Source organism: Lepisosteus oculatus, chromosome 15 (assembly GCF_040954835.1).
Source record: "Lepisosteus oculatus isolate fLepOcu1 chromosome 15, fLepOcu1.hap2, whole genome shotgun sequence".
In the NCBI taxonomy this organism is placed as follows: Eukaryota; Metazoa; Chordata; class Actinopteri; order Semionotiformes; family Lepisosteidae; genus Lepisosteus; species Lepisosteus oculatus.
The window spans coordinates 3,447,949-3,683,969 of record NC_090710.1 but is presented as its reverse complement, the minus strand read 5'-3'; the positions used below and the strand labels follow the sequence as shown (position 1 = coordinate 3,683,969).

At 40.9% G+C, this 236,021-nt stretch overlaps 5 protein-coding genes and 1 long non-coding RNA gene across 11 annotated transcripts in view; 1 reads left to right on the top strand and 5 right to left on the bottom strand.

Annotated features, from left to right (window-relative positions):
* Positions 1-8,508: 8,508 nt before the first annotated feature.
* ndp (norrin cystine knot growth factor NDP) lies at positions 8,509-21,713 on the bottom strand. Of its 2 annotated transcripts, XM_069179082.1 has the most exons (4): positions 21,576-21,713; positions 18,868-19,054; positions 14,079-14,440; positions 8,509-10,363 (listed from the first exon to the last, which is right to left on the bottom strand). In XM_069179082.1, the coding sequence occupies exons 3-4, from the start codon at positions 14,268-14,270 to the stop codon at positions 10,139-10,141; spliced, it is 417 nt and encodes a 138-aa protein (XP_069035183.1). In that variant the 5' UTR covers positions 14,271-14,440; positions 18,868-19,054; positions 21,576-21,713; the 3' UTR covers positions 8,509-10,138. The 2 variants fall into 2 exon arrangements, with proteins under 2 accessions (XP_069035183.1, XP_006638950.1); XM_006638887.3 differs by lacking the exon at positions 18,868-19,054.
* A 12,051-nt stretch (positions 21,714-33,764) lies between these two features.
* efhc2 (EF-hand domain (C-terminal) containing 2) lies at positions 33,765-60,159 on the bottom strand. Of its 2 annotated transcripts, XM_015363381.2 has the most exons (16): positions 59,800-60,159; positions 57,893-58,081; positions 56,067-56,217; positions 55,266-55,489; positions 51,346-51,597; positions 49,516-49,623; positions 48,668-48,806; positions 46,328-46,493; positions 44,899-45,041; positions 43,921-44,117; positions 40,818-40,951; positions 40,196-40,393; positions 36,380-36,472; positions 35,752-35,854; positions 34,939-35,041; positions 33,846-34,001 (listed from the first exon to the last, which is right to left on the bottom strand). In XM_015363381.2, exons 1-15 carry the CDS (start codon positions 59,830-59,832, stop codon positions 34,940-34,942), a joined length of 2,232 nt encoding a protein of 743 aa, XP_015218867.1. In that variant the 5' UTR covers positions 59,833-60,159; the 3' UTR covers positions 33,846-34,001; position 34,939. The 2 variants fall into 2 exon arrangements, with proteins under 2 accessions (XP_015218868.1, XP_015218867.1); XM_015363382.2 differs by lacking the exon at positions 34,939-35,041 and having other exon boundaries at positions 33,765-34,001; positions 59,800-60,158.
* A 917-nt stretch (positions 60,160-61,076) lies between these two features.
* fundc1 (FUN14 domain containing 1) lies at positions 61,077-68,323 on the bottom strand. The gene is made up of 5 exons (XM_006638935.3): positions 68,200-68,323; positions 66,296-66,446; positions 64,753-64,828; positions 63,918-64,046; positions 61,077-61,649 (listed from the first exon to the last, which is right to left on the bottom strand). Exons 1-5 carry the CDS (start codon positions 68,216-68,218, stop codon positions 61,572-61,574), a joined length of 453 nt encoding a protein of 150 aa, XP_006638998.1. The 5' UTR covers positions 68,219-68,323; the 3' UTR covers positions 61,077-61,571.
* Positions 68,324-79,394: 11,071 nt separating this feature from the next.
* On the top strand, positions 79,395-183,826 carry kdm6a (lysine (K)-specific demethylase 6A). Of its 4 annotated transcripts, XM_015363376.2 has the most exons (31): positions 79,395-79,932; positions 80,115-80,178; positions 117,042-117,150; positions 124,065-124,114; positions 133,845-133,903; positions 137,178-137,219; positions 142,204-142,324; positions 152,852-152,906; positions 153,613-153,647; positions 155,486-155,579; positions 157,995-158,121; positions 160,402-160,500; positions 161,841-162,060; positions 162,710-162,844; positions 164,897-165,043; positions 165,546-165,641; positions 165,739-165,846; positions 166,512-166,916; positions 168,387-169,183; positions 172,967-173,096; positions 173,455-173,560; positions 174,417-174,622; positions 176,558-176,619; positions 176,707-176,781; positions 177,365-177,513; positions 178,379-178,493; positions 178,973-179,160; positions 179,321-179,462; positions 180,562-180,688; positions 182,177-182,347; positions 183,066-183,826. In XM_015363376.2, the coding sequence occupies exons 1-31, from the start codon at positions 79,760-79,762 to the stop codon at positions 183,093-183,095; spliced, it is 4,437 nt and encodes a 1,478-aa protein (XP_015218862.2). In that variant the 5' UTR covers positions 79,395-79,759; the 3' UTR covers positions 183,096-183,826. The 4 variants fall into 4 exon arrangements, with proteins under 4 accessions (XP_015218862.2, XP_006638946.2, XP_015218863.2 ...); XM_006638883.3 differs by lacking the exon at positions 137,178-137,219; XM_015363377.2 differs by lacking the exon at positions 162,710-162,844.
* Positions 181,021-198,815, bottom strand: dipk2b (divergent protein kinase domain 2B). The gene is made up of 5 exons (XM_006638934.3): positions 197,667-198,815; positions 193,883-194,147; positions 192,110-192,283; positions 190,559-190,847; positions 181,021-188,634 (listed from the first exon to the last, which is right to left on the bottom strand). Exons 1-5 carry the CDS (start codon positions 197,879-197,881, stop codon positions 188,288-188,290), a joined length of 1,290 nt encoding a protein of 429 aa, XP_006638997.1. The 5' UTR covers positions 197,882-198,815; the 3' UTR covers positions 181,021-188,287.
* A 36,834-nt stretch (positions 198,816-235,649) lies between these two features.
* Positions 235,650-236,021, bottom strand: part of LOC107079408 (uncharacterized) — an 11,125-nt gene continuing 10,753 nt past the window's right edge. The window contains exon 3 of the long non-coding RNA XR_001480378.2: positions 235,650-235,888. This is a non-coding gene — a long non-coding RNA (uncharacterized lncRNA). The remainder of the gene's footprint in view (positions 235,889-236,021) is intronic.

The window sequence follows — 236,021 nt, the reverse complement described above, 5'->3', positions numbered from 1 at the left end:
GGTATATTCACTTGGCATTGTAGCATTTACTCTTTTATTGTTTAGCCACTCTGCGCACTAGAAGATCGGTTCACTGATTTACAGTTTTCTTTATTGCCTGAAACAGTATTTACATAATCAAAATGGTGAACACCACTCTGAGACTGAAACACATTGGCCAGATGACACAGTCTCAGGGCACAATGCACAAACGTTGCTCACAAGCTTAAATGTGCCACAGAAAAGCAAATATAACAATCAAAACAGTGTAAGTCATCATGTGATGAATGGCTCTTTGCACCAGTCACTTCAAAGTGACACGGTCAACACCAGTTATCATGTTCAGAATGCCATGCATCTGAGGGTACATGCAATCGTACTGCGGCCCGCTTTTTGATAATATAACCATGAAAATGGGAATATTTTAGTAATATAAATGTAAACCAATGTAATCGCTTTCTCATAATTGAGACTTGAGAGGAGGATTTGAAGGTGGAAGAACTTGATTTACCAATGAAAAACACTTAGATGAAAGATATTTACTGCATTTTTTGAAGTAAAACCAAACGCAGTTTATCACATATCATGCAGAAGAAAACAAATGACATTGCTGTATAAAAAGACAGGTGAAAAAAGCGTACATTTAGTCCATTCTAAGCTGCACGTTAGGCCACATCTGTTCTGTGCACTTTGAATGGTTGCATCTGTATAGTATTTTCAAGATTACACTGGATGGTTTCCCTAGCTGTGCACTAAGGGAAATATCTCCTGGCTCGCCTGATCCACCCCTGGCAATCCCTTACAGAGATCTCCTGACCAGCTGCTTTCGTAGCATCCAGGAGCGGCATTTGGTCATAGAGACCAAAATCATGGACCTTTCATCTCTAGAATAAAAGAAAACTCCTTGAAGGGGTCAAGGAATGGAGAGTGCTGAGGGAGGAATTGCACAGACATGCGTGGGTGGGCTTCAAACCTCTCTGTCACTTCATGTAAATGGTGGGATGGAACATTGTCCCAGATCCCCACATACAGTAGTTTAGACTGCTCGCCCCAACCTCCTGTCCCTCTTCAGGTACAGCAAGTTTTACATGTGGAACACACAGAAACATGATGAGCCGTATGGTGTTGTAAGGCCCAGTTGTTGGGATGTGGGCCAGAACACCATCTCTTGAGACAGCTCCGCACAAGCCAGGGATATTAACTGTTGCCCTCCCTTTGGTTATATTGAACCCAGCATCATATACATATACAAATACACATGGCACAACATCCACTTCTAGATCTGTTATCCCCTAACTGGGCAATAAACACAACATGCTAACCCTTCAAAGTGTCTCATACTGTACATACTGTACAGTGATGCTATCTGAGGCAGAACAGAACTATGATGATACCTCACCTGTACATACTGGTACAGTACCTCAGGTTCTACACATTCAAAGGGCCCCTTGTATTAATAATAAGTAATAATTCCTTACACTTATATAGCGCAGGTAATGGGGAGTCCCCTCCACCACCACCTGGATGATGTGACAGCAGCCATAGTGTACCAGTACACTCCCCACACACCAGCTATCAGTGGGGATGAGAACAGAGTGATGAAGCCAATTCATAGACATTCATAGGGGATTATTAAGCCATGATTGGTAAAGGCCAATGGGAAATTTGACCAGGACACTGGATTTACACCCCTACTCTTTTCGAGAAACACCTTGGGATTTTTTAATGACCACAGAGAGTCAGGACCTCAGTTTAATGTCTCATGTAAAGAACAGCGCCTTTTTACAGTACAGTGTCCCCATCACTATACTGGGGCATTAGGACCCACATAGACTGCAGTGTGAGCACCCCCTGCTGGCCCCGCTAACACCTCTTCCAGGCAGCAACCTTAGTTTTTCCCAGGAGGCCTCCCTTCCAGATATTGACCAGGCTCACACCTGCTGAGCTTTAGTGGACTGCCAGTTGTGAGTTGTGAGTTGCAGTGTGACTTGGCTGCTGGCATAATACTGCTGCACACTGAGGTGGTGTCGTTTCAACACATGGTCACCCAGTCTTCCTCTAACACTTTCAGCAGCTCTTCCTCTCTCGGTTTGTGGTACGCCTCTTCCTCCTCTTTCACCTCTTTCTTTCAACGACGAACTCAATAGTGATCTCATTTATAGGGATTATGAATTAAGGGATGATTTAACAATTAGGGAAAGGTTATTTCCATGTGTGTAACAGAGTGCCATCTACTGTATGTTGGAGTGATTGTTATCAACTGGGAGCAAATGCCTGATTTTTGTGAGACCGCGTATTTCAAATTTGATTTTTGTGTCATCTGTAGAGCATTGTTTTTACCGTTTTGCACAAGACATGCTACAGTAGATATTTGGATTTCGTGTGAAAGCAATGATAAATTACTTACTGTTAGGTCATTTGGGTTTTTCTCTGTTATCTTAGCAATCGGGAAAAACTGTAATTTACAGGTCTTTAATTGGGAAAACTCCTTACACTCTGCGTAATGTATTGCAGTGGCCTGTAGGACATAGCATTTAGTTTGTTTGGGTTTGTATTTTTGGCTGGCTGTTTGTGTTTCATTGGCTGGCTACTAACTGGAACTGCTGCTGTTATGTTATCAACATTTTAAAGTGATAATTCTTTTATCATTAAGTCATTAGTTGTTGTTTTTTCCAATGGTGTAAGTCTCTTGGGCACTTCGTCATCGGAAATGAGAATGTATTCGCAGCTGGCACAGATGGTTAAATAAAGGATCATATAAACAATAAGACAAAGGAAATCTGCAGTGCAATTAGCAAGTTTGGATTTCTGCTGCTGTGTAGCACATTCTGAGTTCAATCAATTCAGTACAGTTAATGCTATTAGTGACATCAATTGATTTTTATTTTGGCTTCCAAATGGGAACAGTAAATTACAAAGACTGTGGGTCCAGTTTGGCTTCATGGAACCATTGTCATCACCTAATTCTAACCCTAAACCTAAACCTAAAACGAATGTTACATTTATAATTGAAAGCATTTGGGTGCATACTAATAACTACTTACAAGGCTGAAGTACTGTAACGCATCAGAATCACTGTATGGTATATGTGAGTGCAGGATGGTTATTCATTTTGCATTCAAGTTGTGGCCATTCATTCTGAGACATGTTTGCATGCAGTCTGATGAGCCCTCTCTCATATGTGTAAATACTGTATTGCACTGGGCACAGGTACTGTATGAAGTCTGAAAGAAGTGCACATCGTCTATAATGGGCACTGCAGGTAATCCAAATCCAGAGCTGATCTCTTTTAAGTACTGTAGTAAGCTACTAAAGTCCAAGTTAGCAAATCTCTGTCCTTTCCTTGCAAGGGGCAGGTAGATGTGTCTAAGCCCAGGCACATGTACAGAGATAGCGGTTGGCCAGCAGTGTTCTCTTTCCCTTTGTAGCAGGAGTTTTGGCAGTATGATGTTAATAATTGTTTCCAAAAGGAAAACTCTGTATTTGGATGCCTTAACCTTTGCACAGACTTAAGTCTTTAGTCAGTTTTTATTGACAAACAAAATGAAATTGTGCCACGTGCCTCCCTGTATAAACCCCATTGTGATAAAATGACGTCTTTCTACCAGATGAATTTCTTTTTTTGTTTGTTTTTCTTACTTTTAGAGTGGCATCTCTTGTGGGTTTGATGTTTTCTTCACATGAAAATGTAAACAATGTCCACATTCTCCTTTTAATTATACCCAGCTGTCAATAAAACCTGTTCCTTATTGTCCATAGAAAAGTCCAGATGAGAAAATCTGAAACACTGGAGCTTTCACATAACAGTAATGGATCCAGCTGTATAAGAACTCATTGTTCCCTGCTAGAAACTTTATTGTTCCCATTAGTAAAAATCAAGAAATGAATTAATATGCCCTTCTTACAGCATCATGAGAACAACACTTTTGTGCCATCAGTATAATGGGGGCTGGCCTAAGTCTGCACACTGACTGTGGTGTTTATAGCAGGCAAATTCTAACTTGGAATTCCTACCACTATAATGGCAAACATTACAGTGGTATCTAGGGCTCAGAGACAAGTGAACAGGCAAGTGATTCTCCACTGAAGTAATTGGACAATATCCCACTAGACAAACTGGTGCAAAGCAGGTGTTGCAGATGCACAGCTTGTACTTCTGCCAGCACACTCACTATGAGATTGTGATTTTCACAGCTGATCAATAAATTATCAGCGCAAATGTGAAGAAATAAAGCTAATAAATGTTCCTTGTAATTATGCTGTGAATTTATTGCAGTTATAACTCTTATAAATGATAAATGCCATTTTTAACTCTTTACTGACTGCAGAAATTTAATGATACTATTTTTTTTCCATAAATGTCAGAGAGCTGACGTTTTGAATGAAACATTTTTCTGTTTTAAATGACACAGTTGCCACCATAGTGCAATGGTTGGCATTACTGCCTCTCAGTGCTTGGGTTCTGGGTTCAATTATGGACGTGGGGTGCTATATGTTTGGAGTTTGTATGTTTGCATGGGTTTCCTCCAACAATTTAAACACATAATAATAGTTTAATTGGCTTCCGGGCAAATTGGCCCTTTTGTGAGTTTGCGTGCGTGTTTGTGTCTGTGTGTGTCCTGCGATGGACTGGAATCCCATCCAGGGTGTCTTAGAAAATGCATGGATGGCAATTATACAGTACGGTACTTTCATAGTTTTGTTAAGCCAACAGAGGGAGCTGCTGCCCTGGTTCAGTCTATGTAGGAATGTAAGAAAGAAGGTAAAGCACTGCAAACCCCAGCTGTCCGCTCTCAGAGAGCTGACATTGATGACCTAAGAGCTCTAAGCGGTCCAAATAAGTGCTGGAAAAAATAAATGGCCACACCCAGGAAATCTTGAAACCAATTTTAAGTTTGATTAAAATTGAAAAGTCCACTTCCCGGAGTTGAGGAATCCCAGTGCAACTCTTGATGTCACGGACCTTCTGGGGAACAGAGGGGCTCTGTGTAAGAGAACGGAAAAGGCTGGAAACTGGGCTCTCTCTCAAACGCAACGTAAAGATGGAAAACATGATAGGCTGGCCGTCATGTAAGCTCTATTGATATAACCAAACTTTTGGATATCTGCCATTATTTTCACAGAGGCATTTGTTCCCCTTACACTAAGGAAACACATTAGCTGGTATTCACATACCGTCCTGTGTCTTTGATATCATTCCATAATTAAATCAGCTGCTGATGTATCCAGTACAGTGGCTGCTGTTCTTTGAAGCTCATGGGATATGTGATCTATACACCATGTCTGACATTGTTATTTAAGCTAGAGGAGGTATTTGAATTCAATTTGAATCACATGGAAGTAAATATTAAAAAAACATTCTAAGAGTTAGCAGCTATATCACCCTGCAGCTCTCAACTGGCTACCCACTGAAGCTGAGCAGGGTTGAGCCTGGTCAGTACCTGGATGGGAGACCTTCTGGGAAGCTATGGTTGCTGCTGGAAGTGTAGTGGGACCAGCGGGGGGTGCCCACCCTGTGGTCTGTGTGGGTCCTAATGTCCCAGTATAGTGGCAGGGACACTATACTGTAGTGGGTGCCGTCTTTCGGATGAGACATTAAACTGAGGTTCTGACTCTCAGTGGTCATTAAAGATCCCCGGGCATCTCTCGATAAGAGTAGGGAGTTATCCCGGTGTCCGGACCAAATTTCCCCCCTGGGCCTCCAAATTGTCCCCATGTCTGATTGGCCTGCACTTGCCCTGTAATGGACTGGCGCCCCGTCCAGGATGTACCCTGCTTCGCAGATGTTGCCTGCTGGGTAGGGTCCAGCTTCCTGCGACTCTGTATGGTATAAAGTGGTTTGGCAAATGACATGACATTCCGAGAATTAAAAACAAACTTTTTGGTACATTAGAAAAGGGAAAAGAGCACATGTTTTTCATCAGCCCAAAATAAGAAACGTAAGAACAGTCACAACAACAGGAGCCCATTAGGCCTAGCTGGCCCATGTGGTAGTTTAGCAGTTAGTGGACCTGAAGATCTCAATCTTTTCTGTACAGAAGCCAGGATACAAGTGGCAGAACCAAGACAGGACAGGTTGTTCCAGACTCCCACAACCCTCTAGGTAAGAAAGTGCTTCCTGTTCTCAGTTTTCAAGCCACTTACTTGTAGTTTCCACTTGTGTCCTCTGGGTCATGTTTCACTGTTCTCACTGAAGAAATCAGATGCCTATCTTGTAATCTTCCCTGTTCAAGACTAAAAGGGTTCAGTTCTTTCACCGTGGCAGTGTGGGACATCTCTTTAAATACTTTAAATACATCTCTTTTCTGAACTGATTCCAGAGTAGCACTATTTTATATTGTAACAATTCACCGTAATGTTGTACATTACTTTATTTACTGTAGATTTTCAGCAGCAACAATGTTCCTAATTCCACAATACCCAGTTACTGTACTGCAAACACTAGTCTCGTCTGCGGGGACTGGACAAGGTTGTTGTGCACTGCCGCCACCCTGTGGAAAAACGTGAACATTGCATCTGAAATCACGAGTTGAGTGTTAAAGAGAATTCAGTTACACCCTGATGTCACCAGAATTCGTTTTTTTTTTGTTTCTTCGTGTTTGTTCTTCATTTTAATTTTTTATTATTATGTACCAATTGTTTTACGTGCTTCTGCTTCAAGAAAGGAGAACATTACAAGTGCAACTGAACATATAATTTTAACAAAATTCTGCATGGAGAACAACCAGTAATGACTTAAAATAGATAAAACAACATAAGAGAGGGACTTCAGGCTAAGAATTATCCTTACGACTGCCGGTCAGAGCGACTGATCAGAACATTTAGACGCAAAACATTCAAATACTTAAATATTCTGAAAAAAAATATTGTGAATAATATTTTGAATAGCCACTAAACATTCAGTTATTTATGTCCTGCCTGAATAGAGCACTTCTTGAGTATGTCAGACAAAACATCAGACCTACAACAGAGGATACACACCTAGCAGGTAATCTACCATCACTTGATAACAAGGTTGACAAATTCATATGCTTCTGACTGTTTAGATTGTTATTTTAAAATTGAATAAGTATTACAAATAAGACATTAACATTTAGTAATACTCCACTAATCCTTCACTGAACATCTCGGTATTGCACATCTTATTCAGCATACAGCAAACCTGAAATTTTTCACAATGTGCTGTTTATATAATGATCACATTTATTCCAAATACAGTATGATGTAATGATAATGTATATGGTTCTATACGTCAGCTTACAAAATGACAGCTGTTTTTCTTTAAAGGCTTAAATGGTTTGGCTCCTGCCTACATCAGTGAGCTGTTAACCCATTGTGCTATACTGTACACTAAGGCACTAGGCTGTCTGTTCTCTCACTGCTGGACTGAGGAGTGATCTCCCAGCCCCTTTCAGAAGCTACAAGTCAATCAGCACTTTCAAATCCCATCTAAAAAACTCACTTTTAAACTCTTATTTTTTAATTCTCTTGAATTTACAGATTTATTTATGGTAATGCCTTCTTTTGTTTGTTTAAATGTGCAGTGCTTTGAGATGAAGCACCATGAAAGGCGCTTTATACTGTACGATGGTTGTTATTATTATGCACTGCTGCCTGTGGCTCTGTAACAAGCCCTAGGATTATTTAAAAGATGCATCTGAGGTCAGGAATAGAAGACTCTGTCTGTTTCCTTGGAAACCCCATTATTACACTGTATAGTCTGACTGGCTTGCAGTTACAGTACTACCAAGTTTCACATCACTAGTATCAGAGTGTCAGTGTTAATCTGTATAGCTGGGGTCCTGGAACTCTTCAGTTATACAGGTTTTATATGTAGTCCTAAGTACTCTATGAACAGAGAATGGAAAACATGTTAACTCCTCTTCTGAATCAAGGAACTGATGGATTAAAAGTGATTACTGATGCAATAAAGTAATTAAGAGCTCAACTGGAATGAAAACCCAGAAACCATTATGACTCCCCAAGAACATGGCTGCAAATCACTGAGGCAGACTATAGCTGTTTGTTAAATACTGCATTTTATCCTGCATTTGAACACATAATTCATGCCTTGCGATGAAAGAGGAACTCCAGGGATAACACCACAACATGTAAATATAATATTTATATAATACATTAATTTAGTCTGCAGATATTTTTTGGTCCTTCTAGAACAAATGTCAAGATTTCCATTAATGTGGTAGGTCACACTCCCTCCATCCTCTATGCAGTCATTCATCTTATGTACGTGCATGGGCATAAATCTTGAGAACTTCCTCTTTCTTTTTCTCAAATTCCAATGAGTATCTCCCATCACAGCAATCCCCTGTTAAATTTGAAAAAGCTCCTATCTTAAGCTGGGGACAGCATGTTTTAATAGTGGCTTGTAATCTTACATGTGGAACATTACACATGGAAATGGCATCAGCACATACTTTGACATAATAATTCCTTGTTATTAAATATCTCAGTCTTTCACCTCATACCTATAATATCTCAGTTGCCATCATTTCAAATAAAATCAGATACTTTTGGAGGTGGAGTTTCCCTTTAATGGCAATATCTGTGCAATACATTTGACAGCATTTACTGCACTAATCTGCACACTCATAAGACCACAATACACATGTTTCTCACTGTGTCGCTTTTAACTAAGATAAGGTGGTCCGCTTCATATTCTTAACATTGTTCTTAATAGTTCATAACATCCAGTCAAATACTTTTACTACTTTGATTTGAAAAGCCACAATATATACAGTAAGAGGACAACAGAAACCAGAGAATACTAAGCCAGAGTCCCAGTAGACGACATCTGTTATTCAGAAATACTGGGAAAGTGTTAGAATAATTTTGGTATACTGTATGTTGAATCCTAGTCTACAAAGATTTATCACGATACAAACAAATAGGAATCCCACCTGACATTTTACCAAATCAGGTCGGGTGGAGACTGTACTAGCAAAGCTACTGTGTAAAGTGTCATAGGTAGAATTCCAACCTTGCATGTCAATGATACACACGTTAACTGGTTGCAGTTTATTTCCGGAGATGTATTTCAAAACACTACCTAGAAAATTGTTCATGTTCTCAAGACAGTGTTGAACAACTTTCCCAATGCAGTAAAATCCCATCGCATTTTGGGCAACAAAACAGCATCATTTAACTGGAGGAAAAAGTCTTTGTAAACGCTGCTGCCATTTTATTTGCGACTTTCTATACAATAATCTTCCTCAGTCGCGGATCCAGACATTTCTGAGGGGATTTTTACAAAAATAGTTTTCGGTGTCCAGAACGTGGCTTGAACAGGAACAAAGCCACCATCTTGTGGAAAAAGCAGTCGCACTAGCCTGTGTTGGATACTGGTCTGTTTGTCCCCAGTCAGAACAGGTAGCAGCCTTTGGCCTCAAGTCTTTTGCAGCGTGCACACCAGCCACCCCAGGAACGTCTCGTTGGGGCTGAAATGATCCATCTTCTAGCTCTGCCACTTAACAAGCAAACCAGCTTTCCCTAATGCATAACCGAAATTGTCTCGCAGGTGTTGAAAAAAGCAAAATCCCCACAGAGGCCAATCAGAGCATGTGTAGTCTGCAGTGCTGTATCACTGTCTGTGGCAGAACGCTGTCTTGCAAACCACTGCTTCTCCACACTAAGCTGAAGAAAACACAACCCTGTCACTCTAGTGCTGCAATGACGGCCACCATTGTTTATCCGGCCTTCTGTATTGTAAGGCCTATGCCATGGTTAAAACTTTTAATTTGTGTTTCCCCAAAATGCATACAGCCTTTTAATGAGTAAAATGAAAATGATTCAAATACAAATTACGACTCGATTGAGTCCTATTGTCACTTCTTTGGGATTTGTGGGAAAACTATTATGCCTCTCGGCCTTTTGTCACCCAAGTCTGAGTAAAAGCCCCAGGTTTGACGCTGGAACTAATAATGTTTTTTTTTTCCATCCAACAGTTTTTGAAGATTTTGGCTATAAAACTTTTTTTTTTGCAGTTCTTTTATGAAGGTAAATTTGTTTTTATCAACAGACGTTTGAGGACAAATAAAAAAGGCTCTGGCAGCCAGTCGCTCAGGCTCCACAGAAACTGGCGCCTGCTGGATGGCTGTTGCCAGTGCAGCTGAAGGGTTGCTCCAGAACCTTCCTCCCGCAGTTAGCTGCACTCCTCACAGGCGCAGGCCAGGATGTAGCGGTATGTGGCGGTGACACGTGTCCCGCCCGAGCAACGCAGGCGCACCGCCTTCAGTTTGGAGGTGTGGGGCCGACAGCAGAAGCAGGTGCTCCGGAAGGGCTGCTTGAGCATGGAGCTGAAGGAGACCAGGGGGTCCGACCGCGACGTGTGGCCACAGTGCCCCTCGCACCTGGCCAGGAGGACCATCTGTAGAGCCAGAACACAGAGACAGTTCAACCCTGTCATCTCTATGCCGATCTTTGTCAGTTGGTGAATCATCTGGATTATTCACTGCAGTTTTACAGAAGGTCCTGTTTTTCAATCTGTGTTAACTTTATTGTGCATCATATTACCTGGTACTGTATCTCAAGTGATCCTAGTAAATTTAATATTGTAACATTAAAGAACTATATTATGAATTATTTGCACTGTATGACAAAGGTGATGATGAAGTTTATGAGAACAATAGAAAGCATTAACACACTGCTCTTACAGTACAGTACATCCACCCATTTACTAACTGCTTCTTCCAGTTCAGGGCCAGAGTCTATCCCAACAAGCAATGGGTGCACCCTGCACAGGACATCAGCCTGCCTAGGGCAGACACCCACACACTCAAGGGCCACTTTCCCCAAAATCCAGCTAACCTACCAGCATGTCTTTGGACTGTGGGAGGAAATTCACACAAACATAGGGAGAACATACGAACTCCACACAGCACCTCAAATCTAGAATTGAGCCCAGGGCCCCAGTGCTACAAGGCAGCCTTGCTAACCAGTGAATTTTATATCACAAACACCTTGTATCATATTTAAAAAAGACATGTATGCTGTGTGCCTCTACTTACTCCATCGTCGTGTATTGATTTTTTTTCAGAATGCAGTCTACAAACACAAACCCTCTATCTTCACAAACATTTCACATTCGTCCAAGCTCATGGGCCAAGGCCATCTGGTTAAACTCTGCATTAAACTGCGAACCCAGGAGATATACACTCCCAGTACCTATCAATAATGATCAATAGTGGTCTAAATGTCTTCTAGCTTCCCATGATTTTCAATACATGTCTTCTGTCTGAATTATTTTTTTTGACTGATTGCTATACATGAGCTTTCATACAGCCATTTTGAGAAGTTAACACTGCTGTCTCACAGCTCTTCGGTCCTGGGTGCGATGGCAGCAATGGGATGTCTTCTGCGTGGAGTTTGCATGTTGTCTATGTGTGCTTTTTGTTGCTCCAGTTTCCTCCCACAATCCAAAGACATGATGACCAGATATACAGGGGTGTGTGTATGTACTGTAGATGCCCTGTGTTTTCTAGGCTCTGACTCACTCTCTGTAATAAAGTTGTTTTTGAGGCTGGGTGGAAGATTGCGTAGTGCATGGGGTAAAGAAAAGGGATCAATTCAGAAATTGTCCAGGCCAAATCACTGTGTGTGTCATCCTGAACTCTCTGTGCTCTCAGCTGTGGATGAATTGTAACTTTGAAGTGACTCTAGAGTCCACCCCTAGTCTCTGTACAAAATACTTGAGATGAAAGCATCTGCTGAATAACAGATCATGACTAAAACCCGCATGCAGACAATGTCATCTTGAAAGAAGATGTGGTGTTGACCTTTGGGTGCAGCACAGGAACTGTAAGAACAAAATGATCTCGATTGTATCATTTCGGGACACATTGCGATGTGAATCAATGGGGCATGTTGTTTACTGTTGCGGCTGTAAATGCCAACATTAACCAAAGCAATAGGATCTTCCAACACAGTGGGCCACCTCCCGCAGGCCTTTGCTCAAGGTGAAGCAGTTGAAATGGGTGTGAAATAGATGCAGTGCAATTGGATCTTTACATTGATTATTTTTCTTTGGCTGAGCCCGCGCATGAGGAGGACACGATGATTTTGAATAATTTTTGCCAACAGCATTTGAATAAAGAGAGTGGTCACTGCAGACAACAACACAGAGATCACCGAGGTCAAGGGAAGAAGAGAGAAGCCACCAATGAGCCAGGGTAAGGTGCTGTGTTATAGGAGACATTGCCTAAATAAGGAGCCATTGAAACATATTGTGAAACAGCAGATGCAGAAATATCTTCACCTTTCATCCCATGGAGACTGGTAAAGCAATAGCAATGTGGTGTTATAGCATAGAAACATACGCATGTGGCAGAGTGACAACAGCTGCAGCACAGATGTCGCTGGAGGCTTTTATTTTTAGGATACAGCGCTATTTCACAGGTAGTCCCTATTGTGAAGCAGCACGACGGAGAGGTTTGGAAGCCCAAAATGTCCCTACTGCAATTCTTAGGTGGCAGAAGCACATGTACTGTAATTGAATATGGTTGAACGTCACAGGAAAAATGTCCGCTAGGGATCACCTTTCCGAGAGACTGAACACAACCGTTTGTGGCCAAAACTGCGGTTCGATATGAATTTACACCAAAGCCCTCTGCTGTGCAGTTCTTTTGCACGTTGCGTTAAATGGGCTTTGGCTTTTCTGTGCCGTGTGATGACGGCCACGCCAAGGTCTCAATCACTCATGGGCAGCTCAAACTTTTAGAGGCCCACCACACTCCCCAGATGCCCAGGGGGTGATGTCTCCTCACCAGGAACAACAACCGAGTGAGTCCTGTGACGGATGCAGTGTTTCCAGAATGACATTCAGGCACTTCCCTGCTGTATCTGCAGGGCAGCAAGACTCGTAGCTTCCCCCTGCCCTTGAGCATTTTGTAACGAACAGTTCTTTCCGGACCCTATGCGGACGACACAGTCCGACAGAGTGGGGAAACACTGTGGAAACGTCATGCAGGAAAACGGGGCTGAAGACAGGGGGGCGTGTCCAAGGTGCGCTGGTGCACGGGGGAGGTGTGGCCGAGGCGAACAATCCGAGAGAGTAGTCCTTAGGGAATATCCAAAACGCACGAGTAAGTCCAAAACCAGGAGATCCATCAAACACGAAGTTAAAACCACGAAGACCGGGTCGGAACCGGCGGACAGGGAACGGGAACAGAGGTTAAAACCTTAACGGGACCAGGCGCTTCCAGGTCCCGGACTCGCAAGATACGGAAATCAGATGCAGAGCCCGGACGAGCGTCAGCGCCTGGCTTTTAAGGTGGGCTGGGAATAGGGAGCAGGTGCATAGAATACAGTCTTGAGTGAAAGGGCTGGAGCACCCTTAAGGAGGGGGGACTATAATCGTGACACATTTAGGGACCCCACGTAAATGCAATTTATTATTTACTTTTATCAATATTGATGACTAAAAGTCACTTTGGAAGTAATGGAGAGCATCAGTGAAAAGGAAGGAAATGCGACTACTACCCTTGAAATTGTATATTTCCAGATTCAAGGCCAGCTGAGTTCTGGGATACCTTAGGTAACAGGGAGCTGTTAACAAAAATTATATACTAGCGACTGGAGGGCTTGCAGCATATTGTACTGAAACAGACAAATACTATGAAGAATGTTTTTTTATAGCCAATAAAACACAAAGTAGTTCAGGTGGGTAGCTGCGTCAGCATGCGCAGGCTGCAAAGGAACAAGTAATAGGTTTATTCCATGCTGAAAAAAAGAAGAAAGAAAACACAACGTTTCGGCCGTGGAGCCTCCTTCAGGCAGCTCAACCCTGAAGAAGGCTCCACGGCCGAAACGTTGTGTTTTCTTTCTTCTTTTTTTTCAGCATGGAATACACCTATTTCTTGTTCCAATAAAACACAAAGCTTAGCCACACTGAAATTAACCATTTGGACAATGACACACTATATACAGTATGTGCTACACAACTGTTAGGACCCAGCTGAGCAGCAATTAGTCCTTTTTTTCGTGTGAATGGCTTCATGCTCATGCAGGAATGAGACTTGTTCATTTTATTGTACTTCCGCAGAACTGTTTTCCTCACTGTAAGTTTTCCCTGGTGGGTTTCTTACCTTTGAGTTGCATTTGTAATAAGGGTGGCTGATGGTCTCCACGAAGTGGTGCCGCATGCATCTGTCCGGGTCTGTCTCGCTGAGATTCCGGTTTTCTGGCTTGCTTGCTGCGCATCCCAGCATCCCGAGCAGTGGGCAGACGATCAACAAGAGCACGATGCCAGGGCGTCCGAGAGGGCTGGTGTTTTTCATTCTCCCCTACCCCCCTCAGCGTGAGCCTGCAGTCCCAGTCCCAGGCTCTCCTTTACAAGGGACTGCGTGGTTCTCTCCCCTGAACACCAAAGGCCGGGGCTGGACACCAGAACCGGGCTGAGGTCCGTTCAGCGCGTGTCTCCATCTCTCCCTATCCGGCTTGCCGGGCCCTGCAACAATAGGATGGTGCCGATGGGCTAGTCAGGATCGAATGAAACCATTTCCCCAAAATCTTTAACTTCACACACAGCCTGCACCACTATCACTGTCAATAAACTACGAAGGAAAGTGGTGTTTGGGCAGTTTCTGAAGCGGTTAGTACTGGCAGCTGTGGCGCAGCCTGTGAAGCTGTAAGGCGGTTTAAAAAAGTCAATGAGCAAATGGAAGAAAAGGGCAAGTTTGAGTCTTTCCAAGACAGGACTCTGAAGCTCAGCTCATGGCTCCTGCCCTGTTTCTGCCCAGTCAGAAGAGGCGACTGTTTCGGTGTCTGGAAAAAGGGGCGAATGGGTTATGGGATGATGTGCGAAGCACGTTGGCAGTACCTCCCGGTTTTAATTTTAACAGTCCGACCGAACAAAATGTTTTTATTACCCTGAAAAAAGAAATGTGATATGTTAATAAACAGCCTGGAGCTAGCTGGCTTCCCAGGAATGAGTTTTTCACTAAAAGGAGCTGGCTCTCAGAACAAGTCCTCTCATGACAACAGATCAGCTGGCAGCCAGCAGATAAATGTAGTTCTTTTCACAGGATATCTACATTTTTTGTCCTCTTTACAATGGCATACATGTTAAGTAAACGCTAACCGAAGCAGGACGGAGATGCTGTTGCTAGCATGGTGCTTTATAAGACATACTGAAAGAAAGCCAGTACAAATAAGCCCTGCTAGATGGAATGTAACTGAGCCTCAGTCCTTGGAGCCCACCACTGTATCTGGAGGAAATTTGCATTATTTTGTAAAAAAATAGAGACTATAATACCCCCTTTGTAAGTGTTTCATTCCTCATTCAGTTTATCCCCAGGTTTTATTATATTGAAGCAAAATGTTATATTGAATTAATATCCCTCAAATTCTTTTCCTGCAAAAACAGGTCAGTTTATCCCTGTATCGAAGCAGGTAGGTTAATTGAGAACAAACATGCTTATAGCAATGATCTGGAGGCCCATTTATATAACAAGGTTTTGAGTGGAGGGGCCTGAGTGTAGTACTTTGCCAAGGGTTCAACAGCAGTATCTAATCTGGAATTTGAGTCCACATCTGCCTGGTGAATATAAGCACTAATGAGCATTAGAAGTCAAAAGGTTTCTGAGGCAATTCTTATCAATCCATCCGTGATTCATAGAGAGAAGTACAGCAAATGAAAGTCTATATGGAGTAACTGAAGATACACATTGTGTGTTTTTCAGTGGTTTTCTTCACAATCACGACATACAGCAATGATTGATAGGCTAACAAAAAGTACAGTATGAAGTATCTGTTTCTTTAACTGATGAAAAAAAGGATTGTTTTCCAAACTGGAATGTGAACATAGTTTATAAAAATAATTAAGAACAGTGTTCTGGATAATAGGGTTTCTATCTGGTTGTTCCATTTCATGGGTCCTTTTTAAGAACCTTTATGATGACAATATGTATTTAATTATAATTTATAGAGCTTGGCAACATTAGAGCCAACTGCCACAGATTAGAGATAACATAAATTCTGGTCAAAAGTCTTTAGACTTTTTGCATAGTTCTGTTCTTCTCACTAAATCTGGTCTTTTCAAACACAATCTTCTATTGTGATTTTAGCCTTTTTGTTTTAAGTTAAGGGTTTATAGTATAAACCACTATAGAGGGCGGCACTATGGCACAAAGGTTATCATTACTGCTTTGCAGTGCTGGGGCTCTAGGTTCAATTCTGGATCTGGTGTGCTATCAGCCTGAAATTAATATGTTTTCCCTGTGTTTTCATAGGTTTCTTCTGGGAACTCTGGTTTCCTCCCACAGTCCAAAGGCATACTAATAGGTTAATTGGCTTCTAGGAAAATTGACCCTACAATGATTATGTTCATATTTGTGTCTGTGTGTGCCCTGCAATAGACAGGTGTCCTGTCCAGGGTGTACCCTGCTTCATGCCTGTTGCTTACTGGAATAGGCTCTGTCTTTCCTGCAACCCTAAATTAGATAAAGCAGTTAGAAAATGGTTGGTTGGAAAAATCAACCTTTTAGCTTTCTGGATGTGTAAAGGAACAAATGATGTTAATGACAATGAAAACCTGACAATGTGTTGGTTGTATTAGATTGGTAAATGAGATGGATTGACTTCTGCAGCACTTGATATTGACTGCTCGTGTATAGTTTACCTTGAGCTATTTGAGTCAATCGGGTTTTTAAAGACTCTGCTCATGATTTGATTATGAGAAAAATGCTAAATGACGTGTATTTCTAACAGTCATATTACAATGATTAAATAAAAGAGAATACTAGTTGAGACTTTAAGTAAATTACTGATGCCCATATTGTATATTCCTGTATATAATATAATGCATTATCTCCACTTTCTTTCTCCCCTTGTGCACATACTGATTTTAAAGTTATAAAAGTAAACTGGTATTTTCACACCACTGATAATATAATCCTCTGGTATATCTGAAGTGATCTGAGTGGGTATGTAAGTAATTGAAGGCTTGAGTACTCAGTTTCATCCCTTAAATGTGCCACTAGAGCAGTTTACTGCTAGATATATATACAGTCTGCGCACACACATCTACATGCACTAAAAGGCTGACATCACAGTCCAGTTATGAATGGAAGGCAGGTCAGCTAAGTCTCTCTAAAGCTACAGAGTGGGAGGTTAACTCTCTCCTGTGCCTCCCTGCAGGGCACCAGTTCAGGGAAGTGGAGAGATGAGATAAAGGCAGTCTCCAGTACAGATTGAGAATTTCCTACACCTGCTACTGCTCGAGATTTATAGAGCAATTGTTAGTCTCGGTATTTCAACAACTAGCAGCTGTATCTTCACTTTTTCATTGTCTGAGTACAAACTACATGTACCATCTTGTGTTATTTTAAGTCTTTGTTGTGTATTTAACAATTAGCTTATGGTTTTGTATCTCAGTTCGGAACAAAGTAGGCCAAATTAAACACCTGCCTAAGCTTTTCTGTTCAATATATTGCTTTTGGTGTAGCTGATTAGTAACATTAGGTACTGACTTTAGCACCCTAGACCTTTAGGGATGTCCTTGTAAAAGCATGGCTTGACGTGGGCACCATCACTGCAAGTTATCTTTTGTTGCTTAGTAGTACATATTAAAATCAGCAGAAGTTCAGGATTCAAAACAGATCACATGAATTTCAAAGAAGATCTTGGATATGCTATTTCTCTGCCTCTCCACCATTTCATTATCAAAACATCTTACGCAAGCTAAGTTTGGTGTGAGTTTAGTTTGCTTTCAAATAATGCTCCTGATGTATAAGAGGCATCTGGAAAGTGACTGATTCATTATGTTCAATATGTACTGTTGTAATCAGAACATGATTGTAGGCTAGATTTGAACTTTAATAGCAATGTTAGTGTTTGTATTATTGTCCGGGGATTAATTCGCCCGTCTGAGCTTTGATGGATGAACCATACATGGAAATTAATGTTCGTTTTTATGGGATCGAACTCGATCGGAGTTCAAAGCGTCCTGTTTTCCAAAGCACACCCCAGCTGAAGCAACAGTCATTCACAAATACAAGACACAAGCACAGAAGGGGTACTTAGCATGAGGTCTGCAGTGCTGGAATAGTTTTTGGAAATGATCCGTCCCCAGATACCCAGGCAGGAGTGCAAACAGTCCGCTACTTTTTGATTGTGTTTGATCCTCGCAGACAATAACCGAGCTGGAAAGGGGCCTGGGACTGAGTGGGTACAAGGACTGTGAAATTCCTGAAATTCAAAACGTGCTCGCAGGTCAGAACCTCGCATGGCCTGGGCCGGTGCGTGGAGACTCTGTTAACATTAGTGTCCTTCATCAACTCCTGGCTGTCAGGAGCTCTTGTGGCGAGGACCGCGGAGGTCCGATTTATCGCCCGTGTTTGTTCATTCACTCGGCCAGAACCACAGCAGTGGGGCAGACGGTGAGGCCTTTGACCTCAGCACTTTTCCTCAGACACGCTCATTATAGGGGGAGGAGGGAGAGGGGTGATACTCCCGTTAAAAATTAGAATTCCTCTATAAGGACTGTTGAAAAAGTGGACCTGGTTTCCTCTTTTCTGAACTGCAAATACTGGAGTTTGCTTCAAAAGAAGCAAGAAAAGTTCCAGACAATAGGAGTGGAAAGTGCTACCTGACCTGCTCCAGCTATTGTCCCTGTGGTTGTCAAAACACACTTGACCACAGTCATGAAAGAGTGATGACCCAAAGCATTACACCTGCTTTAACCAAAACAGAAAGAAAATCACTGTGAAATTATAAATGCCACATCAATCTTTTCAGGGGACTCTAAAAGCAGTTGACACCCTTTTTTGAAGTTGTAGCATGAGGAGTTACAGAAGTGTTTTTTTCTCTTTCATAAGAGCACGTCACAAGGCCAATGAAGTTCTGTAAACATGGCCGATATTGTCTAATGCTCACCCGTGCTTTTGCCTTAGTTGGTACGAGTCCTGGTTTTGCACAAGTCCTGAATCTAAATTGTTCATCCATCCATTTTCTACCCACTTTATCCACTTCAGGGTCGCGGGGGAGCTGGAGCCTTTCCTGGCAAGCAACTGGTGCAAGGTAGGATACTCCCTGGACAGGATGCCCATCCATCACAGTGAATCTGAATTACAGTATGTGAGGGAAATAGAAATGAGCTGTGTGAGCTTGGCTAATTTTGCCCAGACATTAAACAGTGCGGAAGTCACAATAAGTGGGCCCTCCGGATTTCTGTTAAAGGATGTAATATTCTTCATGTTGTGATTGATAACAGTATATTCAACAGTGTTAAAGACTTCAATATAAACAATATGTGAAACTGCTTTAATACAACACTTACTGTTACATTTTCGGTGGTTCTGAGCTTTTGGTGCTGCCCATAAGAACCACATGATTCTTCCAATAAAAGATTATTTGTGGCAGTCTGAAATTAACTGAAGTCAGAAAACTTTTTAAATACCAATTTTAAGGATTTCTATGAGCACTATATTTTAAAAATCTCTCTGAACATATTGTTCGGCCCATACAGAGGTATGCCACTCAGATATTGCACTGTGTTCATTAAGATGGAGGAACGGAGAGAAAAGAGAGATGAATCCAATCAAAGACTGCATCCCGTTGGCTCTTGACACAATCGTGGATTCTCGATTTGAAAGGGAAAAAAGAGTGGAAAAAGAATGGGTCCCGAACTCCGAGCAGCTGAACTGAAGGAGCTTTTTGATGAATGTGCCGACGGCTGGCTTTGAGCAGTCAGTCGGGTCCACGGCTGGCTTGTTTCAACCTCCTTAGCCCAGCCAAGTGGTCCTGTCTTTGTTTCTGCTCATTTAGTCCCCTATTGTTTCACAGGCTTTTAATAACCAAAGGGCAGATTCCTCACAGAGCCACGTGGCACCTCAGTGACCCGTGAGGGACATGTGAATCCCCATCTCCACTGCATCAGACGCCACACTCCGCAGACTGCGGTGCTGGAGAGCTAAGCTGGGTCCTAAATATATCCCCAAAGATAAAGCCAGAACAAACAACGGATTGTAGCTCACACTGCAGCCAATGGCAGCTGGCTGCCCAGCTAATGCTGGCCTTCCAATTTTGGCTTTACAGAGGCAAGAATATGCAATGTGCTCTTTAACACCAGAAGGGCTCCTCTGTTCAAGTCATGCTCAAGTGCTTGAAGTTCAAGCACTTGTCCTCCCCGTGAGTTTTAGCCAGCACCTGGAAATTGAACTCAGTTTGGCTGCGTGCCGCGCTGTCCGGGCAGTCTTCCCTATCCGTCTCTGTTATTTCTGTTTTGTGATCAGACGGTGGGGGGGAGGTGGATGAGGAGGTTGGGGAGACGGGGAGATGCTCCACTGTTTAAAATCCTCATTTTTTGTTTTGATAGAATGACCTTCTTAAAAATGCTCCGCAAAGTGAAAATGGGTGTATTTTGAACAGTGAGACAAAGCGCCGCTGTGATCAGTGGAGAGGACACTGCGAGAAGAGACACCTGCCGCTGTGGCTGTCGGCGACAGTGAAGGTAGGGACTATAGCAGCTGGACAAGTCCTCCAGGAGACCCTTCTCTATGATGGAAAACTCTCACACCCATGAGAACATTTACCCGTCCATTTTCTGCCACTTTTATCCAATACAGAGTTGTGAGGGAGTTGGAGCCTAATCTAGCAAGCAGCAAGCACATTCCAGTCCATTGCAGGGCACAAAGGGTACACACTCACAGCTGGGCACATTTTCCCAGAAGCCACCTAACCTACAGGTACTAGTATGTCTTTGGTCTATGGGAGGAAACTGGAGCACCCAGAGGAAACGCACATAAACACGGGGAGAACATACTGTACAAACTCCATACAGAAGCAAGTGTAGGATGACAATTTAAGTGAAATGCATAGAAACATGGTACCTGCCCACTCATTTCAAAGACTGTTTTCCTTCATAACTCCATACTTCTTATAACTGAACCTTAGTTCATATTTAAAGCGCGCTTAACTCCTCCAAGTAACTAAGGATACTGTAAATCTGGCATTAACTGCAGCCCGTAAGCGCTTTCTTAGCAATAAGCCAGCTTGTTTTTAATACAGCCTCTGAAGATATACAGTGCCTAGGTACTCTCTGCACAGTCCTATTTACCAGAGCACATTAGAAACATTGTCATCTTAACATACAGTACCAATTAAATGTACCTTGTGGGTCATACATATTCCCAGTGGTCTAAAATTATCACGATTTATGGATATCATTAATGAGCCATGTACAGCTTTCTGGTGGCCAACATATTTAACTTTTCACATCCAAAAAATTATTTGTTACGAAAAATACAAATTTGACTTTTGTAAGTTGAACCCCCTTTTAAACTCCAATCATCTTAGAAACTAGAATGTACAGATATACTGTGTACAGTATTTGGATTAAAACATATAAACTGTGGAGATTTATTTCATTCTTTCTGAGATAGAGCCCTCTTTAAATTTGGGGGGCACAGAACATCTGTTTGTCTCAGCGCTTACTCCAAATTCGGAATTCCCTGCATTCCCTGTAATCACAGCAAAGTCTGGCAAGAGAATGGATTAATGACCAGGACGAGCACATTAGTCTATAAAGCTGCATGTAACTTGGTGTGGAAGCAGAAACGGCGCTGCTTTTGAAGTTCACTTACCTCTTCCTTCACTGCAATAGCGGGCAAATCCAGCTACAGCAAGGGCACCGTGGACTGAACTAGAGTCCCTCAGACATCAGTTGCCTCTCTGCTTCTTTCTCTCATGCTCTGATCTCCTGTCTGAGCTTACCTCCCTCCCTCCCCTCTCTCCCTCCCCTTTTCTCCTGTCAGTCACATGGCCTTTCCTTCTTTTATAGTGGAAACAAAAAAAAAAAGAAGTGGACGTTGTTGTTTTGAGAGCTGGTGTCAAATGGGAAACGTGACACAGGAATGATACCCAGCGAGACACGCGCACACACACGCGCGCGGGCAGGGTTGCCAGCACACTCCAACTGACACATTCTCACCAGACAAATGGGGATTCCACTCACAAAAGCGTGAGTGTCGAGTCTCTGTCATCTGAGAACAAATCAAAAGGCAGACCATGTCTTTAATGGGGTTGGAGGTTATAAAACTGTAAAGAAATTTGTTTATCTAGGAACAACTGGCTGGCCCAGCCTCTTCGGCTGAGCTTTTCACAGAGCCGTGCAGTGAGGCTGTCTTGTGAGAGCAGAACAATCCGATGCGATGGCCACACAAACTGGTAAAATCCATGGGATGTTGTCAAGGCATTGAATAATAACAGGGGCCTCCAACCAGTAAAAGCACTTATTCTGCAGCTGCTGGACCTCTATGATTACGGGTTCGGGCTTCAGTCAGGCACTCACCTGGTTAAGAGGACTGCAACCTTAAAACAATACAAAACAGTCTTCAATGGCCTGGCATCACATAATTACTGTGTTGCGACTCCGTCTGAGGTCCTAGCATTCTCCTTGGGGAAGACTGTGCTCCTCCTCTCTACTCTTGTGAATTTAAGCAGAGAGTTCCTCATAATTTACTCAATGCCCCCCCTAAACTCTGTCTCAGGCCCACACTAACTGAACACACTTTACTAGGCAGGTCAACTTGCTCTATAGTACCCAGATCTCTGGAAACACCAACAGTGGTAGTCACTCTACTTTATACCTTATCTCTCAGCCCCCTCTAGTTCCTCAAAGCTCTTTGAAACAGCCCAGCTATGCACAGAAGCACATCTTCCTTTACTCTATGGTGTCTAGACTGGTTTGTGATGAGATGGTACGTACATTGCTACCATTTCAGGCAAGGTCCTACTCCTCCAGGTGCCATTGCCTCCAGCCATTCCTGTTCTTCAGCAGCACAGTCCTTCTCCCCTGGGTAGGTCCAGAACCTGTGGTTTTTTCTATCTTTTCAAGCTACCAAGAACCACAAGCTTATGTGCCAGCCTAATATGACTCGAGGCAGAACCTCTATCTACAGAGCCCTCCTGTACATGTTTCTGCCACCAGGCTGATCCCAACCGGTCAGAGACACTCCGCCCTAACAAACACGGACTTCCCTCTCACAGCAGCTACACATTTCCTGTTCCTTCCCTACTGACATCCACTGGCAGCTCTCTCAAAAGCCTCTTCATGATATGCAGAAATGTTCCTTCTTGTGGAATGCCCTTCACTCAGACATCTCTACACACTCAATCAGCCCAGGTGTATCTAATTCAGCACAGCTTTCCAGTTACTAAGCAGTCATCTTGGCTGTAGGCCTCACCATGATTTGGGTTTTGAATCAAGATGGTGGCTTCCTCTAGGAGCCTCACACTGCAACACACACCTTCAGAATGGATGTCAGTGCTTTATATTTTAGCTTTAATATCCAAACCTCTGCAATTTAGGGCTCTAGGCTCATGTAGTACACACAAAAGTCAGAGGCCAGGGGTTTCAAAAAACCACTTAGATCCCAGACTTAAAATCCTGTGTTTCATTACCCCACTGTTATATGGTGTCTGTTTCAGATGAGCTCTTGGTGAGCAAACAAAAAAACTAAGTCTTGTTTATTATTTGCTTAACGCAGCCTTCTTAACTCTTGAAATAGTGGAAGATAATGCTGTAATTTATTGCTTCTTGCTAGAATGCATCATTTTATCTGATTTTAAAGACACTTCATTTTCATCAGTCTAGCCAGGACTAGAATTTTACCATTCACTTTCAGGTAAACAGATCCAGTAAAGAGCCGTAAAAGTCATATAGTTGACCCAACTTTATGTGCTTAATTTGTTAGAAAAGAACAGAAACATTGTTTAATGTTCATGTGGCAGTGATTAGTAATGTTAGCACGTGGCAGTATATCATTTTACCACACTAACTTGCACTCCTTTGGTAGAATTTTATAAGTGCTGTTGGAATTTCGCACCACAACATTAAAGCATAACTTTATGTAAGCCTCAGATTTTTCATTTTTGCAATTTTGCAGAAATACAAATTACTAGCAAAGCTTTTCCAAACCAGATGTGCTAAAATTGTGTACAATATAACATATTTTAAAAACACACACATCACTTAAATATCTTGATTTCAGCATTGCTAAGGGGTAACATCTGATGATTACCAAGAAACCCTCTTCCAGGTATGGTGCAAAATATAATTACAACATTTTGTATAAAATAATTAATATAGGCAACACAGCTTCAGGAGCTGGAGTTGATTAGAACTCAAGAGATGTTACAAATGAGCTCTCTTGCTTTTTTAGTTGCTAGCAGCTCTATGTTCTAAGAATTCAGTCCTGTTTAGTTTAATAGTTGGATCCAGACTCCCACAATCCATAATCCCCAATCCTACAATTTACAATCCTCAATTACAGTCTCCTATATGTATATAAGAAATGTCTTTCTAATTGTTTCCACAGGGTCTGTACTTTGAAATCTGTCTATGTGGAGTTTGCGTGTTCTCCCCAGGCCTGCTTTGATTTTTATCACCCTATCTTCCAGAGTGATGACTAGGTTTTAATTGCCCTACATTGTTCCTTCCTCTATGGGCCTGCGATGAACTGCATCCCATCTAGAGGGAGACCAGTCAGTCATGTGCTCTCATACCGAGTAGAAATCTAAACCTTACAGTTGCATTAGCACTAGCTGTAAAAACATGTTGTGTGAGCAGGGAGCTCCATGCTAACATTAAAAACGAAGTCAGCTGTATAAACTCGACAATGCCCACCAAAGCCAGTGTTTTATTGTCAGTGCTTGTAGTTTTTTTTTTCATTTCAGAACAAGCAAGAAAATAGTTTTTTCAAAGGGAACAAAGATAGCTATAAACAAAAAATATCTTGCAAATATTGCAAATTAGCAAAGAACAGCTGTGTCATCCCTCTATGAAGAAGACACGTCCCTGAAATGCACAAATGTGTTCGGTAATGAGAGAAAACTAAAGTACAAGTGTTTAGTAACACTGTGCAATCAGAATATAATGTTGCACCAATGTTTTGATTAGGTCACATATAGCATAGCTCAAATCTTATAGGTCACATTACCAGAATGCAGTGTGTTTGCTGGGAAGTGTACAGGATTCTTACAGGCAAAGAGTCAATTAGAAATTAGAGATTGAGAATTGTTTTGTTTTTTTAAAGGAAAACCTCTGATTTTAAGATAAAGAAAAAAGAATCAGTTGTTAATGTTCGGAGAGGAGTCCCAGCAGGCACCAGACAGAGATGACAGAGGGAAATTCATTTTTCATTATCGTTTGTGGTCTTCAAATATCGAGCCATGTCATTCACTTAAACACGGTATAGAAAAAAAATCAATATTGAATTACTGAAATTATTGGCACCATCCTCCAGCAAGCAATCATCTAATTGAGGCCTGTATCCCATCCAAGTCACTCCCCCGTTGGGAACAGAAAACAAGATGTGAAAACATATCTGATCCTCAGATTCCTCAGACTGGGAAAGACTGCTCTTTCATATGAAATAAGTCATTCTTTTGTACAGTCTCTACCCAAGAGGGAAAAACATCAATATGCATGTTGTAACAAGGGGGGAAATAGTTATTTCAATGCTCTCTTCCCAGAATAACTAATCCGACAACAAAGCATGCTCTTTGACAATATCAAAGGAAAGATTAGCTTGTATGGGTAAATTATATTTTCGAGTTGCAGGCAATGAGACAGACCCTCCTTGGTATTAAATTACCCAAATGTTCTAACGCTAGATGGAACGAGTTTCAGGGGGCTCTACAAGCTCAGATGTTTGAAGGAGACCTATCCCCTCCTCATCCTGAACAATCTCTTCCTCACATTCATTGACATAGTTTACAGAAAGTGTGAAATATAGTTGACAGAAAATGTGAAATATCTGTATTCAGAGTCTGGTATAAATACATTCAAAAGAGCTCCTCTGTTAAGAATTAAAAGACAGAGGGAGCGAGACAAAGAAAAATGATTCAGACCTTAAACCTATTTGAAAAACGAAAGATTCTCTTTCAGGTTTTAAATCAAATGTACTTCATATTTTTATCTTTAGCACTCCTTACGCCCTCACATTCCTTTTGGATGTTTCCCAGCTCTTGATGCCCAGCTTGGAAAAGAGAGTTTCTCTTCCCAGTCTTGTTTAGCATGTGCCAATCATACCCACACCTGCCTTTTTAAAATCTCCAAACACAGTGAAGTCCTTCAGCTTTCCCATGGTCTGTCTGCTCCCTGGGTTTAGAAATCCGCTTTCTGGCAGACTGTGGACATCTGACTGTGTATGATGCACCAGCTCCCCAATACTGCTGAGATCTGTCTTCTCCTCATTCAACTGTCACAGCTGTATTAGCTCTCTGCCAAGCAAGGTGAGCATTTTAAGATTTAAGATTGCTTTATTGGCGATATTCAATTTCTTGGATTAGGAATTTGTCTTTTCGCAGACCCCAACCTGCTCTCCATGAGACACACAGACAGGGAGAGAATCTTGGGGTCAGAGCGCAGGGTCAGCCATTTATACAGCAAACCTGGAGCAGTTGGGGTTAAGGGCCTTGCTCAGGGGCCCAAGGGAATAGGATTCCTCTGCCGGCTGCAGGATATGAACCGGCAACTTTCCAGCCACCAGATCCTTAACCACACAGCCACCACACCGCCCGGTGGCTTTATTATTATAAATCTCTATAATATTTTTTTATTATTATTCTAGAAAAGCTGTACTTAAGACCTCCAATCCAATTGTAGAGTATATCGCCAGTCTTTTAAACAGCTAAAAACTGCTGAGCACCCCTCAGCTGCTGAGGCAAGGACCAATTTTCTCACAGTGGTTCAGTAAAACCGAACAGCGAAGCATCTATCAGTGTTAAGGAGAGCAAGGCAACCCAAAATCTGTGAAGGTGCTGAGGTCCTTCAGGACCAGCTTGGATAATACTGCGTAAATGCCGGGTGGGGTTTTAATGGCCTTGTATTTGGGGAGCAGGAGCATGTGTGAGTATCACCTTGGTCTTATCTGCTGAGGGAGCTGGGAGAGAAGAGTCTGCCCTCTCAGTCTGCCTGCATGTTATCATGCATGCCCACCTCACCACACATCAAGGCTCATGTAGACTTGCAGGGTCTTTATCTACCAGGAACAGCGGACGATTTATGATGTTGATTTTCCTTCTTTGTGTGTGTTTGGGGGGGGGGAGGGGGTTAAGACACCATTTGTCTGCATCACCCTGACATTTCACATCGATTAATTTATTGGCCCCCAGCCTGCCCGAGGGGAACCTGCTGAGACGTTAAGTCTGTCCGAGGAATAAGGGAGAGGCAATGAGGTGAAACCTCTGGGAGGAGGCAGAAAGTACAGAGGTTAGAAGAAGAAAGAAAGAAGAAGAAAAATACCTGCACACTTTGTCGATTATTAGAAGTGCGCTTCAGAAAACGTTGAAGCAGGGTACTCATGGGTTGTCAGGGCCTGTACTTTTTATTTTAAGATGTTGAATGTTGTGGAGGCCAATTTAGGTTTCTGAGTTTGTTCTGTTTCTAAAACTGAACAGCAGCATTGATGTCTGATGCAAACAATCAGACGCAGCACAGACCACTGGCTCTTAGCATCCTTAAGGGCTTGAAAGCATTTCCTGGCACTAGTTCATGATGCATGAGGAAGAACGAGGAGAATAATAAACCAGGGAAAGCGCTCGTACTCAGCGGAGGCCTTATGTTTGACATTGAAGACAGCAAAACACAATGAACCCAACCTCTTTTGTATCGGAAAAGAGCTCCTGACTGGCAGGATCTCTTTTACAATCAAAACAGAATGTTTTTTTCGGTTTGCTATGGCTTCTAAAATAGTCATGAGCTTGAGGATGGCCAGAAACAGCAGTGCATTGAGTATTGTACCAGATCTGCTCAGGAAACACATTCTTTGGAAGCGAGAAATAAGGAACAAATGTTCATACCAAAATATTTAAAAATGGGCATTGTTGGATCGCATTTTTAAATACTACAGCAATTCTGGAACAGATTGCTTATTGAAGTTTTCTGGAAACTTTCCAAGTGCAAGATGATTATCCTCATAGTAACTGGCCAAGCTGCTCGGTGGAGGTGAAAGAAGAGACTCAGAAACTCATAAATGTTTCCCCATGTGTAGCAAAGGCTGTGGCTAAGCTTGTAAAATAAAAACTTGAAAGGCTGAAGCCCATCTCGAAACTTTGCTTGCAGAAAGTTCTGGAAGCACGTCAACAGGACAGGTCATCCCAGAACAAGGAACCTTCAAAGCTTACGGTTCACATACTGTAGGCAGCCTCTCATGTATCAAACAAAACAAGGGGAACACGTTTCCCCTGGTAAATGGCTGTCTAATATGGAGAGTCTCAACAGCACCACTGAATGTCTGCTGATCTTCAGAAAGCCGCTTACCCTGGTGAGAGTCCTGGGAACTCTGAGACTATCCCAGGAGTACAGGGAACAAGGCAGCACCTCCTTGTTGACAGCAAGGAACATGCTGTATCAGGGCAAACACACACCCCCCACACACAAAACTTAAAGACACCAATTAATAGGATTTGGGAATAAAACACATGCAGAGCCATGCAACCACAAGAGGAACATGCAAACTTCACTCAGAAGGTGTTGGCTGAAATCCAGAAACCAAATGCAGGATTTAAGAGCTGTGAGGTACCGGCGGTAACCTCTGTCCCCAATGTCCCACCACCAGTGAATTTGTTTTATTTGGTCAATGTCAGTTTCAGAAACTCATATTAGGGCTGTCAAGCCTCAAAATCCATTTCTATCTGCCTTTGCTCCCTTGCTTTCTTAAGGAGACTTAAATTGGCACAACATCAAATGTATTTCTAGGTATAGATTGTTCAAACAACAAGTGTCTTTATTATTAAGAGATTATAGTTGCTAATCCATTTATTCCTTAAAATGAGTAACAGCAATAGCAAGAATATAACTGGGAGGTTGAATTGTGCCTGTGCAATGATAAAGGTGCTATCTAAATGGCAAGGTCATGTAGGGATATGAGACTCTCAGAACAAGAAAATGCCTCAATTAACTGGATGTCCTTTTCCTGTGCACAGTGGTTAAAAATATGTCCCACTGTTAATCACACTTTATTGGCAAGGCAAGAAATGTTCTGTGGTTCCAATTAACACACCAAATGTGAAAAAGAGTGAAAAGAAGAAGAAAACCAAGTACTCAAAGAACTAGTACAGAAGCTCAGGGACCAGATCAGCTCTGATCTCCAAAGTGCATTCCTTGCACTGTTTCTGATTGATTGTGGTTGGATGGCAGAAGCATTTATTTATTGTGTGAAGTTACTGATGTGTCACCAGTGGTGTTTAATTCATGAAAATACTACTGATCTAGATAACTAAGAATATGAAATTGTACTTTTTGGAACATTACCACAATAACTGTGTGCATTACTATGATTAAGAACAACACATGATTTAATATTTTACTGAGAAAGTCCATTGATCGCCACTATATCATCTCCAAAACACCCTGCTACAAAGATTTATTTTTTAAACATTTACATCCCCAACTATGTAATGGAGATGCAGCTTAAGTATAGCGTAAGTAAGCGTAAGTCTGAAGTTTGTTCACTTGTGTTATAAAGATTATCCTGAATTGCTGGTGTCTATTTCACACTTAGGTTTTTTCTGCATAGCAAACAGATCTTTTTGCTTCAGGGCAAAATTTCCAAGTTCACTCACTTTTCAAACCTCTTTAGGTGAACCATTTTCCCCTTTGTCCCGGACAGCATTTTTCAACTATGAACTCTTACAATTACTTGTAAAAAAACGGAGGACCAATTTTACTCTGTAAAAAAAAAATTAAACCCTGGTAAAAAAAAAAAACTGTAATTTTCCTAATCAAACAGAGCAGAAAAGAAAGAGTTACAAACGACTCCGGGCATTCATTTCCAGGATTAACCTGTGAGGCAAACAGCTGATCCATTCAGCAAAAAAGAAAACTTCTCAAGAGAAAAGCACTAGAAATTAGGTATGTACAGTATTACGTTTCACACAGGAATAAACAATAGACTGGCCAGTTATAAGTTCTCCTTTTTTTAGAAAAAAATGGACTTTTCCAACTGTCTTGTGCAAACAGAAGTTTCCCTTGTGTTGATTTTTCTAAACTAAGAGTGGAAGTGTTACTCGAGAGGACTTTACTTGTTCAAGCAGATGTTAATTCCACATTAAAAGATAAAAAGGAGAAACAACACAACACAATCTTTTAGCTACAGAGGTCCTTCAGGAAGGTGGGAGCAAGGGGAAGAAATGAAAGAGAACATGACACAGGGGGCAAAACAGCTGGAAATTGGATGCATAAACTGTCGAATCGAGAGATTTGGAAAGAAATCAGTGGATTTGTCAGAGAAGATGCGATCTTAATTCAAAGATAATTTCGTCTTCTGAGGTCTTTCAGCAGGAAAAAAAAGGTCAGGGTTATGGCTTGGAGAAGTAAAACGGGAGACTACCGGGCTTGGAGAGATTTTGACGCTTTGATCCTCATAGCTCCATGAAGCACTCGACCGGTCTTCACTCATTTCCCCAAAGGCACTGGCAGTGTACTTTCTGCGAAAGATCCAGCCCTCCATTTTTTTAAGCTTCATCCAACACAGGGTCGCAGGAGAGCTGGGGGCTATCCTGGCAAGCGATGGGTGCAAGGCAGGGTACACCCTGGACAGGACGCCAATCCATGGCAGGGCACACAGACAATACCACTAACACACACTCTCATTCTCACAACACGGCTAACTTTCCCAGAAGCCAGATAACCTACCAGTATGTGTTTGGACTGTGGGAGACAAGCACTTGGAGGAAACAGGGAGGAAACCAGGTGAACACAGGGAGAACCATATGAACTCCACACAGAATTCCAACCACTGTGCCACCATGCTGCCTTCTGCAAAAGACACAATAAGGAAATTAATCGACATGCATGATGCCCTCTGGGTGAACTTCAAAAGGCTCGTGTATCAGAGATCTCAGTGCCGATAGAATTTTAAAGGCCAAATGAAGAATTCAGATGGTCCATGTTTTCTGCTTCTAGGCCACCATGTGTCTAACATTAAGGACTAAGGCTTTTACAAATGACTTTAAGATTGTTCCAGTTCACTCGGCTGTACTTTCCAAACCCTGACAGTAGATGATAGTGTCAAAGGTCACGTTTAAAAAGGCAGCAATTTTATTAGGCAGAATCGTTCCTGGGGAGAAAGCATGTATTCCTCTCGGGAGACAATTTTATGTGCAGGTGCTTAAAATCCATTTAAAAAAATAAAAAGCTTTGATGTGAAGTTACTGAAATTCCTTAAAGCAACAGGACACCTGAGTTGTATGCTCCACACTGTTCATGTGATCAACACACTGGAGCTTTTAAAAAGATTTAAAAAAAATATTTCATTCTCATCCTCCATCTGTATCAGACATGGTCTCATACTGTACAGTTTAAAATTATACACCACTTGCACATGTCTAAATCTAAGCTTGCTAAAATTTCTCCTACTTTGAACCAATGTTTGACAGATGTGGACACTTCCCTGCCACTCTCATACACGTTTTGGGCTTATCCTAAATTGGCTCATTTTAGGTCTTCCATTTTTTACACTTTCTCTCATATTACTTACCATGAAATCAAACCCACTCCTTTTATTGCTATCTTTGGTGTGCCACATGATAACCTCACTCTCTCAAAAATGCAACTCTCCTTGCCATCCAGTATGTCTTATCCTCTTTCACCAGGGACAGCAACTTCCAAGGACTGAATGCTCAGTGAATGCTTGGTGTGCTTGGTGAGAAAACGTTGGCTTAACTTGCATGGTTAATGGGCAGCCTCCTGACCATAGAACCCCATTCAGACTGAGTGAATCCAGGGGTAGCTTTAAGGTTGAGATGGGGCGGAGGAGGGATGCTTGAGTCAAAAGTGAAGGGAGGCATTGGAGTTCAGTTTATGTAGCTAGTTTGATGATGATGATGATGATGATGATTAGGTGCAGCGGTCTGACATTGTTGTTGCTGTGCCTCCCGAACTTCAGTTAATAACTTCCATTTAATTGGATGCAAGCTTTTTTCAACAGATCAGAGATACACACTTAGTGGAGGCAGCATTAAGTTTTTTTTAAACTTGGCAACCATTTCTGAACTATTTTGAGAATCTGAGCCTCCCTTCTACACCCTAAACCTTAATCTGTAGCTAATTGGCAACTTAGATGATACCTGATAGGACTGGCCCTCCACTTTTATTTTGCTTCTTAAAGACTGTTAGTGTAATTTTGCTCTTTTTTGAGTGTTTTGTCTCCACCTTTCATTTTGACTCCTTTTTGTGAGGGAATAATTTGGGAAGGACTGGGGCAGAGGATTAGAAAGTCTTTATTTCAAGATATTCTCAAATCACACAATGTACCAGCGATCTACATGCTCTGTGACATTACTTTAATGTGTAACTTGTGCAGCATGTATTTTTAGCAATATTTCCTTCTTGTTTATTTTCAGTGACAGTATACAGAAATGGACATATGCTTTGGAGTCTCTCTGCCACCCATGCGATTGCACACCAACCATAATCTTTGCGAGGACAAAATAAAAGTCAGAAATTGTTTATGAGTTTCACTGAAAGAATACGTTTTTTTTGTACCGACTGGATTGAGATGGACAGTAAAGGCAGAGGGGGGGCAGTGGTGTTTATGTCAACACTCACAAGAGAAACAAATCTTTTGAGCCTGCTGGTGTGCACCATTTATTAATGAGCTTTGAGACATTTTAGAGACTAATGGGGTTGTATCCCTTTTGAGGGTAAGCTTGTGACATTACAAGCCTCACTAAACCAGCCTTTTTCAAAGGAATTATGACAGCCGCACCAAGGATTTTTCTGAAGTTTTCCAGTGAAGATTACAGTCATGAAGAACAGGTAGACATTAAGATCATTTCAGTACATTATTTAAACAGTTGTTAAATGTCATGACACTAATCATACTGGCGACAGGAATTATGCAGGCATCACAATGTAAAGTAGATTTCCTATCAGTAGAAATTAGCCCGTAGGCCTAAATGTAGCTCAAAAAGACTGGAAGACATGCATAGGCTGTGAATCATTTGCTATGGAGTGTCACCAGTTTAGACCTCACTTTTACCAAAAAGGGTGTATGGTTTCCTTTGGCAAAGCTTCCTCGATCAATCTGACCCATTGTCTTTTTGTGCCTTGGTTTAGAAGACATAAAAGGCCACATGTGCGTTCAGTCTCACAGACGTCAGCCTTTGTGTGGTGAACCAGAAGCTGTGACTCGAGTGGCTAATATTTTAGTAAGTGCGAAAGCTAAGAATGAAAACTTGATAATGCCCAAGTGAGGTAATGTGCTCTTTCCGTCTCAGTAAGGGGTTCAGGGTTGATTACAGGAGTCTGATTACACCATTCTGAATCTGCAGATGAGCACAGCTTTTTATAAACCACATTTGTGACAATTCAATGATATTCTTGTTCAACTCGACTAAAATACTCTCAGGTTTGGGAAAAAATGACTTACAGTAGCTTGCATCAGAATATAATAAATAGGGCACACAACTGCTCTTACAAGAATGCTGGTACAGGACTGAGCTGGGAGAATATATGTTTTTTTAGTAGGGCTCAAGTGGAACTTTTGACTGCAGATATAGAGATCTGGACCTGTCTGACCTGGCGTATATCGAGGCTTGTCTGTTATCTCGATATCTTTCCTAAGATCACTGATCCTCGATAGGGATTTTTAATGTCAGCTTTGTAAAAGAAATACTGTTCAACATATTATCGATTTAAATCCAACTTTAGTGAATAGTTTCATATTGTTGACTTGTAAATATTTAACAGTCTCAATATCAGTTGCATTTACTTAAAATGTTACTTACATGCCCTACAGTTCAGGCAACAAAACCCACCATAAAACTGTTAAGATTAATCTTTAATTTACTTTGTGAGCATAAATCGTGAAGACATGAATCTTGAAGAAAGCAAGTAAGCAAGATGTTTTTCATTAGAAAGTGGTCTTTTTTTTAATAAGTAGAAAGTACTTTCACTGTGGACTTCAATCGTGTTTGCCAAAAACATCCTCCACTAAGATAGAGTAGTTGATTTTTTTCACTGCTGGGCCTGTGGGTTCTCCATTCCAGCCTATATCAAACTGAAAACAAAAAGCATCAGGACATAAGATTAAGGAAACACAAACATTTTGTCTTTCTCCCGCTCGCAGAGAACATGGATCAACGGATTAATTAATTGATAACCGACATTGAACATTGAAAGCAAAATAACTGCCACATGCTTATTGTAAAAGCTGATAAGGACACATTGTGGCCAACTTGTATATAATATCAAAATTGGGCACAGTCTGGACTTGAATGTGTGGGTATCACAGTTCATAGCAGAGGACATGACAGTTTTAAGTCACAAAGGTGCTAGTAAAGCATCTGATTAACTGTAGCGGACATGGTCAACTTTTGACAATATCTTTATCTTGCACTCTTCACCACGGTGTCGCTGCACGTAGGTGTACAGTATTTAAAACCCGAGAATCTTAAGTAGAATACATTATTTTATTTTAAACAAATGTCCAACCATCTTTGGCAACTGCTGCATTCAGAGCCGATCTCGACAGGCACAGGGCACACGGCAAGACAGCGGCCTAGATGGGACACCAGTCCATCACAGGGCACACTCGTGAGTGTGCACACTGATATACAAGCGTATTCATTCCGAAACTTATAGGAAGGCAATTTAGAAGGTTAGGAAAATGTAATTGTGACAGGAATGCAACATACTTGTTCACTCATCACAGTACTTCAGGATGTCTTAGTTAACCTGAACAGATCTGCCTTAGAAAGCTTCTGTGTTCGATAAGTTGATAAAAAGAGTAATGGCTACGAAACTACTTGGGTCCTTTTGGGACACATTTTCCTTAGTTCAATCTATAGAGTAATTTAACAATTATTTTCAAATGAATCAGTCATTTGAGAATGTTATTTTTATCATTTGTTTTTAAATCTGGATGCCACGTCACGTGACAAAGCAGATGCTGGAGGCAGGTGAACATTCAGACAGATCACAGAGAGAGGGAGTGCCTCATTTTTCTTCAGTGTGTCCGCACAGCTCTTCCACAAGAGCTTTGTAGCTCACTGTCAGCTGGCTGAGAGGTTTGGGCTTAACCTGTACTGCAGAAAATAGCTAGAAACCAGTGACAGAGAAACAGAAAGAAAATGAACAAAAGAGATAGAAGAAAAGCAGAATGTTGAGACAGTCATTTAGCCCACTGTGAAAAACCGTGTAAGTAACTATTGAGTGCATATTTTGTCACTCAAATTAAAATGATAAATTTCTTAAGAAATTGTATATACATGACCTAGGCGTTACTCATGTGATGATGATGATAGTAAAGGCTGGAAATTGACTACAACTAGACACAAAAAATACCACAAAACATCTTAAAATGGGATTTTAGATAATCTAAAATCTTGTTCATTGCTAAACAGCAGACTTTCAAACACGCCTCTGGAGGACAGAGCCTAACAATAATGCTAGGCAGCATCTTGCACCTGCATTGCCTGGACATTTCGGGTTTGCATAGCATGCTGAAAGTGTATATTCTCTGAGGACTCCGCACTTGGCTGGTTGCTCTTTGATTCGACTTTGATTCGCGCCTTTGGTGAAGCATCACAGCCTAAATCTATGGGCCCACACAGAGTCATCTTGCTAATTCCTGTAATTTTTGCAGCTGTTTTATGAGACGCTGGAGGAAAAGGAAAGCACTAAAATAAGATTTACTTTTACACTACCTTAAAATCATTTGAGTGACATTGTAAAGAGGTTCAAACAAGAAGTGCCCACTTCCCAGCTGGTCTGCAAGTACCACATAGAGCTTCTGAGAGTAGACTCACCTTGATAGGTGTTTCAGGGAGAGCTGTGGGTACCGGACTGTCTCTCCAGTTTATCGCTGACAGGAAGCCATTGTATTCCACCTCTTCTTTGCCATTTTCAAACCTACATTCATATTCGAAATAAAGAACTTGGCTAAGTTATTAATATTGTGAATACCTTATAAACCACTGTCTAAATCATAAATCATTGCCTTACAACACACATCCATTATCTAGAATTAAGAAAACATAAGAATTATGAACATTTTTTCTAACCTCTATGAATCTACAATTAGTATAGAAACGACATCTACAGAACAAGAATATAAGTTCAATTAAGTTCAACATCAGGCTTTGACAGATAAGACATTATACATTTGCACAATTCTAGCCAATAGGTGTTAGTTATAGCCTATTAAACTTGTTCAAAGTAAAGGATTAACCTTATCAGAACAGATCCATCCATTTCAATGTATGACGTTTGATAGCAAGAACAGCCTCGGATTGCAAATGAACCTTTATTCAATCCCTAAACTGTCACTGGACAAAATGAGATCTAACAATAACATAAGACCATAAAAAGGTCAGCAGAAACCTTAAAGAGGCAAAGTTATATTTTGTTTGTTCTTTTTTTCTGCTTCAAACCTACTTTTCCAGGATGGCTTTCAGCAGGTCATCAGGCAGAGGGAGCTTGAAGGCTTTGCAAATCGTCCTGGATTCCCAGACAGGCAACAACCCAGTCCTGCGCACCCAGATGAAAATAATGACACGTATGACTACTGACCAATAAAAGGTCATGCTGCATCAAAATACACTGAAGGAAGTAACAATAGCCACGAGACATTGAACAGCATCTTCCATACAAGGTGTCTATGATCATTCAACGGTCAAACACTACAAAAGGTTGTCAAAATTAGTTGGCTCACAAAAAAACAAACATTTTCACTTCTATCACCCAGTTTGAGAACATTTATACCTGTGGATTAAATGGTTGAAAAAGTGAGGGGTCCTTGTAAATGTTCCTGACCACACTAAAGAGAGCATGAGACCTCAGCCTGTAGGTACATTAATTCTACTTATGAATACAATATATCTTCAATCATAGAATATTTAATCACGAAATGTGTTTGACAAAAAAAAAGCAATGTACAGGTATTATACTTACAGTTCTCTTTTTTCACAATCACATGAATACTTGATAAACCCATTATTATTAAAGTAAAACCTAATTTTTAAAGTAAAAAGTATACTCTTGAAAACACCACTTATTTAGGAAAATACCACTACATTTTGAAATGTTAAGATGTAAAAGTTTTCATAAAGGTTTAAGAAGAAAATGTTTAGCAATGTGCTTGAAAACTGTGATAATAACAGAAGGAAAAGATTCCTAAGTAGTAACAAGTGATGTACTGTTTAAAAAATACTATATAAACTATGGGAAATCCTACTAACAGGATTATTTTCAATCTGCATAATAGTGTTTTATAGAGGGGTGTTAGATATTGGTATGTGGGTGTCAAAAGATTTTTTGCTACTGATATGATGGTGTGAATATCAGCTTTCTAAAATAAAAGCATTGCTCTGCAGATTACAACAGGCTCTGAAAACCTAACCTTCTCACTTGCCCAAAAAAAATCACAGTACCGCAAGCCTATGAATGTGCTAAGTCATAATTTCAGCCACACAGCTTGCTACTTACATTAACCAATGTTTTAGGGCTCAGGGCTAAATGTACCAGGAATGCCTTTCCAGTGTTAATTTTATTTTCCCAAATGAATTGACATAAGGTCTACCACAACTGACATCTTGAAAGAGAATATGACCTCTGCTAATTACCTCTTTATTTGATGAGACAACACAAAACGAACATTGTATGAGACCAAATATAAGCCTCAGATTACAAACTGAACTACACTAATGTGAAAATGCACAACACTGGTTCTTTTTTACTTGGGTATCACAGTTGTATTCTTGGTGTGATCCACCTTCTTATCAGAGCTCAGATTTCGAGTTGGCTGGTATACAATTATTTTTTAATAAATGGGAAAGGGAGGTATTGCTGGGTAAGAAGATGTTTTGAACGTGCCATCACAGGTCTGTCTGTTTACACATTATTGCAGAGAACAGAGTGGAGACAGATGAAGCAGTGCAGTGTTTCTGTCTGGAGTCCATACCACAGAAAAAAGCATACACTCCCTACCAAGGTATTATCTTATGTTCCCCCTCCATACATTACGAGCTGATAACTGAGTTTTACAGGTTTGTGGTCACCCCTCCCAGCTAAGAATAAGAAACTACTCGTATCTTGATTACCATGTGTAGGAACACATTCTATTGTGCCTTTGTCTGAATTCTGTAGAAAAAAATAAAATTCTTTAAGTAAAAAAATAAATAAATTTAAACAATTTAAAAATATAGCTATTAGTCACTTTGCAATGAGCTGCATTTTGCATCAGTTCTCCTATGTGACACTGTGCTGCCAGAGCAAAGAAAGATCATGTCATTACTTCTGTGCATGTCACAAGAGTTCTTCCAAGAGACCATAAATACGAGATCACATGCAATTTAAATGTACATTTCAAAGGAAGCAAGCACAAATCGTGTAAAAAAAATCCCATAAAACATTTATGGGAGAGTGAATAACAGCTTTATACTGCTGTTAAGGGATCTTATTAATAATTGGCTGACAGGGAAGGTAATCTTAGGAACACCCAAATGCATAAATATCACATCAATGCATAATGTGGGGAATCTGTGTGATTATTACTATTCTGTTGCTCTCATTCAACCCCAGTAGCCTCACTGAGTCCAAACTCTTAGTTTATGTTTCCTTTGCTGTTTTTTAGTTTTCAGCAAAATTGTATTATGTTTGGCTAAGATCACCTTAATAATGTCAAGGTGACCAGATGTTCATGCAAATACACCCAAACATCTAAATGACCTTTCTGCTTCTTGTTTCATTCTTAACTGTCCTGCATTATTCTCTTGTATTCACATTATTTTGTATAGCTGATACTTACAATAAAGGTACTGTATCTGCTTGGCTTGCTCTATCTTTCAGCTCATTTGCTTATTTATTAAAGTGTAATATATGAGGCCAATGAATATTAGGTATTCTTTGTGTGAACAAATTCAGGCTTACTTGGGTTAATTCCACTGTTGAGACTAAAACCAGTTTTAATATATTTTCTAAATATGGTTCAGAAATAACCCAAACACTGTTTTGTTTTATACTTGAGTGGATTTTACCACTCATGAGAACACAGGAAATGCTTAGTTTAGTAGGTAAAGATCTGAAATTGTATCCCACCATTTATTGAAGGAAGCCATGTAGGCTTTGCTCAAGACTCATTTTAACGTGTGGCGACCAGGTACTAGTTACACGGGTGCATAGTATAATGAAAAGTGTTTCTCAGTAGTCTCTCAGGTGCGGTATATACATGTATATAGAACAGCAGACACGACAACAGACAGAAAATATAATAACAATAAGTGTAAACAACAGTATGGTACCAGTGCGACAGTACCCATATCTGTTAAAAACTGTGCAAAAGTACACAAACAGATCAAAACAGTGCAAAATAATACGGCAAACAGTGCAAAATAATATGGCAGTTATCAAATAGTACAACTATCAAATAGCAAATGCTAGACGTCTAACAGTCACAGGTGTTACTACCGTATTTTGTGAATAAATGCCCCAGGATGTATAAAAGACTTTTGAGGTATATCTATTGGGAAATGGTACTGTACTGTATGCATGTGAAAGTGGCATGACAGCATGGTCATGGCACTACTGCTTGTTTGATTCCGGCTGGGGGCTTCTGCCTCTGTGGAGTCTGCATGATCTCTCAAGGTTTGCATAGGGTTGTGCAAACAGGTCTCTGGCCTGCCTTCCAGAGACATTCTAGGAAAGTCCACTGGATCAGTCCAGGAGGAGGTGAGCCAGGCATTACAGCTCATTACTCCTCCTTGTCCAGAATAGCTTTTCTCCACTATTTGAGAATGGGTCAATACCTCATAGTACAAGCACACAGCTACTAGGAATATTTCATTAGCTGTATCTTAAGTGCAATCTAGAAAATTGTTTAAATGTTTTGTGTACCTGACTAATATAAATAAGGAGAAGATATTTTAAAAGACTAAGTATACTTCTGTACAACTGAACAGATAAGCACTTTATCATGTTCAGCAAAGTATTTTCACTTTCTAAATCTGTTTTAAATCATCTGTTTTAAATTACTGCACTGAAATCACTGTGACTAATTGAAACATACGTCCTGGCTACTAGGCATTCAGACAGGTAGATATATGGCTGATTGATCGCATTTTTCTCTCCCTTCCTTGGACAAAACTAAAAGTCCTCTGTGTGAAGAAGTGTTGAAGTTGAAGAGGTTAATGAAGGTTTCAAACGGGGTGGCGGTGGGCGGGGGGGGTTATGCGAGGTGAAGGGGCAAATTAGTACCTCTTTTCGTCTGCATGCATGAAAGCGTTGGTCATGTCAGGGAAGCTCTCAAAGTGCTTCTTCCTCAGCAGTTCCTGGGCCAGAGCCTTCAGGAAGCCAAGGTCTATCTCAGTTTGCTCTTGGATACAATAGTGGCGCCCAATTGTCATGATTTCATGCTCAGACATTCCTCCTCCGGCCATGTCCATCAGCAGATTCCTAAAGACAAACAGCACCATTTAAACACTGGACAATAATAAAAAAAAAACATAATTCAAGTTCGCACAGTTAGTCCTAAAACCAAAGCCATGTTGCCATTTTAAATTCCTGCAGGAAATTCTGCTTTTAATGTAGTGCTTTTTTGTAAAACATTAAACATCAGTAAAAACATTAGAATTGTTTAAGCCACAATCGGTAGCTCTCGGTGCAATTCCTGGGGTGTTATCTGTATGGAGTTTGTATGTTCTCTCTCCAAACTGGTAGATTAACTGGCTTCTAGGAAAATTGGCCTTAAAGTGAGTGTATGCATATCTGTGTCTGTGTGCTCCATGATGGAAACATGGAAACATAAAACCAGGTGGACAGCACACTTGATGGGCCGGAGTGAGGCACATCTGGCATCTAATTTTAAGATGTCTCATACCTGAATGGCTCATATGCAATCTCTCCTGTGTTTTCTGGGTCAATCATCATAAATGATTGCTTGATCTCCTTCATCTTTGGCTCGGTGATGGACCTCAGTTTGCTTATGATGGTTCCAATGTTTCCTTTGGGGAACTAGGTGAAACAAGAAAGCACCGTTTATCAGGAGAGCTAAGATGTCTGCAACCAAAGACAGGAAGTGGGTGATTAATAACAGCGTCAGGATGCGATGATGCTGGGAAGACAAGTATTATTTTTAATACTGCAGTTCTTAGAAAGAATGTAAGCCCTAACGTCTATAACCTTTATACCAGGGCATGTAAGATAATGATAAACAGGAATGTTGTGGATGAGATAGGCTGCTAAGATGATCTATTCCTGGTGGTCCCCCTCACACATTTTGCAGCCTTTTATTGCTTTCTTCACCTGCTGGGCAGGGCTGAACAATGCTCACATTGTTGCCATCAGCACACCATCCCTGCTGATTCAGAACATTCATTAACCCTACCTCACAACGGCCCACGTGAAGATGAAAACATAATCACATTTGCAAGTTAACTCATTCCTGCTTAATGGAAAAATCTACAGAATAAAATGGCAAATTATGGGTTCAGGTCAAACAATCCAGCTATCCAAGTGCTTTATCCACAGCAGGGTCACAGGGGAGCTGAAGCTTATCTATGGCAACCAATGGGTGCAAGGCAGGATACACCCTGGACGAGATGCCAGTCCACTGCAAAGAACACGCAGACATGCCAGGGCCATTTTTTCCAGAAGCCAATTAACCTACCAGTGTGTATTTGCATTGTTGGAAGAAACCGGAGCACCCGCAGGAAATACAAACACGGAGAGAACATACAAACTCCACACAGATGGCATCCCAGGAACTGAACCCAGGGCCCTAGCACTGCAAAGCAGCAATGCCAACCATTGCGCCACCATGCAGCCCTGGTCAAACTATGCCAAACTTTATCTTTCTGGATCTTTAAACCACCAATAAACTTACTAAATCAAAGCTATAGAATAACAAACATGAAATATGTAATACCTAATTTTTGCATTACACTAGAGTGGTATTGAAATAAGCTTTTATGTGTTTTGTTTTAACTAATACAGAGGAGTAAATTCATCTCCTTTAGTGGAGCTTCAGCTCCCTTTATTGAAGATGAATACTAAATATATTTTCCTTTGTTTGCAATGTGTTTCAGATAGTTACAACCTGAAAAACTGTTAATGATATTCGCGTGTTACCCAACTGCCTACCTTGTGGTTCTGCTTGCAGATAATACACTGCAGATACACACTTCTGCTTAATGTTTACAGGTGCTTAATGGTACACAAATTCTAAAAGAGTATTTCCTGAAATCTCTCCCTCTTGAGTGGTTAAAGGAGAAGTCAAAACAGTTCCGTAATAATAAAATGGGCATTCTGGTAGAACAGGCATCTCCAATACTGGTCCTGGAGGGCTGGTGTGTCTACAAGTTTAGAGTTTATCTGTGGTCTTAATGACCTGAATCAGCTCTTTACTGGCTTCTCCTGTCTCTTTAGCTGCTGCTTTAAAGAGACTTAGAAATCTGCAGACAACCCGGCCTTCCAGGGCCAGGACTGAGAAACCCTGCAAAAGACATACAGCATAGGCTAAGTGTGTTGAAATGAAATGTGATTAAGGTAAGAAAAGGTCAAGAATTTATCTTCTTTTTGTATACCCTACCAAACATTTTTGAATTACCTTGTATATACGAAGAATGACAGGCTAAACATATTCCTTAGTCCACCCCATCAAATATCTTGGGCCAAAGCCAAGCCAAAGTGAATATAATAACATGGCCAATTTCCTCCCATAGTCTATACTCTACTTACATTCATTATGTTTTTTTAAACTGCGAATAAATTTTATTTTTAAAGTACATGGAACTCACCGGCTTTTGTTTTTGTGGTATCCACAGCAAAATCCTTGTCCAATGCCTATTTACCAATCTTTTAAAATTAATCTTTTGGGAGATTAACATGACCAATTTTTTTGTATCAGCTGGTGTTATCATAGTGTAGCAACGGAAATAATCTATTAGGTGTAACCAAGAAACAACACTTAAATGTCATCGGACTGCGAGGATGTCTGCACTAACCCATGATTTTTGCTAGCGTGTGATAGTGCTGGAAAGCATTCAAATCAAGCAGCTGTTTTAATCTAAGCGGAGCAGACAACAATGGGCTTTATCTGCAAGGAGATGGAATTCGCCTGAAAACAGAAAGCAAGAAGTACACTTGCACAGAAAGGTAACGGACAACTTGTATTAAGATCCACTGCGGAAATTCATGACTTTCTGATTTTATTTTAATGTAGGAAAGGAATGTGCATTTTTATAATAATAATAATAATAATAATAATAATAATAATAATAATAATAATAATAAACTTTATTTTATATAGCGCCTTTAAAGGTGGCTTCTCAAAGAGCTTTACAGGATGACAATAACAATAAATAAGAAGAATACAACAATAAAATAAGAAGAATACACAAGATAAGACACAATTATAATATACAATTACAACAATACAACAATTACAATAGAGGAGACCGTGGAAGGTGGTACTAAGAAGAGCAGAGGGGTGAAGAATGGAACCAGTTAAGCAAAGGCTTTTCTGAAGAAGAGGGTTTTGAGTCTGGATTTGAAGGAGTTTAGAGAAGGTGACTCTCTGACACCCTTGGTCAAAGAGTTCCAGAGCTTGGGGGCATAACAGGAGAAGGCCCTGTCACCCATACAATGTAGACAGGCTTGGGGGACAGTAAGGAGGGCAGAATTTGAAGAGAGGAGGTTGCGAGGTGTGGAGTAGGGCGATAATAGTTCAGACGGGTACTGAGGTGCCAAGCCATGCAGAGCCTTATAGGTGAGCATGAGGATTTTAAAGTCTACACGGAATTTGTTTTTTTAAATAAACGTTTCTAAACATCCCCTGTAAAATGTATGCTGTCCTACTGTTTAGCCAGCTTTGTCACAGGTGCAACTACAATGGTGCCAATTACGTTCAGTGCAACAAACTTTGTGGAAGAGGTGTGGAGTGGACCCGAAAGGCTTGGGAGGGGAGATGTTCTTCAACCTACCTCTTCAGCGTGCTGCTCCATGTAGCTAAACACATACTCATCAGCATCCACTAACTGGAATTCCTGGTTGTTGAAACACACTCTTGCTCCCACGTACAGGTCCTCTGCTTTGAAATATTCTGAGCACTGACTCTTAAACAGCTCCTGTCCTGGCTTTTTTATCCGTCCTCTTTCTAAAAACTTCCCTCCAATCATACCTGTTAAGACAAAGCGATCATCCACAAGTAAGAAACCCAGCAGAGCAGCCACCCTTCCAGATTTAGAAACGACTGCATGATTGTACTCAGCGTAAACAAACAAAAACTTTCCATCTATTTCTGATGAAACAAGACTTTTAGGAATTGGAAATTATAAGAAAAAACACTGTGTCCTCCTTGACAATGTCTCAATCTGTTAATTCTACAGTGAATGTATAATTTAATAGTTTTTATTGTTTATTCGTAGCAAGTAACTGATCAATCAATTGATCAGTTTCAAAATGGATAATGGGGACCAAGATACATTTTAAGATACGATTGTTTTAGCACTTATTCCTTATATTAACAATATGTGAATGAGAGATTACATTTTTGCCTGCCATAATGCAATATTACTGATGTATTAAGACTGATAAATAAACATTTACATAGTATGTTACAGAACCAAACCCCTATTTTTATGTTTAAAAAGGGAATGTTATAAAACCTATTTATTAGCAATCCTATCAATGCATTCCCTTGATCTAAAAAATGTCAGAGTGTAACCCCAGCGCCATGGATTAAATATGCTATAAAATTTAAAGTTACTTTCACTGAGACACTACAAACTTCACAGTTTGCCATCCCTTGATTTGCATGCACGAGTTCTTATTTTTACATGCTTTCCATTACAAACAATATTTGTCATTTACAAAAATACCTCACATATGAAAGACAAATCTGTAGTTTATACTCGATTTAATCTTTATCAAATAATTACAGGGTTGTAACATATTTTTACCTGAGTTCCTCTGGGGAGGTTCAAAGATAGAGATGGTGTCATCGCTAAGGTAAAAGGAGATGATGAATTTCCTCTCACTGTCAATAGGGTTATCCGAAACCATTCTGCCAACAAATCTCAGTATGTTGCTCTCCAGGCCTTGTCTGTACAATACATAGGTAAAAGTAATTATTTAGTAATACATCAGTCAGGATAACATTCAACAAACACAAAGTTCTTCCTTCTGAAAATAACAAGATTATAAATCAAGGTTGTGGAGAAACCTAGAAAGGAAAGAACATCTAGAAGAGGCTTTGCAAACAGAAGACATGAGGGTTTCTTCTTCCAAAGGCAAGACTAGGATTAGCCAAACAAAATACAATCACATACAACAGTGGTTCTCAAACTGTGGTACGCGTACAAGCAGTGGTACGCAGAGCGCCACCAGCTGGTACACCATATAACCCTGGAACTGTGTTGGATGCGCTGAAAAATCAGGACGGGTTTTCATATTTTGTATTTTAATACGTGTCGAATATGCAGCCTACATACTACGATACAGTGCGCACTAATACTTCAGTGGACACAGAGCTACTATGTAATTCTATGCCACTCTATAGGAATGCGTGCTACGTACGCAAGTGACCAATTGTATTTAAAACAAAAGCTATGTCCAGCAAATAGGGAGGTAGGAGAATGTGTGTGATTTTGGAACAATGCCAATGTTGTAAACACAGGAATGCATAGAAATACGTGCTACGAACGCTGGTGTTGTTTGTTGTTGTTACTGTTTTTGTTCTGTAAAATGGTTTGAGAAGCCACCTTTAACGATGCTATATCAAATAAAGTTTATTACTATAATATTTATTAAATGTATGTGTGAGTGTGTGCACGCGGGCTCATGTTGGTCATTGAGAATTTCTGGGGTTCCTATGAGATGATGACTTGTAGGTGGTACTTGGATGCTTTTGTTGGATTAGGGGTCGTACTTGGTCCAAAACGTTTGAGAACCACTGACATACAATGATTCTCCTGTCATGAGAGGTTACCGATTAACACGATCAGTAACATCATCATGAGGGAGTTGCACGGTTGATGGATCCTTCAGCGTTAGTCGTTTCATTTCACATTTTTAATATTTGTTTTTACACTAACTAAAAAACAAAAGACACGCCTAATGAAAAAGTGCATGTCCATAAAGGAGATGACTATCAATGAGCCAGCTATGATGATAGCAAGACCATATTGCTACTGTGAAATACAGAATAAGCTTTATTTACATTTTAAGTAGGGCAAGCAACAATTTACTTTGCATGATACATTGAACTTTGTGGACTACGTCAAACAGAAAAGGGAGAAGTATTTCAAGCATACTGTAAATGGACCTGCGACAGACAAAACTACCTTCTCCTGAGTCACTCCTCATATTTTACTCTCTGCATTATTCTACCTGTCTTTCTCCATCAGCTTCTTAAAGTCCTTCTGTGGGGGTTTTGGCAGCAATCCTGCGCAGGAGCAGAGAGAATCTTCCTCTGAGCCAAAGCCATTGTAGGGTGGAGGCTCTTTCTGTGGTTTAGGAGCTGGGGAAGCTTTGTACGTCACCGGGGTAAAATCCTCTGGGAAGCAGAGTAAGGGAGATGTTACTTAACCCCATAGATGCAGACAATAACCCTTTAACCTTAGGGAAACCAGATGAGCCCTCAGTCAGATGGGTTTGTCACATGGCTCCATTTAGAACAGCTGTAACTAATGCAAACAGTCTTCAATCAGCATAAAACGGCATGAGGTAAAGACAGAGAAATCCATACAAGACTGATATCGTGTTACTGTTGGTGCCAGGCTCTGGACAACTACATCCAAATATCTGGAGAGAAAGGAGTTAAAAACAAAACTTGATTTTTATTCGCATTAGTCACTTGCATCACTTAAATGCTATACTATTAAAAGGTGAAGCATCAGCAGCACTGATACACCACTTTATTGCCTTGTCCTATCAAAAGTCAGAGGCTTATCAAGACTGGGCCTAGTCAGTACTGGGACTGTGGCTTTCTGAGTTTGGTGTCGGGTGGCACCGTCCTTCTGGACCAGACCTTCTGAGCCATGGCCCCAATATGGTGAACAGGGAAATTCTGCTGTATACCAAGATGCTGCGTGATACTGTGTTCCTAAACTTATTAAAGACTTTAAGAAAGAACGGGGGTTTATCCTGATGTTCTGGCTAAATTCCACTCTTTGCTGGTACAATGTAACCTCGCTAAAGTTCTCCCTTAGTTCAGTTTGGCAAGATCCTCGGATCAATCTGAAGGTCTTCCTTCCATTTGCAACCTGGCTTACAATCATCTTCAGTATTTGAAGCCCACATTGACAAACTATACAGTATATTTCACATTTATAGATGCTTATTAGCATATAGTCTACATATATTTCTCATACAAAATAACTGAATACCATCCATCAATTCCATTTCTAACCACTTCTTCCAATTCAGGATCATGGAGAGCCAAAGCCTACCCCTATCCCAGCTTGCAATGGGCGATCGACACCAGACCATCGCAGATAACTGAACACCATGTACTTTAAAATAATTGTAATCATTTTTTAAAAAATGTTCAAATGCAATTTTTTTTAATTTCGTCTCTCGCAGCATTTAAAAATTCTTGTGAACTATTCTCAAAAGAAAATACCACAAAATGATATAAAAGCACAGACAATCTAACAATGCTTATATTTATTTTGCAGTCGTTGAAAAGTGAGTCATTTTCTGAACAACCTGTGATGTTTGAAAACACACCTTTCCAAAGGCAAGACTTGGATTACACAAACATCAAGATTCACTTTTGTTCAGACAAGTTCACTGCTAGCAGTAAAACATACTTTTTAGGTTGCTGACATCTAGTGGTCACACACGTAAGATCTAGCACTTCTAGTGTTGAAGTGTAATGCCACAGATCATCTCACTGAAGAAAAAGCAAATGAGCAAGACCAAACAGTCACATTACCCGTCGCCACAAGAAGCAACACTCATTTTCACAGGAAGCATTCCCATTAGGTGACTAGATACTTTTATCTCGGTAAATAAAAATCTGAGGTTGTGATTCTCTCTCAGAAGAGAGTGGCTTGCTCTCTCCAGGTAAGGGTGAGGGGGGAACAGTGCTCCAAGTGTATGAGCTTAAGTACCTCATGAGTTAGTTTTGTTTTGTTCATGAGTTAGGGCAGACCAGAGCACTGGTGCACCAGCTGCAGTAATGCAGACACTCTACAGAACCATGGTGGTGAAGCGGGGGCTGAGTTTTTGGACAAAGCTCTCGGTTTTCTGGCCAATCAGTGTCCCCATCCTCACCTCTGGTCAGTCACAAGCTTTGGGTAGCGACTGAAAGAATGAAATTATGAGTTTCTCTGCAGGGATACTGGGGTTACTCCCTGAGACAGCCTGGGGAGGCCAGCACTGTGGGAGGTCATCAGAGTAGAATCACTGCTCCTCTGGACCGGGAGGAGCCAGCTGAGGTGGTTTGGGGATCTGGTGAGGTTGCCCTCTGAGTGAGGGGGGTTCACCGGACCCGATGCACCAGAAAGAAACCTCAGGGCACACCCAGGACATGCTGGAGGGATAGTGTCTTTCAGCTTGGCAGAAGCCCTCAGGAGGTGCTGGAGACAGGGAAGTCTGATCTGCCCTGTTCAGCCTGTTACTACTGCAAACCTCACCAAGAGTAAGCAGTTAGAAAATGAGATGGATGGATATGTAAAATGTGATAGAGAGAAAAATTAATGGTAAGGTGCCTGACAGACTCACCAACACCATATTTTGTGCGGTAATACTCCTTGGTGAAGCCATCACAGTCACAGACGACCACTTTCCTGCCCCACACATTAATCACCGCTCCGATGGTCAGGTCACAGTCCTTGTAGAACTCCTCATGTACAGCACCAGTCTGAACCGAATGGGAAGAACACAAGACACTTACCTGTGTTATCTTCAGTGTCATTATCAATCAATTACACTGGAGTGATCAACAAAAGAGATGTTCCCGACTGGAAGCACATTGTTTGGATGCATCTACTGTACATTTACCCATGAAATTTGGTTTCTATAGTGTACTAGTGTCAAATTAGAGAGTACTGGAAGGCAAAAACATATTACAGATATTGCATGGACAAAAAAAGTAAACTGAGCAAGAAATAGCTGAGAAACATTATAAAAAACATGGGAGACTTTCAATAGATCATACAACAAAAGGTTGGATGTCTTAAACTTTGGAAGACCTGTTTCGGCTTTAATTGTGACTCAGGTAATGGTGACTCATAAGGTTAGGCACAATGCTTTATGTATGAGGATTTCTAATTAGTTCTTCTAATAACTTTTGGCACATCAGATTTTAATGAAAACTTAAGTGAATCTGTTAGAAACGCGTTAATTGCAACAAGTGACGATGAAATCTGAATGAAGATTGAAAAAGAAGGATAATTCCGGGAAAGCTGTCTGGCAGCTGCAGTTCTCATCAGGAATCTTTAACCCTTCCTTACCAGTGATGTAGGTCACAGGGCGTTAGAAGAGGGGAATGTTTGAAAGTCCCTCTCCAGTCCCATGAATCTCACCTGCAAAGCCACCACTGTCCAGCCCAGCAGCAGACATTCACCCACCTTCAGGTTGTCCAGAATGTAGCGTCCACCATGTCCCATTGGCCCAAACACATTGAGGACAGTGCGGTCCGTTATTTCCCCTGGCTGGCGTGTAGGAGGAGGGGCACGCTGGTTCAAATTTAGAAAAAAAAAGAATAAATAAACATAGCTTAATTTTTTTTCCAAGTCAGAAATAAGGGTAAGTAAGATAAGGAGAAAGCTCTGTGCGCTGAACTTATTGGATCTCTTGAATTCAAGTATTTTCAAAATTCTGCAGTGAAGCCAAAAAAAGTTAACCAAAAGTCTAAACGAGTAAGAACGATTGCTTTGGACTTATATACAGTACTGTCAGCCTCTTTGATGCTGTTCATCTTTTTCATTTTATGTGGAACAATTAGCATCTCAAGTCAAAAAGATAGCATTTGTTCTTCATAATGAACTAACCCCCTTCCTTCTGTGCATGGGGAGGAATCTGTTGTTGCTTCAGGCAACCCTAAAGTTACTGCAGCTCTGTCAACACAGATAGAGATTTCGTGTGGAGAAAAGCAAAGCTTATGCAAGTAGAAAGATCGAAACAGAGACAGGAATTATTCATTGGCCACATGACCCTGTAGCTCAGCCTCATCAGATCCCAGAATTAAATAAGGCTTGACTGCAACACTGCCTTGACTGCATACCTTGAAGCAAAATGGGACTACTGCAAGATCCTGTGCTGGTACTCAAGTAGGCGTGTTTCTTTTTTCTGTGCTCAACTGAATATTTCCAACTAAAGCCCTACTACTATATCAACAGTGGGACCATGCTTTTGAATCATTACAAATCAAAGCCACTAATCATCTAATATTGTGATTTGGAGAATGACAGTACACTATCCACAATCAAAGCCACTAATCATCTAATATTGTGATTTGGAGAATGACAGTACACTATCCACAATGACCAGGCTAAATTCCGACTCAAGCACTTCCACGTACGCTTTTAAAATTATGCTAGATCTTAACAGGCTAAATAATTCAGTATTCCTCCACCCTACCTGCTACATAATAGTCAGCTAGCTATTGATAGAAAGCAGTTCCTGATTACCTCCTCAGAAGGTGTTGTGCGTTACTAAAATAAGTGCTTTTGCTAATCCCTAAAGAGCTTTGGGTGGAAGGCACTATACAAATGGAAACCCTTTTCTTCTGGTTACTGGACAAATACTGTAATTCTTCTAAATAAGTATTCAAATGTTGTTTTTAATAAAACATGCTTTATGAAAACAACTTAATTGCAAAAACAACAATGACTTTCTGTTGTCCCTTATATTCTAGCACTACAGGGGTGCACAGAATTCAATTTTAAAGGGGCACTTAGAACAGGAGTTCTTAGCCTGGGACGCGCGCACACCCTGGGAGTACGAGACATGCCAGACTTTCAAACAAGGCACGTCATTGAAAACACAGATTAAACACAGGCACATAAGCACAAATGCTTTCTTTCATCAATCATAGGTATTTTAAGTCACACTTTAAAAACTGTGTAGTCAAAATATGTGTTATGTACTCTTAATTTGACTGTGAAATGTAAATTGATTTATCATTCTAAAAAGGTTTGTTTTTTTATGTACAACATTCTTAATTGCACTGCAAAGTTAAAACACATAAATAATTTTCTCTCTTTCACTCAAAAGGTATGATATATCTTGGTTCTAAAGCACTTTACTTATTTCTGATAAGGTGTCAAGGACAGATTTTGAGAACCAAAGGGGTGCAGGCTGCAGTAAGGGCTAAGAACTGCTGGCTTAGTATAGCATTCACAATGCAGGACAAAGCACTAACAGTCGGCATCACCGGGCACCTCAGAGGGACTGACCTTGGGCAGTTTCCTGCGGTGGAGGAATTTGGGCACTGCGTCCCTCCCGGAGTTGGGGTAGGTCACCTCTCGGATCTCAATGGTGTCGTCAGCCAGGAAGTAGTGAAGCACCAGCTCGCGGGAGTCCCCGAACATCGTCTCAGAGTCATCCCAGTGGCAGAAGAAACGCAGGACGCGTCTGTCGTGGTCCAGGAACTGCCTCAGGGTGTCGGAGCGCTCGTACGGCCGGAGAGGGCTCATGCTCTCTTCCATCTGCAAAGACAGACGACTCAGTCGCTGCTTTCACATACATCCACAAACACTCAGTAACAGCACCTAGGCAACTGAATATGGCAACTGCCAAGCCTTTAGCTTACAAAAAAGTTTTTCTTTTATTTTCCTCAGTGGAAGAAAATATATTTCCCACTAACAGATGGAATTTAGCTGACACGGAGGCTCATAAATATGTTTCCAATAAAAATAAACATATCAAGAAGGAATGAAATACACAAATCATTGTTTTTTTTTAGATATTCAAGGTTGATGTTTTCCAGTCACAGTAAAGCTTTACTTATCAGTGTCATAATGTAGAATGTGGTTCTGAATAGGTCTTCTTAACCACCAAAAGTTAATGATATGCAGTAGCTTAAATAGCACACGTTCATGTTACAGTATAAGATAATCATTGTTTTAATTCTAGTGCACAGCCACACACAGGAAACCCATAGGGCCAGAAGGAGATGGAGATCAAACGTCCCATCTAAGAATGTAATGTGCAGGGTAATCTTCACTATTGTTGCTTTGGAGAGACAACTGCCGTCCAGCCTTCCAGTAATGTGAAGTCAGCTACGAAAGTTTAATTATGCAAACTGAAAAAAATTTAGTTACCTGTTTTTTAAAAGTAAACTGGTGAAAGCCAGTTTCTTTAAAACTCAATGTTAAAGTCTCAGTAAAACAAGTGTATATAAAACAAATGGAATAATGAATTAGGTGATAAAACAGGTTAGGGAGCTTCGGACATCCACCACCATTTTGAATATGCTGACAAGTGAGGAGTCCAGGGGTGCAACTTAATCTTTTTCCAAGAAATTACTGCAGGGGTGGGGATTAGGCAGGAGGGAGTGGTGGAACAAGACGGATAAGTGGTTTGAGTCATTTCTACAGAAGTCCGTAATAAATATAATAATCAGCTCAAATTAGAGATCTAAGCTTTTTTTTCTCAAATTCTCAACAATAGTTAATTCGGCAAAGATTGAGCAAGGAAAGCAGCCTGTTGATTAAATTAATATTCTTACCACCGGATTCTAACGGGGTGGAGATGGAGGTTGAGCTTTGTAAACCTGTTTCTCTTGTAAGCCTCTTAGGTAAGAAGATGACTAATTTACCCCCACCAGCAAAACAAAAACACATACTAAATGTACCGGAAACATGGATCAAGATAATTAAATTCTTATCGCACTACAAAGAGTAGTGGAATTGGCCCAGAGGAGTATAGGATGTGATTTACCATCAACTGGTGAGATTCACACCATTCGCTGTCACAATAAAGCTCGATCCATCATTCAGGATCCCAACCATCCCGGCCACAAACTGTTCTTCCCCCTGTGCTCTGGCAAGCGGTACCGCACTGTTAAAGCACAGACCACCAGGCTTAAGGACAGCTTCTACCCTACTGCAATACACATCCTTAACAGCTAATTGCAATGTCTCAGAACCCAGTACACTCAATTGCACTATGCACTTTTTGCATGGACTACTATGTTTTTTTTTTCATTTCCACATATTTATTGTTCTGGTTGCTATTATTTATTATGTCTGTAATGTATTGTCTATTGACATCTGCTGTACTGTGTATGTTCTAAGAGATCAGCATGAATAAGAATTCCAATGTTAATGTATTCCAATGTACATTTACATATGGCAATAAACTACTACTCTACTAAACTATCATCCCCGTCCTTATAATGTAAATTATCTTCACTAGTGGAGATTGCTGTCCTACCACTGGAAAAAACAGGTAACAACTTCAGTAATTGGCAAGCAGCAGGCATATATAGAATTTCTAGCGTATATGAGGGAGAACTATTTAAATAATTTGAACAGCTCCAAGTACAATGTTATATTCCAACAGACATCTTTAAATATCTCCAGGTCGGACATTATATAGTGTAGGTATTAAGAATGGTGGACTTGATTTTTCCAGTAACTCACACTCACTGGGAACATCCTCCTCAAGAGTGGGAACAAAACAATTCTATCTTGGTTTACACTCTTTTGTCTAGGCACGGGGTAGACTCCCTACAGTCTTTACAAATAATTTGGAGCTGAGAACCGAGGCACTGCGAAGATAGCGATACTTGGAAAAGCATTCTTTCATTGCCTTCAACAATCTGTAATCCATATGGAAAAACTTGGTACAGTCTGTTACATAGAACATCTAAATCTCCACAGATCTACAGCACACATAGCACTGACACATCACTTAACTGACCTAACTGTAATACCCAATCAGAACACAGTTCTGTTGTTTATGGGAATGTACATACATTCAGAACTTCTGGCAGGAGGTATGCCAAAAATATCTTTGATCTGTAGAGTGCAGATTGATCCTCTTCTGTGAATCTTAGGAGTCATACCTATTCAGCTGCATATCATATATAATCACAGAGTGGTAGTTCAGCCTGTTCAGATGCTGGTGCGAAAGGCAATTATGATGAGGTGGGCAGGTGAAGAACCTCCCTCCTTTGGTCTCTGGGAATTGCAAATAAGTGACTTGGTCTCTTTAGAGAAGATTCAGCCTAAAAATGTTGTTTTAATAGAATGTTTTTAAAAACTATAGAATACACCTTTGAAAGCACTAGGTTTGAAAGAAGAGCTCGATATAAACTCTAAAACCATAATTATTACAAGATAAGCCTTACAGAAATATCTATAATTGATGTTCATTTTTTATTAGATATGTCTATACAGCTTTCCTGTACCTGTTGTAATTTCACTGTTATATTCTTATGGAAGAATGCAAAATGCAACCTTCCTACTGTGATTACCTTGTAACAAATTAAAATTCTTAAAAAAAGATCTCTTGTTGGTCATTACTGGCTTAACCGGTCAGCATGAAAGAGCTCTGAATGACTGCCAGTTGGCTTGCCCATTATGAGATGTCTATTCAAAGAGAGAACAGTCAGAAACCCAAAAGTACTCACTTAATTATTTAAGTGTGTTTTCCACAAAACAGAGGAGATAAAGAGACTGTGGGCTTAAAGACTATGCTTAGCCACCCCTGTTTTATATTAAAGATACAAAGATGCCAGGCAGGGCCCACTCCAGAAATAATTAGGGTGGAATATGCAGGCGAGGAGCATACTTGGGTTTAACATGTACCAGTGTTTGTTTTTTCAGAAGTCAATAATGCTGCTGATCCTGTATATGGAGCTTGTGGTTTATGGAAAAGACCGATAATCGCGATTGGTGTTCACAGGTACTGAATCTGTACAGGCCATGAAACAGCTTTTTTAATGTGGGTTTGCTGAAGACTCCCTGATTCAAAGGGCAGGGCCGCAGAGTTGCTCCATCAGTAAAGATGCTTGCTCACGGCACAGGCTGGGCCCTCCAGTTCAAAGTTCAAATGTTGATAGCTCGAATTGGGCTAGTCGTGATCAGGATTCTTCATGCAGAGGTGCATTACTGGCTGAGCACCACTTGGTCCGAGTGGAACTGAGCTAGCAAGGGTACACACAAAACAGTGACCTGTGGCAAAGATACCACTGAATGATGAGACACTCCACAAATAGTACTAAATCTCCTGTAAGGCAGTGTGGAGGTTACAATCTTTCATCAAATGATGGTGACAGATGTCGCAGGATCATTTGGGTATGAAATATAAAAGAAAACGGCAATGCTTCTGCTTTATCCGAGAAGGACAAGTGCTCTCTTCCTCTCACCTGCCTCCGGAGGCTGTTGTAGGGGTCTTCTGGGGTGGGAGCCGGCAGGTTCAGCCTAATGCCCAGTTTGGTCAGGAATTTCTTGGTGAAGAGGTCACAGTCAGTGATCCTGAAGGTGCGCGAATAGAACACGACCTCTTGGTTGATGTTGAAGTGTTGCACTTCGTAGTGAAACTCGTCGTGTGGCGGAGGGAGGGGAATGCGGTGACGTCTGATCAGAGTCCCTGGGTCGGAAAGAGCCGTGTGGAAAGGAACAAACACGTGAGACCAGCTGGGTCTAAAAGAAACACACATCCAAGGGCAAATAACTATCTCCTTTTTAAGAAAAGGGAAACAGTGAAATGCATATCTTGTAACAAAAGTTCATCTTGCATTTTAATTGCTAGAAAACTACACTCCTCTTTGTGTATAGTCTAAAGTATCATTTCCAGTGCAATTAAGGTTCTGCGGACCTTGTCATTAATCAGCTGTGGTCTGATGTCAAATTCAGAACGTCCTTTCATTACAGCACTGTTCTAGGCTCCCACTACTTCAGAAAGAGTTGAAGGGCGTATGTTTGTTACATATCCTGGAAGCCTGATGTAATACTCACAGAAATCATAATGAAAGTCACCGCAGAAATAATTATAAATTAGTTTTCACACCCCAGGTGACACACAAACCACAGTTCGCAAATTATAATCTATAAAAGCAACCACTGTGTTGAATACCTTTTGGAAACAGTATACATGGCACATTGGAGATGTGTTTTCCTTACCATGGGGTGTCTGGTAATCTTTGAATTCCTTTGGAAATTGTTACCTTGTGGAATCCCACTGTTTTGTTTCTCGGGCTCCACCACTTGTATAGTTCCATCCTCCAGGAAAAAGTAAATCTTGCACTTCCTGATTCGGAGCTGCTCGACTCTGCTTTCATGAACTGGTTCTTTGAAGTGTGCTTCAAAGCAAAGCACCTACAGAAATCCATGGTCAATTAAAAAAAAAAAGTTAATTTCTCTGTAATTTTAACCGATCAGATCCGTGGAACTCAACCAATTTCACACCTCAATTAAATAACATCAGTTAAAGGCCTAAATATTATTCTAATTTCTTGTTGTGCTCATCCACTTTTAAAAACAAACTTTAAAATGGTCAAACGAATGGAAATGGTTAAGACAAAATGAGACATTGCAGGAATTAATACAAACAAGGAATAGGAACACGGTTTGGCAATTAAATTTGCTTTTAGAAAAATAAAATTAATTTGCACTTCAAAAGCCCTGCTGAAATTACCGTGGAATTTCGCGCTCTGAAAGAATATTGATCCTGTTGCAAAGGACCAGGTGGATGGGGGCGTGTTTGCAGGCCTTGACACTAGGCTTTTTTTGGAAAGACATCGCAATTATTAGTTCTTGTGTCCATGTTTGTGTTTTCACTAGGGTGATCCTGATGTGAATTCCTCCTCCATTGATAATCATCTTTTCTCCAAAATGGCCCCGCTCAGTCATTCCTAGTTATTCCTTCTCCTCACCAGCTTGTTAGTCAGTCAAAAAGCCTCAGCCCACTGACTTCTTAAAAACCTCAGGCAGGTGTTTCCAAGCTGTGACAAACTGTCTCGATTGCTCTTTTAGAGACCAGAGGCTCCCTGGAACTAGCTCTTTTTCCACAATTCAACCTATGTTTACAGTCAGGTTGGTTCTCCATAGATCCATTTTTTCAGGTTGGAATTAGATCGTGATCTTCGATTATCCTTCCCCTCAGCATGATACACTGCTCAAATCCCATTTCATTTTGCATTTATTGGGTTTCTATTATGCTAAATTTGTCTCGCATAGCATGTCCACTACATTATGAAAATTGTAGATTTTATTCTCTTTTTACCCTTATTAAATGTTATTTAAAATGAGTTGCAGAATTTTTACTGTAACCTGTCTTGGGAAAAGGCATCAATCAATTCAATGTACAATAACAGTTTTTTTGTAGGTCTTGTACTGCACTATACTGTACAGTATTAATAATTCCTTTCATTTACATAGTGCTTTCTGGACACTCCAGTCAAAGTGCTTAACAGGTAATGGGGTGTCCCCTCCATCACCACCAATATGTAGCCCCACCTGGATGATGTAATGGCATCCAAAGTGTGGCAGTACACTCACCACACATCAGCTATTAGTAGGGAGGAGTACAGGACACTGGGGTTACACCCCTATTCTTTTCGAGAAACACCCGGGGATTATAATGACCACAGAGCGTCAGGACCTCGGTTTTACATCTCATCCAAAGACCGGCACCTTTTACAGTATAGTGTCCCCTTTACTATACTGGGGCATTAGGACCCACACAGACCGCAGGGTGAGCGCCCCCTGCTGGCCCCACTAACACCTCTTCCGAACAGCAACCTCGGTTTTTCCCAGGAGGTCTCCCATCCAGGTACTGAACAGCCTCACTCCAACTGAGATTCAGTGGGCTGCCAGCTGTGAGCTGCAGAGAGTTATAGCTGTGTTTTACATTAGGTTTTGATGTATCCGTAACCTCATTGTTAGTTAATTAGTAATTAGTAATTAGTTACAGATACCTGTGATATGTCACACAAGGTTACTTTATGTCACTGGATAACAATAACAGAGACTACTGGGAAAGGTGCAGTACCTGTTTGTCAAAGGCAACCCATGAGGGAGTATCGCTGCCCTCTCCTTGGGGGAACATGGAGTACTTGGGGCGGATCTTCTGGCCCGGGAGTGGTTCGCCCCCGATACCAGGCTTCTCTTCACCGACCGCCAGCCGAACCCCGTTGGAAAAATCAAAATGCTGGGACTTGTGAAATTTCTCCTTTCCCAGCTGGAAGATCAAAATGTGCAGACCAAAGGACTTTTAAAGAGGGACTGTCGCACATTTTAAAAACAGCACCCTAAGGCCCATAAAAGACTCGGAATTATGTGAGACTCTGTATTTTCCACCGAATATTGTATTTTCCAATATTTTTTACTGTCGGAGTCATGAGGGAGTCGGAGCCTATCCTAGCAAGCAGTGGGGGCAGAGCAGGATAGCTGGGACACACACAGACACACACTCACACCAGGGCCAATTTTCACAGCAGCCATCCTTCCACTTAAAAAGGCTAAACATGTCTGAAGTACTCCTTTTTCTGTATAACATAAGAGTTCAGCAAAATATTACATTACAACCAATAACATTAAAAAAAATGGATAGTGTTATCTTCTCAGAAACAGAGTAACATATGGAATTCGTTTCAATGTAGTGGTGCTTGACAGGAAAGGGAAAACAGATTCAGAGTTTGATGCAAATTCCCTTAAAGCAACAATATGTTGTTATATAGAGAATGATCTTCTACTCAGTGAAACCAATCAGTAATATACACACAGCTACTGTTATTACACTCCTGTGCATTAATTAAACAGTAAAATTGGGGGATACTATGTTAAAAATGTAGAAGACCTCATTTATAATATGATGTGCAATTTTGGTCACCATGTTTTAGAAAAGATAGATACTGCTGATCCAGAATCAGGCACTCTGGGTTTAAGAGGATGTCCTACACGGACAGGGTGAAGGATCTCAACCTTTCGAGCCTCGAACAGAGAAACAATTAAAGGTTTACTCTTTGCCGGAAGAAGGCTCCACAGCCGAAATGTTGTGCTTCTTTTCTTCTCTTTTCGGCGTGGAATAAACCTTTACCTGTTCCTTTGCTGCCTACGCATGCTGACGCAGCTGCCTACTCGAACTACTTGAACAGAGAAGATTATGAAGAGACCTGATACGAGTATGCAAAATTCCTTCAAAGGTACTGACAACATGAACATTAAAACAAATCCGAGGACGCACGTGGAAACTATGCGGAAGCACATTTAAAACTGAAAACAGGAGGCACTTCTTTACAAAAGGGATGTGGGAGCAGGGAACAAACAACACAGTCATTGAAGGCGATACCCTGGCTTCTTTCTAGAAATGGCTCAGTAAGATCCACGTATCTCTGAGATACTAGAAGCCAAAGGTGCTATACAGGTCGAATGGCCTGTCGTTGGCCACCTTTCTTCTGTTTAAAAAAGTGGGTGTTGTGTTCGTCTATGTAGTGCAATAACACGGCTCAAGATGTGCGGAGGATGTGAACACCTCCGATGTGACACATATTGTTTGGACCTACTTTCAACAGAGTATTTGATTTGCTGTACTGTAGATTAGCGTTCAACAACAAACCCAGCAAGGCTTGAGGTCAGAAACCGTCCTGAGTTTTTCTCTTATGGCTGAGCAACAGTCTTTCCCTGCGTTTTCCCTTGACAGAAGCACTGCTCGAAGTTGGTAACTGTGTTCAACGCAACCTAAAGCGCCACCAGGAATACTAAAACACATCATATGGATTTCATTTAAGTCTGTGTTCTTTTTAAAGTTCTGCACAGACCTTAAATAATGCAGCGTTTGAGTAACTGGTACCCTTTCTGCACCTAGCCCTTAGCTAGGTAAAGTTTGTACAGACGCCTCACCACTTATTATAGAATTGATACGGGACTAAACAGAAACAGCACTGGCAGAAAACTTACGTTTTTGTTGGGAGAATATCCCGGGAGCGACATGATGGGCCGAGCGATTGCTTATATCCCACAGCTCGCCAAACACTGATAACTTTTCCGTTGCTAAGGAGAGTGCGTCGTTTTGCGGCGGGTAGCTAGGAAACCTTCCTAAACGTCACGATCTGCGCAGGTCTTGAAGACACGCAAGTGTGTCGCCGATTGCTCGTCATTTTTCGAACGACCGAGTCCTTGTGCGGATTACATGACATTTAACTATTCTACAGCCTGAATTCATATTTTTACGCCACCCCATGCCCCCCTCCACCCATCTTCAGCAGCACGAAGATTCTTTAAACAAAAACACAACCCATTTCTTTCCGTGTAGCTTTATCCGAATGACATGCCAATTACTATTAAACGTATGTTTTTTTTTTATAAATACGAAAACGACACTTGTCGGGAAAGGGAAATCAAAGTCATAATCGTCATAATGATATTAATGATGTACACCACGTTGACGTTTATCTCCAAGACCGTGGAAACGTCTTTATTCAGAGAAAATACAAAATATCAAAAAGAAGTCTATTCACTGTAATAACTGAGTCTTATAAAAAATAGCGTTCCACGTTTGATTTTGCTCCGGAAGTCAAATTATTCTATACCTTTCGCCAGCTATAGGTTGGGAGGCATATGCTGCATCCAAGATATATTAGTATTCAACACTGCGCAAACGACAAACCGATTCCACAATAATCTTCCAGATCGCCACGTTGCCTTCATTTTAAAGGTTGGAGAATCCCTCGATCACTCCTGCTAACACTCTCCATTGTATCACTTCTAATTCGGGATCTAAATTCCATCCGGCCTACTGAAAATGTAAGGACCGTAATTAATGAGCAAGGCCAGCCTAATTTGTTTTTAAAAATCTGCAGCATCTAGCCTCACTAAAACTAACAAGAGGAGAATATCAGCCTGCTGCTTATTCCTCAGGTCCTGCGTGATGGTACAAAGCCAAAACTACAGAATACATTCATTTTGTTTTGTGCCTGGTGCTGTACGGGACACTTACACCCTAGTGAAACCTCCTGCTAATGTCTACCTTCCACCACAAAGATGAGGTGAGTACAGCTGACCTGTCTTAGGCTCCTTTCAACTCTCTGGAGGTAGCTGCTGTACATTTGCAGTTAAGGCTGAACTAAAAAAGACACACAATTATATAACCACGTAATGTAATTGAAAAATGAAAGATGAAAGTAGTATTTGTCAATCCGTTCATCTTTAAGTAAAAAGTAAAAAAAGACACCAAACCAAAAAAAAAAGTTTATTTTCTCATTTATGTTATGGCAGTACAGCAATAAATATATTATCCCACTCCTTCTAATACACATTGTAACGTTCATTGTTAAACAGAGGCAAAATAATTCAATTGTAACTCAACGTGACCCTTAATATTAAGGAATATATTCAGCACTTGGTCATATACCTTGCGTAGTCATGTTTCTTGTCCAGTAAAATTAAAATAATCCTTTAACAAAACAGATTACTCATCAATGGCGCGGCAAAACAGTTCAGAATGCAATGAAACACGTAAAGCAAAGCCTATATCCCGTACAGTCTTAATTGTATTGTGTTTAAGAAGCCCAGCTTCGAATGGCTCTAGAGACTCAGTAAAGGGAAGGAGAGAACTGCAGCATGCCATGGCTTTGCTCTGCTTGTGCGCCTTCTCTTATACCAGCCCAGTCAGAGGAAATACTTCACAGTTATTATTATTCTGGATCTCAGGTCATCTCTCCAAACTGGCTTTAAGATGCCAGTCCCAGCAGGAACCCGCCCACAAATCCACTGGAAAGCACTATGTTTTTCTTAACAAACTCCGTAGACTGCAAAACAGAAGAGGAAGAGCAAAGATTATATTTTATCATCTTTTTTTATAATTGTAACTTATATTTTACTATTCTTGGTCACAATAAGAAGGGAGAGGACCCGAGATTCCAGTGACTGGGTTAGGGCCACTGAGGTCTTGAATGTGACAGATGAACGTCTTTGTACACCAATGTATTAGAACACAAAGGAAAACAGAGAAAGGAACAATATGAGCATCAGAGCATGCACACACTGCACATTCAAGCAGACAAAAACGCAACAGTGCTTTGTGATAATAATGTCACAAGTGTTAAAAATTGTCTAAGAAACTATTCCTAACGGAATAACCAAAGGAAGGTCACTTCTTCCAATAGGGGGCGCTAATGCCTGAAATATTATCACCTTTAATACCCAGTGTTTAGCTATTCCAGCTGTGCTTTCACATTTTTCTAAGGATCTACAAAATGACTTCTTAAAAAAAATTAAGTTTCGTTCAGTTTCAAGTGCCTCCCTCCATTATTACAGGCTCAAAAATCATTTAATTTGCATTTGTTCAATTGTATCCATCCATCCTTTTTTTAACCACCGATTGCCTATCGCAGAGATTGACAGGTGGAAGGCAGGGCACACCCTGGATAGGATACAACTCTTCGATTGTATCAAAACATTATTCTCCAAAAAGATTAATAAGCATTAGCCTTAAAACACTACTGCATTAACAAAAGCACTGTCAGGAGATGATATCTGTTGGGTCTTGGGTGGCTGAAACTGAGCCATGTTATTGGCCAGCAGTGCCTACATTCCCCCAGGTGGTGGCAGCTCCTTGAACCACACCAGGACTGTGTGTCCAGCATTTCCTCCACAAGACCTGCCAGTGACCTATGGGGCACATAGTGTGGGAGATGCTGACAGGTGGGCGGGGCTAAGGAGCAAAACTGCAGGTGTGGCTCTGACAGGTGGGCGGGGCTGAGGACTGCAAGTGTGCTCTGACAGGTGGGCGGGGCTGAGGAGTACATGCATTGATCTCCTCTCTCCCAGTATGGAACAAGGGGTGAGGATATAAGATCACTTTATTGGCCATATACAATTTTTTGTATTAGGAGTTTGTCATTTCTCATATCCCAACTTGCTCTCAATGAGACACACAGACGGGGAGAGAAGCTTGGGGTCAGAGCACAGGGTCAGCCTTTTATATGGTGGCCCTGGAGCAGTTGGGGTTAAGGGCCTTGCTCGGGGGCCCGTCGGAGTAGGATTCCTCTGGATACGAACCTGCGGCCAGTGCAGGCGCAGATCCTCAGCCACAGAGCCACCGCGCCACCCCGCCACGATATGAGCTGAGCTGATAACTACTCGGGGAAGATTCCAAATTTAAATTTGGAAGGCTTCACCAAATAAAAATCCACACAAAGCATCACCTCTTTTTTTGGCTCCCAGATCAAACTTTTTTAGCAAGAATCTTTTACACAACCAGATGCTGATCTGAATTTAACAAATACAATTTATTTCTACTTAATCCTTAAACTTTTTTTGTGTGCAAATTAACCATGTCCTAGCTTGAAATGTACAGCAATCCATCTTCAGAACGGGATTTACCAGGCAGGCGTCACAGTTTCACAGAAGAACAACTAATTAATGTACAAGTAATGCCTCTTGATTTGCACAAGAAAACAGGTATTTTTAATTTTATTGAATTGAAACCACAGTTCCTCATCATTGACTCTTTGATATGGATTATAGCAATTCTTATCTATTCCACTTTCAGTTCGTGGCTTCCACTGGATCTTGGATCACATTTAACTTCAGGCACTTCCACTTCCACAGCAAAAGCTGTTGCTTAACATTACATTACAAAAGAATATATGATCTAACAACTGCACTGAATTCATTCTTAAAGCCAGTGTTACTACAAAAGAAATACAACAATTTCAAAGGTAGCACTGTGGATTTCCACCAGTGATCCTGAACCCGAATGATCCTGCAGTCAAGTGCACAGAGCTGTGTTCAAGTGAGAAGCCTTCACGCGGAGATGATGGAACTGCAAGACAGGACTGAGCTTGAACTGGAGAGAATACGAACACATTCCATATATGGTAGCACCTTCAGTGCCATGCGAGGTCTGAGGCAGATGGCCCTGCGGAAGTGTGATATTTCTTACAGCACTGGGTTTGGAAGCACCATGGGAAAACAGGATAATACCACCGTGCTAAGGGGGAGGAGGGTATTTAAATATAGCAGCACCCTCTGACAGCAACAGAAATTGCGTCGTTATGGGTTGGAAGTCTCACCTCTTCAATGAAGCTATTGATTTCAGGGGCGGCTTTGTTCGCCTTCTTTTTAAGATGCTTTTTAGCTTTGTTGACGTCTTTTTCTACCTTCTTCCAGTCGACCTGCACGTATCCGCTGTGATTTGCAATCTGGAAAGGAGCAACAAAATCATCGTTCCCACATTTCAGGAGAAAAAGTTTGCGAAGAGCAGCAATCTGACAGCGATTTAAATGTAAACAAACCCATAATGTTTGATTTTGGCAATATCATCATCAGTGTATTGATTACAAATCAGTTCAGGCATCTTCAAATACGGAAGAAAAAAGCCAACCCCTTAGTTTCCCATTTTAGACAATGCTACAAGCATTCATGAGAAACCAGAGCCATTGCACATTTAGAACTTGACAGAGTGAACTGAAGCATCACCTCTTTTTTTGGCTCCCAGATCAAACTTTTTTAGCAAGAATCTTTTACACAACTAGATGCTGATCTATTACATTGGTATCTGAAAGCCATTTGGATGTGGTATAATTACATTTAACCAACCTGTGATTACACCATTTTAACACATGCATTGTACCTCCTTCTCCTCCCAGGGTCTGATATTTCTGCACTTTATTTTTTAGTATTCCTCTTAACAGCCGAAGCAATGGGCCAACCGACATGAAACACAGAGAGTGCCAGCACTGACACGCTCCCAGCCAATCAGTGAACCGGGGCGGAAGCACACCTATCTCCTGAGAAGTCAGTGCTGTGCCAAGCATGCAAGGACACTTCAACGCCCCGGTGGCCCCATTCCGTTTGTCAGGCTTGCGTTTCTGGACGTCGCAGATGTCAGCACGATTCGTTCTGTACCTGTAGTAAAAGGAAGCCGCCGCCAACCGCAGTTGCTGCAATCTTCCCAACCCTCTGGAACAGGTACCCTGCGCACCTGCCCAAGGGAAACAGTTGTCAGGGCTGGGGTTTTAAAGAATAAATTAAGATAAAGAGAAAGGCATCAACCCGTGCCTCAGGGTTTTCTGCTGTTGCCCTGGAGTGTCCAGGGTGGTACAACATTATCCCTTACTGTTCAAAGCCACCCTTTTACAGTATGGCCAGTGCAATTTTAATGTTTTTTCTTGATTATACTTACAATACTTACTTAACCAAATACTGCATTTTTCTGCCCTTGAATGACGCTCTGCTGAAACAGCCCTGATTTTAGGTGCCGGAGTCAGCTCTGCTTTCAAGAACCACGCAGGGAGTAATCCTCTGGCTAACAGGCCCAGAATGCACAGAAAGATACAGGTCTGATTAACTGTTGTTAACTTATGTTGCACTCATTAAAGATGACTGAAAATACCCAGCTATCCTGCACAACATATGCCTGGACCAGCAGTTCTAGGCCTTAATTGTTAAGCACCTTAAGTAATGCCATCTTCCAAGCCACATAATCAATGACATTGAGATATTACATGACCTGCAAGAGTCTAGTGGAATGGTACCTCCTACACGGTAGCAGTGGCCCAGGTCACCAAACTGTCCAGAGAGAACAGCTGGTCTATGAGCTAAACTTACAGCAGCAACCTGGTTTTTCCTAAGAGATCTCCCATCCCAGTACTGACCAGGTGCAGCCTTGCTCCGCTTCTGCGATCCGACGAGATCAAGCTACAAGCCCGTAACGCTGCTGCTGCCTGATATCTGAACAAGCAAATTGGGAGCCCCCTTGCACACCTGTGCTGATTATGGGGAAGGGGGGGGGCAGGAAAACTCACATTTCAGCCCTGACTTGGCACTGCATCTTATTGCTGCGTTAAAGAAGCTCCTGTCCAGCAGACGATATCCAGCAGACGCCAGCAGCCATTTCACCCTGCAACTCACAACTCGCAGGCCTCTGAAGCTCAGCAGGTGTGAGCCTGGTCAGTACCTGGATGGGAGAGCTCCTGGGAAAAACTAAGGTTGCTGCTGGAAGAGGTGTTAGTGGGACCAGCAGGGGGCGCTCACCTTGCGGTCCATGTGGGTCCTAATGCCCCAGTATAGTGACAGGGACACTATACTGTAAACAGGCGCCGTCCTTCGGGTGAGAATAAAACCGAGGTCCTGACTCTCTGTGGTCATTAAAAATCCCAGAGCGTTTCTTGAAAAGAGTAGGGGTGTAACCCCGGCGTCCTGGCCAAATTTCCCATTGGCCCTTACCAATCATGGCCTCCTAATTATCCACATCTATGAATTGGTTTCATCACTCTGTTCTCCTCCCCACTAATAGCTAATGAGCGTTCTAGCTATTATTATACAAGTAGTTATGTACAGATAAAGGCATTCCAATGGGAACTCATTTCTTTACTTAAGTGAAATAACCTAATATATATGTACTTTAAGACAAATCCATAAAGTACCTTTAAAGAGTCTGTATACTTACCAGCCAGTTACACCACCCATCATGATCTGCGTTGCAACAGAATATTTCTCGGCAATGGGTCCAGAATTCTGGCCAAAGACGCGACTCCACCACTGATGGCGTCTTGCATAATCCGAAAGGTCCACCACTTCGTACGAGTCATCGTCACTGTCTTAGCATTTCAAGACAAAACCATGCGTGTCAGTTTGCTACTCTCGGTTCATCTTTACACACCACCACTCATGATAGACAGTGTCATCGCCCAACGAATGCACTGAGTTTTATCCATATAAAATACCAATGAGCACAAACAAATTGTCTTTAACAGGAATGACATAATCATGCCTTCTATCTAAAGAGCTCCTCGCTGCAGCTCAGACCGAAATGTATTAATCAACTCTTTTTGTTTCTCTGAGGCAATCTAACGAAGGATAAACTCTTGATAATTTCACAGAAGGCTCTCCCTTTTGACAGAAGGCTATCCCTAACAGATTGCTCAGATTACTTTTTATGACTTTGCTAGATAAAATACTGAGCAGAAGACAATCACTCAATTTATGCAGATGTCATCCATCCATCTTCTATGCTTTTTATCCAGTACAGGGTCACGAGGGTGCCAGAGTCTATCCTGACAAGCAATGGACACCAGTACACTGCAGGGCACACAGACACAAACACACTCACACCAGGGCCAATTCTCCCAGAAGCCAATTAACCTACCAGTGTGTCTTTGGACTGTGGGAAGAAACATGGAGCACCATGAATCTTTCATGCAGGTTTGTTTTATACACACAAAAATAAATTCTACATATTTGGGAGACTGAGTAATTGTTTTGGGGTCATTTTGATTTATTGAATGCTCATGTTGCCCGTTATGCACTCCAGTGACTTTGACTGCTGGATCAGCACTATAGCAGCTCAATAAGGGGAAAGCTGATCACATATGGGTGATGAGGTAATTTAACCATTTGAATGTCAACAAAAAGGGAAAATCAAGAAACCATAAACACAGAAAAAAAACAAATGCGTCCCATTTATGTTGGGAACAATATCTTTCTGCCATCGGTATGATGGAGCCTCGGCTAAGTAAGAAAATTGTCGCTTTATTCTGTCTTTTGACTGGCACTTAATAGTCATATTTGTATTGTTCTTATAGGAATTGGATTGTCTTTATTTTTCCCCAGTTCAACAATATCAAACGTTAAGATGGCAGACACGAAAGTAGACACCAGTTCCAAGTTCCCCACTGAGGTAAGAGGGCATATGTAGACTGCTGAGATAAAATGATTGTCGGCAGCTACATCAGCCTGGAATGCACAACTGGCAACCCACTGAAGCACAGCAGGTGTGAGCCTGGCTAATACCTGGATGGGATTGCTTTTAATGCAACATAATATACAAACAATTGGGTGATGAGTTTGCATATTTACACTATTACATGGATAAGAAGAACATATGGATCAATATCTATGGCACTTGAACTGCCCTTGACATGACAGCTCGTTTTATAACAATGGGATTTAACATTTTTAATTGATATGACTCATATAACGGTCTAAGTTTGCACTTCCAGATTTGAAGAATCATCTAGTTTAGCAAAATCTTGTATATTATCAGAACATTGCGTATACCGTATAATCGTTCCGTCCAGCTCAATTCCTTATTACTTTAGCCATTAACATTTTGTAATGCGGCAAAACGCGAAAATCTAAATACAGTTCTTAGAAGGTAGTGTAGCTAACAGTCTGAATGTATATGTAAACATAACAATTTCATTCTACAATTCTACAATTTCACTTCCTCAAAAGACGACGCACAGACTAGCAAATCAAGAACAGGATTGTATTTGTTCATTCCTAAAGACACCGTTGTTAATAAGCTCCATTTTTGTTTAAATGCCACTAAAACACAAATGCACTACTAACCTTCTCTGCAGTCCGCCATTTTGCAGTCAACTGCTCAGGATGTTGACAGTGCCAAGCACCCGGTGTACTCCGCCTCCTCCACCTCGGTTCAAGTTGTTTAAAGAGCCAGGACATCTTTTTTCTTTCTGCAGCTCTGGCGTTTCGTGAGTTCCAAGATGGATTACAAATGTTTAAAGTTGTTTTTCTTCCAGCTTTACGTGTCCTAAATATTGTTTTATTTAACAATATAACAATAAAATCTGCAACAAGTAACCTCGCAAAATGTATTAAGTAACAATCTCAATATTCAACTTGCATCCATTACTATCCGGCGCTGGGTCCCTGTCACGTGTTTCAACTGTAACCTCCACGCAAAATATGCGGATTTACCCACAGGATATTGGCGTGACTGTTTCTCAATTGTCCTGTGTCGTTACCATCTTGCACCGTGGCTTTTGCAGCTCTTGTGGTTTATCGTAGCTCTCAAGCTCAAGAGGTTAAATTTACCTTGTGCTGCAACTGCATTTACCTTTCCCGGTTTTATTATACCTTCCTAATTGATATGAGTGATCTAGATTCTCATATAATCAGTCGAGTAGCTCGAAGACGACACCAAAACAGGAGGTTTAGCAAACAGCGTGAAAGCAGAAAAGGAAAATAAAAAAACTACACATCTGTCATATGGCATTTACGTCATTTACGTTCTTCTGACACGAATACAATAGCAGCGTGTTACATCCAGGTAGTAGACATATAAACTATAGATACGTGTTGTTGGTTAGCTGTTCGTTTGTAGTTCCCAGCAATGTTACCTTATTCTGAAGATGTGGAACAATGAGTGTATTTACACAGCTGGCTGGGCTAACACAGATATCACAGCAGTGTTCCTAATAATTAACTTATGCTAAACACAGTCACTGTTCCATTGTTAAGTCATCCCTATTAAAACATATATACTCAAAATTGACCAGACCACTCATAGTGATGTCATTATGCCAGCATGCTTGAGGAAAGAGGAGGAAAGTCTGAAATAACAGAAAGACATTATCATCATCACAAGAGGATTCTGTGTAAGAATAAATTGGGCGGAGCAGTGGCTCTGTGGCTAAGGATCTGTGCCTGTGGCTGGAAAGTTGCTGGTTCAAATCCTGCAGCCAGCAGAGGAATCCTACTCCGTTGAGGCCCCCTATGCAAGGCCCTTAACCCCAGCTTCTCCAGGGGTGCTGTATAAATGGCTGACCCAGCACCCTGACCCCAAGCTTCTCTCCCTGTCTGTGTGTCTCATGGAGAGCAAGGTGGGGTATGCGAAAAGACAAATTCCTATTGCAAGAAATTGTATATGGCTAATAAAGTGATCTTATCTTATCTAAACTACCTCTAAAGTGTCTGTATACAGTTCAGCAAAAAAAAGTGTTTGCTCCCTTTCAGATTCTCTAACTTCACCACTGAATGTTTCACCACCACGTGAACAAATAACACCAGCATTTGGTGCTTGTTTCAATTGTTTTATAAACAAAGTAATCCCACATCAAATATCCCCGTGTTAAAAAGTGAATGCCCTCTGTAGTTCAATCAGTTTAATTAAGGGATAACTAGGGCCAACTGAGTGAGTACTTTAATAAAGTCAGGACTGATGTAGCCCAGCCCCACTCTCTATAAAACTCACAGACTTTGGCTCTCCTCATCTCAGTGAAGTTATTCAGCCAATTACTCTAGCCATCATGATCTGGGGGTGAAACAGAATATTTCTCGGCGATGGGTCCAGAATTGTGGCCTGAGACATGACTCAACCACTGATGACGTCTTGCATAATCAGTAAGAGCCACAAATTTTAGTCTTGGACACAGAAGACTATGAGGTGACCTGGTTGAAATATTCAAAATCCTCTGAGCCACTGACTTGAGAATCAAAAGCAAAACATGAGTCACAAGTGGAAACTAAAATTAAGTGCATGTCTTTACCCAAAGGGTAGTTGGGGTAGGGAACAAGTGACCCAGCCCTGTTGCTGAAGGTGATATCCTGTCTTTCAACATACAGCTTGATCAATTAATAACTACAAAATGTTATATATAATTTCTTCTTATAATTTTCCATGCTTTTAACATTTTTTCATTGGCTTGTCACTCTTACCTCTGCCATCACAATGCTGTATCACAACGGCTGTCAACACAGGACTATAAGAAAAACAAACCCATCTGTGCCCAATGATATAAAGAAGGAGATTAAGGTTTTGGTTTAAATGACAAAATTACAAGGTTTGAAATAATACTCTGGCAATTTTGCAGATCTTCTATTCTAGCTTTTAGATATTGGTACTGTAGCCTAGGACATAAATGTGTTTTTATTTTCATAGTACTTTTAATATGCATGTTACTTTTTCAGAATGTATCATCTAGTTTTATCATAAATCAAGAGTTTTAGGATATATCGGAGCTGTAGTTTCCTTGGAGTGGTATTTCATTAAAAGGTTACATTTTTTGTATGATTTTAATTAATAGAGCACATTTAATTTTTTGTACCTAAGTGAAGGAAATCATCTGGATGTTTCATTAAGCCGACCAGAAATTATACATTCTATGTCCATGGGTCCAGATTTACTACTTGTTTAATTTTTATCAGCGTGTTTAATTTCTTTTGTGTTTGAGATTGAATTGTTTGATTGCACAGATGGATTACTGTATTTTATTCATTTATTTTTAGCTGGTTCTGTCCCTCTCTTTTTGTCCAGTTTTGAGTTTATCCAGTAAAATGAGCACATTGGGGTGCAAAAGCTTGAGATTTCCTGTAAGAATGGAGTTGCAAGTGTTCTTCATCCCTACTCCCTCATAAAGACATGCTGCCTAAATTAATTTGTCTCTAAATTGTCCAATTGTGTTGTGACCTGTGATGTACTGATGTCCTGTCCAGGGTGCGGTCCTGTCTTGTGTCCTGTGATGGACTGGTGTGCTGTCCAGGGTGCGGTCCTGTCTTGTGTCCTGTGATGGACTACTGTCCTGTCCAGGGGTAGTCCAGTTACTGTTTCAGGGCTTAATTGATTGTTCTGGATTGATTGACCCTTTCCAAGAATAAAACATCCATGTTATAGAAAATCTGTTATCTTTGTGAGCTGTTGTGCAGGCCTGAGAAATGTTTAGCTTGCAATATATCTCATCACATGTAAATTGAACAAGTGTTTACGGTGTGTGGCGCTGTTTTGAATGATGGAGGATACAGAAAAAAGTAGGTTGTATTTTTTTAAGTGTGCTACTGCAAATGAGAAGAGGTCATTCAGCACATCTGGCTCATTTAGTTTTAAATTTCTCTTAAGGTTAAATGCTTCTTGCAGTGGGTGGGTAATACAGTAAATGTCAAAGAGTTACAGAGCTGGGGTTGCACTTACTGTAATTCCTTGAGGTGGTTGTTATTGATTGGCCAGTGAGACCTCTAACATATTGGCCCAAAGGCTAATATGCTTTAGGGCTTCCAGCAAGCGGTGTTCTAAATGAAAGTGAGAGATCTTGTGATCCTTAGAAATGAGACCAGATACAGCCTCCGGCATTGGTGTAACCTGAATCATAATCTGGACTGGCCAAAGGCAAAAGGTCAAGGAATAAATTCCTTGATTAGAATGACACCTTTCGGGTTTAGAGTAAGAACAGCAATTTAATTAATACATAATTGGATTTGTGTAGGGGCAGCACGGGGGCAGAGTGGTTAATATTGCTAGATAGATAGATAGATAGATAGATAGATAGATAGATAGATAGATACTTTATTGATCCCGTGAGGGAAATTGCTATGTCACAGCACGGGGGCCCTGGCTTCAATTCTGGACCTGGGGTACCATCTGGTTGGAGTTTGTATGTTCTCCCAATGTTTGCACGGGTTTCCTCTGGTGCTCCGGTTTCCTTCCACAGTCCAAAGACATGCTGGCGGGTTTGTTGGCTTCTGGGAAAACTGGCCCTGGTGTGAATGTGCCTGTGTCTGTGTTAGTGTGCGCTTTGCAGTGGACTGGAATCCAGTCCAGTCTGCATCCTGCCTTGTGCCCACTGCTTGCCGACACTGGCTTGCAACCCTTAATTAGATAAAGCAGTCAGAAAATAGATGGAAGGATTTGTGTAGTGTCTCTTTCAGAGTTACTTTATGTAATAATAATTCCTTACAGTTACATAGTGCTTTTCTGGACACTCCACTCAAAGTGCTTTATAGGTAATGGGGACTCCCCTCCACCATCACCAGTGTGCAGCCCCACCTGGATGATGCGACGGCAGCCATAGTGCGCCAGAGCTCTCACCACACATCAGCTATTAGTGGGGAGGAGAACAGAGTGATGAAGCCACTTCAGAGATGGCATTATTAGGAGCCATGATTGGTAAAGGCCAATGGGAAATTTATCCAGGATGCCCGGGTAACACCCTTATATAAACCATCTATATAAAGCTTTATATAGAGAGTGAAAGGATTCCAGAGTGATCTGCATATAAAAAGGGACCCACTTCATCCGCCACTGACACGCAGCCCCACTTGTCTGACAAACAGCAGCTCCACTGCACAGCAGATGAGGTGGAGTAGACAGAAACTATGAACAGGTGTAAAAGCTGGGATACAACTGGACCAATAGAGGGCACACTTCCCTCTGGACCAGAACCTTCCTAGCAAGAGCAGCTCTGCAGGGTTTTCAGGGCACACTGGACTGTAGGAAGTGTCATCCTTCGGACCAGACGTTAAACTGGGGTCCTGGCTGCTTGGTCACTAGGGATCTCAGGACACAGCTCATCAGAGTGGGGTTGTTAAGGGCTGTGATCCTGCCAATTTCCACTCAATTTCTATCATCTGTCCTCACTATAAATTCCCCTTAATTCAACTGGTGAAGCAGGTTCTCACTTCTCTCCCTCATTGGCTGTGCAATGAGGTTGCCCTTTAGTGGTGGATGAAGCTGGTCACCTCCTAAATATTTAATATTGCCAGGTGGATGCTTTTCATATAAGAAAACAAAAAAGTGGAGAGGGGGGTCCTTGTGAATTGTGTTGCTTGTTTTAGCTTGTAAAACACAAAAATGCCCTTCTCGGACATCAAGAAAACAAGGTTTGCAGAATACTTATAACATCCAATACAAAAAAATCAAACATAAAAAAACAAGTTGCCTACGTCTCCCGAAAATGACTAATTTCAAGCTGAAGTTTCCTCGGTTTCCCAGTAGCTTTAGCTCGCAGGGCGTCTGTTATCATGTTTACGGTTTTTTTTTTTGGCTGAATCCTGAATTTCTTTATCTTTGAGCGGGAAACATACCGAGCCATTTTACCTAACTTGAACGCCCTCGCATCTTGCGTTGTTGTATAGCCTTTTAAAAACATGATTTTATTTTAACTGAGTAAAAACGTAAATTGAGCAAAAGACAGACTTTCAAATAAGCGAGAACTGTGGGAATTGTATTTCTTTCACGTGCACCCGTGACCTGTGAGTGGGAAGTGTGTGAAAGGAATTTCCCAGAGTTCCTCGGGGCTTGTTTTAGGTTCGGACTCCCCAGGCGATTAATCGCAAACGCCTTTTTTTCCCCGATATTACTGGCAAAATTAAGATTGGGGAGTTAAACGTTAAACAAGAGCAGACAGCACATTGCATCCGTGTAATGATAGCACTAGTTTGGAGCCTTGAAAATGTCTAAGACTTGATTGCTTTTTTACGCATTTTTAATTCTGTATCTGATCAACAAGTATCCAAAAAGCACACACTGTAGTGTCGCTTGTTTGAGCAAAGACGACCTCTGATGCGCTCTTCACGGTGAAACCAGGAATAACGTGATTTTATCCCGGAGCTTGGACCACAGAGGTCCTACTTAATGTTAATTCTATGGGGGTTGAGGAAATATTAAGAAGTTGCCTTGTGTATTTCTAGTCACTGACGACATTTTTACAGAGCCCCCAGTACCTCTTTCAAGCATGATTAACAAAAACCATCTATGCAGCCTCTGTTTCCGATATGGTGTGATATTGAGAGATCTTATGGATAAATATGACTACTTCCCCCCATTACTGAAGACTGTTTTTGTTTTTCACACTATCTTCAAATATTTCTCATAATTTTGGTTTAGTGGTCAAGGGAAAATTCAGAATTCCAGCTGGACACACCTCTGCCAGATGGACTCTTATTCAAAACGAGTTAATTACCTTTCTTGTACATCAGCAGTTTGCATCTGCATTTAAATGTTTATTTTTTAAATTGTTTATAAATTATGTATTTGTATTGGGCAACTTCCAATAATTAGTGCATGATCCTCTGTTGTGATGATTCCTGAATTTACTTTAAATCTGCTTTGGTAGTTAGCTCCCTTCATTAAAATAGTTATGTTAGCATAGCAGTAACGCACCACATTGCTTTACAACAGGAAAGATAAAATATGGAGTGCTAACCACACTCAAAACACTATTCAGCAGTTCTCTTTGAAAAAAAATGTTCTCTGTAAAACAAACAGCAACCTGTGAAGCAAAGTACCTACTTAAAGAATCATTGTAATCAGTTAAAACGTTTACCTTTACAAGCTCTTTTTCTTTTGCCTAAAGTCTCTAATCCTACCTCTTGAACAATTGCTCCTGTATTAGTTTGGTTTGTTTTTTCATGCTTTTCTGTTATGAATTCAACGCAGAAGAGGCACATCGTGCATTTTTGAAACTCTAGGAGGTTTTTCAGCTTCATCTTCTGCTTTGTTCTGTCTAGAAAAGTTATACCTAGACATGGATTCTACGTCATCCCACATCTCTTGTGCTTTACAGGCCTCTCTGCTGTTGCTAGTGACAGAAAGCCACTCCTCTCTGCCTCTCTGACACCTCTGACAGATTTAAAGCTTGGCAGAACTGTACCAATATAGGAAGCGGAGTTCCTGTCAGCCAGGAAAGTGACCCCTGCTATGTGTGACTATAACAAAGGGCCCCAAACATTACTGGCTGTGGTGCACACCTGACAGGCAGAGAGCTGAGGAGCTTGCATGACCTTTGCAAACTGAGAGAAATACTCTATTCTATGAAATAGCTGATATGACTCTTTTTTTTTCTTTGTGCATGTAATCCAGGTTATCTTTATGCACATATATGTTTCTGGTGCAACCTGGAACCTGGAGACTGGCTGCAAGTAGTCTCAGTCCTAAAAATCCTATATGGCTGACCCTGCCCTCTGACCCCAAGCTTCTCTCCCTGTCTGTGTCTCATGGAGAGCAAGTTGGGGTCTGCGAAGAGACAGATTCCTAATACAATAAATTGTATATGGCCAATAAAGTGATCTTATTGTCAACAAAATCTTAACAAGGACATCCATGAATATGATTAGATGTTAATCATGTAACAAAAATCATATTTGACATTATAGGTTGCTTGTCCGACTGTTTGACAGTGTATCACAAGCGAATATGGACCTGGATTCTATTCTCCCACATAGCTCTAAGAACACTTTGCCTAAGCTATTTAAATGACAGGTATGCTGTAATACATGCTCTCGATATGTGCAAAAAAATCAAGAAATATGGAAAACTATGTGCACATAGGTATTAAATTACCTACATGCATCATATAATCTATCTCCTAACATGCCCTTCATTTACAGCAGCACTCCAACAGAAGGAAAAGGACTGATTTTTTTGCATGCTATGTCTACTGTTACCGATACGACCCTGGGGGCGGGGGTGGGAGGGGTTTTTATGTTTGTGAGAGCCCCCCATTGCCAGGGAATCCAATCCAGCTGACAATGAGGTAATGAGCCTGTGTTTAAAGCCGGCCTGAAAGTTGATTTTGATTTCTTGTTGGGCCTATCTACCTCCCTGAGAATGTGGACTACCGCTTGCATAATTAACACAACAACAGCGCTGTGGACCACTGACATTTTGTTCATATATAGAAACGACAACCATGGTTCTTGGACCCTGAGGCCATGTAACTCATAAAGCCTTCAAGGTGGTTTTGTTTGCACAATCTGCTGGACACCTGCAGTGCTTGGTTAACTTCCTGGGCGCCTTGAAAGCAAGGCTGAAAGTGCTTGCCTGAGTGTAAAATGTACTCGACGATTACGGATTATGATTATGGACGATTACGGACCTTGTTCAGGTCACTAGCCGACTGTGACTGGGATTCTGGGCTTATGGTACGGGACAAGAGGAGAGATGAGATGGGAAGGAAACAAAGCAAAAGTGCACCCAGGTGACAAAACTAGGCCATTTTAGGCCTGTGGTTCTTTTCCTTGCCTGTCATGATGTGGGTCATGATTTAATCCCCAGCTGTTGCAGCTTTTAGGACTTGGGGTTCTGAGCCACGGAGAATAATGTCTCTTCTGATTTTCATTCCTTCCAAGTTCTTAATTACAGGCTTATTGATGTGTGTTTTCAACCTGTAGCATTATCTACATTATTAATTTTAACTCTTAAAGGGTCAAATGGGATATATAATTGGTTTCATCCCTGTGTCATTTTCTAAATTACAAAACATCCCTCTCACACAAAACTGGCATAAATCAGTTAGATCTAACTGGATCAGTGCAGAAGAAAGAAACGCTCACTGTGGGCGTTCATCAGCAACTGGTCGACTAGGAAGAGACCTTTAGTAAGAAACAATGTTCTGTGTACTGGAAGTGTTGGAAGCAGCACCCCTTGAGCTAAATAAAAATCTAAACAAGCAGGCAGATCCAATAAATCACCAATCAGCCCCTGATACTTCGAGTTCAACTGGAATATAATACAGAAGAGCGTTCCTCCAGAACCAGGGCTGGGAACCATTGGTTGAGGTATATGTATCATTTTAACACATACATTTTAACACAATCGGCTGTTCTCACATGTAATAAGTGATTAAGATTTCCATTTGTTTAGAGCTCAGCAAAGACCTCTACCTATTTTCCATATAAAAAATTAATCTATATGTTGATGGACCTATAACACACGCAATTGATTTTACATAGATGTTCACACTGCTGCAGTTCTCCTTCTTAATATTTGGATTCTAGTACACAAGAAAAATACTCAAGGTGAATTTTATTTTTCTTAAAAAAAAGGGTGGCAAATGTTTATTTAGAGAAAATCACTCAATAAAGTCAAAAATAATAACAGGCAAGTTGAAGAGTGTTCTGCTTTCTGAAAGTATTGGAAACAAGTTAAAGAATTTCTATACTGCAGAAAGAATTCCTAGAGTATTGATTAATCTTAGTATAACTGAGAATGAGGTATTGCTGCAAGCGGAATGACTACAATTTTTCACTTCCTCTCGGCCTGACTATTTTCCCAGTAGTTCTTTAGAAAAAGTGTCTGGATTGTTTCATAGACCTTTTACCAGTATAATTCACGTCATTAAGAATCGCACCAATTTCAGAATTGCAAATGTAACACCAATGCATAAAAAGCGGGACAAAATTAAACTAGGAAACTATAAGTCAATCAGTCTTATTTATGTTGCTGGCAATGTTACAGAAATGATAGCTGGAACTGAACTAAAAGAATTATTTAAAACATTTGCATTTTAAGAGACAGCCAACATGGATTTAGATGAAAGCCTCATTTAATTTACCAGCGACAAGGACAGTTGATCCACTATTGAAACCACTATAGAAAATGACATATTTAGACTACCAGAAAGTATTTGACAAGGTCGCTCATTAAAAGCTTTATTAAAAAAAACTCAATGTAAAAAAACGCACATAGATTGAAACTGGTTTAACAAACAAGAATTCTTATGCATTTATCCATCCTAAAATGCATAACCTATGAAAGGGGCTGATATTTATTTTTTATGATTTGTATAAGCAATTTGGATTTTGATATTAGCTAACAAAACAGTTAATGGTTGCATGACACAAAAACACAAGTGGCAAACACACAAACAGCAGCAAGAGAAGTACCAAGGGTTAAAAAAAATGGATTGGATTTTATGAAATTTAAAAGTAACATTGAAGCACAAACATTTACTATGCATGTACATCCCACATGGGTGATTTGGAGCTGCAGGGAGTTACACAAAAGAAGCATCTGGTTGTTTATGTGAATTATTTTTCAGCTACATCAAAATAACATGAGGAAGCAAAGAAAAGTTAATGGAATACTTGGGGTGCATAGGAAAAAGTGTGGGATTCAAACAGTGTAATTATGAACCATCTTTAAAATTCTTTAGTAAGACATCTACAATATTCTAGCTCCTAGAGGCAATTTGCTACAAGTATACAAAACGCCAAGGGGTTTAGATAAGACTATTTTTCAGGTATTAACAAAACCAGATCACAGTTGAAAAAAAAAGGAATGTATTGAGAGGAAAACAGGACCCATTTCTCCAAACTTGTGTCCAGAGCATATGCTCTCCATCCTTTTGTTGAGAACAAAAGTTATGCCTTTTGAAAATAAGATCTCAAACAAGGATGGACACAACGGCCACCTCTTGCTTGCAGCTGTGCGTACAAAGCACCATATTTCACTTTACTGTTTCTTTACGAGTTTCACACACTCACGTTTTACGCTGCCTTTTGCTCAGAAAGGGATGAATTTCCAAGTTACACATTACAGATTGCTTTACTAATATCGACGGCACCTTCAGTTTAAAAAAACTCATTTTAAATCGCAATCTGTGTGGGAACCATGAAAACGAACGACCCCCCCCCCCCCCCACAAACAAAAATGGGTAAAACAAGATAATGGCGTTTTTGTTATAGTGAAAAAAGGGTTTCTAACTGCACAACCGCAGTTTGGCACTTCCCCCTAACCGAGCATTTTACTGAATCAATAACCAAGAAATAACTTCGCCTTTTACACCGAGCATTTTACTAAATCACGAACCAAGAAATAACTTCGCCTTTTACCATCACAACCAGCGCACCTCAAACTATCTACGCTGTAACCAAAAAATGGGGCACAGTCATCGCAATTACTCGTATATGTAGCTGGACCTACTAACCTGCTGTATAATTAAGGCCGCCTTTTGCAATACCACACGGAAAATGGCAGGACTCTCATCCAATCGTGGCATCGGAAAGGTAAAACGTCACCCTATTGAATGGACTGCCCACCAATCCATGCGAGAGGGCAGAACGAGCGAAGTTGTGTGTGTTTTTTCTATCCTTGCCGTTTTGTAAGTTTGTATGAGAGGCGCGGAGCTCCAGAGAAAGGAACCCCAAGACATCCACAGACAAGGCTGGTCACATGACGCGGCGGGCGCTCCTCATTGGCTGCGGCAGGCAGAGGGGAGGGCGTACCGACGGCGGCGGCGTGGGTTCGCCTGTGTGACACAATTACAACAACTTTGAGCTGGTGGTTTGGGGGGAAGTTTGTGATATTAACCAAATAACACCCCGTTTTGAAAAACCCCGCATTCATAGCACTCCATGCACAACAACGCTCTCGGTTGCATACAGATATTTTTTGTATAAAACAATGTAAAAAAAAAAAGAAGACCATTTTGGAGGGTTTCTTTTTTTTTTTTTTGCTCTCCTGTAAAAAGGATTTACTGTTTATTTTTTTTTTTTTGCATTTTTTTTTTTCAATCCTGGAAATAAAAAAGTTGGTTTTCCCTCTCCCGATTTTTTTTGGCTTCGCTGTTTTGTTTTGGTGGAGGTTTTTCGTTGGCTGCCCCCCCGGTGCGTTCCCATGAAATCGTGCGGAGTGTCGCTCGCCGCCGCCGCCTGCGCTGCTGCTCGAAGTCTCGGCGCTACTGCTGGTGATGAGGAAAAGAAAATGGCGGCGGGAAAAGCGATTGAAACCGAAGAGGACTTTCCGAGGCTGACAGCGCAGGAGAGGGACACCCTGGCCGGGATAGACAGGTCAGAAAAGGGCGCGGTGCGGGGAAAATGCCGCTTTTTCTCTTCTTCCTGGCGTTCCGCGGTGGTGGTGGTCTTCTTTTCCCCCCCCAAAAAAACGAGTGAATTTAAACCCGCTTGGTTATTTTTTGCAAAACCTCCCGAGTTAACGCGGAGCCGCCTGTGTGTTGTTTTCTGTTTTACAGCCGGCTGTTTGGATTTCAGAGGCTTCATGAAGATGGCGCCAGAACGAAGGCCTTGCTATTAAAGGTATTTGAAGAATATCGGACCCGAGAAGGCCTTCCCCCCCTTAAACTCCCGTTAGTGCATTTTGTACCTGGGAGGCACCTAGTTTAAAGCGCTTTAAGAGAAAAGAGGTCGACCTCATGGCGATGCGCCCCCCGTGCATTAAAAATTGGTGTGTTTTGCACCCTCTCCCCAGTCTTGCACATTTGCAGAGCTGTGGGAGATCGGGAGTGGGACTCTTATTTTGGGGCATTTAATTTTTCAGGGTAGCAATGTTTGCAGCGGTGACGTTGTTAGTGTTATTGTGCGTGTGTGTTTTTAACATGGAAAAGTAGTGACTACATCAGGACCTTCGTGCATCTCACCAGGCTGCGCGGTTCCGTTTCCCTGTTTTTTTTTTGGGGAGGGGGACAGTTTTGGCAAACTGGTCCTCGGATGTTGATGTAGGATCTGTAAAAATGGGTCAGTCATATTTGGGAGCCACGTCCAGTTTGTGGCGATATTACGGATTGTTAGATGGCTGTGCGGTTTAGATTGCAGTTGGATTTGTGTTATTGAACCTGAATTCGCGACGAGGGGAATTAGGATCTTTATTTTAAATCCTTTCACCGCCCCCCCCCCCATGACTTTAGCTCAAGCTAAAAGCAGAAATTGTTGCGGTTATTTGGTGCTTTCCAGCAGTTGCGTTCCCTGGATGTTATTTACATGGCCGTGTCGTGCAGTTAGCTGTACCCGCCACCCAGCCGTGCCTGTCGTCGCGGTTTGCTTGACAGTAAATAAGTAAAAACTTGTTGACCGTGTTCGTGTGGAAGGGATGCTGTCTTACGAGGGGGGGAGAGGGGGTTTGCGACGAAGTTGTTGGTTCTGTTTTTAAACATAGTTAGTAATGGCTGCTTGAATCGGCCCAAGATGGCGGGACGGGGAGGAGAAAAAAGTGAGAGAGAAATAGAGGCAGGGGAGCTAAATTATCGAATATATCAAGCCTGTTGAGAGACATTGGGCGGCGAGTTCGGTTTCTCTCCGTTTATTTTTATACTTTTTACGTCGTTTTCACCCACGGTATTTTGCGTTTTATTTACAAAAAAAAAAACCCCGACGGGGACGGCTTGCTTGTGTGCTGCGTTTGCTGTGCGCGTGCCACCCCCTGCTCTCGGCACCTATCGCATCATCAACCTGTAGCACATTGGACACCGAACAAAGGCTACCGGGGGGTCCGTTTTTGGAGGTTCCCATTTTTTCCTCACTCTAAAAGAATGCACGATGCAGGTGCACAGTTTTTGCAAACCCCCCCCCCCCCCCAGTCTGTTTCACTCGTCTGTTGAGTCGTGCTCAGGAGGTCTGGAAGGTCTGGGCCTCTTTCGTGTGCCATGATATTATATTCTTCGGGGTGAGGGTGCCTTAAGTGTAGACCCAATTATTCATGAGGCAGGGCAACTTCAGTTTTTTTTTCCCCCGCGCAGGCTGTAACCAATGCGGTTAACGTTTAGTTTCGCTATGCACCAATACTGGCACGTATGGTGCGACTGAACCAGTTTTGAAATTCGTGGACTTGTGTGTGAGAAATACGCTCTTGTAGGATTTGTCCTCATGCCCCGATATGTAAATTAAAAGGCGTCGGTGGTGCTCGAAGCCATTGTTTTTAACTACGGATTGTGTTTCCAGTTTTAGGGTTGTATTAACGATGCACACTAATTCTAGTCAGAGTAGGATATCACTTCCGTATTTGGGAATCTATAAACGAAACGGAAGGATAAACATTAGGGGAAAGATGGGCGTCATTTAGTCACACAAATGTCCCTTTTATCGAATTGTTGTTTTGTTGCGTGTTTGTGCTTGAACGCCAAGCCTTTGGATTAGCTTTGGTGAACGTTCACTTTAAATGAGCCCAGAATTTGGGGTTTTATTTCCAGGTACAATTTTGCCATGTTGTTACTTTTGCTGTCTTGGTGAAAATAACCTCGCAGGTTTTATGGTTTCAAAAAAGATGTGTGGATGAGGCAGCAAAACCTTACTGCAGAACAGTGCGAACACGTTGGTAGAAAATTATTGCTGTTTGACCAGGAGTGTCTCTTCATAGCACATTGAGGTCCTGGGCGCCTGGAAAGTGTTGATTCTCTTACTGTGTGTAGTTTTCATTAAAAGTTTTAAATGTAAAACTACTGCTACAGTGGTCTTTATGAATCATTGGTAGGCCACCAAATGTCTGTGTTAGTCTTAAGCAATAGGGAGGATGGGATTACATTAAAATTAAAATGATGGATGCTTTCTGTATTAAAGAGACAGCACTTCATAAAGACATGCGTATTTACATATTGGGTAGAGGCCATTCAGCCAGTGTAGTTCAGCACTTTAGAAAGTTAATTGATCCAAGGATCCAGCCGTTTCTTGAAAAAAGTCCAAGGTATCAGCTTCAACAGAATGACTGGCTTGCTTGTACCATACTCCCACAACTATTTGTGTAAAGAAGTGCCTCCTGTTCCTAGTTTAAACGTGCTTAGACATACGTGCCACTTATTAAGAGCACATTGTTGGCCTTGACTTTGAATCTTTATCACTAGAAGATTACTATATAGGAGCCTCACAGACAGATTTTATTAAACATCCACTTAAGGCTGTCGTCCTTAATTTCCTTGTCAGTTTTTTTTGTGGTGGTAAACTGATGTCATTCTTTTATTTGGTGTGCATTTCCTTTACTGTGTTTCTGACCGTGGGGATTTCTTTTAACTAGAAGTAAAAGCATTGCAGTACTGACTCGTTAGTGGAAGATATAACTCGGCATTTTCTGTCATTCAAATGGTAAAAGCCTCGTTAAAGACTGATGTCGTCCTCTTTTCCTTATTGTTCAGAAGGCTTAAGGTTCGGTTTGATAAAAATAACTAAGGTTATGATTTTTCGGGTAAGTCATTAGGAGTGTGTGGACTCATCTGGATGTTTTTCTAGTGTTCTATTCACAAAAAAAACTCATCATTCTTGAAATATCCTAGATGAATCTTTGTTTTAAATTAATAAAAGCAATAAATCTAGGTACCAGCTAAATAGCCATTATCAGATCGTTAGCATTTTCATGGTATTGATTGGTGTTCTTGTTCTTTAAACTTGGCTGCCGCGGTGCAGTGAAGGGTTTGGCCGAAGGGCCGCATGATCTGAGGCACATTGATATTGTCCATGACCGCAGCATTCAGATAGTTTTCTCACAGTTGTGTCCTACACCTGAGTCAAAGGCTCGTTCTGACTTCTGTGCACGACGGTTCTACTCTCACCCTTGGCATCTAAAGGTTTCTCAGTTCTACAGCTGTGCATAGTGATCCCCTGGCATAACAATTACATTTGCTCTTCAGCGGTGAAAGTGATCTGTGATTTTGCTGTTGTTGCCTCATCAAGGAACGTCAGAAGCCAATAGTCAGTTAACGCTGTGAAAAGAATTGGAGTTATTTTGAATACTAGAAATTGTGGGATTTATCTTTAGTGATTATTAAGTGGACTAAATAATTTAAGCTTGGCGTAGTTGCAGCATTGCCATTGTAAACTTATTTGGATTAGTCTGAGGATTCCGTCTCTGCATTGTTGGTACTAAAGCTCTAATATACGACGAATGCTGAGTGTAAGAACACTGGTTTAAATGTTCGAGTATAAAATGCAGCAATATTCTGGAGTTGTGTATTTTTTGCAGTTGAAGTCTGCATGCCAAACTAGACCTATAAAAGCTTTCTGGGCGCCCTCTCTTCTATCAGCTTTGTATTTAAATTGACTAACCTTGGAATTAGGGACCATTCCAAACTAATGTTACAAGTGAGTAAGAAAAGATTAAGCCTGTTCCTTGGACTGGGATTTTGTATCAGTAAACAGCACATATTCTATCTTTGATGTGTAGTTATGTTTAGTTCTTTACAGGTAGCATGTAGACGTTTTTCATCTTGTTTTTAATTGTGCTGGTTCTCGAAGTGCATGGACTCTTCAGGTGAGGAAAGACTGTATTGTGGCATTAAGAAGTGTTTACTTTTTAAAGCCTAAATTTTTTTACAGCTTCTTCATCCTCCCTCCCCATATCTAAAGGGAAGTTTGCCAAACTTAACTACATCAGAATCCAGCTTATGGATGAAGGCTTCTCTTATTGGACCTGTATGAGCCTGAGTTGATCTAGACACTAGTTCGCTCAATCCTGGTTCATGGACATAAAATGGGCTTAAATAGTCATGTCAACTTCCTTGGTAAAGTGTGAGCAAGCTCTTCAGCCTCCCAGTTTCGCTCATTTTTGCCAATAGTAAAGATCTTCATTTCCTGGATTTGGAGTAACTCAAGCATACAAGGGATGCTGATAAATTATGCTTGGCGTGGGCTCCTTTCATGATCTGTGTTCAGAATCATGTTTTTTCTAATAGTGGTATTCACCTGCAGGACTTGTAACTGTTGAGTGGCTATAGTAGACTGGGTTGTGAGTTTCAAGTCCCCAAGTGTGGAGAGTCTCTGTATGAACTCTTTAGTGTTAATGTGTGTATTTCATATCTGTGGGCTGGCATATCTTGTGAGCTTGGATTTTACTGGTCTTGTGCAAGTTCTGACTTCTAGATGGTTAAAACTGTAACAAATAACAGTGGAGGCAGGGGTATTGGACCCTGGTCCTGCACAGCTGCAGTCCAGCAGATTTCATAGGTAACCTCCAAGTCGTCATTTTCTAAAGGCCAGGGTACAATTAAACAATTGGTTAAACAGGAGACGTGTTCAATGAAGTAATTATTTGGAATACAAAAACAAATATCCTTTGGCCTTCAAAGACTAATATTCCCTGCATTGACACATTACTTGCTGAATTGATCAGTTTGCTTCAACAAGTGTGCCTGATCTTTACACAAAAGATGACCTGTAAGAATAACTTGGTAGGTGCCCTCCATGTCCAGGATTGGAGACCTCTGGTGAACAGCATTACTCTATGTAAACAGTCATGGTGTAATCAGCTTAGGTTTAGTTCTGAGTAACCAGTCCCAGTATTCTGCCCAGAAGTTGCTATTTATTGCACTGGAACCGGAGAAGACCAGAAAGAGCACAGTTTTGTTTTACCGAAAGCAAAATGCCAGCTGTATGTTTTGTGTGTTTTTTGTTCAGTTTTGCAGTTTGCAGAATATGAGGATTAAGTGTTGCTTAAATAAGTTTCTTGTATGCAAGTTAGGTATTCTAGGTGAAACGGGTATCTGGTAACAGTTGGGGAGCTAAATAAGAGGAAAAGACCCATTGAAGCAGAATTCTGCCTTGAAGTCCAGTGAGCATGTGAGCTTTGTGCCGTATTGAAGTAGTCCTCCTTGTATTTTTGGACCTAGCAGCTTTAAATTCAGTTTAGATAGTATTTAGCATTTGGAATGATCTAAAAGCCACAAAAATGAGTTAAACACAAAGCACAGGACATTTAGTCGTAATGTAAATCCCTGAAGTTGAAAGTTCTAGCTAAATTAAAAGCAAGAGATGATTGATGCCCATATCTTTACTTTAAATCCACAAAAGGCAAAAGGAAATCCTGAAGAATTAACCAACGCAGAAGTAGTTTACATTAAAATACAAAAAAAGCTTATTGTGCAGAGGGAACTTGGTGAAATCTGACATCTCAACAATGTAGAGAAAATAATTGCAGTGTAATTTGATTCTCTGTCAACATGCTGCTGGCCTACTGGAGAGCTATACCCCTTTCCACCAGTGAAGGCCCAGCTGTCATGTAAGGTAATAAAGAGATAAGAAAATTAGTGTAATGACCTTTCCCATCCAGATAGGAAGACCTTCCCAGGTTACAGACTGAAACTGATTCAGCGGTATTTATTTCTACTGATTTGGCTTCAGACTTTCATACTATAACATGAGGACTAGATGCTTGTCCTATGGAGGTCTTCTCACTTCTTTAAAATGTAGTCTTAATAGTTAATGAAGACCATTGAAGAGATTGGTCTGGAATACTATACTCAGGCCAGGGCTGTCCCAATCTGCAAGAACTCTGCTTTAGTTGTTGTTTGCTAAATAATGTAATCTTCTGGCCTGTCTTACTGGTAACCCTTTGACATTTGTTGTGAATGTTTCATTTACAAGTGTTTAGATGAGCTATATCAAGAAATACGTTTCGGGCATCAAATGATATTTTGAATGAAATGAACGGATGCCTAGATGAATTTTCAGTCCTTTAACTCATTTCATATAGTTTCCCAATCCCTAGTAATTTCTTTTGGTTTCAAGGTAAACAAAACTTTCAGCAGAAATTGCTAATTGCTAATACCAATAAAACTGGTTTTGTCTCACGCCTTGTGAGCTCTATTGATTTAAACTGATGTATGCTTCGAACAAGACATTTCATTAAATAATTCGAAGGGAACATTTAGCATTGTATTTAAAAGCTGCTTCTTGTGATTTGTCCGTAGGATGTTCCATGGGCCTTTTTTGCCTTGTTTTGAGGGATGCTGAGCTGGACTGTTTTAGTTTTTGCCATTTCCATGTTTAAATTTACTTTCTATGACCTGTTTGTAAAACATCTTACAGTTTTAGGGGAAGAGAAAGTTAAAGTAACAAAGAACTCGGGTTCTGTCCTTTATCGTGTTTATATGTTAAGCATTTCATCTTTAAGCATCTTGAACTGATGTTTATTCTTTTGATTTTATCTTTTGGAGTTAATGGGTTTAGAACCTCTTATTCAAGCTTTATTGGAGAAAATAATTCTGCTGTTTTTGGAGTCATTTAATTAGAAAACAGATGCATCTGGTTTAGGGAGAGCTGACTGAATCTTTAAAGGCATAACAGTAATCTTAGACTAAATCTAGCAGACTTTGGAAGAGGTTTCAATTATCAGTGAAGTAGAATTGTGAAGTGTTAGGCCTGCGTGGGTGTCCTGGTTACCCTTTTCTGTTGATTTGTACTGTCTGGGCTCCTCAAAAAAATCCCTTTTAATTCAATTGATGAAGCAATTTCTCTTTTTTCCCCACTTAACTGTTTAGTGGGGCTGCTGGAGCAGAGGAGCTGTCTCATGTCAGCCAGGTGGGGCTACAGTGTGTCTCCTCCTACACGTGAAGATCATGGGGGATTTATGAGATGACAGGCGTGATATTAATGCAAGGTGTTATTACATGTACCCAGGCCAACTGGGGTTAATTTGATGTGGGATACAAATTTGTGCTGCCAAAAGACTTATATTTTGGTCAAGACCAATGCCAACCTATATGTTGTTTCAAATTTACGGCCTCTGTAACGTCACTGGTACTGGGGACCAGTATAAGTACACTGTGTAATGAGAGCTCTGATGCATAGAGAGACCCAAGTAAGTTGAGGAAAGATTGCATGGAATAAGCACTCCCTTGTTTTATAGATGGGAGTTTATTATTATTATTTATTATTGGATCTTAATTACAGTAACAGAGCATGTATGATTGTACTTACAAACCTTTTCTTTACCATCATCCAGAAATTGTGGCCAAGAATGGGCCAACATCACCCCTGAACAGTGTGTGCAAAGCTGGTACATACTTACCCCAAGTGACTTAAAGCTGTTATTGCCGCAAAAGGCGGCCCTACAAAATATTAACGTGTGGGTTGAATATTTTCTGACACAAAACAATGTCACACAAATTAATTCTGAGTTTCAGTGCATAGAATTAAAAATTTCACAGCACAAAATTTTAGTGTAGGATTTGTAGTTGAATAAGGTCTGAATATGTTTGCAAGGCACTGTATATTGGTACACTTGTAAGTCACTTTGGATAAAAGCGATGGACAACTAGTATTAGTTCACCAGCTATCAAATCACAACCCACATCTGCTTGTCAGCCTTGTTACTTCAGCAGTTACCCCCAGCATCTCTTCTAGACATCTTTAGGCTGTTTTTTTTGCTTGCTCAAACATATAGTATTTGCTCAGCCTGTAATCTTCACACAGCAAATGCAACCACCACAAATTCCTTGTGTGGAAAAAGTTATTCTGAAGAATGGCTCCTGTGGTGGGTGGGAATCCACAAATCCTGTTATCTGGAGTCTGGGTGGGCTACACGTGTGCAGGGAGTCGGGGTGGTGAATTTGCTTTTTACCTTTACCTACCGTGTTTTCAGAGGTTCTCCTCCAGCTGAGGCAATAGTGTGTGTATTTGTGTTTTACAATTGTATTTTTTAATGCAGAAGAGCTGGTCACTGTGTTCGGTGTGGATTCTAATGCCCTGGTACAGTCATTAAAAATCCCAGGGTGTTTCTTGAAGAGAGTGTCTTACGGCAGTGTCTTGTCAGGGGGGGATCTGGCCATGTACCAATCATGGCTTCTAAATAATCCCACAAGACAGCAGTTCCAACCTGGTTCAAAATGTGAGTCCCAGGTTTACAGCATCCAATGATACTACACACTCCTGGACTTTTAAACTGTGAATTTGTTGCAGTTTTAAGCTGGACGTATCTTTTGATGCTTTATTATTTTTGTACTGGCAGAATTCTTGTTTTATTCTTTGTTGTACCTGTTTTAAAATGTTTTCCCGAGCTGAAAAAAGTGTTTCACCAGTAAAGATGGGTGAGTAGCTTCTGGTTGTTGGTACTTTGCACCCGAGACCAATAAAGGGCAGATGCCTGAAAGTGGTGAAAGGTAATAACATGTGTCTTTGTTTTTGATTTGCTTAAACAGGGAAGTGCTCTCCCGGAGCGTAAGCAAGGAAGACAGGGAGCCATGCAGTGACAGCTCAAGCCCAGAGAATCGCCTAAAGCAGATGTATAACAGACCAGTGGAAGGCCAGCAAGCACAGAAATGTTACTTGGGCTGCAGTGTAGTTAACGTGAGAAAGAAAAACATTATAGTTTTAAGACACCAGGCAGACCCAGTATCAGGACAGAGGGGTGACATGTGCTCTTTAAGTTCTTTAAGCTGTGGCTGTTGCATGTAGTGCAAAATGTAGTGGCATAGTTTTGTACAACCTTATTGAAAAGATCAACTAAAAGGACAACTCTTAAGACCACAAGCACAGACAAGAATAATTGCCCATCTGCCATAGATTGGAGGAACCCGCGTGCTGTCGCGATGAAGACAAGAGTAAAATGTTTCTGTGAGGAGATATAGCCGGCAGCAAAAGCACAAGCAAATTTTCATGTCCACGCTGACATGATAACATTTTGGCTCTTTCGTCTCTTCAGGTCTCTGTGCACGTCTGTGAAAGGCATCACCACGGCAATAATATTTTTTTCTGCTTTTGTTTTATGGGTGTTCACACACTGAAGGGAGAACTTTTGTTCCTTTGCCAAGACCCTGCTGTTACAGCTCCTGTGCAATTAATAAACACAATAACAAGTTTGCAATCTGCCTTTTCAGTCCAATCCAATGTGGCTTCCCAACTGGCATCCTGCATTTCCAGGGCTTTACACAGGGAAGTCCTGTAGTGTGGCTGCTTAGTGATGGCCAGTCCGTTCTAAGCAAGGGCAGCTCTCTAGTTCACAGCCAGTTTGAAGAAGAGAGAGGTGCGTGGAGTTTGAGTAGGATGGTGGATCTGGAAAAAATCTTAGATTTAACCCTTTTGGGATAAATAGTCATATGCAAACAAAGGTTAGTAGTTGGAAAAAATGTATGGCAGTGTTCCTCTGTATGTATGCAATTGACATTACTTATTTACAGGACTTTGAGATAAAGCTAAAAATGGGGAGTCTTAAGCTATCTATATGATCTGGCAATACATTCTAAAATGTTAGAAAATGTTGTTTGTACTTGTTGATTTACAGCCGAAGACAGGCCTCCCCAAGGTTATTCCTCACATTTTCTTTATACTTTTAGCTTTTGAACTAACTTAGTGGTTTTACTGTCCCTGATATTTTGTTTCCAGATTTTTGTGATTTTATTTTTACTTTACATCTTTTAACCTTCTTGTTATACTTCTAAGTTTAAAGTAAGTGGTGGAGTAGAATTAACAAATGCTGAAGTGCAGAAAATATTTCCTTTTGGAATAAACTTTTCTTAAATCTATGAATGTTCTGTATGTATGAAATGTATTAATTCTATTGCAGAGCTATTATAACTATATTGAGAATTTCAAATCATGGTGACACCTGCTTTCTTGAACACCATTGACGTGTTTTGATGCACAGATTTTCATTTCTTGGGTTTTTCTCAGTTTGACCGAATCTGGATCTTGTGCAGCACGTTTATTATGGGGAAACACTGCTTGACTGGACATCTTTCACCCCTCCTGTATCTGTAAAATGCATTATATCTGCAGTGCAACATAAGAAAAGTTGCAGACTAGAGGAGGCCGTGTGCCCAATCTGAGCCAGTTGTCCTGAGGGTTTCGTCCAGCTGTTTCATGAAAGAAGGCAGGGTGTCACTGGACAGTTTGTTCCACATACTCACAATCCTTTGAGTAAAGAAGTTGTTCTAGGTTTTTAAGTGAAAACAATGTGGAAGTGTATTTGAGTCCTCTGGTTTGTGTTCCACTCCTGAAGAGGGCTGGTTTTTTCAGTGCCATAGTGGATTTTGAATATTTACCGTGCCAAGAGAGGAAAACATGCTGTAACTAAACAGAAAGCGTGATCTGTACACGCATATCCTAAAGCAAACTGCTGGTGAAAGGGCAGAGTATCAGAGTATCATATCCTAAGAATGGTAGAACTGAACAGTACTTCTGCTTTATATTTAAATGTTTAAATTGGGTTATATGTTAATGTTTCATTTTGCGTTTAATTTTTATCTTGTAGGACAAACCAGAATGGTTTAAGAGTCTGTAATGTTAAAATGACGTTTCCACTTTGCAGTTTTTTTTCTCTGAAACAGCTTCCATTTGTAAAGTGAGAAATGGGTATAATTATTCACTTGAGTTTTCAAATACAGCTTCACATAATTTCTGGGTGATGGTAAAGAAAAGTATAATCATACATGTTCTGTTCCTGTAATTAAGATGCAATAATAATGAAGTACTTGGGCGTGACTAAAAGGTTTTCAAAATGATTAAAGCATATAAGCATTATGGACATTACATAAACAATGAAAGTGCAAATATTCAGTGTATATTCTGTACAACATATGCATGCTCCTGATAAAACAGTTTAGAAGAGTAAGAACAAGGTAATAAGCTGTGAGTACTGTTTCTGGGAGAACATTCTCTAAGGTTGGCTCCAGTCTCAAGCTGCATGTCCAGAAAGTCTGATGAGACCCTGCACGCTGGGTTTTCTACATACGGCGCTCGTCTTGCTAAAGAGCTAATCAGACAAACTCTTGAGCATTTTATGTATATGTATCCAGACATTGATATTTATAATAATGCAGCCATAACAAATTTATTTTTTTGTGCCCAGATTAGCAAAGCATCAGTACGACTGTAATGACCATTTTAAGAGATTCAAGGTGCTGACAAAACTGGTAATGTCACAAGAACCAAAACACACCATCAGCCTGAGCCAGTCACATATTTACTGGTAGTAGGGCTTGTGATGGCAAAGTGTAGTGAATTTATTAAGAAGCCTGAAATTGGTATATGTGCCTATGCTTAAAATTCTGTAATGGAAGAGAATGTTACATTGTTACTGTTTGCTGTATGTGTTACAGACTGCATGTGCTAATTCAGTAATGTAACTGTGCCTGTAATGGTATGATTTCACAGGCTAAGTTCAGGCCTGAACTAAAGGATCATGCTTAATGTCACTCCTGCAAATTCAGCTTCCTCCAAGACTTGTCTTATGAAAGCAAAAAGGGACTGGAGAGCTTTTGGTAGGTGAAGCAGCAGACTAAAAGTGTAATTGGTCATGAGTATTAGCTGTATTAGCAAGTGTGAAATTTGAACCCCGAATACAAAAAATGAAAATTACAAATGACCCAAATAAGAAAATAATGATGCATTTTCTAAGTAAATTGGCTAGAGATATAAGATTGGGCTTTCTAAAATTGCTGTGGGCCAGACCTGTATCGGAGTTAAAGCATTGAATTGGGTCTTAAACAAAATGTGTTAAAGAGGTCTTCTTGAAAGACAGGGAAAACATTGCATTTATAAGTGAGGTGAGGAGGCCTGAAAGAGGCTTTCACTTGGTAGTGAGCTGGTAAAGACTGCAGCTGATGGGCTAGCAGATTCGAAGTTTCTGAGCACCCCAATCCCCTGCTGTGCCAGAACTCGCATACAGGAACGTGAGAGCAGGCTCAAACAAGAGGCGCCTCTTCGTGCCATTTTTTGTCAGTGACTCGTTGCAGGATCTCTTCCTGATGCGTCCTGGAAAAAGACCGTATTGGCTTGAACGGCATGGTTGGTCAGCTTGTTTTGCACCCCCTATAATCCTTTGTGTAAAAAAAAAAGTGCCTCCTGTTCTTTTTTCAGAAATGCACTTCCAGCTTCAGCCTCTTCCTTTTTTTGGTACATGGCATGTGATGTCAACATCCCTCTTGGGTAGGAGATATGCTCTAAAACTAGTGTTGGGTATTGTTGGACCACAGCAGAAATTCCCTCCATGCTGTGCCTGGGCCATATCACACCATTAACAAAGGAAAGCTCTCTGTTGGTAGAGTGTCCAGATCACAGGACCTGGTAGTAACACTGTGTATTAGGAGGAAAAAGAAAGCATGCTGGGATATTAACTACTAGCATAGAGACTTCCTGTTAAATTGTATGCATTGTATAGATAAAGAGAAACTGACAGCTAAACTGACAAGGGATGAGAGAGCTCAAATAACATAAAGACCCTGAAGGATCACAAGATCTGTGCTGTGCAGTTAGTTTCTGTACCTAAAAATGTACGTTCAGGGTGTATGAAGCGCATTGTGGGTATGCACATGGTTAATAAAGGGCAGGAGGTTTTTTGACCTGAGACAGAAAAACTGCAGCCAAGGTATGATTTGAATAGTGTGTGCATTAAAGTCCAAAGCAGCTATTCTGCTCTAGCAGTCCAGTACACTGTAGGTCAGGTGGAATTGAGAAACATTGCTCTACTTATGTAGTCCAGATAGTGGACACTAAAGAGTGGAATCTGGTGAAACACTGCTATTCTTTTGAACAGTGTTTCGGGATGTTTAATAAGTAGTTGGGATCTCAATTTAGCATCTCTTCTGGAGGGCTGCACCTCCTCTACAGCATTGATTCTTCATGCCATAGTAGCTCTTGGTTTTCAGAATTTCTTGTCCACAGAAAAGAGCACCACCTTCTGGTCCACCAACATCATTAGTACCATCAACTTGAATAGAAAGTTAACCTTTTCATCTCTTGTTAGAAAGGTATCAGTGGAATGTTCCCCTTTATTGTACTGTTAGGACCAGCTTGCCCTTTTTTTCTGACTTGCTGTCTGGAAATCGTCTCTTTCCCATTTCATGGGTTAACATGTTCCTGCCGTATCTGTATTGTGTTGGTCTAGTCACAAAGTAACCCCTCCCTCTCATGTAGGATAGAGTTTAATGGGCTGTGTGACGCTGAAGTGTACAAGTTGCATGAATAAAATGTCAACTTTTTAAGGACTGTTGACTTTTTTCAGTTGTTCATCTTCAAACTGTGCGAAAGATGTGATAGAAAGAGTTAATTTAAACATCCTCAATTATGCTTTATCGTTGTACCTCTGATTTTGTGACCAGCAGTAGTATATTTTGTAGAGGTGTACAGGATTAGGATTTAAATGTCTTTTTGGAATTGCTATTTCTCAGTACGTTTCACTACTGGTGAGTTGACAACTGTATTGCCACTTTCTACCCTGATCTTGTCAGGTCTCGGAAGTTCAGGTAGGCTGGGCCTGGTCAGTTCTGGGATAGGAGAGTTCTAGGGAAAACCAGATTGCAGAGTGGTACCTGGGAATACTGCTGTAGAAGGAGCTGTCTTTCCAATGTGATGTTAAACTGAGGGTCCTGACTGCCTGGGTATGAAGTCCCCACTTCATACAACTGGTGAAACAATTTCTCACTTTCATCTCATCAGCTATGAAGTGCCCCCCCATATGTAAATACACTTTGGGATCCTTAAGAACTAAAAAACTAAAAGTGCTGTGTAAGAGCAAAGAACCATAATTGCTACGAATCCTATATCATTATTTTACATTTTTCCATTGAGAATAATGTTGTTCCCCAAAAAGACATATCAGGCCTTGAAAATGGCCTTCTGTCAATATATCTGAGAATATAGCTTTTTGTTGTGCTAAAATCCTGGATCCCTGTCAAAGCTTTTCTTCTGCTTCATCAGCTGACTTGTCACTTGTCTACCACACAAGGAAACCTCATTTGGCACTAAAAGCTTCTCAAAATGCTTCACATTTTTGTACAACATTGCGTTTGCAGTATTTTGGTAATTTGCGTTACTGTCTTGAGATGGCAGTAAGCAATTAATAAATTATTGATCTGTGGGGTTTTAAAACCTATTAAAACTTACTAGTCAACTGTACAGTCAGACTGATGGGCAGGTATAGTAATCAGGAGGTCAGAGTTGCTTGTTTTATCAGGTGAGTCAATGAAACTGGTTTTGTATTTTATACAATATATCCTTAAAACTAGCTAAGCTATAGATAATCGGGGGAACATCATTTAAGACAACGTTTTTAATTTTTGAACTTCATAATCTGTATAATCAGGAACTTTGGTTACAAACGAAAGGCCAGTTTGCCCATTTGCAAACTACTTACTAGTAGTTAATTTGAGAATCCCATTTTCTGTAGTTTCTGTGTCGAAGTTCTGAGGATGTAAACAACAGTATTAATCTGACCTTTAAGCCTTCTCCAGTAAAATATGCTGGTTTCTTTCAGGTAGGTCAGTGTTCCACATCCCATCTAGTTTTTACAGAGCCAGTTGCTTAATTCAATTTTAGTCATTAGAGCAATTACAGGAATTGTGTAATTGACTGCAAGGTGTTTGCTTATTTTGCAGTTAGTAAAAAGTCCAGGAAGGGTGCAGGATTGGAAGGAGTCATTCCTTTGTTTTGCCAAGACCTGCATGTTTCCTAATGAAGTCCTCCCTAAAATGGAGTTGCGTACTGCTGATTTAGAGGAATAAAAGTGCAATTCCCACCCAAATATCTCCTGCATGACATCTGGAGATGCATCTAATGCAGTGTGGGCAGCCTTATTTAGGTGCCACTTTTTTAGACCAGATCATTTTTGACCTGAGTGAGCCACTGTTCTTCGGCAGGTTAACCTGAGATTTTTCATACAAACATCTGTGAGCAATTACAGCTTCTGTTTTATCAAGTTTACGTTACAACTCCGTCAGAAAGAGCTATAATTTTTGGTGATGCGTGGGCCATTGTAAAAGTCATTTTAAATCAAAACACCAGGTTACTGATAAATTTAAGAAACCTTTGCAAGAGACTCGTTTCCCTCCGATTTAAATACATATTGTGTAATGCTTGAGACCTTTGGCCCTTAATTTGTAGCAAACAATACCTTAACACAGCTTAGAAATTTTAGTGCACGAATGTTTATTAAACTGAGATAGTGTTCTATATACGACTCCAGGCGTATTCTACATAATTTAAAGTACATTTGTAGATACATTTTTTTCCCACGTGGGCACAACTGCAGTCAGTGCTCCGTCTTTACTGTGTCTATTATGACATCACCAGATACATTGTGCTATCAGTCCGTCCTCATTATGACATCACCACTTGCTATCAGCCTGTCTCGAGATGTTGTCATTTAATGTTTTGTCGGTTTCCATGTCCGGATGTACAGACTGCATAGGGAGGATTCGGGACGAAGGCGTTTCATGCATGAAGCTGACATTTAGAAGTGAAGAGTAGGTGTCCTGAAATATTTTAATACATCCCTACATTACTTTTTAATACTATCGTCTTTACATCATAATACTTTGTCAGATATTTTAGTAACTGCACATCCTGCACTTAAGACAACATTTTAAATTAAAATTTCAAGGAATCGTTACAAATTTCTCAGTTTGAGATGCTAAAATAACTGTTCGTTCTCAATTATTTATAATATGTTAAATAATGCTCTGTCACATTTAGCTATTCAATGTTGTAAAAACATCTTGAAATACAATTTATGAAAGTTTGATATCTGATTTGACTGGAAACCTCTTCCTTCTCGAGGAGAGCAAAATGAAGGCACCATGTTGAGGCTATAATCCTGGTTTTTCAATAGCAATAAAGTGGCGTGTTTTTTTTTGTTCACCGTTTACTACAATGCAACCATGCTTTTGATTGAAGCCATCCTTTAAACTAATTGAAACCGCCTTGTGTTACAGCACAAAACAGTTGGCTAGACTAAATTTTGAAAGCGGAGATGAAATTCGTGTTAGGCGTTGCATAACCTTATTTCCCCCATTGTTACTGTAGCTGGTTTGTCTTGTACGACTTAATAAATATCTTGATGAACCCTGACGAATCGTTTCGACTCCTACCAGGGCTTTAAATATTTTGCCTTAAATCCCAGGCATTGAGACTTTGCTACGTTGTTGAACTCCACTGGCGCTTTCTGTATTTCATTGTTCGGTGACTTAATTGCCTTTTGGTTTACAATGAAGGTACAGTTTCAGTGAGCTTAAAGTTGGTCACCCGGCTTTTGTTAGCACCATTTTCAATTCATTGATCTGATTGTCCGGGCTTGTTTGTTCAGGTGCGTCTTCCTAGCCCTTTAAAGGTGGTGAGTCGGTCGGGGGATAACATTTTTATTTGCAGTGCGTCTACACATTGCCGTTCAACAAAACGGATATCTGCTTGATTTCCTTAATCGCCAATTTGCTAGGGGCACGAATCTGTTCTTAGGCGACAAGCGTTTTGCTGTATTTCAATCAAGTTATTGACTTAACAGAAACACATGGTCGATGTTAGGCAGCCAAGCTCTGTTAAATGTTTATTAAATGATCTTCTGTTTTTAGTACGGCAATGAACACAAAGCATTACCTAAATAACTTTAGTCTATCTCATGGCTCCTTAAATTAAAGCTGCAGAGAGATTTATTGGCATGTTCCTGGAAGAACAGTAAGATTATCTTCTGCGTTTTAAATCCTTGACTTGAGGTCAGAAGAATTTGAAAATGCAAAGAAATATTGGAAGGTCGCTTGGCAAAACTTATTTGTTAAAATGTTGTAGTTGGTTCTACGCTGAGGCTTTTTAAGACATCGGTCTCTTGTTGACTGTGCTGGAAATACACAACGATTGTCAGTTTCGAGCAATTTGATTTACACAACATCGGTGGTAAAGTCGCTCTGGTTTGGCGCCAGTTAAGTGTTTTCGTTGGAATGAGATGAAAATAAAACGTCAACGTCCCGTTTGTGTCCAGACATCCGCGCAGAGTTAACGCTAAACTCAGAAAAGCTACAATAAAACTGAAGATTGTTGGTTTAACAAGCGATAGAGATTGTTGCGGATGAGAAGCAGTTAAATGTTTACAACAAAGGATTTGTGAAGCCTTAATTATGACCATTACTGTTTTTGTTCTTTGTAAATGAAGCCAAAAAAGTCATCTATCATGGTGTATAAAAATGACAGCCGTGAACGATGAGGAACCACGAAGAATGATCCGTCAGCTGTGCGCGTACAACTTCCTAGCTCATGCATGAATAATGAGCTGGGTCTGGTGAAAAAGTTTTTTATCGCTTGATCAAAAAGCTTTTTAAAAGCCTGTATTTGCTCCTTACTGAATAAGAACATCTTCCTGAATATTTCACTGAGGTACTCCTTGTTGTTTACATTTCCCCAAGTGATTAAGTGTGAAAAATGTAGCGTTTGCGAAAAGGTATTATGCAGCGAACTTTTTTTTATGCAAGACCTTGAGCTTTTTTCCCGAACACAAATTGTGTTCATATAATGTTTCAGATTTATTTTTACCGTCCGCCCGATGAGAAGTTGAATACACGGGTGTACAGGCACAGGAGGTCTTTCTGTTACACAATCCTAACATTTAGAGAAAACAAATGTCCTTTTAGTTTAATGAAAATGTAATTTGCACTTCGTGATAAATAGTTAATGTTATTAGACATACTACAAAAATGTATAAAAAATCGTAATTAAGGCAACAAACGGATCAAGTTGGCAGCTCAGCAAAGCCTCTTGGTAATTGCAGCTGTGCAGTGATGGCTGGAGCTCTAGGCTTCATGCCAGCTTCCTCAGTCAGGGCCAGTTTAAAGAAAATCTATACTGCAGTTTTTTTAAGGGCCGATTAGAAAATATAAAGGTTCCAGTACCAAAATGTTGCTTTTCAGACCAGTGCTGCCCAGTTGCTGTGTTTCAAGCCCCACATTTTTTTTCTTTTTCCGTTGGGTAAGATATAAGATGAGATAAATAAGAACACTCTATTAGCCCTATACAATTTCTTGTATTAAGAACCTCTTTTCGCATACCCCACCTTGCTCTCCATGAGACACACAGACAGGGAGAGAAGCTGGGGGTCAGAGCGCAGGGTCAGCCATTTATAAGGTGGCCCTGGAGCAGTTGGGGCCTTACTCAGGGGCCCCAACAGAGTAGGATTCCTCTGCCGGCTGCGGGATTTGAACCGGCAACCTTCCAGCCACAGACACAGATCCTTCGCCACAGAGCCACCGCTCCGCCCCTACTCTCCAGGGAGCGTATGCTCCACGGCTCTGCAGTCTTCGTTGTGGAGAAAAAGCACATTAAAAGGTGATCAGTACCTGCTGGGCTTTGAGCTGAAGGATGCCAAGTATTGTGACCTCTGCCACTGCTGGTTCAATCTGTATTTCAGGAGGACAACATCTGGGAAATGTGCTGTTCTTGATGGATTTTTCCTTTCTAAAGGAGGCTGAAAAAACTTTTTAATCCTTTTACAAAAATGCCCATGTAACAACTCATGTCAAACCCATTTAAGTTATTCATTTCTTCTGTAAATTTGTATTTGTCGTAGATTGACATATCTCCATTTACAAATTTAGCCTTCAGATGAATACCTGTTTTTTAAACTTTTTCATAAGATTCTCACAAACGTGAGACTTGGACCTTGATCTAAACCTTTTTGTGATTGTATGGGAATATATGAAAAGACAGTGAGCCAGAGAAAATACATACAGAGAAGTATAGGTAGAGGGTGGCAGAGAAAATATGTATAAATGCATATGTTTTTAAATTATATAATATTGCACTGTTAATGAGCTGTTTCCCATTGGCAAATATAGAAAAGATTTAAACTACAACAGGTGTTTCTTTTCCAGAGCTGTTTAAGTTATGAAATGGTCTTGCTGGCATTCAGTGATATGCAGAGTATTTGAAGACTTTCAATTCACATGTAATTAAAACATGAAGAAATGGGGTCTGAGTGGGTATGAATTTCTGAGCTGCTGCTGCTGTTTTGAGTCGACTCCCAAGTCTCCAAGAGTACATTTTTCGAAACTCCCCCCTCCTCCCCCCACTACCTTCCAGCTGTGTCCCCAAAAGGCGGGTCAGAAAATAGGTTAGGTAAACACGAGACAATTTCCTGTTTTTCCCAGTTGCCGGTCCCATCTCTTTTCTAATTAATCCTAAATCAAACGATGTAAGCGCGTGCTGCAATACAAAGACCTTGCGCGACAATTCACAAATTGGAGGAAAGAGACTTTCTCACGTAGTTATGCTGCATTTTTAAGTAAAAAATGTATATCGGGTTGAGTGTTGTGTAGGCGGTTATTTCCGTTGAAACTGTAATTGCAAGACAGCTGTAGTGTTTTAAAAGTAAATATTGCCAATGGTATTTTCTATTTTTATTTACGTTGTGCCAAAGCAAAAATAAGAGGCTTTCAATCCTCAGTTGGACACTCGGGGAACGTGGTGCAAAGGTTAGAGATTATAGGTTAGGTTATTCTGAGTCTCTTCACTTGAAATGTTTTTGGCAGGCAAGAATACTCTGATGAAAAGTGAGCCCTTCTGATGAATCAAGTTCTGAATCTTGAGACAAATAGCAAATAGATTGTGACAAATACCGTTTTGTGGAATTTTGAAAAATGATGTAATCGGCATGCACTGAATCCTTATGAACATTCCCAGTTCAGTCGGTCTTGTAGTGCTTTGCTTGATTTAATAGTGCAATCACTATTTTTTGTGAACTCCCAGTTGCTCACTGGACATGAGTTTTCTAATGAGGAGGCACTTGTTGATCTGTAGTTAATCGGACTTTATTCAGCTTGTTCCACACTTCCACCGCCCATGAAGCACCCCCTGTCCCAACTGCAGGGTCTCATCCAGCTGTTCCTTGAAAGAAGCCAGGGGATCGGCTTTCAACAGCGCGGCCGAGTAGCGTTTCCTGATTCCCGCTGCCCCTTTCGTGTAGTGAAGTGCCTCCTGTTTTTGTTTTGAAAAGCCTTTCCCCTTGTGTCCTCTGGTGGGTGTTTCACCAGTTATTCTGAACCCCACTGGATTGACTTTGGAAGTGTCTTTTGGGGATTCATTACTTCTGCCTGTAGTCGTTGCTGTTCAGGACTGAAGAGGTTGTGTTCCTTCACCCTTGGTGGTCGTTAATTAGCTCTACTCCCCATTACGGCCGTCGTCCCCGGGCGCGCAGCATTCTTCTGGCACGGTCGGCATTGTGCGTCCATGCCCCGACGCCGAGCCGCGCGGTACCTGCAGCAGCCGGCGGCGATTGGAGGAGTGGTGCCGCTCGCTGGGAGCTCTGCAGGTCCCAGGGGTTACCGTAGCTCTGCAGGCTGACCGGCACGGCTCGTGCGCTTCTTGGACAACTGTGTGTCCCGGCGACACCGTGCGATATTCCCTAGTCCTAGACCTGGTCTGTAGGACTACCGCACTGGGCTTCCGCTGACTGATCCACTGGGTGACCTGTGTTGTTGCGTCTAGGCGGGCTCGATATTGTTTCGCAGTGGATCATTGAAATAATTGGATCCCATGGGAAAGTGGTGTGCATGAATACATTTCACATCCAGATATTCAGCGGGATACCATTCTATTTTCTGTTTATCCGTTCCCATGTGTATCAATAGTTCTTGTGCCCATGGCTCGATTGTAATTGGGCATTTGCCATAAACAGGAGCCTTTTTGCAGGTAATACTTGGTTTGTTTTCAAAGCAGGATGTTCTTAATCTGTGTTTCGAACAGCATTTCTGCTTGTGTGGGAATGCATCTCAAAGGCCACGGTTTTTGCCAGATACGTTATTTAAAATGCTGAGATGTATGCACACACTAGGAACTTACTTAAGCATTGACATGAGAAAGCTGTCAGTATAAAGTAAATGTTTACTTGCAGTGGTGCCATCTGGGCAGGGGATATCACGTGTGCTCCACTCAAGTGTGCAAGTACAGGTAGTGTACTCTGCAGTTCGAGCCCTGTGCGTTCCTTCGTCGCGGGCAGGGACTTTGGAATTCTGTTTGGAGAGAGTAAAAAGCTGGAGCATCAGTTGGCACACGGAGTGGTTTTCTGTCCCTTTTCTGCACAAATTGTGACCAGAAGGCTGACGATTATTACCTGCACATGGGCCCACGCCTTTTTCCTTCCTGGTCCGGCAGCTGGGCTCCAGCCCAGGGGGATGTGCGTGTGTATGGAAAAGCTCCTGGGTTGATGACATTTGTCCTACGGAATATTCCCCATCAGCCTGATCCATATGCTGCCTGCTGTTTGAAGTCCTTCACCTGATTTTATCTCCAGTTCACTGTTTTATTCCCCCTTTGTATCTCTGGTGTTGACTCCTTAGATACTACATGTGCTCTGTCGCTGCCTATGGTGTGAGTTACACAGCTGCACAGTCATGCAAAGCATTTTTGGGAATTTCCATGTGTCCTTTATTTCCATTTCAACACACTCCCCCTTCCGCACATGCAGGTGTTCAATGTTACCAAAACTTTGTAGTCTATTAAAAGTTGGTTATATTTGACCACGCATTCTTCTCCCTCAAATGTAGTGGGGTTGGCTTTGCAGTACCGGTCCCTCCTGCAGCCTGTGCCCAGCTTGTCTGGCAGACCTTTAGTTGCACAGAGGGGCAGGGAGTGGGTGTGTCCTCTGTCCTTGTGATCTGGCCATGTGATCTCAGCTGAACTCAGCATTACAGTGGTGTCTGTGTGCGCATGGATTGCTGTCTCCACACTGCTCAGACTGAAAAAAGTAGCTTAAGAAAGGAACTAAAGATGCATTAGATTCCTGGTGTATGACTAGAATTTCAGTTACATTGAGATTTGAAGACTCAATTGTAGCCAGTTACCATACTGAATGTCCTACCTCAATACTTTACTGATGTAAACTGCTAATGATGTTACTCAATGTTTTAACGAAATACTGATGTAATGTAGGAATAGTCCGATCTGTGCTTAACAACTGACAGCTGTGCTAAACAGTGATATTTTGTGGTTGATTTTTGATTTCATTTGGACCTACTGCTTTGTAGTTGGGGTTCATCCACACAGACTTCATCCCATGTCCTTACTGTACCTCGGTTTCTGCACATCTAACACTTGGAAAGTGAAACTTTCCATTGGAGTTTTTCGAAAACAAAGTTCAGCCAAAGAGGGGTTGATTCCGCGACTTTAATGGCTGAGGATGGATGATGATGTTTTCAAAGCCTGGGCTTCTATCCATCTTCCTCTGGGCTCCCATCATATTAAACAGCTAAGTAAAAAAAAAAAAGCTGACCACAATTAGACCAGTGCTCCTGAGTTACAAGCGAGAGAACATTCAGCCCATCTAGTTGAACCAGTTGGTAGTCAGTAGCTAATTGATTCAAGGATCTCATCCAGCTGTTTCTTGAAAGAAGCTGGGCATGTCATCAGCTTCAACAACATGGCAGGTCAGGTTGTTCCAGACTCCTAAACCTCTTTGTGTAAAGTAGTGCTTTCTCCGATTATCAAAGCACTTCCCCTTAGTTTCCATGTGTGCCTTCTGGTTCATGTTTCAATGATAAGGGCATAGTTTTTTAGCTCAAAGAGAACTTTTTTTTTATTGCTTGTAGCAGTTTGTTCCTGTGCAAATATTACTAGCCCTCACTTATTGCCATGTAGTTTCTGTCCTTTGATTGCTAGCAGAGGCTGATGTATTTGTTGGCCTTCGATAGGTTTCAGTTTCACAAGAGTGACAGCCCTGGTTGTGTGGTTAGAATCGTGTGGCAGCACAGTGTGTGAAGCTTTTCAGTATGAAAAATATACAGGCGATTTCCATCTCTGATATGACATGAATACACATAGTAATAAGATGTTTTACAAACATGATGAGAAAATCCAAGTAAGAGGAAAATCTGCCTTGGAAATGATAGCCCTAAGGGCATAGTATGATTGTAGAGATGAAAGCCCCTCATCAGTGCAGCCATTAGGAGCTACATTAGGAAGAAATATAAATGCTTTTGTGTGAAATTGCCTTGTAAATGTTCTGTGCTGGGTATTTAAAAGGGGTTACAGTATGTAACTTCCTGAAGCGTTTTATCGAAGCAAATGTCTGACTTCTAGGTCGAGGAAAGGAAGTCAAAGCCACACCTGACCTCTGTTAATCAAACACATTGGGAAAACTTGGCACAGGTTGCTCCAGTGAGGGAGAAACAAAGGGGACCTCAGTATTTCATTTGGCTTCAGTGTAAGGAACCTGGCTTACAAAGCTTGGTTATAGTACTGGTCAGCAAGGATCAAATCAAACTTTCATCTGTAATCGTACCTGTGACCGTGGTAATTCTCAACAAATAATTGACATTTTTATAATTTCAAATGGCTTCACTAGGGGGCGCGTAACCAGAAGGCTGTGGGTGCAGATCCTGGTTGGGGCAATGCTGTTATGATCTGTGAGCAAGGTACTTCACTCACGATTCTTCCAGTAAAATGACCTGCTGTATAAATGGGTCTCCTGGACAGCATTGTACATTGAGTAATTGCTATCAATTGAATTAGCTGCTGGAATAAAGGTTTATTTTTCTTATTTTAATAACTTTATTTCCAAGTGTTTGTCCATTGGCTGTGACCGTGTTGAAGAAGAGGTTCAAGGTTTAGTTGATTTCCCCTACAGGAGGTGCAGTTTTACTGAAAGTATATTTGTCAAAATGTCTCTAGAAGGATGGAAGGTTAAAGTTCTTATCAAGGTTAATACTGGCCCATTTTAGACATACTTCATATTTACAAGAGTCATTTACGAGCGCAACTGAAAAGGACAGTTAACACATTGCAGTAAACTCCAGTTTTACTCCCAAACATGACCTAAATGGTTCTCTGTATAATCCTTCTGCCTGGATGTCCACCCAGATTTGTTCGAACTCCTTGGAGAAAGAGAAAATGTAATTTAGGTCGTCTTTCAAAAAAGTGTGGGTATTGGCACTATGAAGTGTTCTGCACGTTAAAAGATTGCCTAACAGATTTCTCTAAAATGACCTCCATGTCTTGATGCTAATTCAAACTGCAAAACCCAATTAAAAAACAAATGTTGGAATTCTAAATAGATTAAGCAATCCTGGATTTAGATCATAAGTACAGTCTTCATGATGCTAAGTCATTACTTGGTAGAAAAAAACTTTAACAATAATTAATGCTTTGAGTCTTTTTGGACTGGTCTCTCCCAGCTTTGCATTATGGAATGGTGCAATTGTTCATTCTTCCTGGCACAGTTGCTCCTGTTCTGATTTTTTGGGCCACTCCTGGCCATTCACTGTCTTCTCATCAGACCTCTCCAGCAGAGCTTTGGCCTTGTGCTTCAGGTCAATGTCCTGCTGAAATTTCTAGTTTCAACCCAGTTTTAGGTGTTGGGGTTAACTCGAGGAGGTTTTAGCTGAGATTCATGTGTACTTTGCCAGTGTTTCCCTCAAAGTTGACAAGTCCCTGTTGATGAAATGGAAACCCATGATATGTTACTGCTGCTGCCTCCACTCTTGACAGTTCAGATAGTGTTGACGAGGTGCAGTGCTGTGTTGGGCTCGTATCAAATGTGTTGGGCTCGTATCAAACCGTCGCCTGCTTTGACCACAAACTCGTCTGCTGCTTCCTGGCAGTATAATTTCCTTGGTAACCCGTCTCAAAGTCACTCCTGGTTTCACAGTGGCACTCCTAACCATTTTTCTGCTTTCCTGCACTCTTACTAGTGTCTGGGTGGTACGATGCACCTTCTACCTCTTAATGATCAGCAACATTGAAATGTTCTTGTAACCGTCTTCTGATCTGTGCTTCTCTGCCTCTTTACCTTGTTTTCAAAAGCTCCTTGATTTTTGATGGGTTTTTCATCTCGCTGTATGAGATGTGGCTTGAAGTTCAACATCTTACTGAAGAAACCTGAAGAGACTGATGTGTTTATTCTGAAGTCTAGTTAAACCACTTCGATCATACATGGAATTCATTACAATAATTGTGACCTTTCAAACGTATTTTCTTCCCCTGAAAAATGTACTGCTTGCAGCTAAAAAGGGATGGAATCTTTATTCAGTTGAGAATGTTTTAATATAACTTAATTGAAAGTTCCATACATTTATATATATATAGTCTACTTCAAACTGATGAAGCTATCTCAAATATAAACTCCTATTTAAAAGTGTCACAATTTGAGGCTCAGACTGCAACATATGGAAACTTTGCAGGGAGGTGATTACTTTTTGCAAGACACTTGTTTGTGGTTTAGTTTCTGAACACTGATTCATTGTTGACACATTTACTGAAATGTGCTTAGCTTTCCAGGAGTCCTGGCTGTCCTGTTGCAGTGCTTGTAATGAACTTAAGGTGGAATCTGAATGCTGAGTCTGAAAACAAGATGAACGGCATAGGAGCTCAACTGTTGAAGTACTTTGCTACAGCAGAAATGCAAAACTGTTTAAACATTAAAAGTCTGCACAAATACAATTTTTCTTTTCGTGTCATAACATTTCACATTACATTATGGAACAAGCAGAGGTAAATCCCATGCTGAAAAGTCAGCATTTGGGGCGGAGCAGTGGCTCTGTGGTTAAGGATCTGCACCTGTGGCTGGAAGGTTGCCTACTCCGCAAGGCCCTTAACCCCAACTGCTCCAGGGGTGCCGTACAATGGCTGACCCTGCGCTCTGACCCCAGGCTCTCTCCCTATCTGTGTCTGTGTGTCTCATGGAGAGCAAGCTGGGGTATGCGAAAAGACAATTCCTAATGCAAGAAATTGTAAAGGGTTAATAAAGTGATGTTGTTGTTGTTGTTGTTGTTATTATTTGATTTGTCTACACAGCTGAAACTTCTTACGTAAAACCTTGTTCCACTGCAGCTCACCCACTCAAACCTCTTTTTCTTTTTTAAAAATCAAACTTAAACCAGTAAGGGGGGAAAAGGCCTTTTATTTTACTTAAATACATGGCTTTTCCTTTCTGAAGTAAAACCCTAATTTTTCGGGTACATTTGTCGGTATAATTTAAATCTTCTAAGTGCTTTCTGGTCATTTTCCTAAAGCTGCCCACTGGGTAGAGCTTCAGCTGATCGGAAGACTGCGTGTCGACAGACTAGCTGCGAGTTGCAAAAGGGGTTCACCTCTCGCACACTCGCGGTTAGAGTGTGAACTCATAAACGCTCCGCTCCACAGCCTGACCTCCTGCGACAGGAAGTAGCCATTTTCATTTCTGACTGCACTTTGCCAAACCCCTGTGTGCGCCGCGCCATTGACATGCTGTGTTGCTTTGGCAGCTTTCCCATGTTCCCCAATGTCATTGTGAAGGAGAAACAATTTGTTGACTTCTAAGACAAAGTTAAAAATAAAGCCCAATTTGCTCAGTTCGTTCTTGGTTCACAGACTTTCAAGACCTACTGTGCTCCAGGAGGAGGTACAGCTTTTGAATGCTGTTTTTGTTATGAATCTCTTGTTGTGTAGAGGAATAGTGTGACTGCAGTCATTAATAGTTTTAGAACTTTAACATTCCATTTGGCAGTGACAAATGGAAGGGTAACTGACAAGCTTCCTGCTAACGCCTTGCCTCCATTCTGATTTTCTTCCAACAAAAATCGTCTTCATCCTAAATGTGATGACCCTGAACGTCCCGTTGGTGTTTATTTGTTTTAATAAATTATAATTTTGTCATTCTTTCTTTATTATAGTTAGTAGTTAAAGAGTAGGTGACCTGAATAACCTTGCAATGAGCTGTGTGTGCTGGTTGTTTCACATGTCATTTTGTTTACTGTTGTAAGCAAACGTTTATTTGAAGATGTCCAGCAAAGCTCTTCTTCCCAACACAGCTGCCTGGGTTAGATATACGCATTGCTTAATGTAAATACTATACAGATTAGGACAATCTGAATCTTGGGTATTCGTATGCTTCCATTATTCAACAAACACTACAGATCCTAAATATCTCAGCTGCTGCAAAAACAGCGCTGTGGCTGAACGAGCAGAAAGACATTAAGCTGTATCTCTACTACACAAGGTTGTGGTCCTACCACAACCAAACATTTTTCTCATATCCTATAACACTGTTCAGTGCAGACCCAGTTGGTTCATGGGCGCACTTAGCTGACACATAGAGCAACGTAAAGGAAGGAGGTTTCTGTCCCATCCTTGATCAAATCATGTTTATTTAATGTTGAATGTAATATAGTGTCAGGTGTCCTTCAGTCTGGAATGTCTAAAAAAAACCTTTTGCAAACTGCTTCAGATTTCACAAACTCCCTTTGCACGTCAGTGTCAACGATTGTTAACGATGGGTCAGGTTCAGGAAGTCCAGATGTAACCGTCATCACAAAAGGGATGTATTGGGGTCAGGCCTCTGTAATCACCTTCAGATGCTGCCGAAAAGCCGGGAATACACCATTGTTTGTGTGCTTTTATGAGAGACAGCTGTATTGTAGTCAGGTGGCTACACATGGTACTATGAGGCTCAGATGTACACCCCATGAGATGTTATTAGGACTTGTCAAACTTGAAGAGCTACGTACCTGAAGAGAGAGATGCTTTTTTTTTTTTAGGTGGCATCAGCCATCACTGATTATTATTTTGTTGAGTATCATAGTGGCCAATGAAACACCACTTTGTCAGTGTAAAGCTGGTTAGTTGTGTTTTTGAGTTGGATGACTTGTTCATTATCTAGTGACCATCTGCTCCAGCCTTCTCAAAAGTGTAGCTCTTATCCGAGTTGAAGGAGTCTTCAGTCATGTTCTTGTTGCTCCTAGTGTTTCACCTTGCCTGTAGTTTCACTGGGCTGAATTTAAGGAACATGTTGTGCAGCCCAGCTCTGCTTCTAATTGTCACATAGTAGTCTTCACATGAACATTGTTAGCCATTTAATTCCATAGGTTCTCTTTTGTTGGGGGCTGTATCACAGTGAGCTGCTGCAAGGCAGCTCAAATCACTGGCATCACCGTGCAGTGGAGTTTACTGACCTGCTTTGAACTGTTTGTGTTGCGTATGTGCGACAAGCTCTCCTCTGTCCCTGCTTGGATTCAATCCTGGGCTCCAATCAAGCACAGTGCCACCCCCGAGACAGCAGACAGCTCTGCTGGACCAAAAGAGCAGCTCCTCTGATGCCCCAGTGTGTGTGAGGAAAGAGCATTATCAGCACCTTGACTGAATGGAATGCTTCATTTATATCTATAAAATGTAACTGAAAAGGTGGCAGAGATACTAAGCACCAGATACATGTTCTTTCTGAAGCATTTCAGTCCAGTTATGGGGGAAAAAAAACAACCGTCAAAACGCGGACAGATTGTCTCGAGTCCCCCAGTTCTGAGGTCTCTTGAGGCCTGTATGAGTTCGCAGCTGCTGATGTGAGATTAACTGTCATATCTGTACGTACTAAACCCTTCTGGATATTCTGTACTTTCTAGGTCCAGAAGGGCTTTTCAGGAGCATCAGAGAACAAGCGCTTCCATCCTATATCAGATCAAAATACATCCATGAAGCTTCTAGGCAACAGTGGATCTCCAGTTTGCTTCAGACCCAGTAAGGGGTGAGGTTTGAATGAAGGATCCCAGTGACGCATAATAACCTGAGATTCCAACGCATTTTATGGGACTGAGTGAAGACCAAAGATTTCAGCTGAAGTCACTGGGTTTCTCCTGCCATTCCTTGTGCTGTTTGGAAAATGGCTTCTTCAGGCAGGGCAAACAAGGCTGCTTAGACTTGTAGGTTCCCCTGCTGACCCCCTCAAGTGAACTCGGTTTGAGTGTGTGGAGGGAGCACATCTGAGGCTGTGGAAGCTGCTCCAGCTGCAGGTATTGCCGAGGCACATTTCTGTTGCTGTTGCATGCTTAATGGACGGTACAATAGAACAGCACAGAAATATCTCTCTTCCATGGGCGTCCCCAGATTGTATCCTACTGAGAAGCACCAAGAACATGACCAATGGGAACCAATAGCCTTTGATTTTTTAAGTATCTTGATGTAGTAGGTGCTTGATATTTTACAGCACAATGTGTACTGTTTCTTTCCTTTTGTTCTGATTATAGAACAGAATGTGCCCCTATTGCTGTAAATTCTGCAGATGGAACAAAATCCTTGTAAATCTGATTGCCAGCATCTCAGATTTCCTCCTAAAACTTGAACTAAGTTCAGTTTTGCTACTTCATTGAATCAGGTTGATTTCTCTATGAAACCAACCTATGAAGGAAGGATTTTGGTACTTCTGACATCAAAATGTATAGGAGTACAAGGACTGTCCTCCTGAGAAACGCTGTGCTGAGTTGCACAGAAACCAACCGATCTGATTTTCTTAACAGCTTAACAGTCTAATCGGTAAAATTACATTTTCTTTTAAACAGTAGCCGTTGCTCTCCATTGGTTTTGGTTTTTATAAAATCGTTTTTTCCCTTTGACTACCTTTGTCACGCCAAAATTGGTGGAGATCTTATCAGTGTTTCCTCAAACATGCATTTTATTTAATAAGTCTTTCGTTTTCCTGCACAGAACTTAATTTGGAGTTCCAGGATTTAGAATTTTGGTTCTTTGACATTTATTCTCAGCCAGATCTCTTGACTGACCTGTAATAAGTACATATCTTGAGTCTGTGTAATACTTTTCAATGCCAAAAATGGTAGTTAAAATTTGAGTATATTTGCTATCTGTCCACTAGTAAGTACTGTTTAAAAGTTGTTAACCGTAGTCAAAATGGGCAGAAATTTTATACAAGAAAAGAGTACAGTATTGTAGCATGAAAATGCCATTACTTCTCAGAGGAAACAAAAGTTTTTGTCACCTAAAAATAGAATTTTTCCTCCGTTTTAGTTTCTTATCACCAGATTGCTGAGCTTTTCTGCTGTTTGTTTTTCATAACTGGACTGAAATACAAGAAAAACAACCGTCAAAACATGTACTGATTGTCTTGAGTCCCCCGGTTCTGAAGTCTCCTGAGGCTTGTATGGGTTTACAGCAGCTGTTGTGAGTTTAACTGCCATATCTGCTACTTCGCTGAATTATATGGCTCATTAGCAACTGTGAAATGTACCATAGCCTCTTGGAGCATTATTGTAATGGAAAGGTAAAAATGTGTCTACATGTCTCCCACCCCAGAATGTGTTCGAAGTTGTCCCCTCTAGTGCTGCTGTAGAGGTGGAAAATGAATTAAGGAGATTGCGGAAGACCTGACACCTGAAACACTCGCATTGCAAAAAAAAGCCCTAATGACACCTAAGATTGTAAAGATGACAAGTGGCTGTGAACTTAGATTGTGGAATCTTTCTTATTATCCTAAATATTTCTTTTTGTTCAATCTGTAAACCGTGAAAGTCCCCCATCACAGCATATATAAGACTGCAGTTTGTTGCACCCTCTATTTTTCGCACTTTAGAAAACACATAATTCAGCTGTAATGTGAAAGCTTTCACATTTCAGGCTATTTTTGATACTCTTTGGTGATACATTGCGGGGATATTAAGCTGTGCTATTCATTTATGTTTTGCAGTAAAAAAAAATCATTTTGGACTCTTGTGATCTACTTGTCATGAAATTTTCAATAGATTCTGGTGAAATTGTTTTTTTAACAGCAGAGTACTCTCCTTCACGCAGTTGCTAAATTGATATAGGAGCGAACTGTAAGACAAGTGCGAGTTCTTTGAGTGGAATAAGCTCTTAGCACTTATGTGGTGGACAACCCCTGTAGGCCAGCTAGGCACTTTCTGCCTTGTCAATAATAAATCCCAATATGTATACTTGACACTTCACTAATATGGCATTTTATGTGTCTATTGGGCATTCATGAATAGATGAAAAGTTACAAACAAGAAGCTATTTGGCCTTCCCAACCCATCTGGTTGTTGGCAGTTAATTGATCCAAACTGTATCTTGAAAGAAGCCAAGGTATCGGCTTCTACAGTGTTGCACACTCCCACAAACCTTTGTGCCTCTAGTTATTGGGTTTAAAATGTACTTATGTTTCAATAATGAAGTGCTAAGACATGGCTTACAGGTGACCTCTAAAATAGTGTCATTGCACACTTAAATGGCAAAAGGCATCTCGCATTTACCTTGCTGTTAATGCTGTGCTGGTAGCAGGCTGTGTTTAGAAGTGCATTTTGTAAAAACTGTGCTATACAATAGTCCATTTACAAAATGTAACGGAAGAAAATGCAATAAATTGATGTAGGAAAAAACAAATCTTAAAACTTATACATAAAAACTATAGTGAAAAGCAGCGTTTTCCCAACCTGGTTCTGAAGTATAGCACCCTTGATTCCTGTATGGTCTTGTTTTGATTCTGAGTGAGGTTTTAATTATTTAATCTGATCGAAACCGTAGGCGAACCAATCAATAGTTTCCTGTACTCAGAGCTTCCCTTGTTGTATGTCATGAAAGTGACACACAGGAGTTTTGTGAGTTCTGTTGCAACGTGGTTTAAAATTGTTGCTCCCCTAGATGTTTATAAACAGCTCTTCTCAATAAATGATGTGAAGACACACGGGGGAATGACATTGTCAAACATTCCCCAAATAAGGGCTCTTGGTGCCGTGTTAGCCTGTTGGTTAAATTTGCTGGCAACCAAGTCACTTGAGACAATAAATCAGAGGAGAGTAGAAACCCAGCATCTGGCAGAGGTTTCATGCTGATTTCTCACCTCGGTCTATCGTTTAAGAGCTGAAACACTTTTCAGAAATGCAAGCTGCCAGTTCAAGTAAAGAGCCCGACAAGCCAAGCTAATGTGACCGTCGCAGTTCCACATGGGCTCGTGCCCACTGCCAGTTCGTCCCGCAACACCTGGGGTGCGAACCCGGGTTTCCGGCGTAACCCAACAGGGAACCCGCAGCATGAGCTAAAGGGCACCTGGCTCAACCCAGGCAGCTGAGGTCTCTGCTACGTGCAGGGAGGGCGATGACATCACTGTGCTCAAACTAGCTCCGCTACACTAACGATGTACCCTGGGCCCAGAAGTGGGCAGACACTAACAGATTAGAGCAAAGGGTTCTACAATCATGGAGCCACACGTGAGCAGGCTCTCACCCATTGTGTGGAGCTACCCCTTCAAAGAGTGAGAAGGCTTGATGTGGCAGATTTTAGACTATCCAAAGTTTTAGATAAGTATTCTGCAATAAAATGGAAAGGTGCAAATAAGAGGAGACTATTTGGCCAGCACAAGTTATGTGGTTTCTGTAGACTCAGGATCTTATCCAGCCGTTTCCTGAAAGAACACGGGTTGGTGACGGGTGGTTGCTCCACACTTCCCCAGATATAGGCAAAGATATGCCTCCTGGTCTTAGTTCTAAATGGAGCTTTCCTTTTCTATTCCCTATTTATTCCGTCTGATTTGTGCTGTAAGATCGTTTCTGAGGAAATTCATGGTGTCAACTTTGTCAGTCTTGAAAGGAGACTGAATACTTGAATCCTGTTCCCTTTGGGGCAGCATGGTGGCACAGTGGTCTGAGTTCTGGGGCCCTGGGTTCAGTTCCAGACCTGACGTGCTGTTTGTGTGAGTCAGAAGACCTACCGGTATGTCACTTGGCCCCCAGGAAAGTTTTCATTTGCGTCTGTGGCTGCCCTGCGGTGGACTAGCGTGTCATCCAGGGTGTATCCTGCCTTGCTCCCGTTGCTTGCTGGGATAGGCTCTGGCTCCTCCACAGCACTGAAGTGGTTAATTAAAGCAGTCAGAATATGAATAGATGGGGTTCCCTTTCTAGTCTTCTCAATTATAAAAAAAAACGTTTTGCTTCCTTTAGCCTGTCAATAAAGAACATTGTTCTGTGTTCAGACATTTTCTTGTTCTCTGAGTAGATTCCAAAGCAGCAGTCTTCGTCAGAACGTACTAATGCAATTAGACATTAAGGAAACCTAGAGCTAGATTTTGTGGCTTAAAAGCAGGAGATCCTTACGGTCCTCCCTGTATTTCACATCGATCCAGTGCAAATCAAAGAGGGCTGGAGGTATATACGGCGGCAGAGGAGTTTTTGCATGACATACACTTGCTCATTGCTGTAGAATCCAAGATGAAACTGAAACTTCAGTGCCTTGGAAGGATATCCCAGCAAGTAAGGGGTAGGAGCATGCTAGTTTTGATTAAAAGTATGCACAAACTTCTGACCCTAAACAACTATTGTTCGTTTGTGTATTAAACGACCCTGAAGTCCAAGGTTTGCTAAAAACTCCCAGAAAGCGAGCCTGTCCAGACAGGCAACGGGGAGCAAGGTGAGAGTCCATCGAAGTAGTTTGAAATTTTAAATTTTTCCCCGACACGGAAAGATGCTGCTATCGCTGGCTGTACCGTAACGTGGCACTTAGGAATGTTGCTGCAAAGATGAGGAAGAAGCGTGTGACTGTAAATTAGTACTTTAATTCGAATTGCAGGAAATGTGGTTTTTAAAAAGCTTTCGAGGTTTTGTGCTTCTATAGAAAGAATTGCGCTTTGACCAGTGATGGAGGTAGAGATAATTTTAATTAAGAAAAAAAATGCATGACATTGAGATAGTTGGAACACTTAGAATGGTGTTTAAATTCAAACGGAGATGTAGAATTATTGACCTTTTTCACAAGGGGTGTCAAAGTGCTTATACTAGCAGTGGCAATGATGGATAATGTAGGGGACAGATGGTTTCAACTTGCATAGTAACATGGAGATATTTTTTTCTGCCAAGAAATCCTTCGTCTGCTCATGACATAGGCAGTTTGTGGGGAAAAACCTGCAGCAGCCGGCTGGCTTTGCCGTTCCCCGGGAGAAACAATCGCGGTACACCGTTAATTTTTGCGTTTGGATATGCTCAGACTATAAAGTCGCTGTTAAGACGGTATCGGATTCTCGAAGCGGAAGGTCGGAAGAGCTTGTTTCTTCTGCAAACTCGGAGACCAGGTGTGTGTATCGGGTCCCGTTGCCTTTGCCTGCGCTTTCCCGATGAGTGGACGATTTTACAGCATGAGCTGAGCTCAAGCTTGTGACCCTTACTTTTTCAGCGCAGGCCTTAGGTGAACTGCTAATTTTGTCGGCTGCTCTTTTTTTTTATTAGAAGCGCTTCTGTTTTATATAACACGTTTTATGCTCTGCAGCATGTGCTGGGGTACAGTTTGCACTTAATTACCGCGTGTCTCCAGTGGTGCGATGATATTCGCTGTCGGTGTTTGCATTTTGCTTTATTATGGTTTTGACAGGTTTATTGCCCCATTATTAGGTCATTTACGGTAACGGGTGCATAGCCGTAGAGAGCTTCAGGGATTTAGCCTGTCAGCGGATTTCAAGGGAGACTGTGGACGCCCGTGGAGCTGCATGGGCAACAGGCTGTTTAAACGTAATAGAACCGATGCTTTAATTGTGTGCAAACATACTGCAGTCCATCCACCCATCTAACCGCTGTATCCAGTACAGCGTCGCGGGGAAGCCGGAGCCGATCCTGGCCAGCAGAGGGCTCAAGGCGGGGTACACTCGGGACTAGACACCTGCGCATCGCAGGGCGCACACACCCTCACTCGCGTCAGAGCCAGTTTAAAATCAACTTGCATTGCCTAGTTCTAGTTTTTCTGTTAGTGATTAATTTGGGGCAGCATCTATAACTCTTGGGAGAAATGTTTACACTGCAAGCTACAGTCCTATTTCAATTGGCTTAGTACAACATGCTGCATATAATATATTCTTAGTCCTGGGGAGATTGAACTGATGCCATTAATTGCAGTCTGTGCTGGTCTGTACTTACCTGAATAGATATGGTTGATGGTTGACCAATCTATAGCAACCCTGCAGTTAGATGCAAACAATAATATGATGCATATAAATCACTCTTTTGCCAATCCAGCTAAATAGTGCCCAGTCCTCTAGCAGATTAAATGTGCCTGTGGAAATGGTCTGCCTCTTTTTTTTTAATCAAATTTGTTTCATTAACAGTGAGTGTAGACCTGCTGTGTGGGATGTTTAGTTTTGAAGTTTTATTAGTTTAATCTAACAAACTTATCTTTGTGTCCTGGATAGAACTACCGAGGTCAGTTCTTAATTTACCAAGCTAATATCAAGATGGAAATTAATCAATTTATAAGTTTTATTTTGATTTTATCTGGTTCACACAAGAGCTAATATGTAGTTTGGGAAATGCCTCAACATATGATATGATGAATGTTTTTTGTTGAAGCTGATTTTTTTCCCCTTCCACCTTTAATTTTACTGGCTGAGTGACAAATAAGAGCAGACAACACCTGAAGCATGAGTGGAATTTGACCTCCTGTTCTCCACAGTCACTGCCAATCCAGCGAAAAACTGTAATTACAGTTTGAGACTTTAAAATAGCTCACATGGGCCAGGGCGGCTTGAGTTGTCGTTCGGTTAAAACGCATAGAAATGCTTCCTTGAACCTGTCTAAAGTGAAGCACCAAGTCACAAAACACTGACACTTGCACATTCTTCTTTTGCTGCTTCACAGGCATTCAGAGTGAATGATGCCAAGTCAAAGTACAGTACCCAGACTCACTCAGTCCCATACCCTTTTGTTCAACTTTTCTGTTCTATAAATGCAACTGGATTCATAATGTTTTGTGAGTTCAGCTCTTGCGTGGGATCAGATCATATTCTACTTTGCACTGATGGCTCCACTCAAAATACCCAGCTGTGTAATGGTGACAAATTGTTGCTTTGGATAAGAGTCCGCCTGATTGAATAATTCTTTATCTTTTTCCTTTAACCTGACATAGCAGACTCATAAAAAAACAAGTTGTTTATAGAGAATATCAGATGGAATCTCTATACCGGTGGTTAGCACACTGGGGCCTCACAGCACTGGGGTCTTCTGTTCAATTCCTGGGGTGCCATCTGTGTAGAGTTTGCTTGTTCTTCCCATGTTCCCATGTTCGTGTGGGATTCCTCCCTCAGTCCAAAGACTTGTTGGTTGGTTAAATGATTTCTATAAAATTGGCCCTGGTGTTAACGTCTGTGTGCCCTGCGATGGACTGGCATCCCATTCAGGGTGTACCCTGCCTTGAGCCTGTTGCTAGCAGGATAGGGGCCTGTAATGGATAAAGTTAGAAAATGGATGGATCTATATACTGGAACTCATTCAGATATGGGTTACATTCTGAGAGGCATTAAAAAATGCAACAGATGAGTAATGGAGTCAATAGCCTCTGTTTCGTTTCAATTCCTCTTGGTATATATTCGAGTAGGGTAGCCATAATTATGAGCCCAGTAGAGGAAATGGGCATTTTTTTGGTCATGGATGCTTGTTTCTGTTGTAAGACTCTCCTTGCCCAGTGAAACAACCAGGTATTGATTGTGCTATCGGAAGAAAACATTCTTCTTTTGCTGCTTCAAATTTCTTATAGTTTTGTCCACAGTACATAGGATAAAGAAAGACCATTGTAGTTTAATACCAAGGATGTGTCATACTGTGCATTCAGCCTTTTTAATATGGCACACGAATAGGATGCTGTTGCTTCAGTGAGAAGATCCTGGATTGTGTCTCAAACCTTGGGCTTCCGATAATGAAGGGTTATAATTGTGACTGAAAGGAGATAGAGATGAAGGTGGGGGTGATGTCAGCCTTGAGAAATGTTTGCCTGAGCCTATCTGAATGTGGCTGTTAATTTTGTAATTTATTTTGAACCCTTTACCGAGTGTGGTGCTGTGTTCTTGTGAGATGAGCTATTTCTGTTAACTCAGCAGTGTGTATTTTTTAGCTAGTTGCTGACAGTGGTGGGCCAAGTCTATGCCCAGGCAGATGGGGAGGACCTGTGTGGAAGGTGATGGCTTGTTCATGTTTTTTTTTCTTTCTCTCCTCTAGGCTGTTCGCTGCTACGATTCTTTAATCTTGAAAGCTGAAGGAAAAGTTGAGCCAGAGTTGTTTTGCCAGCTAGGTCACTTCAACCTCTTACTAGAGGATTATCCAAAAGGTAAGTTTCACCCTGGACTTCTTATTAAGACTTCACGATCTGAATAGTGTTGCTGAAAGCGCTTGGGAAGCTGAAATTAAGTTCAAATAAGTAGAAAATGCTGCAAGAATGAGCTCATAAATATTCCTTACCACATTTTTTCAATTTGTTTTAAACTTCAAATGGAAAACTTTACTATGTTTTACTTTATTCATTTGGTTGTGCTGGAGATTAGGATAATTGTAAAATTAACAGAATTAATGTGTACATTTTTATTCTTCTCTTCCACTTTCTACTAATTTGTAACCACATATTAAAAGGACTATTAATTGCTTCTCCCTTATGTGCTCTTTACTATATTAATGCATCAGTAATTAAAACATTAATTTCCCTGTGCAGTTGTTATATTAAATATTTGCTATAGACCTTTTTAATGTTAAATTGTTAGTATTGGCAGTTTGCTCAATTTTTTTCCCCAGTTGTTTGGGTTTCACTAACCTGATTGGAATTGCTGGCTCTGGGTTTTTCACATCTAGCCTCATATCACAGCGCGTCTGCAAACCCTACGACCTCAGGCATGGGTGAGGGGAGAACGAGGAAGTATAGATAACTCCTCTGACACCCGTCCAATGTTTGAGCCAATCGTCTTCTCGCATGTCAAAGGCAGCACCGCCCCCCTACCGGAGGTCCAGAGCTGTTTGGAGGAGAGGCGCGTTCCTCACTGACTGGGTAGTGCCCGGGAGGCAGCAGGGGTCATTGTATGGCTGAGAACTGACAGGGCTCTGGCTGCTTAATCCCATCCAGGCCATCCTCTCAGACAGCCAGGAGTGCGCCACCATTTGGGGAATCTTGGTCTAGTGACGCAGGCAGAGATGGTTATGACGTGACCAAGGCACAAGTCTGTGATCACAGAGTTCGTGTGTTTCCAACAGGTGTTCAGATGAGCACTCATTGGCCCTGATATGTTCACTCTTAATAGGAGCTAATCTGGTGTACTTCTCTATTTGCCCAGCAGAGGTGCAAGAATGAGATGAAACAGTTTGAAAAGGGTTTTGTAATGTTTAGGGATTTAATCCCATCAGATTGGTTGGATATTGTGCTTGTATTTGCCTTTTTTCTGCATTATGGTCATTATCTCTTAACCCTTATTGCCAAGCAGTCACAATTTATGAATATTTCAATTTAGCATTAAATGCAATGGGAGTGAAAAAAACAAGACCTGTTCCTTAGCGTTTGACAAAATCACACCATCTCTCACCAGTGGAGGTTTCTGAAAGCCGGCGGTCGCTGCTGTGGGGGTGTAATACTGTGGTCAGGCTTTGTGAGCGATTGCCAGGATGAATTGGACCACCTTTTTAAGAAGGCAAAAGGAGAATGGTTGGGTTTAAAATATTAACAAAAATATTACAAATGAGATGATTATTTAACATACCCAGCCCCTTGCGTAGTCAGTCGGTAACTGATCCCAGGATCTCATCCAGCTATTTCAGGGTATCTGCTTCAATAATGTGGCCGCGCAGCTTGTTCCACACTCCCACATGCCTTTGTGTAAAGACATGCCTCCTTTTCTCAGTTTTAAAAGCGCTTCCCTTAAGTGTCCACCTACAGTATGTTCTTCGATTTCTTTTTCACTGTTGATTTTCAAAAAGCCTGATGGGTACTCAGATTTTAAATACCTGAATCAAGTACCTTAAAGTCTGTTTTGTTCAAGACTAGAAAGATTCTTTCAGCCTGTCAGTGTACCAGCCTGGACTAAATGTTTTATACAACCTGGTATAGTAGCTTCTCCATGTTGCGCGTTTCCCATCTTATTTTTACAGTTTTTCTGCTGCCTGCATGCCATCATCTGCACTGAATGTCATCTGCCTGTTTGCCCAGGCCTGAATACTGCTGCTTTCTGAGCCGTCAGTTAGAAATGGGCTCGTTAATAGCAACAAACAGGTCTCTGTTCCCATATTTGGAAAGTAAACCTTGATTATTATTTTTTTTCCCTTTTTAAAAATGTTTTTAAACACGGGTGTGATTAAGGTGGGGGCATCGTCGCCCAGCAGGGTTGTGTATGTGAATAATTTGTGCGCGTTGAGGAATGCCATTGATTGCGAAGGCCGTGCTTCAAGTGGCTGTGAGGCTGCGAGACCCGGACTGCGTGCGGCAGTGTTTTCTGAATGTTGGGGTGGCCAGGCTGCTGCACGTGTGCCTCCGCCGACCCCTCGCGTGTGTAAGGGGGTGTCTCCCGGCCAGCCTCTTCGCCTTCCTGTGCTTCTTCCCACTAAATCACCGCCCGGCTGCGACATCCCTCGGCCCGCTCAGGAAGCCCGGAGGCACACTGAGCTGAGCTGCGATCACCACAGTTTGACCTGTAATTTGTTCGCCTCTCGGCAATTTAGAGCTTAGCAGCGGGTTGTACAGCACAGACCTGTTGGAGCTCTTGATAAGGAATATATTTACTTTGTGGTTGAAGAAGCCTTTCTGAAGGTATTAGCTTCTAATTCAGAGTTTTTACTTTGTGGGAAAAGCCCTGTTAACTTTCCAGCTTATTTCTATGGATGTAGATAATTGGGTTAATAAGCAGGATGTGTGATGAAGATGATGATGATGATGAAGGGTGATTACCTCTCCTTTAACTTGCTGAACGATGTGACCACAGTGGGGGTGTGAGGCAGAATGTGGAGTGGGGGGGCAGAGACTCACAAAGAGCTCATTATTGTTGCCAAGGCTGCAGCCAAGCTAAATTCCCTGAACATTTGTTTTAAGCCTCCCCCTCCGGGACCAGAATGCATTTTTAGAGAGTTTAGATTTTTTTTTTGTTGAAATAGTTTGCATAAGTTGACATTTAGGGCGCACACTCATTTTTCTATAAAACCCTTTGGTCTGCCTTGCTTCATGATTGCAATTACTCTGAGTGGTTCTCAGAATTGGCGTTCCAGACGGTTTTTGTTATTGCGTGGTACACAAGAACTGTCATTTTTGGGTCTTTGACAGCTGATTTGAAAAAAGGGACCTGTTAAAAACCAGAAGTCGTCGGTGTACTTAGAAGCACTGAGGAATGAGCTTGCCTGAATTAAGATGTTGAGCGATTGAGCCGGAAAAACCACACCATGCTTGTGTAGAAGTTGTTTTAAGTGGGAAAGGCTTAGGAGTCCAAACGTAACAAATCACTTCCTGTCAAAATTGGAAAAACTGATTGGGAAGAATACTCCTACAAGTAATAGTAAGGAGCATGTCGAGCTCAGAAGAGAACATTGCAAGCTCCGCGATCACACGTTGTCCTGACTCTTGCATGTGGTTTCTTTTCCCAAATTTATTTTTTCTGTGAAATCGTTTTTTGGTAATGATCTAAATGACCAGGTGGACGAGCACAAGATTAAAACGGTTCTCCATTTTCTGAAAGCTGCCTCACTCCTGGACAGGTTGATGGTACCTCAAGGCCTGTCCTGAGAGTGAGTGCTCGAGGCGAGGCTCCAGTCAGGACAGGACACTAGTCCCCCTCAGGACAACCAGGCACTCAAAGCGGAGAGCGAGCGACTGACCTAGCCTGCATCTCGTTGGGGATTGGAAGGAAACTGCAGCGTTAATGCCATTATCCCTACCACTCCCTTTAAAAATGAAATGACTTTGCTTTTTAAACTGCAGTGTTTCACACACAGATCAGATTTGGCTGGGTGAATAGTGCTGTCCCAGAATCGTGGAGTATGAACGCAGCACAGAATGGTCTTGAGTAAAAAAAAAACACAGCAGGAGATTAACAACGAAGGTCTTCTAGGACACTTTTCTCTACATTATCTCAACCAGTATGTTTTCTGTTATTTTCACTTAAAGATAGAGAATATTTTAAGAATAGTGTTTGTACTTTGTGGATGTAGTACTGTTGAAGTTTTTGCTTTATTGTAGGACTGCAAGGATAGCTCATATCCTAACAAGCTACACACTGTGCTAAAGCAACATGCAGAAAACAATATAGCGAAATACAATTTCACAGACGTACTGAGACCGCTCTTACTGAGCTGGATCAGCAGAAAGTCCTTGGCAGCTTTCACCTTCTCTCTTGTTCAGATGAAACTCTCGTTATGAACCGCTGCATATAATTGCGCGTAAAGTCATTTGCACAAATGGTTCTGGAGGATGATGCATGATGCATAGCGATTATGAAGGAGTGATGACAAGTGATTTTTTTTGGCCTTGATCAAGTAACATTTCTGCATTTGTTTAAGTGTCCAAGTTAGCGGTGAGTCTCAGGGCTATAAAAAAGGAAACTGCCAACATACAGTATGCAATGCAGAGTGTAACACATGCCATGTGCTGTTCTTTGTCAAATCTGAGGATTCAGTAGATTTCAGAGGGACAGGTTCTGATAAAATATCCTAGTGGCTCACAATAAGTGCAAGGAATCCTTCATATAGTACTGTTTGTTCAAAGGGCTACCGTAGCACTGGTTTATAATAGGGTACCCACTTCTTTCACCCTCCAGCACTCCAGGAGGAGAGAGAAAATGCTGTGTCAGTTGATTGAATGGTGCCATGGAATTTTCATTGACCGTGTGGTCAGGATCTGGGCTGGATGTTCCCCAAAGTACAACATGCCAAGGTTTTTGAGTTGTAGCACAATGTTGCCTGTCTTCCTACTGGATCATGTTTGATGTAGAGGGCAGAATACCATCTACTGGTCCACCGGAACCCCTCCTTAGAATCCTATTGCAGATGGAAGTCTTAAATTAGAAATTATGTAGTCAGTTACTTCACTGTACGTTTGTAGACTGCTTTCCTTTGTGTCAAGTGATTTCCATCTATCTTCAGTGTAGATTAAGGTTGTTGTCAATTTTCTACATTAGCTTACTTTTAACATTTTTCCTACATTTCCTTAACCACAAGATTGATGTTCAAGAATGGAGAGAAATGGATTTGTAAGAATATGCATTTTTACGTTTGATGTGAGCATACAGGAGGTAACACTGTACATTAGGAATGTTTGCGTTAGTCATCATTTACAAACGACAATATATGACCTAAGTTGTTTTTTCTGTATTGAACTTATGTTTTGTTTCATATGCCTCTTTGTTTTTTATGGTCTCCGGAACATTGCCTGTCATCTTGATAGTGTTTGGTTAATGACATTGAATGTGTTCCTTCATTGAGTTAAGGAATGACAACTGCTTAACATGTACACCGGCAGAAAATGCATCTATTGCAAACCAAGCTCACTTTAATAAGATTAGGTCTGTATAAAACCACGTCTGAAATCACATGTAAAATATTAAACTTCAAGATATTACTGTTTACGTTTATTACACTTAACTATGGGACCTACTGATCTTTGTGTCATATCTGGAATTTTGATTATGAAGACTAACTAGTAATTAACGTACCTGATTAACTGCTATTCTGTGACGAAACGTAGGTTTATTGGAAGTGTATCCAGCAGATTTTAGAATCGTGTTGTAATGCTGTAACTCAAGGTGACACTTTGCAGACATAGTGTCATGAAAGATGTGTGCAGATATCTCCGTGAGCAACTTTTCTAAGGGCTGGATAAAGGCAGCTGTTTCAACACTTGTGTGTGACCAAAGCCTGCTGGTGCCGGTTTTTGCCAACTGCCCTTTGTTTTTCGTAAGTCGTCCTCTGGCCTGGTAAATGGCCGAAACACTAGGGCTCCTGTACTCGCTGTCTGGACCATGCAGGGAACAAACTAAATCTAACCCGTTCCTGCTGCTGCAGTCAGTCTTGACACAAACACATTTCTTGGCAGGCAGTGTTAAGAAAAATGTGCTTAGATGCCCTTTATGGACGTGAATTTTTAATAAGATAATAATCCTTACTTATATAGCACATTTCCAGATGTGACGTCAAGGTTATGCAAAGGTTGCTTTATAATAGTGTTTTCCCACACACTACTCTGCCAGACTCCAGCTTTTAGACCGGGACTCTTAACACGCAAAGTAACTAGAATATGAAATTAAATTGAAATTTTAAAGAAGCCCAAGAGCAACACAAGACCTTTCAAATGAGGCATACGAAAAAATAAATCAGGTGGGGTTCCCATTGCAAAGATGTGTGCAGAATAATTTAGGAAATTACATTGACACTGAAAAACATATCCTGTGTGTGAAGAGAAGTCCCTGTTTCGGTCTACGAGCTCGGTGTTGGAAGGGTTAAGGTGGAAGGAGGTATTTATTGTGGGTGTCCATCAAGAGTTATGGACCTGCTGTAATAACCTGGTCCTGAAAGCAACAATGTCAAGATCAATTTGAAAATCCCTCTTTTGCTGAGCAGGCATCTTGCTTCATGGAGACCCCTATCAGTTTGTTGCTCTTCAGGAATGCTGCAGCTTTGTTTCAGTCTTTCCAACTTTCTCTTCCACTGCTATTTGTTTGCTCGGTTTTAGTCCTGTTTTTCCACCCAAGGACAGCACAGTAGCTCTGGGAAATGGAAATACAGTACTGTTTCATTAAAAAAAAAGCTGAGAAATATGTAAACTAAGGCGAGCATATTTCATTCTTATCTTATGTAGGTACTTGTGCGTCTGTATCAATCCCCTGTTGTGGTTAATTCCAGAATATCATTACACATGTGGAATTGGTCAGAAGGAATTGGAATTGAAAAACTGGAAGCTAAAAAGTTTTCCAGATTGCCATTTATGTGTGGGAGCACAAAAACCTGATGTTCTGTTCTCCAAGCGGTTTTATTGTTTTAAAAATATATTGTCTGTCCATAGAGCTTTGTCTAGGAGCCACACGCTTGCCTGAATGTTATCTCAGATGTGCCATTGTCATGCTTAACTTAAATTTGGCAGCACAGCCACCTCAAATTGGCAATGCTAGAACCGAGGCAGGCCATGTCTAAGTATATATGCACATGCTGTAGGTCTGTGTATGTCCGCTGTTTGTAGTTTTACAATTTCCATCATACTGACATGTTTTTTTTCTCTTTCTTCCCTCACAGCATTATCTGCATACCAGAGGTACTACAGTTTACAGTCTGATTACTGGAAGGTCAGTACCACTGTTCATTTCAGTCTATGTCCCAGAATCATTCACTCTGACATTTGTTAGTGTTTGTTCATGTTATTGAGCTGTGGTAAAATAAACAAGTTCTTACACAGCAGTTAGTTTCCTTTCTTTGTTTTTGTGGCATTTTACACAAATGTTAAAATTTATTTTGCTTCACAAAATAACTTCATTGTCTTGTGTTAGTTGTAGCATTTCTGTGCTAGTTGAGGACGACACCTGCGTGCTTATTTTAAATTCTCATCTTTATTTACCGATTTAACATATTTGCTTTTAACTTGACACCGATTGTTGGTTTCATAAGGCCTTTTGTTTTCTGTACCACTTCAGTGCAGACATTATACCGAATTGACATGTTAGCAGGTGAACCTTGCAGATCAGAAAGCCAACATGACTAAAATCTCTGCCTTTTTTTAAGATTTCTTTTTTTCTGGGAAGGGAAAGGATTTCCGTGTAAACTGAGTTGGCGAATTAAACCAGAACAATTATATTAGGGACTGTTTTAAATTGAGGCAAGCAATGGAGGAAAAAATGCTTTTGAATTCCTGTAAAGTTGTATTTGTTCAGCAACATTTCATTGGCAATAAAGAAGTCAAGCTGGCCCCAAGCGACCAAGCCAATCTGAAGGGTGCTCGAGTACAAGGGTCTTTATTAATGGAAGTGGACCTGGCTGGCGCTTTTAAAAACCACTGTGCCTTCGACATGCCGGCACGGAGACACAGTGGGTAACACTGAAAGCTGAGAGCCCACAGACTCTCCGCTGTGGAAGGGCATGGCTTGGTGGTGGCTCTGTCTGCTGAAGTTGAGCTCTGAGAGCTCTAGGAGTTTGAGTACTCCCAGGATGAGACTGAGCTGCAGGCTGTGCCATTCCCCTTAAGAGTTCCAGCAGTCTATGAAATCGGGCTTCAGGGTCTTCTCCATGTGCGTGACTCTGAGCTGTAGCCCCTGATTTGAGGGGTCATGGCCAGCGTTTTGTTGGATGGGAACCCAAGGAAAGCTGATCATTCCCGGAAGAACGGGAGTATAAAATAAAATTGAAAAAACGGGGTTCAGCAATGAGCTGACAAGTATTTACTTGTCGTGTGAGCAGAGGACGGTCGTCCATCTGGACGAGATGCATAATTCTGTAGTCCGTTCTGTCAAGAATCACCATTTGTGTCATTGCATTAGATAAGAGAGAACTCTTAAAACTATGGAGGCATAAGAAAAGACCACATACATGGTTTAAGCTTCGTCATACTACTGCATTACTGGAGAGCCATTCACGTGTGGTTATTTTCGTGTGGACGGAAAGAAAAGACTTTATATCTGCATGTATACCTTTATACCTACTGAGGTTTATTTCATAATAATTGAAGTGTTTGGATTTGTCACCAACCAGAATATCCGTGTTTTAAAATGAGATAAATTCCTGGCAGGTATGCAAGGCTGCTGTTGCTGCTCTCCGTGCCAACCGAAGGGGTTAAAGACTCAGTCGAGAGGGCCAGACTGTTCTCTATGATTTATGCGAGTACAGTATGTGGCATCTGTAGAGCACTTCCTCTTCCAGGGAGCCGCTCTGCCTGTCGGCTTGGTGTTCTCTGCCTCTGTCACACAGCTCACTCTCGCTCGAGTGTTAGTCGGGGTTATTTGTAAAGAGATGTGTAAAGACTTCGGTGTTTATCTTAGAGGTGGGCTCTCACAAAGTAATTACTAAAGTAGCGCAAAAAGGTCTTCAGTGGGGGTGGTTTTGTTTGTAACGCGCTTCTGTATGCCAAAGGCGGTACTTTGGCCTCCTGATCCTCGAGCAGTGCATCATGCCAGCATCGATTTCTTCCATTGCTCATGTTTTATTAGCAATGAGAGTGAAACTATTGTCAGATTTACCACTCGGAAACCCCCCCCCCCCCAGCAGAGAGGGGCGCACGTTGTTCGGTTCGGTGTTTCAAGTGTTTTTTTTAAAAAAGCGCTGAAAGTGCGCATCCGACGTCACGCTCGTCTTTTAAAGATGACCAAGTGCACTGATCCTTCTCCGTCACTCCTGCTTCCTAGCAAGACGAGGCTGATGGCTGTGCTTGCGGTGCGCCTTTCCTTATTTTGTTCAGGGTTTATTACGATCATGAGATCAGTAAATTAAGTCATTTGGCAGTCGCAGCGAGGGTGACAGGCACTGCAGTAAACGGAGCTGTTTTCGTTAGCTTTGGCAGAAATACTGCGCAGGAAACTTGTGCTTAGAAGATTAAAAACCTGAGGCGAGGAGGGGGAACTAGAGGAAGAATATTTATAGCTATATTGATATGAAGAAAATTGCCTCAGAAAAGTTACATATTTGTTCTCTGGATTGGTTTCGGTTAGTGCCCAAACCTGTACCCATAAACAAGGCTGAGCTAGTTCACCATACTAAATTGAGTTTTTTTTGTAATCACTGTAATTTTTTTGGTAATTTATAACTTGCATTTTTTATACGCGCATGATTTTGAATCGTCTATTATGTTTTGCTTGCAACTATGAGCCCAGTGCCCTACACACAGGAGAGAATGAGGAAGTGTGGGCAAGCTCCACCCCCTGTCCAGCTTCGAGCCTATCGTCTTTTTAAACGTCACAGGGCTGCGTCCAGCGTCGACCCCGTTCGGTCCTTCTGGGTGAGAAACGTATCCCTCACCTAGAGCACAGCGTGACCCTACCTGTCCCGGGGTCGAGCGCCTTTAAATCAGTATATCCACACATAGCTCAATATGTTCACTCTATTAAGTGTATACCAGCACATAAGCAAGCTATTCCTACACTTCTGTAAGAATTATATATTGTTAATAAAAGCTAATCAACAATAAATTGTCATACTGAACATGTGGGTGAAATTGTGCAACTTTAATACGTATTTCAACAAAATTAGACAGCATTGGAAGGGATTGAATACTTCTACAAGTCACTTTTTTTTTACAAAATAAAGATAATTGTATCCAGTGTGCTCTAACTGAATTTGTTCAGGGATCCTGTTTAGTCAATTGCTGATGGAACAATTTGCTGTTGGCTTTGAGCAGGTGAAGAACGTGACATAAAAAGTGTTCCAATGTGTGACAGGCTTAAAAGATTAATCTAAGATGAAAAGGCTGGTGGATTTGTATGTTCTTTTAGACACACTTTTAGGCAAAGATGAAAAGGTTCAAGCTAGATTCTTTTAGCTAACCAGGTTTTAGATTAGGCTGTCCAATCTGTGACTTAACACAGTAGTAGAACTTTTGTTCGTTAAATTGATTTGTTTAGAGGAGCACCGCAGTGTAGCATAAGCACTGACCTGGTTATTAACCTGTGAGTATTTCCAGATAACCACAGCGCAAGCAATGAAAGGTTTTGGTGCTTCAGGCATGAATGGGGCTCTTGTTTTAGAGTGACAGAAAGCTGGATTGGATTCAAGACCCCCCACCACTTGTGTACTCTCTTGCTTCTGATCAGGAACATCATGAGGTGAATTCACTGTGTGTCACTGACCTCTGCATGCTGGCTTTGAGGGAGGATCCTTGTGGTCACTCTTCCATGCCTTCCCTGAAAGAGTTAAAAACCTGAAGCTGTCTTCATATTGTAAACATCACTGCTTATGGGTGTATCAGCACTAAACCAATAGAAACCCAGTGAGAGTTGGAGCTGATCCCAGATTTCTGCCTTGCAGGTTTCACATTGGGTGAAAAAATAAGCCATTTAGGATAAGAATAACACTTGTATGACTTGTCATCTTTTAGATATATAAGCTTTCAATTTGATTTTGGTTTACTCAGTTCCCAGTCTTGCTAGTGTTCTGTTATGAACCAGCCAAAGTAAATTTGTCACCTTCCCTTGTGCACAGAGGAGGTTGGGCTGTGCGTAATCATCTTAAGCTGAATTGGTACAGGTACAGATTTTACTGTAGGAAAAATGCTAACAGACAGAAATAAAAGCAGGTATGCAATCAAGCGGAGATCAAGTGGATTTGAAAAATTACCATTATTTTAATGGTGTTAAAATCTTGGCATCTTCATTCATCAGTCTGTTATGTAATTATGGTTATTGTGACACTCCCTGCACAGATCAACATGCTGTTTGTGCAGACATTACTGCAGGGTTCTCGTGCCTTCTTTACAAGGCATGAAACATGGCTCGAAAGGAAGATGTCACTGGAGTTTTGAAATCAGATTTTCACCGGTATTTGTTATGGAGAAGAAAATACTTCTGTTGCTTGTTTCAGTTTTGTGCTGCTTGGTTGTTTACCATAATTAAAAAACAAACAAACAAACCTGGCACTCCTCCGCTCTGTGTGTATTGGAAGCGTTCTGCGCTCCCAGGTGGTGCTTCCAAAGGAATGTTTAGCCTTGCCCACCTGGCACAGGCACAAGACAAACCTCAGAGCCGCCCGTTGGCATCACCAGTCTGGTGGTGCTTTGGCTTTCAACAATTGGAGTGTCATGCAGACCTCTAGAACCAGGTGTTTTTTTTATTGGCCTTTGGGTGTGGGAGCCTGATATGCTGGTGGTGGCACTAGGGATATTTTTCACATCAGTCAGTCAACCAGTGACTCACATGGTGAAACCCCACAGAAGAACACAAGAAGAACATTGAAACTCCACAGGGACAGAGACAGATTCGAACCTGGGACTCTGGTCCCATACCACCTACCGTACCATGCTATTTGAAGTGGAAACTGGTGGACGAAATGCATTTGTGCTTGTTGGCTGTTGAGACTTTAACATGTTTATACTCCCTTGCATGGCTGGTGTGTGTGTGGGAGCAGAGTCAGGTAAGATAACCAAGAATCTGTGTCAACAAATCTGCTGAATGCCACACACTGTACCATACTCAAATTACAGGCAGAAAATAGAAATCTTTATCTATGAACAGTGACACCCAGTGGAATGTGAACTCAAACTGCAGACAAATGTATTTTTTTGGATTGTACGGCTGAAGAGGTTTCCTCTTTAAAAGAAAACTGACAGTGGCATCAAACATTTAGGTGTGCTGTTTTTAAGGGATGCTTACCCTTAGTGACTTTACCGTCGTCATAGTTACGTGTTGTTGAAAACCGTGTTGTTTTGACTGGGTTAAGGTCACCCTTTTTCTTGTATCTGTTTACTTCTTTGTTTCCCATTCTGTATGATTTTCAGGAAATGTATTCTAGTGTATGGATTATGGATGATAGATAAAAACATAAAATAAGAGGGGGTTGTTCAGCCTAGTTTTCAGTTTCAGTTTCTTACAGATGTATATAAGTTCCCCCCCCGCTGTAAGTATACCTGGTTGTTCTTTTGGATCGATTCTACCTTCTGCATAAATAAAGCCACAAAGCAAAGATGACTCTGGGACTTTTTGCTAAATGGAGCCATAGGACGTCTTTGCTTTCGATTGGACCACGGCGTCCAGTTGTTAACCGGCACTCACTCACGCCACCGCTGGTTTTCTAGCAGTTAGCCAGTAATTTGCCACGCACCCGGAATGGGGGTGACCTCTCGGAGGCAAGGTGCACAGCGAGGGCACAGCTCCAAGTCCGAGTCTGTTTGCAACTGTGTTCACGCACACAAGAAATAGATAATTTGTGTCGCCGCAGTGTCCCATTCTGTATAATTGCCAGCGATTCCAAACCCATGCAGGAGACAGATATCTGGGTGAAAACTGCAGTCCTGTGTGTATCCTGCGAGTAGGATGACTAGAACAGGAAAGGACGACATTCAACCATCGCTCAGGCTTCGTTAGCTGTTTTTCTAACTGGATCAAATTGAGCAGATTTTTCAAAAATTATTTTGAACAGAAAATGTTTAGGGGCTTAAACAGCCTGCAGGGCTTACTCAGCTCTTGCTTGTTTCTTACTACACAGTCCTAAACATGTGAATACACCAGGCTGGTTGATCGGGCAGGAATACAGAATCTAGGCCTGCGTGTTTAGGCAGCACATTAAGCACTTGAAAATTAACTTAAAAGGAAAAACTATTAGCAAGGTCAATGAAAAGGATGCGGTTTAGTAAGATTGTCGTCTACAGGTGTTTTGTATTTGGTAGTGTTAAGACCTTGTACTATTAACGGATGGTCTTTATAAGATGTGATATTCGGGGGGTGCATTGGTGTGCATTGGCCTCAAAGGAACAAGTAAAGGTTAAATTCCACACTGAAAAAGTGAAAGTGTAGACAAGGTTTTGATTGGGGAGCCTTCTTCGGGGGTGAGTGAGAGTGAGGAAGGTGGCAGGAATATAAAGCACTGGGGACCACAAGGCAGCAGGTGAGAATGGGACACGTGAGAGTGTCCACAGCGGAGGGGTGTGAAAAGCTGAAAGATAAAAATGGAGGATTTAAAAAGAAATTAGCTTCTTTGAGCGAAGGAAGAAGGCATGACTCAATGATAGCCATAAGTGCAATTGGAGCCCTTCTTCATGGTCTAATGGTGGATCTGTGGGGGCAGCCTGTTTCTAGGAGGCTGTGTCCAGTAGAAATGCAGGGGTAGGGCTGTGCGTTTGCATCAGGTCTTTCGGATTGTTCCAAGATGTCCGGTGTGGACTGACATTCAGGGAGTTTGCCAGAGGCGTCCTGTCCAGTCTGGATACAGATTTGACATTGCTATAAATGTGTTCAGTATAAACTCTTGTATATGACAAGTATAAACTAAGTTTCTGAAAATAATTTAACATAATGCAAGCAGTGGCTTTTGTACAGACAGCCCCCTATAACAATGTAACGAAACTAACCTTGGACTATACAAAACATTTTAAATAGTTTTCGATTGCCTGCTCAAAACCCTTGAACAATGGATGTTACACTAGATGACATGGGATAAAACCTCTTAGTCTGATGAAGCAGTGGACAGCGTGCGGTCTAGTACACACCCATCCTCTTCCCTCCAGCCTGACATCTTCCCAAGGGAGAAACTGACACATTTTGATTTGCTAGTTTGATTCCATTACCTATTTTAGAATAAATCTCAAAATGGAGCGTGGCTGTAGTCAACTCCAAGTAACCCCCTTTCGTAACTCATTCAAATTAGATCTGTCAGATATGCACAGGAAGTCTTTCAGTATATGCAGATGTTGCTCTGTGTTGTGGTGAAAAAGCAGTTCTGTGGTTTTCACTCGTGACTCATTTGTAGCGTTTTGAGCTCATAGTGAGATTTGGTGGTAAGGTGTTTGGTTTCTTAATGCTTTCAGTTATATGTTTGACATTTAACTGCATGCTCGTAGTATTGAAACTGTTACTCTTTGTGGTTCATTTTTGTTTTTGAAACAACAGATTGTCCACATTTATATGGTTGTTTATTATATTGGCTTGATGTTGAAAATACACCTGTTAGGGAAAATAGATGTTGCTTTGAAAACATTTAATGCAATTATATAGGAACTTTAGACAGTTTACAAATGAGAGAAGGCTATTTTAAACATCTTGGAAATATTCAGGGCATTACTTTTTAGCAACATAGCTGATAACTTGTTCCACACTCCCAAAACTCTCTGGGTACACAAAGTGTCTTGCTCTTCTCAGTTGTAAAATGCCCTTTAAATTATAGAACAACAGTATCTTTGTTATACAGTGACCAGACTTACAGATTTGCTAAATAAGACCCTATATACTTATATAAGGTTATGTAAGTTTAACAAATATACAGTGCCCTACCACATTATTCATACCACTAATGAAACTACAATAAAAAGCATCACGTGAAGATGTATGTATAAGATAGTGTCTTGTTTCACAAAGAGATAAAATATTATTGTAATTTTGTTGGCATTAAAGAGAGTGAAGTCATATTTGTCACACAGTCCAGAAAACAACAGGGCCATCTTTTTTCACACCTATTTAAATTCTCCTCTGGCATGGGTTACACTGACAAGATGCCCCATGTAGTTTCATGGGGTTCACACACTTTTTCTGTCTGCTTTTTGACCTTTCTTCCAGGCAGAAAGATTCTAAGTCCTTCAGTACCTTTGTACTCCAGTACTGGGGCCTGGAGATTGAGATGGCCAGTGGAGACACATTGACAACACATTCATTTTGTGTTTGCAGTTAACTGTTGCTTTGTTGACGTCGGTTGTATCCACATCCTGGTTGTGTGCATAGGTGAAATGTCCCACCGGAGCCATCGTCAAGTCTTGCTTGTATGTTTTGGATCTTTGTCTTGCTACGTGACCCAATTGCACTTTAGATTCAGCTGTTGTTAAGTTGTAATTTTTACGAAAGTAGTCAACTGCTTACATGAGGCTTGTTTGACGTATTTGGAGGAAGGGAGCATGCTGTGAGCTGTAAAAGGCTGTTAGAAGTGGCAGTCATAGAATAATGACAATCAGTATAGTGTTAACGTAATCTTAAAACAAAACTCAAATCTAGCTTGGTGGAATTTGTTCAGCCTATTTTTGGTCTAGATTCCATTTTTGATCTCAGACCGAAAGAGAAACAAAGTTAATTTTAATAGAAGAATTGCTGGGTGGAAAAGAGACCGCAGGCTGTGCATATTTTTATCTTGTGACTGCTAGCAGCTCATGTCTTGAGGGGAAAATGCTTTGTTTTAATCTCATTAAGTGCTCATTATGCTTCCCGGTGGTATTGCGAATAATGGCAACATATATTTGAGCATTCGTTACCGCTGTGCCAAATTCGGAAGAGTCTCTAGGTGTCTTTTTACAGTAGCAGGTTTGAGTGCTGGTTGTTATTAGAAAGAAGTGATGTTTCCAGCACCCAGTTATAATTCTCCCCAGAGCCCGCGGGATGGGACCTGATGGCTTTCTCCTGAGCTTGAGTGTATCTCAAGGAAAGCTGCAGCTCTGTTTTAATTTCAAAAGACCAAATTGTTATCCCTGAATTGAGGGGTATGAATATGAGCTCTCCTATCACAGCGCCACGCAAGATGGAAAAATCTTGTGGCTTCGAATTCCTCTTTTCACGAAGAGCTTATATAGTTTACTCTCCCATACTGGCCTGGATGGGTGTTCACAGGGTGTCACACCCTGCACATAATGTGAACGAAATTCCGATCTTCGCCATTTTACAAGTCTATTTTCCAGTCCAGGTTGCAATGTGGCAAATTGAAATACCTACATCTAGGGGAACACAAAGATGTTTACTTCAGTCTAGTCAAAATCCATTTCAGCATTACCAGAAGGAAAGGAGGAATTCAGGCCGAATAACATCTTGCTTCCAATCTCATTATTACTGATGGGTAGAAACCAAACTGATGTTTGTGGAAAGATTTTGTTTCCTGTGAATTGCAAAACTTTCCTCTAAAAAACGCATATTGCGTTCAAGTTTTTCTTTTATGGAGCAATTGTCACAAAGTCATGCTCTCTTATGTAGTTTGGCCAGATTAGTATTTTGTCACCAGCTCACTTTTCCATTGTGGTGTGGTGTTCATTTAAATGCCAGGTTACTTGATCTAACTTGATTTGTTACTCCTTCTCCTCTGGAAACTCCACATGTCAGATAGCATGGACAGGCCAATCTTTCACCCCATCTTTTCACACTGCTCCTCCAGCTGGAGTTGAGAGAGGTCATGTTGTGTTGGTGAATATTGTGGTAATACTTGAAGTGTTATTTAATCATGACCAGAAGATGTCAACCAGACTAGTGATGGAATGATATTGTGGCACTCTGGTTTCTTGAGATGTGATCAGTGTAAAACAGCACTTGCAGTTTTCATAAGTTCATTGCTTCACTGAATTTGAAAAGACTCTTGCATAGTGGTTACGTTTTTGTGCTCTGTTTTCTGAGGTCTTAAATTTTCTCTCTCTTTTTTCAGAATGCTGCCTTCTTGTACGGCCTCGGTATGGTTTACTTCCATTATAATGCATTTCAGTGGTAAGTACCCTTTTCATTAGTAACACGGAGTTGTGTTAAAAGTTGTGATGGCTGGGTAGGGGGCTCGTGTTAAATGCACTGGGGATTAAGCTGCATCTCTCCAGGAATGCCTGACAAATTTGGTTTGGCAGCATTAGTATTTTTGGCTTTCTTGATAGTTCTCATAACTCTGTTCTGTGTGAGAGAGAGGAGCTTGTTTTCACTGGCTGATACTGTAGAGTGGGAGCGATTCTGAATTGAAACCTCTCACTTTCACTGTGCAGTGTTTCCGGCTTCATCTTTGAAGTCTTGAATCATTTTCTGTACATTATTTGCTTTAGAGTTTGCAGAAAACAGTGCAGTCTGTGCATCTGGGCATCCATCTTCAGGTGTGCACATACTGCACATACATACTAAAACATACCTGGTTTCTTCATTCAAAATTTCAGAAAATTGCCTGTGCATTTTTACTGCTGTTAAACCAAGATGGTTTCTTAGACCTTGAGCAGACCAAGTATTAGAAGCTTAATTATGCTGAAAATAACTTAAACATTTAGAAATGCAAAATCTATTTTTAAGGGGTAAAAAGAAATGCAATTTCTGTAGATTTATTTGTTTTGTTATTACAGTGTGATCTTTATAACGTCCATGAGCCAGGTGAATTGAGTGAAGGAAATCAAGTTGGGGAAAAGTTGAACTTTTCCTTCTTTTTAAAAAAGTTTTACAGATCTTTTGGTTCATAAGTGGACAGCCATATGTGCAAAACACAAGAATCTAGATGAAAAGATGGTTTACCAAAGGAAAGACCTTGCCTTTATCTACCTGTTCAGAAGGTTTGAGCCAGAAGGGAGACCCGGTCAGGTGTAGTTAAACGTCACATTAACTGTAAAACTCTAGCTATTGTGTAGTCTTAAAGGACATTTTCCAGATAGCCCAGCATGATCTTTCATGACTTTTTTTCCATAGCCTTTTGCCCAAAACACCAGGACGTTCTGGGTATTTTAGCAACCTGCTGGTTTAAATGTCTAAATGGGGGATATCTCTGCAAGCGTCGTGGTGTTGCAGAGCCAAGTGCATGTGCAATTATGTAACGGCACCGCAATGTGACAGATGCATGTTGGCTATAACCTTATCATAAAAAGAATCTAACAACCTTTTATCGTTTGGATGTCTTGGAATACCTGTCGACAGGACGTGCTGTTTGTAGTGGTGACTGTTACTGGGGGTCTCTATCTTCTTGGCCCTGGTAAGCTTAGGTAATGGGGTGTTTCACTCCAGTGCTCCATTTAAATGGTGCCCAGCCTATTTTAAAAGCTTATTTCAGCAGCTTTGAGATTTAGGGGCTTATTTAAAATAATAATTTTCCCATACCCGCAAGCTGTGAGCGAAATCTGGCCGCATTCCGAGCATGTAGATTTCAAGGTAACAGCTCTCTCTCTCCAGTGGGGTACGATGTACTCCTCCACACTCAGCCTCCTTCAGATCTGTGTGCATCTTTAACATATTTTAGCATAGCTGCCAGATTGGTGGGTGCATTAGTATCCATGTGCCAAATATGGTCCAGATTTCTCTTTCAGAAAAGAGATCTGTGGTTCTGGTGCTCTGTATGAACTCTGTAGAACCTGGGTAGCCGATCAGCCTGTGCAGCATTTCTGTGGGAATGCTGAACACAGCAGTTTAGCGCAGACTGAAGGGAGTGTTTAGTTGTTGCTTTTTAAGTGTTTTGTTCTTCAGCTAAATCTAGACTTTGTCACTAGCATTTGGGTGGATTTCTGAAAAAAAGAACACAGTTCTGTGACTTTACACATTGTGGGATGAATCCAATTGTCCATGATCATTAGCATCTAAGCACCTTTTTTAAAAAAAACAATAAAATAGCTTCTACTGAAAGATCTGTATCACTTTGGCAGAAGATTTGCAGAGATGATGATGGTGATAATATATAGGGAAGATCAGTTTTTGAAGAGCATCCTGTGCTGATTCAGAAGTAATCCCAAAATAAGAGATTATGCATATATGAGGTCTAACAAATTGTCAGTGAGGGCTGTGAAGTTTGATGCCCATGCGCCAATCCATGATGGTACAGGTACATCTGTGCTGAATTCTACTGTTCATATTGTGAAAGCATTTCCTAATCTTCAAAGAGAGGTGCATGATTCAAAAGTTAAAAACTTCTCCTATTGTCCTCTTCCGAGAAATACGTTTTGTGGGTTTTATTTTGAATGTGGCAATAGATGTACAAGTCTACCATGAATAGAAAGTGCTTTTTTTGTTTTGCTTGTGGTACTGGTAAACAGAGTATAAACAGGACCAAGTAAAGGGTGTTACCTGCTGAAAAGACAAAAAAACGTTTTGAATCTTCTTCAGTAGCCTTTGCTGCCAAAGCATGCTGACATTGCTCCCTACCTGAACTTCATCAAGTCTAGAAACAGCTCTAGTTATTAATACAAGGGTAGCTGCAATTCAGTGTACAATGTGGGTTATTGTAGCAAAAAAGCTTAAATTTTATTATTGTATCATTTCATGTATTATTAGGATGATTATGGCATTGTGCATTCACTGCCATTCTTAGATATAAGTAATTATGGGTACAACACTGCATTAGCGAGTGTGTTTGTATAAGCATATCTTAAGCAAAACTGTAAACATTTATGCATCTTATGTGAAATTATGTAGAATACAACTTTCACAGTTCTTGAAGTTCTCTCCAGTGTTATTTTGAGTATGAAGTTTTGCCTCTAGTTTTTTACCTGGATGGAACAGGAAGGAGAAAATACTTTGTACTTTTGCAGATCCATAATTCCATCAGTTTTGTGATGGTGACCTGTGGTATCTCTAAATTACTGTGCTGTTTGTGCACCTTTTCTGTAAGCAGCGTGCCGTTTGCTTTTTAAGAGTTTTCCCGGCTTTTACATTTGCTGTTTGTAGGCATGCGCTACACAAATCCTGCTCCAGGAGCTATTATTTAAACCTTGCCCTTTGTAGATTAGCAAATGGATAAACTAGAATTCTGTTTTATTTTAGAACCCATAGAAACATAGATGCAAACACCCTCACCCTAAAGTACTAAGTACTACCACCCTCGCCCTAAATTACCATTTTTGGCTTAACGTTTCCTTGTTTTGTTAGATTTTCAGTGTCTATGTGCAATGCATTGAGATGACAGAAAGATAAAATTATGTAGTTAGAATCATATTGTGCTGTATGTAGTCTGACGGTTTTGGCTGAGATGCCAAACAGAGCAACAGACCTCTCCTGGGATTTATCATTGAAGGTCCCCCTTTTCCCCATCCAGGACATTGCCATTCTCCACTGACGCCCCCTCTGGACAGAGAAGGTAGGACTCCCGTGTTGGTTCACTAGGGCTTGCTGGGATAAGGAAACATAAAGATTTACACACTTTCTTTATGACCTTAAGACTGATTTTGTAGAGAAAACAGTTTGTGAATCCTCCCCCCCAGCCCAATTTCAGAACTTTATTTAAATATTGCCAATTTTCCAATTTGAAGTGGTCAGATGTGTTTCATGTTTTCTCTTCTGCCGTGAGCCCTGTGGCCTCGCATTGGGCAGAATGAAAACTCCTGCTCCTGCCCACCATCGGGCCATTGGCCTTTCCACACAGCACAGGTGGCACTTTCTTTTACTGGGGGGATCTGTGCCGATTGCAGTACGGGGATGTCCTGCCCTTACAGCAGCCAGCCTGAACTCATGATCTTCGAGCTCAAACGAGAACCTTTCACCTTCAAATCTTCCAGCTTTATTTTTATCTTATAACTCTCCTCTTCTTATTTTAAGTTGATCCTTATTAAGTCATTTGTTCCTCTTAATTCTTGATCTATGTTTTCTTCAGAAATGTTTGGGCAATTGTTCATAAACCTTCCTTTAAATTGTTACTGTAGTTTACTGTGTAGGTCTCGGAAAACAGTAGTGTTTCTTTTCAGTATCTGTTGCATTGTTACAGCATATAAATCAAATTGCTAAACCTTCTTAATAAACAAGCTTTAAAGCTTAAATCCTAAATCTAGCTAGTTTTTATATTTCTACAATTAAGCTCACCCATAAAAAAGCAAGACCCTTTTAACCTTGAACAGTGAAGGCTAAAACAGGACCAAATTATTTTATTCAAAATACTCAGTCATTGACCAAGTCAGCCCAGAGAACTTCTTCAGAATGAAAAGTGAATTACGGTCCAGTGGACACACATCAAAACAGTATTTAAATCTGTGACCTGGAGGCATTTATTTATTCAAAGGCTTGTGGAACTATAGAGCAAGCTATCCAGCTATGTTTTGAAGTCCAAACCCTGGAATTTTTCAAGAAAAGGCTGGATGAGATCAGCGTTGAGAAAAAATCAATTTTCTTACTGGAGTCCATTTAGCACAGTATAATTTTAGTTTAGAATGTCAAATTAAGTTTAAAAAGCTTTCAGTTTGGTGAACAGTGAAGAAACTATATTGAAAGTTTTGTTGAACTGATAAAAAAATGGGGCTTATTTCATATAAATGCATTTTTCCATTTTAATGGCAATGGAAATGTTGCTACAGAGTAAAAGGAAAAAAGAAGAATAATATAACGTAGCATTTACAAACCCATTATTTGACCTTTCCTTTCTCTTGAGTACAACTATGAATCTATAACATGGTCTTTGTTGATCTTTGGTGATGGTAGACAGTGTTTTATAGGTTACAAATTTAGCAGTAGGAATCACCTACAATAGTAAAGAGGATCCGCTGTGCATCTGTTGAATTAATCATGAGCGCAGGCAGATCAGTCCTTAAACTGAAGCAAGTTTTATTTTTGTGTATTCATTTGGTGCATCAGACAAAACACGTATGTGCAAATCTAATTTTTGACATCCCATAAGTAAATCAAACTTGAGAGAACCCTTGAGTATGGTATTCTGTGAATTCAGACGAATGATCTTGATGAAGGGTACGTTTGGGGGAAGGCTTAGGGGGATGCAGATCGGACGCCTTTGCAGCCGAAGATCCTTAAGTCCTAAGATTTTCTCTCTAGGATGGTGTTTGCCTTCGCGCACAGTGGTCTACCACTTTGTTTGGCCGATCATATCGAGAGGAGGCAGCTTATGCTATTGTCTAAAAGTCAGCACCTTCAGATTTGTAAAAATTACATCACATCAGCCAAACCGCTCAGTAAATCAGAAAAAATATGACTCCAACGCAAAGTGCTAATTGTGCCAGCCAAACCTGAATACTCATGGTTTCTCAGCAGACAAGACTTCTTTCACGTGAATGGAAGCTGCCAATGCAGACAATCTGTATTTATTCAGTTTAGGACGAGGCCAGGAACTGCAGTCTTCACCACTCTTGGCAGAGGCATCAGCTGGTGGATCCTCTCTAGGGCAGTAATCTGGCATGGCTGCACTCGTTGGTTTGGCAGCGATCAGTAGGAGGTCATTTGTTGGTGTTTTGTTTCATGGTGATCCTCCCTGGTTTCCTTTTGACTGGGTAACGCTGTGGCCTCACAGCTTCAAGGGGGTCTGGGTTTGATTCTTGCTGTCTGGCATCAGCATGCTCTTCCCAGGTCTGGGGGAAACTGGAGGATCCAAAGATACACTGTCCAAAAGCATGCAAGTTCCTTAGGGCTTCATTTGCTGGTGTGGATGAAAGAACCCTTGTGCTACAGAGGTCTTAAACATTAAGAAAGGTAGGAGTTACATTGCAGCTGTTTGTTGCTTTATTCTCTTGTTGGACAAGTAAAAAGTCTGTGGAGTCTTTTCTGGCATGTACATAGGAGGAGTGGCAAGTTGTAGAAGAGCACAGAGGCTAAGGTGCTAGAGTGAGTTGTTTCAGTACTGTGCGTATGGATTTACATGGCCTCCTGAAACCCACTGAAATGTCATGTGAAATAAGACCACAGGGGCTGTTGGGAACACAGTTACTGCTAAAGGCCATGTCCCAGTTCATCAGCATTTGTTATTTTCCTGAATAGGTTTAAAGTCTTTTCCATGTGATTCTTTCCTTAAGCTTTGCAACCTTTTAAAGGGTTGTGGTGCATTTTAGAGCTGATCAATGTCACCTTCCTTCTGTTATTGTAACACAGGAAAATACCCATTAGCACTGGAATTATCTGTCTTTGGAACAGTCCTGGTAAATCTGCTTTTGTTATCCAGTAAAGGGCAATCTGAAATGCTTGGTTTAAAATGGTTTTACTGAGGTTAAATTACTGCCGTACCTCTATATACCTCCATCTGCACTGACCACATTTGAACTCTTATGAACTCCATGAATGCTACCCTCTCCCCTTGTTGAGGTTTTCCCTCCCTATATGATCCTTTTAGAAAAATGCCTTTTCCCCTCGTTTTCCCACACTGGGTTTGACTGTGGGACACCTGTTTCTTGCAGGATTGCAACTTGTTTTTTTTTTATAGCTGTCTCAGAACTGAAAATGTAATGATGCTATGTGGCAGCATTAAAGTATGTTTCACTCGAGGCTTTTGAATAAGGTGTTCTCAGCTGTTACACTGTGTGTCAGTTGGGAACATTTGTAATGCATGTGTATAGACATGCATGCACATATTTAATCCACTAAGAGGATTGTTTAATTCAAATTACAAGGATTTTCGGATTTGGTATTGTAACGCAGAATCGTAACATTTGAGATTCTTAATAGGAGCTAAAGCTTTGTATGAAGGCAGATTTTGTCTAGACAGCTAATTATTGCTATTTTTTTCTAAGCCATACAGCTGGCATTTGTATCTTCAAAGGGTAGTTAATACTTGAAGACTTACATAATTTATAGACTGCGCGGTAATTCATTTGAAGTTCGCAGGCTAGACTCAGTAAGCGTCATATTTAGATACAAATGTTTAGGGAAAAATCTGATACTTTCAAAATAAACAATTGGTCGAATTTGACTAATGTTTGCCATCTTTTTTTATAGATTTAGCCAAAAATGTCCATATAATACTTTTTTATCTTGAGATCAGTGCCATTTCTTTCTTGAAGGGTTTTTGATATTTGATTTTTGGTGTTGTTGCTCTTGACTGCCTACTCTGCATGTTTGAGAACGACTCTCAAGTAGCCCTTTCATTTTCATGGTCTCTACACGAAAAAACCTGATAGACAGGCCAAGACTGCGGAATGCGTCTGTTTTCATTTCAAATGCTGTTTTTTGGGTAAGCTAGAAAGATCTTGCACTGCTGCGAATAACTCTTATCCTCAGGAGTTTCATTTTGACTCGAGAGTTTCTGCCTTGTGTTTGATGTCAAATTTAATGTTTCACAGTTCTCGTGAGCCACTGTGCTCTGCTGAAAGGCAAAAATGGTTGCCACTGACTCTTCTGTTCAATTCAATGGAGTACAGTAGTGTTCTGTCACAGTAGAAAGTACGAAAATCAAGGTAATTGGAAAGTGAAGATATTTAAAGTCGAGTTCATTTGCACACAACAGTACTGTATGTAATTATTCTCTATTTCTTACATTTGAATTTTAATTGTGTTGGTTTTTGAAACTGGCTTTTCCTTATTGTTCCTCTTTGAACATTGATAACTCACTGTTGATTTGTCTGTTGTGTTCAAGTATTTGTGGCCGTTTAAATGTATGGCAGTGAGTGTAACATTTTTCTCCTCTGAGTGTCTGCATCAGGCCTTGCCTTTTCTACAAGGCTGTTACATATAACATTTCTGTCTGGGTTTGCTCCATTGCCTTGCTGCTTGTATGGCATGTGTTTTGTGTGGCAGGACTTTGGAGGTGTGGAACAGTAAGTTAGGAGCCTGGATATATGACCTCAAGAAACAACTGTGGGTGGAAGATGTCACTGGGCGGTTGCAGGTTCAAATCATAAGTGGGGTGTGTTACTGTGGTGTCCTGAGCCAAGGTATGGCACTCGTGCCGATTCCAGTCTATGGACTGCACCGGTGCCTCGTTGTATCAAATAAATCATTTTGGACTAAGGTGTTGACCACATCATAAAAATGATAATGATGATATTAAATTAGGTTATTATCTGCCATCCTGTTCTTTGAGACTTGGGTTCACCCAGCTCTGTTAACTGGTCCTTCACAAGAAGTCTCAAATCTTTGTCTCCTCTGCTGTGGCTCTTGTTACCTTCTGAGATTTGTCCCAGCTGATGCCTCACAACTCCCAACGGGATGTTAGAGATTTTAGGAAAGAAGAAGGGTGCGGGATTGCTTCAGTGAAGGTTTGAAGTTTCAAATGCTTCTGATGCTTACAGACTTCAGATGAGCCATGTAGCGTAATTTGGATAGAAACGGACTGCTGGATCTGATGGTTGCTAATAACAGTGTTTTGTCTTGAATATTGCCAAATATCTAACTTGTTATTTCTGTCTTTGTCATAGGGCGATTAAAGCATTTCAGGAGGTGCTTTACATCGACCCCAGCTTTTCCCGGGCCAAGGAAATTCATTTACGACTTGGGCTGATGTTCAAAGTTAACACAGACTACGAGTCAAGTCTAAAGGTAGGGATCTGGGTGTCTTCCTTGCCAGTTGCGCAGCTGAAACTGCACAGCTGCATTCCTGGTTGTCCTGCTGTCTGGCTAAAGCTGGTTTGTCACTACTGCACCAAGGGAATTGCACAACAGTCTATATGGACATCAGACTCGTAGGCAGAATTCCCAAAATGAGTCTCCAGTGTGTGTTTCAGCTTGTTTAAAAACCATATGCTTAAACTCTCTTTACTCAGGGTATGTAATTGATTTTTTGCCTCCATCATGATGTGAAGCATAATTTCAATTTTCTCGTTAAGCCAGGCTGGAGCCAAAGTAAACAGATGGTCCCCAAATCCGTACAGCAAATAAGATGCAAACTTCCATGTCAGAAATCTCTAAAGGACAAGGAAATAATTTTTATTTTTTTAATATGCTTTGGGAGAATTGTGCTTTACTCTTTTTTTCAAATAATACAGGAAGGAAAAGTTTCCGTGTCCATGTGTTTTAAGATATGCATGAGTCCTAATATGCTTACATGTTAATCAATACACTATTTTTGTTTTAAAATCAGTTATTTTTTTCTTTAACCCATTCTCAGCTCCATAACCATTGTGAAGCTTGAATTTGTGTTAAAAAATTGTCTAAAGAGGATGACATATAGACCTTAACAATCCTCATGAGTTGATAATAACAGTTTTGCATGTATATTTGGATTTTGGACAAAAAAGATATACTCAAGTGAAGATACTGTTGTGCATATCTTTGGCCTCAGACTAGCGCAGTCTAGCCGAGGACTCTGTGGAGAGCAGAGAGTGAGGGACTGTAGCTGGAACTGGTCATTCCAAACTAGGAAGGAAAAACAACCAGATAACTGATCAGTCCTGGTCCTGGAGGGCTGGTGTCTGTGGGTGTTCATTCCAGCTTAAGTCTAAAAACTCACTTAGGGCACTTTATTTTAAACTTTTGTAACATTTGTAACATAACTGAAGCTATTCAAGCATCGACACGTGTGTGTTTTGTAATTTCCCTTGTATGTGTATACATGATAAAGATCAGGTCCAAACACACCTGATGGTCTTTGCTTTTGTTTCAGCCATTTTGTTGAAGCCTTGGAGAAATAAGTAGGTTGATTTCTGTTTTCTGCTCAAAAGTCAGAGATCTCGGGATCCTTTTGAAGCGCAACAGTTAAATGGCGATTTGTGATATTTTCATAAACTGAAAAAAAGAGCTTAGATATTGGGTCAGTTAAGGCTTCTGTTATAGCCCTGAGAGCTCAGCTGGAATGAAAACCAGTATGCTATTCCACTATTGCAAAAAGGTAGTCTCCCTTACGTTGGGTGCAAAGAAATGTGGGCTCAGGGGAAGGTTTTGAGGGGTTGAATACAATATAATCCTCATGATGTAGATCAGTCTTTTCTGATGTTCCAGCTGCCAATTGCACATTGTTTCTATAAGAAGGCACACCTGGGAGCACTCAAGTAGTTTAAGTTCCTTTTTGCATAGTTTTCCCATTGGGCTATTGTTAACATTGCACTGGGGCTCACTTGGTGAAAGTGCAGTGTGTGCATCAGTGTGTCCAGGGTCTCGCTGCTGGGGTGTCCAGTTGTGGTCCTGCAAGGCCAGTGTGCCTGTAGGCTGTTCTTTTAAAGCAGAAGCAGCTGAAGAGCTGGGAGAAGTCCAGTTCAACCAGTAACCAGCTGGTTTAGCTCAGAAATGAGTAGGAATGAAAACCTGCAGATACATCGGCTCTCAAGAGCCAGGATTGGATGGCCCTGTCTAGTGTCACACAACCCTAACTGTTTGATAATACGTGAAGTGAGGATATTTGTATACTGGGAGAGACTCACCTGTTCAGGGATGCAAAGATCTTGGGGAATCTATGGATTACAGTGAATATCAGTATTGTTTGATCCGAGGTTTGCCCGGGTAATCATTCTGAATGTTGAACTGCACTGTATACAGGTAGCTCAAGTACAAGGTCAGTATTTGTATGGTTTTTCAGCTAGTAGGTTCTGGCTGAACATTCCTTTCCAAATGTTTCCTTTGTACAAAGCAAATTAATTACCATACACACGGCATGATTGTTGGAAGAGTATTAATTGTGGATTTGGAGCTCTTACAAAAGTTTTTCTTCTCATCACAACATTGGATGGAATCTTTCAATTTCCATAGGTGGGTAGTGATTTGTCGATCTTCACAAGAATTATCTTAGAAGCTGTATCACCATATAGTGTGCGCTGAATGCAGCTTGCAAGTCCAACCGCATGATGTACTGTATCTTTAGGAGTCCCTAGTTGGATAATCCCTAGTTCCTGCAGCTTTTACACTCACCATATGTTTAAGTATACAGTAGGTATAGGGTTAAGATTGGGGTATGAGGTCAGAGTTACAGAACAGCTAAGGTACTGCAGATATCTGGATAATGTGAGCATTTTTCAGGAAAAAGTTATAGTTTTGTTTGTTGTAAACTGAGCTGGTCTTTCTCTGTGTGTGACTTCTTGATTTTGTGACCTGGGGTCCATGGTCTGGTAAATGGTGGCGAACGCAGTGAACAGAGCACTCTAGATAGAGCAGAGCACATCGTTCAGAGCAAAGCAATGAGAGAGGACATGACATTCAGATGGATTTCAGACATGCCTTGCAGTTGTTAGCCAACTCACTTCGCATGTCCTCTCCCTCCTATTGTGGTCAGGCCTCGGGAAATTGACCATCAATACAGAGCTCTTCGGCAGAAAAGGTTGCACAGCAATTTGTGACACTGCTTATTGAACATACCCCTGGCTTAATATGTGGGACTCGGAACAACGGTACAAAACTGTTAATGCCTATCGGGTCAGCTTTCAAAACTGGCTTGTAATATTTACTTTGCATGGCCTTGTGGATTCTTGCCACTGTGAAAGTGATATCATGCACGCAGAGCTACCATCTGGCTGGATGAGCTAAATATGGTTACAAAAGAAATGGAGGCTGGAGTTGTTACAACTTTCTTCTCTGCATTCTCCTGGAAGACCACGGGATCAATGATGAGCGTTACTGTGGCAATCCTGCAAAATAATAGTCTGACAGTAATAATAACAGCCTTTCTTTCACAAAATCAATGGTCAAAACCAACTTCTCAATTTCACGTATGACCTGGAGGCTCATTTATAAAGCACAACAATTTAGTAGAGTTATTTAAGTGATGTACCTTTCTCTTATGTGGTAGAGTATTATCTGGGCCCTCAGCTTTTTGATTACAAATCCAGAACACTAATTACTTCATATTTTTGTTCCCCAAACAAATGTATTTAAATTTAAATAGCGAGAAAAGCCATTACCCTCACCCTAACTTTGGTACCCCCTAAAATCTTCCTACTAGAAGTCTCCAGAAGCTAGATCACGTGAAACTGGTTTGCATGTATTTTAATAAAGACCTGTCCCCCAACGAGGAACAAGGCGGTAATATCAGTAATTTTCGATTGTTACATTTGCCAAATAGAGCTCTAACCCGAATTTGCAAAGGATTTATAAAAATATAAATGTTCATGTTGAAAACTCCAGTCTGCTGCTTCGGTGATCAGAAGTGATTGGTAGTGTGCTTACGGGTCATCTTTCAATAAAGCAGATCTTCATTACAGCTGGGGTGTGGGGAAAAAAGCTGAGGCTTCTGTGCAGTTTATAGAAAAACTGTGTTCCCTGAGCTTTCACATGCAGAAATCTGCATTTCAAATGGTGTGCTCTTTTGCTGTGGAGTTTACCCAAGATACTCTTAAAGTAGACTTTAATTTGTTCTGCAGACAATAGGGATTGGGGGCTATGAATTTTGCATTGTACCTAGCAATGTTCCCTCTAATTTTTTTTCCTGCTGAACGGATGACTTAATCTGAGCGGCGTAAAAGAAGCTTTAGTGCAGGATACACAGGGCTTCAAACAGTCCCATGTGAGAACTTGGTGATTGACTTGAAAAGACCAAAGACAAGGCACAAGGGGCATAATGACGTATTGCTGTTGCTCATTTTGTGAAAGTTTGCCAGCTAAACTAAAGGATATATAGTTTTAATAAACATTTTGAAATACTACCTATTGAGCAGACCGATAAGTTGTGTTAAAAAAATATTTTACGACTCCCATGAAGACCTACTTGTTTTGCCACATTATCTAAATTTTTTGTTTGCTGTTCAGGAATGTCATTAATTATGCGTGAGCCACACCCCGAATGATAAAACTTTTATAAAGTTCTTGAAGATTCCATTTACAATGTGCAAATGTTTATTTTCTGATATCATTTTGGTGTTTGTTCAACAGTTGATGTGAATTGCAATAAACTGCTTACTTCCGTACTTTGTATTGTGCACACTCATGCAAACGGTTTTACTATGGACCTTTTTTATTCAGAGCATTGCAACTATAATGCAAATCATGCATTGCATATCTTTAACTTCGACAGTTCACCAATCACTATAGAAACTAGTCAAAAGTCAAGATGTCACTGAAAATTCTTGAAGTTTTCACTTCTATCCTCCCAACTGAAGTTTTAAAACTTGTGCTGTACACAACCACATTGATCAGTTATCATTTCTGGCATCTGTCTTTCTTCAATGACAACCATCGTGTGTACACCTTGTCGAGATGAATATCCTGTCCATTTTTTTGGTACGATTTAATTCTCATGAGCATGTCTAACTTTGAGACTTTTTTATAATATTCATCGGACTGAATCCAAGTTCGCAATCTGCACTTGATGCAAGAAAGGTGGCGGTTCGATACAGCTCAAATATACAATTGTCTCAACACTGCCTCACAATGACGCTACACATTATAAACAGGAAATGCCGAAAGCATAATATAGTGCCCTAACTTATCTTAAAGACCGTGAATAAGTAAGACTAGAGCCACGACCGTAGATACGCGTGAAGGTCAACGTTAATGGAAAAATGCCAACATTCACAATCGCAGTCACATTTTTTCCCGTGCCATAAAATTCCTGTTTGCCGCACTGCAGTTTCAAAAGCACAGCTTAGAGGGAACAGTGGTACCCGGTCTTTCATGACTAGGAGAAGAGGCCAACGTCCTATATATCATCCAGGTGTTTAATCTACACAACTCCTGTAACTTCGAGGGCCAGCTTGTTACATACTTGCTGACGGGCACTGTCCGAATGCTGGGATCTGCCTTGCAGTGGTTCAGCATTCGAGTGCTGAGCACGTCGCCCCTGAGAGTACACAAGTGCGTAGGAGGCAGCCTGTTTCGCGAGTGCCACCAATTTGTGCCTGCACCCTCAGGAGGCAACATACAATTGCAAGAGTAACTTCATCTCGGCGCAGGGGAAGATGTGGTGGACTACCTCCAGGATTTTTTATAGTCTTCCACACAGTGGCAGACAGCAGTGGTGTGAATGTCGGTGAGCCCCGGCCTAGTTAAATAATTCTTCACACTTATCTGAACACTCCACTCAAAGCGCTTTACGGGTAATGGAAACTCCCCTCCTCCACCCAGTGTGTAGCCTTCACCTGAGTGATGCGATGGCAGCCATGGTGCGCCTGTATTCTCACCACACATCAGCTAATAGTGGGGGCGAGAGCAGAGTGATGAAGCCAGTTCAAAGATGGGGATTATTAGTAGACCATGATTGGTAAAGGCCAATGGGAAACTTGACCAGGATGCTGGGATAACACCTTGACTCTTTGCAAGAAATGCCCTGGTATTTTTAATGATCACAAAGATTCAGGACCTCGATTTAACATCCCATCCGAAGGACGGCACCCTTTTACAGTATAGTGTCCCCGTCACTATACTGGGGCATTAGGACTCGCACAGTGAGCTCTCACTACTGGCCCCACTAACACCTCTTCTAGCAGCAACCTTAGTTTTTCCCAGAAGGTTTCCCATCCAGGTACAGGCCAGGCTCACACCTGCTGAGCTTCAGTAGGCTGCCAGTTGTGAGCTGCAGGGTGATATGGAAGCTGACTTGTTCACCAGGAGGAGGAAGAGCCAAGGTGCTGTAGGCGACTGGGGTCAGGAGGAATGTGACTTCAGGAGTCTGACACCGGCATCATCCACGCCTGGCTATATGTGACTGTCTGCAGCAGTGTCTTAAAGACACCTGTTCCTATTGCATCATCTCCAGCTCACTCAGACTCCTCTCCCTGTCCCCCCTGCTCCTGAAAGATAAAGCAGCTCATGTCGATCGGAAGGGCAGCAACCAGGGGAGCTGCACTACCGCTGTGTTTTATGCAGTGTGCAGATATTTTTCCGTTGCATTCGGCAATCGCCGACATAAGTCTGAACTCGTACGAGCTGTCCAGTAGTGTGGTCTGCATCAGCCCGGCCTGGTGCTTCCTGCTGTGGAAGTGTCCCAGAAGCTGCCTGCACTGGGACTGGGTCCGAAGCGCAGCCCTGTTCCTCCAGAGGAGGAGGAGATCCGTGCTGTGCTGCGCAGGAGGACCCTGGGGAGCGTGGTAATCAGTTGATCCAGCTGCACGTGCAGCACGTCCTCCTCCTGCCCCCTGTAACAAGCCCGGCGAATGGAGCGCTGGCTGCCTGCCAGCTCTTTGATTGCGCATGGCTTTCCGTGTCCTAGTTATCTGAACAAAGACAGTTCTGAGAAACAGGCGCACACCGTACCGCTCGGGAAAGTATGCAGGAGCCAGGCTTGGTTTTAGTTTTTTTTCTCCTAAATAAAATGGGCCCCATTTATTTTTGTGTCTTGGAGTCAAGCCTCGTGCTCGCCTTCTGGTAAGTTTTTGTACCGGAGGGGGAGAAAATGAAAGGTGAAGGTGTCAGGTGGATTGATGTACACAGAGCAGTCTGGCTGGGTGCAGACCGTGTGCATGGTAGTAAAGTAGTTGAATGTTTTACAGCAGGTAACAGAGGGATCTCAGAATGTCTAGTTTTCTTCTGTGGTGGAAAATGTTTCTTATAATCTCCAGTCTTCAACTGTCAGCGCATATCCGAGAAGCTGTCGTTTTATTTCTTCTGCTCATGTTTCCCATTCGGCCAGAGGGTAACCATCTACGAAGCGAGATGGCCGAGTTCTTCAAACCAGAGATTTAAGTCGGAGAGGATGTCTCTCAAGAGCGGAGTTTGTTGTCCTCCTGTGTAATAGTGCAGCACAATTGAAATTCTGTAAGGTGGTGGTGCTGTTTTTCATGTGAAACTGGTATTGCTTGATTTTTCGTGCTTGAGCTCTCTCTCTCTTTCTCCCTCTCTCATTTTCATGCAGTAGAAGTGCTAGGAACTGCTCTTATGCAGGAATGGAGTCCGTGTTAAATAGACTGTCTGCCTGCAGGTATTGTATGTCATCTGTGAACTGCAGCAGTCTCCTGATTAGCAATCGCTGAAAAGCAGAAGCCGAAAATCCTCCTGCAATATCTGACTAGCAGACGGGCGATAATCAAGCTGATGTAGGATGCAGTGTTGTACGGGGAAACCTATTTACATCTGGTAATGTGATATCTTGCTTATTTTTTTGAGGTGGCCTATTAAACTAACCTCACACCTTTGTAGCTGTGAAATTTCACTGCAGTAAAAGGTTTGATATGGAGAGATTGTGGCTGACACTGTTCTGCAGTTTCTCATTTTTGTTTTCATCTGAGCACTGATCTGGATATGCATCGATTTTAGGTTGTCTTGCCCTTTAAATGTGCTAATTTAAAAAGGTGCATTTTCTGCTAAGATGAATGGCTGACCTCCTTCAGTGTAGAGTTTTCTTCTAATTATAGCTGCATTAGAGATTATTTCAGGTTGTGGTTGTAATGAGATTATGCAGTAGAAGATTGTGAGCTGAACATTTTTTAACGGTTTCCTATTTCAATTTGTGACATTGCTTGTGAATTCTTATTTGACTTAGTTCATTATCACCTCAGCTGAATTTATGAAATGAACCTACTGCTGCTGTGGCTTTTTCCTGGAGGAAAAAGTCAGCTTTTTTGAGAACAGGTGTCTACAGCTTGATGTTGAACACCAGGTGATCGAAGGCAGAATGGTAGACTGAGAGGTTGGGACTGGGTTTTCTGGGTTCAGTTTTTGTTTTCTTCGTGAGGCTATTATTGAAATTTCATTTGGATAGCTATTATTGTAAAGTCAAATATTGTACATGTAAAACCATTATAAATGGAGAACCATTTTTTTACATCTTTGTTTCAGCTATGCAATATAATACATGCAGCCATCTTTTCCTATTGGCGTTGATCTGGTTGACTATACACAGATCTAATTTCCAGATTTTGTGAATAAACATTTATTGCAGTTACACAGTCATTTAAATTGGGGGGGGGGGGTGCATTCTGCCATTCAATGATTGAGCTGTTGAATAGAGCTATGAAAATCAGGAAAAACTTTATCATTGCCTTCCAGTAGGATTTTGCTTAAATCATGATCAGAACTTTGACCTTGTTAAATAACGGGCGTATAAGGATTTTCTCTCTGTTGCAGTGGCTGTTATAGAAGACTGCAGTGACATTGCATGATAGGAAAGTACTGTAAATCTTTAATGGGGTGCTTAATGCATGATATGAAATAATACAGGGAAAAATCAATTTTCTCGTTTCAAGAAGGAAAAATGGTCGGGTACAAAAAAGGTTCTCGGGGCACAATCGTGTACGCTGGTCTATTAGCCCTCTGTGTCTGGTTTCTCCTGTGTACAGACCGGGAGCAGACCAGAGGATCTTCAGCTGGCTGAGTGCAGATAGTGCTGACGTGGCCCTAGTGGCCTGCATACAGACTCATTGGAAATGTGGCCTGTTGACCTTAGCGAAGATACTTGAGGTTTCAACTGAGGGCTTTGAACTCTGCGACTTGTGGTTTATTTACAGTTCACCAAGGATGGTTAGACACTGAAGCAGCAGGGTTCCTGAAGTGATGGGATCCCCTTTTAGGTCAAGATCTCAAAGTCACGACTTGGCTAGTATCCAGCGACTGTAGTCATTTGGAGAGCGAGCCAGATAGAGCTGAACGAGCCACAGCGCCCTGCAGAGTCTGTCTTGCTGATATGCATTGCCTGTAGCCTGCACTCTGCAGAGGCTCCCTTTATGTGTGAACGCTGGATCTATCCTCTACTGAGCTGTAGGAGCGGTGGGGTTCGGAGTGTGAAAAAGAAGTCTGACCTGACCGTACAAGGTTCCGAAGAGTGGTCATGTTATCGGTCTTTCCGTGCAGGACCAGGGGGCATACTGCAGGTCTAGGTGCACCTTTCTGTTTTTTGAAACAAAAATGACCTTTAAAAATTAAATTCACATTGCTATCCTGGGTTTACAGTAGCATCTTTCCTCACTCCACTCCAGGACCAGACCTGCAGGTCAGACCGAGCTGAATGTCCTCGACTTTTCTTTTTTTTTCCTGCGTGGAACAAAGCCTTAGTCTTATTTACAGCAGCAGTGTGTGTTAAGCTACAGTAAAATTCCATTTAGTTTCTGTGCCTGTGAGGAGCACAACAAATCTCTGTTTTTCAATATTAAATTGATTTAGAATAATGTGAGCTAAGTACTTTTTGTCTTACCTTTAAAGGTCATTACACCACGTATAAGCACCTTTCACTTGGAGCAAATGTCTTTTCATGGTTGAGCATCTTTTTCTTTAAAACAAAAAAAACGTAAGGCTCTGCGACATACTTTAGGCTATGGTATCATGTTAGATGGTTCTGTTGTATTCCTGATGGAGTGGTTTCTGTGAGGTGCGCCTAGATGAAATGGTCTTGGATAGCCGAAATGTGTAGGTGCATATTTCGGGCCAAATATCCAGTGAGCTGTATCAAGTCAGTCTGAAGGAAGTATGCCTCCACTTCCATAAGCGGCAGTGTAATCCAGCCATATTATAATGGGACACAGCACTGTGTGGTCACCCTGTACTGTAACACAAGATCAGTAGGGAGGCTCCTTGTCTTTTCTTTCACCTCTAAGAAAACAATCAGCGTTGCTCATCTCCTGTAGCTTCCTGGAAGCATCTTGAAGACCTCTTGAAAACACTGGCTGTGAACCCATCACAAATCAGATTTTGGAAATAGGCGAAGCTTTTCGACCGTCTTGGTCACCCAATACCTTTTAATCTTCATTCTCCAAAAAAACACCGGTGGAGACAGACTTGTCTAAGTCTCCTGTTGAGTTCAAATCATGGCCTGTGTCAGTTCCATGTTTCCACGAGCCTTCTCTCAGGGCTCTATGTAGTTAGATTCATTTCCTTCTCTGACATCTTGCACTCTGTAACGGCCACTCTTGGAAAAAGAGCTATCCCAATGTGTTTTCTTTACCGGAATACTTGATGTCTTTACCTTAATTATGATGCACTTCAACCTAAACAAATATATTTGCATATTAAATTTATTTTCTGTTAAACTTTCTTATACCTATTTATTGCTGGGTTCATATGAAAGCTGTTGTTTTGTGAAGGAAGGAAATATGCTTGAATCAAATTTTCATTTATTCATTTTCCAGTGGGTGTTTTGTGGGGGTAGACAGCTTTCATGTGAGTTGTTGCTAACAGGTTGTTTCCCTTTTTTAAAGCAGACTGTACCATCAAGCTGATTCTCGATTGCGTCACCATTTTTAATCCCATGTAATTGTGGAATATTTTGCTTTTTTACAGCACTTTCAGCTGGCTTTGATTGACTCAAATCCCTGCACTTTGTCCAAAGCTGAAAGTAAGTTCCATGGGAAAAAAAACTATCAAACCAATTACTTTACCATAGGCGGACTGGAATGAACCAATAAAACCTTTTTGACACTAAATAATTTTTCAAAAAAGTGCTAGTTTTTTTGATACAGCACGAAAAATGTATGCAGAGAGATTTATTTGGAAGGAGCTTGTCGTTTCCTTGTATAGCTTTGTAACATTTGCCTGAGAGACTGGTTGCCAAGGAAACGCCAGAACCCAATCTAGTCAAGTGTTTATGAACTGGCTTTTCAAACCAAACACAGTACTTAAAAAGTAAACATGGATTTTGTATTTGGTGTTATGTCCAAAAAATAGAACTCTGCTTAAAAAAATAGCAGATTTAAGTAAAGTAAATGTATTTGTTAATATTGTTGATTGTAACTTTAAGAACAATTTATAAAATGTTTGAAAAAAAATCTAATTGTAGATTCAGACCAGAGGCTATGTTTCTTTAGTCTCTCTAATCACTTATACTTCACTTATGTGAGAGACTTAAGACCGCAAGTTTAAAGCTTTGCAACCAGCCCAGATAGGTCAAATGGCATTGCCTCTGTATAATTTTCAATTAACAATTAAGGAAAGCCAGCTGTTTAATAAGGTTTGTGTGTTCTTTGTGTACATATTTAGTAGATTAATAACAGAAATGGAACTGAAAAGAGGATTACTAAAGTGTCTTTTTCTTCCTTTCACAGTTCAGTTTCACATTGCTCATTTATATGAAATCCAGGTAAGTTTTCCATCGGTCATCTTGAATGTGGTACGATGAAGTGCAAAATCTACCTGTATCTAAAAACTTTGTGACAATGTTAACTCCATGTTGAGCAAAGTAAAACAATCTAGTTCTTTTGTTAGTCTCATCAATCTAGTCCTTATGTCATATGTTAGCTTCCATACTGAAGTGTTAAACTGCTTAGTGTTTTGTGTAATAGTGGTAAATGGGTGTCAGTAAAGCCAAATGAAAGGAGGCCCATGTTTAATTGCCAATCCAAGAGTGGGAGGAAACTCAGAAGCTTTTCTGCCGCCCTCTCTTTCATAATGGGCAACTGAGGCACTGTTTAAAAGGAGAGTTCAAGTGCTGGAAGTGGGACTGTTGAAATGTGAATAAAGGACCATGAGATAGTAACAGCATGAAGAGTTTTATGTACAACATGCAAATTAAATTGCTGCAGGACACTTCTGTTCCAAGGCACATATTATTTTAGGCAGGATGGTTCTCCAAGATGAATTAAAAAGCACAAGGATTTTTTTCAGAAGTTCAGGAAAGCATCTGTTTTTCCATCCTCCCCCTCTTTTTTTAAAGTTAGCAGCACTTTGTCAGATGTTGGCTCCCATGCTGCCTGTCTCTTGGCGGTAATGGAGCTGTGAATAATTAACACGCAAGGGAGGCTGGTTCTTCGCTTTCCTTTGAATCCCAAAAGAGATACATGGATTCTGCCTTTCTTAAAAAAAATGCTCTAGCCATAGGTAGGTTAAAAACAGGAGGTTGGCCCAGACTTCTGTAGGTTTCTGTGGAGAATCAGGACACCTCTATCAAACAATTTTAGTAATAAAAGGAGAGTACTCTTCAAGTATACAAGGTTTCCGAGTGTCAGTTACAAGGCCTTTTTTTCCAGTATGAGGGAAGCATTGTAATATTCATATGTGCAGAATGTAGTTTTTCTCTCTAGAGATCTCACTTGATTTTCTGTTTTGCTGATGAGATGCAGTAGCTTATTTTTTTTTATACATTTGAACATATTAGATGTAGACTTCTACTGCACTCACAGCTTGACAAGGTGTTAGATTTAACACGGTTAGCACAGTCAGGTCAGTCTGTTGTGGAAGGGTATGTGATCACAGACACGTTCATTTATTTCCTATTGATTATAGTTTGTTTCCAGAAGTATTTTAATTTGGAAGGGGGGAGGTGGGGTAGACCCATGTATTGCAGGGTAGGACAAATGATTTGCAGGATTATTTTTTTTTTTCAAGGTCAAAAGGCTCCTGCCTCTATCTGTTGCTGTAGTAGTATTTGTTTATTAAGTCTTTCCATTCAACTTGATATCTTGTTTGGGACAAGCCAGGGACTGTTTACTTTGAGCTGCATTTACTTTTGCCTGTAAAAAGAGAGAGCAGATGCAGAGATCCTTCTAGGTGATTTGTTTTTATTGCATGTATGCTCGCAGACATAAAGGCCTGGGTACTTTGTGAATGGTTTACAGGGAACTGATAAGTACTGTAATTCGGGAGTCGATTCAGTACGGTTCAGGTCATTTTTTAATGTCTTTTCTGTGTAATTCTGGATAAGTAGCAGAAAGCCAAACAGCTTGTTGTCTGTCTCCCCAGGACTCCCAAATTTGTATCCCCTTCCCACCCTTTTGGGTCTGTCTCTTTCTTAAACCTTGGAGGCTCCTCTTGCTGTTTATGTTGCCATTTCCTCCTCTGGAGTAGCTTGAAACCCCAGACACAGTCATCTGTCTGAGTGTCTCCTGGGCTTCTTTATGTCCACTTGAAGAGGGAGCTATAAAAAGCACAATTGCTGTCTGTCTGGCAAATAGTTTCTCCCTTTTTCTTCTCTGTTTGCAGAAAAAATACCGTGCTGCAAAAGAAGCTTATGAAAGCCTTTTGCAGACAGAAAATCTTCCTGCACAGGTGAAGGCAACTACTCTGCAACAATTAGGTAAGTATTTTTTTTCCTCTCCTCCTGTATTCCTCAAACCAGCAGTGGCAGTTGTCTGAGAAGTACATGTGTGTGTTGGAGAGTGAGCAGTTAACTGCTTCCTAATATTTTTGTTATTGTGTTTAAAGGTGTATATAATGCTTTTGAATGTTTCCTGGTGAGTATTAGCAGCTCCTGTACCTTTCATAAGCAAATATTTGTCCAGTTGCGATATCCACCATTTTATTTTTCAGAAGCCCTGTGAATCTTTTTTTTTACCATTGATATTTTCCCCCAAGAAAATCACCTCTTTAAATAACTGGGTGATAGGGCAGAAACCCAGCAATTCTGTTAAGAGATACAACATCAACATGTGAGGTGACTCCATTTTCATTTTAGCCACATCTCAACTAACAGACACGTGTGACTTCAGTCAGTTCAACTGAAAGGTGGCAGGAAGTCGAAACCTAAAACATTTACACGAAAAGAGTAAAAATTTGTTTCAGTACAGCTCAAATTAGATGTCAGTACTCTGCTATGGAAATGACTATCTCCAAACTTCATTTATTATTAAACACAAATTAATTCTGGGCTGTGTTATTGAAACAGCAAATACAGGTGTCCCTTGTTTTTGTATGATGATTTAAAAGCAATTGACTTGAAAGGAAAATGGGATTTCTTTAGGAATGCACTTTTGTTTTCTGCGGTCCATGAAACTTTGGCAAAGCTGATATGTGAAATGTCTGCATCGTGCACAGAATATGGTGGGGTGTTAAATGAGGACTCATGTCCAGACGGCAAAAACTCTCCTAAGAAAGTCAAGGAATGAAAGTCTTTCATACTCGATATGTGCTTTTCTTTATCTAGAGATGTTAATTCAGAAGCAGTGCGATTTCTTGTTTACCCTCACATGGGTGGTACTTATAGTACATTAAATCCAGGAACTCCTTTTTATACTTTTCATTGAGCTGTTAAGCTAATCATTATAAACTGTAGTTTGTTTAAATATTAGCCTTTAAAATAGAGCTGAATTGAGAAAGGATAGTGTGTTTATCTTTAAATTGCAAAATTCCTCTTGCAAGTGCTAAGATGTACAGCAAGGAGAACTATTAAATGTGATGGTAAAAAAAGTTCTGGACTTGTAAGATATTGTATCTTGCATTGTATATTGGATCCAGAAACCGTTTAAGTTGGAATTCACTCCTGATCATCAGCATATTTGCTGTTAAATGCTTTGATGGCAGTAGGTTCCTATCCTGCCATCCTATCTTATCCATGCTACACTGGGTAGCATGTAAAATTACAAAATTATGGTTTCAATACATGCTGTAGAAATTAAAATATACACTTACATCTATGTGTCTGAAAAAATTCACCTCCCAAGATTTTACGTCAAGTCAAGCGTTTTGTAATGCGGGTGCCTGGGAGGTTGAAGTTCGCAGACTTTGTCTGGCGGGGATGCGACTGTGTGCCTCAGCCTTTGAAATCCACGTGTCACAGATCCAAATTCGCACACGTGGGTGCATCTGTGAGATGCCCTGTTGGAAACTTAAGTTGAAAATAAAAGCATTTTAAGCAGAAAGCTCATCTAGATCTGTGTTCAACAGTGGGTTGTAGTACTGACTAATCTCAGTAGGAAATAGTTAATAGAATTTATAGGCAATCCTGATGCCGATGGATGTATAGAAATGCTTCGCATTTTAAAATAGCCACACAAAGTACTTTTTATTGTTATAAGTAAATCTTCAAGTTGTTTCCACTCTGTACTCTTGGCAGTGTTCCTTAATGGCTTTTCCCTCGGAGCCCTTCCAGATCTGCATGATGCAAGAGCTCATTATTATCGTATTAGAGTAGAAAGGTACCCCCTCCCCCCCCCCGCCTCCACCTCTCCAGACACACACGCCCCACAAACCCTGCCTAGCCTTCTCAGGTCTTCTCTCCAAGCAGCTCACATTAGACAGCTGCCCTGTCATAAACCCATTTGCATGTTCTGTGGAATTGCCCTGGCTCGGCCGGTTTCCATGGAGACCTGTTAGCCACAGGTGTTAGGAAGTTGAGCGAGGATCTCGGCGTTGGCTGCAGGCCGAGAGGAAGTGTTTTTTATCTCTTTCTGTCGTCTGAACCAGAGGCGGCGTCTTGTTTAGCCAGGGATTGCGGGCGAGACCTTTTGAAGACTGGTGTGAGCCCTCACCCCCTCCTCCCTGTGTTTAGTTTGTGCTGAAGGTCCGCGAGCAGGAGAGAACCATTTGCTCCATCTGCAAGACCTCATGGCCCCGTCACAAGCCAGCTTGTGATTATCCACCCATCTGCCTTTTCCTGCTTGTGGGGTTTCTGAGGCTTCTGCTTTTCAGTGTTTTAATTTGTGGACTGATGGCTTTTTCCGCGCCAGTTTTTTATTGACCTCTTCCCTCCTGTGCTACGTTTCCGGCACTTTAGGTTGGATGTATCACACGGTGGATCAGCTGGGCGATAAAGCCAACAAGGAGAGCTACGCTATTCAGTGTCTGCAGAAGTCCTTAGAAGCAGATCCTAACTCTGGACAGTCGTGGTACTTCCTTGGCAGGTATGTAATGATGCATCGGGGTTCGTGCTCTGTGATCTGTATCTTTTAAAAGTCAGTTTGCACCAAGCACTCTTTTAATTGAAGGGCTGGTTGTGTTAATCTCTACGTGTATTCTGTGTGTGGTTTAACAAGATCTTGATAAATGTGCTATCGGAAATATTAAAATCATGCATGTGCATTTTGAATGAAGCTGAGTGAAAACTAATTGTACCCCTGTATAGAGAAAATGTACAAGTCTCTTTCCACCGGCTTTGGTATTTTTTTATACCTACCTGATGTACTGTTTAATATCTATCTAATATGTGCAAAAACAGCCAAAATATTTTTTTAACACACATCCATTTGTTGTCCTAGTATTACTCTGAATCCTGAAGATATTTAGTTTCTTTCACCTGTTCTTTGGTTACTTACACAATTGTATGTAGGTACTTGTATGAGCTTACATAGCTGTGATGTGGGTGTACTATGTAAGTGGTTGAGCTGCTAGGTTCTATCACAATAGTAACAGCAGCAGCTGCTTTTATGACAGTTTAGCTACAATGCTAGGTCACACTGTCCTATCTGCTCCGAGTTATAAACACTACTGAGTATAAATGAATTCAAAGACTTAATCCTTATCAAAAGAGGCCTGCATGTTTAAATTACATTTTGGAGTCCAAATATTCAGATATAAAATGGGTCTTTTTAGGACAGTATATCTTTGACCGTGCCCATTCAGGGGGTTTTAATTTTTGTTGTATTTTTATTCTGAACTGCCACAGTTACTGATGGCAGGTCTATGCTGATTTAAGAAGTGGAGCAGGGGTGGGTGTGTGAGTCTCAAGTCTAACTGCCTAAGGGTTTGTTTTGACTTTTGAAACCGAACCCGAGGCAGGAGGTTTGTGAATCAGCACTCCGGGTCTAACTCAATTAAGACAATTTTTAAAGGGTGATTTTGTTTTTTAAAAAGAACAATCTATTTGAGTGTGCTTACTGTATGCAAATAGGATTTTACCCAGAACTGCCATAACCAACAAGCAAACCTGTAGCTCTGTTACTTTCTACACTTTCTACAATCCTAGAGTGTAGAGCAGGAATATAAAACATGTTCCAGACTTCATATTGAACAGGAAATCAGAAACTAGCCAGGCTTTCTGTGGCAATATTCCTTCATTTTGTTTGCTTTCTTGCAGACTTCGTCTCTGCCTTCTACCCTTGTTTCCTAGTAGAAAACTGACCTTATTTTCTACAGAAATATTCCCTTTCACCTCTCGTGCTGAGTAACAATGATTTAAAGGGATACAGGAGTTACACTGTTGTTCCAGGAGGAATTTTAAGATGTGACATTTCAAGCAGTGAGATCTCTGCCGTTTCATGGAATGTATTGGCATTGACTTGAGCATTATAGCACTTTCCAGCGCTATTGATGTCCTCGATTGAAAAGCACTGTTTTTTACTGTATCAATCTTGCACTTTGTAATATAGTTTGGCTGTTTTAATAGCTGTTTTCTTAGAGTAAAATACGTTAAAAGGCAGAAGTTAATTTTTTAAAGGGGAACTGCAGTCCCAATTTATTTATTTTATTTAATAAGCAGTTATTAAATCTCGATAAAGTAAATTATTGCAACATTTTACAAATTTTGGATTAAGCACAAAATCAAGAACTTTGTGAAACCCTGTAAGTCACCATGTTTTTGAAAACTCCTGGACCTGCCATTGGTGAGAGTGAGAGTTCCCTCCCTGCTCACTAGTCACTGTAATGCCTAATGTAATGTGATGTATAAATGAATAAGTACAGGCTGTTCAGCAGACATTTCACAGCAGGAATTTTCCGATATGATTTGCATGCAGTTAACAAGTAGTATTTGTTTATTAAGTCTATTAAGTTCAGAGCAATTTTTCTATTGGATAAAAAGAAATATCTTCACAAGCCTGCATGTTTACAATGTAATAAGGCCCACTTCATCATAAGAAGTTTTGTTGCCTCACTCTGAATCACGGAATATGGCGCTGCACATACCTGGAAATGTCTCAGATTTTTCAATGTAAATTGGAGGTTTTACAAGTTACTGTTGTACATGTTGCTTTCATTGTGGATTGAGAACACTCATCAATGCTGATTCTTTCTAACCCCAAATATATAAATGGTAGTGCAGTTCCCCTTTAAATGCTATATTGTGTTTTCTGCACTTATACCTTAGGAGGTTACTTTCAGCATGAACAGAGAAGAAATTAACCAGTGTGCCCTTGCACCATTGTTTACTCTGACTTGTGACCTTCTGTGTTTTCTCTTTCTTACAGGTGCTACTCAAGTATTGGGAAGGTTCAGGATGCATTTATTTCTTATAGGCAGTCTATCGATAAATCGGAAGCAAGTGCAGATACATGGTGTTCAATAGGGTAAGGGCCTGTTCTTTTTTCTCCTTTGCAAATGTAGTCAACATGCTTAATCTTAATACTGTTTCAACCTTATAATGTGAACAACTTAGTGCATGAAAAAGAGGAGGCTGTTTGGTCCATCTAGCTCGCTCGATTGCTTAAATCAAAGTGATCTGAGGATCTCATGCGGTTGTGTCTTGAAAGAAGTGAGGATGTCGGCTGCAGTCAACATGCTTGTTCCGAGTGTATTTTTAGCCTTAGCTTCTTGGGGTTTGTAATGTGCTTAGGGAGCTGGAAGGAAATGTACTGTCTAGCTCTGCCTACTGTTGCAGCAAGCACAGGAGAAGATGCAGGGAATGCTTGTAGGCGATACAGGCAACACATTTGAATTTAAGACATGCAGAAGTCATTTTTTCAAATTTTCATGATGAATCGGACAGTGCAAGTTACACTTTATTCCTTGAGTCTAGAGAGTCTACAGGCAGAATTAAGTCCTGCCGTTTGTTGAATTAATCTTTCCGGAAATCTGTTCTTTGTATAGGGTTAACTATGTATTAACCAAGATAGGAGGAGAAAATGCAGTAGTTTTAGAAAGGCTTTAAAAATAACATGCATTGTTGGTATACTCTTTCAGGCTTTTGCGCAGTGCAGATTTTATATTCAGTTACTCCTGCGAAACTGCGGGGGGACTGCAGGCACACACTTTCACCTCACCCAAGGATGGCTATTTTCAGTGTGGTGCCCACTTAATATATTTACAGATAAAATAAGGTTAAGGTGGTAAAGGCAACATACTGTAGCATAATCTGTTTGCTGGAATATTTTTTCTATTTCACAAAGCTAGAAATGGAAATATTACCTTTGCAAATGAACAGATCTTTGTATAAATATAATTTGCATATCATATCATGCAAATGTACTGCTCCAGCACTGTGTGAAGGCGGGCACTGTAGACTGTTTTTTAATAACTGAAACTCATTTGCCCCTGAAGCCAAGATCACTGTTGTCAGATACAGTAGGTGGAGTTGAAATAAGGTGTAGTGGCACATTGAGTCTTGGAATAAAAGTTGGGGTCCATTACTGGAATCCATATGTTAAATTGTGCGTCATGAGAAAGCAAACTGAACACCAGTCCCGTTTGGGATGTCAAAATAAAGGTATGTCCCGTTAGTGCTCTTGTGGTGACAAGGATGCGTAGTGTTCGGCGTCCAGGGTAGAACCTTTTAGTGTTCAGCTTCGACAGCAGCCATCTGCGGCACCTTGATGGTACCCCCCCAAAAAGAGCTGGAGTGTGTGGCACTTTCCACCGCCGATTGGGATCTCACAGTTTTTTTTCTCTCCGTCTCTCCCTGCCTCCTCAGCGTGTTGTATCAGCAGCAGAATCAGCCCATGGACGCACTGCAAGCCTATATCTGTGCAGTCCAGCTGGATCATGGCCACGCTGCAGCCTGGATGGATCTAGGCACCTTGTATGAATCCTGTAACCAGCCCCAGGATGCCATTAAATGTTACATTAATGCAACAAGGAGCAAATTGTGTAGTAATGCTTCTGCCCTCACAGCACGGATTAAATACTTACAGGTAGTAATTGTTTTGTCCTGCTGGAATCTGCTCGTTAGTGGTCAGAGGTGGGGCTTGACTTACTGTAGATATAGATGTGAAGCTGTTATGCCTTGAGCTGTTCTGTTCTGCCTGTTGCCAGTGCTGTGTGTTTAGTCCTAGGTGGGGTGGGGGAGCAGGGTTCTCTTGCAGAAGTTGCTATGAGCTACAGTCAGTGTTGCTGTGTGTGTGTTCACCATGGCCCCACTGAGCAGCTTTCCCATAGAATTTGTCTCTTTTGATTTAACTGTTTGCTGTTTTTTAGTTTAATCATTGGGGGGGTGGGTTGAATATGGACAGTTGTCATGTTATTGTGTATGAGTGAGAGAACATTTTCACCAGTAACTTTGAAGCATAATTTCATGACATTTTGACGACACCAGCTACCTTCACTGATTTTTTTTTTAATGGATTCATTCATTTAATTGTGTATATATATATATTTGTACGTGTATAGTCAAACCATACCTCTCCCCAAGAGGCTTATGATAACCCTTGAAATATAATTTTAAATTAAATAAAATAACTTTTGTTAACTCTTTGCTGAAGTTATAGTGGCAGATTCAGTAGAAGACCAGAGTTCGTTTTAAGTAGATCAGTATTAAATGTTTTTTTACGTAATTTTTCCTAGGCTCAGTTGTGTAACCTTCAACAAAGTAGTCTACAGAGTAAAACTAAAATGCTTCCTAGTATTGAGGAAGCATGGAGCCTACCAATCCCTGCAGAACTTACCTCCAGACAGGGTGCCCTGAACACAGCACAGCAGGTGAGAAGAGTTAGATCGTCCTGTAGAATCCTAGTCTTGGGCCAGTCTCACTAAGCACTTACACCAGTGAGAGGACTCTCTCTGTGCAGGGGATAAACACAAGTGGAAACCGTGCACAAGGGTGCCAGATTTCGCAGTGTCCGTTTCTCCTCACGTTTGCACTACAGACACAACGTACCTAACAGTTTTCCCTACCGTCTCTAAAAGTTTTCATTTCTGTGCACTACAGGACCACAGTGCCCCACAATTGCGAGTTGGTGTATTTTTGGTCTTCAAAAAATTACATCAGGGAAGAGGGGACATTATTTGAAGCAGAATGGTGCATTGATACCGTTTTCTTGCCAAAAAGCAAAAAAAAAAGGCAGTCTCGGTGCAAAGTGGGGATGAAACAGGCCATAGCTTCTTTTGTCATTGAAACTGCTTGTCGGCCCAAAGTTTGCGATGTTTGCATTTTGTTTTCTCCTTTTACAATTAGAGAGAGAAAAAAACTGCACACTGAATGTAAGGGTTAGTGAACGTGGCCTTGTATTTTGTTACTTTTCTTATGATTATTACTACTACTGACGGTATTAATCATCAGTTTCAAAATGACTTCAGAAATCTGAATGGCATGCCTGCAAAGCCGAAAAGGGCTGTCCATGCAAATTAAGCAGATTAATCCAAACATTGACTCATAATGAGAAACATGGTTGTGTTTCAAGGTTTCAGAAGTACTCTCTTAAGGTTATGTCCTGTCCTAGAAGTAGTAAAGTCTCCTGATGTGGCAGGCAGAACTAGCTTTCCCCATCTGTGTCATGTAGGGAAGTTTCAGTGTTATGTGTTCTCATTTATCTGTGCAGTTCATTGTAATACTCTGAGGGACAGTTCTGTCAATGACATGTTTGAGTAACAACTTTTTTTTGGGGGGGGGGGTGACTTTTTATTTTTTCTTTGTATCTATAATCATGGCATTCATCAGTTATGTAAATGGTAAAAATAATGCCACTCATTCATTTTCCCCAACATGCAGGTAAACTGCTTGCCATTTAAGTGAAACCTCATGGATGACTGAGTGCAAACAAATTATTCTTTAAAGTTTACCAGTGGAGCTGAATGTGCATGAACAGTATCTGTTGGTTGTGTACATTGAGTTATACAAGCATAACAAAAAAGAATCCTTCACATTGCTGTGCATGAGTGCTTACGGGTTTTTCTCCAACACTTGTAGAGGTCTCAATCAGTATCATGGTGATCGATTGTGTTAGTATTAGTACTGACATAGCTGAACATTCCTTTTGCTTGCGTTATGGGTTTACCTGTCTTTGCATTGTTCTCCTTACTTAGGTTCCAACACAACTGCTACATCTTTCTTCTCCCTGTGGCGTGTATCTCGCCCATTCCAGTAAACTTTGCCCTCCTTGGGGCAGTTTAGGTGTGTGCAGTTGTAGAAAGCATTGCGATTTTGGTTTCCCCAAGCTGAAGGGATTTGGTGTTCAGGAGCAGGAGTCACAACGCTGAAAATGTTTCTTTAGATCTTTTTTTTTTAAAAAATGAATGCCAGTAATATCACGTAAGACAGGTCTGTCAAATAATGTCAGAGGTAAACTGCATCCAGCTGTATAACATCACAGGCTCTATTGCAGTTCAAAGGAATTGGAGGATTTTACATGTACATATCTATATAATATACAGGGTCAAGAGTCCCATATGTTGTAGATTATTCTCCATAAAATTCAAGCTTGTAGTTTCTGGAGTAAGTTGAGTTTGTAATGCGTGAATGTGTTAACCGACGTAATCGTTTTTTTCAGAAGAGCTAACTGTAGGACCTTGTGCTTTTCTGGTTACATTAAGTCATTCTTGTTGTGTTAAGTTGGGTCCACATGGATTGAGATTCAAGTTAATGTTTATCTAGTTAGTTTTCACATGGCAATTAAGCACGGAGAATTTTCACAGTGCAGGTTTTCTGTCCTGTGTGGGATAGCAACCTCTTGCCGTGACCAAATGTAGGCTGTGCGAGTAATTTGGAAGAGCAGAAAAACCATGGTGTCTGTCACTTTCCCCTCTGTGTTGTAGGCCTGTAAACCTCATCAGAATACTGAAGTAGGCCTTGGACAGTCACAAATGCCACAGCAGTCATTGCCTCAGCACATGGCTCCTTCAAGCCAAGTAGATGACCAGTCCAGTCCTGCCAAGAGAAAACGAACAGCAAGCCCAGCCAAGGTATACAAGTGCTTTCAGTCAGGGGCCCTCTGCTCGAGACTGGACAGCAAGCTGTTTCTGTGAAGCCGATTTGCAAACCTGTCACATCTGTAACCTGACTCTTATAAGAATAAGAAGAAACTGGTAGTTTGAGTGGTTTACCTCTTATTTCTTGACAATGCTTGTTGAAAATGAAGACTTGAGTGCTGTGATAGTAGAGCACAACGTCCAATTGTGAAAACTGGGGAGGGGCAGTGCGGCTTTTTAATTTGGCAAAGGGCTAATCGGTCCACTGCAGGAAACTGTTGCCCACTACATTATTTCAGTAATTAAAAACAAAAACAAACAATCTCATGATGCTTTAATTTAAAGGTTTATAGGTTGCGAAAGTGGCTTTAGGAGATGCATAAGAATTGTGATCTGAAGTTACCTCAGGCGACAAGTAGTACCTTTGCTGTTTAGGTAACTGCACCACTAGCACCTTTTAAAGGTTTAATTTATGTTCTCCCGCTTATCAAAACAGAATACTCCAGATTCCTGGCCCAGCGGCCATCCTGTTTCAAACAATCCAGTGCAACAGCAAGTTCCTAACTGGTATTTAACACCACAGAAGCTACAGGTAAATGTGTAATATGTCACTTCTTCATAGAAAAGTTATATACATTTTATCAAGTTTCTTTCGACACAAACTCTGGTCTTTTCTGTTTTGAATAAAGGTTTTGGATCAGTTACGAGCAAAAAGGCAAAACCTGAAGCCACCACAGCTGCAGTTGTTGGAACAGCTGGAGGGGCAGTTTGCTTTGATGCAGCAGCACCAGCAGCAGGTACGCTTATGTTGAATGGGCCTTTTCTTTAGAGGTTACAGGTCTTGACAAGATAAAGGTGATGGTATGGTGGCTTAAATGGCTCCCCTCTGTGTAAGGTGTTTTAAGATCCTCTTAAAGGAAGTACTCTGTAAATGCAAGGGATTTGCCATCTTGTTCTCCTCATTGTAATCTTGTAAATTAAGTAAGGCACTCTCATCCGTGCCCTCCTGAAGTATTGCAGACTTTTGTTGCATTTCATGTAGGGAGAATATGCCAGTAATGAAGAGAACTGAGGTCTTCTATCTAAAATGCAAATTTGTATGAGCCGATCATTTCCAAACTGCTAAATAATGCGTTTAATCTGAAAAGCAATGCAGGACTTTGAAAACTATCTAAAAAAACAAGTACCAATTCATTTTGTTACTGCTGAGTGTTTGTTTCTGTAAAATGTGCTATGCTGGGGTTCTGAACCGTCCTGTCGCACTCCTCAGCTATGGCAAAGGCGTGGAGCGATACCTGGACCCTAGGCCTGTCAAGCCTCTGTAGAAAAAGCGTGGCGTGGGCTTGGCTGGAGTGCGCAGGTTGAACAGGGTGTGAAAACATAATGCAAAAGAAACATTCCCAGACTTGTGTGCTTCTTCCGGAGACCATATTGATGTTTTTTTTTCCACTCTTCCGACCAGATGAGACAAAATGCAGCCGGACAGGTACGACCAACTGCTGTTCCTAACGGGCCAACAGTCGACTCGTCACTGCCTACAAACCCGGCCTCTGGTGCGCAGCCTCATGTGGCTCTGTCCAGAGCGCCAAACGTACTGCAGCCTGCAGTCCGGCCCATTTCCTCTGGGCAGCCCATGGCCAACGGACCTTTCCCAGCAGGCTCAGTTCCCTGCAGCACAGCTGGAATGCTGGGTAATACAGACACTATTTCTGTAGGCAATAATCACTTAACTGGAGTGGGAAGTAACGGGAACGTGCCTTACCTGCAGCAACACGCACTAAGTCTACCTCATAACTGCACAAACCCGACCAGCAGCAGCAGCAACGCAGCGGAGCCGTGGAAAAACCAACACGTAAACGCCACTCAGGTACCGGATACCTCACTGTTTTGTCACGTTCTGACTTTTAGGAGGGGGGGGTTAACACTTTAGATTAAGTAACATTGTTAAATTGTTAGTGAGGGTTTCTCAGATAATCTATTCATGAGTCTTTCAGTAAATCAGTCCATTACTCCTGCATAGCAAAGGTCACGCTGTTGTCCATAGTGATGATACTGTAGAGATCTCTGTGGTTCTCGCTTGATAAGTACAGATTTGCATCTCTTTTGCCATTGTTGAATGAGAATTACTGACAAAATCTTCTACAGAGATGTGCACAAATGTTTCCCTGTGTGAAATATACCAAATTGATTAGTAAAGTATCTACCAAACCATGCTTTGCATAACTTAAGCCTAGTGCACGAGCCTATTTTGTCCTCGTCTACAATTCATGGATTTTAACACCACAAATGAAAACGGTTAAAATAAAAGCTTTGAAATGGATGAACAAGATTTTAATTACATATGGTTATGGCCTTGTATCTACGTATTAAAATGTTTTTTATACACACAATTCAAATGTGGTGTTGCATTTGAAAAGATGTCAGCATAACAAAAGACTTATCACTTCAGTTTTCCATATGTAATACCAGAGACAATGAAAAATTTGCTTCTTGTATGTTTACCATTGTAAGATCGTTGTAGGTTTTACATGAGTAAGATTATCAGCTTAAAATAATAAAATGCTTTATGCAGTTCTTTCAGGGTGAGTCTTCCTAATTTAACATTAAATCCACAGATTGCACAGAGGCTAATGCCAGATCATGGTTTAGAAATGTTGTCAAATGTGTAATGCTTGTTTAATAAGCCCCGCAGATAGCTGGATACAGATTTTCCTTTGCTGGGATGTAGCCTCCCATACCAAATTGTCATTCTTGGTTTTAAGAGACATCTCATCAGAGTGCTGATGAAAAAGCAGCTGGAAGATGAACATGAGTGTTGAGTAGTTAGTAACGTATGTAGGATTTGACCTAGATTTGAAAGCCAATCTGTTTAGGTGTATGGTTTGTTTTTTTATTTCCCCATTTAAACAGTCTGATATATGAGAATACATGCTTACGGTTTATGAGTAGTTTATTTCAAAGCTAACAATGATTTCAACACCAGGCATTGAAGGGAAGGGTGATATCACCTGTTATGCTGAATATCTTCTGCCAATTCATGTTTTTAGCTTAAAATTGTCCAGAGAGGGAAAGATCTGAGAGGAAAAGCTGCACAAGACAAGTAATCAGAATGTTTTTGGTTCATATTAATCAAATACATAATAAAACATCACAGATAAGAGATTGTAGCAGTTTATTTATGTATCTCAGGAGTGGAATGGAAGGCTTCATGGCACAGCGATGTGGGTTCACTTTTAATTCCAAAATGGTAATACAAAAAGTGTTTTAGAGAGTCAAATATCTAAAACCATTTGGTAGTTTTTTGTATTAATACGCTGCCTTTTTTTGTGCATTTCAGGGGCTTCACAAAGGTCAAAGTTCTCATTTGGCAGGTCCTAATGGTGAACGACCTTTCTCTTCCACTGGGCCTTCCCAGCATTTCCAGGCAGTTGGCACTGGTATTCAAAATCAGGTTGGACATTCCACCATGCCTAGCAATTCACTAACACAGGGGGCTGCTCTCAATCACCTCTCCTCTCCTCCTCACACTGCTACCTCAGGTGGACAACAAGGCATTACCTTAACCAAAGAGAGCAAGCCTTCAGGAAACAACACAACATTGGGGCCTGACATCAACAGGCATTCCGGAGGGACGCCGAACAGCACTGCCACTGTTGAAGGACTCCCTAATCACGTCCATCAGGTGATGGCAGACGCTGTTTCAAGCCCTAGCCATGGAGAATCCAAGTCACCAGGTGTACTTAGTTCAGACAATCCTCAGCTCTCTGCCTTGTTGATTGGAAAAGCCAATAATATCGGGGATCCTGGGGCCTGTGAAAAAGTTAATAACGTTCACCCGGCCGTGCACAGCTCAAAGACTCAAGAGAACTCTGTTGCCTCTTCACCTTCTTCAGCCATTTCCACAGCCACCCCCTCTCCCAAATCAACAGAACAAACTACCACAAACAGTGTTACCAGCCTTAACAGCCCTCTCGGTGGATTGGGACATACAGTGAATGGAAAAGGTCTTGAGGACTCCCAAAGCCCCATGAAAGTAGACCCACCCTCAATCAGCCACAAACCAACCCTTCCGCTTGCACCATCATCCTCGGTCTCCATCTACCCCAGCTCTGCAGAAGTACTCAAAGCCTGCAGGTAGGTGGCTGGCCATCAGCATTGTGCACAGAGCATTTGTGTTCTGATTTGTGTATGCCCTTGGGTCAGAGAAACAGGTTCTGTCTAGAGAAGACAGCTTGCGTGGGTGGTCCTGGTGTGGGGTTGCTCTTCAAAGTCATTGGCTGTTGTCAGAAGGACCTCTGTGTATTTGGATTTTGTTTACATGGCTCTCTTGTTGGTGAGCTCCGCCTCTTTTGTAAGACAAGAAGCATAAACCTTTTAGCTGAACAGCTGAAGTAAAGTCTTCTTAATTCAGGGATGCATAGTATTAAAAAATCTATTGAAAAGGAATTTGCACTCGCATACAAGCTGTGCACTGTTTTGTTTTTGCATCATTTAAGCAACCGTTTCCTTTCAGCCTGATACACTAATTCTTAAGTGTTCTGCAGAATTCTGGAATTGTCTTTACTAGTATATAGAATATATAGAGGTTTTCTTTCATTTTTGTTTGTTTGAATCTACCAATGTGCTGGTGTTAAGGGAGAGAACCTTGCTTTTCTAAATGAGTAGTGGTTATAATTTAAACTTTGCTTTTCTCTGAAAGAACAGTATCTGAAGTAAGTGATGGTGTTTTAGGAGCCCATTCTGAAACAGCTTGTAATTTGACACAACAAAAATGTAAGCTGTTTGCTCAGAGCTTGCTGATGGTTTGGGATGAGGAAATTTGGCAGCAGCAATAATAATATTTCAATATATTTAGTTATCATCCATTATATGTTATATTAATGGTTCTGCTTTTCAAATTGCAGAAAACTCAGGCCTGAAATGTGACTGATTTTATGATGTACAAATGCATTTCAAAGCTCCAGGCCTTAAAGTGCTTTGACAGTGCATGACTTTGCATTCACCTGCCAGCTCATGTGCATCTCTGTCTGATCTTACTTCATTTCTGCCTTTTCTTTTTTCTGTTTAGGTTTCTGTAATAGTTCTAAAGTATCTTAGAACTTTGTGCTTATGCTTGGTATTGCCCAGATATGCACATCTTCTTATATGGTATAAAAATTAAGCAATCTGAATTTTAAAAGCCTAAAATGTTAATATTTATGTATTGCAAAGAAAACATGATCGTTCCAAAGTATGTGGCTCCAAAGAGGGGTAATCAGCTAGCCTATGGTTTTAGTTTGAACACAGATCTACTCCAAAGGACTTGAAATAGATAAATGGAAATGAACTTCAGGTCAATTAATCTTTAAGGATTCACAAAGGATTCTAGGCAATGAAATATTCTTTAGACAAATCCTTAGCAATGTGGTACTGTAAAAAGAAAACTCCTGAAAATGCCAGGTGCTACATGGTCTAGATTTAATAATCCTTTTTATGTTTATTTCATTAGTCCTGAAATGGAGGCAAAGAAGTCCCTCGCTGTCCATGTGTTCTTTAACTGCACACAGCTCTCATTCATCTTTTCATAATTGGTGCACAAATGTAAACAGATAAGAAAAGTCAAGCTTGTGTGATTTCTGTGTATGAACTCCAGCAGCTAAAATTAATACCTTGGCATGTGAACATGTACATGCTGAGAGTGATCACCCAGATCTTCATGTGCACTGAACCTGGTAAGAACGTAATAAGAGAGATTCGCTGTCCATGAGAGTCACAAACCTTAATCCTTTTGGAAAGTGGGCTGTGCACAGATGACCTAAAGGTTAATATTTTGGTTTTGGTTCAAAGTATTACTTTTTTAGGCCATTTATTTGATAGCTGACTGTTTGTTTTTAAGATGCCCAGTCTAAAGAATGATCTCGGTCAGTTTCCCTTATTTACCAGGAGTAATGGATAATACAAAGAGGTATCTCAGTTTGAATGGGGAGTTGCATCAGCATGCAAGCTACAAGGGAAATAGTAAAAAACAGTAGAAATAGAGGAACAGCTGCAGATCCTCCTTTCGGTGTGTGGCAGAAGACCTGCACATACCTGTAGAAGACCTACTGCCAACATATGAACCACAAGTGATGTGAACAGATAGGCTTTGCTTCATTGTATGATTAAGAGCAACTTAGTGAATTATCACTAAGGTGTTTTAGCTTGATGCACAAGCTTGGTGTTACAACAGGTTAAAAATAAGACAAATATTTCCATACACTGATCAAGTGGTTTATGGAGACTTCACTCAAAGTGCTTTACAGGTAATGGGGACTCCCCTCCACCATCACGAATGTGCAGCCCCATCTGGATGATGCGATGGCAGTATGCTGCTCTCACACCAGCTACATTAACAACTTAATGTTTAATTGTAAAGCTGATATTGGGTTTTCCTGTACCTGTTAGCACAGCTGCTTTGTAGAACAGTAGGACATTAAGCCACATGCTCTGGTATGGTGACCATAGAAATAAATACCATTACCATTTTTACCATTGTGAAAACATGCCGTGTAGGTTTGACTCTTTGGTCCTACATATAATACATGCTCAAGGGTGCTATGTTTCTCTCCTGTTTGGGTGTTGCTTATTCCCTTTAAGATAGGCACTACATCTATCGGTAATTTTTCTAGGTTTAGGCTTTTTAAGTGTCTTATTTGCGGAGCTTAAGTAGTCTTGTACTTTGACTTGACAAACACTGGAATTACCTATGTGATACCAAGGTTTTATTTTAGATTTGAACCTTGATATTTACTCCATTCTTTCTCTGTTAAAGGGAAACCGTAGTCCCAATTTCTCAGGCCGGTTAGTAAGTCACAGCAACAAATTTATTGATGGTATAGAAAACTTCTATAAATGTCAAATGAAGCACAAAATCGTGAAAGTACTGTAAGGCTCCATGTTGTCGCAAGCCCCTGGTCTCGTCATGGGTAAGAGTGAGTTCCACTGAAATGCGATGTGATGTGGCCCTTCCTGCTCGCTAGTCACTGTAATGAGTAATGTAATGTGATGTACAGATTATACAGCAGATATTTCACTACAGAAAGTTTCCAGTACTGACATGCAGAGTTAAGTTGTATTTGTCGAAACCACTTCAAAACCACCTTGAAGTCGAGAGCAATATGTCTTTTGGACTGAAAGAGATGTCTTCCCAAGCCTGCTTGTTTACAATGTTAAAGGGGTGCATCACATCACCCGACATTTGGTTGCCTCTTTCTGAATTGCAGAAATTGCACTGTGCACACCCGGAAATTTCCTGTTTTGTGATGTAAATGGGAGGTTTTACAAGTTACTGTGTACATCTTCCTTTTCTTGTGGTTTGAAATGCACTCATCAATGCTAGTTCTTTCTCACCCTGAATTACAAAAACAGCATTGCAGTCCCCCTTAAATTGACACACAGCAGTGTCAGGTCGCACAGGAACCCTTGTGGTGATCTTAGTTGGCCTCCTTTATTGAAAGTGCCTATCAGCAGGGGAACAACTCTGACTTATGGTGTTGATATTCTAGACGTTGTAAGACTTTTCCCTTTCTTTGGTTTAAACAAAGTGCAAAGCAGCAGACGAGTGCTGTTGAGAGGATGTACTGTAAGTAGAGAGACGTGTGCCTGTTATTGAGAGCAAGTCACCATCTTCACAATCTGCCGCCTTAAGAGACGGTGGCTTGCAGCATGTAGCTTCAGTCTTCGTAAACTGCCAAAGAGTGGGGTAAGAGCTCAATACTGCAGAGATATAGGGCCTTCATTACAGCTAATGTGGTCTGGGGTGAATTGCGTTTGCCGGCAAGTAACTTGGTAAAATTTTCTTGGAAGTTTCTAAATGCACAGTGAGCAGTGCCATTGTTCCAGAAATATCCTCTTTAGGCGCCCTTCGCACTCTGATATTTTGTTTTTCCTCTTTTTCAGAAACCTGGGGAAGAACGGCTTGTCAAATAGTAGCATTTTACTGGACAAGTGTCCCCCCCCTCGGCCGCCGCCTCCACCTTACCCTGCACTGCCAAAGGACAAGCTCAACCCGCCCACTCCCAGTATTTATGTGAGTAAGAGACGTCAGGGCGCCCCCTCTGGTGGGCTGTGAGGCCTCTGGTTGCGATACAAAGAGAGAGAGCCACCTGGAGCACTGCAAGGGTTCGGCCTCAATTTGGGCTGTATGGCCCTGTAACCACGCTGTAGATGAAACATCGCCCGGGCACAGTGTTCGTGTTAATCCACACGCTGTATCTCACAGAATTCATTCTGAATTAAATAGCACCAAAAAAATGGGCAGAGAAGGCCAGAAAGCCAAATACATCTGTAAAATATTCTCTCGTATCCGCTAGATGAGTTTTCTACCTCACCACCCTTCTCCCATGAATTGCTGCGTTGTTGAACTTTGAAATGTCATCTTTTCACAGCTGGAGAATAAGCGCGATGCTTTCTTTCCGCCCTTACATCAGTTTTGTACAAATCCAAACAACCCTGTCACGGTAATCCGGGGTCTCGCGGGAGCCCTTAAACTAGGTGAGTTCCACTGGGGTGGTGCTTTGATCAGAGCGTCTTACCTTGTGTGAAGTGGTCTAATCCCCATGTTGGACAGGAGACGCCTGGAGACAAGAGACTTGACAGAACATCTGAAAAGGTTGACATAAGTAACCTAGGGGAACAGGAAAGGATTATAGCATTTTTGTAGAATAGAAAAGTTTGTGAGACTGAGACATTTAGAAATACTTTAGTTTCTCAGCCTTTCTTTGGGATTCTATTCTACTTCCAGTTAGTGCTTAAGATGTGAAAGAGAGGCAAGTAGGTGAACATTACGTTCAGGACAACAGCGCCACCTGCAAGCTAAGCTTGTCACTACATTATGCCTGTAGTTAGTCATTTGCCTAAACCTGCCTGCTCCCAGTTTATGGATCTGTTCATTTAATTTGATCTTGCATTTTGTAGTTAAATGGATGGTTTCTTCAATGACTCAGTTTTAATAATGGCAAGTGAGATATGCAGCTGATATTTTCAAATGCCACTGCGCCTCACCTTAAAGAAAGAATTGAGACAAATCACATGGGGCAGTAGTTGTAGTTACCCATGTGCAATGTAGTTTGCCTTGGCAGCAAGCCATTTGGGCTGGATTCACTTGTGTTTGCCTCTAAGCCATGTAGTTACAAGGGTTATTGACAGCACTTCAGATGTAATCTTTTGTCTAATCTGTCACATGAGAAACCGTTGTAATCAGCAAAACCCTCCTGCACGCTATCTCCTTTACCATCAAAGTCATTTTTATTTGTTTGTTTTGTTGACGTTTCTCCTCTTTGCCTCTACCCTTTTCTTTTATTTAGTCTGCTAAAAAGCGTTAAGTGTTTGAAAACGCATGTCTCTCCAGATCTAGGTCTGTTCTCTACCAAGACACTAGTAGAAGCGAATTCAGACCACCTGGTGGAGGTACGGACACAGCTGTCACAGCCTACTGATGAAAATTGGGACCTGACTGGAACTAGGAAGATGTGGCGCTGCGAGAGTAGTAGGTCACATACTACCATTGCCAAATATGCACAGTACCAGGCCTCGTCATTCCAGGAATCACTACGGGTGAGTAGTGCCAAGCCCAACACTAACGGGGCTACACTAAAAATCTTAGCCTAAATCTAAAAGATTTAGCCTCCCTACTTTTCATCTCCCATTTTCTGCAGAATACCTCAGACTTGACAGATCTTGGTTTCAGGTGTGCATGCGGTGCTTAACTATGTGCATTACTGTATTCATTTTTTTCTCTCAAATCTAAGGTTTGTGTTGTGTGTTGAAAGTAGGTAAGGGTTAGGCTGAAGCAGGTTAGGTTCTCCGCTTGACATTTAAGTGTGCAGATTGAAGAACTAAGTGTCTTGGCTAAAATCTCACTTGTATTTCAAAGCTTTTTTTTCTTTCCTTTCTGTAAAGAAAGGGTTAAAAAAGTTAAAGGGAATGATGCAGTGGTAAAAGCAGAAAGTATCTTTTCCAGATCCTTGTTCTCCTTGCCCTGAGTTTCCTAAAACTGAATGGTTCGGAGCATTATTTTAGCTCAGTGCTAATCTAAATGATTTTAGTTCCAATTCAGTTTCAATATTCAGCATTTTTCAGATACATCTATAAGGACAGGGGTGATTAAATTTTTAATAGCCATTCCGGAAGAAGGGTGTACAAGTCATTTTTTGATGTCCAGTGCTGTTTTTTTATAAATATACGGGTGAACAATTTCAACTCATTTCTGCTTTTAAACCAGATAAACCGGGAGCAGTTCTGCTGAGTTTAATTAGTGAGAATGCAAGCATGAATTTAGTCCTTAACTAGCAGGTATCACGTCTGTATACTTTACACCTTTCCTGTGCCTTTCAGGTTTTGATCACTTGAGTGACAGGTGTGCTTACTGAGCTGAATCGGGATTCTGTCACAAAGCCGTCAAAACCTGCAGTGGTTCAGCTAAAAATATTCTTTCTTATACTCAAGGCGAGCCTGTCGGCATCTGCTCACCCTTCAGAAGGCTGAAGCAAATTGTCTGGCTGAAGCAAATCTACAAATGTCTGGCTGTACCTGTTGAGAGTACACTAAGTAGTCAAAACAGTCTAAGTACTTGGCACATATGTTTTTAACGATTTTAAAGTGTATTTTTCCTTGAGCACTCTGGATATGTCAGCAATCTGCTTGATAGTCTGCATTAGACTCTAAAACAGCATAAGACCAAGTTGCCATGTAGGTGCTTTTGTGTCCATTTACAGAGTCAAGGTTTCAGTCTCAGGGTACTTTTTAATGTAAGAAATTGTCCAAAATGTCCCAATGGTTATAGAGCAGTTGTATTTGAGGGGCTCCCCACATTTTTTTCCAATCCCAGGGTGAGTGGCTTCACCCCTTCTCGCATTGATATTCTCTGCACTCAAAATCCAGGGCGTGATTCATCCCGGGTTCGAGCAAGGCCTTTTATTCAGTTTTCACTCCAGGTCAGACGTAGTAATATAAGTCAAACGGACCTTTGCCCATTATTGGCACCGCCAGGACTGCAGAAGCAGGATTGCATTGGAGGAGTTCTTTTCTAGGGGACATTACATTCCTTATAAAAGCAATTTAAAGATGGCATTGGTGTGATACCAATTTTTGCGCTGTCCTTAATTATCGTCAGGGTTTTTGTAACATCCTCCACGTTACAGAGGTAGAACTTACTTACAGAAATTTCTTGCCATCGTATGTTTTGAGTAGTTTTACTTCCATAACAGTCAAACTCAGTGGTGTGTCACATACAGTTTAAATTATACCATATTACCAATTTAGGTTTTTGGATAACAAATCTTAACTGTTAGAATTACTAAAATATGTCTCAGGGTTAAATCAGTAGCAGTAGCGACCACCTTTTTATACAGTAGGATAACAACAATGGCAGTAAAAGTGCCTGAGAAATTCTTCTGAGTTGTAGTCAATTTAACAGAATACCAAAAAAGGAAAACTGTTCTTACTGTGCACGTTACAAAACCTAACCTTTTTGTTTGGTTTTTTTTGAAGGAGGAAAATGAAAAGAAAGGGCACAAGGAACATTCAGACAATGAGTCAACATCATCTGATAAGTAAGTCTTTTACTGGGAGGGAATAATTAAATACTGTTGTGCTGTTATAATGTGCCAATTTCCAATTTTTTGTTTTTTTTCCTTCAGTGTGGGACGACGCAGGAAAGGTCCTTTTAAGACCATCAAGTTTGGGACAAACATAGACTTGTCGGATGAGAAAAAGTGAGTATGTTAAAGGGAACATACTGACGTGCTGTATTTCTAATGTCTAATGAATTTCACTTAAGGGCACTTGGCTCTCACACTTTCAAAGGGAGCTTTCATGTGGTGTAGGACAGGCTGTTTGAGAATTTTTAAAGATAATCCATTTGCTCATTGCTTATGTTTAGCACTGACACATAGAGAATGCAGGAAAAACGGTCATTCTTTTCATTTAGAATGTGCACAAGAAAGTGGAAAATGAGAGAAAAATGGCATGCAAGCTTAGCGTTTTTTTCCTTCAATAGACAGTTTTGTTGGACAAAAAAACAGGGCTTCTGTTGGAAAAAGCAGATAACCTACTGTTGTGTCCATATTCCTCAATAAAGATGGGATTTTCAATCTGAACCAATCCTTATCTAAAAAAACAAACAAGTGCTCCTGGACCTACATAAAAAAAAACCCAGAACTTTTAAGGTCTCAACTGAGCAGACTGTTTCATGGGAGAAATAAATGAGTTTTTTTTTTATCAGTGTCCTTATGACTGCGGCGGCTTAAATCAGGCCTGTGCTGTCGCTCTTCTGAAGTGCGAACTGAACCGTTGCAGGTGGAAGCTGCAGCTCCATGAGTTAAGTAAGCTGCCAGCGTTTGCACGAGTGGTGTCTGCAGGGAATCTCTTGAGTCACGTTGGCCACACGATCCTGGGGATGAACACAGTCCAGCTCTACATGAAGGTCCCTGGCAGCCGAACGCCAGGTGAGCATATGCCCTCGCTGTGTCTGTCTGTCTGATCAGGTTTCCTGACGGCGAGGGTGCCAGGTTCCCAAATCTTACAACCCTTCATTTTATTTCATTGTCATCATTTTGTTTATGTAAGAAATAACTTTAATGTTAAAAAGAGAAATTCCCCAACACATTTTGGACAAACCTGAGAAAGTAATGAGTTATGTTTTTTTTTAATCTCAGTGGTTCCCACCCTGTTTCCAGAGAAACAGTGTCAGGTTTTCTCTTCAACTTGCTCGATGTTACCTCTGTCTGCACATCTCCCCGTAGCTGATCGATTGATTATCAGATGCATTGTTTGACACTGTATCAGACACCCCTGCAATGAGCATTTTTGCTTCTGCTGAGGTCCAGTTGGTTACATTTCAAGAAACATACCTGAATGAGGGCAGTTTGCAATCTCAGAAATTGGTACAGGTTTGATACCAATTGCAAATCCTGTTAGATCTTTCAAGAGCTGAAAGCACATTTCCTAGTATGCCATTAGTAGAAAACTTAAATCAGTTAGCCTGTGATGAAGAACTGGCCTGGAGCACAAACCAGAAGACTTTCCTCCAGGTTTAGTGCTGGGAACCAGGGTGCTGTCCTGTGTTGTGTTGATGCAGTGTTCCAACAGTTAGTTGGTTCTTCCCAGCAATTCATGATGCTGGTGACCTTTGTTGAACCTCATCCACATGTTCAGGTTCCTCCTTATCCTTCATTAACCTGCCTCATTCCATCAGCAAAGATTTTTTTTCCTGTTTTGTGAAAGCGCTTGAGTTGTCTTGGTTTAGATCGCCTATCTTCCACTTCAGAACGCAGAGCTAATGCAGTGTGTTCTTTGTGTTTACATTTTTAGGCCACCAAGAAAACAACAACTTCTGTTCTGTTAACATCAACATTGGACCTGGAGATTGTGAATGGTTTGCTGTACCAGAGCCTTACTGGGGTGTCATGAATGATTTCTGTGAAAAGTATGAAAACAACTTAACACAGTAACGTTAGGATGTTTAATTGCCAGTATGGTACTTGCCTTAAATGTACACCTATAGTAACTCCCATTTCACGCATCTTTCAAACGACCAGTTGACACAAACATCATGTGTTTAACATTCATGTGTTTGAGTATATGACCTTAATTTTTAAAAAATGTTTTGTTTGAGTTAATGTTTCTCCTTTGCAGAAAATTGTCAAAGTACATCATAACAATTAACTAATTAAGACTTATAATTTTCAGTAGATTAATAGTTTTCCTTTATTCATTAATCTTTGATCAATGGACTTTAGTCCGTCCTGCCATTACTTTAAGCATATTACGTCTTCATTGACATGGATCCTCTTGTGTTTTTTCATTACACTTGAGTCACGCTTTGCATTATTGTATTTTGTTTGTTTGTTTTTTTTCCTGATTTTTGGGCTTGTGTGGCTGATTTGATTCATTTCATTTTTGAAGGAATAATATAAATTTCTTAATGGGCTCCTGGTGGCCAAACCTTGAAGACCTTTATGAGGCAAACGTCCCTGTGTACCGGTTTATCCAGCGACCCGGAGATCTGGTCTGGATCAACGCTGGTACCGTCCACTGGGTTCAGGCCATAGGCTGGTGCAATAACATCGCTTGGAATGTCGGGCCCCTGACAGGTACCGTACCCAGTACTCTTCGTGATCCCTTTTCAAAGCTCTTTTCTCCCAGCGCTTTGGGTTTATTTTGCCTTGGCATATTTATTCTAATCAATGTTGACCCCCAATATAAAACGAGCAGCAAACTAGTGAAACTAAAATTCATTTCTGTTTTGTGCAGCATACCAGTATAAGCTGGCCGTGGAGCGATACGAGTGGAATAAACTGCAAAGTGTGAAGTCCATCGTTCCCATGATTCACCTGTCATGGAACACCGCACGAAACATTAAGGTGTCTGACCCCAGGCTCTTCGAAATGATCAAGTAAGTGTAGTTGGGAGAAGCTGCTCATTGACATTACCACTGCCAGTGGTGCTATTTCCTTCTCCTGCTCAGCCTGGACAACACTGGCCTTAGTCTGTCTCCCCAGCACTTGATCCTGTAGAAGTGTGAATCCATCCTTGTCTGAGGACGCAGTTTAAGAAGTAAATCACCACTGTTTTGATTGTTCATTTTCTACAAAAATATACTTTGTCTCCCTGAAAGTTGTTGTAAAAATGCTTGTTAACTATGGACCTGTTACTTAAAAGAGGCTTTCTTATTCGTCATGCCTTCGGAGGAAAATTGGACTTGAGGGAGGAAGAGGCATTTTTCTCAAAATGTCAATATTTTGTAGGCTTGTACAGTATGCATACTTTTTAATTTTTTACTTTTGTCACAGAGACAAACTAATGTAAACAAACTGAAGGACACTGTAGATTACATTGTACTGAAACTGTAAAATTGGTTATTTACCAATAACTCTGGCTAAATCTGCCTTAAATTCTAAAAAAGGCTGTTTGTTGGCAAAAAGTCTGAAAATGCTGATGGCCAAAGTTCTCTCGGCATGTCCACAAACCAAATGGTGTCTTTTAGATCATTTGATTCACACACCTCACTAACAATCTTACTTAATGTTTGTGGTTCTAGATCGGTTGCAGCAGAGTTTTCCCCTTATTATAGTGCATGTTTGATTTCCCTTAGTGCTTGTGGCCTGACGCTTTCTGAGGTTTATCTAAACTTTGTTATATCGGGATTGCTTTGGAAAATACACTATTTACGGGCCTTTTACATTATTTCCATTTTGAGATATCACCATAGTCCATTGTCACTAGGGTAAAAACAAAGTACTCCCGTGAAACCTGCTTGATAAAGTTTCTGATGTTCATACATTGGAGATTATATATTTTTTTTAAAAGACCTGAAAAGCAAACCCAAAGGAATAAACAAGGTAAAAATGGAGCACAATCCTGAAGGATGCTGCACTGGGCGGTGTACTGTATATGTCATTGCAACATTAAGGCTCTAAGGGCCATCATTTGAATTTTAGTTTTTTGTCCAAAACAACTGGAAAGTAACCCTTTTATTTCACTCTCTTTCCCAGGTACTGCTTGTTAAGGACATTAAAGCAGTGTCAGATGTTGAAGGAGGCTCTAATCGCTGCAGGGAAGGAGATTATGTGGCATGGGAGGGCAAAGGACGAGCCAGCTCACTACTGTAGCATCTGTGAGGTGAGCGGGGAAGATCAAGGCACCAGCTAGTTGGAAGGAAGCAGAGCAGCAGTTTGTAGGCAGTCTCAACATCTGTTTTCACATTCCAGCAGTGAGAACAGTCGAGAGTAATTAAACCAGTCTCCTTGCACCCAGAAGACAGACAGGTTTATCAAGAGAACTTTCTAGAAACAGCCCTGACATGTTTGAAATGGGTCATTTTGTAATGAAGCATTTGGACCTACCCAGTCATCTTGTTGAAGCCAATACCTTGGCTTCTTTTATGAAACAGCTGGATGAGATCCTGGGATAGATTTGCTCCTAACTACCACACAAACTCCATAGGCCAAATGTAACTGCATAATTTTTTTAATTACAGACTTTCAATTTAATCAGTGTAAAGCCTTAACATTGTCAAAAAGAGGTCATTCTTGTACAGTTCCCTTTCCAGGGTGAGCACCATAGTTTATACAAGGTTATGTTGTGCCGGGGTTCGGCAAGTGCAGATCACAATTGAGAGCATAGAAATCATTTAACATTTACAATGTAGGAAGAGGATTCTGTGATGTATTTAAAATTTTGTTAACTGAGAAGAAAAACATTAACTTCATCTCAAGAACTCTCAGGGGCATTTTTAGAACCGTATTATTTAGAGAAAGCATGGCAGAATGTTCAAGGTTATACAGTTCTGCAGAGCACTGCAGTAACTAACAAAAGCAAATGTACATTCAGTTTAGGTTTTGAACAAAGGGGAAGCTCTTACATTTGGGTCAAAATTGGGCAGAAAAAGGTGCATTTTGCAGGTGCAGCTTTAAAGAGTTCATTAAAACAGTTTTCCCCCTTAATGTCTGTTTATCTGTTTCTGGGTTTCTCCCTCAGCCTTATAGTTGTATACTGTTCTTCCTGTTTACTTCCACATTTATCTCTGGGGAAAACAGGTGCCCAGACTTTTGTTTGTCGCCTTCTGAAAATAGAACAGTTTAGATAATTCTTCTAGAGTTTGTTTCACTCAGATTATAAATCTGGTAGGGCTATGGCAGATGATGAATGAGACAGTTCATAATGATGCATTTGTGCATTAGATGCGTTAGAGGTTCTCTGTGTGGGTGGCATTGTAGTGTAGTGGTCAGTGCTATTGCTCTGCAGTGCTGGGGTCATAGTTTCGATTCCTGGTGTGAAATCTGTGTGGAGTTTGGTTTGTGCGGGTTTCCCTCTGGCTTCTTCAGTTTCTTCCCACAGTTCGAAGAGAAACTTCTGTGAAATTGGCCTAGGTGTGAGTGTGTTTCTGTGTGTGCCCTAAGATGGAGTGGTGTGCCATCCAGAGTGTATCCAGCCTTGTGCCCGGTGCTTCCTGGGATAGGCTCCTGGGCCACCATGATCCTGAATTAATTAAGCGGTTATTGAAAATTATGCAATCATCGCTGTGCGCTACATCTGTTGTTTCTGCATTAAGAACTCCTCTAACAGGCGGTTTGCTTCCTGGTTGTGCTTTTTCCCCACTTGCTGCAGGTGGAGGTCTTTGATCTGCTGTTCGTCACGAGCGAGAGCAACTCTCGGAAGACCTACATAGTGCACTGTCAGGACTGCGCGCGCAAGGCCAGTGCAAACTTGGAGAACTTTGTGGTGCTAGAACAGTACAAAATGGAGGACCTGATGCAAGTCTATGACCAATTTACATTAGTAAGTGGAGGCATTAACATTTTTACTTTAATTTTATGATCGTCCACATTTTGAATATTCTGCCGTTTTATGTTGTACAGTGTAGTATTTGACACAATGTATTCAAACTGGAATGTGATTATGCCTGCCTCTGGACCTGTTACTAGTCTGGGATTAAGTCCCAATTTGTTTTAGGTAATTATATAAATTGCTGTTTAGGGGGAGAACCTACAATAGATTAGTGCCCCCTGCAGGATGAAGCAGGCACTCAGTTGGGCTAATGCTACAGAAACTGCAGCAGTGTATTTAGCCACTGAGGCTCATGAAAGACTTTAAATCACAAGCCTGTAGTTGAAAAGAAAAAGAAATCCTGCTACTTTACCTTAATATTCTCCCTGGCCATGTTTCAAAAGCCAGATCCTTTTAAAGAGTCACATCACACCACCATCCCTTAATCTGTTGTTCCTTTAAGATGGCTTAAAGATGTGAACCACATCTTCTACTAACAGCCATTGTTGAAGTCATCCTCAAAGACAGTGGCACCATAAAAATTTTGGTGTCATTGGACGTTAAAAATAAAGCCTTACTAAAACTGATGAATGCCAAATATAGTGTGGTGCCAGATCATTCAATTCTTTTGTTTTATACATAAAAATGGTTTTGTGACCCATGTACTGAAAACATAGCTATATTTAGGTATAAATATACTGAAATGTGTTTCTTTCCTCTTTCCCCCTAGGCTCCTCCATTGCCTTCATCTTCATCTTGACATTAACATTATTGTTCTGTGGACAATATATAAAGAGAAACATTTCTGATATTCAGGAAGTGACCCAGTTCTGCACCACTGGTTTCTGTAGCTATCCCATAAGGCTGCTGGCTGAAAGCTGTGTCTCTATGCAACCTTCCAAGTGCGGAGTGTCAACTGACTGGATGGGAGAGGGTGCTGCTCCTTTTCCAGGACAATTTATAGCTGTTTCAGCTGTACTTATATAAAAAAAGAATCAAAAAGGACAAAAAATATGGAAAAATGTTTTGTATATATAAATATCTGTCACAACTGGCAACATCACAGAAAGACTACTGACTTGACAACTTTCTCTTTTGTATTCTGTTTCTGGGCTGATCATCACCCTTTTTTCATTGAAGTTTTCCCTTAAAACGAGTACTAGCTTAGCTGGTCTTTTGTATGGTAGATAGAAATTTTGAGTCTCTTTGGGCAACAAAATATAAAAAAATTTTGTAATGTGAAGAGTTAGGTGAATATAATTTTTTACAGCTTTTATGTTTTCTCTGTCTTGTTATTTTGAAACCATGATGTTAATTTTTTTTGTTTCTTAGGTAAAAAAAAGAGAAAAAAGAAAAAAATAACAGCCAAGTCACAAAGATAAATGGGTTGCACATAGACTAAGGAATAAACTTCAAATTTGTGATTTTTTTGTTTCTAATCTTGATGTAAATTTACACTATTTATAAATACATATTTATTGCTTGAAAATATTTGTGGATGGAATGCTGTTATTTTTTCCAGAGTACCTGCCATTAAATTTTAAGGAGTTTTGTCATTTTAAGAACTACTCCTATTACGTTTTCTATATATAAATAAACTGCTTAGCAAGCATTGTACAGAAACTTACATTAAAATTGTTTTATTGTTTGAAGAGCATTTAATTAGTTGTTAAACTGTTAGTCTTTTTGTTATTTAAACCATCTTATTTTCTTATTTTCAAAATGATTAAACAAGACTGTATCTTACAACTTGCAATCTGACATTGTAGAAAATAGTTATAATGGTGTTACTTCCACCCTCTACTCTCACAGACACATCCATGCACTTTTGGTCTAGCCTAGATCATTTGATATATATGGTGATCATTTCAAGTATATATAGATCTCAGAGAGACTGAAACTCGTGGAATCTGTTCAAAGGCAGCAGAGAACATTGATCCCTGAGAAGTTAAGGTTCTAACCTTAAACTCTGAGACTGTCGTCTTTTTTGCCAATTATGTACTGGAATTGTGTATGTATTTCTCTGTGTATGCAAACAAAACCCCTGCATATAAATACACAAACTTATATTGGTGAACTGTATTGTGCGAATCTTCATGGTACTGTCCATGCAGATGTTATTGCAAGCAGCCCTGAAACGCCTGTCTCAGTCCGTTCTCCAACTTAAGACATCCGTCCAGAATACTGCAGAATTTTTTTCCTTTTTATGTAGTGACAGATTTAACAAAAATCGATTGTTACTCAAATCCTTCTCCTTCCTGTAGTTTAGGTTGAGGGAAATGGTTAAGACAAGGACAGAAGGGCCAGCTTCCTTAAACACCGGAACATGCCCTTTGATGGCACAGTTAGCCACTCGCTTAATGCAAGCCACAGTGAAAGATTTCAAGATTTATTTTTTATACCCGACTAAGTATTTTTGCAATGGACTTAATGATTGTTAGTGTTAATGAGTGTTTGTAACTGTGTCAGATCCAAACTTCCCAGGAAGAATGTATAACTTGCAGTAATAGTAATATTATGAGATAAAAGGCTGATATAATGCTGTACATAGCATTTGAGTGCGTATTTATTTTGTCAGGTGGCCAGTTGTGTTTTTTTTAATACCATCTACCATTTATCCACCCGCCCAAGTCAGAACTCTGGCGTCTAGTCGAGTGAGATGTCCTATGACAGGGTTCCAGCCCTGATCCTGGAGAGCTTCAATCCAGCCTTACATAAGTAGTCTATTTTAAAGAAAGGAGATTAATACTTCTTTAATTTATTGTTCAATTAAACAACCAATTTCCTCTAAGTCTGGTCCTTAGTGGCTTAAGGATTCAGTTTCAGCTGAGTTCTACCTAATTTAACTTGTCACCATCCTAATTGGTTGCAATTGTTTCAGGGCTTCAGAACTCTTTAGGCTACCTGTTAAATCTGGGACTGGATTAGGAAAGTCATCCAGAACTGGAGCGGATGTTCCCCAGTCTTATACAGTATGGATTCTATGTTGCAGAGAATGGGCCTTTATACACATTCCCAGAGGAAAAGGTTTTGGCTTCAGTCTTTATGACTCACATCTTCTGGAAGTGTTGCATCTTACAACACTCAGGTGGTCACTCTGGAAGAGAAGTAAGGGAAACAAAACTCTCTTTCTCTAGATCAACATCTATAGAAAGCCCCTTGCAAAAGTTGACCGATTGGACCGTGATTTCTTCAGGACCCTGCTGTAATAAAATGAGAATGTGCATCTAAACCTGTTCTTGCAGAACATTGTGGTGATTGTTAGCCTAGATTTGTTTTAATCACGTCAATGATTTGTGATTGCAGTTTCAGCCCGGGGACTCCATTGTTTCCAATTCTAATATTGCAAAGAGGTCAACCAGTCTGCAGTTGTGTTTTTCTTAACCCATTGACTTGTAGATGGGTTCATGGCAAATGTCCATTGTTAGGCTTGTTTGACAGTTTCCCTGACATTTAACACTTGTGAGGGAGGACTAATCCCCCTTTTCCAAAACCTGCTTTGTTGCAAGAGGTTTACGAAGGCTTTAGGAATACCAGGAGGGAGATAAGTCTTTGGTGCACTTCTGTATTCCACCAGGAAGCTCTTTTATGTATTGTGTTGCTGTTTAAATTGCTGATAATAAAATAATATTTTTTCTATTGATAACAGAAAAATGAGTGGCAAAGTATAGAAATTAATGTAGTTAAAGACCATTCACCAGTGGGGGGGAAGGTCAATCAATCGATAAACTGTCAGCATCTTGGTATGGTACTAAACCGAGAGCAGTGGGCTACCTACTGCTGGTCGATCTTTGCCTTTCCATTTTTTAAATGTTTTTATAAGGGAAGCAGGATGATTGTAATGTGTTTTCCATAATACTGAAATGAACCTTTTGTTACAGCCTCATCTGGCTAGAAACCATCATGGTTTGGCCTCATCTGTCTGGAAACAGGAAAATGCTTGCTAAACCATTTCTGCAGTGACGGAAATGCCCTCGAGGGAGGTTTCCAATGACTACAATGTCTTTTGGCTTTTGTTTCGTGTACCAATGTGAAAAATAAAATCCACATTAACAATAGAAATAGGGCGTTAGTGCCAGGATCCCAATTGGTTTAATCAGTAAAAAGCACTTGGAAGTACGTTTTTGAGCCCTATAGCCCAAGTAGGAGTAATCTGAACATTCACTATGGTGAGTTTCATTCAGAATGTTGGATTGATCCCATGTGAGGATGCATTAATTTTCATTGGAACTAGACTGGTGGAAAAAAGAAATGCAACACCTCCTCCTCCACACTCTGGCCCTCCCATCTGCGTGGAACAGGCTGAAGAGTGACTCATCCGTGAAGAGGAGCTGATGCCACTGCTGACGAGTCCATCACACCCTCCGTCTTGCCTAAGCCAGTCAGGTGTGATGTCTAGGAGGTGTGACAGCCCGCCTTGCTCTAAGGCCAGCAGCATGGAGCCTCACTGTCCTGTCACTGATGCGAGCATTGCGTCTGCCGGCAGTTTCAGCAGCAGTACAGGTGGCAGATCTGAAACGATCTCTCAGATGGACTAATCTGATGTCGGTCCTGCTCTGGTGTGGTCACTTGAGGATGACTGGATTTTGGACAGTCATCTGTCCTGCCGGTCTGCTGAAACCTCTGCAGTCGGGACACAGGAGTGGCACGTGACATGCCTGCCCGCAGCATGCTAATGGCCCTCTCCCTTGCTTTTGGCGACATCCGAGGCATTATGGAATGCCCAGCAAACTGACTAAGTGGGGCCTTTTTCTTGCAGTGACCTAAGCTTTGAATTAAGGCCTTCTTAAAGGTCTCCTGCTCATGCATTTGTTCCACCTGGACCTCGTTGGGTAAAAGTGCACCTAACAAGCTTTTGTTTGGCAAGTTGCAATGCCTCACTGCACAAGCTGTATTGCTGGTTAGAGGGTTTAAAACTTTTTGTGAAAGTACATATACTATAACTACAGTATTCTCATAAATTTTTTTTTCCATCAGTTCGGATAAACTACATACTGTATATCCCTGTTACTAATTCCTTTCGAATTGATGTTAATTTTAAAATTGTCACTTACCACTGTGCTTTACCAATTGCAATGATAATTACAATGACCAAAAGCACTAAGGCTTCAGTTTATTAGGTTTGGCTGGAATGAAAACTACCTGATGTGTGGGCTCCAGGACCAGGATTGGGAACCCCTGCCCTAGACTGCAGGTAACTGCTCTGCACCAAACGAGCTTTACACTTTCTAGGTTACAGAGGGGAGCAACATCACTTCTGTAACTTGCTGAAAACACTGGGCCCTGCAGCGTTTATGCAGAAGCCATCTTCTAGTAAGAGTGATGTCTTAGTACTTGAAATGGCAATGTTCCAAATTAAAATAGCGTGTATTTTTCATGTTAACTTTTTTTTTGCATGTGACTGCAAAAGGCTGTTGGACAGATTGCACCCAAAAGCTGCATGGCTTTGGTATTCTTCGTTCAGCCCAGCTCCTTGAAACATTTCCCTTCTCTCTTTGTGACTGCTGCAGATGTCATATTGGACAAGTCAGAGGTGACCACCATTTCAGAGTCCTGTTGGAACTCAAAAAGAAAGGTCCTGGGTTCAGGAACATTGTGAAGTAAGGCGCCTCTTTAAAAGCATTACCAGTGCTTTTTTCTCTTCATAATTCCCGTCTGTCTAGCATGTTGTCTACATTAACAGGTCTCTTGGTTCTTGGCACATATATCACCTCAGTGTTGCAAGAAATAACTTACCAGTTGTTCAAAACCCAGACGAGGATCCATTGTCTTTTTGTATATTTTAATTTTAAGCCCTGGAATGGCTATTGAATCGCCATAATGTGTTAGACGTTCTTCTTTTTCAAACAAGGATCAATCTGAGACCGTAATTACCGTCGTCTCACTTGTGTCCAGTACTTCTCGCTTTAACAATGACAATAACTGTTGTAAGTCTGATGGGCTTGTCGTGACTCAGAACTCACTCCCGTATCTGCATTCCGGGTATCTGTAACTAAAGTGCTGATTGCAAGGCCGCAGGGGTCTCAAGAGGCTCATGAGAGTGTTGGCTGCCTTTATGATGCTCCTGTCCAAAAGCGTCCTATCCGCGCAGATGTGCAACAGGCTGCTTATGTCCTTCTGGCGGGATCCAGTCGGATTGTCGTTGGAAATCAGCAGCTTGGGCAGAATGTCTCTGCAGATGAGGAGCACGCTTTGGGCGTCTCTGACTGTGCGGCAAGGCGGGGGCCTCCTGCAGTTTAAATTCAAGCACGAGAAGACATCTGTGTAGTTCTCCTGCTGCACGGCACCGTCCAGGAACCCTGCAGTCAATAAGGGAAGTGCTACTTGTAAATCGCTGAAATGCTCACCGCCATTAAGTGACTTGGGAGATGCACTTGGCAAAATGCTCGGAGTTTATTTTTCTGGGAATCTGGGAGCAAAAGACATGCAATTCTGTAAGGGGAAACTGCAACTTATCATATTAACGTCCCCCGTTTTGAATCGAAAAAAGGTGGAGTTTTTCCTCACGATTACAATGATGTCTATGTTGTCTTTATCACCATTACACAGTTTCATCTCGGGTTAAAAAATAGTTACAGGTTTCAAAAAGGATTTTCTGGTGAGAACTATAAAAATCCAAGTTTGCCCATCTAGTTTTGCTAGCAACTCATGTGTAGGTGGGTTTCATCTCTGAAATTCTTAGAGAAAGTTATGATGCAAGTTGAAGGTCAGTAGGCTACTCTAAGCAGAACAAGGATGAATGGGTTCCTGTATAGTTATTTGTGACCTGCAGCTCATTATTTCGAAAAAAAAAAACACTTTCACTACACTTTATTTGATAGTTTCCTCCTTTAGTAAGGTCTCCTCATCACATGCTCCAGAAATTATAAAGCTGCAATGTTTAAGCATTTTACTCCAACCTCTGAACCTTGGAAATGTATAAAGTAATGAGTCAGTGAAAGGTTTGAAAGGTATATGGATGCCGTATTAACAGTGCATATAGTAGGAAGAGCTCCTTTGAGTAACAACTCATCCATCAGATTGTGTATTTCCACAGGAAACCAATCTTCTCAGTATCTTGGATTAATTGGTTACACTGCACTAAGAAGGGCATTGTTAATGGTTTAGAGGGATGTTTTTGGTAGTGATTTGTTCTACTTATTTTCTAGTGGCGATAGGGAAATCAGTGTGAGTGCATCTCATTTGTGAAGAATTAAATGTGAAAAATGCAACTGCACTGATGATCCCACATTTTTCTGTGTCTTTCCAGGTTAGGGAGTTCCTCCACTGGATTGAAGACTTATCTCATTCTCAGGAGCCCATATCAGTATGAATTCCTGTGGCTGTACAATTGAATATTGATGAGCTTTACAATGAAACAGTCCTTGAAATTAATGTTGATCTGGGCTTTCCTGGCACATTGAAGAAGATGGTGTAAAATGAAATTATTGTAAAAGTACTTAATCAGAAACAAGTAGAGTGGATAGTATGAGCTGTGTTTAAAAGAAGAAAATTGAACACTCAAAAATGCCACAGCATCCTGATTTGCAATATAAGCTGCTGTTCAAGTTAGTAGGTAGGAAAGAAGCAGGAGGGAGGGGGTTAATTATACATTGTGTCTCTTCATGTTTGATATCTCCAGCTTTAGCACAGCTGTTTAAAATCCCAGTGCTGGAGGGACTGTAACACTACCCCTGCAGGGACCTGTTAATTTTTTGTTCCAACCTCGCTATCTAGTCCTCAGGAGACCTACCACTTCTGTCCAGGCCTGCAAATGTACACTCTGAATCAAATCAAGAGCACAAAACAGACATTTCGTTTTCCAGTTTAGAGAACCATTTAGGATAGCCGCATACATGACAGCTCAGGGAACACGAAGACCCTGCACCCATGTGGAATAGGTATTGAAGGCCACTGCATCAGATTGGTTGTTCTGGAGGCTGTGTGTTAATTCACAATGGAAGAAAACCTTGACTTCAGCTCCTGTTTGAAGCACTACCAAGAGGATCAAGAGCAAAATCGCTAAAGAAATCATTTGGTTTGTGCAGGTAAGTCTGTACCTACGAGCCTTCTTAATAATTTTTGCAGCCATTTCAGTCTGTTTTTCAATCCTTAACACAGCCAGTTACAGGTTTAAGAGCTTCTGTAACTCCTGTCAACCATGGGTAAAAGCTTATGGTGGGCAACCATTTTTCAACACAAAGCTAAATCTGAAAAAGAGGAGTCTGAGTTCAAGCTGCTTACCTTCCTGCTTGTCGATGACCCCTATGGTGCTGGCATCTGTGATGAACAGCCTTCCATCCTCAAAAGTGCCAAACATGTCCTCACTGACGCTGGTGTAGTACAGGACATAGTTAAAGCCATTGGTCCTCAGAGACTGGGTGATGCTCAGCAGCTGATAAGCAACGTCTGCTCTGGCCTCGAATGCAGCGCTGTAGAACTGCTTTATGGGGTTCGTGCTGGTGGTTACTATCACTCTTCCACAGGAGCCATAGTATTTTGGAAAAGGCCATCCCTCTGATCCGGGAAAAATCTGATCATTAAGCAGAAGAAGTATAGGCCAAGTCAGGAAGGGGTAAAGATATTCCGAGGCATTTCTCTACCTCAGATTTTAAAGTCATCGAGTCAGGCGAGTGCAATCCAGCAGGTTTTTCTGTTGATGGTTTAGAAGTCCAAAATTTGTCTTGTCTTATTTTTTTAAATAGGAGATTTTGTAGTTTACTTAACATAGCAGGTACTTTTGAATGAAGCAAATTCTGTTAGGTTTTGTTTCTATAGCTGGATATTTTACCAGAGCTGAAGTACCTTCCTAGCAAGAACAAGAGCTGTGTCCCACCTGGGATTTGAACCCTCAGCCTTCCAAGTACTGGTCCAGAGGCCTGCCCACTATTCTACACTGTTGCCTTGAGGATGTTATGGTGCTGTTTGCTACAGTATTTTAAAAACCGTAGTTGTTTTGAAATGTTCTTATCTTCACATGTAAGGACAAACCAAAGACCATTTCTCTAGCAGCTACTTATAGACAATATTAAACATCCTCAGGCCAGTCCTGATATTCTAGATCTCTCCATTCCTTAAAGAAGAACTGCACTGCTATTTTTATATTTGTTTTTTTCCAGGTATGCACAGTACCATGTTCTGCGATTCAGAATGGTGGAAAAAAAACGTCTGATGACGTGAAGCAGCTTATTACAAGCAGGTTTTTGAACACGCCTCTTTCAATATTTCTTTTGGAAATATTTTCACTTCAAGACGGTTGATAAATGGAACTTACTTGTTAGCTCTGCATGCAGATCATGTTGGAAAGTTTCTGCAGTGAAATGTCTGCTGCACAACCTCTACTTATTTGTTTTATATTGCATTCCATTAGTCATTACAGTAACTAGTGAGCAGGAAGGGCCGCTTCACGTCACAATTCTCATGAACTCTTGCTCTCTCCTGTGCCGAGACCAGGGGTTTGCGACACCATGGCGACTTTCCAATATTTTCACAAAGTTCACGTGTTTGTGCTTAAATCGAAATCTGTACATTTTTTCCTAACCATCAATGAATTTATTTTGTTAACGATATTTAGTAACTGGTCTTAGAAATTGGAACTGCAGTTCCCCTTTAAAATCGTGTTTTTGATGCCTGTGAATATTGAACCAAGGAAAGATTAAGACACCTGTCTGAATCACACATCAGTATTAAGTCAGTTGGATATTCACTGTCATCATGCTGCCGCTGGTGGCAGGTGTTTTTATTTCTGTTATTGTCTGGATGTTTAAAATGGCCTCATGAGTGCCGCCCTCCTACCTGTAACATCAGGGGATGCTGGTTGACGGAGAGGGTGTAGAGCAGTCTGAGTTTATCCCGCTCGGCAAAATGCTTCATTTGAACGCTCCCCGCATCTGAAACTTCTGCGTAGCGCCGCACAATGCGATCCAGGAGCCGCTGGGAGGTACAGCGCAGCATGGGACTGGTCAAACCCTGTGGACAGACACCTCAGGCTTGAGCCCTGCTGCTTACCTCATTAAGCCACCTCAACTGTGGAAACCACACAAGTGCTTTATAGCAGAGAACAGGTGGCAGACCCTGGTTCTGGGAGTCTGGACTGTGCTCTGTAGCCTTTATGTCCTTCTCTTCTAAGACAAGGGTCCTGTCACCATAGCTGTGGACAGTTTTGGGTGGTTTCTTGTTTTTTGGTTTGATCCAGCTGAACTGATGATGACTTAATTGGTACACTAATTAGTAGGCTTCTTTATTTTCTAGGTCGCTTCGGATTGGCCTTATTTAAAAGCTGATCTCCAGGAGCTGGGTAGTAGGCCTCTTTGGAGGGGGTGGGTGTCACCTCTTCTAAGTCTGCAGGCAGGTAGGTTTGGAGTTCTCACTTTCAAACCACTGCACTAAACATGGGCTCAGGTGGACATTTTTGTAACCCTTTCTTCAAGGCTGGGGCTTTAAAAGATCTTAATTCAAAAACTTTGATTCATAGTCCAGTGCTTACAAAACATCAAGGCCTGGAGCCAGCAGCTAAAGCTGGACAATGAATAAGATGACACTAGATAAGTAACCGAGTGGTCAGGGTGGAAGTGACTCCCCTGTTCTCAAGGGGTGCCCACTTAACCTCTCCTAGATATCTCACATTTCTAACTGGGACTCAGGCATGAGTCAGGCTGCAGCTTACCATTTACTCCGTCGCATCCTGTACTTTCTATAAAACAGGCTGCATGTAGAATCGATCAGAATCCTGTATTCTTGGAAAGGATCTTGTTTCTTCCTATTCTTCCATATTCCCACACATCCAGGAATAATGTTATCACTTTATATTGCTTACTGGTACAAGTGGGTAAATACGCTATCAGTTACTTTCTGTTTTATATTTAGAATTCATTCAGGAGGATTTGGAGGATTTTTTAACTTTGAGTGTTTTCTGTCAATCAAATACAGTACATTATGATTCCATATTGAAACACAATAAAATATTTTTTAAAAGGGGGGTGAATACTTTTGAGTGACAAAGAGCAGAGACATTTGAGCTGATCTACATCATCATCAATGAGTAGGTAAGTAAGGTCCCCTTTTCAGGCCATAAAGGCCCATGGGGGAATGGTGGGCAAGAGCCACCATTTTTCTCAACCATCCAACACTGGAAGTAGAGGTAATGTGGTCAGAATCACGCTCCAGCCGGCCTATTACCTCCAGAAGGATTAACCTCCGGTGCTCATTTGGAAAGCAGGCAGAGTGGACCTGGGAGCTGTCTGGAAGGAGTTAGAGCAAGCTTCATCAATCACTTGCCCCTACCTGGGATTGAACCCAGGACCTTCCAGTCAGGAGCCAGATGCCCTTGTCGTCTGAGCTACCAGAGCTCCGTTATCAATGAGTTAGCGGTACTTTTACAAAGACAGATGCTGGAGGCCGTTCACAGCTTGTTAGATAATAGCCTTTTCCCAGGGTGCAGTGTGTGCAGTACTGGCAATATTCAGGCTATTCTGCCGACAAGTTGGAGTCGGGTCCTCTGAGGCGAGGCGTTTCTCTGGACGCTGGAGACTCCGCTGGCTTGGGAGATGGGGGTTCTTGGGCGCTCACCTGGACCATGTGGGGCGTGAGCAGGCTGGAGAGGACCCAGCTCTGGAACCTCTTGGTGTTCCTCAGCACGCCCTCGATGCTGCACGAATGGCGCTGGCCGGCTGAGCTGCAGATCTTGAGGTCCGAGGCCTCGTGTTTGTGATGGGGCATCATGCGGGAGATGAAGACTGGCCTCCAGGACTCCGAGTCGTCGGTGTAGTTCCCCTGGTAGCTATTCTTGTAGGTAAGGGGCAGCTGCAGCCTGGGGGACAGCCACCTTTCAAATCTGATGGGGAGTGTCGAAATCTGCACTGAGCTGACCGCAACAAATACAGAACAAGTGCAACACAAGGCCAAGAGCAGACCAACAGACATTCTTATACCACCGGGTCTCATAAAGTGGCCATAAGCTTGAACTTTATTGCCATATGTAACCTGTACATGTACTGGTACAATGGAATTCTTACTAACAGAAAGTTCCTCGATTGTTAAAAAAGTGCAGACTGTGCATCAAGACAATATACAAAAAAACAGTAGACAATGTAGAATTAAACAAGTAAACCATTTGAATGTAAACAATGCAGACGTAAACGTTAAGTGCAGATGTGCAATAAATTATAGAAGAAATTGTAATGAGGTAGAAGGTGTAGGTGTGGTCCAAGGGGCATGGCCAAATGTGTTCATGTGTTCGCCAATCGCACTGCCTGTGGGTAGAAGCTATTGAAGAATCTGGTGGTAAGTCTCAGTATGCACTTGTATCTCTTGCCTGAGGGCAGTGGGGTGAAGAGCTCATGCCCAGGGTGGTCTAAAAAAAGACCCCAAATGAAATTGTTATACTTGCTTTACCACGTCTGTCTCCTATACCTTCCGTGAGAATGTACTCCTAAACGGAAAACACGAAAAGTACATTTTTGTCTAAACTGAGGGGGACACGGATTGCTTTTATTAAAAACAAGTGAAATCGAATAGCATTAGCCTGAATTTCCTTCTCTCCAGAAAAGGAAGCAAAGGGCAGCCGACTACAAATATCTGAACAGGCATAAAATAATCTAAACGGACCGGATGGAATGGAAATGGTACCAGAAATCAACCCAGTAGACCTTCAGAAGGGATGTGCCCTGATCAGGTCTAAGTGTTGAAAAGAAAGGAATCTGCCACAGGGCAGATGAGCAAGGTTTTCAGCACTACTACCAGGTGCGGCATGAATCATCAGATTAGAGGCTACAAGCTGTCAAAAGCTGTTCTCGCATTTCGGTGAATTCAGGAACTGTGTGCAGCCTCAAAACAAATGGAGCACAGGGGGCTGAGAACGCAAAATGCGGCCACATGCATGGAAACACATTTCATTCTCTAAAAACTTGAGTTTTCATCCTGTATCATTTAAGTATCTGGCAATAATAGTCAGTGAAATGCTTTGGGTTAAAGTGTTCATTTTCTGCATGACCTCAGTGATGGGCTGACACCTGTGTCTAATGTGAGGATCCAGTGTTGTACCCAGACAGCGGTAGTGCCTGTGGAGATGGTCAATTCTGTTGGAGATGTCTTTTTCAAAGACTTTCTCGGGGTGACGGGTCTGATCGAGGCAAGGAGGCGTTTGGTAACGGCATGTACGCGGTCAGTGGTAATTGTGGAAAATAACCCTGCGACTAGAAGAGCAGGCACATTTCATAATGTGACACTCAGCAGTTCTGTCACACTCCAGTGATGACTGGGTGATAACTCCAGTGTCCAGGCTAAATTCAACCTTAGGTCTGCACTGTCCGGCCTCTCTGATTGAACCAGGAAGCAGTTTCTAGCTCCTCCACCTTATCTGGTGTGTTATGGTGGCTGTCTTGTGTGATCCAGGTGAGGCCCCACTTCCTGAAGTACAGAATGAAGTGGGTCTACTCCAATATCTAAAATGCTTTAGGATCCTTTGGGTATAGAAGTGTATTACAAGGTTATATTCTTGTTGTGTCACTGTGAAATCATGTTTTCACATGTGACATTCCCTGCACAAAGAGAAACTGAGTGCAACATACAGCAGTGTTATCATCCTATGTTCCCACAACTGCACCTTGAGTGAGGCATAAAGCAATGCCATCTGTACTAACGCTGGAGTTGAGCTGTATACTCTATTTCTAGGTCAGGACTGCCCTTCTTCATACTGCTCAGCACTCTACGTTTTTAGTTGCATGAACATCCTGTTGCCAATTCTTGATCTGTGCCAAAGGCTGAGCATTACATGAGGAATTAAGGAGCAATTAAATTATTGGGCCCCACTTTTTTTAAAGTAAAATCAAAACCTAGCCCCTTATACATCTTAAATTATTTTTCCTTTTTTTATGCCACTACAGCTACAGGTTTCCTAGTATTTAAAAAGAAAGCATGCCAAGAGGGGTTTTGCTGGGTGATTTTCCAGTGTTTTACACGAGAGGAGGACGTAAAATTGCATAATTACATCATAAAGGGCAAAGAGCCATGGGATTTCCACTGCAACCTGGAAATCTTCCTTGATTTCAGGTGAACTCCCAGCAACAGCAAAAGTTTCATCTGACAAAGTTTCATCTGTGTTTGCTTTGTCTTAGGTAATATTTATTCTTGGGTTATATTTTTAAATTTTTCCAGCTTCCCACAATCTTAGTTTGGAAACAATATGGACAGGCCTTGGTACAGAAAAATTGTTTCCATTTCACCTCAGCTGTACTCTTCCATTTTCTTTGTTTTGTTGAAATAGTGCGGGCAATATTTTTAAATCACAATGGAGTTTTGCTTGGTACTCATGCTGCTGAGATCTTTAGGTTATCTTATGCTGAGAGCCTTTGTGCTGGTGGGAGAAATGGCTTTGCTGTGCAGTTTTCAGTGCTGTGCAATATTTTGATGTTGATAGATTCTCTCTTAGTGTTTGAAAACAGAGAGAGAACACAGTGGGCACTTTATAATTTTTGAAGAAGTCAGAATAGGTTGAGTGGATCTGCGAATCTAATACCCTCACTGATTTCACCCATAAAAGCACCCAAAAATCCAGATAATTTGGAATTGTCTGGGCTTTCCCAATTACGTTGCTTTGAATATGATTTTAGTGCTTCATCATTGTGTACAAAATACAACCAGATACGTTTGTCCTGACATCAGTTCTACTTTATGTATAAAGTCATGTAGCAATTCTAGTTCATTTTAATGGCAGAGCACTGTGAATAAATTTTGGTTGAATTCCTTTGCCAAACCTGTCCAAAACGACAGCATAAAATGACAGACTTGTAGGAATGAGAATTATAGATATCTTTCTGCTCTGATCAGTTAAGAAACTGGACTAAATTTGTGAGACTAAAATCCCAGTAACTGACAATATCCACCCACAGATGAGATTTCTGTCTTTTGAAAATAAAGTTTGTTTTCAGCAGAAAGCATTCAGGATTGCTGCCAGCACCTTCACCTCTGCACTTCGCTTGGGTGTTCAAAAGCTGCTCGGCAGTGTTTCAGAAGACACACTCACTGCAGTTAGTTCTTTCTAGTTTTAAAAGGCTTCTATCTTCTCACACACTTTGGTTTAAACCTTTTGCCCAAGTATTACAGAATGCAGCATTCATTCTGTCTGAACTGTGTATTCCCTAAGTCATTTGGTAAGTAACTTCACAAAAAGGGGGCTGTGTATAATGAAATTATTTCGTCTTGAGAAAGATTTTTTTTAACAGAACAAAAATGCTTGCTGCCTTAAAGGTGGCTTGGCATGCTGTGTCACAAATGTGGAGTGAATCCTAACTGAACCCCAGCAGTAAGACAAGGTAGAAAGAAGAGCAGTGTGTCAAAGACTTTATTGACCTACCTGATTTCTTCTTTGAAGAATTTTTTGCAGATGGATGTACCGGCGCATGCGTTGCATTTATCCAAGCCCAGAAAGCTCCTGCCAAAGCTGTAGAGAGGCTTTCTGTGAGCGGGGGGCGCAGGAGAGTTGGACGGTGAAGCCGCCACTTCTGTCCAGCTGATCAAGCTTAGACCCCACAGCAGCGCCCACAGCCCCCGGGCCCCAACTGGACACATGGCTCCGAATGTGCAGGATCCCCTGTGATGTGTCAAAAACAAGCAGACAGCCCCAGGCTAGTGAAGGCCCAGCACGATCTGGCATGGAGGACTTCAGCTGCTGTCCAAGCGAGCATACAAGCATCTGACTCCTCCCTAAGTTCACTTCACCCCCCGTTGGGGTCCTCAGGCTGTGAGGAAATACATGGAGGATGCAGATAACTCCGCTGCCGTGGCAACGCTTCCTCACCCCACAGATGTTTGTGACCACTTTCATGGGTCCCACCCTCTCGCTACACCGTCGAGATAAGAGGAGGAGCACAAAGATGGGATTTCCTTTCGGCTGTGCCTGTGAGGGACACTGTGAAAAGTGGTTGGGAAGAAACACCAGCAGTTGCACAAGTCAGAAAGGACTCTCGACATCCCTCTTCCCTACTTTTGTTTTGACTTGTTCCATCCGGTAGCTTGCCCTGCTCATCCGTCTTCTCGGAGTCCACAAAGTTTCTTGATGCCGCAATCCCGTGGCAGAAAACAGCAATATGAAGAAAATAATATGAAGATGAAGGAAGTGAGAACTGAAAAAAAAAGACACTGGGGGAAAACAGCGCACTTCTTCATAGGAAGTGTTCAGAAATGTTTCATTTTACAGCTTGATGAAATATGGAAGATGAATGCCAGAACATTTATTAATACCACTAACTGTATTGTTGAAATAAAAGAGAAAGTGAAGAGAGAGGAAGAGTAGTATTGAAGCAGTGTTTCGCCCATTTAAGGATACAAGAGGCAGTGCAAGTTGCAGGCTGAATGAGTCACACCCATAATCCAAGTCGAGGTTATTTCCCATTGGTGGGAATATTGATAGTGTAGCAGTCATCAACAAAAAGAGCATCAAACCCAGACCAAACTACATCAATAAGTCTTACTTCTGCTAAAAGTAGCATTATGAAAACTACAATTAGCACTAATCCAGGGGATCCTGTCAATGAATGCAGAACTTTGGCAAATAGTCAGCAACATTTCTATTTAGAAATGTTATATCTCATATAATTATTAAATTATAGTTCTTTCAATCAACAGCACTAATGCATAAGCATAGGATAAAGTATATTTAGATTTTCAGAATTAATCTTGCCAAATCCAGATATTGATTCTTTTTTAATTGATCTATTTAATATTTGTAGATCCTTCTTTCAAGAAGGATTAGTCATGAAAAATGAAAGAATTTGTCTGGAATAGAAACCATTGAATATGGGGGGAACAAACTTTCCCTTGTGCTGGGTAATATTACTCCTAGGTGTTTGAGAACATCATTATTATTATCTTTATTTCATAGAACATCTTTACAGACATTACCAAGGCACTGTGAATAAAGACTAAAAACGGTAAACACCAAAAAAGAGTAGGAATTTTACAATTTCAAAGAAACATTTTCTGGGAAAAACATTCCCTGTTTATTTTTGTACGGTAAGTGTACTCCACAATCTCGGTGCAAGGATACACAGAAAGTCCTATGTAACTCAAAGCCGGGAGCCTGATCTTGAGGAAAGACGTGAGACTTGTGTCAACGGCACAATGACAGTAAATCTGGACAAAAACAGTGATTTATGGCAGAAAAGCCATTCAAAACTTTGAAGGTAATGGGCGGAACTTTAAAGTCAATTCTGGACTCAGCTAGAAGCCAGTGCCGATATTCATGCACAGCAGTAACATGGGCCTTAGTCTGTGACTCACTGTAGTTATGAATTTAGCTGCTGAACTATGAACAGTTTGTTCAGTTGTAGTGCAGAAACCCCTGCAGGAGGGGTATTTCAGTAATTCATTCAGTAAGTGACAAGGGTGTAAACTATTCTATAATTTTTATAATAGAACAAGAACAACAAAGATATGTTCTAAGCATGAGATTCAAAAGTGAGATGCTGTGAGTTTTCATTCTATTGTGACAAACCTGAAATGTGCCTCATACGTAGCTATGCTCAAACAACTGGATTTCAAAAGTAAATGTGATGATGGCATCACCTCATTTTTGCTGTACGTTAATCTCTTGAAGCATCCAAAATCTGACATTGGGTTTACTGTCAGTTAGAACTGAAGCAGCAATTGTCAACTTTGGTTTATGAAAATAGCACAGATTAAGACATTTTACCACAATAGGGGAAATAGGAGTGTTGTTTAATGCAAAACGGAAGTGGCAAACTAAGAAAGTATTTCACAGCGCAGGACCCAGAAGTAAAACTATTGTTGTACCAGTAAAAAAACATTTGCATTTTTTTCACATTTCCACTACACCTTCCCTGTTTTTGTGTATGCTTCAAATCTGCCTTTTTTCTCTCGGGAACACAGGATGGGGGACCTGTAATGGCCATAGAAACCTAAAAATAATCAGAACCAAGGGAATCTAAGACAGCTCTTCTGTTTCAGGAAACGAAAAATGGTCATCAGAGTAAAGATCTGAACTTCCTGCACCAAAGCAGACTTTGTCTCCCAATACCCTGCACAAATCCAGTGTCGCAGGGAGTATTGGCAATGTTGTTTATCATCTGGCTTATTCTGAAATTTGAAATGTGCTGTGGCTGTCTGTTGTAACTTCTGCATTGGCACACAATAAAGAGATCTTTAGCAGAATGAAATAAAACTGAAAAAGCAGAAGTGTTTCAGTAACCTTAAGTAATCTCTGTAAAATGTATTGTTGCACTGTTCTTTGTTAACACCACACACTATCTGAAATAGAGAAAACGTTTGGGTTCATTAATTGCACAACAGTACTTCCAAAAAGCTAATTGCAGCCTCCCCCCAAAAAAAACAAACAAAAAAAAAACAGACACCATAGTCTCTTATTTTAAATTACGATGGGACTATTTCTTGCGATGCCTGTTTTTTCCCATGCATACATTTAAAATTATCCACTCTTATTGATGTCACACACACAAAAAAACCCTGAAGTTCAGAATGCTTTTATTGTGTGCCTAATGTACTGTTTCTAGCAATAATCGTTTTTTGCCTGTCAGAAAACATAAGATAAATTGGAGGCATTATTCTCACATGATTTACTTGCACTAGCACTATACGGTTGAGACTTTTCCTTTATACTCAATTTTCCATGCATTGGTCTGGTTGTTAACTCTGGCGTCCTGGATATATTCTAGTCCTGGCTTAAACAATCTAGCCTCCTTAAAGCTCTCCACTAATCACCGGAGAAATGTCTTCAATTTCTCCACCTGAACTGCTGTGTATTGGGGCTGCGCTTCAGTACTGCTGTGAAGAGCCCTTACGGCAGACTGCTTTATGTAAAATGCCTTTGCCATCCTTTGGTCGTGAAAAGCACAACACAGACATAAGGGAATATTATTATTTTTGTACCTAAGCAGTGCAATTTAGTTTAAAGTCTACAAATACCAATATCCACTATGCAGCTCTTTGTGATTCTTTCTCGCTGCGGTCGCGGTCTTTACTTCCCTGCCAAGAGAGTCGCTGAAAGATAACAAATAGCGTCTGTGCTGAAACTATGAACTCCAGCCACTAGATGGTACCAGAGCTATTTATTGAGCAATGCTTGCTCTTTAAAAAGCTCTGCGAGGCTTATGTTCAACTCTTCCTTTTCTGATACATGGAGATGTTTTTTGTTAACATCAGAATTTTGCTCAGAATTCAATTTCTTCCAAACATTAATTGAATTGAATAGTTTCCAACATCCAAACAGTTCATTGAAGGGACAGTTCTTGGTATTTGCAGGATGCAGGTCCAGCTCAGACATCCACAGGCGCCAGGTGGGGGTACGCCCTCCAGGACCAGTTTTCTCAGAAGTCAATTAACCTACCAGTACATCTCTGGGCTGTGGGAGGAAACCCACAGTAACACAGGGAGAACATACAGACTCCACCCAGATAGCACCCCAGGTGCATACTAAGCAGCAAAGCTACCCACTACCCCACCATACTGCCCCTAATACCTTTCAAATTCTTATTTAACCATAAACAGGTCCATTAAGAAAGGGTACACTTTGCAAACAAGACCAGCAAACATTTTTTTAGTTTGCCTTTGTCATAAACAAGTCACACCAAAACTTTCTCATAAAAAAGCCTAACGCTTCACCTGACACATCTACAGCCCCCATCCTAGTGCAAATGTGTTTTAATTCTAAAGTTCTTTTAAAATGTGATACCTGAAGGAAAAGTCACCATAATTCATTCAATGCCATACCAATGCAAAGAATATTAGCAAGGTCAATCTACTGAGATAAGTATCAGCTCATCATTATCCAGATCTCAGACCACCACATCACCTGCTTTAGTTGCCTATTTTGTATAGTGTAACTATGATGATCCATCATTGAATTTACAAAACCCTTTCTGATTACTGATTACTGATGACTCCTTGGTAATTCCTCATGATCCAGGCTCTCAGGAAGCTGGTCTCCTGGTCGCAGTCACTTGAAATTTTTATTCCTGGTGCTCCACACCTCTGACACTCTGTTCATTAGCTCAGGAAGGAGGTAGAGGCTTTCACTGCTTTAAATAGTATTTGTTGAAAGGGTGACAAGCTGGGGAAAGTAACTGCTTGATATCGAGTGCTCTTTTTTACTGGGCCTGAAATCCAAGGTTATTGACCCAGGGAACAAAGGAACACGAGAGGAAACTGAATATAAATATGTTCGTAGAGACTGAAAATATCATACTGACAATGACAGCTTTTTAACTTGACCAGATTTAATCTGTCCATAATTTAATGCATTAAAAGCATTATTTCTTCAAGTACTTTTAGCGATGTATTCCAAAATCCTGTTTATACAGGAGCAAAATGATCTTTTTAACAAGACTGCCTGGTTTTAGTTCAACCAAACGAATCAATCCTATTCTTAACCTTTATAGAACTGGTGTTTATAACATAAGTTTGCGTTCATCTCATGAGATCCAGGAAATGATGCAGTGCCCCAAATAGCCAGCAGATGTCACGATTAATTACGTGTGTGCAAAAGCAATAACGCTAAATGTTGGATAGAATACTGGCGTCCGTCAATTGGATTTTCTAAAAAAAAAAGATCAATCTGAAGCACTGAATTATGGTAGTGTAAATATACACACATGAATCGCACATTTTTGTGGCTGCACTAAGAATTGTTTTATTCTATATTGAGATCCAGTACAAAGAACGTTTTACAAAGAGCTTTTCAGCAGAAGACCTGCTCCAAAGAAAAAGGGGAAAATTTGTAGGAGCTTGAGGTGTCAAGCAGTGTGCTGAAAGAAGTGTTCTGTGACTATCCATTCACAGTACATTAACGCAGCTTTTGTCTGTGACAAACTATTTTTTAATATTAGTTGGAAGCCATAAAAAAAACAACTGAATGCTGTTGGAATTGCTTCTATATATAGTGCAAGTTGCCACAGGAAGATGTCCCAAAGTGTAGTGGAAAGTTTGGAACAGAAATAAACTGCAATAAACTTGCAATGTCTAAATATTGATGGTGAAAGGCGTTATATTATACAGTACATATTTGAGTAAAATGGTGGTGGGGTGGATTTGACTGATTAAGAAGATACATGACATCTTTAAAGGAATGTAGTTGTAACTGACTATTACTGTTTAAAAGCGCCTCATGCAGTAATTAATTCCCAAATTCCTCCTTAAGTAATAATGAAGCACATGGATTTCGGATTACTTTACATACACTAATGTCTATCTAAAGCACTTCTAAATACATGTAGCCTCATCATTAAAGCTCATCTGTATTTATGAGAGCCTTTTATTAGTCCACTGTGTACATGAGAAGGTAACTAGACACTGAATGGTCTTTTAATTTTATGGAGTAATAATTAATTCATACATGATGGTGTCACTGCAGTGAGCAATAAATAATTAAATGCTAGTGCTATTATTGTGGTAGTGTAGGGGTAAAGCCTTTGGGGTTCTGACTGGTAGGTTGCAGGTTTGAGTCCCTGCTGTACCTTGAGTGAGGTACTGTACCCCAGCTGTGGGAGTGAGCACCAGCAGTGCTGGGGGGTCCCCATGTGATGGACTGGTGTCCTCTCCAGGAGGGAGTCACTTGCTCTCTAATCATTTTAACACTTCAGAAACCAGGTATACTGTGGTATGGACTTCACCCAGTTTGCTTTTATTTTAAGATTTAAACTTTAATGCTTTATTTTGAATACATATTTCTGGTTTGTGCATAATGGGTTAAATGTGATTTCACTGTCTGATCTGCTGCTTCTTATATATTCTTTCCAAATTTGTTTTTTAAAGTTCAATAACATATTTATAAAATGTTCCATCCATGTTAGTCACACATATGATTCAATTCATGTTTTTATTTTGCCAGCTCCATGTTATTTTTATAGATATGTACATATATTTTTTGCATGACTCACACTGAGTTTAAGGCACTGGAGCTGTACCTAATAACAAAAACACATGAGTTATATCGGAACAGGGGAAAACAACATCCCAAAAAAAGCCTTCTTGCATTTGAGTGTAAGCTCAAATTTTGCCTATCCTTTACCATTTCAGCTTTTGTGCTAATGGCAAATATTGATATCAATTCTTGATAAATGGGTGGGCAAGAATGCTACTGTTGCAACTGAGTAGCTGAGTTTGTACAGTAAGTACTAAGTAGACACTAAGTTACTGTAAATGAAACTGAAAATGTAAAATATATATATTTTTAAATGATGTCTTTAGCAGACACAGAGATCAAAAGTGTCTGTTGGCAGTCCCTTGTCTGAAAGAAATATCCCAAAACAATTGCACATTTAAAACAATAACAGTTTCACCTGTGCTTCGTTTTTCACACCAAGGTAAAAAAAGGAAAGAAAAAGTGAAAGAAATTTCACACACTTTATGTTTGTGTTCCAGAGATGGCACAGTGATGCAGTTTCCAGTCACTTATGCCAGCTCAGTACATTGGCTTCATTGAGCAAGGTGTTGCATTCTATTTGGAAAAGGGTGAGGCTGTGTCAGGAGGGCCACTGCAGAGAGAAAATAGGTTGCTTCTTAAGGTTCACAGTTTGGCAAATGTCTTCTCAGCTCAGCTCAGCTTATTTGTGAAATGCAAACCAAAAGATACAGTTGTGTAAACTTTGCAGAAGTATGTAATACACTTCTACACACAGAGGGTTGGAGGAGTGTGGAACAAGCTGTTGAAGATGATACTCTAGTTTCTTCCCAGAAACAGCTGGATGAGATCCTTAAATCCATTAAGTACTACCAACCAGACTAGATGGTCCAGATTCCTCTCATTTGGAACTGTTCTTATGCTCTTATCGCTACAATCCTTTCCCTTTTCCAGTGATGGAAATCTTCTTCCATTTCTCTCCAGGGTGGAAGTTAAGTGTTTTTTTTCTACATTTCAAGGAAGTTGTGTTTAAGCATCTGACAATTTTGAAAACACTGACAGTAACCCACGCCACCAATATCAATTCTGCAAAACTGCACAGGTTCACACCCTCTTCACAATACAAGAACAATTTTAAAAAAAGAATCACTGGGAGGTGCTAAGAGATCTAGAATTGTTTTGAATTTGTTCATCACTCAGAAATACACTCAAATACGGAAAAGGTTCACAATCATGCAAAGAAATAGATGCTGTATGAATAAAAAAAACTGTTTGTGTGGCTGTTGTATTGCTTTCATCATACAGTATTATACCACTGTTTTTCACTTGCTCTCATTGAGACTCCTGCTGGTTCTCTCTCTATATATACAGCATATAAATACATGTGTGTCTATGACTCACAGCAAATTATTCATAGATGCTGTGGTTAGGTCCCAGGGCACAAGGAAGTGAACTGAATTAAGTGACTAAACTGAACTCCACTTAATGAATTTGTTGCACAGAGGAAGTGTTGCTAGCACATCAAAACAAACAGCGCTACAGCGTGTGCAATCATGTTAAGAGTGTGCCGGATTAAAGGAAGACAGGGTTATTGAACAAATGCTGTCAGATGTGAGCTTCTATTTCCCTTTGGGCTCCTTAGGTCAGAGCTTTTTTTTTCTACAAACGATCACACATTCAGAGTAGCCTCTGTCTAACATTTCCTTTTACCTTCATTAAGAAAGTCCATAATTTTCCAAATCAGGACTAACATTTTCCAGAAGGTATCTCAATGGGCTGTATTCTATGAGCATCTGTATTCTTAAAATGAAGGTCTTTTCGTTTCACAAGGAAAATGTGTCCTTGCCTAGGCATCAGTGTTCAGATGGAAAAAAAAATGATCAATTTATATTAATGTTATTACTGTTGGTGTAATTTTATGTAGGGGGAGGCACGTTCCCTGACTCGCAGTTAACAGTGGCAGTGATTGTATTGTGGCTTCAGTGCCTTGTTACATCTGCAGACTGTCACTGTATGTGCTGATAATGCTGACAGCTTTAAAATTCTTTAACACCCCAAAATGTTCGATACTTCTGGACAGGCCTCTGCCATCCTTTACCAATCAAGCCATCAACTGTTCCTACTCCCTTTCCCTCTCCAGCAGGTCAGATATGTACAAATCGAGGAATTGGACGGCAGCTGCTCTCCAGTTGGTAGACCAAGAAGAGTTGTTTCACGATCCTGTAGAAGGTGGTGTTATTGGATATGAGACGCGAAACGTGTTGCTTTGAACCCGAGTCAAGATTACTTTGACAGTAAAGATACACTGACACTGTTTGTAGAAGCTAGAGCATTATCCATGGTGTTCTGGCTAAATTCCACTCTGGATTGATACAATCTGGCCTCCTTCATGTTCCCCCTTAATTAAAGTGGTGCAGTAGTTTCTCATTCATGCCCCTGGTCAGCTTCTGGTACGTAACGGCTACCATATATCACCCAGGTGGGTCCACTATTATAAAGTGCTTCGGAATGAATAGCGCTGTAAAAATTACATTTCTCCACATTATGTTCTCTTTCAATAATACTGTACATAAAGTGTCCAGTTTACTCAACTTTGAAATTTTGGTTTTTGGGTCTGCGAATTTTTAATCCACGTATCAACATTTTTAATTTCGGAGCAACTATAAGTAAAAAAAGCAGATAGAAAAATTGAGTCTGCAAAATATGCATTTATCACAATGCTGGTACCCCACTACTGCTGTGTGTAACATATTCAGTAATAAGTGTGTGCGAGATTCATTCATGCTAGTTTGCTCCTGGAGACCATGCCCATCCCATGTAGCTTGATAAGAGTTTTTGATAATGTTTTAAGGGGGTACAAAACACCAGGAAAAATAAACATTGCACAAGTATTGAATAAGGCCTTTTTAAAACAAAAATACTAACACTTGAATTATGCACAAGAAAATCCCCTACATTTTTGCAAGGTTAGTTATGTTTTACTCCTTGTGTGAGTCACAGGAAGCCTTGGATTACATTTCTCCCTCAGCATTGTCATACAATAATTTAGCCCGTTTAAACGAGGAGAGAGCCCACACTACTTACTCTCTCTGCTCCAGTGGGTACGGGATGAATGGAAGGCAGCATGAGTAACACTTTTTTCCCCATGTTTGCAAACAGCTAGTTTTTGTTATTGTTTTTGTACATTCCCAGGAATGCTAATATGTGTTCTCCTCTAGGGAGAGACATGGATGCTGAAAAGAAACTATCTTCTCTTTCTGTTTTTCCAGTCTTTTGTGCACCCGTACTTTGCTCTGAGTCATGTTTCTAAAATGTGCATGGCGAAATGACAATAAGACCGTTGACTTACAGGGGTTAGGTATCATTTTAAATAACTTTAAACGTAGGTAAGTTAAGGGTATGTTGTAACTCTTTGCTCCATTTACTTTATTATTAACGTTATGATTTATTTAACCACTGCTTCAGTGTCAAATGAAAATCAAAATACATACAGTATATGCTGCTCAGCATTGAACCTTGTGCCGGAGCACCCTGAACTGGAATAAATGTTAATGGATGGATGATGACATTTAATGAAATTTTGTTTTGTAGTAAAACTTGCAGGACAGATACATTTATTCAAACAAATGGGTTGGGAGCAAACAAAATAGATGGGTCACATTGTCTCCTCTCATTTGTATCTTTTCTTGTGTTCTTTTGTTTATCCATTTTCCACAAGGCATAGGGCAGGAGGCAGGACTACACCCTAGACAGGGTCCCGGTTACACACATGTCTTCGGACGGCGGGAGAACACAGGACCATGCAGAGATAACCCACATAGACAAAGGAACCACATGCAGACTCCACACAGAAGCTTTTCACTAACATACCAGCAGGCTGCTGTGATAAATAAGATATAGTTTCGTAATATAGATTGTTTAAGGTTATTCTTCTGTGGTTTCTCTGCCTTCATTGTAGGGTGCATACCTCTAAAGAACATGATCGATCATGTCCAGACATGTCCAGCTTCTGCCGAGGAAATAGAGCAGTGGAGAATTGGTAAAACATGTATATGTGTGCACATCTACTCTTTAAAAACTTTGAACAGTGTTTTTTTTCCACTGATTTTGCTTTTTTTATGAGATAACGTTGTGGCACAATGACCTGTTGACAGGCAAACGTAAGCTCTTAGTGTGTGTGTGTGTGAGGGGTGGCTTTATGGTTTGGTAGTTCCAAAAAACTAAAGGTGGCTTCACTTGGAATGGAAATCCAGTGGAACAGCTGGAGACAATACATTAAAAAGGATTTTCTGGTTCACATTCATGAGGTGATGAGCTGTAAGAATCTTCCTTTTGTCTATGACTCTATGGAACCAGTTAAAGGACTATTTTTGTTAGCACCCAGGTACATTTACATAGAAAGATATGGTTACTTTTAGACTGAAGTTTGGGTTGCAGGAGTTGCCTAGCAACAACGATGATTGCTGCCACACAGGACAAACAGGTATGGAGAGTTGCATCTGCTCTTTTACCCAAATATAATGCTATCTGGCTATCTTAGACTGGATGTACAGTCTAAGAACCACAAGGGGGCACTGTCTGCTGTGCTGAGCTGCACCTGCCCAACACATCGAAGTGAATTGAGCTTCAGCCAATTCAAGGATGTCAGTCTGATTACCTTGCAGGAGCTAGACTGAGTTTTCCAAAGAAAAAAACGGGTTAACAGTAGCAGTCATTCATATTTCTGTCTGAGCCTGTGTAAATATCTAAATAACTCCAGTGACAGCATTTTGGCTTGCTTTCCCATACACTGCAGGGCTTATGATCTTAATTGAATATATCCTGTGGTCCAGTGTGTCAGAATTGTGGTTTAAGGCAGATTATTCTCAGATGAAAGCACATCTCGTTTATTTTAAGTGAGTCTGTATAGTTTGTTTTAGCCTGACATTCCTGATGCATGAATACACTTGTGAATCATGTGAAGTAAAGTAGGTGATAGGTCAACTCATTTAATGAAAATGAAAGTTTGCCAGCTATAGTGTGGCTCACCTCTCTGTCGTTTTTTAATTGAGCCTTAAACTAATTGACTGTATGCGGGATTTATCTCTGGTTTTATTCGGTGTTGCTTCTCAGGCAGGTGGTCATTGGTCTAAGAAATATAGCCACAGCATATGATAGTACAGCTGTGAGTGTACTCTGCCCAGCATTTCACATATGCAATATATAACCTGCATATCTGGATTCTTAGTTAACAGTTAAAAGAGATTACAAGTGATAGGACTGATAGGAGTAATGTCATGTGAGTCACTTAACACATGCCTTACACATGCTTAGCGCAGCATACTTTACCATATGCTGTGGAAAATCTATTTCATGTGCAGATAAAGCTGAGATAAATAACCCCAAATTAGCTGTGTGTGTTTCTGCACTGGCTGCTACTGAACAAGCCACCCGAGAGACACAAAGCAAACAAAATGTTGGAGATAGCACTTAGGCAAATGACATAACTTTATACAAAAATACAAAATGCTCTTAAGTCACATTCAAAAGAATGATTGCCAATTAAAGTTAAGCAACTCCTTCAAAAAGTAGTGGGGCATAAATATTCTTACTGTCCAAAAGCCCTAAATTAAAAAGAGTGACTTCAATGATCGTGGACACACTTTTTTTTTTCATCTTTATTCTGAATTTCATACATGTCACGGATCTGAATCATGACTTGCACTAGAACCCCCTCCCAGCAAATCAGGTCACTTTTTAAAGGTCCTATTGTACTAATAAAACTTATTTGTCCAAATCAGCGTTGTGAAGTGATAGATACTGTAAGTCTCTCCAATGCGTGCGTGACCATTCTTTAAGCTCTGATGTACTATATATCTAGAATATGAATCAAGAACAGCATTTGTATGCTTCTTAAAATTGTTTGACATTACAATAAATGCTCTGGATTGTTAGCCTTCTGGAAAGTCACTTTGTAGCCAGACGTGAGCTTCTTGACATGAGGCAATACCTACAGTACAGTATGTGAATACAATATACTGGTAGACTGATATCTATTCATCCTTCTTCTCTTATAAGGAGACCAGGACTAAAGGATGCAAAAAAAACTAAGTCGAGCAGATCCATGTTGTACTTAGCAAAGGGAAGAGCATTGTTCTGAGCATTCCTGTAAGAAACACGACAGTGGTGCGAGTGTCCAAAAATCTGCACATCAGTTTGCATCACATTTCCCACTTGATGTGGGTTAGCTGCAATTTGGAAAGTCGATCTCCTCATCTTTTTATGTTGCTGCAGTATTCTGCCACGGGCAGCAGATTTCTTGGAGTCTATGCCAAATTGGTAGTTTTTCGGGACAGTGTATCCTGATGACATAAAGGATTCCCAAACATTGTACTTCGGTCTGAGAAACCACTTGTCTAATTGAACAGTTTCTTGGGTTGTGTTCATGGTGGAGTAGCAACCACCACGTTAGCTTTGACTTCTTGAAGACGGGCACCAAACTGGAATCTGGGATCTCATCATGGATTTATATCGGGTGCCATTGGTGTGGAAGTTCATCACCTTTTCTCTGCTTTCTCTCCTAATACGAACCCATTTGTGCAGACTGGATTTCCAGTACTGCTTTCTTGTGGACACACAGTAGCCTTTCTTTAACACCCACTGGAATACCTCCAAAGGATACAGTGAATTTCCGGTGGTTTTGTCAACCTGTCAGGTGACAAAATTGATATTTGCTATTGACATGTAAAATAGCAATTTGTCCATTTTTAAAATGTTGAACAATGTTAATGCAAATGTATTTTGTTTGACCAATCAGTTCTGAATTACACTTTACCACTGGTATGAGGACATTCATATTATTATGAAGTGTACAATTCCAATCAAGAGTCAACAATGATGCATCAGTTAGTTCTTGGTTTGGAATACTGTGTTCAGTTTTGGTCACCACACTACAAGAAAGATAGTGCTGCTCCAGAGGCAGAACAAGGGAGATCAACCAGATGTATTCCTTGCCTGAATGGAAAGTCAGGTTCAGACAGAGTAAGGTACAGTAACTTATTTTCAGCCCGGAACAGAGAATTCGATTGAGATGTTTGAAGACTTAATTTTGACGTTTTCAAAATCCTGAAAGGCACTGACCTAAAATCTGCTAAAGAGGCTTCTTCAAGATGAGCAGAAACACAAGTGGAGATGTGTTTTGCGGCTGATGAAGAGAGAAAACAGAAGATACTTCTTTACACAGAGGATTGTGGGAACTCCGAGGTCACATGGCTGAAGCTGAATCCTTTATAGAAGGGATAGACAGGATTCTTAGATCACTAAGCTACAGGCATGATCATTGTGTTACTTTCTGCATCTGTGATGATTTACCTGGCAAAAAAGAGACAATAGGCAATATAACATCACCTAACATACAGTAACATCACCAGACAGCATTAGGTGCTGCAGAAAAGTCCCGTCTTGTCAGAACTAAATTAAGCCAATTAATTAATTACAGGTAATGGTTCGTTGCTGATCTTAAGAGTTGTGTTCACAGAGGTTTTTTTTTGCAGCAGCTGTGATCTTGCTTCCTGGTGCTTTCCACTCTTTAAAGCCATCATGGAGAGTTCTGGGCTTTGACCATCCGAGGTAACTGTGCAAGGTGAAGTTCAGCGCTCGGTTGCTTTTGGTTGTTCATGTGGCTAGATCTCATTTTGTTTGTGCAAATCCTTGTGATCAGATGCTTCCTTTCAGCTTCAGAACAAGCCCACTTTCCCCCCTTTTCAGGAAAGCTTGGGAAAAAGCTTTCCCATTTTGTGCATGTTTTGTATTTCTTTTGTTAAGTTATCAAAATGAAGATGGTTCAAAAGCAAGTTCAGAAAGATGTTGATCTGTTGCACCTTATTCCAATTCTTTAGCATTCCATTGTTTTGAAAGATGAAATATCCCATATTATTGTGTTATGAATCTTAAATAAGAAATGTCATATGGTATACTCTGATTGTAGCCCAATTCTAGAATTTTGGAGAAACTTTGATTTGGCACAAGATATCTGACACCTGTGTGGTTTTGAGGACTGAAGCATGAAGAAACACAACGTTTTGCCTGTTGAGCCTATTTCAGGTGTAAGTAAAATATCAGGAAACCCAGATGCAAGTAAAGATACTATATCTCAACTGTCAATTCAACTTTATTGTCATTAAACTTACACAGGTGCATAGTATAATGAAAGTGTTTCTCATTAGTCATTCAGGTGAAGTATATAAATAGGACAGAAGATAAGACAATAGACAGTAACACAATAGCAATAACAGTAACATATAATAACATAACATAAATAACATGTAATCCAGTTATCAAAACTGTGGAAAATTCCGCAAACAGAGAAAATATATCAGGACAAAAACAGTGCAAGGTAATTCTTGGAAGAGTGCAAAAATAGTATGGTTAAAAATAGTATGGTTAATTAATAAATATTAAATATTATTACGACCGGTACAGTTTTACTGGGCTATCGAGGGGACAGTACAATTTCGGCTTACATGTGTGTGTAGTGGTATAGGAGTACAGTCATTGTGGGTACAGGAGGACGTTAGGAGAGATCATAATAAGGTGGGAGGGAGTGGGGGTCATCACCAACTTGACAGCTCTGGGGAAGAAGCTATTTTGGAGTCTAGTTGTGTGCGACTGGAGTGACCGGAACCTTCTGCCAGATGGTAGGGGAATAAACAAGTTATGACTGGGGTGAGTGGGGTCAGACATAATTTTGGTGGCTTTTTTCAGACTCCTGGTGTTGTATATTTCCTGGATGGATGGTAAGGCACTGCCGATGATGTGTTGGGCAGTTTTGACCACCCGCTGTAGTGCCTTACGGTCGGATGCGGTGCACTTGCCGTGCCAGACTGTGATGCAGCTGGTCAGTATGCTCTCCACTGTACATCTGTAGAAGTTGGTGAGGATGTGTGGATGTAGGTGTATTTTCTTCAGCCTTCTCAGGAAGTACAGCCGCTGATGTGCCTTCTTGATGAGACTGGAGGTGTTCAGTGTCCATGTAAGGTCCTTAGAGATGTGAACGCCTAGGAATTTGATGTTATTCACCATCTCTATCGCAGACCCTTCAATGTAGATGGGGGTGTGGACTTTTTCTTGTCTCCTGAAGTCAACGATCAGCTCTTTGGTTTTGCTGATGTTGAGACATAGGTTGTTGGTTCGGCACCAGTCTGCAAGTTGTTTTATCTCCTCCCTGTTGGCAGTCTCATCATTGTCAGTGATCAGGCCCACGACTGTGGTATCGTCAGCATACTTGGTGATGGTGTTTGTGCTGAACTTAGCAGTACAGTCGTGGGTGAACAGGGAGTAAAGCAGTGGGCTGAGCACACAGCCTTGAGTGGCACCGGTGTTAAGGGTGAGTGTGTTGGAGGTGAGGTTGCCAATCCTGACAGTCTGGGGTCTGCTGGTGAGGAAGTCTAGGATCCAGCTGCAGAGGGTTGTATCTAAACCTAGAGCCCTGAGTTTGGTAGAAAGTTTTATGGGTATGACTGTGTTAAATGCTGAGCTAAAGTCAATGAACAGCATCCTTGTATAGGTGTTCCTTTTATCCATGTGGGTTAGTGTGGTGTGTAAAGCTATAGAGATTGCATCCTCTGTGGAGTGGTTGGTGCGATAGGCAGACTGGAGAGGATCCCGTGTTTTTGGAATGCTGGCTTTAATGTGTGGAATAAGTAGTTTTTCAAAGCACTTCATTATGATGGGGGTGAGTGCAATAGGGCGGTAGTCGTTTAGGCATGTGGGGGCTGATTTTTCGGTACTGGCACGATGGTGGTCGTCTTGAAGCAGCTAGGTACAGTGGCCTGGGCCAAGGACATGTTGTAGATGTCAGTACAGACATCAGCTATCTGCCAGGCACATGTCCTGAGTACCAGGCCAGGGATACCATCAGGTCCAGCAGCTTTATGCGTGTTCACTCTACTTAGTGATTTCCACACATCTAGCTTGGACAGTGTGGGGGGTGGGGTGGCAGGGGAGTCAGTGGTCCAGGTGGTTGGTTCAGGGTTTTGAGCTTCGAAGCGAGCATAGAAGGTGTTAAGCTTGTTTGGGAGAGAGGGGTCAGTAGCGCTTACAGGGCTTGTTTTGCTCTTGTAGCTTGTGATTGTATTTATGTCTTGCCACATGCGTTGTGGGTTAATGTTGGTGTTGTAGTGGTGTTCCATCTGGAATCCATCCAGATTTTATGCCAGCTCTTAATTTTTTCCTAGCCCCTCTCAGTTCTTCCTGATTACCAGATTTGAAGGCTGCATACTGTATATGCTTTTCTGGAGGGGCAGTGAGAATAAGACTTTCAACAAATTGTAAGGTACAGTATTAGCAAAATACATAACCAGATTCAGATTATGAGCCCAAGGCACGCACTATGTTTTAGGGGTTTTGCTTGGTCAAGATATGCGTTACTATGGTGACTTCCATCTGTCCTGCAGCTACCTGCTTTCCAAGGGCAGGTCTCTGCTCACGTCAGAGTCATTCTGTGCATCATGTGCAGAAACCATCTGGTCTTGTAATCAGCAACACTAGAAACTATGTTGATCTGTGAAACCAGCCTAATTAAATAATGTTCTTCTTTACTCTTTTGCACCAACTGGTGGGACGCCATCCAGACAACATGCCTGGGGTCCGGATGAGCAGCAGGAGTTATCTGGTTTGGGACAGAGTGTGAATTCAGATGATGTATTAATTAACAGACACTGAACAACAAATTTAAAGGTCAGATAACTGGCCGAAAAACTGATCGGGGGAGTGAAATCGCACCAAAATCTTTGCAGTTTTTCTTCTTTGCTGCCATCCATCCATTTTCTTACCACTTTATCCGGGACAGGGTCAGAGGGGGAGCCGGATCCTATCCCAGCAAGCAACAGGACAAGTCGTGTTCACACAGACACAAACACACACACACTCACACTCCCACCAGGGCTGATTTTCCCAGAAACCAATTAACTGGCCAGTATGTCCTCGGAGAGGAAACCCATGTGAATCCGGGGAGGACATTCAAACTCCACACAGATAGCACCCAACATCCCAAACCGAGCCCAGGGCCCCAGTGCTGTGAGGCAACAATGTTAACAGCTGCACCGCCGGGCCGCCCGCAGTTCACTTGGTGGGCAATAGAAAAAAACAAGTTGAGAAATAAAGGCCAGGTTGTGCATGCGCTTTCCACATTTAAGTTAAGACAGACATGTCAAGCATGATGCTCTGCATTTTGACAATGGTGGAGAACATGTCTGGGCTTTTTTTCTTCTCTGTGTCAATGCTCATTTATCGATTTGTACGGGACAGAATAAAGAAATCTATTCTGTTGTAACAGAGTTTCCAGACAAGTTAAGGATTTCTTGTTCTTTTGCATTCAAGTTGATGGGTAGTTGGAAAATCTGAAATGGAATGAGAGGGAGGGGATGGGTAAAGTTCGTGATCTTGTCAGTATCGGGCAATGCCTGTTTATCATACATTAGATGGCACTGGTGGGAACAGCTCAGCTGCGAGCACCTGATTACTAAGAACAAGAGTGAAAGGCAATTAAATAGATCAGGCTGCTCAGCTTGTGACCCTTCTAATCTGCTCCATCGCTGTGCTTCAATTTAACCAGTTCCTTAATTGCTCAAATCTGTCTTGATGATTATCCATTAAAGAATTAGGGAGTGGAACTTGGAGGCCTCACAGGTTGTGGAACCCTGCTCGGTAGGTTTTGGTCTACCCTGCAGTGGGAATTATTTTGTTACTTGGCTTTTTGTTTTGTGTTTTCCTTCCTCTGGCTTAACACCAGCAAATGCCTGTTTGTATATGTTTGTTTGTATTTGAACATTTTCGCTTTGTGTCATAACAGCAATACATGCAATGTGAAAAAGATAGAAAGATAACCAGAAAGGTTACAAAGGAGGTTGTTCACTGTTCTTTCAGGCCTAACTTTCAGTGCCTTTGAGGGTTTTGAGCATTTGAATCAGGTCTTCTCTGATTCAGTACTAAATCTGATCGTCTTCTCTGTTCAATACTTAAAGGGTTCAGTTCTCTCAGTCTGTCAGTGTAAGACATTTGATTAAGCCATTTATTACAAACTGAGAATCCGCAAATCGCCTGCTCTCCCTGAGAATAATGCTGGCCTACAGGTGCCTTGTCCCTCAGTTCAAGTTCAAGTTTATTGTCGTTATACTCATATACAGGTATTTTTAGCTAGCTCTCAGACGGTAAGCAGTACAAAAAAACCCCAACAACAATACAATTGTAAAAGAAAAGAAAGACAGAGACAACAGGCAATGTGCAAAACAACATCAGATGTGCAAAATCATCAACAGAATGAAATAAAGGATAGAAAATTATGGGGAGTGACCTGGACTAAAGCACCCATCCATCATTCCATTTATTTACTGTAGGTATTGCATGAGTTAATACAGACTCTGATATCCTTTTATTTTATTCTGGGCAGGACAATTAATGCAGGACAATTTTCTCTTTAAGACAATTGTGAGAAATAAGTTGCATTTACCTTTAAAAATAACTCATTGTTTTAATATTTTATTGATAGAGTATAGTGACAGATATTAAATATATTATGATAATAAAGCAAGTTTGACATATGACATACATAGCTCATTTGGTATAGAGTGTAGTGTAGGGATTATTGTTATAATGCATTATGCTAGATTTTCTCTCCTTTTTAGAAGAAGGGCAGTTTGTAAAACCCCTTGACAGCATGTGTCAGAACTGCAACTTAACTCTCCGTGGTTCAGGTGGGGAGCTGGGTCAGCATGCGTAGTCTGCAAAGGAACAAGTAATGGGTTTATTCCATGCTGAAAATGATCATTTATTCCGACACCTGAAAAAGACTTCACAGCCGAAACGTTGTGTTTTCTCTCTTCTCTTTTCAGCATGGAATAGACCTATTACTTGTTCCTTAACTCTCCGTGTACAGGCACTCAGAATTGTAGAACTTGCACATAAAGTTGTGCGTGTGTGCGTTTTAGCACAGACATAATCCATCTACCCATCCATGTTCAAACTGCTTTATCCAATACAGGGTTGCCGTGGGTACACAGCAGGATACACATTGGACAGGATGCCAGTCCATCACAGGGCACACACACTCACAAAAGGGCCGATTCTGCTAGGAACCAATTAACATACAGTAGCAGTAGATTTTTGGACTGTTACAGTACAAGAAACTGGCACACCCAGAGGACCGATACGTGGAGAGAACATACAATCTTCATGCAGATAGCACCCCAGAAATTGAACACAGCCTCAGTGCTGGGAGGTAGCAATGCTGACAACGGCACCACCGTGCTGTCCGCTTGGACATAATCTCACTGCCTATGATTTATGACTCATGCACTCATCAGTTGAGTGCCTGATTATCAGCTTTCTTTGTGCTGCCAAACACAGTGAAATGTTCTGGTATCATCTCCAAAGATGACTTAAACTGATGCTTGGTGGCAACAAAAATTGAGAGAACAAAAATTGAATTCTGATGGCTCACCAGGAATAAGAGGCATTCTGATATTGCATAATTGAATAGAATTTATATAATTATCTGTTTTTCTTCAGTGATTACTTCAGTTTGTTGAATGTATATCGAATTGCATTTTTTGGTTTTACTTTTCAGATTTGATTAGTATCCTACAATAACTTCTCTGCTGTCCTGAAGTATAATTGGTAGAATACCATCTGGACCTGGATAATTTTTTATCTTTAGTGCTCCTAGTACCTTAACACTTCTGCCTGCCCTAGGTTGTTGTTATTTAATATAGAATTTTTTCTTTCTTCAGCCTGAGATATGTAGAAAATTGATACCTCAGCAATCACCTGAGTAAACATTTGTTTAATGCATCAGCTATTTCCTTTCCATTGCCTGTATGTTTCCCATTATTATATAGACATTTCACCCTTTATTGAATTTTGCAACTGTAATACTGAAAATAGTTGTTACATGCTGCATTTCACAAGTTTTTCCATCTCATTATTGTCCTTTCTAAAATCCTTATTTCAATCCATCATTGTTCCTTTTCTTAAAGTAACAGGTTTCTCATTTTCTCATTGAGCCACTGCCTTAAGAAAATGAGCAAATAAGAGAATTCTGTCTATCTAGCCCATGTGGCGGTTAATTAGTTAGTTAACTGATCATCCAGCCTTTTCTTGAACAAAGCCAGGATTTTGACTTCAACAACCTTACTGCAGAGCCTGTTCCATACTCCCACAACTCTTTGTGTTAAGACATGCTTTCTGTACTGATGGCATACTATCCTCTACTGATTGCACACCCATCACATCCCATTCTTTTCCTCTTGATTTCTTTCTCTTTCCTTCACAGTCCCAAAATGTGATCTTGATTGTAACTGAATATTTTTTTTATGCTTAGATGCTAGTTGTTGCATGTCACAAGTCTATTACTGCATAAATAGGGCTTACCAAACTTCTTTTTAATTCTGCAAAGACCTCATCTCCTTTGGGGTGGAAGTGGCACTTGGTAGGCGTGGCAGCAGGTGTTGCCCACTTGGGCGTTTGTGAACATCCGTCATTTTGCTGTTTGCTCACTGAATCATTTCAGGGTGGAAATTTTCTCTAGCACTATCAATACAGGTTTTAGTATTTAACATGATGGAAATGAATACATATTTACATAGATACATTGCATGAAACAGTGAAATAAAAAAAAGACTTTAAAGAACAAGTGTATAATGTTGGCTGGTCCCCCAGATTCAAACCTCAGCCTCAGGTGCAGCTAGCAGCCAGATCCGTGCAGCCCAGACACCAGATGTGCAGACCCTTGTCAGTGGGAGTTAAAGCTCTTCAGAGTCCCGTGGAGCGATCATAGCACCATCAGACCTTACATAAGCAGGAACACAGCACTAGCACAGATATCAGTGAATGTGTGAGGCAAATTGTGTCAGCAATTATTAACGATTTCCTTCATGTGGGCAATAACACATGTATCTTAACCCTGGATGCTTAAAATATGTCCAAAATAAAGTCCAGTCATTAAACATTATTACTGTACATTATTGTTTAACAAGAACTGAACAACGGGCAAAAAAAAATTAGGAAAATGCTAACTCAAAATGAAAGTTGTGGCAGTTGGTTAAAAGTATGATATACTGTTTCTTTTTCTGCCTGGTTCTAATGTTCAGTTTGTCATCGGTTGACTCATGTTATTTATTTATTTTTCTCCTTCTATAAGGAACATATATGCCAGTCTGCCACGGAAAATATTTAACATGTAATTAAAGCCTATCCCCCCACTCCTTCAATTGCGAGAGGAAAAAAATGAAATCAGTTTGTTGAGGAGACATTGTCATATCCAGGAGGAAGTGTGATTCAGCGTTTATTGCATTTTTCAGGACTGAATCAGCCCTGCCAGGGAAGTTGTGCCTTTGACAGTTTAGCACCAAAATTACAGAAATCCGTTTGTGGTCGTTTAAACTGGACAGCTTTTGTGTACTAAAAATGTAATGCAGTGAAGTTCTCAATTAACCGTGAACAGTGAAGTAGTCACTCAAAACTGTTTTTCAGTTCAGGAAAACGTGAGTCTTGCTTAAAAGCCCTCGAAACCCCTTCTCCTTTTTCCCTTGTAGTTCTCAGATTTCAAGTACACCGTGATTCTGAGATATTAACCCCTTATCATCCAAATCTCTCTATAAAAAATTCCCAAATTCAGCAAATACTGCTTATCACACTTTCAAACGCTATCAATACGAAAGTAAGAATAGCTGGTTATCTACTAAGTCCCAAGTTTGGTGTAGAGATGATGAATTAGATGCATTAGGAACAAATACACCCTGTGGAAATGACACATCTCCTGCTCTGTCTTAATTTGCTGTTTGTAACCCATCCTCCGTTTTTCTTGTCTTTTAATCAAAAATAAATAAAATAAACCTTTGTGAAAATGTTTGTTTTTTTAGTCTGGAATGTATACTTTCCAACATATTTGACAATTCAGTCCAATCCTGTAGATCTATGGTTCTGACGGTTTTCGCTTTTAGTTCTTCAGTCTGTAAAAGCATACAGAGAATCAAGCAGACTGAAGCACACCCAATTAGTCAGGGACCTAGTTCCATCAGGGATCATAGGAGAAAAAGACAGTTGTCAAACGTCCAAGTTTGATTTTTTCTGCCCTAAGAATGAGAGTCGAAGGTCCCCAGACTGCAAGCTGTTTGCTGGATGCCACTGACCATCAGTGGAGTTAATATTAAGATTTGCAGAGATTTGAGGCCTTCAGTGCTGCGATTTGAAATGTTCCAAGTATTTGCCGGTCGAGGCGGAAGTATAACTTTCTCATAAGTCTCATCATTTTTTTTGGGGCTTAACCTGATGTTCTAGCATCTTCCTTGCTCTGCTTTGGCTTCCCTCTCTGCCATAGATCTTTTTTTATCACCATACTAGGGATATGTGAAGAGGAGGGAACGTGGCTTCAGGTATTAAAATAAGTGCATTGTTTCCTCCTCTGTGAAGTTGATTACATCTGACCCCCTGCAAGCAACAGCTTTTTAAGTTCTTTTAAGTCCATTTTTTTTAGCATCTACTGTATATTGCACCGCTGGGTGAGATTCCTCATAGGTTTGGCATCAGCTTTCAAATGTATGTGTTGATATACAGTAGCACTGCCTACCTGCTTAAGATGATATTAAAAACAGATGCAACAAAATGTTCTGCGTCTGATCTCTGACAAGACCAGAGTTACTTTGGTTGACTCACCTTATCAGCACCACAAATGCATCCATCTAAATTTGGCTGGTGATGGTGTTGGAATCAGCTTCAAGTACCGAATCTTGATGTGATCTTTAAACCGAGCCTTGCAGTTCAAATCCACAGTTTTAGAGCTGTGAAATACTGTTTTCATCGCCGTGACATTGTTCATGAGGTTAAGGGTATTAATATGAAGATAAGTATCAGTAACTGCCTATATTGTATGCCTTGTATGTATGCCTATATTGTAAGGACAGTACAAGTCCATTGACAGTGAAAGATGGCAGAGCTTTAAGGAATATTTGATGAAAGTGATCTACAAGACCAGCAGGTCTCGTCAGCTGAACAACAAGGCAGTTGGTAAATAAGTGAGAGTATGGGAAACAGGGGCTGAATTCCCATGGCCCGTGTTTATCCACTCATCAGTAACGGACAAAACCTGCGGGGTTCTCTCTTTAAAATGACAAATACAATAGTGTGAATAACAATTAAACATGTGAAAGTAACAAACTAAGTCATTCTAAAATGCAATATTTACCTTACATCCTGAGACTTAAACATGGCAAAAGAATTGAATGTCACAAATGCAGGCTCCTGTGGAACAAGCACTGCTGAACGCCCAGCTGAATAGAGAGGCTCACGTTTTGACATCTTTCTGCTGTTCTTATGCATTATAACAGGCTTGGGAGCCTTTGTTAACAGTGATGAATGCCTGTATTGCATCGTCTTGAAATGCTTGTCAAGGAACACTCTTGCCCCACTCAGTTCAGAGACAAATGCCTTGAGTTGCTATTATTATTCAATCATACATTTGACAATGCCGTTTTCTTCTATTTATTACTCATTAGACGTTAGAGATGACTGTTGAACTGATTTCGAGTGGTGTTGCTTCTTGACAGTTTGCTAACATGGTCTCCCAGTGCAGGATGTGCAATGCATGTGAGAGAGCGACTCACTGCAGATTTCCTTCAGAAAAATGAACCCCCTTTGTTAACGGTGTTTTCCGAGCTAGGTGCACAGCACAGCACAGCACAGCACAGGCGGTGGCGAGTCTTGAGGATTGTCGCCTCTTTTCTTTTTCTTCTCCACATGTGAGCTCTCTTATTTAGTTACATATAATTGACCAGAATGTTTCTAATAGCTTCACTGACAGTAATCATTCTCTGAGTATGAAACACGGTTAAGGTTGCTTTTATGTAATCTAATAATAACAATAATTGTTATGATGTTATTTAATAATAATTCTTCTTGTGCTTATTATTATTGAATATATGTTATGTGTCATATACTATAATAAATTATAATCTACAATGAACTGGTATCCTGTCCAAAGTGTGACCTACCTTGCTCCTGTTGCCTACCGGAAAAGGCTCCAGCTGCCCAGCCCATCCCGCTCAGAAAATGGACAGATGGAATAATAGATAATGATTGTTATATTACATTATACAACAACAATAACATTTTTGAAACATAGTGAAATAATTGCAGGAATAGGTGACCTGAAATCACATTTATTTTCAGTTGTATTGATGATGCCATTCAAAAGCCAAAACCTTGGACTGTTTGTCCATGTTTCCATGCTACACACCAATAGGTGTGTGGTTATGGTTAGGACAATTGAATGTCTGGGTTATTAAAGCTTCCTAATCCTCACTGCTAGGTGATTTTAAAAAAGGGTCTTTGCCTTGACTGGGAAAAGAATGCTGGAATGGAAGGCTCCATGGAAATCTCCCCAAGTCCATTCAAAGCAAGACTCCACACCTCCTGACGTCAACATCACAGCCTCTAAGCAGCAGGTGAGTGGGCTAGTGATGTCAGAGAGTGGTTATCATTTTTTCCCACACGTAGGCAGGGCACACAATAATTTGTCGGTTGCAGTTACACAACAGAATAACCCCCCCCACACCTCACACACGCAAGATTGGGATCTGAAGTGAGCACGTCAAGAAAGCAACTGCAGCACTTGGAACAGGTTTTCACAAGCGGAGATTACCCGTGGAATATCCACCGCACTGGAAAATGTTTAATCAGCTGATTAAAAAAGGCCATGCTGTAATGTAGGGCAGTTGCTTGGCAACGGTAACAGTGACAAAGGGAACGCACTCCAGACCTGACGTTTCTGTCATTTTAGAAAAAAAAAGACTTTTTATCTTTTAATTTACTGTTGGTACTATTAAAAAGGATGAGTGTGTGCAATTATAACAATCAGGCTTAAAGAATTTACCAAAAGACAACCATGACAGTCATAATCATCTAAGTAATAACCAGGACTTACAAATAAATGGAAATAAGCTACTCCATGATGGAATTATGTAAGCCCCATAAGCAGCAGTGCAGTTAAAGGAATCTGCAAAAGTCACACAACTGTTTCATGTGCTTTTGTCATGTGCTGGAAGCCTCTCACACTGCTTTTCTGTTTTTTCCTCTTTCACAAATGGTTCCATTCTGGTTTTGACAGAGCCCTGCCCTTTTTCTTCTGCTCACATTCATAAAAAACAAGAAGCGTTTAAAGTAGCCCGCTCACATGTTTGGTTAAAATCAGGTTTTTATTGACAGTTCAAACACGTCCTGCGTTTGTCTGCTGATCATGCATTGTTTTGTCAACTGATGTTTTGTCAACTGTTAATGCATTGATAAAAAGAGAAGGCTGAAACAAAGAAATAAATGAAATGTATGGATAGGAAGACTGCATAGACTGTCATTCTCTCAGTACAGCATAGCAAGGCAAAGTCACACTTGGTTAACAGCAACAGGAAGAACTCAAAAGGGCAATGCCAAATGTACAGAAAAATGGTCAGCCTTTTCCAGCAACCTGTATTTCATGAAAGCTTTGTTTTAGAAAAATAAAGTATAGTACTGAATTGGAAAAAAAAAAAGGAAAATATGTTCTGTTACAGCTCAGCTATGCACTTCAGGATACACTTAATTAACATATTAGTTATTATGTTAGCAAATGGTTCTTACATTTTTCCTTGCTATACTGTACATCAGGTGGTGCATGAATACATTGTTCATGTGAAAAGCCATGAAACTGAGACATTTTACATGTATAATTACTGTGGAAGATTGCAGTAAGGAATTACCGAATAATACAATTTGAGAAATGTTTAAGGTGGAATATACATTATATAGATTATATATTATATGGCCATCATCATGAGCAAAGATCATTTGGGGTTTGATTGTGAGCTGGGGTGTCTTACATCACCCTTACCACTTTCCAGGAATAAGCATTTTTTTGACAACGGATGGTGTTTGGCGCATTGTTATTGTGCTGAAAACACCATCAGAAAGTGTAGGAACTAGGCTTCACCCTCAATCTGACACCTCTGTACAGGGACCATCTCTGTAAGTACTAAAGGCTTGACACATCATTGTACCTCACTTCTGACATTGCTATATGGCATGACTTTTTTACATTTTACTAGGAATGACAACATCCAAGGCTACAGCATCGTGAAAGGATTATGGAGTGAAAATTTGGCTTTACCTGCTTGGCTAAGAGCTGACTTCCTGGCCAGAGGACAAGGAGGCCAGGACCTCCATGCAGGGTGACCAAGGGGTACAGTAGCTGCAGAGGTGGAGGTGCGATGCAAAAGACATACCGAACAGACCCGGGGCCGGGGAAATGGCATCAGTAGCAGCGGTGACAAGATGAATGAACCCAGGGCTGAACTGAACACCGGGAATAGGGACACAAGACAACTGAGTGAGCCGGAGGTACAGTAGGATGCCGGACAGACCTGGGCCGTAACAGCTGGGGGAGAGAGGGAAGAGCCCAGGGCCAATTTGGACGCCAGAGATTAAAGCAGGAGAATGCACGGGAGAAAAGCAAGATAAAAGAACATGGAGGAAAAACACAAAGTGGGGCTTGAGATTCAGAGGAGTTTAGACTGGATAATAAGGAAAACAGATACAGACATGCTGAGTAACCATGGTTTGTTTATGAACGAAGAGAGTACAAAGTTTTTTAGGTGTGTTACAATTAAACAGATTTGAGAGAAGCTGGGGGAATTGCATGTTTCTCTTCCCCTGCTCATCGTTGGAAGCATGGTCCACACGTGGAAAATGAATACAACTAACGTGAGTAATGCGGGTGGTGAATGTGAAATAAGCAGCATTTTTTTTCAATCCAGAGCATGGTCCTATGAACGCTAGGTTCAGGAGGTCGGCTGCATTGGCAGGGTTTGCACCGGACTGGAATATAGTGTTGCAGATGACATCATCTGGAGATGCGGAGGTTTACTGGAAGCCCAGGATACGTTAAGTATATCTTTGATAGGAAAAATGAGTAATATTCCTAGATATACATCCTGAACACAAGTTGTTTTAACGTAGTTTGATGACGTTGTACCACTGTCCAGGAGATAATGGGTAGGAAAGGTTTAGAATGGACGGGAGATTTGCGAACGGGGCATTGAATGTGTGTTTGCCGAGAGCAGCCCGATTATTACAGGAGAAGTAACTGTATGGTGAAAAGACAGGTTGACAACAGCAGGTCTCGGTCTTGGGAAAGGTATGGAACCTTACCAAGACCGGTAGATGAGGCTGGCAGAGGTTAAAATAGCAAGTAACTGAGGTGACAAAAGATCAGATGAATCGCTTGTTGGTACGCGGAGAACGAAGAAATACACGGTTCCTGGCTGGGGAACTAGGAACTAGGAATATTGATTGTGTAACGCTTCAGGGTTCACGTGGGCGCCCTCGCTGCTGCTGCATCAGGTTGGCCCCCCACCTTCGGGGACTCAAACCCAGGCCTCCAGCGTCACTCAACAGGGACCCAGCCTCTTGAGCCAAAGGGAAATCTGTCAACCCAGCGGCTACAGTCCCTGCTATTCAGAGGGAAGGGCGGTGACATCACCACTCTGGTAAGCTGGCTCTCACAAACAATGGTGGCCATATGCGTTACACTCTCCCCTGCTTAACTCGCCGTCCTCAGCAAAGAGCTAATCCACCATTCTTCTGACACCAATGTAACACTTTGGGGTTCACATAGGCACCCTTGCCGCTGCCGCGTCAGGTCAGTCCCCCACCATCGGGGACTCGAACCCAGGCCTCTGGCATCACTCAGGGACCCAGCCTCTTGAGCCAAAGGGAAATCTCCCATCAGCCCAGCGGCTGCGGGCAATGCTATTCACAGGAAGAGTGGTGACATCACCGCTCTGGTAAGCCGGCTCTCAGAAACAATGGTGGCCGTATCCATTACAATTGTATGGTGGAGACAGCTTCACAGGATGATCCATGCAAAGACGCACGCGAGGGCTGGAAATATCGAGTGGAGGCAGCAAGGCAGCGAAGTTTATGCAAAAGACATACGCAAGGGAGAGATACGGATCACCTAGGTATTTATAGCGTTTTTGGAGTGGAAAAGACGTTGAAAGCGATTGCCAATTATTGACGGCTGTGTTTGATTGAGCTTGGTTGTTGTCATTGCTCCCGAACTTTCATTATAAACTCCATATAGGCTTTGATCAAATGAGGAAGGCCTGAACTGTCAGGGGCAGGAGGAAGGGTGAACTATCAGATGATTTCATGTAAAAGAAAACAAAAGTCCACTTCATGACATCATGAGCCCTTTCCGCCCTGAGCATTGAGCACCTGAATCAAGTACCCAAGATCTGTACAGAAATTTCAGTAAAAAAAAAAGTCAATCCAACAGATGTCTTCAGAATGTGACATATGAACCAAGGACTGAAATGGAGACTGTGGACTGAAATGGAAATCTGGAAAAGCATTTAAAATTGATAACAGGAGGAACTTTACCCAGATCAAGTCTTTGCTCATTTTTAAAACTTTTAAAAAATACCCATTAATAAATTGCCATCAACTATAAAGCATAAAGCTTTTTGTAATGTTTGTAGTGAATCAACCAGCATAACCATCCTCCCAGAACTCATTTTAGTATCTTCTAGGCTCTTCTGTTTTCCGCTGTCAGCCAGCATTGACATATGAAACATCTGTATTCTCATTGTCAACAAAATGAAATAGTGTCTTTCAAGGTATCGATGGAGGTCTGACGCATGTTTCTGCCACTTGCGTTTCTTAGAAATTGACCTATAAAGAAAAATGCTGTGTTACAGCTTTACAATGTGATGAATGGCTACATGATCACCTGACTTCTGTCATTCTATCAAGGAGAGTAGTCCTAGTATTTATACTTAACACAATTGTCGTGTGGCACCAGTATGATGACATGAGTCAGGAATCATGCAACAACAACTGCATACTCTCAACATATTACCTGAAGTGCAGTCTGTAATGAATTACCAAATAGACTGTGCGTGCTTCCCAAAATAAAAATCTAAAAAATCTCAGGAATGACACGTAGAATGTGAAGTTGAATTACTGTTGCACTTACCTGTAGTACTAATGCTGAGAATTGACTCTTCATACCAAACCTCCTCAGAAATTAGAGAGGCTACACACATATTGCATGGTTTCAATATTGAGCCAGTGGTAAGTAAGCTGCTCTTTGTAATACACATATAAAAGTTGCTATTTTTAGTAAAAGTCTTCTCAGCAATAAAGGTGCATTTTGTGATTATGTAAAAAAATAATCTTTGTTAATACAAAGACTAATTTACCCCATAATCATAACAATCAAACTGAACAATGACTATACACTATGTAATTCAGCAGGTGCAAGTATTGAAAAATGAATAAACATTGCGAAAAATTCTCAAAATACACAATTATTTTAGATTGTCCTTGTAGGACATTCCTTAATACAGGGAATGTATTGCTATTTTCTTGGCTGATTAAAAAGCAGCCATATCTTTTTCATGATGATGTGGGCAAAATTGTAAACCCTATTCTTAATGAGTTCTTATTCATTTAATACATTGTATAATTTTAATATATCCCCAATAATATTGGTTGGTTTAAAATCTGTGCATTTAATTATATTCTGCCTTTTTGACTGCTTCCCTACATTGTCTAGATGTAAATAATGTGTCAACATGAACACTTAAGTCCTTTTCATAAGTAGGAACCTGTTTGAGCTCAGTATTTATAGTTGATCCTATTGTCTACATTAAATGCCATTTGCCCAGTCTTGTTTTTTATCTAAATCTTCTTGTGCCGCTTGCTAATTCTCCTATTTTGATATTGTCTGCAAACCTGACTAATTAGCTATACCAGAATCTAGATCATTTATATAATTTAGAAAGAGCAGTGGTCCTAGTACAGATCCCTGTGGTACTCCACCCCAGTTTATGTATTCACTCCTTATCTGTATCTTGTGTTTTCCATTAAGATGTTCACAATCGAAACACATACATTTCCCTGAATGCCACTTGCCTGTAATTTTAAAATATCTTTTATGGGGAAATAAAAAGTCTTTGAAATCTAAAATCTAAAATCCAAAAACAACAAATCACAAGCTCACTTTGTGTCCGTTACTGTAGTAGCTTGTTCAACGAATGAGTTAGTTAAGCAAGATCTACCTTTTCTGAATTTATATTGACTGTTCCCAGGATCTTATTTCCATATAGGTGACTTGCTATGTTTGATTCTAATAATTGTTTCCATAACCTTACATGTAATAGTAGTCAGATTTATTGGTCTATACGTATGGGTTCAGTTTTGTCACCCTTCTTGTAGATGCCCCCAAATACAGCTATATTCCAGCCCCCAGGTACGACCCTGGTCTTGAGTGACTGTTGGAAGAGTTGTATCAATGGCTTGTTTACTTCAGCTCATTTGAGAGTATACCACTGAGTCCTTGGCATTTATTAATTTTCTAGTTCTAGTTCTCTTTTATGTTTATACTGTTTAATACAAAACGGTGTCCTTCCACTGTCTGGAGCCTATTGTTGACTTCTTCCTTAGTGAATACCAGAGTGAGATACTAATTTAGAACATCAGCCAGTTCCTTTTAATTCTCTAGAAGATTCCCATTATTCTCCTGGATACAGTTACTTCATTTTTATAATTCTTCTGCTGTTGTAGTACGGAAATAACCTTTTTTTTATTTGAGCCTCCTTTGCAATACTCCTTTCCATCTCTCTCTTTGCCTTTCCAATATATTTTTTCTAAATCCAGGCTTGGATTCCTTTTAATTCCTTTTTCTTGAAATGGCTCCTGGTGTTTTTTAATCAACTTGTACTTTCTTTTTCCTCAATATGTTTCCTAATGAATATATTGAACCGTTTTCAATAGTTTCTTAGCTTTTAATTCTTGGGATAAGTCTGGTCTCTGCTTCAAGCAGAATTTCTTTATACTTTTTCCATCCATTGTGCTTGATTCCTTATCTCCTATATGCAAAGCATTTTGGTATCCTTTGTAATAATCTTAAAAATAATTGTTACGCACAAAGAGGTGTACAGCAGGTGAGTATACGTCAAAGAGTTAAATAACACAAAATGCTACTGTGTTTTTGAAAGGTGTTAGTCAACAACCCTATCTCTCTGTTTTGTGATTCAAGGAAAAGTTCTGAGGACCCTTCACAATATGGATTAACATTACATAAGGAGGGCAAGACCCAACACAGCAATCGGTTTCTTTACTATTATTTTACATGCGTAAGAAATTTAATCAAAATTGTTTCTAAAATGATCTGCTTTTCAGAGCCATCTCTTCTATGGGATTGAAAAGGTCAGGGATAACAGAGACAAGTGATAGCTCTCACACCAGCAGAATGTTCCTTGTCCTGATAACCTTTGTGTTTGGTGATATATGAACTGTTATTCAAATCATCTCGGGTTACTGGTCCAAGAGGCGCTTCACTGGTAACATAACGATATAAGGTATTTTTAACTGTAAGGAACGCAACAAACGTAATTGTCTGCTTTAAATTGTTTGTCAGAGGCACAATACTTTTAGCTATTACTGCCTCATAGATGGAAAGCACCCGGACTCACAATTTATTTTGCCACTTTTTTAAAAGACTAAAAGCCAGTATTTATTTGGGAATGAGTTTCAAACTTTGCTAAAAAAAAGATTGGACATCATATTTTCATGGAGTTCCATGGTTCAGAAACAGCTAACTTAAAAAATATTTTCACTCATATTACATACAATAAAACAGGTATGTTAGGAAGCATAACGTTATGTTGGCTTTTAGAGAGCACAACATTTTCCATAGAAATACAGGAAGAAACTGGCTTCTAAGTTTTTTTTTTTGCTGTTCTGTCCTTAATATGACTTTTTCAGTTACAAAGTACTGACAAAGACACAGCGAAAAATTGTGAAGGAAAACTATCAACATATCTCCAAATTGGACTTTTTAAGTACCTTATATTGTAGAACGGTATTATAGATGGGCAATTTGAGGAGCAGATTAGAAATAGCTTTTTGTGACCTAAAAGTGCTACAATGCCACTAATCAGCTTGTTGCTCTGTAACCAAGTGTCTTTTCTAGGAGCTTTAAAGGGGAGGAGGCTGTATCCTCTCCCACTACTGCACAAAGGACAATTACAGAAAACCTTTTACCCTACCAAAAAGGTTCCTTATTCTGACAAATCTGAATTGTTATACAAACTTATAAGAGGCTGGTTTTCAGCTTTCTATACCAATAATCCATTCATTCAATACTTGATTCATCAAACAGGGTTGAAGTGCCTCATATTCCAACTTAATTTAATGAGTATCTGTTGATATTAAGCAAACAAATAATAGGCTCCAGCACCCCTGCAATCCCGATTTGGATGTAGCTGTTCGAAAATGTATGGATAAGGAATATTCTTCAGACCATTACAGTGGTTATAGTTTTAATCACTAATTGTTTATTTCTTCAAATAAACACAAATTGTTTTGTGACAGCTTATAATAGCTGTTACCAATGGAAAACTCACCAAGAGAACCGAGCGCTCCTCTAGTTTAAAGATGCAGGAAGACAGGTGTGATGTAACCCTTGCAATTTATTTTACAACACAAAGAAAAAAAAACGCCTGCCACCGCAGCGATCTGAAAGCACCCTGCAAAATTCACAGAAAAGTCAAGTGGAAAAGACGGTGACAATGTTAAGCAATGCGATGGTAGTTAATTACATTAACCTTTGACTTAAGAATGTACTTTTCAGGATTTGTTCACCTTAAATCTGCTCTACTGTCCTGCAAAGTGCCAGTGTCGCCCTAGAGGTTCCGTCTGGCCTGTGTCCAATGAAACGCCACCATCACATCCTGGGTTTGGAATCGTGTGACTGAATGTGGGTCTGTGAAGGTATTAGCAAAGTCCTTGGCAGGCAGAACTCGGATGTAGCAGGAAGTGCTTTTGTTAGGCATGTAGGTGGTACTTTACGTATAGGACAAGAAAATTCAAATTAATCCACCTCCAGATGTTGATAACATATCATCACTTTATTAGCCCTATACAATTTCTTGCATTAGGAATTTTTCTTTTCACATACCCCAGCCTGCTCTCCATGAGACACAGACAGGGAGAGAACCTGGGGTCAGAGCGCAGGGTCAGCCGTTGATCAGTACCCCTGGAGCAGTTGGGGTGAAGGGCCTTGCTCAGGGGCCCAACGGAATAGGATTCCTCTGCCGGCTGCAGGATTTGAACAGGCAACTTTCCAGCCACAGACGCAGATCCTGAGCCACAGAGCCACAGAGCCACCGCTCCGCCCCTGATAAAGGGCACCTGCTACAGGAGGCAGTCAGCTGTTGGATGATGCATTCATTCAAAGTGAAGCCTTGGCAGTCTGTATGTTGCAATGTCAATATGACTGAATTGCCTGCAGAAACACTGCCGTCAGGAGCAGTAACAACTTCTTGTCTTTTCCACATGAGAGGAGTTCAAGCAAAGCCACTGGAGCCATTAACGAGGAGATACAAGTATTCTGATGCACTGCAAGACGTATTTTCTGTTTGCCTTAATTATACAAGCCTAGAAAGATACACAAGTAAAAACACCAATGACAAGTTAAAATAACCACTGCCAAACAAAGAATTGATCAAGAAGTTTTTATTGATTTTTTCTTTAAGTACCTGAAACACAAAATATTACACAAAGAAATGAATAAAACTAGCAGACCCCTACCTGTCCCATGCTGGTTTTATGCAAAGAAAAGGGGTTTTCTTCAAGGCTGTTTTGCATAGGTAGCCTGAAACCCAGCAGACAATGTAGCTGTAGACAGAACAACACAGAAATCTACATTGTATGCCAGGTGCAGGCCAGACCTACTTCTGTCATGTCCATCTATTGGAGAGGGAGGCTGTAATGCTGGTCCCAGCAGGGGGCTTAGAAAACAGTAGACTGTTTCCCCATGAAGGTCCAATTGAGCTCTTCATCAGTCCTTCCATTTTTTAACACGTTTGTCCAGAGAAGGGCTACAGCCAAGCAAGCAATGGCTCGACAATTTTCTTTCCAGCCATCTCAACCATCGACAAAACCACATCTTCCAGGCTCATTCTGAGATCACTAAATTCAGATCTACAACCAGGTGAAAAGGCACAAACCACAACTGAACATAGCTTAAGCCTGTAAGACCCAAGCACAGGATATAGGAGCAGGCAGCACAGGTCTCCGAAAGCTAAGGTGACATGTTTTTAGTCAATATGAGCTCTTCTGTATTTTTAAGATAAAAAAACATCACATCACTTTCCCTGTATTTAAACTAGCTAAAGTTTCTTTTCCCCTTCAATACAAATAAATCAGAAGAATCAGTTATTTCATTTGATAACCATCACAATATGAGGATTATGAAACACATACTGTAAGCAGAGGCCACGTGTAAAAAATGAAAAGTCCTTAAAAGACCTAATTCAAAATCAGCAGCAGCCTGGATGCTAAGGAACAGGCTATTTTAGGGGGAATTTCAAATATGGCTCCATTTAAATATATGTTTCAGCCTGAAGGTTATCACGGAAGATCAAGAGGTTGCAGTCACTGATGGGAGAAAGTAGCCTTTTGACATTCGAAAAACTTAAATAATCACAAGGAAGACTCTCGCAGTTTATGTCTCCTTCCATAAACCCGACTGATAGCTGTACTGATTTGTGTAGGTTTTGTGCAAACAGGGCTTGAATCTCTGTATTGGGAAAAAAAAGGGGTATCTGCCCAGTTTATTTCAAAAACATATCGAGATTTGTGTCCTTAAGGGGCTTTTGTGATTACTTAACAGTACCAAGATCAACAGTAATGTCTCTAGAAACATATCTAGGAAACTGGAACACACTTGTAAAGATTTGGTTTGGACATAAGCATCTTATCAATGAGTCAACTACAAATTCGGTTAACAAGAGAAATACACCTCCTCTGCCTTTATTCTCCTTTTGTAAACCTTCTCTGCCTGTCTTCTAACTGGGCAAAAGCTGATGACATGAGAACAAAATGAGAAAGGGGAAATCCTTTGGCAGCATAATCATATTTTATATACACACCATGACACATGACCTACTGCAATTTCATTGTCCCTATCTTTAGATGCAAGTCCCATGACGGGAGTGAACCTCAGCTTCAAGCTGCTCCTAAACGAGAAACTTCACAGCCAAAGGTTTTGTGATCCAGATAGGCTCAACAATTACAAGAAATTCACAATAAAGTGCTTAGCAGAAAGGAAGCACTTTTATACCAAAAAAGTGCTGCGTTTGCTCTACATCTGATGCTACCCTGTACATTTCACTGAAAACATGACTGAAAATAAAGCTTGAAAAGTCCCCCTTTTGCTACAAACGCATACGTTTCTTCACTGCCTGTATTTTAGGGTATGAGCGAGGCACATTAAAACTCAATAACAGGAAAAAAGGGATTATAAGAAACATTCAAGTCTTTCATAGAAAATTAAGAAGAAAAAAAACCCTCAACATCCATTTCATTCAGAAAGTCACATTTTTGCTGGTCACAGGATGGAGCCCACATTGTGATAACACACCACACAATTTGAAAGGAATGTGCCAACAGGAAGTGGAAAATGCCATCAGAGACCCAGTAGCCAGATGTAGCTGCTGATTAGAATACAGGATCTACACTGACTACTGAGCACCTCATGAGCATTGCTGTTCTACATCTTAAACCACGTTTGGGGTCCTTCACTTCAATCTAAAAAAAAAAAAAGAGAGAAAAGGCATATTAAAATGGCTTATAAAAACAACACAACCACAATTGATCGAACCTTCCCAAGAACTACAGCTCAGCAGTGGAGATCTTCTGAATCTCTCAAGTGACAAGCATTTTAAAGCCTCTCATTAGGAGTTACACACTTTTTACAGTCTTTACAGTCTTTTTTAGACTTTTACAGTCTAAACCCAAAAGCCTCCTGACAGGCGCTTCTACCTGACTAGATTATTTATTACCGCACTTTCATGTCATTTGTAATATTTAGGTCACCACCAGTGATTCTCTGGAGCAAAGAGTGCAATTGTGCAAAGAGCTGAATGAGTCACTATGGGCTGGCAGGTTCAGTGCAAAGAGCAGGTTACATTCATTCCTAATGCTTTAGTTCTTAATGTGCTCTTTCCAACGCAAGATGACTACCTTCAAAAGCCTGTTAGTGCTGTAACGACTCTACAGAGAACATCAGTGTTAGCTGGTGTATTTTAACGTCTCCCTTGGGGTGGATGTGTACAACTGGCATGGTAAAGGTCCAATCCGAGGGTCACTAGAAATGCCAAATGCCAGACAGGAGAATAAAAGGCCAGACGGAGTCCACCAGCAGCCCTTCTCAGCTCAGACTGTCCAAGCTTGAAAATTGATTCTTTTGCCAGTCCAATCAAATTAATAGTAAGCAATTCAACATACAAGAGCAGAACAAACCATTCTGGTTAATTGTTTAGTGAAACACACCCAAGAGAGCAAAACTACAAAAAAAAAACCCAAAATAAAACAAAATCTGAAAACAGTTACACTACAAAAAAGACTTTCTGTATATAGACTAAAATGAGAATGAAATTGTTGAATGTGTCCTGGCCTTTAGGAGCAGAAGGACTTCTACAAAAGACATCGGTAAGGGTCGTGGCGTCTGCTGACTGATGTAATTACCTGGGGAAGGGGGTCCTTCATACTGTGTGGTCCCTTGTAACCATTCCAGAGCTGCATACCTGAGGCCTTGTGACTGTATTGATGAGACGCGCTCGGACCAGCTGATGGTCACTTGACTCGCATTTTTTCTATTATGGGAGCTGCTCCCACTCACTCTGCCTCCGAGAGCCTTGCCAATACCTGTGGAGGGGTCCTGCTGAGGAGAACTAGGTCTCAGCAGGCCCGCTGAGGGACTGGTCAGGAATGACGTATGCAGCCCGCCTTTGACAAAAAGCATCGGGCAGAATGACAGAGAGGAGAAAAGGGCAAAGCTCCTGCAAGATTTACTGTAAGTGGCTGCATGTGTTTTGTGCTCGCTAGGTACAGACTGACTGGGAGCAAAGACAAAAAACAAACAGTTATGAGGCTGTCAGAGGACAAAACTGTGTTCAGAAACACCAGAGCTGGTTTTAATAACCTGCACAATAAAGCACCAGCATGCTTATAATATTTCTTGCTGTTTTGCATCATTGCTTCATGGCTCAATCTTTCTTGAATTCAAAGCTTAAAAGAATATAATGAGAGGTTTATGGCTATGGTAAAATCTACCGTAAGTCATTTAATCAAAAGCAAATTCGAAAGATTAGGGTTCGAGCTGGGCTTCAACTGCTGCAGCACAATTACTTACAAGAGGATCAGTGTTTCACAGCTTGCTGCAAGCACAGAGCACATGGAGACTTAATAATGTGCTTGGCCTAACACACCTTGAGCCACAGGCAAAGCAGCAGTTCTTACATTTGCACATAAATCAGAAAATAACTGAAAAGAGCTCCATGCCATGATTATGCCACAAATCCCCTTTGGAAAAGCTTTGAGGAACACAAATGTCTTTATTTAGCATGAAGTAGGGGCTCTGGTCACCCAGGCCTTTGGCAATGTATTCAGAATATGAACCCCCAGGAGGTGCTCGAGCTCTGTCTTTAAACGAACGGGCTGTAAAAATGTCACATTCCTTTCATTGCCTTCAGTGCGAGATACACTTCCACCCGCAAGTTTTCGAGATGCCAGTACATGAAAGGGAAGCATTTTCATCTGTGGACAGTACATACACATTTGTGCTACATCTGCAATGGAAAATCAGAAATCAGGCTACTAATTCATTCTTGATGTTTCATGTGTTTTTAAATGCAAAACACAGGGAGTACCATGAGAATATTCGTTTCTTAAACAATAACTAAAATAGGTGGTCAAACAGTA

Coding starts and splice junctions, on each gene's coding strand:
- efhc2 (XM_015363381.2), bottom strand. CDS start 59,832: ATGTCGCTCCCGGGATATTCTCCCAACAAAAAC. Junction 55,490..56,066: donor AAACAGTGGGATTCCACAAG/GTAACAATTTCC, acceptor TTTCCGACCCAG/GGACTCTGATCAGACGTCAC. Junction 35,042..35,751: donor TCCCTGAAACACCTATCAAG/GTGAGTCTACTC, acceptor ACTGGTTTCTAG/CTATTTTCTGCAGTACAGGT.
- kdm6a (XM_015363376.2), top strand. CDS start 79,760: ATGAAATCGTGCGGAGTGTCGCTCGCCGCCGCCGCCTGCGCTGCTGCT. Junction 176,620..176,706: donor GAGTCAACATCATCTGATAA/GTAAGTCTTTTA, acceptor TTTTTCCTTCAG/TGTGGGACGACGCAGGAAAG. Junction 177,514..178,378: donor CCCTGGCAGCCGAACGCCAG/GTGAGCATATGC, acceptor TTACATTTTTAG/GCCACCAAGAAAACAACAAC.
- ndp (XM_069179082.1), bottom strand. CDS start 14,270: ATGAAAAACACCAGCCCTCTCGGACGCCCTGGCATCGTGCTCTTGTTG. Junction 10,364..14,078: donor ATTACAAATGCAACTCAAAG/GTAAGAAACCCA, acceptor CTGGCTCTACAG/ATGGTCCTCCTGGCCAGGTG.
- dipk2b (XM_006638934.3), bottom strand. CDS start 197,881: ATGTGTCCAGTTGGGGCCCGGGGGCTGTGGGCGCTGCTGTGGGGTCTA. Junction 194,148..197,666: donor TTCTTCAAAGAAGAAATCAG/GTAGGTCAATAA, acceptor ACTCCCCATCAG/ATTTGAAAGGTGGCTGTCCC. Junction 192,284..193,882: donor TCACGCCCCACATGGTCCAG/GTGAGCGCCCAA, acceptor GTCTGTCCACAG/GGTTTGACCAGTCCCATGCT.
- fundc1 (XM_006638935.3), bottom strand. Junction 64,829..66,295: donor ATGGGTGGTGTAACTGGCTG/GTAAGTATACAG, acceptor TCCCTTGGGCAG/GTGCGCAGGGTACCTGTTCC. Junction 61,650..63,917: donor TCAATAGCTTCATTGAAGAG/GTGAGACTTCCA, acceptor TCTGTTTTGCAG/TCTACGGAGTTTGTTAAGAA.